Source organism: Hibiscus syriacus, unplaced genomic scaffold (genome assembly GCF_006381635.1).
Source record: "Hibiscus syriacus cultivar Baekdansim isolate YM2019G1 unplaced genomic scaffold, ASM638163v2 tig00110560_pilon, whole genome shotgun sequence".
Lineage (NCBI taxonomy): Eukaryota > Viridiplantae > Streptophyta > Magnoliopsida > Malvales > Malvaceae > Hibiscus > Hibiscus syriacus.
In genome coordinates this window covers 209,215-432,834 of record NW_024062781.1, presented here as the reverse complement: position 1 = coordinate 432,834, position 223,620 = coordinate 209,215, and the positions used below count along the sequence as shown (strand labels likewise).

At 35.5% G+C, this 223,620-nt stretch overlaps 19 protein-coding genes, 1 long non-coding RNA gene and 17 pseudogenes across 23 annotated transcripts; 24 read left to right on the top strand and 13 right to left on the bottom strand.

The window, feature by feature from the left end:
• The first annotated feature begins 5,331 nt into the window (after positions 1 to 5,331).
• LOC120132277 lies at positions 5,332 to 7,571 on the top strand. The gene is made up of 2 exons (XM_039149071.1): positions 5,332 to 5,435; positions 6,485 to 7,571. The coding sequence occupies exons 1-2, from the start codon at positions 5,332 to 5,334 to the stop codon at positions 7,569 to 7,571; spliced, it is 1,191 nt and encodes a 396-aa protein (XP_039005002.1).
• A 577-nt stretch (positions 7,572 to 8,148) lies between these two features.
• Positions 8,149 to 9,124, top strand: LOC120132276. The gene is made up of 2 exons (XM_039149070.1): positions 8,149 to 8,645; positions 8,764 to 9,124. Exons 1-2 carry the CDS (start codon positions 8,149 to 8,151, stop codon positions 9,122 to 9,124), a joined length of 858 nt encoding a protein of 285 aa, XP_039005001.1.
• Positions 9,125 to 10,680: 1,556 nt separating this feature from the next.
• LOC120132275 lies at positions 10,681 to 14,607 on the bottom strand (annotated as a pseudogene).
• A 2,362-nt stretch (positions 14,608 to 16,969) lies between these two features.
• Positions 16,970 to 20,321, top strand: LOC120132321 (annotated as a pseudogene).
• Positions 20,322 to 23,144: 2,823 nt separating this feature from the next.
• Positions 23,145 to 24,097, top strand: LOC120132322 (annotated as a pseudogene).
• A 203-nt stretch (positions 24,098 to 24,300) lies between these two features.
• On the bottom strand, positions 24,301 to 28,540 carry LOC120132274 (annotated as a pseudogene).
• Positions 28,541 to 30,619: 2,079 nt separating this feature from the next.
• Positions 30,620 to 39,740, bottom strand: LOC120132273 (annotated as a pseudogene).
• A 986-nt stretch (positions 39,741 to 40,726) lies between these two features.
• On the top strand, positions 40,727 to 49,255 carry LOC120132272 (annotated as a pseudogene).
• Positions 49,192 to 53,447, bottom strand: LOC120132271 (probable indole-3-pyruvate monooxygenase YUCCA4). The gene is made up of 7 exons (XM_039149069.1): positions 52,797 to 53,447; positions 52,468 to 52,716; positions 52,264 to 52,386; positions 51,487 to 51,667; positions 50,773 to 50,857; positions 50,389 to 50,452; positions 49,192 to 49,506 (listed from the first exon to the last, which is right to left on the bottom strand). The coding sequence occupies exons 1-7, from the start codon at positions 53,445 to 53,447 to the stop codon at positions 49,192 to 49,194; spliced, it is 1,668 nt and encodes a 555-aa protein (XP_039005000.1).
• Positions 53,448 to 60,470: 7,023 nt separating this feature from the next.
• LOC120132270 lies at positions 60,471 to 62,976 on the top strand (annotated as a pseudogene).
• Positions 62,977 to 69,757: 6,781 nt separating this feature from the next.
• Positions 69,758 to 73,040, top strand: LOC120132314 (annotated as a pseudogene).
• Positions 73,041 to 74,211: 1,171 nt separating this feature from the next.
• LOC120132313 (glucan endo-1,3-beta-glucosidase-like) lies at positions 74,212 to 77,427 on the top strand. Of its 3 annotated transcripts, none has more exons than XM_039149103.1 (6): positions 74,212 to 74,325; positions 74,836 to 74,910; positions 75,133 to 75,584; positions 76,177 to 76,761; positions 76,865 to 77,141; positions 77,228 to 77,427. In XM_039149103.1, the coding sequence occupies exons 3-6, from the start codon at positions 75,144 to 75,146 to the stop codon at positions 77,251 to 77,253; spliced, it is 1,329 nt and encodes a 442-aa protein (XP_039005034.1). In that variant the 5' UTR covers positions 74,212 to 74,325; positions 74,836 to 74,910; positions 75,133 to 75,143; the 3' UTR covers positions 77,254 to 77,427. The 3 variants fall into 3 exon arrangements, with proteins under 3 accessions (XP_039005034.1, XP_039005033.1, XP_039005035.1); XM_039149102.1 differs by having other exon boundaries at positions 75,130 to 75,584; XM_039149104.1 differs by lacking the exon at positions 74,836 to 74,910 and having other exon boundaries at positions 75,130 to 75,584.
• A 2,172-nt stretch (positions 77,428 to 79,599) lies between these two features.
• Positions 79,600 to 81,224, top strand: LOC120132315 (annotated as a pseudogene).
• A 1,257-nt stretch (positions 81,225 to 82,481) lies between these two features.
• On the top strand, positions 82,482 to 88,339 carry LOC120132312 (boron transporter 4-like). Its single transcript, XM_039149101.1, has 15 exons — positions 82,482 to 82,562; positions 84,563 to 84,753; positions 84,836 to 84,941; positions 85,039 to 85,121; positions 85,296 to 85,488; positions 85,604 to 85,742; positions 85,839 to 86,004; positions 86,071 to 86,237; positions 86,320 to 86,493; positions 86,632 to 86,727; positions 86,830 to 86,946; positions 87,050 to 87,357; positions 87,470 to 87,746; positions 87,838 to 87,975; positions 88,086 to 88,339. Exons 3-15 carry the CDS (start codon positions 84,838 to 84,840, stop codon positions 88,131 to 88,133), a joined length of 2,010 nt encoding a protein of 669 aa, XP_039005032.1. The 5' UTR covers positions 82,482 to 82,562; positions 84,563 to 84,753; positions 84,836 to 84,837; the 3' UTR covers positions 88,134 to 88,339.
• Positions 88,340 to 89,755: 1,416 nt separating this feature from the next.
• On the top strand, positions 89,756 to 92,303 carry LOC120132295. The gene is made up of 4 exons (XR_005516990.1): positions 89,756 to 89,940; positions 90,181 to 90,269; positions 90,602 to 90,691; positions 91,756 to 92,303. It is a non-coding gene; the product is annotated as an uncharacterized LOC120132295 (long non-coding RNA).
• Positions 92,304 to 92,664: 361 nt separating this feature from the next.
• LOC120132268 lies at positions 92,665 to 93,958 on the top strand (annotated as a pseudogene).
• Positions 93,959 to 94,493: 535 nt separating this feature from the next.
• LOC120132267 (U-box domain-containing protein 12-like) lies at positions 94,494 to 95,411 on the top strand. Its single transcript, XM_039149068.1, has one exon. The coding sequence runs from the start codon at positions 94,494 to 94,496 to the stop codon at positions 95,409 to 95,411; it is 918 nt and encodes a 305-aa protein (XP_039004999.1).
• A 2,347-nt stretch (positions 95,412 to 97,758) lies between these two features.
• Positions 97,759 to 98,652, top strand: LOC120132299 (transcription initiation factor TFIID subunit 15-like). 2 transcript variants are annotated; one of them, XM_039149086.1, is made up of 4 exons: positions 97,759 to 97,785; positions 97,901 to 98,290; positions 98,405 to 98,525; positions 98,602 to 98,652. In XM_039149086.1, exons 2-3 carry the CDS (start codon positions 97,911 to 97,913, stop codon positions 98,496 to 98,498), a joined length of 474 nt encoding a protein of 157 aa, XP_039005017.1. In that variant the 5' UTR covers positions 97,759 to 97,785; positions 97,901 to 97,910; the 3' UTR covers positions 98,499 to 98,525; positions 98,602 to 98,652. The 2 variants fall into 2 exon arrangements, with proteins under 2 accessions (XP_039005017.1, XP_039005016.1); XM_039149085.1 differs by having other exon boundaries at positions 97,901 to 98,525.
• A 6,735-nt stretch (positions 98,653 to 105,387) lies between these two features.
• On the top strand, positions 105,388 to 111,651 carry LOC120132303 (cellulose synthase A catalytic subunit 1 [UDP-forming]). The gene is made up of 14 exons (XM_039149089.1): positions 105,388 to 105,468; positions 105,867 to 106,062; positions 106,165 to 106,346; positions 106,761 to 106,875; positions 106,965 to 107,151; positions 107,454 to 107,720; positions 107,846 to 108,191; positions 108,763 to 108,900; positions 109,002 to 109,127; positions 109,383 to 109,595; positions 109,689 to 109,953; positions 110,086 to 110,282; positions 110,378 to 110,728; positions 110,833 to 111,651. The coding sequence occupies exons 1-14, from the start codon at positions 105,388 to 105,390 to the stop codon at positions 111,418 to 111,420; spliced, it is 3,252 nt and encodes a 1,083-aa protein (XP_039005020.1). The 3' UTR covers positions 111,421 to 111,651.
• A 333-nt stretch (positions 111,652 to 111,984) lies between these two features.
• On the top strand, positions 111,985 to 113,966 carry LOC120132247 (uncharacterized protein At2g34160-like). The gene is made up of 5 exons (XM_039149053.1): positions 111,985 to 112,300; positions 112,563 to 112,611; positions 113,205 to 113,267; positions 113,361 to 113,425; positions 113,754 to 113,966. The coding sequence occupies exons 1-5, from the start codon at positions 112,190 to 112,192 to the stop codon at positions 113,832 to 113,834; spliced, it is 369 nt and encodes a 122-aa protein (XP_039004984.1). The 5' UTR covers positions 111,985 to 112,189; the 3' UTR covers positions 113,835 to 113,966.
• Positions 113,967 to 114,288: 322 nt separating this feature from the next.
• On the bottom strand, positions 114,289 to 118,289 carry LOC120132298 (adenine nucleotide transporter BT1, chloroplastic/mitochondrial-like). The gene is made up of 3 exons (XM_039149084.1): positions 117,098 to 118,289; positions 115,137 to 115,298; positions 114,289 to 115,065 (listed from the first exon to the last, which is right to left on the bottom strand). Exons 1-3 carry the CDS (start codon positions 117,638 to 117,640, stop codon positions 114,589 to 114,591), a joined length of 1,182 nt encoding a protein of 393 aa, XP_039005015.1. The 5' UTR covers positions 117,641 to 118,289; the 3' UTR covers positions 114,289 to 114,588.
• A 1,031-nt stretch (positions 118,290 to 119,320) lies between these two features.
• LOC120132318 lies at positions 119,321 to 124,414 on the bottom strand (annotated as a pseudogene).
• Positions 124,415 to 129,450: 5,036 nt separating this feature from the next.
• Positions 129,451 to 132,824, bottom strand: LOC120132311 (annotated as a pseudogene).
• A 7,874-nt stretch (positions 132,825 to 140,698) lies between these two features.
• On the top strand, positions 140,699 to 145,256 carry LOC120132334 (cellulose synthase A catalytic subunit 7 [UDP-forming]). The gene is made up of 13 exons (XM_039149116.1): positions 140,699 to 140,810; positions 140,899 to 141,094; positions 141,205 to 141,404; positions 141,518 to 141,620; positions 141,757 to 141,877; positions 141,957 to 142,223; positions 142,303 to 142,648; positions 142,735 to 142,998; positions 143,108 to 143,320; positions 143,467 to 143,680; positions 143,785 to 143,981; positions 144,092 to 144,445; positions 144,534 to 145,256. Exons 1-13 carry the CDS (start codon positions 140,736 to 140,738, stop codon positions 145,113 to 145,115), a joined length of 3,132 nt encoding a protein of 1,043 aa, XP_039005047.1. The 5' UTR covers positions 140,699 to 140,735; the 3' UTR covers positions 145,116 to 145,256.
• Positions 145,257 to 146,571: 1,315 nt separating this feature from the next.
• On the bottom strand, positions 146,572 to 149,039 carry LOC120132245 (pentatricopeptide repeat-containing protein At4g30700). The gene has a single exon (XM_039149052.1). The coding sequence runs from the start codon at positions 149,007 to 149,009 to the stop codon at positions 146,643 to 146,645; it is 2,367 nt and encodes a 788-aa protein (XP_039004983.1). The 5' UTR covers positions 149,010 to 149,039; the 3' UTR covers positions 146,572 to 146,642.
• Positions 149,040 to 150,037: 998 nt separating this feature from the next.
• LOC120132266 lies at positions 150,038 to 159,498 on the top strand (annotated as a pseudogene).
• Positions 159,499 to 160,795: 1,297 nt separating this feature from the next.
• Positions 160,796 to 162,756, top strand: LOC120132265. The gene is made up of 4 exons (XM_039149067.1): positions 160,796 to 160,863; positions 160,963 to 161,329; positions 162,076 to 162,520; positions 162,585 to 162,756. The coding sequence occupies exons 2-4, from the start codon at positions 161,248 to 161,250 to the stop codon at positions 162,754 to 162,756; spliced, it is 699 nt and encodes a 232-aa protein (XP_039004998.1). The 5' UTR covers positions 160,796 to 160,863; positions 160,963 to 161,247.
• A 6,029-nt stretch (positions 162,757 to 168,785) lies between these two features.
• On the top strand, positions 168,786 to 175,464 carry LOC120132316 (autophagy-related protein 11-like). Its single transcript, XM_039149105.1, has 5 exons — positions 168,786 to 170,399; positions 171,481 to 173,158; positions 173,875 to 174,095; positions 174,463 to 174,676; positions 174,831 to 175,464. The coding sequence occupies exons 1-5, from the start codon at positions 169,456 to 169,458 to the stop codon at positions 175,236 to 175,238; spliced, it is 3,465 nt and encodes a 1,154-aa protein (XP_039005036.1). The 5' UTR covers positions 168,786 to 169,455; the 3' UTR covers positions 175,239 to 175,464.
• Positions 175,465 to 176,397: 933 nt separating this feature from the next.
• On the top strand, positions 176,398 to 176,778 carry LOC120132264 (proline-rich receptor-like protein kinase PERK2). The gene has a single exon (XM_039149066.1). It carries the CDS (start codon positions 176,398 to 176,400, stop codon positions 176,776 to 176,778), a length of 381 nt encoding a protein of 126 aa, XP_039004997.1.
• A 246-nt stretch (positions 176,779 to 177,024) lies between these two features.
• Positions 177,025 to 179,767, bottom strand: LOC120132293 (annotated as a pseudogene).
• A 1,686-nt stretch (positions 179,768 to 181,453) lies between these two features.
• LOC120132263 (AP2-like ethylene-responsive transcription factor At1g16060) lies at positions 181,454 to 184,627 on the top strand. The gene is made up of 6 exons (XM_039149065.1): positions 181,454 to 181,641; positions 181,728 to 181,810; positions 181,958 to 181,966; positions 182,062 to 182,150; positions 182,241 to 182,267; positions 184,547 to 184,627. The coding sequence occupies exons 1-6, from the start codon at positions 181,454 to 181,456 to the stop codon at positions 184,625 to 184,627; spliced, it is 477 nt and encodes a 158-aa protein (XP_039004996.1).
• A 3,812-nt stretch (positions 184,628 to 188,439) lies between these two features.
• LOC120132323 (putative GDP-L-fucose synthase 2) lies at positions 188,440 to 189,825 on the bottom strand. Its single transcript, XM_039149107.1, has 2 exons — positions 189,715 to 189,825; positions 188,440 to 189,615 (listed from the first exon to the last, which is right to left on the bottom strand). The coding sequence occupies exons 1-2, from the start codon at positions 189,725 to 189,727 to the stop codon at positions 188,672 to 188,674; spliced, it is 957 nt and encodes a 318-aa protein (XP_039005038.1). The 5' UTR covers positions 189,728 to 189,825; the 3' UTR covers positions 188,440 to 188,671.
• A 2,363-nt stretch (positions 189,826 to 192,188) lies between these two features.
• LOC120132262 lies at positions 192,189 to 194,437 on the top strand (annotated as a pseudogene).
• Positions 194,438 to 199,893: 5,456 nt separating this feature from the next.
• On the top strand, positions 199,894 to 201,239 carry LOC120132324 (tetraspanin-8-like). Its single transcript, XM_039149108.1, has 2 exons — positions 199,894 to 200,442; positions 200,766 to 201,239. The coding sequence occupies exons 1-2, from the start codon at positions 199,933 to 199,935 to the stop codon at positions 201,069 to 201,071; spliced, it is 816 nt and encodes a 271-aa protein (XP_039005039.1). The 5' UTR covers positions 199,894 to 199,932; the 3' UTR covers positions 201,072 to 201,239.
• A 1,610-nt stretch (positions 201,240 to 202,849) lies between these two features.
• Positions 202,850 to 204,368, bottom strand: LOC120132261 (annotated as a pseudogene).
• An 834-nt stretch (positions 204,369 to 205,202) lies between these two features.
• Positions 205,203 to 210,829, bottom strand: LOC120132260 (cation/H(+) antiporter 4-like). The gene is made up of 5 exons (XM_039149064.1): positions 210,757 to 210,829; positions 208,587 to 208,919; positions 207,490 to 207,749; positions 206,409 to 207,410; positions 205,203 to 206,321 (listed from the first exon to the last, which is right to left on the bottom strand). The coding sequence occupies exons 1-5, from the start codon at positions 210,827 to 210,829 to the stop codon at positions 205,203 to 205,205; spliced, it is 2,787 nt and encodes a 928-aa protein (XP_039004995.1).
• A 6,331-nt stretch (positions 210,830 to 217,160) lies between these two features.
• LOC120132259 lies at positions 217,161 to 223,394 on the bottom strand (annotated as a pseudogene).
• Between the last annotated feature and the right edge of the window lie 226 nt (positions 223,395 to 223,620).

The following is a 223,620-nucleotide window of genomic DNA, read 5'->3' as shown; positions in this document are numbered from 1 at the left end:
TATAAACTAAATATCACCCTATTTAATTGAAAATATTTAAATCAAAATTTAGTTCAAAAATTACCTCAACAATAAGGGGAATACGTATGGTTCATTCACGATCGGGCATAAGAAAGGCATGCGGAACCACGCCCATGATTGTAGAAGCAGAAGACATCCACCGATAGCAGTTTTCTTATAATTCGTCGCCCTACACATTTCTCTAAAGAGAAATGCCAAAACTGCAGCACCCCAACTATATCTTCCAGCTTCATCAAAATCGATCAGATGCCGCAACCACATACAATGCACCTGGTTGCGAGATTTGTCGGGCATCAATATTCCTCCAATTATTCGTAGAATATATGCCCGAGCACATGCCTTTGCTTGATCCTCTGAAGCATTTTCATTTAAAACCTCAAAATTAGCTTTCAACCAAGATAAAGCTATTCTACCTCCATTAAACTCTGGCGGAGCAGCTCCAAGATAATCAATGCACATTGATTGCCAATCACCATCCGCCATACCACACATCATATTTCCGTCGACGGGAAGCCCCAGATGCATAGAGACATCCTCCAACGTAATTGTTGCCTCTCCACATGGAAGGTGAAAAGTGTGTGTCTCGGGCCTCCACCTCTCAATCAGTGCAGAAATTAGGACAGGTTCGAGTTTGCAACCGCCTATAATTGTTGCAATATACCCGAACCCAGCAGAAGCCAAATATGGCAAAATACGTTCCGGTGTCGGTATACGTGGATTTTTAATAAAAGTTTCTAAAATACGATCAGCATCCTAAATAATATATTATAAAAAGTAAAAATTAATATAAATTCATAATAACTTTAAAATAAAAATAAATTTAAATATTAACATTAATTATAAAAATATTACCATATCGCTAAAATGTCTGGAGATATGATCATTATCCAATCGCAACAGCATTTCGTTTTCCATTATAACTGTAGACAAAACAATATAATTAGCAAAAAAATTAATAATTCTAAATAAATAATAATTATATAATATTATTTTAATAATAAAATAATATTTACATAAATATATTAATATAAAAAATAATAACTATTTAAAAAAATACTAACATAAAAATAAATTTCTTACCACTAATAACAAATTTAAAACTCAAATAGTTGGAGAATTTGAGTTATATAAGAGAGGAGAAGATGATTTTGGTGTGAAGAATGAGTGAGGGTTGAGGGGGTTTATATAGGGGAGGAGGAGGGTAGTTAGGAAAAACGGATGGGGGCATTAATGACATTTAATGGAAGGCGCTTCCCCGGGGATGCGCCTTCCACACGTGTCTGCTGATATGGCAAAGGCGCGTCCCCGGGGACGCGCCTTTCACACGTGGCATCCAACTCAGCGAAAACACGGGTAAAGCGCGCCCCCGAGAACGCACCTTTGCCAACTCAGCAGAAAGGATGTTAGTTTTGGAAATATTGGTCGAACGGTGTTAGAAAAGTAAAAATAAAAATAAACGGTGTCAGTGGTAAAAAAACCCTGAGAGAACCCATCAACCTGTACGATAATGGCATCACTATACCCTGCATCTGCTGCTGCTCTCCCCGTACTCTCAACATGCGTCGCCATCAAACTTCATTGGACCACCTCGGAAAACGTGTTTCGTCCGTACACCTTGCAGTGTAACCAGGGACCACCACCGCGCCACCAAGCAAAACAACAGCTACATTACAATTTACAATTTACAATTTACACACATCTATTCGTTAGTTGAATTTTAAAACATTAATGAAGTTTTTTTAATGGATAAAACGAAAATGGTTTCTAATTATATGATATTATTTTATTAAATTTTTTTATTATTAAAAATTATAAGATAATCATTCGACTATAGAATATTACTGTTTTGAATCCTTCAATTATTAGAAGTTGTAAAATAGTTAGCCGATTATTTATTATGTTCTAAACTAATCATTTTCTGTTAAAAATGGATGATATTCTAAGTTGAACGTTAATTTGTTGATTGTGATATGATAAAATTTGATCTCGAAATCTCAAACGACTATCATATCTCAGTCATCATGTCAACATCCAGTTTAAACAATCGCTAATTTTTTAACGAAAAAGAACGACTATGAAACATAATGAATAGTCGAGTGATCATTTTGTAACTTTTAATAGTTGAGAAACACAAAAAGATAATACCCCATAGTCGAATGACCTTTTAATAGTCAAGAGACTTAATAAAACAATACCCCATAATTAAGATCATTTGCGTTCTTTACCCATAAAACATTAATAAAGTTGATAGTAATAATAAAATGACCTAACTCCCCCCCCCTCATGTTCCACATAATTCAAATGCCTTTTCTTTATATATATATATTATCAAAACAAGCATCTACCAACAACCAAAAAATTATATGTATCCCTCGATCACTCATAATTGGATTATGAGTTGTATTACTCAGCCCAGATTCCGGTAGCTTTGAATGAGGGTCGGTTGGCTGTTTTGAAGGGGCTAAGGGGATCAGGTAAGGGGATCCTCTCTCCCCTATTTTATTTGTGCTAGTAATAAATGTATTTTTGTATATATTGGATGTTGATGCTAGTCATGGGTTGTTTCAATTTCATCCAAAGTGTCATCATATCAAGCTCACATACTTGTGTTTTGTTGATGATCTTCTAATCTTCTCCAAAGGCAGCTATGTTTATGTTATGGGCATTTGGACTGTGTTGTAGGAATTTTATGTTTATTCTGGGCTTGTTTTTAATGCATCTAAGAGTGAAGTTTTTTCTAATGGAATTGCTAGGGAGGAATTGCAGCTTATCGTGGAAGAGACGGGTATAAAGGTGGGTCATCTCCCTGTAAGTTATTTAGGCATTCCTCTTGTCACTAGGAAGCTTTCGATTGCTGATTGCAAGCCGTTGATGGACATGACTGAGGATAGGTTTCAGACTTGGGCTGCTCGACATTTGTCTTATGCATGCAGAATGCAGCTAATTCAAGCTGTTATTTTCAGCATTCAGAATTATTGGAGCAGACAATTGGTGCTGCCGAAGAAGGTGGTGCAGCGAATTAGTCAGCTCTGTACTCGGTTCTTTTGGAAGAATTGCGATTCTTCTTCTAAGGGGGCTTGAGTTAGTTGAAGTACTATCTGTTGTCCAAAGTCGGAAGGAGGCCAAGGGATCAAGGATTTTGAGGCCTAGATCAGTGCTTGTTTGATACAGCTCATTCAAAATTTTTTAATGAAGAATGGATCTTTATGGGTGACCTGGAGCTATGAGTATGTGATGAGGGGTAGTGATTTATGGTTAGTTAGGCCTAAAGTGGGATGGAGTTGGATTTGGAAGAGACTTGTGAAGCTTAGGGCCAGTATTCTGAACGACATTTTTTTTTATTCTGACAATATTTGGGGTGTTGATAGGAATAGGGCGAGAAGATTACTAGGCATAAGTTGGTATGGTTTGGTCTTCATATTCCTTGGCATTCAATGATATATTGGATGTCCATTTTGAATAGACTGCCTATTAGAGATAGGCTTGTTTCTTTTGGTATTCGGGTTGAGGAAGTATATGTCATGTGTAGAGCTGATCAGGAGACTAGGAATCATGTGTTCCTTGATTGCCCTTTCTCAAGGGAGGTTTGGACTTTGATCTTGAGAGCTTGTGGCCTTGAAAGGCAGGTGGTGGACTGGGAGTTTAAACTGAGTTGGACGATTCATCGATTTAAATGTAAATCTCTTCTCTCTATCTTGTTGAAATTGGCTTGGAATGCAATGAATTATTTTATATAGAGAGAAATGAACCGTAGAATATTCCAGGGGAAACAAGGTTTTGTGCTGGGGGTTGTTGCCCAAGTGCGGGATGTTATTCATTGGAGGCTGTCTGGGAAAAATATTAATAGACTAAGTCGGATCAATAGGACTCTTTGTAACGAGTGGAAGTTGGAATAACTTCGGTTAATGTGGGATTATGGGTAGTTGGGGTGTGGTTTTGTTTGGTTTTGGGTGTTGTTTATTGGTAGACTGAGCTACTTTCTGGATAAATAAAATTCTGCATTTATCCAAAAAAAAATTATATGTATCTTAGTTAACACTGTATGGATGAAGGAATTATAAATTAAATTTAAAAATAAAGTATAAATAATAATAAAAACTATTTTTTATTATTAATAATAAAAACTAAAATATAAAAAATAAATAAATTAAGAGCTCAAAAAAATAAATGTTCTTATATATATGGGCACCTGCCCCTAAAGTATAACATAACTCCGTCATTGACTGTAAATTCAAATATATCTAGCTAAAACATCATTTTTTTATTTATATTTGACATATACTAAAGTATTTTTTTAATGGAGGAGACGGATTTAAATATTGTATTGTAATATCATATGTTGTATGGTGATAGTGGTGTCGTCTGCAACCGTTATTATATGACAGTGATATTCGAAATCATCATAATAACGTTCATTATATTTGCAATCATGGTTGACACAACATAATCGAAAATACGACTGTAATTGTGATTTAAATCCTTGGTCGGGTTGACACCAAACAGTTTAGTCGATCCATTTGCATTAAAGAAGACTGAAAAAAAAACCAACACAGGCTGCAGATAAGCTTTTTTTTTCTTTTAGAATAATAGAACAATGTCAATTTGAATTTCCTGGCATTGCCTTGTTGATACTAACCACTTTGAATTTCCTGTTGTGGGGAAGTCACAGCACAGGAGCTATTCCATTTTCTCTGTTTGTTATTCTACTTCTACTTCGGTTCTGCATCTCGGTTCCACTCACCCTAGTTGGTGGATACTTTGGGGCTAAAGCACCTCATATTGAATACCTTGTTCGAACCAATCAGATCCCTCGGGAAATTCCAGCTCAAAAGTACCCATTCTGGCTGTTGGTTCTTGGTGCTGGGACTCTTCCTTTTGGTACGCTTTTCATTGAGCTTTTCGTCATCATGTCTAGCATTTGGATGGGGTGAGTTTACTATGTCTATGGCTCTCTGCTCATTGTTCTGATCCTGCTTCTTGTGGTTTGCGCTGAAGTATCTTTGGTGTTAACTTACATGCATCTCTGTGTGGAGGACTGGAAATGGTGGTGGAAGTCCTTCTTTGCATCAGGTTCAGTTGCTATCTACATCTTTTTGTACTCCATAAATTATCTCATATTTGATCTTAAGAGCTTGAGCAGACCTGTGTCTGCGACTCTCTACATGGGGTATTCTCTCTTCATGGTTCTAGCAGTTATGTTTGCAACGGGCACAATTGGATTCCTTTCGTCTTTCTGGTTTGTGCATTATTTATTTTCTTCGGTAAAGCTGGATTGAAGAAACCTCTCCGAACATAAAAAACAGATCATCAATGTGGAAACTGGTCCTAATTGAAGAGGCTCTGGAGAAAAGAATACTATCCCTTTACACTACTCATTCGCCTGTTACTTGGTACTTTGAGGGTTGTTTTGTTAGGTAACTTTAGTAAATGTAATAATAATTTTGCACAGTTTTGTTCAGTGTTGGGAAATAAATCGAGTAACAAGTAATTTTCCTAAAACCAGATTAGTGAGAATGCGAAATAAAAGCAGAAAAATAATACCCGAAATTGATAACGGAGTTAAGCTAATTTTGCTTACGTCTCCGGACTGTTGCAGATCTTTTACTAAGAGAGAAAATTTACATGTGTTTACAAAACACTCACTATTCACAAGAAAGCTCTCTAGTATTGGGAGAAAGAAAATGATTTTGAGATGGTTTTGAAGCTAAATGAGCTAGGGTATTTATAGTTGAAGTTTAAGGAATTAATCTTGTAAATACCTTAAAGTCTAGGGATTAATTGTGATTATCCCATTATCATTTTTCAATAAACATCTACCAAACTTTGAAAAATTATTTTTCAAAGAAACATTTACCAAACTTTGAACATCATTTTTTTCAAAGTTGGTTGTCAAACTTTGAACTTTTAACAATCTCTCACTTAAAAACTGATTTTTTTCAACATGTCTGCCGAATTTTTTTCAACATGTCTGCCAAACTTTGAGGGTTGTTTTGTTAGGTAACTTTAGTAAATGTAATAATAATTTTGCACAGTTTTGTTCAGTTCTTTATTAGATATATCTATAATACATTATATACTGCGACACGATTTTGTTGACAATTGTTGCATGATTCTAGATGGTCGGATGATCAAATTGGACGACAATTTTTTTTTTAAAGTGGGCAGTCAATATTGTTGAAATTGGAAAAGGGATAATTACCAAAGTAGATATTTTATGTTTGTTGGAAACTAGAGTTAAAGAGGAGAAATCCATTCCTATTTTTTATTCTAAATTGTCAAATTGGCATGTTAGTTCGAATTATGATTTTGCTGTCAATGGGAGAATATGGATACTGTGGAAGAAAAATATTGAATTATCTATCCTTCAAGCGTCTGATCAGATCATTACTGTCAAAGGCTCTTTTTTAGGAGCCCCTTTTGTTTTATCTGCTGTTTATGGTAGTAATGACAGCATTATTTGAAGACAGCTATGGCAGCAGCTTTATATCCTGGAGAGAAACATTGGTCATCTCCCCTGGATGCTAGGCGGTGATTTTAACATCACCTTACATCCTGATGAATATTCAGACTGTGAATTCTTATGTCCTAACCCCACTTCAGAAATGAAAGATTTTCAAGATGTTTCTTATGAGCTAGACCTACATGATCATCCTTACATAGGACCTATTTTCACTTGGAGCAATAAGCAATCCGGGTCTTACCTTGCAAGGAAGCTGGACAGAGTTCTTATTAATTCCAATTGGGCTACTATTTTTCAAAAATCTGCTGTTGAATTCTTAGTACCGGGCGTATCCGACCACTGTATGGCAATTGCATGGTTCTATAAAGATGCTCCTACTAACCTCCCCAAACCGTTTAAGTTCTTCAACTTTTGGACACTACATCCTACTTTCTTGAGTGTAGTAAAACAGTCTTGGCACCCAACTATTTTTGGAAATCCGATGTTAATCTTGTTCCTCAAGCTCAAGCGCCTCAAGACAAGTCTAAAAAGCTTTAATAACTCTTACTTTAGTGAGATATCCAATAGGGTCAAGTCTAAGAGAATTGAGTTGGAACAACATCAAATGCTCTCTTTAAAAGGAACGAATCCTATTGACAAAGAGCTCCAGATTCAAAAAGATCTTTTCATGCTTGAAGAAGCAGAGCTAATGTTCTTGAAACAAAAAGCCAAGATTCAATGGATAAAAGAAGGGGATAAATGCTCCAAATTCTTCCATTCTGCTGTTGCTGTCAAGAACAAGAAGGAAACTATTCGAATGCTCATTAATGATCAAGGATTAAGATTAGAATCCTTCGATGATATGGCCTCCGAGGTGATAGCTTTCTACAAGAATCTATTTGGGAGCGTAGATACTAACGTCAAAGGCTGTGACTATAATTTCTTGAAAAATATTCTAAGTTATTCACTGCCTCCAGAGCATTCTTCAAATCTCATCAAAGATGTCACCACAGAAGAAATCAAGGAAGCTGTCTTTGAACAAGGCAATGACAAAGCCCCGGGGCTGATGAATACACTCCACTGTTCTTCAAAAAGACATGGTCCATTGTAGGTGAAGATGTAGTGAGTGAGAGCAATCAAGTATTTTTTTCCAGCATTCCTCACTGTTTCCTGCTTTTAATGCTACCATAATTGCTCTTATCCCTAAAGTCCCAAATCCAAGTAAAATCAAAGATTTCAGACCAATCTCCTGCTGCTCAGTCATTTACAAGTCTATTACCAAGATTCTAGTCAAAAGACTGACTCCCCTTATTCTAGGAATGGTTTCTTTAAATCAAACTGCATTCATTAAAGTAATAAGCATTGTTGACAACACCTTACTGGCACAAGATCTTGTTAAAGGGTATGGAAGGAAAGTCATCTCCCCAAGATGCTCTTTAAAAATTGACCTTCAAAAGGCATTTGACACTCTTCATTGGGGTTTTTTATCTGCTGTTCTTAAAGCCTTGGATATTCCTCAAAGATTTATCGATTGGGTTGAAGCTTGCTTTAAACAAGCTCGATTCTCAATCTCTTTCAATGGAAGTCTTATTGGCTATTTCAAGGGAGCAAGAGGCATTCGACAAGGTGACCCTCTATAACCTATCCTCTTTGTTCTTTCTATGAATATTCTTTCCTCCATGCTTAATATGGCTGCTGCTAGAGGACTTTTTAATTATCATCCTAAATGCAAGAAAGTAGGAATCACTCACTTATCATTTGCTGATGACCTACTGATATTCTTTAAGGGTAATGTTGAATCAGTAATTGGTGTCATTACTGTTCTTGAAAGTTTCTATGAGATGTCTGGTCTGAATTTAAATGCTGCAAAATGTATGTTCTTCACTGCTGGAATTTCTCTTAGTCACATCGAGCATATCAAGCAAGCTACAGGGTTCACTTATGGTCATTTACCCGTTCGATACCTTGGAGTACCATTGATAACTCGCAAACTCTCTGAAAATGACTGTGAATCCCTCATTGCAAGTATTAAAGCTAGGCTCGCTCTATGGTCTGGTAAAAATCTGAGTTACGTGGGAAGACTTGAACTCGTTCGAGCAGTCTTGTTCAGTATTGCTAATTACTGGTGCCGGCAGCTTCCCCTTCCTCAAGCCATAATAAGCAAAATTGAACAACTTTGCTATAGGTTCTTCTGAAAGGCTCAGATAAATCTGCTACAGGTGCAAGAGTCAGCTGGACTAAAATCTGTCAATTAAAATCTGAGGGTGGTCTTGGGCTGAAAAACCTAAAAGATTGGAATAAAGCTTGCTTGATCAAACTCTTAAAGAATCTACTGGCTGGAGAGGGTTCTCTTGGATTGCTTGGAACCATGCTTATGTAATAAAGGGTAGAAATCTGTGGCAAATGGAAAACAGAGCCAGTTTCAGCTGGAGTTTCAATCGTATCCTCAAATTACGCAGTGCAGCAACCACACCTATTTCGAATGGGGCATCCTCTGTTAAAGACATTTGGCAGGAGATTAGGGTGAAGGAAATCAAAGTTCCCTGGCATTCATTGATTTGGTTCCCACAACATATTCCTAAGCACAGTCTCATTGCTTGGATGGCAATCCTCGACAGACTGCCAACCCGAGACCGACTGATGCGAATGGGAATTATCACCTAAGGGAATTGCGTGTTGTGCAATGATAAAATGGAATCTAGAAACCACCTGTTCTTTGACTGCGATACTGCTTCATTCTTATGGACAAATATTCTACTTCTCAGCAGCATCAATAAACAATGCTCAACATGGGAGGAATTGCTAGTTTGGGCTTCTAGATCTTGGAAAGGAAAGTCTCTTATCTACAATCCTTAAGCTTGCATGGTGTGCTTCTTTATACCTTTTGTGGGAGGAGCGTAACAGACGAATATTTAGAGGATACCACCGAGCCAATGATGATCTCCTGATTTGCATCAAAGAATTTGTAGGAATCAAGCTTAGGGGGAAAAACATTAATAGGACTGATAGAGTTAACTCTAACCTTTGTACTCCATGGGGTTTATATTAGAACCGATCTGATGTTTTTTGTATGTAGTTTGTACACTAGGTGTTGAGATCGGTATTTTTTGTAGCATTTTATGCTTCTTTGGGTAATAAAATTGATAAATTATCCAAAAAAATAAATATCCTAGCTCATTTAGCTTCAAAATCATCCCAAATCATTTCTTTCTCTCAATACTAGAGAGATTTCTTGTGAGTAGTGAGTGTTTTGTAAACACCTGTAAATTTTCTCTCTAATAAAATATCTACAGCAGTCCGGAGACGTAATCAAATTGGTTGAACTCCGTTATCAATTTCGGATATTATTTTTTCGTTTTTATTTCGCATTCTCACTAATCTGGTTATAGGAAAATTAATTGTTACTCGTTTTATTTCCTAACAAATTTGGTATTTCATTTTTGATGTATTGGAGACTGCTTTGGGTTGTGTTGGTAACTTTCTTTGTGCTGCTTATACTATTTTACTTCAGGTGCTAGTTAATTGAGTATAACTGGTTGTTTGAAGGGGAAGTTTACAACAATGGTTACAACAATGGAGGCGGTCCCTTGTATTGCTTGATCACGGCTAAGAAATTAACAAACAAAGCCTCAACTTGTTTGAACACGAACTTCTTTTTCAAATTTAGATAGTCAGGAATCAATAACATAAGAAGAAAATGATCATAACAAGAATTTTTGGGCATATTTGGATTCCCGTGGATGTAGATGTAGCAATACTCTTACAGGATTACAGTCATTATAAAATGGTGACGACATCATATAAACAAAGAAAAATCTAAAGAAAAAGGACTAGGGGATCAAACCAAGCAAGAAGAAAGAAAATAAATAATGGCCATGAGAAGTTTACGGGGCGGATTCCATTGCCTTGAGAATATATGTACAGAATGGTGACCGTTCAAATTAAAAAAAAGGATGAGAAAAAAGGGAGTATGACGGGTATCATTTTATTCCTTTAACCAAAAGGATTTGCTCCCCATTGTAGGAAAGGAGTTCGGAGTATTAGATTTGTCTACCTGCAGGTTCTTGAGTTGCATTTAAGAAACCGAGTTGAATTTACCACTGCCCGAGCCACCTATTCCTTGTGGGCTGCAATGGTGATTCAAAATCCTCTTTAACAAAACTTTCTTTTTAAGCTTGATATGCATGCGAGCTCAAGGAAAACACTACTCTTAAATTGTCTCAATATATCTGATAGATGCAGAACTGCAGATAATAGAAGAGAGCCAGAATGAAATGTAACCTGGAAGGTGGAAGTCCTCGGTTTAATTGATTCCCCATATATACACCTAGGATCATAAACTCCTTGTAAGCATGAGAAATACCGTATTAATATGAACTTTTAGCACGACTAGAAGAGAACTGAGTTTACCAGAAGGCATTGCCAGTGTGAAAGGTGATTCTGCAGTCATATTAGATGCAATATTTGATGAGTGAGATGCTATTCCTGAGGAATGGGCATCGATACTGGGTGTACGAGGCAAGAGGCCTCCGACAACAGATGCCAAAGAAGGAGACTACAAAACAAACAACAATCAAGGCATGTACATTTTGAAATTGGAGGAAGTTAACAGATGCAGAAGATACTTCGGAGACATAGAAGTCGGTGTTAGTGTATCAGAGCAAAAATAAGAACTCTTGAAACCTCAAAAAACACTTCATCAACGTAACTCAAAAGTATAAAAGTCGAGTGGCGCCAACAAAGGTGGGTAAAGTTTGTGATGCAATTCTTACAGGTGGGGCTTGTGCTGGAGTCGCATCACTGTTGAGATCAAATGAATTTGGCTTAGCAGTGCTTGTAAATGCTGCTGCAGGCTGCGAACATGTGCATACCTAGAGTTTAGCGAATTCCAAATGTCGAGCAATAAATAACATACAAGTCGTAGAATCTGAAATTCCTATGGCTCGGGATACCATTGCATTATGATAAAACATCAAATCAAACCCAGCTCCAGCTCCAGGGGAGGATCCATAGCTTTCAGTAAAGAGATCCTGCAGGGATGGAAGGAAACACTGTTAAGAAAATTCATAAATGTCACATAAAACAGAATATAATCATCACCTGTGGAAGTTCCCTTCTTCCGCTAGACTTTGTTTCTGCTGAAAGAGGCTTCACTCTGTCTTTAGAACTAGTTTCTTCAGCTGATTTTGAGGTGACACCAGAAATTTGTTCAGTGGATAAATTGGAAGATTGTTGAGCATTGTGCATCGGCAACGACATACCAGGCTGCAAATATGAACATGAAGCAACAGAATTAGCAAGTGAAATGAAGTTCACACATTTTTATCAAATTACGGGGCATATTCTTCAGGTTTCTCTAATTTCCACCAACTTCTAATCAACTCCAATGATAACCTGGTTATTCAATGCTTCAACTGTTCGAGGACTTTGTTCTGCATGCTTTTGCATGCCGGGAAAGACATGCCCGTAAGGAGATTGTATTTTTGGGGCATTGATAGCGGGTGGAACTGGTGAGGAGCCTTTTTTACTTGTCAATGCCAAAATCTGACCCTCAGGTATTGCTGGAGAAATACTGTTTAATGAAATGTCTGTCCGGAAGCAGTCGGTGGAGCACCTGCAGTGCCTGGTACAACTGACAGATTATCAACAGGTACCACAGAGGGAGCTGAAGATCAAATAGAAAAAGATCCAAGGGGTTTGCACTGGATTCCGGAGTTGCTTTTCCCTTTGAAGAGAGTTCATCTGTCCGGTTACCAACATCACTTGACGGTTGCGCCGGCAGCAGATTTGGTGCTGCCTCAGCATTTGACGGCAGAGCATCCATGCTGAAATCAATCAAGCTTTCCATGCCACTAGATGATGATGAGTTCTTCTGCGAAGCGTAAAAATAACAGCATAAATGAATAGTCTTCTGAAGCGCTGCATGGAATACAGTTCAGTAATCCACAGCTTCTCGGGGAACAATTAAAATTTTAATTGTACTCTATAAAATTAGTTGATAAGAGTAGTAAAACAATTTATTTTAGATGAATTATTTATTTCTTTTTAAGATTGAAACGTCAGTTAATTTGTGATAATTTTTTTAATGATATCCGAATATTTTTTTGTTGAAATTTCTTCTTATTAACTGTTCAAATGTGAAGCTCGAGTTATATCCGTTCTAGTGAAGATAACTTACCTAAATTTAGTTTTTTATCTTTCTTTTTTTAATTTATTTGAAAAGTTAATTTTTAAAATTTTCAATTAAAAAAAATATGATCCTTCCAAGAAATCAAGATCTTTGTTTCCCATCATCGGTTCATTCACAAATCTATTTATATGTATTAAGCGTTCAAATACAAAATAAATGATTCAAATATGCAAACGAAATCCTATTAGAGTTTCATATCTGAATTAGGTTCACTTGCCTGTTGTATACTTCTGAATCATCATTGTGTGTGCTACTAAAACTAATCCACTTGGTTTCTTAGAACCAAAAGAATGATCAACAACAAGCCTCTGAAAGGGAACGCCGTTAAGAGTCATATTACTTAAAGAAGTAGCAACATTACCTGGTTTTGAGCAGGAGGAGCATCCCTTCCAGTTTTTTCATTTGAATGTTCACCCACCTGTAAGGCAGGAACATTCTCTCCCAAAATATCTCTAATGGGGCGCACCACTGGAGAAACAACCCTATCTAGGTGGTCAGATGAACTGCTTCTCACATGTTTGCTCCGTGGAATGCTGGGGTTATCTTTTGTATGGCATTTCCAGGACTATCATATCGGCGCCTGTTATCGATAATCTCGATTTGCCTATGGTTTCTAGGAGAAAATTCATATATAGAATTTTCTTGGGGAAGTCGAGGACTCCTTGGCTCAGTATAGATAACCCTAACAGCACCACTTTTTCCAGCAGGACTAGATCCTCCGTATTCATGTCTACCTTCATGAAGTGTAGTTTTGGATCTAGTAAACACAATGACCTTCTTCTTTTCAGGGGACTGCGCTCTGTATCGCTGCATTATATGTAGAGAAATCTGTTAAAAGTAAACATCGGAGACAGAGAGCACCATAAAAAACTTGTAAACAATGCCACCAGTAGAAAATTAATGTGTCCCAAACATGTCAAACTAGCAGTTTTTAATTTTTATAAGTTGATCGACTATGGCAAGAAAGAGTTTATAGAAGTATAATATGTATGTATAAATGATTAAACGGTTAACCAGAATCATTACCAATCCCGGACTTGGAAGCGTCTCACCGGTGAATTTCTTATCCACATAGACATGCTTGATGAAATTTCGGAGCATAGGAAGGTCACTGAAAGCAAACATATATGAGTCAGGACAGATTCTTAATGAAGCACAAACAAATCCACTGGAAAAAAAATGCTTGATTACCTGGAATTGGGTAAAGAATTGCGTTGAGGATCCCATGTCTTGAAGTAAATTTGTCTTGCTCGCTGCAAAAATTACGAGAAGCAAGTTATAAAAAAGAAACTGGAATCAAAGATATCAGCAGTGACCGTTCATCACGGACCTCGTTTCCTCCTGCTTGAAGAGCACTCGCTTCTTCTTCAGTAAATTTAGCCATTGATACTGATTTCACCCTATGGGTGAATTCCCTACTGAAATAGTTCAAACAATGCATCAAGTAAACTAATCATCATTTAGCAATCCGCACTTTTAGAACCTCAATCTTATTGGGAGCGGATCCCGTATATGAAAATTTTAACTCGACAGACTCAAGAAAATGGAATAGAAGCAGGAACACTTCTACTAAAACTTACTGTAGTCCGCTACAGGTGGTGCAAACAAAAGTCGAGAAAGTGGTACAAACATATTGGGGACCCTGCGAGAAGAAAAGTTTATCAATGTTAATATTTCAATTTGCTTTCTAAATCGAAGTTTTAAAGCTATCACCGAGAATTTTAGGGAAATTAGAACCCTAGAAAAACATTTAAACAAATAAGTTATCTAAACAAACAAGAGAAAAGGGAAAGTGTACCAAAAGATTGCAATTGATGCATCTTTTATTCCCGGGAAGTTTGAGAAGAGATCGAATTGTCTCCTCGATCCTCTCATCATCCTTTAATTTCTTCTTATCCCGCATTTTTTCCAGACAAAAACAACAACAACAACAAAAAATTTATCCTTCTTTCATCCAAAGCGATTCAGAATCCCAAATCACCAGACATGCATACAATCGTTTTGACAGATAAGAAAATGATAATGCTAAGTTTCAAGCTTTGTTAGATCCATTTGGTAAATTGAGAAAATTAAATTTTCTTAGGAAACAAATTAATACCTCCACCCTCATTATTAGGCGGAGAGAAAACAAGGAAATGAGAAGATGATTGAAAAGAAACCATCAAACTAACAAGAAGAGAGAAAGTTGCCGGGAAAAACGGTTAGATGACCGTCCTTGAGCCGTTGAATTTTGCTCACACTAGATTTCCCTTTCCTATTTGTTTGGCCCACGTATGCATGGTTTGATTAGGCAATACTATAAAATTCAAAGTTTTCTAATAAAATTAGAAAAAAATATTATATTGGGACAATTTATATTTTAGATCATTCAATTTAATGCTAGCTTACGTATAAATTAAGAGCTTTAATTTTCATTAAATTACATTAATAAACATATATTATTAACTGATTAGCTCAACATGTACGCCACTTAGTGTTGGTTATGTTTAGAGTCATATATGCATATTGAGATAATTAAATTAATACAAATAATATAATCTGATAATAATATAATCCGATTAAATTAATGAACTTGTTTTTCGAAACGAAACAATTTCGAACTTAAAATATAAAATACACATTATGAGGGGTTTTATCCAAACATTGATTTTAAATTCATTAACTTGATGAAGAGTACGTGGAAACTATCCCATTACTTGATAGCTGCTTGAAGATGCATAAAGAAGCGCGTAAGGAGACTGTAAATTCTGTTGTTGTTGTAAAACCAACATCACACAATGATTCCATACTGTGCAAATGGAAGAAACCTCCTATGGGTTGGGTTAGGGTAAATGTTGATGGTGCGGTTAAGGAAAGAGATGGAGCTGCAGCGTGCGGTGGAATTATTTAAAATGATCGGGTGAATGGATCCTTGTCGAATCAGATAGCTTGGAGATTTGCCATTTTTTATATCTTGAATCTCTGGCGTTGTAAGGAAATTCTATTGCTGATGTTATTCATGTTCTCTTGCAGCAAGCATGAGAGGTGAAGCTTTATTATGTTCGAAGGGAGAATAACCAAATTGCTGATCCTATGGCGACGATGAGTCGGGATCAACCTGTGAGAGAAATATTATTTGATGAAGCTCAAGATTTTCTTGCCAATTTGATTACACGAGATGTATTAGAAAGTTAGAGTTCTCATATTATTCTGTATGATAAAAGAAAAATTCATTAACTTATAATATAGGGTAAATTATGTATTTAGTACCTAAATTATCAGTTTTGATTTGTTTTAGTACTTAAACTTTCAATTTTTCAAAATCATACTTAACGTTTAGTTTTTGTTTTATTTTAGTATTTTGCCGTTAAAAACTTAATGCGTTTAGTACGTAAACGATCAGTTTGGATTCGTTTCAGTACCTACACTTTCAAAAAAAATAAATTCAAAACTATCAATTTTGGTTCGTTTCAGTACCTAATCTCAATGATTTCATATTTAACATAAATAATTTAACCTTATTATGTTAATATTGTATCTATTATACGATTTAAATAAGAACATTAAAAATTATTAAAAGTGTTATAATTTAACATATTATTAATGAAAAATATAATTTTATTTGAACATGTTATCGTCCAAACGGACAACAAACATTTCTGTAGGACTGTTGTCGAGGAGTCTAAGATCATCATCAACCCCACCATCCAATTTTACATCCAATTTTACTAAGAAATCAACAGCTATGTTTGCTTCCCGTCGAAAGAGTTTGAAATCAACCTGTCAAGCTCTATCAAGCAAACCAAAGCAATTGGGCTATTCACAGAGGTTGAAGTTACCCACTCAAAAGCACCAACACTTTCAATATACAAAATTATATTTATATATGTTTGGAAAAAATAAAATTTAGGTTCGATTATGGTTGAAACTAATTGCATATTTATATGAATTTGGAGATATATTTCGAAGATTCAATTTTTTTTAGATTGATTTAGAACGAGGGAAATAGTTTAGGGGTAGAATTGAAATGTTTAAAAATTAATTTATAATAGTTTAAAGATAAATTTGAAATATTTAAAAACTTAAAGACCAATTTAAAATAAAGAACATAATTTAGAAACATATAATGTAATAATTTTTTATTTTCGACGTTCAAGATCTGCGGCTGCAAAAGTAGATCTCATTTTCATTTGTTACAAACAAACAAGGTAAAATTAGATTTGGAGGTTCAAAATTTGACCTCAGATTGTAATATCCAGAAAATATTTGTGAATTTGGGCATTTTGGGGTTTATAAAACCACATTGTTTGGATTTCGTCCACCTCATCCACGTTCCCAATTTCACTGCATTATTAGATTACACAGCTTGCGTCATCTCCTCCACTCCCTGTATAACCTAACCCTACGCTCTTCATCAAACACGCTTCATTTCTAACCCTAGAATCCTTTTCCCGACAAACAAACGCCCCTCTCTTGAGCCCAATTACTTCTATTACAACAAACCCTAACCAATCGTCCCGTCCCGTCCCCTAGAGTATTATAATTTTTTTTTCAAAAGGAAAAACCAAATCTCTCTTTATAACTTGTCGAATCGACTGTTTTTTTAATTTGATTTGAGGGAAACAGAGGGAGATGGCGGGAGGAGGAAGCAGGAGAGACGAAGGATCTACGGTGATCAACAACACCAATGTGTTTGCTGCTCTCGAACTCTAAGGAAGAAGAAGAAGTCTGACAAGGACCGAGGTTCTTCTAAAAAATCTTCTTCCAAGTCCCAGCAACAGCAACCGCAAAAAGAACCCGAGCCGCAGGTCTTTTGGGCTCCAGCACCGCTCACTGCCAAATCGTGGGCCGATGTCGATGATGAAGACGACGATGATTATTATGCTACAACCGCTCCTCCTCAGTCCGTTGGGGACCATCTGAGCCGTCTCAGAGTCACAAAGACAAGACCCTCAACTTAGAGGTGAATTAACTTATTTGCTAAACGATCAATTTTTATTTTCTTTTCTATTTGATTGCTATAGAATCAGTTAGTGTAAATTGTTAAAGTTCTAGTTGTATTTTATTTTTTGGTTATTTGAATGATTGTGGATGGTGATGTTATGGGAAGTTGTGGAATGGAAGCAGTGTAGTTGATGATTGGAAATGAACTTTTAGCACCCGGTAATTTGACCAATGGTTTTATAGCTGAAACGGATTGCATAATTTTCTATGGAATTCAGCCTCAGGTCCATATGTTTGGGTTCTTATATCTCAAATCAAATTATTGTATTCTTCAAGTTTGTTGCTAGTTTGGTGTTAAATTGTTAGTTATTTTGGTGATAGCAGTTTCATATGAGAATGCTTCTATATATGTCTTCGGTGTTGCTAGAAGTTATTCGTAGAAATTCCTTGAAGGTTCTACACTTCTACTAAAGTTCACAAAATGATACTGAATGGTATCTATGGGAACTCCAAACAGTTCCCAGGAACTGGTAGAGTAGGTCTATGCCATTAAATAAATGATGGATTTACTCAAGCAAAATTAGTAGTACATGAAAAGTATCTATCTTTTTACCGCAAGTGAAATAAAATCATGCAATTTCAAGATGAAGATTGGGCGTTTGTTTATCATTAGAATGCGCTTTTTTAGAATGGAAATTCTTAGAATGCTATTATTCTGATTTATGTACGAAGAAAGGAATCATGTTAGCATTACCTATTAGGAAACCTTATTCTGGAAAAAATAGGAAAAAGAATTACATGTTTGATGGAATGGATGTCTGATGGAACTGAGGTAATCTCTCTCTCTCTCTCTCGCCCCCCCCCCCCATTGATGAGGTGTTTTTCATCCTTTTATTTTATCTTCCACCACTAGAGGATCGCTTTGTTGTAAGCTTCCTCAAATCTAGACATTTATGATATGTAATTGACTTTTTCTCAAGGAAACACCATTTATTTCACACTCCTGCCTTAGATGTGGATTTTGCTTCATCTTTGTTTTTCTATGTCGACAGATTATATAGGGATACTGGTACATCTTGCCATTCCTCTAGTTTAATTTTGGAACTTTAAAGATTTTTCGTAGTCTTGTCACATAAATAACTTTGATCTTTAAGGTGTCAGATTTTAAATTTTTCCTTCTGTTCTAAGTGGAAGTTTTCAAACACTTCTTGCAATTCAAGGTTGAAGAAGAAAGGGAAGAAAAAGTGGCTTAGTTGTTTGAATAAGCGTCGGCATATAAGATGTACCATTGCGACTAGCCGGCTACTATTATTTGTAGAGAATTAGTTTGCTTTCTGATTATGTGTCTCTCATTTTTCATTAATTTTTTAGTTGATCTGGGATGACAGGATAGTGAGAGCGAAGAAGATATTTTAGATGAAGGTGATGATGATATAGAGGAAGACCATGACCAGGAACCAGAGCTTCAAGTACACCAGAGCCTTTACCAAAAAGGTTCCTGAAGCTCCTGCACCATCTAAGGAACCAGAAAGACAACTTTCAAAGAAAGAGAGGAAGAAGAAGGAACTTGCTGAGCTGGAGGCTCTTCTTGCTGATTTTGGAGTTACACAGAAGGAGAGCAATGGCCAGGATGAGTCACGTGGTAATTTAGCCGACTTGGTGCTTCTATTACTTCCTTTAGTACTCTAATTATTTGCTTCAAACATTTTTCCCCTGGTTTTGGTGGAAAGCTGGCATTTGTTTTACTTTGTTGAGCTCTGAAAGCAGTAGAATCAAATCTTAGATGGTTTTTTTTTTGACAAACAATATTTTATTATTCAGTCATCATCTCTTGGGATGTAGTGCATGACAACGTTAAAGTTGTTTGTGAGTCCAAGCTTGAAAATCTGATAATGTCTCTCTCAATCCCATGCATGCAACGTTTTTATTTTTACATGTTATCCTTTTAAAGGTTATATGTTTTTTGCTTAGCTGTAAAGAGGCCTGTACCTGTATGAAGATGGCTTTTCTAGTCCAGAATAATCCCTTTGCTCAAATATCTATACACTGGAAGTCTCTTCTGAGCTAGTTCATTATCTCTTGTATCTGCAGTTGCACAAGAAAAGAAAGATGGAGAGGAAGAAAAGAAGGAAAACCCTCCAGGAGAGTCTAAAAGTGCCAAGAAGAAGAAAAAGAAGGATAAATCAAAGGAGGGTAAAGAATCTCAAGATCAGCCAACTGGTACAGATGCCACCAATGAGCCAGATGAAGCTGGTGGAAATGAGCAGACTGAGGAGGATGCATCAGCTGTTGATGTGAAAGAGCGGCTAAAGAAGATGGCGTCTATGAAGAAGAAAAAATCTAGTAAAGAAATGGATGCTGCTGCAAAAGCTGCTGCACAAGAGGCTTCTGCAAGGAGTGCAAGGCTTGCTGCTGCAAAGAAGAAAGAGAAGAACCATTACAACCAGCAGCCAGTGCGGTAAAAGCCACCCTTTTTTATCCACGTCATATATACAAATGAACATGTATTTCTCGTTGTTACACGGCAATGTGAAATAAACAGTGGGCTAGAAAGGATGACTGTTTTACTTTTTATTTGAATTAGAAGGAATGGACTAGAAGGAAGTTTCATCTGTTTTTACTTTTTGGATCTTAATGTTGCTCGGTTATCATGGATTTGGGACACATTGTTGTGGCTTTTTTTTTTTGGCTAAAAGATATTTATTGGACGAGGACATTTAAAAATATTTGTGTATTACATTTTCTTGCTGATATATTTTGTTGTGTGCATGGGACAGTTGTATGTTTGATGCAGCGAAACCAACTTGTTATTAATTGATAGAGTAAACTATGCATTTAGTTTCTAAACTATCAGTTTTGGTTCGTTTTAATATTTAAACTTTCATTCTTTTTTAAATCATACATAATGTTTAGTTTTCATTTCATTTAAGTATCCCGAAATTAAAAACTCAACATATTTAATACTTAAACTATCAGTTTTAGTCCTTTTTAATATTTAAACTTTCAATTTTTTAAAACATAACATTAAATATTGAATAGGTACTAAAATGAAATAAGAGTGTTTTAATAACGATGTATTAAAATGAAATAAAAGTTAAATTTTAAGTATAGTTTTGGAAAAAGTTTAGATATTAAATATATTAAAATTGATATGGTGATCAACCGGTACTCATTTCCACATGCAGCGTCGTGTGGCTCATAAGCTGGTATTGTTCTCTTTAGGTTCGAGTATTGTTGTCTTTGGGTGCCCCTCGAGTCTTTGTCAACCGGAAATGCTCTTCATTTGATACTTGCAGGATTATTCTAGAAAAGCAGCATAGGACTAGAGCATTAAAAAAATAGGGGGAAATGGGTTTAAAGGATTATTCTCATAACGAGGTTTTGTAGGATTTTATTGGAATTGATCGATCAAATGGTAAGATTTATTAAAAAGTAATTGTTCTAAACTACTCAAGTATTTAAAGCTTGGTTTTGAATAGAATAGAAATCCTTAAAATATTCTAAGATATTATTAAAATATATAGGAGTTATATTTACTCCAAATAATAATTAAAATGTTTAAATTCGAGTATTATCTTCAGCTATAATATTCGTATCTCTCTAAAAAGTACAAGCAAACTTCTGAATCCGTATCGACTAGACGTTCGTAGTTTCAAGTGATCTTAATAAGAAAGCGGAAGGACTAATGGAGTTGAAACTTTCATGCTCATGTGTTTGTTTGATCACTTCGTGGAACAATAAATCTGTTTATTTTCTTGTCCTCCCGGTTCTCAAGGTTTCGTCTTGGTTAATCCGGACTGATCTGGGTCGCATACTTGGTTTTGGTGGGTGAATCTACTAATTAAGATTTTCTGCATACACAAGGAAACAAACTCAAGACCTGCTAAAGCGATATAAAGCTACTTGAACCAAACCCGTTGTTGTTTAATCATCTTCTTCTGTGCAATTTCCGATCCCATCTTGTTGTTGGTGTCCAAATGGAGGAGTTTTCTACCTGTCTCTTTGAGCTTTCATATGATCTTTCGCATTGCTTTATGTGATTGATTTCATACACATATATGGTTCTTTCATTCGGTATGTGATTGTGTGCTTCTATTGTTCTTATTCGCATCACTCCCAGTAAGTACATCCTTTTTCTCTCTTTTGGTTCAGATGTACACTGCCGAGTCTTCCGAAACTCTTCCTGACACATCGGACATCGGCGATGTCACCGAATCTAGGTCTTCAACGCCCTTTGGTGGTCGTAGACTGAAGAACGCGGCGGGTGAAACCGTTTCGTCTTCATCATCAGGCTCAATGGAATCAGATATTGCCTCCCCGACTAGCTAAATCAAAAGGCCTTAGTATTTGTGGTTAACAATTAGGGAGGTTCAATATTGTACTTTGATATAAACATTTGAAGGGTTTAAGGTTGATGTATGTATAGCTTTGGCATTCACCTGAGCTTTGTTCACTAAAAGTTTCAAAGTAGAGATAAACACGGAATTTTATGTTGAAAAACGAATTTAAATTTATAAAATTTTAAGGGACGAATTTGAAGTTATAAAATTAAAAAAAAAACGAAAATATAATTTTAATAGACAAAATATAAAAAAAATCTAAAATATTTTTAAAATTTTTAGCACAAACGAAATCGTCGTTAGTTTTGATTATGTTCGTATCTTACATTTTAACAAAAGAAATGCAGGCACTTTCACCCCAGAGATGATAAAAAAAATCTCTCAACCCCTTTCATATTCTTTCTTTTTCTTCTTCTGGTCTTTTCTTGTTCAACAACCGGAGGTTTGATTGGACAATGTTCCTGTTGTCTGCAATCAAAATCCCCACTTTTCATGTTCCAAACAGTTAACTTTTGAGATCTTGTTTCGCAGAATTTGATTTATAGAAGAGGTAAAAGCTGGTGCTTTTATGAATCTGGGTTGGTCAAATTGTAAATTTTGATTTATAGGAATTGAATCAAATTGTTGAAAGGATTAAAGAACAATGGGGGTGGATTATTATAACATATTAAAGGTGGAGAATGCAACAGATGATGATCTCAAAAAATCATATAGGAAATTGGCAATGAAATGGCATACCGACAAGAACCCTAGAGATAAAAAAGCAGCTGAAGCCAAATTCAAGCAGATCTCTGAAGACAATGAGGCAGGTTGTTCCTGTCCCTCGTTTTCCTTATCTTGCAGTTGCTGCTCTCTTTAAATGTTAATTGAGGTGCGTTTGAAGAAATTAAGGGTTTTTTTCTGGAAAAACTATACAGGCAGCATTAACGGAAGCAAAACATGAGATGAAGCTATTTGAATATTCCTACATTTAATTTGCATCCTAGCAAGAACTAGAGGAGTTTATTTTGAATTTTACATTGCTCTAAATTGATTTTACATTAATTCATGATCTCGTCCATTTGTTCTTGTTGGGATTTGCTTTAGATTGAAAATGAAGATGTTAATTGAGAATTAAATTGATTCTGTGATTCAGGTCTTGAGTGGCCCTCAAAAGCGAGCAGTTATGATCAGTACGGAGGGTTGAAAGATATGCCGCCGACGGTGGGTAGTGGCGGACCATCATTTGGAAAGGGAAGCAATGAACAAAATGGGTTTAATCCTAGGAATGCAGAGGACATGTTTGCAGAGTTCTTCGGAAAGTCCCTTCGGATTTGGGTCATTTGGACCCGGTCGGTCTGGTCGATTCCACTCTGATGGAGGGAAGTTGGGAGGGTTTAGTTCCACTGACAACAGGAAACCTCCGCTGGTCGAGAGCAAATTGGCTTGCAGCCTTGAGGAGTAGTACACCGGATCAACAAGGAGGACGAAGATTTCTAGAACCGTTGTCAATGCTTTAGGGTATGAATATGCATCTCCTAACATGAAGTCATGAACTAATTGAATGCTTTCTGACATTCTCCTTTCTATCCGTATTTCGTTTCTTGCTGAAAAACTAGTAACAGAATCTTTGAATGCTTGAAATTCAATCTTTTCGAGATCATACAGTCGGCAAGTTCAGGAATCGGATATATTAACCATTGACGTAAAGCCAGGCTGGAAGAAAGGAACGAAGATGACATTCCAGGATAAAGGAAACGAGCTGCCAAATCAGCTTCCAGCATACCTCGTATTCATAATCGATGAGAAATCCCATGACTTGTACAAAAGAGATGGCAACGACCTCATTGTAACCGAAGGGTGTCACTGGCAGATGCCCTTGGGGGTACAACAATAAACCTTGTTACTCTCGATGGCCGTTACTTGTCATTGCCTGTAACGATATTATCAACCCAGGTTATGAACTTGTCATCGCTAGGGAAGGAATGCCAATCGCAAAGGAGCCTGGTAATAGGGGTGATCTTAAGATCAAATTTGAGGTGAAGTTCCCTACAAAGCTGACACCAGAGCAAAGAGAGGAACTGAAACAAACCCTAGTGGGGGTGAAGTAGGAATATTTCATATGCACCACCAAGTTGAACTCAACAAAGCTGTATACTAAACTCTCAACAATCAAATATATCTTCTAACACCTTTAATCAAAAATAAATAAATAAAAAGATAACACCTTTAGCTTAATGTTGATTTTCTTTTTTTTTAGTCCTCTATTGTTTTCTGTATTTTATTCTTGAGAGACACGGTTGAAATTTTTAGGCAACATAATTACATTTCTATACATAATTGAAAACCCTTAGAGGTGGTAATACATGGATTTATAAGTAGGTCACGCCTACTTTAAATTTGCAGGAAAATCTAATATCGTCTGCTTTATTATTATTTCATATTATAATGCTACAAGAGCTAGAAGAACAGCTAAAAAACAACTACATGAACGCTGGATTTGCCAAAATTATGGAAACTAAAAGCCTCTACTGTGGGGAGCATCTTTTCGCAGGCAGGTTGCCCGGTTCCTACAGTTGTTCCATAATACTGAGATCCGTTAACAAGTGGTGGTTGGCCTGGAGAAGGTGAACCAGGCTGCGGAACCCACCAGTTTCCATGTTGACCTTGAACATGCATGGCTGGTAAGGTCTGGTGTGATAACTGATGAGGTGCATGCATCGGTTGTTGAAATCTACGAACCTTGTTTGGTGGGGGAAGCAGATGCTGCTGTTGGGAGGTTTGGGGCTGCCATTCAGGCATATCATCATCATCCTCGACATCATTCCACCGTTGCATCGGAACCCCCACTGGCGCACTATTACTATTTGATTGCCCCCGTACTTTCGTATCAGCACCCTCATTGATCAACAGGGCTAGATGATGTTTGAGAATGTAAATGAGAAGAGCTCATCCCAACTCGCTGGGATTGGCTACCAGTTGGGTATTTTGGGCCCGATGGGTTCGAGCCACCAGAGAAATTAAACTCGGTAGGTCATCTTCATCCCGGGAAGCAGCAGGGCCGAATCCAGGGGGCACATCGTCGTCGTCATCATCATCAGGAGGGGGTACAGAATGGGAACAGAAGTAGGTTTTGATGGGAAATTAGTATTCATGTTAGTAACAGCATAATCCTTTTCATGAGGTCTCTAGATGTAGTAGTAGGAGTGAAGTGCTGCTTTTTGGAGTTGTATTATGGTGCGAAGTGAGTTGGGTGAAATTAATGACGCTCTTCTCCATACAACAAACACCAATTAGACCATTATCAATAGCATTAAGAGCCTGCAGTGGTCTTTTGGGAGGATCTTGGTCAGCCTTTCAAGAGTTTTAGCGTATGGGGGGCAAAAATAAATTTCAACTCCAGAACTAGCCTCAGCAAAACCCACTCTTTCATCCAAAATATATGAATCAGCGCCTGCACAAGGCCAGCATTTCAAGTTAACTAAACTGGATCACATGACAACCAGGCAAGTAATAAAATAACCCAAAAAATCTCATTTCTTTACTCGAGAAGGCTCCATGCTCGCTCTCTGTGATCCCTCCTGTAAACAACATGAACCACCTGCAAAACATCATCGAGTTGCATCAGTCCAGCTAACTTGCGAAATATAAAGGCAATTTTTGAAAGAAAAAAGGAGAAAATATCAAGTCAAAACAAATTCATTTTCACCAACTGAATTGGGTACTTAGTTGCTGAAGGGATCTCAAATATTTACAGACTATTATTATTTTATGTTCCGTGTTCACACTACATTTGACATCCTTGATGATGTCTCTTGCCAAGAGTAATTTGAAAACATGGCCACATTTGTTCCTTGAATCAATTTCTTTAGAGTTCATTGTACTAGAATGAGGTTCATATTTTTACAGATATAAATCGCTCAACTAAGAATATTATTCGCTATGGCATCAGATGAATCCCTTCCATGCAGATGAAGACGTCAATCTTTTCACTAATATATCTGGTTCCCATGTTTCTTGTTCAAATCAAATGAGTAATGTTCAAGTTCCATCTCTTTCGTCTTTTCAATTTTCACCTTAAGCTTATGAATGTTCCATAAATGAGATTTAACCCTATACCGAGCAAAAATAAACAAATGGAAGACAAAATCTGGGATAAAAGAAATTTTTGTTTCCCCAATTTCTTTTGGGAAACAATTTGGCAGTACAGGAATTTACTACAATTTAAATGAACTTGATATACCATAACAGCACGACTCCGGGACATAGGAAGCTCTTGGAGGAACTTCTCGAAAGCATCAAGTAACTCTGCCTTAATTTCAAGAAGGCCAGGCCAATCCTTCGTAGAAGTTTTTCACCACTGCACCATGAAAATTGGATAGTTAATATGCAACCTACCTTAATTTGTAACTCCTAATGAGGTTAAAATTCAAGGACAATTACTAAGCAAGTCAAGAAGAGGAGCGACAGAGGGACCACAGCAAAATAAGTAATCACTAACCCAAAAAGATACAGGGTGTCTTCAACAATCTATTTAAAATTTCAACCTAGAAGTCATGCCTCTTCAGGCAACAAGTTATAAATAGGAGCATCGTGATATGTATCATATATATTGGAGCATATACAGACAGAAAAAGAATCAATAACAATTATGATCAGTAAAAAACGCTACAAACATAACCTTGCATAAAATGCTGCTTGCACAACTTACCTCTTAAAAATACAAATGACAGAAGTCATGGATGAGACATTCAGCTGGAGCATTCCTTCCCAGACACGTTCACCCTTCAAAGTGGCTACTGAAACTATAGCTTCTGTTTTTGGTAGGAGTATCATCTTAACATCTGAGTCAGATTTCAGTTTACTTGAATCAATGTTTTCATGTTTATTAGGCATTGTATCCGGAAGATCTTGGGAAGATTGACCAGAAGACTTTGAGTAGGACCCAGCTGCTGAGTCATCCTTATCAGAAGTGCATGTTGATTTTCCAGCATCTCCAGGTAAATTCTCAAATGGAGGCTCTGAATCAAGAGATTGCATGAACTCATCAAGGGAAACGATAGGAGGAAGAAAATCTGCATCCTTCAATTCATCCTCTCCCATCAACCCTTGCATTGGATCAGGTCCCTCACTTGAAGGAATGGTAATGGTAAGATTTGGGTCTTCTGGATATTTCTTTTACCTGCAGCATCTGATTCATCTTTCTTCCTAACAGTTTATCATTTGGAAGCTTGTTTTGCATCAGTTTTAGGTCGCTGAGTGATTGATGTTCCAGCAGAAACTTCCACTGCAGAACTGTCAGTTTGTTCAATCTCTACTTGAACTTCACCCTTGTGCGTTTTCCTCACCAGACGTCTAATATCAACTTCTACATCAGGCAAAACTACCATTTGGGCAAGCTTCAGCTTTGGCTTGTCTCCACTGAGAAAGCTCTTTAGAAGCCAGCTCTTCAGCACTCATAGAACATAATCGTTCTGGGTGAATTTCTCCAGACACAACTTTTTCTCTGAGTTCAGGGTTATTACGATCCTTCAAGTTAAACAACAGAGACCTTCCCTTCTCCTTATACTTTTTATTTACCCTCCAAATAATTTAAAAAGTTCTGCTTCAATTGATATGCCAGCTCCTCTGGAGACACTGATTCTCTAAATCATCCTTCCCGTTTTTTCAACATCTGGGATTGTTTTCCATCAATTTCAAATTCCTTTTTTTGCCACATCTATTCCAGGTTCTAATACCCACGAAAGGCCATTTCCCGCAAAAGTTCATCTCTAGCAAAAATGTGCACTAAATGGAACTCTCATCAAGTAGCAGATTGCTCGATTGAAGTTGCTGCCCATTACATTGCACAGTTGTGTAGCATCATCATTATTTCCATTTGCAGAACCACCCTGATTGGAGAGCAATGTCCCCTGAGGTTCTGCAGGTATAGAGAGAACAGCATCTGATTATCAGAACTCAATTCAGCAGGGAAAGACACCTCTTCTCTCTTCCCCGGAGAACCTGCAGCTTCACCATTGATCTTCTCCACTGTTGTACTTCACCTGCTTCTGAACCAGGGCTAGTGCAGCAGTAAATTCTCCCGCATCTTGGACCTCACAGATTCAAATGCCTCTGTCTGAACCTTTGGTGATGGGCGCATTTGTGCAGGCTGATACCTTGAAGCTGATGACCCAGATTTATTGGAACTGCTTTCTTATTTGATGCTGGAGAAGGCTGTGATCCAGGTGAATGAACCAGTCTGCATCTGAGCAGGTCTTTTACTAGGTGCAGACATTGGTTGCAACCAGGGCCTATGTTCCATTTCTTCCACTCGTTGTTTGGCAAAGATAACTTTTGTGGAATCGAATTAGGAGAAATTGGGTCCATTGGTGTTTGCGCTTGTTGAGAGTTGGTAACTGGTGTTGTCTCGGGATATCTAACATGGTGGGAGTTATTAGTCCAACAGTTTGTTAGACATTAACATCTGTTGTGGTAGCTGAGTATATGTTTGGGAACCAATTTTCCACCTTGCTGCTGTTGTGGTAGTAGAGTAAATGTTTTGGATATCAATGTTTCCAACTTGCTTCTGTTGTGGTAGCTGAGTATATGTTTGGGATCCATTGTTTCCACCTTGCTGCTGATGTGGTAGCAGAGTTATGTTGGGAATATATGTTTCCACCTTGCTGCTGTTGTGGTAGCTGAGAATGTTTGGGATCCATTGTTTCCACTTGCTGCTGATGTGGTAGCAGAGTATATTTGGGAATCAATGTTTCCACTGCTGCTGTGGTAGATGATATATTTTGGGATCCAATGTTTCCACCTTGCTGCTGTTGCGGTAGCTGAGTATATGTTTGGGATCCAAAGTTTCCACCTTGCTGCTGTTGAGGTAGTTGAGTTATGTTTGGGACTTCGAGTTTCCACCTTGTGAGTCTGCGCAAAGAAAACTGCAACCCAGATCATTGGGACTTCGAGTTTCCACCTTGCTGAGTCTGCGCCAAAGAAACTGCAACCCAAGATCATTTGACATGGATACCATCTGTCCAATAGACATTTAGTAGGTATCTGGTGCTGTAAAGAGTCAGTGGTACCAAATCCTATCAATCCCATGGATATGGGCGCATCCAATTTGCTGGAAACTGGTTCCAGCTGAGCCATTTGGCTACCATACATTGACAATTGCTGAGATACCAGATCGTTTGACATGCTAGACCATCACCATAGGAAACATACAATACAACTGCACGGTAAATTGTACACATATCATCAATCCATTATAATACTATTAAAGCATTTTCACAAGTTCAGATTTACAATTCGTCATGAAACAAAAGAACAAACATATAGATCAAGCTCCAAAATTCAAGCAACATGTTAACGGACTAAAACAATTAGAAGGGAATTATATATATATGAATAGAAGGCTGCATGTACATATAATTTAAAAAAAATATGATGGATGTACATATAAGTTTAACCATGGAAAATACTCAGATCGATTATCATCCAAGTCCAAAAATGAAAAACAGGGATAAACGAAACACAAGCTAACAGAATCAGAATCAGATCCAATCATTTCAAAGCATCAAATCAAAATCAACATTTGTTTCAAATATAAAAAAGATTCAACGAAATAAAAATAATAATAATAATAATAATAATTCCACAGATACTATTGATAGAGGGAAAGTCATGCAATGTCCAGAAACACTAAAATAAAAAAAATGAAACAGAAGATTATAAATCCAAAGTACAGAAACGAATTCGAATCACAACCCTAAACCAAAGAAAAACTATTTTTTTAAGAAGAAAAGTATATTAATCAAAGAAAAGATCTAGAATTTTGAAGTTAGGAAGGAAGCTAACCTGAATCGAGAGAGCATAACTGAGAAAGAGAGACAGCTAGAAAGAGGAAAAGAAGGTGAAAGCTTGAAGAAAGCTCGTTGGATGCTTTGAAGAGCTTGTTCGTTTCGTTGCGAAGAAATGGTGAACCCTAAAAAAAAAAGATAAATAGAAAATAATTAATAATTAAAAATGTTAGAGAAAGTAATACCACTTCGTATATACATTACTAGTAGTGCTACTCCGGAGACGGATTAATGGATTGACGCGTGGACCATTTCTTATCTTCTAAATTTGGGCCCAATATGATTTTCGGCCCACATGCGGGTCTTACCTAACATTGACTTAACCCGTTATCCACTCTCAAACATAGGGTAATTTAATTATTTGGCATTTCTTTAATATTTCTTTTATTTGGATTATTTTCCTACACTCTAATACCAGCTCAAACACGAATCAAGCAATCCGGGTGGTAAAAGAATTCTTGTTTTCTTGAAATCTCGGATTCGAGCACCATGAATATCAAGGGTGTGAATGTTTAATATCAAATGGTTTAGAAATATCTTTAAGTAGATATTACCTTATAATTACCCTAAATTAATCAAAAAAATAAAGATACTAGCTCTAATTTATTACCCTCAATCTTAAAACTTGTAACGGGAAGGCAGTGGAAAAAAAATAAACATGCATGTCCATTGTTTGAACTTAATTGAACACCGAAAATTAAGATGTAATTATATTACCATCTTACATGATAAGACTGAACTTGCGAATTAAAACATAACAGGGCATATGTATATTAGAACACAAAAAGTTGTACAAGTTATACACATTAGGATCATATTCTGCATTCGTCCAAGCAAGGAGGAATGCAATGGTTATGGTTTTGAACATAAATCAGCTTCTTCATCTTAAGAACACTAATCCAACTCTTTCTGGGGAAGTCATTGTTGCCACACATTTGAACTGTCATGATGGTAACATAAAAACGTGATAAGAAGAAAGAAATTATAAAGAAAATTTTATACCTTTTTGGACACATACCGAGTGATAGGAATTAAATTTTACCTTTTGTTGCTTGTACTTCTCGCGTATAGCATTGAGGGAGCAACCATTAGTGTTGAGTTGTAGATCTTCCAATGCAAGAACCGTAGTTTTCAGCTCTGATACTTTATAATTATATAATGCTCTCCAGCGTTGGATTCTGCTTTTTGGGAGGAAAGACGCGGGAAATGTAATGCAACCTTGAGAATCTTAAGATCATAAATAGGGGTAAATTACGTGATTAATACCTAAACTATCAGTTTAGTACCTAAATTTCATTTTCTAAAATCATAAATAAAATTTAGTTTTGTCATTTTAGTACCCCATTCAAAATAGACCAAAACTAATAGTTTAGGTACTAAACGCGTTAAGTTTTTAACGGCGACTACTAAGATGAAATAAAAACTAACCGTTAGGTATGATTTTGAAAAAATTAAAAATTTAAGTACTAAAATAGACCAAAATTTATAGTTTAGATATTAAATGAATAGTTTATCCTAAAAAGAAAAAGAAAAATGTGGGGATCAAGGATGCAGACCCATGGATGGTCTGATTGATTGAGAGTCCATCTGGCAAGGAAAACAGCAGATGCAGCGACGTTTGAAGGTAAGAACTTTAAGAAGCTGTACTCAAGAAGAGTCAGCTCTGCTAAATACTTGGCTAAGAACTCTAGTTCTAAACAAGGAACCTGTCCACCAAGCTAATGGAAGTACAATCAGGTTCTTTTTTCTGATATTAGTTTGATTTTTTATACAAAAACATGTAGACAGTGATTTCCCAGATGTAATACCTTGTAAGTTGCTTGTGCTGCTTGAATGAATCTCCTGGAGAAAAACAAAAGGTTAGGGTTCACAGTTTACTCGACTATTTGATGGTATATTCAAACTCAAAGAAGTGGTAGAAGACGGCGTCAGTTACCTGAGAAATGTTTTTGTGGTGGGAACAGAGAACTGAAATATAATAAATTTAGAACTTTGCTCTCCGTTTTCAGCACCTATAATGTAACTAGAATCAGGAACCTTACATAACAGCGAATGTAACAAATATTACTGCATATAGAGGGGAAGTTTTCATAATTTTAGCGAATTCTTATAAAGCAACTCAATCTATACTAAAGAGGGGTTTTATTTTTTTTTCAAATTACTTGAATGAATGAAAGTTATCGAGACAAGAATGTGTCGAGATTTAGGCCTAATTCACAAGGAACTAAGGAAGCCTATAGACTTCACGAGGAATAGACCTCAAGTGGTTGTTTTCCGTAGGAAAGTTCCTCTGGGAATAATCAGTAATAGGTTTCACCTAATATGAAAAACTTTAGTTAACTAACACCTCGATTCGCAATAGAAACAAAGGATTTTCTTTAGGTACATCTAGTGCCCTAACATAACAAAAATCCTATGCAAGTTGCTTAATTTTGCAGAAAGATTTTAATGTCATAGAGTAATTGCTGTTCACATGACGGAGTTTGGAAAAAAGTCCTTTTGGTCAAATTTTATCAAATTGAATCAAATAACTCTTTGTAGTTTGAATTTAAATGTTAATGCCTGTTATGTATGGCTCATAAAAAGTCTCGTTGTGGGGTTACGAATTATGTGGGTTGGGGGTGTGGGGGCGCAGCCCCCGCGGTACGGTACAGGGTGATTTTGTAATTTACCAGGGTTTTCTATTATAAATAGAGATGTAACCTAGACCTAAAAAGATCATTGAATAAAACTTCTAGCGCCGCCTAGGCACCGAGGACGTAAGCACATTGCCGAACCTCGTAAAATTCTCGTGTTCTTTCGTTTTCTTTACCCGTTTTCGTCAACAATTGGTATCAGATGTCAGGAGCAAAATTCGAAGTCGCGAAATTCGATGGTCAGGGTAACTTCGGATTATGGCAAACGAGGGTGAAGGATCTATTGGCGCAGCAAGGGATCTTGAAGGCTTTGCGACCTACAAAGCCGGCGTCGATGGATGAGGAAGATTGGGAAGAATTGCAGCAGCGAGCGGCAGGAACCATACGATTATGCTTGGCGGACGAGGTCATGTATCACGTCATGCATCTATCGTCTCCAGACGAAATTTGGAGGAAGTTGGAAAGTCAGTTTTGTCCAAATCCTTAACGACAAACTGTATCTGAAGCAGCGGCTGTATGGGCTGAAGATGCAGGACGATCACGATTTGGCGCAACACGTGAATGTCTTCAATCAAATCGTTTCTGATCTGGCTCGGCTTGATGTGAAAATTGAGGATGAAGACAGAGCGATGATTCTGTTGTGTTCGTTGCCTTCCTCTTACGAACACATGGTGACTACTCTTACATATGGGAAAGAGACTATCAACGTTGAGGAGATTACTGCAGCCTTGTTGGCTCACAACCAGCGGAAGCAGAATGCAGGGGAAGCTCTCAAGCCGATAGCTTATATGTCAAGGTAATCGAGATCGTGGACGGAAGCCAGAGAAGGCAGGGTCCGGGAAGCGGAATTCCAGATCCAAATCCAGGGATAAGACGATTCACTGTTACAAGTGCAAGGAGGCGGGACATATGAAGCGGACTGTCCGAAGTTGAAAAAGCAGACCGATTAGAAGCGTGATGGCTCATCCAAGTCTGTGAACGTGGTCGAGGATGATACTCTGATTGCAGTGAGGGTGATCTTCTATTTCAACGACACAATTGACGGATGCTTGGATTCTTGATTCTGGATGTTCTTATCACATCACGCCAAATAGGGAATGGTTTTCGACATACAGGCCGGTTAATTCTGGTTCGGTTTATTTGGGTGATGATCGATGTTGCAATATTGTTGGTATGGTGATGTCAGAATTAAGATGCACGATGGCTCCGTTCGGACGTCGTTGAGTGTTCGACATATCTCAACTTGAAGAAGAATTTGATTTCCTTGGTACTTGCACAAGAATGGTTTTCCCCTAAGGCTGACGAGGATAGGAAACCATTCGGATGTTAAAGGAGCATTGACTGTGATGAAAGGCAAATGACTGCAGGGAATATCTACAGATTGTTAGTACCGTTGCAGGTGGAGTTCACTCTGTTGAGTCCTTGATGATACGACAAAATTGTGGCATATGCGCCTTGCTCCTTCTGCGTGTATGGCAGAATTACACAAGAGAAACTTTTGCATGGTGTCAAAAGCTGTAAGCTCGATTTTTGCAAGTATTGTGTTCTTGGTAAACAGACTAAAGTCCGTTTCAAGACTGCGAAGCACACACTCAAGGGATTCTTGATTATGTGCATTCTGATGTATGGGGCCTTCCACGACATCGTCTTTGGGGTGATCTAGGTACTATGTTACTTTTATTGATGATTTTTCACGGAAAGTTTGGGTGTATTTTTTGAAACAGAATTCTGAAGTTTTTGAGAAGTTCAAGCTGTGGAAAGCTGAGGTAGAAAAACCAAACAGGACGAAAAATCAAGTGTTTGCAGTCTGACAATGGTACGGAGTACACCAGATTCACAGTTCCTACAATTCTGTAAGGAGCATGGGATTCAGAGGCATTTTACAGTGCGCAAGACACCACAACAGAATGGTTGCGGAACGAATGAACAGGTCGTTGAATGAAGCCAGATGTTTGCGGTTGAATGCGGGGCTTCCCAAACACTTCGGGCTGAGGCTGTTAACATGGCGTGTTACCTTATCAGATCGCCAAGGGCATCGCTGGCTGGGAAAGTTGCAGAAGAGGTATGGACTGGTCATGATGTTAGTTTTGTAACTTACGGATTTTGGTTGTCCTGCTTATGTGCATGTACCCTGCTGATGAGAGATCCAAACTTGATGCAAATCGAAGGAGTGCATTTTTCTGGGTTACAAGAAAGGTGTCAAAGGATTCAGTTCTGGGATCCAGTTGCGAAGAAAGTTGTGATTAGTAGAGATGCGTTTTTGATGAACAGTCTATGTTGCAGCAGAAGCAAGACACGACAGTGGTAGATTTCGAGCAGTTTCCAGTTGAGAAACCAGAAATTCTCAACCGACTTCTGGTGGTTCCACTACGGATGATTGCAGGATTAGTCTCGCCAGAGACAGGGTGAGACGGACGAATATAAAGCCTCCGAACAGATTGGGTTTTGAAGACTTGGTATCTTTTGCACTTACTGTTAGCAGTGATGATCCATTTACTTTTCATGATGCCGTTACTAGTCAGGAAAACGACAAGTGGATGGCAGCCATGGTTGAGGAGATGGAGTCTTTGAATCACAATCGCACATGGGAGTTAGTTCCCTTCCTGAGGGTAAGAAGCCGATTGGTTGCAAATGGGTGTATAAGAAAACCAGTAGTAACAGAAAAAGAGGGGGAGAAGTTCAAGGCTCGTTTGGTAGCGAAGGGTTTTTCACAGCAAAGGAGTTGATTATGATGAAATCTTTCTCCTGTGGTCAGGCACACTTCAATCCGAGCAGTACTTGCATTGGTGCCTAGTTGGGATTTGCATTTATAGCAGATGGATGTTAAAACTGCTTTTTTGCATGGTGATTTAGAGGAGCAGATCTACATGCGGCAACCTGAAGGTTTCACTCAACCTGGAAACGAGCATTTAGTTTGCAGATTGAAGAAATCTTTGTACGGGTTGAAACAGTCTCCGAGACAGTGGTATAAACGGTTTGACTCCTATATGATCAAGATTGGCTACAACCGATGTGAGTATGATTGTTGTGTCTATGTTAAGAGCCTTGATGATGGTTCTTTTATTTTTCTATTACTGTATGTTGATGATATGTTGATTGCTGCGAAGAACATGGATGATGTTATCGGTTTGAAAACTTTATTGAGTCAGGAATTTGATATGAAATTTAGGTGCTGCAAAGAAAATTCTTGGAATGGAAATTTGCAGGGACAGAGACTCAAGGAAACTGCGGCTATCTCAACGGGGTTATGTTGAGAAAATGCTAGAAAGGTTTGCGATGAGCAGCGCGAAACCAATTAGCACTCCATTGGCGAATCACTTTAAGCTCTCATCAGAACAGTGCCCTAAGACAGATAGGAAGCTGAAAATATGGCAAAGGTTCCGTATTCTAATGTTTTTGGCTGCTTGATGTATGCGATGGTATGTACTCGTCCTGATTTAGCTCATGCTGTTAGTCAAGTTTGTAAGTACATGTCTAAACCTGGTAAGCAACATTGGGATGCAGTCAAGTGGATCTTTCGGTACTTAAAGGGTACTGTGGGACATGGAATTGTTTTTGGGAGTCAGCGGGATAATCCTTTGGTTGTAGGATATGTGGATTCAGATTATGCAGGTGACTTGGATAATAGAAGATCTACGACAGGGTATGTGTTTACTCTTGGTGGAGGGCCTATTTGCTGAAGTCTACTGTTCAATCTGTCGTGGCACTATCTACAACTGAAGCTGAATACATGGCAGCGGCTGAAGCTGCAAAAGCTTTATGGCTTACTGGTTTAGTGAAGGAGTTGGGTGTTCAACAAGGTGGAGTTCAGTTGCTTGTGATAATCAAAGTGCTATTCACTTGGCTAAGAATCAGGTGTATCGTGCTAGAACTAAACATATTGATGTAAGGTTCCACAAGATCAGAGAGTTGGTTGCATCTGGAGAGGTTTTGTTTCAGAAGGTACATACTGATGAGAATGCCGCTGATATGTTCACCAAGCCAGTTACGACAGACAAGTTCAAGCATTGCTTGGACTTGTTGAATGTTTCGAGTTGTTAAAGAAGCAAGGTAACCCAACCCACATTGAAGTTTCCAAGGGGCAGGATATTCGCCAAGGTGGAGATTTGTTATGTATGGCTCATAAAAAGTCTCGTTGTGGGGTTACGAATTATGTGGGTTGGGGGTGTGGGGCGCAGCCCCCGCGGTACGGTACAGGGTTGATTTTGTAATTATGTACCAGGGTTTCTATTAAAATAGAGATGTACCTAGACCTAAAAAGATCATTGAATAAAACTTCTAGCGCCGCCTAGGCACCGAGGACGTAAGCACATTGCCGAACCTCGTAAAATTCTCGTGTTCTTTCGTTTTCTTTACCCGTTTTCGTCAACAATGCCCAAAAGTTATAGAACTGTGGAGACATGTTAAGAATGCTAAGGATAGAAATTTCCAGCAGCTGTAAAAAGTAAAGTAATAACTGTTTGTTATTGTGCAGTACAGTGATTAAATCTCGGAAGAAGTATTAAGAGGTTTGATTTGATGGGAGTCGAGTGAAGTCTGGAAATCGAGAAAGTATATGGTCCGAAAAGCATAGAATGATGGCAAATCACAAGTCAATGACTGTTATGTGCAAGATTAAGCAGCTAAAAAATCATACCTCTTCTCTTGTATAGGTATTATCAGTGATGAAGCAAAATTCCTCCACTCTCGGTGCACAAATCTCTTCATACTTTCTTCAAACCATAAAAAAATTTGTGTTATTATACTAATGCACTCAGAATCCTTCAAGAAAGAGTACAAAAGGCTTGGAAGCCAAGTAATGACGTTAAATTTGTCACTATAAAATAGTTAAACTTGTCAAATTATAAAAGAAACGCACTCAGAATCCTTAAACAAGGAGTAGGGCAGATAATAATAACGTTAAAAATATTAGCAAACCCATTCAAGACTTGGGTGGATGAAGGAACCCCAAGAACTATAGAGTAACTTTTCGTAGCTAACATAAATGCAAAAAAAAAAAGGCATCCTTTGTCACGAGAGAGAGGAGTCCTTAATGTTGTTGGCATAATCACGATTAACGGTTAAAATCATCAGAAGAGATTTATAAAATATAATTCTTAGTCACAATAACATTTAGTAATAAGATTCGTGCTACTGATATTTGAACTTTTGTGAAATTTATGCCATTTTTGTACTCTGAGGCAGAAATAAACTAAAGAACTTACGAGGCAATGATCATGCAAGCAACGCCGAGTAGCTGGAGTCTTTGTTTTTCTATAAGATTCTGAGAAAGAAAACGATCAATAAGGCTCACTGTGAGGTACAGTGTGTCTGGTACTAGCTTATATTCTTCAGAAACCTGAAACCGTATGAAAGAACTATCAATAACAAGCACGTCTACACCAACATTAACCATCCTAAAATTTGGGGCCGGGGGATTATTCAGTCAAGTACAAATAGAGTGTCCTATTTAGGACTTCAGAAGTATCTCCGCTAGAGTGTCAAGTACAAATAGAGTGTCCTGTTTAGGACTTGGGAGAAACATGCTATCACATCTTATCCGGAATTCAAGCAGTGGAGACGAAAGTAAACACTTTTCTTATATAACTCAGCTAAATTGACCTACCTCCACTAGCCAGTCAACTAAAACTCCCCGCATGCTTGGGGTAATATCCCGCTGCAACTGTTCCATATAATTGATTGAAGGTCTTTGGTTAAGCTGCGGAGAGTACAATCTCATGAAATAAGTGTCATATATGTTGCAGGTAGAGCAAAACTTTGAAAGCTAAGCGACATTCCTTCTTTGTAAAAACACATGCACAATGTGTTCCAGAATAAGATAGAAAAGTAGTATTTTAATGATGGGGAAAAAAAGCAGCAACATTAAATAAAATTTACTGAATAGTGAGATAGAATAGTGTTCACTCTGAAGCTAAATTGCTGTTATCAGAAAGCATGACAGTCACATTAAGTGAATGAAAATTGCACCACCAACCTCAGTAACACGCATATTATTGTATATGTCAGGAGCATACAAGCCACATGCTTGAGGATCTTTTAGATTTGAATCAATATCCACAATATCTTTTGAGGCTCCTAATTTATCGCAAACCTCATTTTCATCTGCACCATACAATCAAAGGCAACGTGAATTTTACAAACAGAATATTTAAGGGCCTAACTGTCAACTTTCTTGTTGACACTTTGCTATATTCTACACAGCCATACATCAACGAGCTTATCCACTTTACTAATACTAGTCTCATATTAGTCGGTTTGGTGCTTATCCACTTTAAAAATGGAACTTATAAAATGCCAAATGGACTAAGTAATGAACATTTTGGTCAAAAACCAAAATACTATTCTAGTATTCTCTTATTGCCTGTCAACCATAGAACAATGTTTCAGCTTATCCTTCTGAAACGGAGGTCTGCCATTTCTTAGATACCCGTTTATTTTATTTTCAAATAGAGGTATGCCATTACATGGATCATTATAAACAGAGCACAAACCTTTTCTCTGATGGCTATGCACTCCAACATCCATTGTGGAAGCCTGTATTGAAGGCATTGCATCTGCAACAGCACGTTTCTTTGCACCAAAACACTTTGGTTCTGCTAATTCTCTTTCTTCCGGTATTACTGGTAAAGTGATATCTTGTGTTTCTACCATCCTTATTTTTGATAAGCCTTCAGCTAACTTAGCTTTCACATCCTCTTCAGGTGATGGGATTTCCAGGGCAATATCCTCAAACATTTCTGTGTTCTCACTGGGGTCTGTCATAGTGTGCTCGATGGTCTGTCGACCAGCAACATCAGCAGAAGCTCTTAGTTATATTCTAGGCGGTAAGTAAAGGGTATTTTGTTGCTAGGAGAATACATAAGAGTGAAAATCACTCCTGTACTTATGAGCATTATCAGGATGAAGTGACTAACTTAATATTGCATAAATGTTATTAGCATATAATATTTGGTGCACAAAAAAAATTCTGACTAAACTCGTGACAATAAAAAATAAATAAATTTTGATGTTCTCACCTGAATTTTAGTTGCATTTATGCATCATCGCACAAACTGTCATCACAGACATTAGTTACATCTTAAGCACTGCCCTTCTTTTAGGCTGAAGGCCTACAGTTGCAACCACAGAAGCCTTGTTCTCATCTGAGGCTGCTCTTTTGGAGTTCAATCGAAGAACACGTTTTTGGTCCTGTATGAAAGATTGTTTTGAGGAGGAGCATATTCCTCCAGCTGGTCCCAAGGCTTTAGACCTTGCTCGCGTAATTGGTCCTGTAGCGTCTTCAACTTTTCCAGTAGGTTCATTTTCTTTATTCATACTTGCTTGCCTTTGCAAGAGCGATGCATGGTTTTCAAATTGAAAAGATTGTCATGAACCTGCATTCTGAGACCGAATTTTGGATGATGAGAAAGAATGAACACATTGGACAACTTGTTAGAACAAAATATCTACCCAAAGCCTCATGCATAAAGTTACCACTTTTTTTTTAAGGATTTAAATATGGGCCAGGACATGATGTTACTGTTGTTATTTTGCAGTTCTGGCTCTCTCCATTATCAATATTCATATAAACCTACCGAGTCATGACAGGTCGCTATTTTCCATTTCATAGAAATTATCAACCCAAAAAAACTCTTAGCCTCATGCACAAGTTACCGCTTGTTTCTTACGCTAGAAATTGTTTTCCTCAAGGATTTGAATAGGAGCTGCAACAAGACGTTGCAGTTGGTTTTTGCAATTTTACTCTCTCTCTGCCACCGGTTCATATAAATGAAGACCTACCACGTCAGAGGTCGTCATTTTCAATTTTCATATATTCGATTTCTAGAGCTTTAATAATCCAAATAAAGTACCAAGTTCCAACAGTTTAAAGCGTCTATAGGGAGCTTTGAACAGAGCAACCAGATTTGTGATTTAAGCTACAAAACTTTGCAGTAACGTTCTGATTTATTTTTTAAAATCACTTTACAATTCAAAATTTAAATGGCGGCGCAATTAAAGTTCATATTGTTTCAATATGTATTCAGAAGAATCCCATACTTGATTTTTTTTTCTTTTTAAGGTAGCCAAACAGAGGATTTATACAGTGTTCTTCATTTTCCTCGTGGTAGAAAAGAAACCAGAAACTCAAAAACCTAATTCCTAAACAATTACATTTTATCATCGACATCTTTGAAAAAGAAAAGAAACATCAACTCATATCCTAGCAAAGCAATCCAAAAACTAGAAGAAGAAAAGACGGAGACTCCATTATAATTGCTAAGAAAACTACAAATTCATAAGTAAACACGTCATGCAATTAAAAGATCGATTAAAATTCAGAATGAAAAATGAAAAAAACAAAACAAAACAAAATGCGTAACCGAAGAGACAGAGAGCTTACCGTGCTTCCGAGGGCTCCAATACCGAAAGCGAAGAAGCTCGGAGAGGTACTGAGATGAAATTTTATTATTTCTCTCGCTTTTATTTTTGGCTTTTATTTTGATTTCCGTTTGTCCGATTCTATCAGAGGAAAGGGAAAGAAGTGAGTGAGCTGTTATTTTCGCAGAAAGTGTTTTGATATAAAGGACAGAGGAGAGCGTAGCTGCTTGAGCGGGACGGTGCTACAGTTTAAACTACTTTAAATTTATTTTTATTATTTCCATTATTTTATTTTATTTTTGCTTCTTCCACACTGTTTCTTTTCTCTCTTTACTTTGACTTTTTAACTCCCTCGGTTTTGATCCGTTTTTTATTTTTCATATTTAGCTAAATTTCTTTTGGTTTGCTTTCGCCATCAGTTCCAAAGAGTAAATAAATAAATAAAGTACAAATGGAACGGAATTTTTATAGAAACAGTTAATTTTATTAAAATATATATATTTAAATTATAACAAAAAATTATGATTATATCAATAAATTAAACAAACAATAAAAAAAATTATTATTATTAACATAAAAATTATTTAATTAAGATCTCATAATGATCGTACAAAAAAATTAAAAAATCTAACTAAATAAACTTGATTAAATGATAACTATGGACATATTTAATCACATCATCAAATGAATCACAAAAGAATATAAAGTCATTGATAAATTGTAAATTAGAATCGAGAGACGTAAGAAAATTATCCACAAATAAAAATCGTGTATCGAAAATCAATCTGAGAGTCCTAAGTATGAATAATCTATATGATAAAAAAATAAGCATCACCTTAATTAGTAATAAAGATATGATATAATAATGATTAGATCAAGATCTTGCAATTTTACGGTATACAGTGAAACATTACTGATTGAAGCAGTGCTTTGTAATGAATTGTTGAAAAACTTAAAGGTTAGCCATTTATAGTTTGTATCCTCAAATTGATTTAGGTGGGATTTTTTTATTTTGTATGAGAAGAACGTAACTTTAAGTAGTTTCGAGGGATTTTTAGATTTATTAAGGAAATTGATGATTGTGTTGGGTTGTGAAGATTCATTTATCGGTTTGTTCTATCGATAAGTTTGATGGGATGAACTTTGTTCTATGTAACATGTGGGGGATTTGATTTGGATATGCTTTGACTCTATATGTTGTAGCAGCTTTGCTACCTTCTTTGGATTAATTTATAATTGAATTATCAAAAAAAAATGTATTTTTATTTAAGTTTCATTGTAAAATATTACTTCCGAAAAATAGTAAAACATTGTTCCAGATTTTTCTAACTCGGCTTCTTATCTTCCACCGGAGAAGTTAACATCGACAACAGTGACAAAAATAGCCAATGGGGCCAGGAGGAGCGGCCAATGCCCCAACTTTTTTACGCTGCAAATTTATATGTTCTATATAAAAAGAAGATATAAATGGAAACTGTTTGTAAATGCTAAAATTTAATTAATATACTTCAAATTTTAAGATATTTTATATTATTTTATTCGGATTTATATTTCATGATGACAATAAATATAAGTGAATTAGGTTATGTTACCACATTAAATTAATTAAATTTTCATTATTTTTAATTTTTTTAACCGCATGTGATGTTATCTACTTCATGTAAATGCATTAAATATTGTAACATCTTTCGTTAATGAGATATTAAAGCAATAAATTCGCCTGAACATAGAAAGCTTACCATTATGCAGTACATAGAAAAATTCTTAAAAAAAATTAGGAAGTATAGTTGAAGCACATATCTAGAGAGATCAATCGTGTAGCAGATTTAATCGTCAAATTGATTAGGAAATATCAAGAAGACGTAATCTTTCTGAAAAATTCACCCAAAGAAGTTGAAGAGTTGTTAATTACTGATAAAATGAAAAGATATAAGGTCCTTTGTACTTTTTTTAACAAAAAAAAAAGGCAATAAAATATAAAGACAAAGTGAACAAAGCGGTTGATTTTAACTCAGCAATAATGGGAATATTAATTCCATAGATCAAATAATTTGAACTTTCAAAAGAATAGAAAAATTACAGCAGTAATAATGAAAACCTTTTTTCCCTTTTCAGACGCCGGGAAATTACAAAGTAGACTTTTTACTAGTATTAATTTCACCAAGCGATGACAAATAAGTGCGCATCCTCGAGGTACAGATATAAAATTTTATGTTAGAATAAATAAATTTAAATTTATAAAACTTTAAAATTATAAACTTAAATTTATAAAATTTTATGAGATGAGAACAAACTTTTAATAAAAATGTATAAACAAAAATTTAAAATATATAATATTTTTAATTTTTTATTAGAACGACCGGCCTTACCGATCCTACCTAAATATATCCCTATATGCATGGTCCCGCTCGCTACATCTACAATTACCTTCCCCACCTAATTTCCATCCCATTTTTGTTCAGAAATCATTGTCACTATTGTGTAATCAATGTAGCAAGCAATCATTCATCAAAGTTTTCTGTGTTCAAAAATATTTTATGTCTTATTTGAAAATTTTAGTTATAGATTGAATTAAAAGTGAAATAGTAAGAGAACAAATTGACATCATTTTTTAATCGAATAAATTATAAATTTTATTATTCAATTATCTTTTTTTATCATTAAAATTTATTTTTTACTTTGTTTAATAAATTATTAATCTATTCTTATTTTGATCATTCGAGTGTTAAATTATAAATGAAATGGTGATATGAGAGTCGCATGTGTTGACATCATATAGAATGTTTTTTATTGATATGGAATCAATGTATCATGCACGTCATTTTCTTTTTTTTTTATTTAATTTTCTTCATTTGAATATTAAAGTTTTACAATTTCATTTATATCACGCCTCGCCTATAATTATCATTCTCAAATGTCTTCTTCAATCATTCAAGATATCGACGAAATTACATTTTATCTACATCACTCAATCATTTTGCCCTTACGTAAGTCTTTTAAAATCTATAAAAATTGATTCGTGTGGAATCCAATATTATTACGAAATAAAGGATTTAATCTGTAGAATCGAGCCTTGGTCGAAGAGGCAAATTTATTATGAAGTCAAATCGTTTTGAATAATTTAGCTGTTGTTTTTCAAATCAGAAGGAACATTTTACATTTGAATTAAGGGGAAGGCGCCAACGGCGGACATGGGAGCAAGCTTTTGACACGAGGCAGATTACCTGTTTAGTATTTAAATTATCAGTTTAATTTGTTTTAGTATCTAAATTTTTAATTATTTCAAAACTATACCTAAAATTTAATTTTTATTTCATTTTAATACCTCGCCGTAATAATTTTAGTTTTTATTTCGTTTTAATATCATCGTTCATTTTAACGAAAGTTTGAAAATATCAAAAGTTTAGGTACTAAAACGAATCAAAACTGATAGTTTAAGTTTTTAAAGACGAGTAATAATATAGAAAAAAAAAACTAAACATTATGTATGATTTTGAAAAAAATGAAAGTTTAGATACTTAAATGGATCAAAAAAAATAGTTTAAGTATTAAATGTATAGTTGACCAATTTTTTTACCAGATGAAAACTGAATATCTAGAAAGATGAAAGAGAATTGACATATTCTTCTATTTCCAATAATTAAGCTGACACTATAGGCTGGTTTTTGTTTATCCATCTGTGAATTGGGCTTTTTGGGCTATGTGGATTTTTAGTTTTAGCCTACAACTATGGCTGGTATATGTGCCTGTGCATGTGTATATATAAGGGTTAGGATCTACTTACATTTAATGTATAACTAAGAGTTTATAACCTTTTTAGGACTATATGATTGAGGGAAATCAAAACCTGAGGTCAATTCTTTACTTTTTTTAGTAAATATTTTCTCAATTCTTACTTTTAATCTCAACATTTGATTTCTTCCCTCCAATGGTCATAAAAAGATATAAAACTTTTAGTATTACTCTGAGTATAAACCGATCCTATCCCATATATATATATATATATATATAGTCGAGTATGTTTTCAACATTTTTAAGGTTCTTTAATCAGGGATTTTATTTGCCATGCAGTCTGCAGTTGTTTTAGCCATATACATACTTAGTAAAGCTGCCAGAAATTGGCATGAAGACTGCATGTGCCTTGACGAATTACATATTTATGCATTTCATTTCCTTTTATGCAACATGCAAATGCAGTAGGCTACCAAATTATCATAAACCAAAATCAGATCAGATGACAGATAAAAAAAATATTTTGTTTGAATCGAATTCATATGAATAAAAAGTTGGACATAATCCAATCCATGATGATATCTAAGAAAAGGACTCTGATCCATTCAAACACTTCGGCAAAAGCAAATGCTCCACAAAAGAACCTTTTCTTTTAAATATTTTGCGTTTTTAAATTATTATTTTATATTAATCACGTAATGAACTCAATCATAATTTAAATTCTTGATTTTCTTATGCAATCTAACCTGACAAGCAGTTTTCTTTCTTTTCATAAAGTTATTGGCTTAGATTCTATTAGTTGTAACTAGGGATGACAATTTAATCCGATTCCAAAACGTTTTGACCCGATCTGACAATGTTATATTTTTTAATTAAAAAAATCGAATTCGGGTTTGATTTCTAAGGGATGAGGTCGAGTCGGGTTCGATATATGGTGAAAACTCTGACCCAACCCGATAATAGTAATGCAATTATCTTAAAAAATTCATATTAATTTAATTAAATCCTTATTTTTAATCGGGTCGGATCAAACCAATTTCATACTGTAAAATCGGGTCTGGTGGAAACTATATGTTTTTCAAATTGGATCGGATTGGTGGAGATTATAAAATTTTCGAATTAGATCAAATTCGAATGAAAGATTCATATTTTTGAGTCGGATTGAATTGACAAAAACTCAATCCTAACTCAACTTGTTGCCATCCCTAGTTGTAATTTCTCTAAGATACAAATAATTCCTCAATGTTCGTGGTGTGTGGCATAATAAATTTGATTCAATCTCTAACAGCCATACTTTATTCAAGTATATGAATATAATTTAACTATCAAATATGTAAAAAAAAAAAAATTCTAGGTGGCAGCATATTTATTTTTAGATGAATTATTTACCTTGGCTTTTGTGCTTGTGATGTTGTTGCTGCTCACATGTTATTATTAAGGGTAAATTTCACATTTAGTATTTAAACTATTAATTTCGATTAATTTTAATATCTAAATTTTTGTTTTTTTCAGAATCATTTAATAATTCATAAAAGGACTTCGATTCTGTGTTTCACACCGGTTTCTTTCCCCTGTTTTTTATATATAAAAAATCGAGCTCTTTTGACGAAAAAAAGAGGAATTTAGAAGCTAGGCTATGGAGTAGGGCAGCATGCAGATGAATGGTGGTGATGTGGAGACTATATTGGTTATGATGATGAGATGGCCGTTCTGAAAGCAACACTACCAACACCCCAATTCATTTGCAATACCGCAGCACAGCAGTAAAGCCAACAATGTTCCACGACTTCCTGGGTACGAAAGCTGCAAATTCTTCTGTCGTTTTAGCCCCCAAGGCCATGACGCAAGGTTCCCAGATGCTTCCCGTCTCCTTCAGCCTCCGTCGGTGCTTTCTGGTGGCGGTGGTGGAGCTGGCCATGGACCCATCTATTCCACTCTGATCTCGGGGTTCTGGTTCGTTTCGCCATCTTTCCCTTTAAGATTCTTCTTATTCTTTTTTGCTTCATTTTCTTCAACGCTAAAAAGTTTTAATGAAGTTGTTTGCTTTTAGCTTTGCGGAATCTTACTTGGGTTTTTTAGTTTCTCTTCATTCCCTTTTCACGTTGTTTCTATGTGTGATTTTCATGTTAAAACTTAGACTATAGTCGCTCATTAGGGAATGATGGAATGAAGAAAATGTGATTATTGTTGTATGGTTTGATGGGTAGTTTTGCTTTTGCTTGACATGTTATTTTTTCTCTGGTTAATTTGCTGTGGATCAAATAGAGTTAAAAATAAGGGGTTATTGTTTCACTTTCACTGGTGAATTTGTAGTTCTCTAATTTGTCTACCTTTTGAAGGTAGGTTAAGCCATTATGGTGTTTGATTTTATGCTGCTGTTTGATGCCTCGATTTGGTACCTAATGTTGTCATCTATTGCGAACAAAAAGCTTTTCATAATTGCAGTATTTCGTTAAGCATTATGTGTTAGCTCTTACTCGTTTTGATCTAATTATATGCATATTATCTCAGTATGTTGACATTCCTAATCTTCGAGCTTGTTACATTTGCCATAATAATATGTAATCTTATGAGTTGAGATTCAACCCGCCTCGATTAAAGTTTGATCCATTTTTCTCATAAATTAGTAGAAAGACAGGTCGGAAATCATCTCGAGGGATTCCATACTACAGTCCAAGGAGCGAAATCTGGGCGGATATAAGCAACAGTTTGGCAGGAAGTAAGAGAAGTAATTTGGATTCGGCCTTTATGGCTCATGAATCTCTTGAGAGCTTGCATTTGATGAAGGTTTTTGTCGATATCGTGTCTTTATCATGTTTTACTTCTCCCTTCTCAAGTGAGAGAAACACTCAATTTTTTGTTAGTTATTCCTATGTTGTAAATATTTTCTTTATGTTTGTGTTCAGATGCTCCGCAATGGGTCCGGAGAAGAGCGACCTAGATGGTCCAATGAGGACGAAGTATCCCTTGGTATGAAGTCGATGAGTCATTCTTCTACGTCTCGTATATTGCAGCCTCCCATTGTGGCAGACTTGAAGGTAATGCTACCAAATGGGAGCGGTGTCCCCTCTGTAGTTCAGTATGGTTCACGTGGTGGTCACTTTGCGCCTTTTGTGCATCAAGTATCTTCAAACAGGTCCGAGGATACAAAAGTCGGTCCATCTGGTATCTCTCACGCTGCTGCCGATGAAGGATCTAGAACTGGAATTAAAGGCCCTGGAATTTTAACTTCTATTAATGCTAGTAGTGTTCCCGCTGAAAAGGGTTCATTTGGGATACTGTCAAGTGGAGAACGGTCTACGTCTGGTGCTCGTATTCAGAAACAGAGTCTTTAGTTCCTCCAAGGTGAATATAATAGTTTTTGTTCTTTTTTTTTTATTGTCATGCTCTGCAAAGAAAAGAAATGTAGAGATTATATATGCAATGCCTTCTTTGTGCTACAGTCGACAGGGATTAACAACTGCCAGCCGACAAATGACTATATTTTATGCTGGTCAGGCTCATGTCTTTGATGATGTGCATCTGAACAAGGTCAGTTTCTTGTTATATGCTAATGGACCTCAAGTTGCTTGTAAACTTCTATATGATTCAAGTATTTCATCTGATCGAACATTCGCCGGCTAGGGTAAGTTGCTATCATAGTTACGTTATATAATCCATTAATAGCTGATGCAACTAGGTTTCAAAATTCTGTCTTGCTGATTGAATCAATGTTATGCACAAGAGGACTGTTGAGCTTAACACCATATATGGTATAACTCGATTGCTAATGATCATTGATCATTGAGAGACCGAAGATTTTAGACTTGGAAATTTGATTGCTACTGAGATTTACCTTTTTTGCTCGATTTTCTGAGATAATGGTTCTAAGCAAGTGGAAAATTGATTGCTATTAGAGTTTAGTTGTAATTTCATATGCAAATCTATAATTCTGGTTATTAGAGTTTACCTGGCGGTTGTGTTCTGTTATATCTTGTTGCTTCACATTGGCATTGGCTATTAGGGTACTTCATGCCTGTTAATCATTGATTTTAGCTCCAGTTGGTGCAACCTTTCCTCTTTTATGATTCGAGTTTTCCGAAGCTTGAAGAGGGTTAGTTTGCAGCCACACTTTTGTTAACTTCAACAAGCATGATATTTAATGGCTGCATAATCTTAAAATATGTCGCGTGAATATCATGTCAGGTATATTGTTTCGTAATATACATTTCTGTTAATGACAACTATATGCTGTATGGTTACTTCAGGCAGACATGATAATGGCATTGGCCGGCTCGAACGGAGGATCTTGGTCGACAACTTACTCTCCTAAATCTGCTGTGAGGACAGTTGGTGAAAATTATGTACCCAATGGGGAACCTGAAGCAGTTGGTAGCATCACGTTCTCACGAGAACTTCAGGGAAAGACAGCCCTTCCTGGTAATGTAAGTCAAGCAACTGGTTCCGGCGATCGAATCCCGATACAAACAGGTGATCCTTCTAAATATAAATTTGAATTCCGCAATTGATACGAAAGAGTCCAGTTTTAGTATGTTTATGGTGTTCATTGCTGAATAAAGTTGCAGGCGTTCCTCGAGGCTCTGTCGTTATGGCGAGAGATGGAAGAAATCTGGTTCAAGCAGCAGAACCTGGCACTGAAGATAAAAGAGAGGTATAAAGTTTAAGCGTAGTTCGAAGCTGGATATTACAGAAATTGCAGATATTGACTTGCTGCTATCCCTACTTATTACGAAGAGCTATCTGTTTCATGCCTGTCATTGATGCTTAATACGTTTTGAATTTTTACCGTATTTTCATGGTAGAGCAGCATGTGAAAACAGGAGTCAATTTGCAATGAACCTTCTGAGTTTGCATAATCGACGAAGTCCATGAAATCGAAATCCTTGAAAACTCGAGGACGTTCCTCGTCAACCATCTCTTTCGGTGTTTTAATGATTGTACCCTCCTTCGGAACCGCAAATGCTCCCAAAGAACACCGATCTCTGTCTCTGTTCAGCATCACCCTATGATTCCCTGCAAACACTCTTCTTTTACTCCACGCCTGCATTTTTTATTCGGAATTTCAATGCTGGTTCAATTATATACTGTAAGAAGAAATCGAAAAACCAAGTAGCGTTTGGTGTTATTACAGTAAGAAGATCTCCAACCGTGAAGGTGAAGGAACCGGGGGGGGGGGGGGGGGTTATATACAACTTGATCCACTCTCCATATTTGGTTTCGATGGGGCGAAGCCGTCTTCGTTTACTCTCCCGATGGAGGTGCTGAATATTTCATCGCTCACATCAACTGGTTATCTTTCATGAACAACTCCTATTTCTCTCCCAAACCGTAACCGTTAATGGTCATCAAACCAATCACAACGCTCACCTTCTATATCAAACTGTTAATCTTTTGGCTAGTATATGAAAAATCAAATTAGATCATGCTTGGTCTTTGTTTTATGATATTGAAGAGGAGGCAACTGGCAAGTGTTTCATTTGCTTACCAGAAGCGATGCCGTTCATGAATCTCTGCATAAATTGGGCGAAGCTTTTAATGGAGATGCAATTGGAGCCATAAAAAATCATAAAATAAAATTTATTAGTTTTGTAAATCTTTTAAAAGAATTATTTAAATTTCACCTAAATGTCTTTGGTAAGCTGGCATGGAAATGTCTCTCTTTGGCAGTTCTTCTCCCATCTGCTGTCAGCTAAGATAACGTCGACGCAGTAAGCAACATGGCAGTGATATAAAGTGGGCCCAACATTATTTCAGCACTGAACCATGGCGAAGTGGAATATTATTTCATCATCATCTCAACAAGATCCAAAGAAAGATAATAAAACTGTTATATCAGTAATGAATAGTGTGCACAAACATCAGTCTTCGATCAGTACATACGCATGCCATGTCATGCCAGTCTATACTTGTATTTCATAGATACGCCCCCTGAATCGATCCCCGAATTTCCGCCATACACCGACATCCTGTTTAATGCACGCGCCACCCTGTTGATTTCAAAATCAAAACCCAACTCTGAAAGTGAAATCCACCTTTAAAAGATGACCAATTACCCGACGTTGGTGAAGTAAAAAAGATGGTAGGCAATAGGTCGAGCAGATGGGGAGCATGCAAAGCGAAAAAATCGAGAAAACCTGCATCTGTTTGATCATTAAACAATGCAATCTGCCTCTTCTCAGTGCCAAACAAGGGTCACAGACAGAAAGAGTGACGTGAGAGAAATATGCCTTTTGGAATCGTGTGACGGTGATATTCGAATTCAATGCTCTTCCCAGAATCCAAATCCCCACCTTTCATTTTAACTCACCCCTTCACTTCTCTATCACTGTAAACTTGTATTATAGCGGCAGAGAGAAGAAGGGATTTGTTAGCATCAGCAATCATCGAATAGACTGTTACGTGGAGAGCAATGAGATGAACAAGGCAGATCTGTCAATCCGTTTTATGAAGAAAAGCCAAGTCGTAAAATGGAATAGAAGGGAAGGGAGGGCGTCAGATCGCCCCATCATTTTCTCAATTATCAGGCATGAAGCAGAAAGAGAAAACAAGAAACCCAACTCCATAGACATGATTAAATGTAAATTTCAGAAGAGACCGTAGACTTTAGATGCAAACAAAGTTGTGCGTTGCGATATACTTACTGTCGCTGCTAAGGAATGCCACAGCGCTGAAGTGTCCAGTCACACCAATTGTCTTCTAATTGCTTCTCTGCCCTCATTTGTCTACTGCTATAGAAACCTCCACTGTTTTGTATTTCTGTTTGAATTTATATATTGTCTATTTCTACATGGACATCTCTTGTTTCTTTTATACAATTTACTAATAGTTTCTAGTTTTTTTTAAAAATAATTTATACATTTAAGCACAGATTTCTAATAAAATTTGAAATTAAAATACATTCTATTTTAATACGGATTTATTCTGCACAAGCTTACATCACCATATGAATCTCAGTCACAAGAGGTAACGAAAGCCACCGTCGGTAAATATTTATATTACATTTTACGTTCTTGTTTATTACAGTCGTCATTGATTATCCTCCATTGTTCACCAATGTCTCTAGCAATCTTAACGGCGTCAGAAGCCGTTCCTAGAAGCCCTCTTCTTGTAAACCCGACCGTGTACAATCCCTTCTCCGCTTTCCATCCGTTAGGAAACGGCGTTTCAGGCATGCCATCTTTGGTGAAAAAATCGGCTAAACTCTCGAGATAACGTTCTCGAATAAATTAATTCACGAGATAATGCACTCCTCAGATTAATTGCTCAAATAGGGTGAAATCTACAGTGTTGGTCGTAGGTCGCCATGCCATCCGGGCGACTTACTAGGTCGCCATGTCTTCCCGGCTAGCTATGAGAGAGATTGCATGTGTCATGCACGTTCCAACACGTTGGGCATCCGAAGCCATCCGACTGAGGGCATCCGACCGAGGCCATTCGAGCGAGCTATGCGAGGGCAAGAGGAATCACGCGAGGAGCAGGAGGAGTGCATGGCGACCTACAAGGTCGCCAGGAGTGCATGGCGACCTACAAGGTCGCCCGGAGTGCATGGCGACCTATGCTGGGAAGCTGCCACGCCGTAGGTCGCCCGGAAGGCATGGCGACCTACGGCCAACACTGTGCAATTCGTCCTATTTGAGCAATTAATCTTGGGAGTACGTTATATCGTTAAATAAAAAATTCGAGAACATTATCTCGAAAATTTTGCCGAAAAAATCGCACCCCTATATTTCCATTAAAGGCAAATAAAGTACAAAAACTAACGGAAAAAACATGTAAAAAAAGTACGTTATTATCGTACCTTGAGCCACGTAGACACGTTGCTTTTGTATCCGGTTGCCAATAATATTGAATCAATCTCATTTTCTAGTCCATCCATGAACTTAGCTCCATTTCGTGTGATCTCCTTAACACCTTGCATCACCTGAAATGTCTAAAAAAATCAACTGAAGCACTTGAAAAGCATATAAGAAAGTGATTGGAACGCGAGGGTCTGTACTTTTACCTTAATTTTACCGGATTTTATTTGTGATAGTGCACCGACATCGAGCACCGGAGTCTTTCCGGTGACATTCTTGAGCTCAATCGGACCCGTTTTCGGCCGCCGAAGACCCGTTTGATCTGTGTCGCCCAAGGTGAAGCTGGATACCAGCAAAAGCAACTTATCCACTAGCTTCACGGGGAACCATTTGAGAAGTGCCATGGCTATACCAAATGTCGAGAATTCGAACATCTCCCTCGGCAATACATGCACCTGAAAATCAACGGGATAATAACATGAGCAATACGGAAAACAATCCGAAATGTACAAGTTGGATAATGAAATGAACTTACTGTGTTTCGAACAACCATATGAGGGATTGCATTGTATCGACAAAGGTCCAAGCAGACTTCCATGCCGGAGTTACCACATCCGATGACCAAAACCCTTTGGTTTTTAAACTCGGAGCCAGACTTGTATAAACTTGTATGAACGACGCGACCCTTAAACATATTGATACCCGAAATGTCCGGTATTACAGGCTCAGCATTTTCACCGGTGGCAACAATGAGCCACCTTGAAATGTATTCGGAGTCTGGAGTTTTAACCCTCCAAGACGCCGTAACATGATCAAACTCGGCGTTTATCACCGCCTGGTTGAACCTAGGTTGGATTGAGAAATGCGAAGCGTAGGACTCCATGTAAGAGATGAACTGGTGTTTGGTCGGGTACTTGGGGAAATTTTGAGGGAACCCTAGGAGTGGGAGTTGACAAAACTGCTTGGGAAGATGGAGTTTTAGACGATCATACGTCCGGTGTTGCCATAAAGAAGCAATGCAGTCACTTTTCTCAAGGATAAGAGAAGGTACACCTTCTTGTTTGAGGCAAGCCGAGGCTGCTAGTCCAGAGGGTCCTGCACCTACGATGATAGGCCCCTGAACCAAAATGCAGTTAGCTTCGTTGTGACCATGATGTCGTTGTTCTTTGTCTTTAAAAGAATCCATGTAGACGAGAGAGAGAGAGAGAGAAGAAGATAGTGAAAGAAAGCTTAAGAAGTAAAGGAGAGAGAACCTCAGCAGTTATCTATTCTTTTTTTACTTCCCCTGTTCTTTTACTCTGTAAAGCTCTGTTTCCTCAATTCATAAAAGTTCCATGTAGAAGAGGTGGGATTTTAAAAGGAAGTCGAAAGGCACTCAAAAGAGAGAGAGAAAGCGAATAGTCAACCGAGGGAGGGAATTATTACTGCAGGGAAGAACATGGGTTATTTCTCTTTATGATTGTAAGTAGGAGTAGTTAATTTTAGCGGTGAGAAAGACAAAGGAGGTAATAGGTATTAATGGAGGCGTGAAGGTTAAGGAAAAGGATTTTTTTTTCTGTTTCTCAAGGTTGTTTCTGGATTCTCCCCGCTGATTTTAATCTTTACTTATTCGGCTGCAATTCAAAGTATGACAAACTGGGCAATAATCCACTTGTTACGTTGCTTGTTCATGTGAATCGGAAATTCAATACTTCCCCCACTTTATTGTTCTTTCTCATGTTTAGACAACTATAATATTGACTGAAACATAAGAAATTTTGATCAATTTTGTTCTCCTCCTTACTAAATAACCCAATATCAATATATAAATATACGTGTGCAGAGCACGAACCAAACAATTTAATTGGTAAATAAATTGTTATTATTTTTTGAAATCCTACTTTTGAACATAAAAATATAACATCTAATGTCAAATGATTAAGGATTATCTTTAAACAAAATGTCTTATACTTAACTAGATTAATAATATATATATGTGTGTGCGCGCAATACAACATTTGATGGTAAATAGTGTGTTACACTCGCGCATGGAAGCGTAGGGCAAAATGGATTTAAGAAAGTACATGATAACTGTAATATCCTCAAACTGATTCGAGTGACTCGATTTGATACAATGTACCACATTAGAGTTATCGAAGCGACTTACAATAAAAATTTAAGATTTTTTTTATTAAAACATATAAAACGGTAAAACAACTTAACAAATAAAATACAAGTTCAAAAATCATTCAATTATTAAAAATAAAATTTTAATTATACACAATATCGTACAAGTTTCAGACTCATTATAAAAACAAATATGACATACATACCCCTTAATTATATGGGTATCGTACTCGCGAGCAACAGCAAGGGAGCTCCCATTACCGATGTTGATAACTGCTCATGATCAATTCCTTTAACCTGAAATGGTGAGTAACATAGTAAACTTTAGGAAAGCTTAGTAATACAATATTACCAAAAGATGTTAAAGGCCAAGCAGATACATGATGCAACATGAAAGTTTTCCTTAGTTATTCAGGCATATACAGGTCATAATGATGAGTTGAGATTTCACTAATTAATTCTTTAGGTATCAGTTAGGAAGTTTATAGTTAAGAGGAAACATTCAAAAAGACTGATTCAGAAGATGGAATCGAGGAGTCTAGTCTCTTCCAATAAAATCAAAAATAGTATTTTATTTCAATAAAACATATTTTTAAAACAGAGTGATACCCTCCAACCAAACACTTCATATTAAGTTTTCCCATAACTGCATCCATAAGGATTTATCCTAAATCAATTGGGTGTAAGAGTAAACATAAAAGAGTACCTTGGGGATTCAGAGCCTACCCAAGATAGTACCTTAGGGCATAAGAGTCTACCCAAGGGTCGCGTTAAGTCTATAATGAATTACTAGTTTGATCAGAGCTGAACGTCATAACTCTATAATCTTACTCATACAGTACCCCAATAAAAATCAGATCATACATATAGTAACCAATAACGAGTAATATTAGAGATCAAGAGCCTATATTATATATGAAGAAACAGAGATCAGAGATTGAGTTTTTATTTCAGACATCATAGCCATACCTTTATAATCATAGAAAACATCTTTGTGAATAGGGAATACACTAGAGGATTTAGATATTTTTTGGAGGCACTTGATAATTATCAGGAATTTAAAATATGAACTTACATAAAATTGATCGGATTTCAGGAATGAGATCCATATTAAAAGGGTTTGATTACTAACGGATCTATTCAAACTTTTATAAATCAATGCTTCAGGACCATAGAGGATTCAAGTGCATCATGAAGTTATTAAGGAACCTTTACATCAGAATAATTTAATATTTTGATATTACGATATTGGTTTCATTATTTAAGCCATTAGAGCATTTTATTCATTTTACTACTAGGATAATTTTTAGTAAAATTAACCTAATAAGGGTAAAATGATAATTCGTTGTATGCTGAATTTATATTGAATTCTCAAGATTTCGAGTCAAATCGAACTAAACATACCTCAACACTACAATACTTGTCATTCGTTCGAACCAATATACTTTAAGAATATTCATCCCTTAATAATAACATCACTAGTAGAATTGATCACCATCAATATCACCATTGAACAGATGTCGAGGGAACGAACATGTAATTCGATGATATTATTTATTTGTGTATGGCAACAATATCCAAAATGACTTCATAACCTTTAGGAATTGTGCAACATATAGATTCATTTGTGTTTCCATAATTGTCCAAGTGTATTCACCTATTTCTTGGTCATACAGGTAATTTAAGCAATTTCAGTATTCGAGGTTATTCTAGTCATATCAACGTTCCAGATTATTATGGTTATTTTATCCAATTCTGAATATAGAGTACTTCCACTAATTTGGTCTTCAGATATTTATTCATAAATTAGAATATCTAAGTATGTTTTGATCTCAAAGGATTTGAATCAATTATCAATATTTCTTAATCAGATGAGAAATTTAATCATTGAATTCGTATTTCTAACAAGTAAAAAAATGAATTCCTTGGTCATTTCCACATCAGAGAAGATTCATGTTCTTTTTTTGTCTCAAGGGTAATTCAATCATTTAAATTACTTTTAGTAAATTAGTCTCTTGATGTTTATTCAAGAATTGAAATTCTAATTCTTTTACAATCTTGAAGGTTAAAATCAAATATCAAAATTTTATAAACAAATATATCATTTAACACACACATCAGTAATTTAATTAGATTAAACAAGCCTTTTTAGGGTTATTTATCACTTTCAGAGACTATCCTTATCTTTTTATATCACATGGGTATTTTCATAATTTATTATTAATGTATTTTAGCATTTAATATTTAACGAATTAGAATTTACATATCATAAGTTTAATTCCTTTTTCACTTAATCACCAACCTTAAAATTATTCCTTGTCGGTCTTTCATTTTCTAAACAATTTGATCTAGTCATAACCAATTTCATATCCTTTTTAACATATTTAGTACAAATTAAGAATATTCATCGGGATTTACTATACTAACATTTTAAATCATGCATCAAACAATTAGCAACATGTAACGTAAAACATGCATAGGGTAGTAGAGTATTACCTCAATTTTCAGACCACATTGGTTGACTAATTAAACTACATTCGATCATTCTAGAATGTGAATTCACCATCCCATAATATCTCGGATTCATAGCAAAATAAATTACATTAGAAATGGAATTTAATCGGAAAAACAGATCGAATCGAAATATAAAATACAAAAAATTTAACTTTTTGGTCAAATTCAAAGGTCAACGTGATCAAAGTCAATAGTCAGGTCAAAGTTAATGATTTAGAGGGTCAAGGTGTAACACCCCAACCCGTATTCGACCCGGATACGAGTCCGAGATGTTACATTGACATTTCAAAACCTATTCATGCAAAATAACCAAACATTTGAACTTATATTAAGAAAATACGATCATATATTGTTGAATTGTATTTGTTATAAAATTTTGAGGCAAAAATATATTTATAAACAGTAAAATACGGTATGAACAGTACCATAAATAGTAATTAACAGTGCTACAGTGCATCGATGCACTAAAATTTCGAAGCAAAATTATGCATCGATGCACTGCTACAGTGCATCGATGTACTGCTACAGTGCATCGATGTACTGCTACAGTGATTTTCGTAAAATGTACATAAAACTCGTAAAAATTTAACCATTCATTACTATGCATTCACATTTACATATATACGTTTAAAACATTCCAACTATGTCTTGTTCCTCTTTACATGCCAACTAAAATTCTATTTAACAAAATACATGTAATTCAATCGATATTTCTGATCTGATATTTGGTAAGGAGAACTGACATGTCTTGTTCCTCTTTACTTCTCTTTTCGCTACGCTAAGTCATAGACTTAGTGAGGTATATAAACATATAATGGAAACCATAAAACATTTCAGAAAAAAATACACTCAACATCATATAATTCATATCAAATGCATGAACATTTATTACGATCATATCATATAAAAACACATACATATCGTATTCAGTATATTTATTAAATCTCTTTATTAGCCCATGTACACTGTTGAGAACTGAAGGTATGTGAGTACACTGAGGTTGTACACAAATGCTCTCACCACAGCTCATAAAATTCCCACTAGGGGCACTGAAATTTGTCCCGAAGGACCACTATGTCCCGTAGGAACACTGTAACCCTCGACTCTTGGCATGTCAACTATACCACTAGCTCTCATATCAGATAACATGGGCAATATCATTTATATCATTTCACATGCACATTTCACTTTTCATATGATTTCATAATCATATGTCACTTAGCTTATAACACTTCTCTTGTGTTCATATGATTCACATACATCACTTATCACATATATTATATTCACATACTTAAATATCATTTGATTCATGTTTTATTCTTATATCATATATATATATATATATATCTATGTTTCATCACTTAATCTAATATCATATAACATGTATCATATAGGTTCATATCATGTAACATATATCACATAGCACATATAATAACATACATCAATTTCTATGTACTAATGCACAAATAATAATCACATAACATTTTAAAAGTTACTTATTACCATAGTAACTCCGTCACTGGCTCATCGCAAGCCAATGTTTGTCAATAACCTAAGCACAAATTAAATTGCACTCACCTTAGCCTTGCATGCTTTCAATAAATCCTAATCCTTCGATTGTTCCAAAATTCGTTTAGGCTCTGTATCTACATAAATATAATTTTCAAGATGGTTATCAGAAGCCTAAACCTTATACTTCAATGCTATTAACTTAAACATATTTAATAAACTCATATTCCTATTTCCTTTAGGAGTGTACCGATGCACTATGGGTGCATCAGTACCCAAATTAGGTTCGAAATTCCCATGCATCGATGCACCCCTTAATGCATCGATCCATCTTCAAATTTTGTCTTAGTGCATTGGTACACACTCATAGTGCATCGATGCACCTGCCCAAAATAGGCTATTTCATCCGAAAATCATCAACACTTCACTCAAATTTTCATATATAAAACCCTTATTATGCTACTAAATTCCTCTATAACAACTTTAACCAATTCCTATCATTCCAACACCTTATAATCTTTCATATTTCATCCAAATTCTTAAGGCTAAGAATCATACCAAATTTTCCATGTTATCCAAACTGAATTCTAACACTTCTAACTTCTTATTCTCGTAGATGACAAGTCGAATTCATTCTCCAAATTCATTTAAACCTTCTTATTCAAAATTTCACTTAAAAACTCATTTTCTTTAATCTTTCATAACTTCTTCATCTTTTGATTTTAAGACAAATTAAGCTTTCCTTAAGCTTAATTATTATCTAAGGATCAAAACCCAACTTAAATTTCAGCTAATAATCAACAACGAATAAATCTTACCTTTTGCTTGAGCTCTCACGTGGAGGAGGAAGAAGACAGAAGATGAAGAAGAGAAGTGGAGAAAATATCTCCTTCATCTTATCCTCAGCTACATATATATTATTTCCAAGTCAAATGACCATTTTGCCCTTTCATTCTTTTAATAATTACCAATAACTTTCAGGAAATATCTTCACATAAATCATTAAACTATTCAACTAATCTACTGTTATCCTCAAATTCTAAAATTTTACAATTTAGTCACTAACCCGTAGTTTGGGATGTTACACAAGGATTTGATTTGTCAATTTGGTTGGATCGACTAGTTCAACCAAACCTGATTCATACTGGTTCGGTTAATCAAACTGGTTCTAGAGGAATATAGCTTGGAAATGTGACCCCATGCGATGTGGAGGTGCGTGGTAGCACGTGCGACGAAGATATGGCAGTATAGGCCGATCTCATTACTTCAATAACCACTCACCCAAATTATCTCATATCAAGCTATAACAAGTTAAAAAAGAAGGCAAAACGAATGGAAAAAGAAGACCGGAGCTTACCTACGGCAGATCAGAGAAAACATTGATGATGAAGCATCCCACTATTGGGTTCTGGTCGCGAGACATCCATGAGTCTGGTGGTAAAGGCGGTGATACGAATGGATATCGGGATCAGTTGGAATTACGTTAAACAATAGAGTTGACATGGGGTTCTATTGAAGATTTCGAATGGTCATCCACGACAAATGGTGGGGTCTCAAGGTGAAAGGGACCTTGGGCTTTGATCAAGCTGATCTGACGCTTCTTTTGGTTGAGGCGGTGTCGTTCACCAACGAACGTCGATGGTGATTGGATATGGGCAATCGGATAATTTTCATATTTCTTTACTATGAATGGTGGCATGTGCGAGTGAATTGATAGTATGTCGATTTAGGGTCGTGAGATAACGACGATTAGAATGTGGCAGTGTATGCCACTACTGATCGGAGATAGGGTGAACGGCGATGGAAAGATCGATTAAGTATGGATTTTGGATTTTCTAGCCGGTTTGAGTGTTTTCACCAGATGAAGGCTTATTTGAACTAATAAATTAAAGAAAAAATAGGTCTAAAATCAAATAAATCGTTTTAAAAGATATTTTCTCCATATTTCATCATATATAGTAGGCTAGCTTAGATGGCTAAGGCATAAGTTTGGTTTTCAATAGGTCACACATTTAAGCCTTGAACCACACATTTTGTTGTTGTTGTTGTTGTTGTTATTATTATTAAAGCCAAAGTGGAAATGGGTAAACCTTTAATCAAGTCCTTGAAAAAAGGAGATTATAGAACAGATCTAAAATTCCTAAAATTTCAATATCTGATCCCTCGAAATTGACGCCTAAAAGATTAATATTATCCCAAAAAAAATTCGGGGTGTGATAGCAACTGTTGACAAGATGGATTTAGGGCATACTACCATTTGGAATTCTGCTATGAATTGTAGCAGGTGGTGGCACTTATGATTAGAAAATCATTATATAATCTATTTTTTTATTAAGTTAAAGTGATAATAAAATAATATTTATTATAAATATTTTTAACCATTTGATAATGAACGTTCAATCACCTTGCTGCAGTCGCTGGTTCTCGAACTCGTAACTTCTAGAAACAAGTATTTAATCTACTTTTGAAATTATACATACTATTTTAATCATTTATTATAAATTCGAGATTCATTTAATTAAGTTTATTCTTAGCTAAGTATGTTACATCATTAAATAAGAAAATGAAGTTTGGGAGTAGGGCTATAAATGAGACGAGACAGATCGTGAGCTACTCGAGATCGACTCGATCAAGGTTCGATAAATACTCGGATCGAATGGATCGAATTATTAACGAGCCCAAACGAGCTACTTGATACTCGACTCAAAAAGCTCGTGAGCAGCTCGAAAATATAATATATAAGATTATATATATATTTTTAAAATATTAATATTTATGTATTGATTTTTTAAAGAGAATACATTAAGATTTTCATGCATTTAAGGTTCAGGTTCGAGTTCGAGTTTGAGGCTTCAATCGAGTTGAGTTTAATAATTTTTTTCTTCATTTCGAGCCTTTTCGAGCTGCTCACGAGCTTCAGTTCAGGATTTCGAGTTCAAGTCGAGTTTGAAAATTTTACGCTCGCGAATTTTCGAGTCGAGCTCAATTTCAGAGTTTTCGAGTCGAGCTCAGTAATACTCGAGCTCGACTCGTTTACACCTCTATTTGGGAGTAATGACTGCAAGCATGCGATTTCAAAACCAATATTAATAAAATAATTATAAAAAAGATGAAGTTATTTGGAGACATGAATATATGTTCCATTAAATTAGTCACCAAATAAACTATTGAATGTGCTACATACGAACTTTTTCTCTATTAGGTACCTAGTTACCCTTTGCTTCTTTATCATTTAATATCCCAAACCCTTTCTTGGCTATAATTATGGACGTCAGATCATGGCTGAATTAAATTATGAGACAGAAATCATTGTAGTATTTGATTTCGCCGTCTTCTTCTTCTAGTAAAAAAGAATTATTTTTACCTTATACGATATAATAAAATTATTTTTATATTTAAGTATAATTTAAATGAATAAACAAGAAATAATTATAGTTGGTATAAAATTAAAGCATATGTAATTTGAAGTAAGTTTTAGATATAAAAATCTAATTCAGTTCAACCCTTCCAACAAAACATGAAATCGAAATACGAAGAGACAAATGGAAGAGTTTTAAATCAATAGCAAACGTATTAATAATATATTTACAGTTTGATGATACTTTAAAGGGTAAACTATGCTAATGGTCACTAATATTTGGATTAATGTTCGTTTTCACCATTGATATTTTAAAAATCTTAAATCGGTCACTAATTTTATCATTTATTATAAAATGATCACTAATATTATTATTTATTACAAAATGGTCACTCAATGTTAACAGAATACTGCCGTAACACGTTAAATCAACTGACTCAACGTATTTAACCGACCCTGACATGACACGTTAAATCAATTGACTAAGCGTGTTTAACCGAGCCTTTTACACTTCGTCTTCTTCTTAATGCCCATGCACAAAAACAAGTGGATTTAACGTTAATGGGGTTGGTAATTAGAAATAAACATAAAAAAATATTCTGAAATTCCCACCGCAGAATCATGGCTAGACTCTGCATCGTCTTCTTATTATTCTTCTTCTTTCTTCTTCTCCGTTTCCATTGCTTCAGCTTTAGCAGATGACGAGAGCTTCGTGCGAGCCGCGAACAGGAAGCTTTGAGGCTTACAAGAAGGAAAAGTTGAGCCACTTCAAGCTTTACTGGCACGACATCGTAGGAGGGCGAAACCTAACGGCAGTCCTGTGGTTATGCCGTCGAAGAACTCGTCGACGGTGTTCGGGATGATCAGCGTGATAGACGACCCTTTAACGATGGGACCTGAGATGAGCTCGAAAATGGTGGGGAGAGCACAGAGGTTTTACTCCGCGGCATCTCAGTAGGAAGTTGGGCTGTTGATGGCCATGAATTTCGCTTTCATGGAAGGGAAATACAATGGGATCGCTATAACGATACTGGGGAGGAACACTGTGTTCTCCAAAGTGAGGGAGATGCCAATGATCGGAGGGAGTGGACATTTCCGGTTTGCTAGAGGCTATGTTCAAGCTAAAACTCATCGTTTTTATCCTGCAACCGGGGATGTTGTTGAGTATAATTGTTATGTTATGCATTACTTATTAGCCTCCCTTTCTCTTTGTTTTCTCCGAGTTTAGGCTTTCTTTTAAATCGTCAGCTTGAATCCTGTTTTTTTTATGGATTATTCCTTTCTTAGTTGATTGTACTTGTTGAGAATTTAATGTTATTGCTTGAAATGTCCAACCTGAAGACTTGTGCAACATATTGAACCTTTAAATGGTGTTGATAAAGTCTTATGTAATGGGTGAGAACAACCCAGATTTTTGCATTCAACTTTTCTGATTACCAACCCCATTAGAGGATCTGCCTAATAGGTTATATTTAAGAAGAAGGAGAATAAGAAGACGATGAAGAGTCAAAGGACCGGTCAAACATGTTGAGTCAACTAGTTTAATGTGTCACGTCAGTATTCCGTTACTGCATTAATGATTTGTTAACGGCGGTTAATGTCGAATGACTATTTTGTAACAAACGATAACGTTAGTGATCATTTTGTAGCAAACGATAACGTTAGAAGAATAATAAGAAGAATGATCGATCAAACATGCCGAGTCAATTGGTTTAACGTGCCAATCAGCATTCCGTTATTGTAGTAATGGTTTGTTAATGATTGTTAACTCGAGTGAACATTTTGTAACAAGCGATAATGTTAGTGACCATTCTATAACAAATGATAATATTAATGACAGATTTATGTCTTTTCAAATATTAGTGGTGAAACTAACACTAACCCAAACATTATAGACCATTGTTGTAATTTACCCTACTTTAAAACCCCATATTTTACCCAGTCAACCTATGGTAGTTAAATATATATTATGATAAATTACACGGAAAGTTTTTTTTTATATTTATTTAAGTTCTTAAAAAAAACTTTGTTATTCTTATAAGTCACAAGTTCGAATATCAGTGATTATAGTAATATAATTAAGTGGTGATAATTTATATTTATTTTTGATTATTCACTTTTAAATTGAGTCGTTCTGCCCTTCTTTCCTTTTTTCCCCATATAAATCGAGTTGTTCTGCTGCATGCCTAAAATCAAATATTGGACCGGCCTAAACCTGCCGCCATCTACTCAGTTGCCCCCTACTTTTCCCTCATTTCTTTTCATTTTACATATATGTATCAACTTAAACTCAGGGATGATGGACCGAGCGACGGTTGGTGTAGTCATATTTTAAAAATTTAAAATTATTATATATTTAATTTTTTTGTGTCTTTTTTATTAAAAAAATATTTTCATCCTTTAAAATTTTATAAGTTCAAATTCGATTTCTAGAATTTTAAAAAATTAAGTTTTCCCTTAATATAAAATCATGCTTCTGTCCCTGCTTAAATTGATTGTCAAGCATAAAATCTTCAACCAAAGACGCGAAAATAAGTTTTCTTGAGGATAGATGTTATCATTTTGCTTTCGATATTTGATTCCACCAATATATTACAGGGTAAATTGTGTATTCAATATTTAAAATATCAATTTTATTCTATTTAGTATTTAAATTTTTAATTTTTTAAATCATATTTAATATTTATTTAATTTTAATAATTACCGATAAATTTTTTAACGTATTTAATATCTAAAGTATCCGTTATAATCTGTTTTAATGTATAAAATTTTGTTTTATTTTTTAAACTTCACGTTATATTTTAATAATCACAACAAATTCTCTTTCAAGGGATGGCAAATTGGCAATTATGTTATGTGAAATTTATCGTTCTAATGGAAGAAAAAATGCTTATACGGACAAAATGAATAAAATAGGGTGAAGGCACGTACGGTTTCCACTTTGACAGAATACGATTACGTCATGGGGCATGTCCTTCCCCGGTGTCCGGATGTCGGCAACGATGTCACGTGACATGAACCCACGTCACGACTTCAAGTCACGTGGTACGACTCTCTTTTAGATTCCGTCAGCCAATGAAATGCGGAGGTGCGGCTTACGAGCGTGAAATGACCGTATAACTCTGAGACGTTCAGACTGTGTTTGGGAATTGCCGTATTATCGCAAAGCCGGAAAAAACGTTTTGACGCCGTTGAAATGATGGCCACGCACGAGGATTAGTGCAGTTTGATATGACGGTGAAGGGCTTATATTGACATCCAAAATAAAGACACGTGTCGATGTCACCGTTTCGGTCAGCTCTTTCCCCGTTGGGAAAAAAAAATTTATTGCAGGATTTTAACAGCATCGGATTTGGTGTCTATGATTTGAAGAAAGTCGTTGGATTTAACCATGGAGAAGTTAATATGACGGCTGGGGATAGACACAAGACAACGATGAGTTACTATTCATAAAATAGTAATTAATTATTTTTTTTGAAAACTTTTGTTTTATAATAATTGAAAATACAGAGTATTTATGTTCAAACTTCACTCGAAACTAAAATGATGAAGATATAGAAGTGTGCATAGAATGACACGTTCTCTCCTCAAATGATTGTTTTAAGTACTTAGGGTCTATGATGCATAAAGATGGGGTGTGAATGATGACGTTACACACCGTAAAAAGACGGGATGACTAAAGTGGAGGGCTGCTACTAGAGTTTTGTGTGATAAGAATGTGCCTCTAAAACTTAAGGGAAAATTTTATAGAATGAAAATAAGACCAGCGCTGCTGTATGGATCAGAATGTTGGGCAATCAAGAAGGATCATGTAAGGAGGATGGAGGCCGCAGAAATGAGAATGATTCGATGGGCATATGGTAGGACTCTGTGAGACATGACACCAAACTATGCTATTAGGATGTCTTTGGGGGTGGTGCATGTATCCGAAAAATTGAGGGAGGGAATACTACGGTGGTTTGGGCATGTCCTTAGGCGACAATTGTCGGATGCGGTCAAGAGGGTAGAGTCGATTACAATCGACGGTGTCAGAAGGAGATGACGACCAAGGCGAAAGTGGGAAGACTACTTGAAATCTTATTTGAAGGATTTAGCCCTTTACGAGGACATTACCTTTAATAGGAAAGTATGGAGACTTAAGACCATGGTAGCCAAGTAGTGCAGGTCATATCTATTGGGTGTATCATATTTGTCTTCTTTTAATGCCTTTGTAGTAATTTTCATGATTTCTACTTTTTATATGTTTCTGTCATTAGAATTTATGAAGGCTTAGAACTAGGGTAGCGGAGTACTGTTGCCTTAGTTTAGGTTTAACCCATTTAACTTTATTCATTCTCGTAGCTTGCTATTGTTAACTTCTGTGTATCATTCTCTTTATGTTTCCTCTTTTTTAAATTTAGGCGGGTCTTACGTTTCTGTCTATATGTAGAGATTTTTACGCATGGATTTATTTGCAGGGATTACTTCCCATTACAGATTCGCATATGAAGACTACATATGAAGACTGTTCAACTATGTATTTATTTATTTTTGCATGCATCGCATTTTATTTTTATTTTTAATTTTTTGATTGCCGGAGGCCTTCCACGGAAGCTGCTCACAACTTCGCGTTGGATGCAACCTACTATCCTACCTCCCTCTTACCCCATTATGGGAATAAAGTTTTGTTGTTGTTGTTTGTTTTATAATAATTATAAAATAGGGTAAATTATATGTTTAGTATCTATACTATAAAATTCGATATATTTTAACACATAATCTTTCACTTTTTAAAAATCATACATAATATTTAGTTTTTATTCCGTTTTAATACCTCACCGGTAAAAACCAACTGGTGATTCACACGTGGTACCTTTTTTATGGGTAAATTGAATCATTTATCACTAAAATATATTTTTACTTTTATTTTGGTCACTAATTTTTTTTAATTTAATTATTTAACTTTCAAATCAATCCTAATGTAATCATTATAACTTTTAAAAAATCACTTTCAATTATATATTAATAAATAATAATAAAAAAGTGTAGACACAAAAATAATTAATAAAATAAATTAGAGTGATTAAAATAATTGTAATTTGAAAGTTGAGTAGTTAAATTGAAAAAAATTAAACTTTAGTACCAAAATATGACTGAGAAGATAGTTAAATGATGAATAATGTAATTTACCCATAAAAAATACAGTGTCGTTAGATTTTTAATTGTGAATTACTAAAATGAAATAAAAGCTAAATATTATATATGATTTTAAAAATATTAAAAGTTTAAATATTAAAATATATTAAAACTAATAATTTAGTTATTAAATGAGTAGTTTACTCTATAAAATAATAGTAATAACAAGAGCACAATTCTTACAGATCGAATCTAATTCAAGCCCTTCGTTAAGGAGGATAAAGATTTGCACCGAAGCTGGAAACCCCCTCGGACCGGCGTCTGACACGGCAGATTTCGAACGGAGACGCCGGGAAACAGAACAAAATAAATCAAAGAGAAAAAAGCGTCAGTGACCGAAAATGCCTTATAATATACGATTTTAACCAATTTTTTTTGATTTGTCAAAATGACAACAAAATCGCAACGGTGAAAAGAAAATCGCAACGCGATTCAGAAATCGCAACGCGATCTTCCAAGAATCGCAATGCGATTCCAAGAATTGCAATGCGACTCAGAGAATCGCAATGCGACTCCAAGAATCGCAATGCGACTCAGAGAATCGCAAAACGGTCAAAAGAAAATCTCAAAGAGCTGCTGGTATTGCATTTGTATCTTAAGAATTTTCTCTAAAAAGATAGTATCCGCGCGGACGTGTCGAAGATACGTATTACCACGACCACGACCACGACCACGACCCCGACCCGACCCGAGACGAGACGGCGGCGGCGCGGCGCGCAAGAGTCCCCTTGTTCTCTTTCACTCAACAAAGAAATGAGAAATCCAAACCTTAAATACACTTCCCAATAGTATTTTTAATACTATGTAGGATTAAGCATTACCAACAATTTGAGAATTGAAGATGACTTTGAATGAGTTATTTGAGGTTGGATCGTTTATGTGTGGCTTGTAAGTCAGAGAGTGCACCGAATATTGCACTAAAATAACACAAATTTTCAAGAACTCCATCCACGAAAAACTTTTGAAAATTGAGCTAGGTAATAATGTTTTAATCCTTATTCAGTGCATCTAAACCCTCAAATAAAATACTTTCTTGTACATTTAGATTTATCGTGTTTAAGAATGAAAATTTTGCAATCTACTTGTGTTTTATTTACTCTTTTTCTTTTGAGACTATGAATACTTCACCTTATACAAACCTCTTCTTGTGTCAATTGGTAATACTTACAAGCCACACATAAACGATCCAACCTCAAATAACTCATTCAAAGTCATCTTTAATTCTCAAGTTGTTGGTAATGCTCAATCCCACATAGTATTGGAAACACTATTGGGAAGTGTATTTAAGGCTTGTATTTCTCATTTCCTTGTTGATTGAAAGAGAACAAGGGGGACTCTCGCGCGCCGCCGCGTCGCCGCCGTCTCGTGGTCGTGGTCGTGGTCGTGGTCGTGGTAATACGTGTCTTCGACACGTCCGCGCGGATACTATCTTTTTAGAGAAAATTCTTAAGATACAAATGCAATACCAGCAGCTCTACTACTTTTGACCGTTTTGCGATTCTTGGAAGATCGCATTGCGATTCTCTAAATCGCGTTGCGATTCTTGGAAGATCGCGTTGCGATTTCCTTTTCACCGTTGCGATTTTATAAATCGCATTGCGATTTTGTTGGTCATTTTGACAAATCAAAAAAAAGTTGATTAAAATCGTATATTATAAGACATTTTCGGTCACTGACGCTTTTTTCTCTAAATCAAATCCTAATCGGACACATACTGGAACAGTTTAGGAAATAGTGACAATATATGTGCTAGTGCTGGTTGTTGTTATTGTTTTTTCTATCACATTTTTATTTTTTTAGGTTTTAATAATTTTTGTGTTTAAGGCATGTTTTTTTGTCACGTTTGTAATCGTTTGATTGATTTTTTTATCCTTCTTACAATGATGAGATTTGATCATCACTACAACTGATTTATATGACGCTTAATTGTTATCATGATTAACTTCTCTTTGGACTCTCATATTAGATTTAGAATGATTTACATTTTTGGATAGTATTTTCATGTCATTCGACCTTGATTAGTAATTTATCAATGATCTTTCAATAATTTGATCTCATTTTGTGGTTCGTTTGTCGATGTAAGAAGATATGTTCGTATCTATCTTTCATTTAAGTTTATTTGATTAAGTTTTTTAAATATTTTTTCTGTATGGTTCTTATGTAATCTTAAGTAACTAATTTATCGTGTTAATGATTATAAAAATAAATGTTTGTATCATGTGTTTAATTTATGATTATAATTGTAATCATTTATTGTAGTTTTAGATTTTTTTTATTTTTAGTAAATTTAGTTATTATGAAAAAAATTAAAAAAATATAATAAAAATGGGAAAAATAAATAAAAATAAAAATAAACAACTAACTCAAAACTAATATCCACGTCAACATTGAAAAGTATAAAAAAACTAAAAGAAAGACATAAGAGATAGATAAATAAATAAATAAATAATCTTTCGTAATAGTTATCTTATAGGCTGTATTTGGAATTAATGGGAATATTTAGTATTCAAGATAAAGTTTTTGTAATAAAATAATTGATTATTATTTTTTAAACATCTAAAACTACATATGATTTTGTCTTATTTTCTAAAAAAAAATCATAATTTGTATTTAAATCACTGAGATGAAGTAGATCATTGTAATCATTACAATCATTTAATAAACTTAGATAATTAATTAATTGTATAAATAGCATAAATGTAAAATCCATGGAAAATGGGGGGGGGGGGAATCTAAAAGAAAATGATATCCGCAAATCCGAATCACAAAAATTGCTAAACCGACATCGTTTAGGAGGTCACACCGCTTGGCTTTAAGAACCGACCATTCAGCTTTTTCAGCTGAAAAGGAGTCCTCTGTTGATGCTCTCGACTGATTCGCCCAAAGCTTCTCTCTATTCTTCTGTACGCATAGGGGAAAAATAACCGTATAATTTTGTTTTCCTCCCTTTTTCTAAACCCTAATTTAGTTTTAGTCCCATTTTCTAAACCCTACTATTGAAAACCTTTAAATCTCGATAGAATCTGTTGTTATTTAATATGTTTATATTTGTTCGTAATTGGGATTTGGGGGCAAATTCAACACTCATTGACGGGATTTACCTAGTTGTTGTTTTTGCATTTGCTTGGTTGTTTTAAGAATTTTGAGCAGAGTTGACTCGAGATCGAAGTGAGGTTAAGATTTTGTTGGAAGTTATTCTGGGTTGAATTTGGAGAATGTGATGATGGAGGGAAACAACGAATTTGGTCGTCTAGATAATGCGAGCACCAGCGAGGGTAAGCCACCGCATCCTCGTACGCCGTCGTATGAGCTGCAATGTCCCAACGGTGATGCGGTTTTGAAGCCTTGTAAGAAGTCCCTCGTACGACACCCCTCTCTTGTGAGTTTTTCTTTCTCCTTTTTTTTATGTTGGTAGGCCGTATTTTTAATCGGCGGTTATTTTTTCTTGTGAAGGAGTTTGTGCTCTCTGTTAAATTACCGGATTTTATGTTTATTTATTTTGGTTTACTTGTATAGTCTTGCATAGAATGATCATATATGCGATTCTCCAAGCTTTACCTTTTGAATGGAAGTAAATGGAAGGGCTTTTCATTGGAAGCAAAAATTGTAGATTGTCAAGAGTATTTGCCACGCTTGGCAATTTTCTTTCTTTCTTAATAATATTACCTTGAAGGAACCATATTTGTTGCAAGTTGTTTTCAGAATTCTACAAGTTGTTATCGTCTGATGAAATGTCTACACGTGTTGTCTTTTATGGAGATAAGATTTTTTTGTTTATGATTCTAATTTTAGCAGGTGAAGTCAAAGGCATTGGATATTGCTATTGGAAATGGACATGGGGCTGAGTTCATCCCTGTTGTCCGTTCTGGAGCATGGGCTGAGATAGGGTTTAGAACAAGCATGGAAGATGTATATCTGTGTGTTGATGATTTTATGCATGATTTCGGTCTCAAGAATTTTGCTGATGGGCCCCGTGCCTTTTATGGGGTATGTACCTTTAGGCTTTACTCCTCTCCTGTGCTTGTTTTGTTTTAAACTATAATCATGGTTTTGAACTATGTTCTGTTGGATCTCAACTGTTTACTTAATATACAAAGCATTGAAAGCTACTCTTCTATTAGTTTCTCAGAAGGTTTGGTGCTTCCTTACATGATCTTACCTGTAAAAAGAAAGAAAAATGCCCGGGAGATGACCTATGATTGTATAACGTTCTATAAACCATAGGGATATGACCGATTTTGATCGGAACGCATCTCCGGTGCATCCATCCTACAAATTAGTTCCGGCAAGACCATTCCATCCAAGTGGGGAGTTTCTTGCAGGCAAAAGACTGCAAAAGAGCCAGACTGCAGTTGCATCCCAGTTTTCTTAAAAAACACGACAGGGCTTGATTTTGGGCAGCAGGCTATCTGTTCCCGGGATAAAAAGTTGCTCGAGCCAAAGACAACAGCGAGGCCCCAGATTACTTTGCATCTGTTTATGTTTTGGTGGAAGATTAACGTTCCCATTTTCAACTTCTTTGGTGGCCAGGTGTTCGATGGACATGGTGGGAAGCATGCTGCTGACTTTGCTTGCTATCATTTGCCAAGGTTCATTGTTGAGGATGAAGACTTTCCTGAAGAGATTGAGAGGGTTGTTGCTTCTGCATTTCTTCAAACTGATACTTCTTTTGCAAAAGCTTGTTCATTGGATTCAGACCTTGCTTCTGGTGCCACTGCTTTGGTAGCTCTTGTTCTGGGGAGGTTAGAATTGTCTGCTAATGGAAAGTATTTTTATTTGATTTATTCTTTTATTTAGCTTGATTTGTAATGCAATAGCGTCCCTTCATGCCTTTACTCTGGAAGCATTGTCAAATAATTACATTGTTTGCTGATGCTTCTTAACTCATAAAACCATGGATGGCTGCCCAAGCCATATCGGTGACCTTTTCTATTGCAGAGACTTTTTTCTTGAACAGGCTGCTGTTACTAAAAGAAACTCTCTTTTGTTGGATAATGTGCCCCACTTCTTTTCTCCTCATCCATTCCGCTCATCCGTTTTCCGGTGATAAAAATGATGTCTATTTGGTCATGCACTAAACTAATTTAGTATTCAAATAAAGCCAATAACCATGGTTTCAGTTGAAGGTTTCATGTTATATTCTGAATTACTTTTTCCATATGTTTTGCACTTGATTCTTATTAGAGTGACAATTAAGATACAACGAGCTTAGAGTAATAACACTACTGCATTGTTTCTGTGATGATATGTAGTGTTAATTTGTTGGCAAAGATTTGTGTGTGTATGAATCTGCTTAAACAATATGAACATGAGCGCTTTAAATTCTGTAGCAAGGCATTGCTTATAAATCTAAGTAGATTAAAGATAAAAAATTGGATATGAATCTATTATATTTGCTATTTTTATGTTTGTTTTAATCCTCTCTCCCTTGGTATAACTAAGTCTTCTGTCAGACTTTAATTTTACCATCCAGTTTAACTAATGATGATATGATCTCGACGGTTCGTTCTTGACTTACATTCTGAATGCAGAATGTTGGTTGTGGCAAATGCTGGAGATTGTCGAGCAGTTCTATGTCGTCGTGGCAAAGCAATTGAAATGTCAAGAGATCACAAGCCCATGTGCAATAGGGAGAGAAGGCGCATTGAGGCATCTGGAGGTTCTGTTTATGATGGTTACCTTAATGGGCAACTTAATGTGGCTCGTGCATTAGGGGATTGGCACATGGAAGGAATGAAAGCTGCAGAGGGTGGACCACTAAGTGCAGAGCCTGAGCTTATGACTGCAGATCTAACCGAGGAGGATGAATTTCTGATCATAGGATGTGATGGGGTTTGGGATGTTTTCCGGAGCCAAAATGCTGTCGATTTTGCTAGGCGGAGGCTTCAGGAGCACAATGATCCGGGCATGTGCAGTAGGATCTGGTGAATGAAGCTTTGAAGAGGAAAAGTGGGGATAACTTGACTGTGGTTATGGTATGCTTTCAATCCAATCCACCCCCAAATTTGATCGCCCCTCGAGCTAGAGTGCGGAGGAGCTTTTCTGCTGAGGGTTTAAGGGAGTTGCAGAGCTTCTTGGATAGTGTGGCAAACTAAGATGTTGGCTCTAGGTTCCGTAGCAGTTTTAGGTATGGAGAGAAGCGAGTTTCAATTCAACTGTAACATACGCTGCGGCGGCTCATTCCATTTAAACTATGGTTTTCCCAAGTAGGACCTGAAATTAATTTCATCTTCATTTTTGCCATTTTAAGGCACTAACTGAAACCAGAGTTATTTTTATTCTAAAATGCAGGTCTTTAGGTAGAAAAGGATGGCTCATTGCTCCACTGTTTGTTTATTTGATTATAGTAGCAAGTGCATTGTTTTATATAGGTAAAACTTAATTCGACTGTTTTTTTTTAATTTTAAATTATTCGAGTCGTGATATTCGATCCAACTCTTATTTGCTATTTACTCTTAATTTTATATGCTTTTGCGTGACAGATGAAGCTAGCTTTTGTTTATATATAATGCTTTTGAGTTCGAACTAGTGCCTGATTGATGGGTTTCTTATAAGGTATTGTTGTTTATTATAATAATCTTTTGTTTTTGTTGTCATGTAGTTGAAGGGTCGGCTAATGACGTTAACCTTCTTAAGTTATTAATACAATAGATGGCACTAAATTATACATTAGGACTTTTTTTGACCTTAATCATACATAATGACTTTATACAGACAAAAAGCATCACATGAGAATATTAAATGTAAGATAAAAACATATATTTAGAAAACATAAGTATGATAAATATAAAAAGAATAATAAAATGATGATTATTCTATCCATTAGAGGACAAATGAGTGGTGTTCCAATAACTAGCGTTATTTCAGTTCACCGCCCTTTACACTGCTTTCCCAAATTCGCTCGCTTCTTCTTCCTTCTTTTTGAATTGTATTTTCAACGTGAATAAAGGAGTGATACAGTTGAGGCACCCTTTCTCATTTATTTTTCGAATTTGAATTTTATTCAAATTAATATAATTATATCTTATTATATTCATATAAAAATAAATATTCAAATTAAATTACTCGAAAAGCTATATAACGTAGGGTGCACGAATCCAATTCGTCAAATAGAAAGTTGTAGGATAGGAGCGGTACCAATGTTTGTTATCGTTAATAGTATTTGTTTTCCGTGTTCATACTCGAAACGTAAACACCTGACACAATGACACGTGTGATCGTATTGTCACTTTCTCTGTTTTGAAAATGGAATAGAATAGATTCGATGATAGACAAGCCACGGCACTTTGTTCAAAGTTTAAAAGCTTTACCTTTCCTTTTCTCCTTCATCCACATCAAGATTTAAGCCATTTCCTTTCACTTTCCTCACTTGGTTTTTGCCATTCCTCCTCACCTGCTTCTTGTAAGTCACTCTCCCAGACTCCCACTGCTCTGCTCCATTTTTTTTAAAAGAAAACACTAGATTTACTCCATGACAGTGATTATCGTATATGAATTTACTGTAATTTTAATAAGTTGAATCCCTTCGTTCCTCTGTATTTGTTTCCCCTTTGTTAGTTTGCTTGATTCGCTGCCTGCTTCTTTGTTTCATTCTTTCTTTTTAGTGGGTTTCTGTTTTGGGAAGTACTAATCTAATCTGTACTACTTTTAGCTAATAACTCTTGCTTCCGTCTTTTATTGCCATGACCTGCTTCGAGTACGTCAGATCTCTAGTTTGTTTTAGATGAGTAGATTTAGATGTTGAGCTAGTTATACGGTTTAAGATTGATTATGACATTCTAATTAAGTTTAGTTGAGCTGATTTATAAGTTAATTGTAGAGATCTGTGCTCTAACATAAAGTGTATGATTAAGTGTTTTGCTTTCTTTTGTTTACCATTTTCTTGAGCTATATTGAAATTTGTTTCTCATAGGTTCGAGTCGGATCGAACTCTGGCGGGCGAGCATAAAACCGCTGTGCTGTTTAAGTTCAATAGCAATATTTACAAGTAATTTCAAAGACTGCAATTTGTTTAACTTAACCGCTATGCTTGCTTTGTTCCGCAAGGGGTTTACTTGAAACATCTTAAGAATCTAGCTTTTCTTACCAACAAGTCTTTCCAAGAATCTAGCTTTTCTTATCACTTGGTCGATCCTTAGCTATATATTTGTTGAACGTTAACCGATTTCCCGTTAGCTCTCTCTTTTACAATCATCTTTCGTTTCAGTAGCTCCCATAACCATGGCTTCAGTATTTCTCCTTGTCGGCATACTCCTCCAACTCTTCACGAACATCAACGGCATTGGAGTGAACTATGGCATGACTGCAGACAACCTTCCTAGCCCCTCTGTGGTTGCCAACTTCCTTAAAACCCAAACTATTTTCGACAGCGTCAAACTGTTTGACGCTAATCCCGATGTCCTGCAAGCTTTTGCAAACACTAATATTTCGGTTTCCATCACGATTGGCAATGGGGATATTCCTGGTCTCACCAACACCGTCACAGCACGAAGATGGGTTGAGCAACACATAAGCCCGTTTCATCCTCAGACGAAGATCAAATATGTATTTGTTGGTACTGAAGTCTTGTTCTGGAAAAATGATGAGTGGACTAATAACCTTGTGCCGGCAATGAGGAATCTTCATTATGCCTTGGTCAAAGCTGGATTTCCAGAAATCAAGGTTAGATAAATGCTTCATTTATATTTTGAAATAGTATGTTTTTCCTTTTATTATCATCTGTTCTCTCCTCTATGACAACTAGATTAAAGTCGTTAAAATTGGATGGTTGAATATTCCGATGAGCTTAATCCATCTTTGGTTACACTTTTATTCTACACTTGAGTTCATGTGCTCGCCCATTAGCCGTTTGTCCGGTTTGTTTATTGTGTGTTAGGGGGCATGTTGGAACTAAAATATAATATATAGTTGGTCATTTCCTGATAGATTAAGTTCCCTGGATCATAGGTGACCAATTTGACGTCGTACATTTCAAGATTGCATAGAAAATATTATGTGTTTCATGCTTCTCGCTAAAATCGTAAAATTTTTCTTCTTAAATGGTTCAAAAAGTATGAGAACAACAAATATTCTTTACTTTTATTCTTTATTTACATGTTAGAGCAATGAAAATTCCTTACTTGCCTTGACCCAATTTTCTATTCAAACTTGAGGGAACATATGCATATATATACACAGACCGATGATCGTAAATCAATGATTACATACATGAATGATGCTATATGATTCTAATTTCTGTGTTGTATTTGAGTAGGTCACAACCGCTCATGCATTTAACATATTCCGACGGGAAACAATACCAAGTTTGATGCGTTTCATGTTTGGATATGACCAAAGCTTCTTTGCTCCCATACTCCAATTCCACCAACGGACTAAATCACCTTTCATTGTCAACCCGTATCCCTACTTCAGTCCTGATTTGTCAGAAAGATTGAATTATGCACTTTTCAAGCCGAACAGAGGAGTCTATGACAAATATAACCGAAAAACATACACCAATATGTTTGATGCTCTCATGGACTCGACTTATACAGCCATGAAAGCCCTTGGTTATGGAAATGTGGAGATTGCCATCGGTGAGACGGGTTGGCCTACACAAGGTGATGCCACCAGCCCCTTTGCCACCTTGGAGAATGCAATTTCTTACAATGGGCATGTTATTAAGGAAATTGTTTCGGGCAAAGGAACACCTTTGATGCCGAACCGCACGTTTGAGACATATATGTTTGCATTGTTTAACGAGAACCAAAAACCGGGTCCACTTGTTGAGAAGTACTGGGGAATGATTAATCCCGACTTGTCCCCTATTTATGATGTCGGGATTCTACGCAACGGGCAGGTAAGCTTGTTTTTAACAATACTTTTTTTCGCTTCATTGATTCTAATAAGCTTGTGGAATTTCAAGTTTAATGACTGTTTGAATTTTATGTTTGATATGTAAGTCGACGCCAACACCAACAACTCCAGCACCATCGGCCAAGAACTTCTGTGCTCCGAAAGTTGATGTTAGTGACGCTCAGCTGCAATCAAACCTGGATTACGCATGTGGCCAAGGAGGTATCGATTGCACACCGATTCAGCCCGGAGGAGCATGTTATGAACCCAACACTCTCCTGTCGCATGCAGCATTCGCGATGAATTCTTACTATCGGACTAAAGGTCAGAGCTATTTCAGCTGTGATTTTGCCGGCACCGGTCAAATCACCACTGTCGAACCAAGTAAGCCAAATACAACTATTGAATACTTAAAATCGTGTATGAATATTTATAATTTTCATATTCTTGATTGTATGTATTGTGTGTAGGTTATGGCAACTGCCGTTACATCTGAAAGTCTGGAAGCGAAGAATGAGGTTAATGGAGTACCGATGAGCAGAATGTTTCAAGTATTCATTGGATGTGATTAGTCTTACTCTACCATTGTTTGAATTCCAAATGCCTTGATTGTTGGTAAATTAACTATTTGAATGAACTATGACATTATATTATGAACATGTTGTTGTAATCGTACCCGGATTAAATTAAGGTAAATTATGCATTAAGGACCTAAATTATTAATTTTGGTCGTTTCGATATCTGAACTTCCAAGTTTTGATAATTAACCTAAACGACGTCATCTCTCTCCTCTTAAGGAATTATTCAAAAGATAATTTTATATGTCAACGTACATTAATGCTTTTAGAAGAAAATTACTACTAATGATCAGATTGAATAAATAAAATTATGATAATATTTTAAAATTATTAAAATAATTTTAAAAATGACTGTTGTATCTCTCTTATATAGTTCACACCGTTTTGATAAAAGACTATTTCGGCTAACCATTACATTACATCTTTTAATTGCCACCGAAAACTGTAGCACCATTACCAGGTACTGCCGCCCACACGAGGCTCCGTTGTCCCATATTTCATCCTCCGCCGCCGCAAACAAGCTGTTCGTCGGAAACTGGGAGTCTTCGTTCTCTGAGCAGGCAGCGGCTGCACCCGACACAACCAAAAACCATGTATATGTGTATGTAAATCTTAAACTCTAAATCCAAAACTCGTAACATATATATGATGATCGCTTACGAAGATATGGGGAGCTGTAATGGGAAGCGGTGCCGACATCGGCGAAAGAAGAATTGAAGAACGTTGTTACCAAGAGGAAGATGGCGAAGAGCCATGGGCACTGCTGCCCCTACATTACTCCTGCAAATTTCGAAGAAACCGCCTTGGTTAATATCTTTACTCATTTTTATATATAGAGCCTCCATGTGTGTGTATATATATACACAGATGAATATTATTTGAAATAAATTATCAGGAAAGAATAAGGATTTAATGTTAGTTGTTAATAGATGGTTATTATTTTTAGGGTAAAGCATACAAATGATATTTGATTATAAAGTACTGTTTTATTAAGTCTCTTAACTATTACAATTTATAAAATAGTCACCTAATTATTTATTAAGTTCCAAACTCGTCATTTTTCTTTAAAATTTGACGATTGCCTAAGCTGGACGTTAACATGATAGCTAAGATATGATAATCGTTTGAGATTATGAGATCAGATTTTATCATATCGAAATTAGCATGTTAACGTTCAACTCAGAAAATAGTTAAAAATTAACAGAAAAGAACGAGTTTGGACATGATGAATAGGTAGGTGACCATTTTATAACTCAACAAAGCAACACTATATACTGAGAGGGCCATTTTATAACTTTTAATAATCGAGAGTAGGGGTATAAACAAGCTGAGTCGAGCTCGAGTATTGCTGAGCTCGACTCGCCTCGAAAACTTTGAAATGAAGCTCGACTCGACTCGAAAACTCACGAGCTTAAAACTTTCAAGCTCGACTCGAATTCTAAATCCTGAACTGAAGCTCGTGAGCAGCTCGAAAAGGCTCGAAATGAAAAAAATTCTTAAACTTAACTTGATTGAAGCTTCAAACTAAAACTCGAACTCAAACCTGAACGTTAAATACATGAAAATCTTACTATTTTTAAAAAAAAATCAATACATAAATGTTAATATTATTAATAATTTATTTTTTTAAAAAAAATAAAATCTTAATATATTATATTTTCGAACTGTTCACGAGCTTTTCAAGTCGAATATCAAATAACTCATTTTAGTTAGTTAAAAACCCAAGTCGATCTCGTTTCAGCTAGTTGATCAATAATTTATTATATATTTGTTCACTATAATCATGGTTTTGAACTATGTTCTTTTAGATCTCAACAGTTTACTTCATATACAAAGCATTGAAAGCTACTCTTCTATTCTATTAGTTTCTCAGAAGGTTTGGTGCTTCCTTACATGATCTTACCTGTAAAAAGAAAGAAAAATGCCCGGGAGATGACCTAGGATTGTATAAAGTTCTATAAACCATAGGGATATGACCGATTTTGATCGGAACGCATCTCCGGTGCATCCATCCTACAAATTAGTTCCGGCAAGACCATTCCATCCAATTGGTGAGTTCCTTGCAGGCAAAAGACTGCAAAAGAGCCAGACCGCAGTTGCATCCCAGTTTTCTTAAAAAAACACGATAGGGCTTGATTTTGGGCAGCAGGCTATCTGTTCCCGGGATAAAAAGTCGCTCGAGCCAAAGGCGACAGCGAGGCCCCAGATTACTTTGCATCTGTTTATGTTTTGGTAGAAGATTAACGTTCCCATTTCAACTTATTTGGTGGCCAGGTGTTCGATGGACATGGTGGGAAGCAGGCTACTGACTTTGCTTGCTATCATTTGCCAAGGTTCATTGTTGAGGATGAAGACTTTCCTGAAGAGATTGAGAGGGTTGTTGCTTCTGCATTTCTTCAAACTGATACTGCTTTTGCAAAAGCTTGTTCATTGGATTCATACCTTGCTTCTGGTGCCACTGCTTTGGTAGCTCTTGTTCTGGGGAGGTTAGAATTGTCTGCTAATGGAAAGTATTTTTATTTGATTTATTCTTTTATTTAGCTTGATTTGTAATGCAAAAGCGTCCCTTCATGCCTTTTTGTTGTTGTTGAAAATACCCTTCATGCCTTTACTCTGGAAGCATTGTCTAATAATTACATTGTTTGCTGATGCGTCTTAACTCAAAAAACCATGGATGGCTGCCCAAGCCATATCGGTGACCTTTTTTATTGCAGAGACTTTTTTTCTTGAACAGGCTGCTGTTACTACAAGAAACTCTCTTTTGTTGGATAATGTGTCCCACTTCTTTTCTCCTCATCCATTCTGCTCATCCGTTTTCCGGTGATAAAAATGATGTCTATTTGGTCATGCAGTAAACTAATTTAGTATTCAAATAAAGCCAATAACCATGGTTTCAGTTGAAGGTTGCATGTTATATTCTGAATTACTTTTTCCATATGTTTTGCACTTGATTCTTATTAGAGTGACAATTAAGATACAGCGAGCTTAGAGTAATAACAGTACTGCATTGTTTCTGTGATGATATGTAGTGTTAATTTGTTGGTAAAGATTTGTGTGTGTATGAATCTGCTTAAACAATATGAACATGAGCGCTTTAAATTCTGTAGCAAGGCATTGCTTATAAATCTAAGTAGATTAAAGATAAAAAATTGGATATGAATCTATTATATTTGCTATTTTTATGTTTGTTTAATCCTCTCTCCCTTGGTATAACCAAGTCTTCTGTCAGACTTTAATTTTTCCATCCAGTTTAACTAATGATGATATGATCTCGACGGTTCGTTCTTGACTTACATTCTGAATGCAGAATGTTGGTTGTGGCAAATGCTGGAGATTGTCGAGCAGTTCTATGTCGTCGTGGCAAAGCAATTGAAATGTCAAGAGATCACAAGCCCATGTGCAATAGGGAGAGAAGGCGCATTGAGGCATCTGGAGGTTCTGTTTATGATGGTTACCTTAATGGGAAACTTAATGTGGCTCTTGCATTAGGGGATTGACACATGGAAGGAATGAAAGGTGCAGAGGGTGGACCACTAAGTGCAGAGCCAGAGCTAATGACTGCAGATCTAACCGAGGAGGATGAATTTCTGATCATAGGATGTGATGGGGTTTGGGATGTTTTCCGGAGCAAAAATGCAGTCGATTTTGCTAGGCGGAGGCTTCAGGAGCACAATGATCCGGGCATGTGCAGTAAGGATCTGGTGAATGAAGCTTTGAAGAGGAAAAGTGGGGATAACTTGACTGTGGTTGTGGTATGCTTTCAATCCAATCCACCCCCAAATTTGATCGCCCCTCGAGCTAGAGTGCGGAGGAGCTTTTCTGCCGAGGGTTTAAGGGAGTTGCAGAGCTTCTTGGATAGTGTGGCAAACTAAGATGTTGGCTCTAGGTTCCGTAGCAGTTTTAGGTATGGAGAGAAGCGAGTTTCAATTCAACTGTAACATACGCTGCGGCTGCTCATTCCCTTTAAACTATGGTTTTCCCAAGTAGGACCTGAAATTAATTTCATCTTCATTTTTGCCATTGTTAAGGCACTTACTGAAACCGGAATTATTTTTATTCTAAAATGCAGGTCTTTAGGTAGAAAAGGATGGCTCATTGCTCCACTGTTTGTTTATTTGATTAGAGTAGCAAGTGCATTGTTTTATATAGGTAAAACTTAATTCGACTCAGAATTTTTTTAATTTTAAATTATTCGAGTCGTGATATTCGATCCAACTCTTATTTGCTATTTACTCTTAATTTTATATGCTTTTGCGTGACAGATGAAGCTAGCTTTTGTTTATATGTAATGCTTTTGAGTTCAAACTAGTGCCTGATTGATGGTTTTCTTATAGGGTATCGTTGCTTATTATAAGAGTCTTTTGTTTTTGTTTTGTCCTGTAGTAGAAGGGTCGGCTAATGAAGTTAACCTTCTTAAATTATTAATACAATAGATGGCACTAAATTATACATTAGGACTTTTTTTTGACCTTAATCATACATAATGACTTTATACAGACAAAAAGCATCACATGAGAATATTAAATGTAAGATAAAAACATATATTTAGAAAACATAAGTATGATAAATATAAAAAGAATAATAAAATGATGATTATTCTATCCATTAGAGGACAAATGAGTGGTGTTCCAATAACTAGCGTTATTTCAGTTCACCGCCCTTTACACTGCTTTCCCAAATTCGCTTGTTTATTCTTTTTGAATTGTATTCTCAACGTGAATAAAGGAGTGATACAGATGAGCCACCCTTTCTCATTTATTTCTCGAATTTGAATTTTATTCAAATTAATATAATTATATCTTATTATATTCATATAAAAATAAGAATAAATAATCAAATTAAATTACTGGGAAAGCTATATAACGTAGGGTGCACGAATCCAATCCGAATTCCAATTCGTCAAATAGAAGGTTGTGATAGGAGCGGCACCAATGTTTGTTCTGGTTAATAGTATTTGATTTCCGTGTTCAGACTCGAAACATAAACACTTGACGCAATGACACGTGTGATCGTAGCGCCACTTTCTCTGTTTTGAAAATGGAATAGAATAGATTCGATGATAGACAAGCCAAGCCAAGCCACACCACTTTGTCTCTTGCTTCAATTCACTTTGTTCAAAGTTTAAAAGCTTGACCTTTCCTTTGCTCCTTCATCCACATCAAGATTTAAGCCATTTCCTTCCACTTCCCTAACTTGGCTTTTGCCATTTTCTCCTCACCTGCTTCTTGTAAGTCACTCTCCCAGACTCCCACTGCTTTGCTCCATTTTTTTTTTTAAGGAAAACACTAGATTTACTCCATGAAAGTGTGATTATCGTATATGGATTTAGTGTAATTTTAATAAGTTGAGTCCCTTCGTTCCTCTGTATTTGTTTCCCCTTTATCGTATATAGAGCCTCCATGTGTTTGTGCATATATACACAAATGAATATTATTTGAAATAAATTATCAGGAAAGAATAAGGATTTAATGTTAGTTGTTAATAGATGGTTATTATTTTTAGGGTAAAACATACAAATGATCTTTGATTATAAAGTATTGTTTTATTAAGTTGTTCGAATATTAAAAGACTGTATAATGTTACTGTGTAAAGTCTCTTAACTATTAAAATTTATAAAATAGTCACCTAACTATTTATTAAGTTCTAAACTCGTCATTTTTCTTTAAAAATTGGCGATTGTCTAAGCTGAACGTTAACATGATAGCTAAGATATGATAATCTTTTGAGATTATGAGATCATATTTTATCATATCGCAGTCAGCATGTTCAACTCAGGAAACAGTTAAAAATTAACAGAAAAGGACGAGTTTGGAACATGATGGGTGACCATTTTGTAACTCAACAAAGCAACACTATATAATGAGAGGGCTATTTTATAACTTTTAATAGTCGAGAGTAGGGGTGTAAACGAACCGAGTCGAGCTCGAGTATTGTAGAGCTCGACTCGACTCGACTCGAAAACTCGCGAGCTTAAAATTTTCAAGCTCGACTCGAACTCGAAATCTTGAACTGAAGCTCGTGAGCAGCTCCAAAAGGCTCGAAATGAAAAAAAAAATCTTAAACTTAACTCGATTGAAGCCTCAAACTCAAACTCGAACCTGAACCTTAAATACATGAAAATCTTACTGTATTTATTAAAAAAATCAATACATAAATGTTAATATTATTAATAATTTATTTAAAATAAAATAAAATCTTAATATATTATAATTTCGAGCTGCGCACGAGCTTTTCGAATCGAATATCAAATAGCTCGTTTCAGCTCGTTAAAAACTCGAGTCGAGTCCATTCGATCCGAGTATTTATCGAGCCTTGATCGAGTCAATCTCGAGTAGCTCGCTATTTGTCTCGTCTCATTTACAGCCCTAGTTGAGAGACTTAATAAAGCATTACCCTATAGATAAGGGATCATTTGTATACTTTACCCTTATCTTTAAAGGTCTCACTTGAGTATTTACTGTCAACTGGTTTTAAGTATTTTCGATCATATACTAATTTATAATTTTTCAAAAGAAAAATTATTGATCAACGTATACATACATGTATATCAAATAATTTTAAATATCAAATTAATTTTTTACGCTATATGCATTGTTCCTTTTGTAATGTTTTACTAAATATTTATTCATTTTGAGTAGATTTCTAATCGATTTTTCATCATATTTTCCTCGTTGTGCCCTATTTACAATAGAGAAGACCCCGACTCCCAAACATATTGTTGCGAGTGCGCCTAGGTTTGGTCAACAGAAATAACACCACGTCAGCAATGGCACCACTATTTAAGGGTCCGCAACACTTGTGCGATGTTGTTTTAACACCTACATAAATTTGCTCTCCACCTCTTATCTTCTCCGCGGAAGACTCGAAAAGAAGAAGAAATTGAGAATTAATATTCATCAGTTTCATTTCATTTACGGAGCCTAGGGGAGAAGAGAGAACTCTCAACTCATCGCTTACCCAATCTACCGCCCGGATTGATTTGAAACCTATTTTCGCCATTAATTTCGATTGCATTCTTAATTTTGATGATAGTGTGAGTGAAAATATTATGCTTCACGTGATTCAGAAATTTAGAGTAACATCTTGTGGTCTTTTAAGATTAAGATTTCGTGTTCTTTTGGGCGGTGATTCATTGTATTACATGATGTTATTACCTGTGAATTACAGTTTAGATGCATCTTATATTCTCGTTCATTGAGATAATTGCTTCTCTCGTTGATCATGCAGTTGAATCATACAACTCCCTCGCTTGTTGCATTTCTATTGGTGTGTTCTCAAAAGCCACATATATGCATCCCTGCATGCATGCATGCATGATGTTCTCCTTAAATGCTACAACGGGATTCGCTAACTTCATCTAGTCATTTTACACTTAGCGCCGTCTTGTCTAACGTAATCAAGAGGATATTTGGATACAGGTGACCAGGTGCTACTGTCATTAATAGAATGTAGTTTAATTATATGATTAATGAATTCTTGTTTCCCCTTCTCTTGAATCAGTTATGGAGAACATAAGAAGTCCATTCAGGGGGATAATCGAAGACATCAAGGGAAGAAGTGTTTGCTACATGCAAGATTGGGTCAATGGATTTCGCTCTGGATATCGGTATGTTACTGTTTCCAAATTTTTGGCACCACGTTTATATTCATTTGATGAACATTTATTTTATTTTGATTCATATTTCGATGTATATATCGATCAGGATATTAGCTCCAACTACATATATCTCCTTTGCCTCTGCTCTACCTGTTATTGCCTTTGGGGAGCAACTGAGCCGAGATACAGGTACTCCACTCTGTTTAATATACAATATGATCTAGGAAGAAGATACTGCAATGATAGATATTTTATTTTCAAATAATATTAATGCTGGGTATTTGTATTAAGCTTATTTCATTATACTTATGGTTTTTCATGAATAAGCATCAAGGGTTGAGGTTGTGTTTCTTGTTTTCTTAGATGGCTCCCTCAGCCCAGTGGAAACATTGGCTTCTACAGCTATTTGTGGTATCATTCACTCCATTTTAGGTGGGCAGCCTTTGTTGATATTAGGTGTTGCAGAGCCAAAGATAATAATGTACACTTATATGTACAATTTCTGCAAAAAAAGGCCGGAGTTGGGCAAGCAACTCTATTTGGCTTGGGCAGCATGGTAAAGGATATAACCATTTTTTCCGTTTCTGATAAGTTTAAGTTTGTTTAATGTTTTCCAAACTTTTTAGTGCATCAGAAATGTTATTGATTATTTGATTTATTTTCTTTCCCAGGGTCTGCATGTGGACAGCTTTGATGCTCATTCTTCTTGCTATATTCAATGCATGCACCATAATCAGTAGATTTACAAGATTTACCGGAGATCTTTTTGGCATGTTAATAACCGTTCTTTTCATTCAAGAGACTGTCAAGGTATTGAATGACTTATGCATCAAATAAAGTGAGGTTTACGATGATAGAATCCTTTGGTTTGATCCTTATATATTATGATAACTGCTTGGGTCATAGGGGGTGGTCAGTGAGTTCCGTATTCCCAAAAGTGAAAATCCTAATCTGGAGAAATATCAGTTCCACTGGCTATATACAAATGGCTTGTTGGCAGTCATTTTCTCTTTTGGGTTTTTATTGACGTCTCTAAAGACAAGGACGGCAAGATCGTGGCGTTATGGAACAGGTATATCTACTCATTAACTGTGATTAACTGGTTATTTGGTATCTCTAAAAAAACTATGTTTTTCAGGTTGGTTTCGAAGTTTTATTGCAGACTATGGAGTTCCCTTAATGGTCCTGTGTTGGACAGCTTTGTCTTACACGGTACCAAGCAAATTTAATTCTGGAATTCCCAGGAGGCTTTTCTGTCCACTTCTTTGGGAACCTGAATCATTGCCTCACTGGACAGTTATAAAGGTAAGTTATGAATCTTTTTCATATACGATTGAATTGTCTTTATAATCCATAACCTTAAACGATACCAAATCTCTTATTATAGGATATGGGAAAGGTTCCTGTAGTGTACATATTTGCTGCCATTGTACCTGCATTGATGATAGCTGGTGTACACTTCTTTGATCATAGCGTCTCTTCACAGTTGGCGCAGCAGAAAGAGTTTAACCTTAAAAATTCCTCTGCTTATCATTATGATGTCTTGCTGCTAGGAGTTATGGTACTTTAATTGACGACTTATAACCTATACTCTCTCTCTTTATCCTCTTTCACTTTTTCTATTACTAAGTTAATACTTTCAAAATTATATTTCCATCTAATTCCAGGCTTAAATAATTCATTTCAATCATGGTTTCAGACATTGATTTGTGGGTTGCTGGGACTCCCTCCTTCAAATGGGGTCATTCCACAGTCTCCTATGCACACTAAGAGCCTTTCAGTTCTCGAGACTCAGGTGGCGTGTATTGTGCAGTACTTTTAGAAACTATTCCCTAAATCATTATATGATTCTCTTTAGCAGGGATTCTTAGATTATATAATCCACAATCTATTGCAGTTGATTCGGAAAAATATGGTAAAAATTGCCAAGGAGAGCATGTTGCAACATGCAAACAACTCAGAGATCTATGGGAGAATGCAAGCCGTATTCATAGAAATGGACCAATCTTCTCCTGTTAAGTATTATTGGTTGTTGCACTGGTTATACCATTTCCTATGTATTCATCACGCAGGCATATCTGATTGAGTGCAACATCATTATCTGAATCTTATTGCAGCGTGCAGTTGATAATGAGTTGAGGAACCTGAAAGAGGCTGTAATGAAAAGTGACGGTGCAAAAGAAAATTTTGATCCTGAGAAAGACATTGATCCTTATTTGCCAGTTAGAGTTAATGAGCAAAGATTGAGCAACCTGTTGCACTCACTCCTCGTCGGACTTTCAATGTGTGCTCTACCAGTAATAAAAATGATACCTACATCAATATTATGGGGTTACTTTGCCTACATGGCCATTGATAGCCTCCCAGGGAACCAGTTCTGGGAAAGGTTGTTACTACTTTTTGTCACCCCTAGCAGGCGCTACAAGTAAGTCAAATGCAACCTAGAAATATCTCAACTGTGTTTATAAGGTGATAGACCAGTATATAAATAGAATGTTAAGGTTGATTTTGTTTATGGTATTTATATGTTTGAACAGAGTTCTTGAAGGTGATCATGCATCATTTATGGAGTCCGTGCCTTTCAAACCCATCTTGATTTTTACGTCGATCCAATTTGTATATCTTATTATATGTTTTGGGGTAACATGCATACCCATAGCTGGGATGTTATTTCCGCTGCCATTCTTCCTTCTCATCGCCATCAGAGAGCACATCTTTCCAAAGCTTTTCAATCGTGAACATCTTCAGGAACTCGACTCTGCTACGTATGAAGAGATTTCCGGTACACCACGGAGAATCTTCGATTTAATCAAGGTACATTTCGTTTTTTTCTTCCAATATATGAAAAACCAAATATACATGAGTTGGAAACGTACTGATATCTGGCAACCACTCCGGCGAACAGGAAAAAGAATCATCTAACTCGCGCCATGAAGGATCTGAAGATGACTATTATGATGCAGAGATACTAGATGGGATAACAACCAACAGAGGAGAGTTGAAACATAGACGTAAAAATCCAAAGGAAGAAAGGGTATATCAGGTATATATAAACATATCTCTTCAAATCTACAGTTGTGGTGTTGTTTTGTGTCCCAGATTATGTGTTTATTCATCCTTGTGCTTGAACAAAGCCATGGCCGTGGTTTTCAGGTTCAAGAAGAAGAAGCAGAGCTCAGCGGAAGAAGCGTTAGTTTTTAGTGTAACCTGAGCCTGCGATGATGAAGGTTGATGATTTGTTGCCTTTAGTGTAGCTAGTGAATCACCATAAATAAAAGTTGAATTTTTGTTATAGAAAAAAATTCATCACTTTCTTGCCAGCCGTGAGGACAATTTGAGAGATGGAATTTACCTTTGGATAAGAATTTCAACGTCTTTTATGTTTCTAATTTGTTCACATGAGATTACTAGAATTGTTTTACATATCCAACGACCAATTATCTCAAGAGATATTTGACCACCTGGCAATGGGCGTTTTGCAATCTCATTCTCAAACTTCAATTTCTGAACCATTAATACTATATTGCAATCCGACAACAGAAACGATGGTAAAAAAACTAGGAAAAATTATGTGAAAAAACTCTTAATTGAAAAAAAGATGGACATAGAGAAATTTATTAATATAAAAAATAACAAAATATAAACTATTTACTATTCTGTTTTTAAGAATTCATCAATTTAATTCTAACTCTAATATTTAATATATATTGATAAAGATTATTATTTAAAAAACGTATATAGAATAAAATCTATTTAAATTAATTTAATAGTAATAATTTTAATAGAAAAATCAACGGATAAACAAGTCGAAGTCTTCTGTTGAAGTTAAAGAATTGGTGGGACAAGGGGAACAAGGTCCACGCTCCATTCCCGTGCGATCATGATTGATTTTCAGAAGCGATCCATTTTTTTTGGGTTATTTGATATATTGCATGCATATTATAATAGTTAATATATTTTTTTATACAAAAAAGTTTAGGTCAGGATAGTTATTCGGTTCAGAGTCCGAGTATATTTAAGATCCAATTAAAATCTATATGATAATTTACAGATTATTCACTAAAAATAAAGATGATAGAATTCGAACTTAATCTTATAAATACAAACTCATATTTAATACAAATAATAATATAATTTGAATGAAAAGGTACTTACTGAAAGACCAAATATTTCATGACATAATTTACGCGGCAACACTAAAATCAAGGTCTCCTCAATCACTGGAATAGACTAAGGGACTAGGAGAAAACGAAAATGTTATAGAAAATCGCAATATTTTTAATTGAGCGTAATTTAAAATATTATTTTTTTAATATTTTTTGTTTAACATAAAATATTATGAGGAATACAATATTTTTTATTATTAATAAAAATGTTATAAAAAAGATAATATTTTTCATTTAGTTGAAAAAGTATTAATTAAAAAAATTATCATTTAAAATTTAAATATTTTTTTAACTTTAAATTAGATTACCGTTCCTTAGTCTATTCCCTATTCTTTGCAAAGGAAGACTATAGCTTTGTAGTGAGAGGCTATTATTATGGAGGACTCACCCACCTTTTCCTTAATTATGATATATTTAGGCATGTTTTGATATGATTTCGAGGCTTGGGAAATAGTTAAAAATGCATGAAATCTTACCATTTAGGTCTGTTTGTTTGGTGTAAAATGTTTTACGGAAAACATTTTTCATGTTTTGTCGTGTTTGGCAATGCAAAGTAAAATGAGTCAATGTAAAACAATTTAGGGTCAAAGGGAAAAAGGACGTGTTTTGTGGTAAAATGATTCACTATTGTATTCTCGATAAGTCATTTTACAGAAACTTTCTCTGTTCTTTCTCACATTCAGAAGAATATTTTCTTGCCTTCTCTTCTCCTCGCCGGCGGTACCATCTTGTCTTCTCTTCTCCTCACCGACAGTACCATCTTGCCATCTTTTCTCCTCGCTGCCTTCTCTTCTCCTCGCCGGCGGTACCATCAAAATTTTCTTTAATCGGCGACACAATGAGTAAGATTTCACTCTTGATTCATTATTTTTCTCTATTTTCCCCTCAATTGCACTAATAGAACAAACACCCATTTGTATATCTCGTTCATATCCTTATTTCATTAGAAAAATAAAACAGAATGCCTCCTTTTTTCCTTCTTCGTTTTCTATAGGTGAGAGGTGATGGAAGCTTGTTAATATTTCAATTTTTAACGAAATTCAAAGTCAAGTTCTAATGATTTATTACTCAAACTTTTATAGGCTACTTCATTCATGTGAAACAATCATGAATCAGAGAAGAGAAGACGATAAAGATGGGTTTTTATAATTCTACTCCTATCGATTTATAGGTAAGAAATATCTGATTTGAAAATGTTTCTTTAAAATTAGAGTGAGAATGGTGTTTGGGTTGTTTGTCAACGATTTTCTAATGCCCTGGGTGAGGATCTGATGGTAAGTTCATTGAAATTGATATGTCGATAGTGTATTTGATAAGTTGATGGAGCAACTTCAATTGATTTGTTTTAAATATGTAGCTTGCAACCACAACAGTTTTACTGTCTTTATCACTATTTCATGATTGTTTTGTGGATAATCTTTCAAGTTATAAAGGTCTTGGCTGGTGCATAAATTTTTCATGTATAATTTTTTCATGATTGTTTACTTAGTCGTAATGTTTTAGTTTGTAGTGTTGTCTCGTTGGTGGTGGCGGATATCGCAATGTAGCAGCAGCAATGATGTGGTCATATTACATGATTCAATGATGCTGAAGGTGATGTCTATATATCAAAAAGATGTGAATGATAATTTAAGTCTTAACAACTAACGATTATTTAGAGCTTTGGGATCGTGTCGTGAAGATGGTGATGCAACCGCCTTGTTTTTCAAGGTCATTGCAACCGAATTTGTGAGGAGCCACCAGTAATTGTAGGATCGACATTTGTGATTATAGGAGTAACCATTTGTTGTTAGCTCAACTAAATTTTTGCTATGTATTTGATTTGTTTGTGCTGTGCTGCATAGCTAGTTGCATACATATATTTATATACAAAATAGTTAGCCAAGTGAGGGAACTTATGATTTATATACGAGTTTTGGTATTGTAACAATATGACAAATTTTCTGGTAAAGAGCGAGGTGAGGAAAAGAAGAGATGTTTAGAGCATGGCGATGAGTTATTGGGATGATAGAACAATTGGTGGGAAAATTGTAACGTTGAACCGTTTAGGCCAAAAAAATAATATAATAATGTCTTTTTTGCCAAATAAGTGTCAAGTTTTTTTACTTATCCGGTAGCCTACCGTTACAAACGTTACCCTTTTAGGTACCTAGGTAGTCAATGCCGTTAGTTTTTTTCGTTAAGTGTCACGTGTCAACACCTACTAACTTTGAAATTTATTTATTTTTATAAAAAATATTAAAAATATTATTATGTTTATAATAAAAACCTAACTTTTCTTATATTATAAAAGAACCCAAAATACTAAATCTTAACCTTAATCCATCGTCGGTGCCTTCTCCGGCCACATAGTTCTCGCCGATTCACCATCGAAATCGTGTGGGATCATGATTTTCATCCTGGTTTGTGAGATTTAAAAGTTCTGAGCTTACAGGGTTTTGGACTGAATGACACCTTACCTAGCCAAGGTAAAATATATAACTCTAATTATCTTTAAAACTTTCCTATACACACTACGATCTTTGATGATTTCCTTGCAAGGCATGAAGACAATTGAAATATATTATATATTTTTTGTTGTTGTTGTTTCTGGTTCTTTGCGTAGGACTCTCTCTATTTATTTATTACTATAATATAATCTTTGCGGGGTTTTGTAGTTTGACGAATCTCCGAGCATTGGATATGAGCAGCAATAATCTAAAAGGCGACTTACCAGAGTGCTTCTCCAATTTTACATCTCTGAAACTTTTACATCTCTCTTCCAATCAACATTCTGGAGATGTATCTGCTCTCAAGTCCCTGACATCCCTGAAATTGTTGAGACTTTCAAACGATTATTTTCGAATCCCAAGCTCACTGGGGCCCTTCTTCAACCTTTCAGAACTCGAGCATTTTCAAGCGGACAAAAATACCATATATGTTGAAATCGAGATGCAATCTTAGGTCCAAAGGTTTCAGCTGAAATAGATCAATTTATCTTGTTGTGGAGATGCGGGACAAATTCCTCAATTTCTCTACCACCAACACGACTTGCAGTATGTTGATCTCTAATGTCAACTTAACAGGGGAATTCGCAAATTGGTTGTTGCAAAACAACACAAATTTACAAAGTTTAAATCTTGCAACAACTCTCTCTGGGGACCTATTATCTTTCCTTCCACTTATTGGTTTATCACACTTGGATATCTCAAAAAATTTCTTACATGGCGAAGTTCCAATTGAAATTGGGGCCAAACTACTATCATTATCGTATTTGAACATGTCGAAAAATCATTTTCATGGTAGCAATTCCCCTCGATTGGTGATATGAATTCCCTATATTACTTGGATTTGTCTGACAACCAATTGTCCAGTGAACTGCCTGACCATTTGGTCATGGGCTTCTCTTCATTAGAATCTCTTGTTCTGTCAAACAACAGATTGCACAGGCAGATGTTCCCTTCAAATTTTAACCTCACGGATTTATGGAAGTGGAAGTGTGAGCAGGAGTCCCCCCACGTTTTCCAGAAAGAAATGGAAGTGGAAGTGCTGTTAGAAGCCTTAGCAAAAGCCCTTTGAGGGGTAGAATGAGTAGAAGCATCAGTAGGAGTCCAGGGAGAGCACATTCTCAAAGAAGCATTAGTAGGAGGCCTAAAAGGTCCCGGTCCCTAAGAAGCCCACCCAGATCATCAGCAGGAGCACGTTCTCAGAGAAGCATCAGCAGAAGTCCTGTAAGATCTTCAAGGAGAAGCATCAGCAGAAGTCCTGTAAGATCTTCGAGGCGAAGCATCGGCACAAGTCCTGTAAGTTCTTCCAGGTGGAGCATCGGCACAAGTCCTGTAAGATCTTCGAGGCGGAGCATCGGCACAAGTCCTGTAAGATCTTCGAGGCGGAGCATCGGCAGAAGTCCTGTAAGATCTTCGAGGCGAAGCATCAGCAGAAGTCCTGTAAGATCCTCTCATAGAAGCAAAAGTAGGAGCTCAGGAAGGGTTGCTCCTAGGAGAAGCCCAGACAGAAGTCCGTTGAGGTAAACCAGTAGGAAGTATCGCCGTAACTATTCAAGGAGTCCCACCCCGGTACGAAGGGTAAGGTCCCCTCCTGCTGATCGAGGTCGAAGTTTATCGAGAAGTATTTCACCTGATGCATCACCTAAGCGCATCAGAAGGGGCCGGGGTTTCAGTGAGCGCTACTTCTATGCACGGAGATACAGAACCCCCTCTCCAGATCGTTCCCCTGTGAGGTCCTATCGTTACAGTGGTAGATTTGATAATGAGAGGTACTCATGCCGCCTCTTTCTTTTAAATTTTCTTACCCTTTTCTTTATCCTACAACTATATTATATTTTAACAATGGGGTTTTGCTTCAAGAGCTATTCACCTAAAACTTCATTTTATATTCTAGGTACTCAAGTTACAGGAGGTATTCACCTCGGCGTTATAGAAGCCCTCCAAGAGGAGTTCCTTCAAGGTCTGATATGCCATTATGTTTCTGGAAGTCATTAATGGTTTGATTATTGGCCTGTTTTCTGAAAACATACTATGCAGGTTCAGAGACAGAAGAAGCAGGACACGAAGTCCATCTGTATCACCTAGCCCTCGGTATCGTAATCGTCGATATAGCCGTAGCCCTAGTCACAGTTGAAGCCCTGTTCGCAGCCGCTCTCCAGTCGATGCAACCAGATCTCGTGCCTCTCCAAGGGCTGGGAGGCGAAGGTCCCCATCTCAGAGCAGGAGCCGATCCTAATCAAGGTCCTCATTGGACTCCCAGTCTCCAAAGCAGGCAAGCAAAGCAAGGTCGAGGTCATCTTCCGGAAGTCCAGATGGTAAAAAGGGCCTGGTATCATATGATGAAGGCTCACCTGACTAGGGAACGTGAATAGGGGGTTTTGATTTCAGAGCCGTTCTTCTCTTCCTGCACGGCACTATGTAGTTTTACCAAACTGTTGTTTCTAGTTTGTTGTGTCGTCGCCAGAGGTTGCGTTCAGTGACTAAATATCCGATTTTAGCATTTTCCACTCGGCTTGCGTTTAGGATGTTTTATAAATAATTAGTCTCTGGATTATGATATTTAGGTGTTGGATTCTTGTTACATTGTTGGTGCAGTATCCTCGATAGTTTCGCTGTAGTTGCGTTTAATGTATCCGAAACTTATCCTAAAAAACTGTGAAATGAGATTGGTAACTGATTGGAATTTAGTGGTACGTTTATTGAGCTAAAGTGGGTATTTAACATTATATGTTTGACATTTTACTATTATGAACTAAGAAATTATCGAAACAATTCTTAAAAAACCCCAGAGGTTTTCCCTATGTTGTTTCGCATTGTTCTCATCTACATAATACAACATGTTGGACATTCATCTTATAGATGGCCTGTTTAGAACCATTTGTTACCATTTCCTGAACTTAAATCAAACCATGTCTACAGTTAAGCTTCGTGAAACCATTCTTGAATGTTTATTTGAAGCACAATCAGGTTCAGAGGAGCTCCGGCTAGAAGCACTGCAAACCCTAGCTTCTATTACCAGGGTGAGTCCACAAAACAGGACTTTAGTAGCTCAATCAAATGGAGCAATCCCTGCCCTCCTTACCCTCTGCAAATCCTCCTCTCCCCTCATCCAAACTCTTTCATTATCTATACTCTTTAACCTCTCTTTAAACCCGAATCTTAAACAATCTCTTGCAGACATGAAAACCATCAATCATCTCAACTCCATATTCTCCTCAACCTCCCCACCCGAGTCCACCAAGTTAGCCTCTTCCCTCATCTGCAGCCTCGCCATGCTGGACAAAAACAAGGCCATGTTCGGGGTGGCCGGGACCATCCCGTTGTTGGTCCATGCAGTTTCAGACCCGTGTAATCCGGCTGCCCATTATCTGCTTAGTTCTTTGGCCGAGCTGGTGCAGTTCCATGGTAACTGCACCCTAGCTGTCCGGGCCGGAGCCGTCCCTGTGTTGATCCAAGTGGTGAAAAGCACCGACGGAGAAGACCTTTCCGGGACTTCCCTAGCTGTTCTGGAACTTGTTTCTAGGTTCGATGAAGGGTTAAATGCTTTGAAAAAGACGGACCATATTGTTAGTTCGATGGTGGAGGTGATGAAGAGAAGGAGCATGATGAGCAAGGAAGGGGCGGCTGAAATACTTGTCCGACTGTTCGAGGAAAGCGAGGCCTGCATTGTCGATGCTTTGAAGCTCCCGGACTTCTTAACTGTGTTAGCTGATATCTCGGTCAGAGGATCCGCGAGAGCTCGAGACAAGGCTGCGCTTTTGCTGAAGAAGACCACGGAGGCTAATTTGGATTCCTACTCTACTGACGCAAGCCACATGTTATTCTGATGGCCATAACAATGATGATATTAGTCGAGGCTTACTTTTATAATTTTTCTTAAGCTTTTATCAATATTCCTACTCTATTCATATTTCTAAGATATTCGCACAAGATTCCCCCCCCCCCTAAATTATGACATATTTCGATATTTACCGTAACCATGACTTGTGAGTTACACAAATATTCGTTCAATCTCCATAGACATACAAGTATATTTATTCAATTACGACATATAGGTTAAATCATGACATATTTCAACAGTTGCATAAGTCTAAACATATAGGTTAAACACGTATATTTATTCAATTTTTACGAAAATTAGAACATGTCATTATTTTGTTAGTCCAAGCAAAATTATTTAAAAATAATATATAGATTATTGATAAAAAGATAGAAAAACAATGTGAGAAAATCCGGGTTAACATCGTTATTAATTTTTTAACAATAAGTATCAAGATCAAAAAAATGTGACATCAGTGATAATTTTGTCAAAATAAATAGTTAAGTGACCAAGATAGAAAATAAGGAATAGATTGGTTGCTATGGTATAAGTTACCCTTATATTAATTAGACACATATTTCTTTTATTCCGTTTGGAGCATCGGTTGTTCATGAATGGAAGCATTTCTTTTTTTGCATTGTACAGCTTTTCTTTACTCATTCCCCACTAAAATTGTGGGAGTTGCTATTTTTATTTGTAATTGTGGGAATTAATTTGTGTTTGGAAAAGGAAATAGAGGAGGAAAAAAGATGGTCAAATTTTGAACCTTTTATTCTCCTTAATCATCTTCCCATTGGAAACATAAATTAATCAATTATTTCATAAGATACTGGTTTAATCATAAACTTAGCTCACAACGTAGCTTGTGGCCGTCAACTTAAATTTAGCGGGGTGAACTAAAATTACAGGCAGATAAAATATATTTTCAATAGAAAATACATAGATTTTTTTTTTAAAATATGTGATAATTTTAAATTTTCAAAGAGACGGTTACCCCATCCGCCCCCTCGGTCCATCTCTGCTTCTGGCGATGCAATAACATTTTTCAAAACCCAAATTAATATTAAGATTTGGAACCAAATTTTGAGGTGCATGGGTTATGTCGAAAATAGCAGTTTAGTCCCTGGTATCAGTTCCCATTATCTTTTTCAAACCAAAGAAAATTCTCAAAACCCTTTTGACTTGCTTGAAAAAAGGAATGAAATTATATATTATTATTATTACTAAAAGGAGACATGAACCCCTACTTGGGTCATTCTAGGATAAGAATAAGTCGGCTTGGGGTCCTTTCTTTCTTCCTTTCTCTAACGTTCTTTTAGAGATCTGTGGGATATTCATGTTGTCTGGTTAGAAATAATGCTCTTTGTTTCTCCTCGTCCAATCCTCTAATTACTCAAACCATATCACACTGCTTGAGAATGATGAGTGTGAGGACCATAATATGTCTCGATCAAAAGTTTATCTTCTTACTCTACGACGGAACTAGACATTCAAAGCTGATCATTTGCGTACTATATTTTTTTCGGTATTTGATTAATTAATTAATTAATTAATATATTACTGTATGATAAAAATTTATAATCATATGTTGAAATTCATTACGATGATGAAATTTTCGATTTAATTTACTCCATTGGCAACTCTAACATTTAAATTTTAGATGATTTTAATAAATTTAACATCTCATCTTGTTAGACGTCAACCCATGTATTCAAATTAGTTTATTTTAATTTCTTTATTTTTAAAATTTAATTATAAATCAAATAGTTAAAATAAGTAACTAAATTATAGAGAATTAAAATGATCGTATTGGATAACAATAACTAAATATACAACTTACAAATTAGATGGTGATTTATAACAAAAATCTGTTTAACAGGTTTAACGTATATTTGGGTAAAATTTTTAAATATAAAAAATATAAAGATTATAAATAATAAAGTGAAAGATATAAATTAAATTTATAATTTGTACTCACTGGTTGTACTGGTACCCAAGAGAAATTTTATATTTTGGGAGTATAAAGGGGAAAACATGCAGAAAGAAGGGCAAATAAGGAAGTAAGAAAAGATGAAATTATTAATTTGCATGTGCTCATGCACTTGCCACTCATTTACATGCAACTAGAAGCCCTAAAAAGGAGTTGAAATTGGAACTTTTTCTTCCCCTTTGGAATCTAATTTCAAATTTCCTCTTATCTCTTTTTCCAATTGTAGTTCACTGTGATTCCCTTGTTCAAGGAAATTAAAGTGACATGAAAAAGAAAACCTAAGCCCTTCCTACTTCCAGCTCAAGGTCTAATCCTCTATATAAATACCCCAAACCCACTTATTAAATTAAATCCACTACTTTGCTTACAGCATCCCATCTTCTTTCTCAAGGTCTGCAACTCTCTGCACTTTTAGTTTGGGTACCATTTTATCCAAGCTTCATTATGGAGTTAATGCAGGATCATGCATGCATGGCTGATTATGTTTTGTTTTGACTATGTTGTAGAGTAGGAAATATGAACAGGCCAGGTGACTGGAATTGCAGTTCGTGCCAGCACCTCAACTTCCAAAGGAGGGACTCATGCCAGCGCTGTGGAGAACCGAGACGCGGTGGCGAAAGAGGCGAGTATGGAAGTTTCGGTGGTAGCAGGGGCGGCGGCTCATCGTTAGGGTTCACTGGACCCGACGTTAGGCCTGGTGACTGGTATTGCACCGTGGGCAACTGCGGGGCTCACAACTTCGCTAGCAGATCAAGCTGCTTCAAATGTGGTGCAGCCAAAGATGAATCGTCTGGTGGATTTGAAGGTGACAACGTCCCACGTATGAGGGGTTATGGTTTTGGCAGTGCCAGCTCTACTCGCTCTAACTGGAAATCTGGAGACTGGATTTGCACCAGGTTCATTTCATTGATTCAATATATACAGTTATATACAAACACGTATACTACATGGTTGAACATAAAATTAAACGTTAGAACTGATGAACATTTGTTGATATGCTTGAACATAAGGTCTGGCTGCAACGAGCACAACTTTGCCAGCAGGATGGAATGTTTCAGATGCAATGCACCAAGGGACTCCAACACCCACAAATCTTCATACTAATTAATAAAATGAAATCTTCATTTTTGGGTACATTCTTTTTCTTTTTACAGACAACTTCGTGATGATTAAGACACTGCCTCTAAACAAATGAGTCTGGTTTCAGGTAGCGGTGCAGTGCAGTCCCAGGAGAGAGATGAGATCCGTGAGACAAGGCCATCCCAGATGCTGTTTTCTTTCTGTCTTTCTTCGTTTTGTTTGTTTGTTTTATGTTAGATGTTTGAAAGACTTGGGTTGAAGTACTTAAGCTAATATAAAAGTATATAGAGCATGCATGCATGTAATTGATGTTATGGTATTTATATCAGTGTCTTTTTATCTTCCCTTTCTCTTTGATAAGACTGCTTTTTTGTTTGTTTGAAAATGGTCCAAGGAATATTTGATCATTCAAAAACCAGGCATATCCCTCAGTTCTGCAAAGGGCAAAGCAAAGTTAAAGAGGGTTATTCTTGGACCACAATAGGGATCTTTTGTTTAAACCAATGCAAGAGAAAAGAATACAGGTAGTCATTGAGTTTTTTATTGGATTTTTATACCAAATTATTAATGAAACACATAAATATGTATTCACGGATTCAGAAATATTTTTTAGGATTGACACATATGTATTAATAATAAAAAAATTCATACGAGATGCCCACAAATAAAATTTCAGGAAAAACACTTTCAATAAAATAAACAACTAATATAAAAAATTTAGATTCTAGGGTGGGCATATACTCACCTTGAAATCTATATATATTTGCCACTGTATACATGCGCGCACATAAATATATATAGTTTGGGTCAGGGTGGGCACGTACTTACCCTGAAATTTGAATTTTCTTCGATTAGTTATTTATTTTACTAATGGTATCCACCCTGAAATTTTTCGTGCCCACTCTAAAATTTGAGTTTTCTTCGTTTAGTTACTTATTTTTCGGACTGTGCTCACATTGAAATTTTATTTGTACTCGTTTCATTTAAAATTTTATATTATTAAGATACGTGTGTCCACTCTAAAAAAAATCTGAATCCTTTGCTGAATATATGGCTAACATATATTATAAAGTATTAATTGAGTTTTTTTTCAACTAACACTACTATTATCAAGGGAGAGATTTTAAGATCTAATATTAATCAAGAGTAAAGCAAATGTATAAACACCACAAATTTAATTGATAAAATATTAAAAAAAAACCCGGAAAATGGGAATGGAACCCTTGGATTTGTATATTCGATAGCCTAAATTGTGTTTCAGAATCATGGAACCAAGGGAAATGCATGCCCTACCAATGAGCTTCATAGTTAATTAATTAATCAGCCGCTAATAATTAATATTATCTTACCTTGACTAGTAAAAGGGAGAGATAATTATCTTCTTTATATGTTGTACTTTGCAAAACAATGAAAAGTCATAGCCAGTCTAATTTTCGACCAAATTAATTGTATTCTTTAAGATTAATTCACATAGGATTCCAAAGCTTTAAATCTTTGGTTTGGGGTATAAATATATAAAGGGATGGAAGAGTTTGTAGTTACATACACCAAATATAATATTTTTAATTTAATAAAAACGATATATCAAATAAAATTTTAAGAAAATACAGTTGACATAACTATAAAAAAATTAAAACGATTGGTAAAATTATAATCATAAACATCCTTTACTTAAAAGGTCACAATTAAATAATCTTTAAATTATGTTTACACACGAACCGAGTGACCCCAATGATAAAAGAATTGTTATTATTTTTTGAGATTCTGAGTTTGAGCATCATAAATGCTAAAGGTGTGAGCATTTAATATCAGTTATTGCATTGTAATTACCCGGATTAGTAAAAAAAATTATGTGTACACCCACCATTAATTAAGTTAAAAGAATTAATTGGTCAAAAAGGGAGCATGCAATTCATTAGTGTGTGTCTGTTACTACAATCCATGATCTAGCTTTTAGCAAGATTCTTTGTTTCACTTTAAGCTTGGCTTTAAGTTACTTCACCCCTCAATCCTCATTTGATTTTATTGATGTCAGTGAAGTGAAAGTACTTCCCATCTCACAATCCTAACACATTTTCTTTATCATTAATGACAGGAACGGACGTAAAAATTTATGTAAAGAGATATGAATTTAAAAAGTTATATTAAAAGTTTTATGAGGTACGGAATTATGAAATTTTAGATGGTACGAAATTAAATAATCAATAAAAAATCTAAAGTATAAGAGAATTTGAAAATTCATGTGGTGCGATCGCATCCCAACACCCATTCGGTTCATCCCTATTTAGTCATTAACGCCGACAACCATTTAATTATAATTATTAATAGGGTAAACTACACAAATGGTCCATTGATCATAAGGTATTGCTTTATTGAGTCAGCTGATTAATAAAAGTTATAAAATGATCCCTAACCATAAGATGTTTTGTTGAGTCTCCTGTCTATTGAAAGTTACAAAATGGTCACTTGCCTATTTATTGTGTTCCAAACTCATCCTTTTTTTTTTAAAAGTGATGACAATTTGAGTTGGACGTTAACCTAGTGAATGTGATATAATAAAATTCGATCTCAGAATCTCAAAGACTATTATATCCCAGTCAACATGTTAACGTCCAACTCAAACTGTCATCAATTTTTAACTGAAAAAGACAAGTTCGGAACACAGTTAGTAGTCCATTTTGTAACTTTTAATAATTTGAGGACTCAACAAAGTAACGTCCTATAATTAGAGGACCATTTTGTAAACAAGTTTTGATTTGTTATGGATGCATTTGCCCCCATTTTCAGTGCACTAGCTGCAATCATTGTTCAACAATGATGGGAATATGAGAGATTTGTTGGCTCTATTCAGTGGTGGAAGGATCCATGATTGGTGTACCAATCATCCCATGATGGGACCATAAACAAAATAAAATCAACAACTTGTTTAAGATATTGAACAACTATCAACCTACAATATTCTGTAAATTAATCTGAAATTAAATTTTCTAAAACACTTTAATCAGTGTTAAACCTAATAAGATTAAGGATATTGAATAGCCCAAAAGCAACAAAGAAAAGAAAAAGGCAACTGATGGGGGTAAATTGCTAGATGAAAGAAGAGCACAATCATGATTTTAAAACATCCTTTAGGGCCCCTCAAAAGCCCCTTGAAAACCGAAGAAATTTGGTTCACTTTGAGATGGTAAATGATTTGAAAAATTCAACACTGTGATGGTCAACATTGAAGGCAAAGGAGAAAAATAAAAGCCCTTTTTTATATAAAAAAAAGGAAATAAATCCAAATTCAAAGCATGGAAATATGAAAAACTTTTTAAAGCAATGCTTTTTTAGGTTTTCTTTTATTTATTTAAAGTAATAGCTTTTGAAAACCAAGCATGTTGAATCTGGTTAAAGTTTATGCCTTTTTAATCCTTTTAGAAAACCATTTTTACAGTTGCCAGCTGCACTGTTTTGCAAAAGCTTGATGAGGGATTTTTTTCTCGTGCAATTTTCACAGTGGCAAATCTCGATAAAAATTGTTAGTTAACAAATAGTTAATATTCTAAAATAAGAATCTTTTATTGTAAAATAAAATATTATGAGTCAAAATACTTTTAAAAAAATAAGAATTAAAATGAATATTTAATTCAACATTTATATTTTTGTACCTTAAAATAAAAAGTACGACACTATAATACTACAAAAGCGAAATAAAAACTAAAATAACGATTAAACGGACGGTTTTTTTTTTTTTACAATATACCAATATTTTTTTTCTTCATATGAGATGGTGTTTGGTCCAAGGCTGAACCCAGGTTTTTTCTCCGCAGGTCACCTTTCATTGGTCTTGGGCTTTACAAACAATAAATGGCAAGTCAAATCCTGCACTCTCCCCTACGAGCTAACACCATAATTGAATTTATATGGATAAATTCCACTTTAGTACCTAAACTATCAGTATTGATCCGTTATAGTACCTAATCTTTCAATTTTTTTAAAACCATACCTAAAGTTTAGTTTTTGTTTCATTTTAGTACCCATATTCAAATTTTAATATTATTTTTTTGTTTAGGTATTAAAACGGACGAAAACTGATAGTTTAGGTACTAAACACATTAAATTTTTAACAATGGGTACTAGCATGAAGCAAAAATTAAAAAATTAGGTATGATTTTGAAAAAATTAAAAGTTTAGGTATTAAAACAAATCAAAATTAATAATCTAGATACTAAATGGGTAGTTTACCCTTTATTTTTTATACCCATTATCGACTACTGTAATTATGATATTATCGGTACTAGTGTGTATTCAATTATTATATTAGAAAATATAATAATTTGTAAGGTTCAAGAAAGCAACCTCACTACCTACCATTGCATTTTGAGATTTTTTTTCATTATTTTCTTTTTAAATTTACAATTTTAAAAGCCGAAGAATGAAAACATGACCAATATGTGTCCATTAAGGCTGGAAAATCGTAATTTAACTGTACAAATTTTGGTCAATGGCTTACACTATAGTATATACGATTTTTAAAAAGGTAGTGGTTGTATTTTTTTTATGGAATTAGTTAGGGTGTCACACTGTCGGCAACAACAACGAATCCGTTGTAGTCACAACCTTATTTACGTATCGGTATTATAATTAAGGTCGAACGTAAGATTTTATGTTGAGGGATAAATTTAAGTTTATAAAATTTTAGGGGAAATAAAAATATATTTTCATTAAAAAATATATAGAATAAATATAAAATATATAGTAATTTTAAATTTTCAGAGAGGACGACTCCCCACTACATCATTAAATAATTATTATGTACTTATTTTTTAAATAATATTAAATAGTTTAATAAAATAAATGAAGTTACAAGACATTTAAAAAAATTAAATTTTAAAATTTTAATATAAATTTTATCCTATTAAACTACATTATATAATTTAAAAGTTTTTTGGTAAATGATAATTATACATTTGAAATAAAATTTCAAATCATAACTAACCGCAACTGCAAGTGAAACACAATTGTCAAGATAAAGTCAACGGTCAACGTTTAACTTATCTAAACAGTCAAACCTTAAGCCCTCTCCTCAATCAGCAAAAGTAGATGGTTTTTTTCTAATGTAATTTATTAATGGTAGAAGTGCATGAAAATTTTAAATGGTGGCTATTTTGATTTTGTTTGAAATATATAAAAATGTCTGTCAATTTCCTAATTAGAGGGATTAAAAATGCAATTTAAGACATAGTTCATTTTTTTTGGAAAAATCATTTTATAAAATTTATATAAAATTTCTAAATATATATTTTATTTGTGTTGCTATCTTTCTTATCAATTTGATATTTAAATATTTGTTAGATAATTATATTTATTTTTAAAAAATAATATATGATATTATTTTTTTGATAAAATTAACTAAAATCTAATCAATTCAATTAATCTATTAAATTACTCGAATGGTTTCGTCGATTAAGAATATATTTTTGAGTAATTAATTTAATCAAATAAATAAATAAATAGTAGAATGTAATATAATCAATTCCCTTCCTGCACATTTAATCCAATGATAACCATTTCCTAAAAAAATGCTTAATTACAAAATAAGTGTTTAAGCTATATCATTTTTTAACAAGGCGTTCAATTTTTTTTAATTCATCCAAGTGTCTAACGTTACAAAATTAATACTTTATGTGTCCGATTGTAATGAACGTTAAAAAATTTTGTTAAGTGATATTGATTTTTTTTTTAAATTATTAAAAAATAATTTTTTTCAAAATTTAAAAAAATATCAAAACTTTGAAAATTCTAATTTCAACCTTATACCTATTTCGTCGCTACTTTAGCCGTCATTGCCGTTGACCGAGACTAACCCGAACACGCCTCCACCCGATAGTCATTTAACCGACAACCAGCCACCCGAAAACCTCAACGTGATTGTTCAAATCCTATATTTTAATACCCAAATTCCTAAATCAAAACTCTAAATCCTTAAAGAGTCTCAATCGGATTAAGAAATTTATTTGTCGATGTTTGTAAGCGATGATGGGGTTCATACACGAGAATTTAGATGAGGAATAACATTGGTGCTACCCTGTTGTAGTTTAATTTACGGCAGGAGAAAGGGAGAAGAGGATGATGCGTGGGTGGATTGGGGAGAGGGGCGCGTGGGTGGGGTGGGAGAATTTGTTTTTTAAATGATTTTTTAAAAATATAAAATTTTAAAATTCAATAAAAGTTTAATTTATAACGTTAAACATTAGAACGAATTTTAAAAAGTTTACAAACCTACTAAAAAACGATATATTTTGAATAATTATTTTACAATTAAGAAAAAAAAATCAATGATAACAATGGCACTAAAACGAGGATATAATAGTAAATTTCTAAATTATTTAGTATAACCTGTTGTTGGAGAGAAAATGAGTCCACCGACAAGAGCGGCAGATGCAGATGACTGGCGATAGCCGGTAAAGTTAAGAACAGGCTGTTACCAGCAAAGCAAAAATTTGTATCATATGTTGATAGTCATTTTGTATGAAAGATACTGACTAACGGTTAGCTCGATACGTGTAATAATCTTACTGGTTATAAAACTGAGGTTAGCAAGCATCAATGCATAATGATGAAAATGATCGAAGCTGAGCACAATTGGGCAACAGATAGCAACTGGTTCAGCCAGTGAAAATCGTTGCATCACAGAAAAAGAATAAAGACAATAAATGAATTTAAAAATGGAAAAATAAGTGTTAAAAAATACAAGGCATTTGAGCCCAAGATCGAGTGAACAATTCACAAAGATTATAGCTGGGAATGAGTAAAGAGAAAATGGAGATGGCGTGTTGAATGGGAGAAGATCGCCGACAGTCTTTTCTCAGCCTTCCCACATTTTTTAATATAAAACTCTTCTCTCTCGATCCGTGAAAGAAAAAAAACCATGGAAGCAAGTGCAGGAATGGTGGCCGGTTCTCACCGGAGGAACGAGTTGGTTCGGATTCGCCATGATTCCGACAGTGGGGTTTGTCTTTTAAGCTTGCCCATTTCTCATTTCGTTATTATTCTTCTGTGGATATATTTAATTTGCTTGCAGCGTTAAGATCTGAGTTTGTTATTATGGAAAGTGACTTTACAAATTACAGCTTAAGATAGTCCATTATCGTTGATCTCGATATCGGGTAGTCGTTGTTAGGATCTAAATGTTAGCAGGGTATTTTTTGACTCAAGAACTGAATGACTGGGTGCCAAGCACAATCGGATCTTTGAGATTCGGGTCTGATTTTCATCCTATAAGCTCATCTGTAGAATCGGGTCTTTCGAAGTTCACTTAATACGTTGTCTTATTCAAAATCAAAGATTTTCTGCGGCTAAAAAATTTAGAAGATTTGTAACAGCGATAATTGTTATTTCTAAATGCAGCCAAAACCGTTGAAGAACCAGAATGGACAGAGATGTCAGATCTGTGGTGATAATGTTGGAGTTGGTGCTACCGGTGATGTGTTTGTTGCTTGCAATGAGTGTGCCTTCCCTGTCTGCCGGCCTTGTTATGAGTATGAACGGAAAGACGGGACTCAGTGTTGTCCCCAATGCAAGACTAGATACAAGAGACATAAAGGTCTGTCCATTTCTTTGTTTGTTTGCCTTTGAATTCCATTTTACGATTTGGCCTCTAATATTTTCTATCATGTGCGAAGTAATTAGTATCTGAATATTTCAGGGAGCCCTCGGGTGGAGGGAGATGATGACGAGGAAGATGTTGATGATCTGGAAAATGAGTTTGATTATCCTCAAGGGCACGGTAAGGCAAGGCCGCAGTGGCAGGGTGAAGATGTGGATCTTTCTTCATCCTCAAGACATGAATCTCAACAACCAATTCCCCTTCTAACCAATGGCCGTACGGTAGGCGTTTTATGTGCTTCTGTCCCTGTTTATGCTAGGAAGTTTGCATGAACCTTACAATGCTGTGATTGTTTGTTTCTTCTTTTAATACCCTTTAATCTATCTATTGGATGGTCAAGCAGTGCTTCTCAATTACCGAGTTTCAGTGTCAAAGTTGGAAAAATCAAGTCATCCATTGTGGTTTATCATAATCAGATTTAATTGACAAAACCATTTCCTTCTTGCCTGGATTTGTAGGATTTATTATCCTCTTACTAAATTTCGTTTAAAACATTTCACATGTTCACAGCAGTTATATGCATTGCAATCTTTCTATTTCTTTTGCTCATTAGCTATTTAACTCTTATGTTATAGCCCGACATGTTTTTGTAAATGGTCATTTTTTTTCTTTATCTGATAGCCCAGCATTTTCAGGTTTCCGGAGAAATTGCTACTCCAGACAATCAATCTGTGAGAACAACTTCAGGTCCTTTGGGCCCTTCTGAAAAGAATGTTAGTTCGTCACCTTATGTTGACCCAAGGCAACCAGGTAATTACATTATTGTGTTTGTTTACTAGATCCCCCCTCCCCCCCGGAGGGTTTATTATCTGAATTGCTAATATCATCTGTTCTTGTAGTTCCGGTGAGAATCGTGGACCCGACAAAGGACTTGAATTCTTATGGCCTCGGGAATGTTGATTGGAAGGAAAGGGTTGAAAGTTGGAAACTCAAACAGGATAAAAATGTGATGCATATGAACAATAGATACCCTGAAGGGAAGGGAGATCTAGAAGGAACTGGTTCAAATGGGGAGGAACTGCAAATGTGAGTTTATCTTGTCTAGAATAAAACTTAAATCAGTTTACTATGTTACCTTGAGTGCTTTTATATATCTCCAGGGCCTTATAAATTACATGAAGTTTATAATTTTCATTTTAATTTTTTTTAACCTGCTCAATTTTTTTTGGTTAAATTTGATTTTGGAATATTGTCATTTTGTCATATTTCTATCTCCCATTGCTTCTGTCTTCACATACAGAATTAATATGTTTTTTTGCTCAGTTGATGTCATCTATGCATTTCACATTTGCATTTCTTTTTCAAGTTTAACAGTTCTTGTACTGCAGGGCTGATGATGCTCGTCAACCTTTGAGTCGTGTGGTGCCTATTTCTTCATCTCACCTGACCCCTTATCGTGTTGTCATCATTCTTCGTCTCATCATTTTGGGCTTTTTCTTGCAATATCGTGCAACACATCCAGTGAAAGATGCATATCCATTGTGGCTAACATCTGTTATCTGTGAGATTTGGTTTGCCTTATCATGGCTTCTGGATCAGTTTCCAAAATGGTATCCCATAAATCGTGAGACCTACCTTGACAGGCTAGCTTTGAGGTCAGTTCTGTTACTTCGCTGATGGGTTATTTCTTATGTGGCTGACAAACTACCTTGCTTTCTCTTTGCCTGTGTGTGGTGTGTTGCCTGTTATAATACAATTAATAGTTGGCTCTATTTTCTAGATATGACCGAGATGGGGAACCATCACAGCTAGCCCCCGTAGATGTTTTTGTCAGTACAGTGGATCCACTCAAAGAGCCTCCGCTTGTCACAGCGAACACCGTCTTGTCAATTCTTGCAGTGGATTATCCTGTGGACAAAGTAGCCTGCTATGTATCAGATGATGGTTCAGCTATGTTGACTTTTGAAGCCCTCTCTGAAACCGCGGAGTTTGCAAGGAGATGGGTGCCTTTCTGCAAGAAGCACAACATAGAGCCTAGAGCTCCTGAGTTTTACTTTGCTCAAAAGATTGATTATCTAAAGGACAAGATACAGCCTTCCTTTGTCAAAGAGCGTCGTGCAATGAAGGTCAGTGTATGGGTACATAATTATGTTTACGTGAATGTTATGTATGTCGGTTATACATTAAATGTATTTCAGAGCAATACTCCGATTTTAATAAACTTTACTGTCATGATTCTTTTTGGATATCACCAAAACATTGAGGTTATATTTGAGTGTTAGCCTAGAATTAAATTTGCATTAACATGTTGAAAATGTTGTTATATCTTGAGATTCATGAAATAGCGGTAAAATAATAGTCTATATGAATAGGTAATAATATAGGAAAGAAAATAGATTGGTAATGCATATGCCATTTTAAACATAGTTTCGTGCCTTCTTGTAAGCTTTGCTTGAAACAGTCAACACTTTCATATATTTTCTTTGTAGTTAGCCACTGCATGCATAAATAAATAACCAAAGAAATCTGCAGAAGATTTAAAGAGGGTGTTCCTACCCAAGTCCAAGACAGATTTTTAGAATATTAGACCTATAATATCTAAAGAGTTTCTTATTCCACTCGCTAGTTCCTACTAAACAAAAAAAGAAGGATGTCACATATTTTAACTTTGGTAAAGGTATATTCTTCTTTCAACAGAGAGAATATGAAGAATTCAAGGTTCGGATCAATGCCCTTGTTGCCAAAGCTCAGAAAATGCCCGAAGAAGGTTGGACCATGCAGGATGGTACGCCGTGGCCTGGAAACAACCCAAGAGATCATCCAGGAATGATACAGGTATTGTTCTTCAACTGAGTTGTAGGGCACTAAACTTGGTTCTGTGAGTACTACTATCATGGTTCTTTTCATTTTCTAATGTATTTTCTGTGGATCAACAGGTGTTTTTAGGTCACAGTGGAGGGCTTGATACTGATGGAAATGAGCTACCTCGTCTTATCTATGTTTCCCGTGAGAAGCGACCTGGCTTCCAGCACCACAAGAAAGCTGGTGCGATGAATGCTTTGGTATGCCGTTCTCAGCCCTTTTTCCAATTTCAGCATGTTTTCCTCAAGCAATCAAATATTCCCTTTGCTCTTTTGGGGGCTACCTATGAGAAAAAATGCATCATGCAACCGAAGTATTTTAGAGCATTATATTTATGTTGCATGTGATCACAATGAATATTAGCCAGTCTTTCATCAGGGATATGTCCTTTTAGATCTTCAGCACTTCCCACCAATCAGTTACGTTTTCTAATTTGGCCATCTTATTCTTCACAGATTCGAGTTTCAGCTGTTCTTACCAATGGGGCATATTTGTTGAATGTCGATTGTGATCACTACTTCAATAATAGCAAAGCTCTTAAAGAAGCAATGTGTTTCATGATGGATCCTGCATACGGAAGAAAAACATGCTATGTACAGTTCCCTCAACGTTTTGATGGTATTGACTTGCACGATCGATATGCCAACAGAAATATTGTGTTCTTTGATGTAAGACCCACTTAATTTGTCTTCAAGATGGTGTTTCTTTTCAATTACTGGTTAATGGGGAATGATATCTCAATTTGTACTTGTATTTTGCAGATTAACTTGAAAGGATTAGATGGCATCCAAGGTCCAGTCTATGTGGGAACTGGTTGTTGTTTCAACAGGCAAGCCCTATATGGTTATGATCCAGTTCTAACAGAAGCTGATTTGGAACCAAATATTATCGTTAAGAGTTGTTGTGGTTCAAGAAAGAAGGGAAAGAGTGGGAATAAAAAGTACATTGACAAGAAAAGGGCAGCTAAGAGAACTGAATCTACCATCCCCATTTTCTGTATGGAAGACATTGAGGAGGGTGTTGAAGGTGGGCATAAAACAGTGTGGGGACTCCCACTTTTGCATGGCTGCCATAAAATTTTCATTATATTGTATTTTTGCAGCATCAATAGTTTTCAAGAGTAATTGTGGTTCTAATTTCATTTATTGTTTTCTGCAGGATATGATGATGAAAGGTCTCTTCTTATGTCTCAGAAGAGCTTAGAGAAGCGGTTTGGTCAGTCCCCGGTATTTATTGCTGCTACCTTCATGGAGCAAGGAGGCATTCCACCATCAACCAATCCTGCAACTCTTTTGAAAGAAGCAATCCATGTAATTAGTTGTGGATACGAGGATAAGACTGAATGGGGCAAGGAGGTCAGTTAGAGAAGTGTCATGGTCTTTAGTAGTGCCTAACCCAGTTTCCCCTTTTATATGCACCAACACTTTTGTTTTTTTTTTCCTGTGACCAGATTGGATGGATTTATGGTTCTGTTACAGAAGATATTTTGACTGGTTTTAAGATGCATGCCCGTGGGTGGATATCAATCTATTGCATGCCTCCTCGTCCAGCATTTAAGGGATCCGCTCCTATCAATCTTTCTGATCGTTTGAACCAAGTTCTTCGATGGGCCTTGGGTTCTATTGAGATTTTGCTGAGCAGGCATTGCCCCATCTGGTATGGTTACAAAGGAAGATTGAAGCTTCTGGAGAGACTGGCATACATTAACACTATCGTTTACCCCCTTACCTCTATTCCTTTGCTTGCTTATTGTATGCTTCCAGCCTTCTGCCTTCTGACCGGAAAATTTATCATTCCCGAGGTAAGCCATTATTATAGCTTCACTTTTTGCTTTAAGATGGATTTCTACACCCTCAACCCTCTGAAACCTCTAACACTAATGTTTTCCCTCCAAATTTTATGCAGATAAGCAACTATGCTAGCATGTGGTTCATTCTCCTTTTCGTCTCCATATTCGCCACTGGAATACTTGAGCTTAGGTGGAGTGGTGTCAGTATTGAAGACTGGTGGAGAAATGAACAATTTTGGGTCATTGGTGGGACATCAGCTCATCTCTTTGCTGTTTTCCAGGGTCTTCTTAAAGTTCTTGCCGGAATAGATACCAACTTTACTGTCACTTCAAAGGCATCCGACGATGATGGCGAGTTTGCAGAGCTTTATGTTTTCAAATGGACATCACTTCTCATTCCTCCAACCACAGTACTTATTATCAACCTGGTGGGCATCGTGGCTGGTGTATCGTATGCCATAAACAGTGGTTACCAATCCTGGGGACCACTTTTCGGCAAGCTTTTCTTCGCCATCTGGGTGATTGCCCATTTGTATCCTTTCTTGAAAGGTCTGGTGGGTCGTCAGAATCGCACCCCTACAATCGTCATCGTGTGGTCTATACTTCTCGCTTCTATCTTCTCGTTGCTGTGGGTGCGCATCGACCCCTTCACATCGGATGCTACAAAAGCCGCTGCGAACGGTCAGTGTGGCATCAACTGTTAGTTTCGTTTTCGGATAATTTTGTTCCTGTAAATGCTCTCTCCCCTTCAAGCTGGCTATTGTGCGTATATAACCAAGAAGAGAGAGAGAGAAAGGCTCCAAACCATAAATTCCCAGATGGAGAGCCCTAAGAGCAAGAACCCAGATATTATTGGTGATGAAGTTTGATGATGATGATGTGTTATTTTAAATGTTCCTTGCATTGTTTTCGATTATGTAGAGATATTTATTCATCCAATGGTATTTGAAGTTTGGGTACCAATGGTATTCCTTGATGTTCTGAAATCTATTCCTAAGATTAAAATTATAAAATAAATAATTTTAAAATATATTTTATTTTATTTTATGAGATTTAAAAGTTATATTAGTATTAACCTTCAATTTATATTTTTACAATGTAATTCAATTCTAAATATTTTTGTTAATAGAGCATATTTTTATATCATTAATTTTAAAATGGTTTTTTTCAAGATTATTTTTAATTCTCTGATCTTTACTGAATTGAGGCCGTTACACTTAACATCAAATGCAATCAAGAGAATTATATTATCGAATCATTGGATCGATGGATTGTACTAAAAAAAAAAAGAAAATTCAAATAATCGATTCCATAGAAAAGCCTGGAAAACGCCGATAAAAGAGGAGGGGAAGTGGTGAGAGTGGATTGGATTAAAGGGTTTTTGAGCCCCTGTTCTCCCCCCATGGTTTGTTGGCGAGAATTGATGTGATATAAATAGTTAGGTTTTTTATTTTCTCTCTCTGAAAGACGAGAATGGTGGGAACAACAGAGGCAGTGGATTCATCAGCCTCCAACAACAAGAAGAACCGTATCCAAGTCTCCAATACCCAGAAACACCTCTTTTTCTACGTTAATCTCGCAAAGGTTCCTTCACTTGTTTTTATGTTTCTCAATTGCTCGCTCTTAGTGATTAATGAATGATTTTAGACTTCAATTTATGAGTTTGGGTTTCATTTGTTCTTCCTTTCGGAATTTTTATGTCGTTCCGTATGTGCTTGATGGATGTTTATGATCATGATGTGAAAAATTACTAGACAAATGGGAATTTTTATATGATCCAAAAAATTAAAAAAGAGGAAAGATTTTTCTTAGTTGTTTAAACTGTTAGTTTGCTCCCTTTTGGCAGAGGTACATGCAACAATACAATGAGGTGGAACTCTCTGCTCTTGGAATGGGTATTCTTTCTTCGCTCTTCCTTGCACTTTCATTCTATTCCACTTGCTAGGTTTACTCATTCGTACTTTTTTATTCGGATGTTCTTGTCAGTATTTAAGTGGTAGTTTGTTTTGGTCACCCACCATTAAAAACTTAATGCTTTGGTTCACTTTTAACTGCGGTGATCAAAACAGAATCAGAAGGTAACATTAATTTTGAAAGAAAAAAAATCGGTGATCAAAACAGAAACAAAGTAATAGGCGGTGACCAATTAGGTAGTTTACCCTTCTTATGACATGTTATCTGTTTAGCATTTGAAGGATAGAATTGTCGTATAAATTGATAGCTTCAAACATGTGTGCCTAATACATCATGGAGCTCACACACTTGTTTCTCTACCTTCCATGACTGCGATGTAATCGAAGGAACATCGTGAACAAATTGTTTTACAACACATTGCCTTGACATACAAACAATGCTACGTATACATTTATGGCATGTGATTTATGATTGTATTGCAATGTGGTTCCCTCTTGGTTTTGAATGTTGTGAAAAAAATTATCGTATGACTATCTGTTTCTCTTTATAACTCGCTTTAAATGCTTCCTCACAGCTATTTCTACTGTTGTCACCATTGCTGAGATATTGAAGAACAATTGCTTGGCCATTGAGAAAAGTGAGTTTTACCCTTAATAAAGATACCTTTTAGCTTTGATTTCATGTTGAGAACTCAAACTTAGTATTGTGATATATATGCATTATATGTCAGAAATCATGACTTCTGCCATTGTCATGAGAGAGGAATCAGGCGGACGTCCAGTACAAAAAGCAAAAGTAAGTCGAAAACGCGTACATAATGATATTCTTAAAGTTACTTTATCACATGGCTCACATTAGACTGACCACTATGGGGAATAGCTCTATACTTTTGTTTGCAAGACTATTAGACCAATTAGATAATAGATATATCGGGAGGCCTCTTGGTATTGTGTAGTTATGGAACATAACTTATATTAATTGATTGGTTAGAATGGATTAATATATAGTAAAATTCATCTGTACTATTAATTGGTCCATTTTCAAATCATTTAACAATTAACACTTAATGTAAATTCTCGTGAACATGGTTGAACTTATCTTATTGCAATTTATTATATTGTAGATTGAAATACTGCTGGGGAAATCAGAGAAGTTTGATAAGTTGATGGCAGCTGCTGCTGAGGAAGCCTTAGATAATGAGTAATGGTAAGAGAAGAATAAGATGCTCCATTAATTTTAGCATTGTGCTACATTTGTAAGCATTTTTAACAGTTCTTTTCTCGTTTGCCTGTGAGTGAAGCTTAGCCACTGTGATGAGATTTTAGGAACTTTTGTAAAAAATATTATGGCCGTTTGTTATTTAATATTCAAATTTGTTGTTAATTCCTTTCTTCTACAATGCTACATGACTTAGGCATTTGGGGATGCTTGATTTTATGCTAAAAGGGCGATCTGATCATTTAAGAAAACGAAAATAGATTATCAATAAAAAATTATAAAAAAATAATTAAATTATATGAAAATTTAAAATTTTCAAGGATGATCACCCTGTCAGTTCCTCTCGATCTATCCCTTGCTTGATTTGCTTCTATTTTTTTTCTTGCATAACACTTTCTATACACTGGAAACATGTTAAATCACTCGAGGAATAATAAAATGGATCAAAAAGTGTAACCCACTTAAACAAGTTGCTAAAACATTACTCAAGTTTTTTTCCGTTCATAAAACATAAAGTTATCTGTCTCATCTCAAGGCCAAAGAAAACAGTATGCCAACTAATTTGACTTGCATCATTATTTCTTCCCTTGCAAATGCGCAACCTGAACTAATCCCTCAACAAAAATAATTCGGCAGGAGAAAAATCTTTAAAAAAAAAAAAGATGAACCTAAAACAATATGTCGTCTCATTGTTGTGTTCCAAAAGATGAGTTATTGTTGTTCTATCTTGACCAGAAACTCTATGAGTTGTCGTCATCTTTGTCAACCAGTACCCGTTTGCATGCTTCATAACACATGAAAGAAATTCCAGCTGCAGGTACCAACTTCATGCAACTCGGACCCAGACCTTTATACAGACCATGAATCCCTTCTTGTTCGAGAATGCTTGAGAGTGCATGCACCACATTCTTGTATACCTGTCTTCCACTTAGAGTTCCAACCTGCATGTGCTTACGAGCCACCTCCAGCGGGAACGTAGCACTACTTGAAATGGCCCCAGCTAGTGATCCAATTAAAAGTGTTTCGATGTTCCCAATTTTCTCCTCTTTAGAAATTTTACGGTATAATCTCCGTAAGGTATCATATGCAAAATAATTAGTGGCAGCATACGGAATTACTCCAATGAGACTAGGAGCAAGGCCACGGTAAAGTTCAGCAGGGCCCTCCTTTCGTAGTATTTTTAAGAAAGCATCAAGTATACCATCATACATGTCCTTCTGCAAAATTAAAAGGTACTTAAGTGAACACACTTTTACTTTGTGAATTGCAAGTTCTAGATCGAGATTACCTCAATGGTTATTCGAGTCTTGACCAACTCAAGAGGATAGGTCACCAAAGTTGAGCTGACTCCAGCACAGGCCCCGGCAACTAACGAGGCAGGAATTGGAATCTTTGATTCTTCCCCAGGTTTGGGTGACAACAGCTTATTCACCGTATCGAAAGCAAATAGCTGCAGTACATGGGAAATGGATAAGAACCTGTCAGGAATAACTGCAACTCTCTTTTGACTAAACAGCACTAATATGTTTCAATATAAATAGTGCATATAATCATAATATCAGAAAGATGCAGCTTGTTGGTCCATCAGTTTAAAATGGGAGAAAAAATTCATTCTAAATTACTGCGATAATTTATTGCTTTTATTTTTAGTGAAGAACACAAGGTACTAGCATTCATTTGATACCTACAGGGATAGAACTTGCAAAACTATTCTTAGCAACAAGCCAACAACCAAACACCAATGTGGATAGTAATATGAAGAAAAGCGTAGGTTCACATTCACACTTGGAAAAGCTTGCTTAAAACCTATGATTCATGGTTTCTACCTTATTTAGTCGAGGAATTGAAGTAAACAACCACAACCAAAGATGACCAAGTAGTAAAAAGCATAGAACTCATGGCAGCAAGGCTCAAGTGATCTATGAAAAACAATGCCCATACTTTTCTTGTCCACTTCTGTCGTATGTTTCAAAGTTTAATCATTGAGAACATAAGAGCAAAAAAGAACACTGTTGCAGAATAAGAAAAATGCATCAAAAGGCTTGTTTACAACCTAGTCGTACAAAAAGAAGATTTAATAATCAACAATAACAATATAACAGATGTTTGAGAGTAGAATTTACGCCAACAGCCCAACATGATCGACCTACATGCTAAAATAATTACATTTTCAATGGTTTCACATATCTCCTTAGTCAATTACATATTATTATATTTTAAACCTAAACCAATTGCATATTCAGTTGATGATATTTAACCAGATAGAAGAAAGTGTCAGCAAGTAGATGTTTACGAGATATTTTATATTTATACTCAATCTTGTGATGAAAAGAATAAGAAGATGCAAAAAATAACAAAAGAAACAACAGCAACAGACAATGTGACATGGAAACATCATTCAGTGAGAATTATTTGGCTTCGGATGGAGCAGAAAGCATAGTGTGTTCATTATGATGGAAGTTCTTTTAGGAATAATAGAACCATAAAGAAGACTATTCTTAGTCAATTTCGGATGGAGCAGAAAGCATAGTGTGTTCATTATGATGGAAGTTCTTTTAGGAATAATAGAACCATAAAGAAGACTATTCTTAGTCAATTACATATTCAATTGATGATATTCAACCACCATATATATGACATGTCCAGAAAATAGAACAGAACGAAAAAACTTTCTAGCCATTTTATTTACTGTTTCATAGTAGTGTCATCCAAGAATAGTTAGCACCGAAAGACCCTTCAAGGGATTCACGAAATACCATAGTGACCGGCGCCTGTATATTTACCACTATTTTTATCAAATTGCTTATCCAAAGTAATTATTCAACCGATCAGAAAACAACCACTCACTTTGATCTAGTTAAGGTAACAATCTACACTTTGGCTTGAACAGTTAGTATTGTTAACATGAAATAATAAAGAAACCAATTCAATTAGACAAACACTAAATAAAACAAGAAATTCCAGTGGGTGCGAAATTAGATAATCAATAGAAACTACAAAGAAAATACCTAAACTATATGAGAATTTGAACCAATAACAAACATGGGAAAGGTTGACATCGAGAAACATAAGCTAAAACACGAAAACACTATCATTTAAATGAACCAATATTACTTTATAGTGCATAAAGGGCATCAGAAAACTCAAAGCCAAGCAACCAGCAGAGCAATATCCAGTACCACAAAATGAAAAAACAAACAAACTGGATAGCATTCATAAAATAACATTTGCAATTCAGGGATTCATTACCTCAATGGCCTTGCTAGGTGCAACTCGAATCACATTAACAAGATTACCCCTAAATAAGCCTTTCCACCCATCAGTCTGCAATATATTATGGAACACCTCATTTGTAGAATTCCCACTGCTCCCAACCATCAAATGCGTCCTTATTGTCTCTAGTGGCGCAACGCAAGTCCTTGAAACAGCCCCGGCGATGCCACCGCTTATTAACCTTCTTAATGAAGGATCGGAAACCTTGATTTTCAGTTTTAGGCCACCTTTCTTTTTCTTCTTCTTTTTCGACGCTGCTTCATCTTCCAGCCATCCTACAACCCGGACCGGTAAATACTTGGCAAACAAATCGGAAAATGGAGGTTTGGTCCCACCATTGTCAGGGGGATTTGGAGAGTTGGGCGAAACGCCAAATCCCATTCCCATTTGACCAACGCTTGCAAATAAGCCGCCTGGATAAGAGCTATTCGGTTCGAGGCTCCATTGAGACCCCAAATCACATATGGAGAAAAACCCATATCTCTTATCATCAAACAACGCCATTCCTTTCTTGCTCATAATTGAAAAATAGCAAAATTAAAAATAAAAACAGAGAAAATTGCTAGAAAAAATAAAACGCCTTTGTTCTAAGGCTATTCAATCCGTTTTTCCATTGCTTCAAGAAAACTGAGGGCGATTGTGAAGTAAGTAATCGATTTTGAACAAACAGGAACGTAAAACCCCATTTTCAAGAAGAGGGTGTAAGAAAAAACGAAAACTTGCGAAGAATCCAAAGAAAAGAAGCGATAGAAACAACAGATGGATGAAATTTTAACAACCCTTAAAATGGAAGGGGGAAATACTAAAACAAAAGGAATGGTAGGTAGGTGAGTGAATCCGATTCTCGCAGGCAAGGGTTTCCTTTTTCCTCTTTCCCTTCTCTTATATTAGAAAATCAGCACTCAGAAAAGGAAAGTATATTAAATATTAAAATAGTAGGTCTGCTTTGATTTGGTAGGTAGGGTAGAGTGGAAGGGAAGATGCCGATGTTAGGTTTTTGTTCTTCCAAATTCCGCTCAGCGATTCTGAAGCTGCTCCGCTGGAGATTTCAGTAAATTGCTGTGTTCTTTAATATCGATTTGTACGCGAAACAGGGCAAAGGAATCCATTTATTACTAGAATTTTAGAACTCTATTTTGGCTCCATCTCCATAGCTAGCTTTGCACTTTATATATATATATATATATATTTGCAGTGATATTAGCGCCAATTTAGTGCTATTATTATAGAGCATAGCGACGCTCCAAGAGCCACTCGATCCAGTCTACATAACAAGGCGAAGCAAAGTATAGCAGATTCTCAAATCATGCACATACATATATTACCCCATGTAGGGGACTTGCATTTCAGTGTAAAACAAGTGTTTTACATTTTCTTAATGTGCGGTTGAGATTTAAAACATTCCTTTTTATCTCTTTTGATTCTTTTTAATTATCATTCCATCTCTTTTATAGTTCCCTTGAAGGTTTTTCTCATGTTTGGAAAAGGGAATCAAACTGCAGATTGGGTGGCGTGTACCACAAGGGTCAATAGCTCGATGGGCATACGATCCCCTGTTAAATTTCTCTATCTTAACTGTAATGCTTGATTCTCACCAATGACCCTGGGTTTGACAAAAAAAATGTTCATATTACATTAGATTTCAGTTCGGATAATTATGATTAATTGAAATGACAGATAAATTTCTGTTTTAACTCTAATAAATTAGGTATGAAAAGGGTGGAATTGATTCCAAAGTTTAGGGGGAGAGAAGTAAAATTCACAATTAATACTGCTCTTATTGTCTGTTATTGATGATATCAAGAGATATATGGCACATCTTTTTTTCCCTTAACATCGACCACAAATATTAATATTGAATTCAGAATCGGAATCATTTGCTAAGTACCCCCTCACCCTCTCCAGTCTCAGTACCCTTGTAAATAAAAAGACCAAACCAGTAACTAAAACGGGCACACACCACACAATAAAATGCAAGAAATTGTTATAGATCCAAACTCTAACTTTCATGCATATATATATATATATAATGCAGGTCGTTTTAACTGCCTACCACTCCATAGTTTTAATGGGTTTTCACTTTGATTAGAGGGAACAAACATAAAAACTGAGATTTATGGGACAAAGTTCAACAATAAACTAAATAAATAGCTCGGTCAAAAAAATATAAAATACAAAACTAGATCCCCTTTAAGGAACTTCATGTATTAGCCAAAGGGCAAAATACATGGCATTTATGTTTGTTTTTTCTTTCCCTCAATAAAACACCTCTATGAACCCGGAGAAAAAATATGACTCGATAAAAAATTACCTGTCATTGGCAGGAAGATGCACTATATCAATCAAAATTACTCCAAGGGGGAAACTTCAGTGGAGGACGATATATTTAAGTGGTAATAGAAAGCACTAGGCCTTGTGCACGGATGGATGGATAGTAACTAAAAAGAGAGTGTAAAATCTAGAATAGATTCTTACAGGCCTCAACCTCGGTCGCCTGTGCATCCAACAGCGCTTTCCCCCAAGGATCTGAGCTAACGATTCTCATTGTTGCATCGAACACAGCTTTCTGGTAGAAGTCATCTTCCATTTTCTTGAGGATTTCCTTCACTACCTTGAAATCTAAACCCCCAGACAAAAACAAGTTTCCCGATTATTTCTCCAAAATTATTTGGTGCTTTTGGTAAGTCGATGCCAACATCATCCAACAAAGCACCATAGAGAAGGCATCCAGTCCCAATGTCTCTAGCTGTGAGAACTTTCTTTGTAAACAAGTACTCCAGAAGCTTTGAAACTGGTTCTACACAAGGCGGGCTTTTCTCCAAGGCAATGGAGATCGCTTCTTTAACGACTTCAGGGTGGTATGCTGGAGACTTTAGTTCCTCCACGCACTGCAATGCTTCATCCAGCAACCTAATGCTGAAATATTCCGCCAACAGTGCCCGTGTTTTTCTCAGAAGATCATCTGGGTTAAGTCTGGCAGCATGAGTTGGTGGTGGGGACACAGCAGTCACTGGAGCAGGTTTGGTAGAAAGAGAAGGTTGTGCAACAGGCTCAACTCCTAAATTTAAGTTGGATGGCCTAGCAGGAGGGGTAGAACTACCCTGCAACAGGGCACTTGTCCTACCACTCATCAAACCACTGCTACCTTGAGGTAACAGCCTTGGATTCATAGGTGTCGACTTATTGGTTGATGCTGACGGGACACGCCCTCCAGGCTGTGTACCAATTCCATTGCCCCTTGGCATGGAGCGGGTTTTGGGAACCTCCCAATTACCATCGTCCATTCCAGGCATACCAGGCATCCTCCTAGTTCCTGGCATTCCAGGCATCATACCCCCAGGACCAGGACTCACTGGACCAACAGAAACAACACGACTATTCCTCATACTTGCAGTAGCACCTGGGCGCAGCCCAAGATTTTTTTCAGCCTCCGAATGGATTTCTGTAATTGTTTTGGCTTTCACCTACAAAAATCAATACAAAAAAGAGATCAAAACCCATCAAAATGGGCATGTCAACCGTCTATCAAATCCAAAACAAAAATATTGATGCTCTTCATAAATTACCTCCTCACGTCTGGGAACCCAGTTGTTTGCACGTAGATCAAGGACATCACGAACCATAAATCTCAATCTTGGTGCAAGCTGAGGATTTGTAGTCAATTCCTTCATTCTGTTGATGTAGGAATCATTTATGCGCCGTGATTTTGGACTCTCATCAAGCTGTTTGCCAATAATGATGAAAAACTGACAAATGGCTTCAACATTCTCCTCAGAAGGACAAACTTTAGTATCAGGACCCAAGAGCTTCTGTTCATCATAATAACCAAAATACACACACACATATATTAGTAAATTACTAAAAACCAAGTCCGATTCATAAAACCATGAGAAAAGAAGTATCATCAACAACCTGTACAATGTGATGCACAATCTTCTCAGGTACCATTTTCTGCTTCAGAAGCTCACCAATTAAACGAATATTTCCAAGAGTCCGAAGCTTGACTATCCTTTCTTTATCTCTACGCTCCATCTCTTGTTCAGGGGTAATCATCTGCCCCACTTCTTGCCTAAGCCTGTCAGCCCCCTCAAATGCCTCCTGACAGTTATTCAAGAGGACTCGCTTAAATGTGATCTCTTTTCCACCAGGTTCATCGGATGGGAATGAAGGGAGCTTATTGTTAAGATCAGAACACAAAAGAGCATACATAGGACAAAAAGTGGGCTCCAGTACAGCCTTATCAAAAATCAGAGAAATAACACCCTATAAAGAGAGGGAGATATCATCAGTAATACATTTACACAAATAGAGTATACAAACATATGTAACAAAAAAGAACAGAGATGAAAAAAACAATAACCTTCAAGATATCGGCAGATGTGACACCAGAATTAAGTAGTTGACCCTTCAGAAGATCATACTTCTCAGGAGTCAATTTGTTCAGTATTCTGCACATATAACACAGCCATTCAGAAATAGCAGTAATTCATTGCTAAAATTATGAATTAGTTGCAGATGAAGGATTAAACTCAACAAAATCAAAACCACTTAAGCAAGCTTGTAAGTTTTTTTTAATGGAAGACGTGGCAGCATGAACTGTAGTAATCATAATTCATAAGGTACATTTGCATTTGACTCTTTATGAAAAAAAATGCATTTGACACTATTGTCAAATTTTGTCAGAATGAAAGCATCCCAAGTTCAGCAGCAACAAAAATTAAAAGTTCTAACACCAGCCACTCTGAACACTATTGAACTTGGAATTCAAGAACTCAACTAGACCATAGCAGATTCCAACGACATTCATGGAAATGCCTTGTTTCAGTAATATAACACACTACAATGTGTGTTTGCTACAAATACTATTAGGTTGCCATTGTGTTAAATTTAAAACTAGAACAGTGAATAATAAGATAAATGAAAGCAAGGTCTACTTTATGGTTTATCAATAGGAATCAGAGATAAATATGTAATGCAAGAAACCTCCTTTTATGGTTTATCTTCACAGAAATCAATGACTTGCAAGATGCAAGAAATATATTTAATATATTTACCCTTTCACAGTCTTTAGAACATGCTCTTTCTCGGAAAGAGCTCCCCTTCTCACTGACCATGGCAACTCCGCCCTAACCAACGCTGGAGCTGGTCCTCCCTGGTTCAACAAAGGAAACAGAATCTTAATGCCAAATTTGAATTACAGACAGATTGCTAGAGGGGTAAACATGGTTCTTACAATAACAGAATGAATACAAAGAAGCTAATATGAAGAGACCATAAGTGGCATAGTTCCTAGAATGCTATCACTTTGGGAAAATTGAAAATAATGCAATGAAAATGAGCAGATGAGTTAATAAACAGAATAAAAGAAAATCCTAAATGCATAGTTACCAAGTCTGTTGACCCATCTAATTATTATACATAAACCATTTTTAAAATAACTTGAGAACTGATTGAACCGTTGTTTTCTGATAGACCTAAATACATAAAGGTCAAGCTGTTAAGTGGAGCACAACTGCCAATGCCAGCACTAACGTCCAATGTAAATTCACCTATAGAAAGTTAAATTGACTGTGAAACCCATCACAAAGTGCCTTGAATACCCACCCAACAACTCCACAAAAAAGTAGCAAGCAGTCAAGAGTCAAGACAAACAATAAGAAGATGAAGACAAAGGAAATCTTATATAGACAAAGAGGGTCTCATTTGAAAAGAATTACTCCTTGGTTAGAAGAGACTTGAGCCCTTGAGAACTGAGAGTTGAGTTGATCTTGACGATTAGATTCATATCGGTTCCCCGATTCTCTATCCCGAAGTGATTCCCAAGACCTCTCCTCTCCAGTTGAAGGAAACTGTTCTGAACGATTACGCCAATCACGATTGTCAGGTTCAGAGTAACGAGTCTGAATCTGATTCGGCAGCTAGCAAAAGTTAAGAAAATATACAAGTGTTATCAAAGAATGATTCCTTGGCAGTAAGATTTGGAAATACAGGAACTTTATCAAGAAGGTTATTTGCTACCAAAATAAGACTATTGAAAAGCAAAAGTGCACTTAGAGCTTACATTGCTTTCTCCACGACTCCAGTTCTGATCTTCACCAAAGAGTTCCACTTCAATTTCTCGTTTGATTTTAAGAATCTCATCAGAAACTTCTACAGCCTAAAGTGATTGCATTATGGAAAACAGCATAATTAGAAATTCTATCAAGAAAAACCAAAGTGCCATTAGATTTCAACCCAGCAGAACTGAAACTAATTAGGAAAATGCTGAAGAACGTATTTGTCTAGCCAACTCAATATGATTGAAACAGAATGCTAACACATTGAATAACTTGCATGCAAATAAAAGGTCTAATTGTTCTTTTCAATTTGGATTTTAGAAATAAGGTGAATAAGGTCGTGCACTTACCTCCATAAGCTGTATCAGCTGGTCCCTAGTGTACCGAACACGCTCACGACCCTCAAATAGTGAGTTTCCAGCCTACAACAGTAAAGCAATTAACAACCTTGTTACTTATTACCCAAAAAAAGCATACAGTTACTTGTATAATCTATTGTATATCAATAGGAGGATGTTAAAAATATATAACTATAAAAAATTGCGAATTCTTTCATTCATAAATAATAACGTAATTTGAGAAAATAACAAGTATGCCACTAAAGAACACAAAGGATGAAGTTATAACCTCTCAACAATATAAGATATCTTAAAAATTTCATGCAATCAACAATAACATTGATAAAATCAAATCTCCCACCAAATTATCAAACAGCCGCAACACTAACATTTTGAAAGAAAACTGATCTTAAGTTCAACAATAAAACAGCTATAATAAATCCAAATCGATAAGTCTAGATTCAAGAATACTGAGAATATTTTTCAAAAATAATAAAAATATATAACCTTAATGGAAAACGAAGGAGTAGCACCGCCATGCGGACGAAAAAGGGGAAGATCAGAAGAAATGGAACCAAAGGATAAAGAGGAAGAGGATGATGATGAAGAACCAAGGAGTCTGCTCCCTCGACCACCACCAGGTCTTAAGTTCAACACCGTCTGATCACCCTGCTGCATGACTCGATCTTTTCTCACGTGAGATTCAATTTCCGGCCGCCCAATAAAAAAACAAAGAACCCAGCGATACGTAAACGCTGAATCTGAAAGAGAAAAAAAGAGATTTGATAATTAGAGAGTAAGGGAGATGAAAGTAAGTTTCTTTTCTTCTCTCTTCTGCGGGAGCGCCAAGAAGAGGAGAAACTGTGTGTGTGAAGACGCTAGAGATGAAAAACAAACCCTTGTTTTGGAAAGGGTTTTTCCTACTCTTTTTCTGTTTAGTCATTCTCTTTTATCTATGAATCCGATCCTGAATTAATATTTTATGCGTAATTACATCACTATCCTTCCGGATTCTTTCGGAGTTCGGGACTTACCTAGATTTCTTTAGTTTTATTTGACACTTTTACCCTTAGCTCTTCTTAGTAATTATTAAATTAGGTCTACTTTATTTAATAAAAAAAGTATATACATCAAGTAAAATGAAGATCTTTATATTAATAATTTGATCGAATTTTAGGTTAAACAAAATCTTTTTTTCCTTATTTCAAATTACTCTACTTCTAAACCTTAACGGCTTTTTCCTTCTCTTCTCTTTTTTTTATTTATTAATTTGTATCAATTTTATTAATTAATTTATTTTTTTTTCTTTAATTTTATTTAACTGACAGTGACACCGATTTTTATACTAGTTATAGCCCGTCAGTTATCTTTTTTTATTTATTTTTTAATTTTTTAATAAGAATAATTGTTTTTGTGACATGTTCTATGTTTTTATGATACATTTTATCTCAACTTTTGTGACACGTTTTTATCCGTCTTTTGGTAGTTTACGTTTTTTCCGTTATTTTCGTTTATCTTTTTTTTTTCAGAGTTGGATTTGACTTCGCCATGACTGATCAAGATGCCGTTTATTTATTAACATGATGATCTTCCCTGCTTTGGACCCTCGGATTAATTTGGATACGTGTTTTACGTTCGTAGATAGTTTTTTCACGTCGATTGACTTTGATTTGCGATTTGTCGGTGATCTATCAGTAGTTTCATCTCCTTTTGTGGTTTACTTTCCGATGCGATCAAATTTGTTCGTATATTTATTTTGTTCGAGCTTTTTAGTTAGGTTTTTAACATTTTCCTTATTTAGTCCATGTGTGATCTAGGTGGCTAGTTTTTGTATCAATGATTATAGGAAAATATCATAAATATAATTTTATTTTACGTTTACATTATACTTGTAAATCTTCATTGTATTTTCTATTTTTAATAAAACTAACTACTTTCTATCAAAATATCTTTTTCTCTTTGGTTACCTGAATAAATCATTTCAAACTTGTAAAGATCGATACATGAAAATATAATCCCAGTGTTAATTAATATCTATTACATGGTATGCAACAAGATGTTCTCTCCAAAATATTTTGTTGTCAGTTGTAACAATGGTGCATAGAAATAAATGTTTTTAGATCAGGGAAAACATCTCTTTATCAATGACACAATTAAAATAAAATAATTTCATACTATTTTATAAAAATGCAAAGAATATAGTGTCTTTACTCATGCATGGATAACATACGTTTAAATTATGTGTTTTAAATATAAAAAATAATAGTATTAATTATATAGTAATCTCATTAAATTTATTAAATGATCTTTATTATAATCATAAATATTTTAAATTGTAATATTTTAATGTTTTATTAGATATTTATTAAAATCTTAAACTAATAAAAAGATACGTTAAGAATCACATTATTAAAATTATGTTATTCACATTCATAAATATGATGAAACGTTATGTACAATAATTACTTAGGTAATAAATATAACACAAAATTACTTATTGAGTTATAATTACATATTCATTAACTTATATTAATTATTAGAAAAATATAAAATTGCGAAGCGTCATCAAAATTTCTCATTTGATAAAATATTATTTACACTAATTACTTTTTATTAAATAAATACAATATAAAGATATAAATTAAATCTTATTTCGATTAACATTGTTATTATAATATATATAAGATATGAATTTGAACGCATATTTTTTTTTATTTATAACTAATGAAAATTCTAAATAACTTAAAACGTTGTAAAAAAATTATAACACAAAAGTTTCGAAGCGAAGAAACTTTTGTTTTTCAAAATTTGAGCTAAACTGCCTAAAATTTGCTTTGGTCAAACGATGCTTGAAGTTTAGGTATATTTTTAACCAAAAAAACAGGTACTACATGAAAAAGAAAACATATATACTCTAGCTTATTAGATACATTTTTAAATATAATTTGATAAAATTTCTATCGTACAAGGACCTACAATAGCAGCTGAGAGGGTAGGAAAGTAATTTCTGGAATCTACTTATCCGTCACCACTTGTCACTTGGTGATTTTACCAAATATTACTGGGTAATAATTACGTGTCAACCACCCTTTCTTCTAATATTACCGATCTAGCACCTTTATGACAAGGCGCAGATCGTCATCCTTACCTTCGTGAGGTTTTGTCAGAGCTAGCACCACGTAAAGGAAGGTGCAGATTGTCATCCGCGCCTTATCTGACTTTTGATATATACGAAAGGGTCGAATCATGAAACGTGTCTTCCATAGCTCCACATCATCCCTAAAAGCATTTTAAAATATATACTTTAAAAAATTAAAAAAATAAAATTAAATAGACTAACATCGTAATTTAATACATATTAGTTCCATGAGTTGAAGAGCTTACTGAGGTTAACATATATAGACATATTAGAGTGTTTAGGTTATATTTCTTGATAATGTGAGATAAAAGTTAAAATGTGCATTTCTTGACAATGTGTTTAGGTTATGTTTCCATGAGTTACCTTCGATCGTTTTCATTACATTTTTATTTCAATTATATACATATAAATGTAATAAGAATTTGATAAATTATTATTTGTTTAATTTTTAAGTTACCTTATATCAACCCAAAAAATAAAAGTGAAAAAATAATTGATTAATTACTTAGTATTAGATCATGTCTAAATGTCTAAATATGATCCTATATTAATAATGATTATGTATAAGCGTAAATAAGATATTTGATGTAAGTTTGAAGTCATTTTCTAATTTATTTATAGATTTTCTAGATTTAAGTAGCAATATTATTCATAAATTATTGACATCGTAAGAACATTTGTTAAAACCCTAATCCTTTTGAAGTCATCAGTGTGAAGTGGCTATGTTTCTATAAGATTTGTTAAAATCCCAAAGATTCATTAACCTTAATTTCTCTGAACACCCTCACCTATTCTAAGCCTAAACATATATTATAAATATCAACTTTTTCAATCATTCTAAACACACTAAAAATGAGTACATTTAATTTCTTACTTATTTTATCTATAACTTTGAATTTGTTAAGCGTTTATGTCGAGAATTATTGTTGATTCATGCGTTTTATTTCTTATAACATAAAATTTTGTTGAATCTTAATAGATACATTATACGATAAAATATTCTCCTCAAGATGTTATTTTATGCAAGTCTTAAATTATTTATCTCGCATCTTAATTTATTGATTTAGTACAATATTTATAATAATTTATGTGTATTTTTAATCCCAAAATTTTGTATAATATTCCCAAAATTTATATATAATCAAACTTACTTCAAACGTTGATGATATAGTAGTAACATGATGTAATACTAAGTAATTAATCAGTTATTTTTTGAGTTGATATAAGGTAACTTAAAAATTAAACAAATAATAATTTATCAACTTCTTATTACATTTATATGTATATAATTGAAATAAAAATGTAATGAAAACGATTAAAGATAACTCATGAAAACATAACCTAAACACATTATCAATAAATACACTTTTTAGCTTTTATCTCACATTATCAAGAAACATAATTTAAACACTCTAATAAGCCTATATAAGTTAACCCCATTAAGCTCTTCAATTTATGAAACTATATATATATATATTAAATTACGATGTTAGTCTCTATAGTTTTTTTAAAAAAAATTAAAGCATATATTTTTAAAAATGATTTTAGGGATGATGTGGACCTATAAAAGGTGCGTTTCATGATCCGTGCCTTTCGTATATGTCAGATGTTCAACTAAGGCGTGGATGACGATTCATGTCTTCCCTTACGTGGCTTCAGTTCGGACAAAACTTCGCAAAGGCGCAAATGGTCAAAAAAGGTGTTAAATCCCTAATATCAAAAGTAAATGTGTCTATCATATAATTATTACTTGTACGAGTGATATTTCGATAAAATCACATTGTCACTTACATCATCTTTCACGTATGGCAGGTTGTTAACACAATCATATAAGGAGAAAAATGGTACTCTGAAAATCTTTCATTTCGGTTTATTATTATTATTAGGATAAATTACTCATTTAATATTTAAATTATCATTTTTAATCTGTTTTAGTATTTATATTTTTAATTTTTTTAAAATCATTTCTAAAATTTAGTTTTTTTTTTCTTCGTTTCAATAACTCATTCAAAATTTAACGTTAAAGGCTTGAAAAGAATTGAAAATTTAGGTACTAAAATGGGCCAAAACTAATAATTTAAGTATTAAATGCATTAAGTTTTTAACGGCGGATACTAAAATGAAATAAAAACTAAACGTTATGAATAATTTAAAAAAAATGAAAGTTTAAATATTAAAATGAATCAAAACTACTAGTTTATATACTAAATATGTAGTATTCTATTAATGTGAACTATTGTATTTTAAAACTAGGGTAAAGAATAGAAAATAGTCCTTGTACTTTTAGGGCGCTTACATTTTGGTCAATCAACTTTTGAAACTTGTAATACAATCATCTAACTTTTAATTCGTTTCCATTACTGTCCATACCGTTATATTCCGTTAGTTTTTGCTAACTTGACAATTAACCCTCCGTTAACCTTTTTTTTTTGTTGACGTGGTAGCTTCTTCTTCTTCTTTCTAGATCCATTCACTGCAACAATGGGTGCAACAGCAACATGCCTCGGCTATGTTCAAACATTTTTCCAGAAAAAAAAATCCATTACCGTTCTCATTGATACCAGCAAGGAACAATTGGTTGCAACAGAATATACACACAACCACAATTTCCGGGAAAATATACAGAAGTAATGTATTGCCTCAAGATAAAAAGTACATGCAATGCATTGGCAGGTTCTTACACCAAACAATGACAGTATTGCACCACTATCAACTTGTTTGAGATAGTTGTCGATATCCTCTGTTACAATCAGAATTCTATCGGCAAAAGTAACTTCAATTTTTCGAACTTGAGTATCATCTAGGTCCATCAATCACAACCTCCAATTCCCTCTTGCCATACCTTCTACCCTCTGCATTAGCTTCCCTACACCACACCACACCACAAAGTAGAATATCAACCAAGCAACCATGAAATACACCTCCAAAACTGCCAGAACAACATTAGCGAAAAGCTGCCCTCCTATAAAAGTCAAAACCCGAGTAGCGAAAGATCCACCTAAGATAGCTTCATAACACTTGATTTGTATAGCTTGGCTCAACATTGTTGACAACAAGTAACATCCGTCTCTAATAATTTCCCTCCCCGTTCTTCTCGGATCTTCAATGGCAATCCAAGGAGCTAATGAGAAAGCAAATGAAACTAAAGTATCCACCAAGAACCATGTAAACAGAAACCCATAAATCTCCTTCTCGAAACCGCTAGTCCAAAGAGACATGACAGAAAAAGGCATGATCTTTAACCTGACAAAAAGCTTGAAAAACGAGTAGTGATTCTTAATTTCTCCAAAATACCATAATCCAAGAAGCTAACTCACGGCGTCTCTTACCGCCCATTTCATTTAAATCAAGCCGGTGAGCCTTTTTAAACCCATTTTTGACTCGTCTCAAAAAGCTACTGTAACACTCGTATACGTCTCGAAATACGAGTTAAAAAAACCATATTAATTTGACAAACATTCACTTAACATTAATGTTTAAAATTTTGTTTTGTTTTAAAGCATTCTTATTTTAACTTCAAATTATTTTCTTAATCACATAAAATAATAAATTAATATTTAAACATTGAAAAACAAATCTTTTTTCAGGTGGAGATTAGGCATTTTAGTGTTGTTTTATAAATTATATAATATTGACTAAACACTGCTTTTTTTAAATTATTTTAAACTTGGTAAATTATTCATTCATAAATACGGATATAACTAATCTAATAAAAATAAAGTGGTCTTAATTTACTATTACAGACCATTTAAAATAAAACTGATAAAGCATACTAGTAACATAAATATACATGCCACTGTTAGTCAAAAATAACAGCAAAAAGGCCTTACTGACACTGATAATGGATGATCTCTAAAAAGATGCTCGGAAGGTTCTTCACTGCACGTCCATACCTATATATGAACCTATGCATGAAAATCATTACGCACTAAGAATAACTTAGTGAGACAGTAATAAGCTAAGGTGACGTAAAACATAAAAATATCACAATTAAAATAAAACGTTAAAACTAATTTAAATTAAGTATTAAACTTTCAAACCGACTTATCTAAGCAGATTTCTTCCTCATAACCTGAAACTCAACTTATTTCATGATCTAATAAATATTCATGATAAACAATATCAGACTAATAATCATATCATATTTCTACCAACTTAACGTATTCGTAATTTTCATAATTAATTTTCAAAACCCAATGTATATATAAGAGAATATAATGTACGTGAGTAGAACATAAAGTGCACACTAAGCACATCACGGTGCCAATCATAACCGATCATAGTATGCACTCCATGTGCAATCATAACATGACATGAGCACCAAAGGTGCGAATCATAATGTACATAAAGGTATCATAACTTAACTTGAATGAACTCAACTTAATGGCATGTCAAATATACATACGACTCTCAATGCAACATACAATGAACTTTTAGACCATAATATAATCATTTAATATTTCAACATCTTAAAAATAATAACGTTGAAAATGTGTGTCAACATAAAAATAGCACTTGAGCAATTCATACCCTAAATCATTCATAAATCTTGATGAAAATATTATGTAAATAATCCATAATTAAAAAATTATAAATCATACTAATAATATGAGGTTGACTTATTGCAAGTCGTCATCGATCATTACGCACTCAAATGATACTTCTACATTTAATAAACCTGCAATCAAGTCCCTATAATATTAAGACTTTTCGAATTCCACCCTCAACTTTACCAAACTTGTAATTTGATTCCAATCAACTTTCTAACTTAAAATTCCAGCATTTCAATATTAAAATTAACATTGAACACCCCAAACTTCACATTCTTGCAATAATCACAATTCTCAAAACTTGTATATTAGCCCTTTTACTAAATTAAGCTTCCAAATTTATCTTCAAATCACATAAAACACTTCTAATATCAATTCTAGATCATAAGAAATTTTCCAATAATTTCCCCCCTAATTTCTTCCTATGGTTGAATGCTTCATACTTGATAGGGTGGACTTTTTGTTCAATTTCAAGCATGAATTCAACTTATTTGAATCAAATTCATGCTATTCTAATCATCACAACATCAAATTACATCAAAATTCAATCTTTCCTTAAAACCCTAACATGGCCAAATCAACTACAAGTCTTTACACATCACTTTAATAATCATACATTCTTTAGAATTAATATCCAACACCAAAAACATAATAAACTTCCATCAAATCTTCAAAATCCATAAACTCTAATTCTCAATCTCAACACACAAGCATCTTCACCCAATAATATTTATACCAAATGATAGAGAATTTCATGTAGATTAATTCTCTATCTAATAGCTTAATCCAAAAATCAAGTGTATGGCTTCAAAAATAAAAAAATAAAATTTCTTACCTTAGAACAATGGTGCATTCAGCCTATGCTTGAAAAATGGCTGAAAATATGTCAATTTTCTTGATTATTCAATTTATTCTAGTTTTTAACAACTAATACACTTGGCATTCAACTAATATAATTGAATTTAAAATTCAATTATTAAGAAATCCCCAAAATACCATTAATGAAACTTGATATTTACCAATTGCCATTACAATATATTTAATTAAAATATTTCATAGTCAAAGTTGAACAAACTTGGTTTTGACTTTCACTTTGGCCATGAAATTTTTGAAAATTGCATTTTAAAATTTCCATTGTTCTGCCCAAACCGAAAAAGTACACTGATATGTGCTAAATTTCTATGTTATAAAATACGAAAATAATATCTCCAACACTTATCTATCATCCTTCAATTTTTTGTGAAATTCCAGTTCGATCCGATTATCTGATTTCTATACCGAACTTTATCACTTTTAACACAAATCTCGCACCAAAAATCTGATTACCACGAAAATTCTTGTTTTACACCAAATTGTTCATTTACTGGCTAAAATATATAACCTTTTAAAATTACACTTTTGGTCCCTAAACTTTTTAAAGTTTATATTTTAGCCACTAAACTTTCAAAACTTATATTTTAGTCACTAACTAAAATTTAGGGTTTTACAACCCCAAAAAGAAACAAATCTTGCAATCAAATCATTAACAATTGTAACGAAAAGAACACCCAAAACCAAAGAGTAAATCGTTGTGAACCATAGAATTACCCATCCATACGAAAATGACAATAAGTTGACGAGAAAAAAATAGTGTTACTGCATCTTGACGGCGAGGAGAAGAAGAAGAAACTACCAAATCAACAAAAAAGAATGTTATCAAATGGTTAACTTTCACGTCAGCAAAAACTAACGGAAAATAACGATAGGGACAGAAATGAAAATGAACTAAAAGTTCGATGATTGTATTGTAAGTTTCAAAAGTTAAGTGACCAAAATGCAAGTGCCCTAAAAGTTTAGGGACTATTTATATACTTTACTCTTAAAATTATCATTGTTTTACAAATTCAAACCGAAAGGTTAGGCTTTGCACTAGGGCTGTAAACGAGCCGAATCGAGTTCGAGCATTGTAAAGCTTGACTCGAACTCGAAACCATTAACTGAAGCTCGAAAAAGCTCGAAATAAAAAAAAATCTTAATCTTAACTTGATTGAAGCCTCAAACTCAAACTCAAACTTTAAATATATGAAAACTTTATACTGTTTTTTAAAAAAATCAATATATAAATGTTAATATTATTAATAATTTATTTTTTTAAATCTTAATATATTATATTTTCAAGTTGCTCACGAGCTTTTCGACTCGAGTATTAAGTAGCTTGTTTCGGCTTGTCAAGCTTGAGTCTAATCCATTCGAATTAAGTATTTATCAAGTTTTGACTAAATCGATCTCGTATAGCTCACTATATGTCTCGTTTCATTTACGATAGTAACTCTCACAATATTTAAAAGTATGCAAATGACAAATGAGATTATACCTGTTTGACTTTTTACGATATTTGTTGCACTTGCAAGGCTCCAATCATTTACAATTGGAAGTGACGAACATAAATGTTTTCACTGGGATTTGCAAATTGCAACCAAAAGGTAAGCAAATGCGTTTCCAGCAAAATTAAGTCCAGAAAATTTCTCCAAATTTAAAGTTTATTATATTATTATATCTATCGAACATATGTTTAAAATAAAGCAAAAAAAATCGAAAAATCTTAACAGGATAAAAGAATTTAAAATTTTAAATCTTGCAAAGAGAGAAATCAAGTGTTAGAGAAGAAAGTCCAGAATTACTCTCCTCTTTTACCCGTTTCTGATCCGACTTGCACTACGTAGAGATGTAGGACAACGAAATTGAAGGGTTTACGCATAAATAAGGGTAAACTACAAGGGTGACTACCAAACTAAAATAGTGACTAAATTGATAGAGTGCATAAATATTAAAGACTAAATATATAATTATGTTAATTTTATTAACGACTACATTATCACCTCTGTTAAAAATTAACGGTCAGTGGTTGGATTGAACTATTTAAATAGTTGGGTGTTTTGTTTGATTACTTTTAAACATTCGTGATCAAAATGGTTAATGACCATAGTTACGTGGACACCCATGTTGTTTACCCTATGAATAAAAAAGGGTAAACTACACATTTAGTACTTAAACTATTAGTTTTGTTCTATTTTAGTACCTAAACTTTCATTTTTTTTTAAAACTATCCTAACGTTTAGTTATGATTTCATTTTAAAACTAACGTTAGGTCTGATTTAAAAAAAATAAAATTTTACATACTAAAACATATCAAAACTAGTAGTTTAAGTACTAAACACATAATTTACCCAAGAAAATATAGCTTTAAATATTATTGACAACTTTTAGTCTAAGTGGTTTTTTTTGGGCACGCTTGTGTTTTTTCTTTAAACATTTGTTGCATTCAATTTTATGTTCAAATCATTTAATAATTCAAGTTAGGTCCAATTATTAATACTTTATTTATTGATATCTGATTTATAGATGAATTATTTTAGATCGAATTTTGAAGAGATTATAATGGGAACGACTTTTTCAACTCAGTTTGTTATATTCGTAAACACTGAAATTCAAATTTCTAATAAAAATACTTAGAAGATCTAATACCTCATTCCACTATATTAACTGGTTGATAGTTTAAATTAGATTATTTTAAAAGATTATAAGATCATTTATTAAAATAATATTAGCAGATATAGCATTTAAGTGTCTATGGTTAAACTGAAATAACAATTCTAACGACCAACTCAAAATATTGAAAAAATATATTTTCCCGATCTAATAGCAGACAAACTGCATGGTCACCATGAGCAAGTGATACCATTAGCCCGTGAGTTAAAAATATGTACTTATCGACCGAGTTAGAGACGAGCAAAACTCGATTCGACTCGAAAAATCGATTTTTTACTCAACTCGAATTGACTTTAAGTTGTAATTTCATAAACTTGACCCGACTTAAAAAAATTCAAGTTCAAACCGAGTTGTAAAATACAACTCAAATAACTCGAATAGCTTGAAATTTTTAATAATTCGTATATTGATTTTTAAGATTGAGTCGAGTATCTAGAATTTGTATGATATATGTATATCACATATGAAAAAAATATGAAAAATATATATATGTATTTTATATGGATATAAAAAAACCATTTAAATTGGGATCAAATAATACCATAATATTATACATATTTACAATTAAATTTAAACAGTATTGAGAAATAAGTAAGGAAAGAAAACTGAATAACTTCTTTATTCAATAGAGAAGAAAGATCACTTTACAATGCAACAAACGTGCTATATATATAGCACTGTAAAAGACCATGCATCTCAAGTAGCTACTTATTCGTCTAACAACCTAACAACTTCACACCATCCTTACCACATATAGCAATCAACTTTTGACACGTGTACAAGTGTAATTGTCATTCAATGTTGCTATATTCAACATTCCCTCTACTTTTTCTCTTTGTTTTCAACAAGTTGAATATTCACCCGTTCGTGAAAAATCTCAAAAGCACCTCTGGCCAAGGGTTTGGTAAAACCATCTGTAATTTGATGAAACGCTGACATAGATCGTACTTGCAATTGTTTAGCAACAATTTTCTCGCGAACGAAATGTACATCTAGATCAACATGCTTGGACTGAGCATGATAAATTGGATTGGCACTCATTGCAATAGTACCATAATTGTCACACCAGATGGTAGGAGGTGTGACCTGAACTTCTCCCAGATCTGCAAGCAAAGCACTGATCCACATTACTTTTGCAGCAACTTCAGCAAGACTTTTATACTCAGCCTCCATGGTTGAGCGTGAAACAGTCTTTTGTTTCCTAGATGACCAGGACACTAAACAATTTCAAATAAAGACACAATGACCAGACATCGACCGTCTATCATCCATATCACCACCCCAGTATGCATCAGCAAATGCAATAACTTGAAGGTCAAAACCAGCAGAAGTGAAGTCCAAGCCATAATTCAACGTGCCTGCCAAATATCGAAGAATTCTCTTAACTGCCAAAAGATGAGACTCACGAGGGGCTTGCATGTATTGAGCAACCTTGCTCACACTGAGAGCTACATCAGGTCAAGTATGACACACATACAACATTGAGCCGACAATGCTACAAAACTCATGTACATCGACTAAGAGATTGCCTGCATCATTAGACAGTTTAGTAGACACAACCATAGGAGAAGTAGTTGGTGTGACCTGTTCCATTTTCATTTTTTTCTAGCAAATCCAACACAAACTTCTTCTGACTCAACACAAGAGAGTTGGCATACCATTTAACCTCGATGCCCAAAAAATATGACAAGTCACCAAGATCCTTAAGAGAGAACTGCTTGTTGAGTTCACAAATGACATAATATAAATCAAAGACTCTCCTGTCAAGATGACATCAACATACTCGAGAATAAATGTACGAACTTCATCCTGAGTAGCAACAAAAAGAGAACAATATACTTTGGACTCACGAAACCCTAAAGCAAGCAAACTATTACGAAGCCTAGTATGCCAATTGTGTGGCACTTGTCTCAGGCCATAAAGAGCTTTTTGAAGCTTACAAACTAGCGGAGTTGTAATACCACAAATTTTTATAATGACTAAAATGCAAGTTTTGAAAGTTTAGTGGCTAAAATATAAACTTTGAAAAGTTTTGAGACTAAAATTGTAATTTTTAAAAGTTATATATTTTACCATATAAATGATCAGTTTGGATTAAAACAAAGATTTTAGTGGGAATCAGTTTTTTTTGTATGTGATTTGTGTTAAAAGTTATAAAGCGGTAAAATTTGGTAATCAAATCGAACCGAAATTTTACGAAAATTTGAAGGATGTTAGGAAATGGTTGGAAATATTATTTTCATATTTTAGATCAGATAAATTTGGCACAAAAAATGCAATTTTTCAGATTTGATCGAACTGTGGAATTTTAGTGACTAAAATGCAATTTTTGAAATTTGCATGGCCAAATTCGAAATTCAAAATCAATTTAATTCATCTTTGACCAAGGAATATTTTAATGTATGATATGACAATGACATTTGGTAATTTTCAAGATTTATTAAGGGTATTTTTTAGATTTCTCATTAATTGAATTTTAAATTCAATTAATTAAATAAATGCCAAGTGTCTTATCTTTTAAATACTACTAGAAAACTCAAGAGAATTAGCACATTTTAATCTTATTCCTTCACTTGGCTGAAACTTCAAGCCCTCCCTAGGTAATATTTTGATTTTTGATTTTTGAAACAATATATTTGATTTTTGGATTTAGCTATTAGATAGAGAAATAATCTACATGAAATTCTCTATCATTTGGTACCATTATTTCATGGTGAAGATGATTATGTGATGAGATTTTATGATTAAGGTTTAAGGGGGTTTAGTGATTTTGAAGAATTGATGATTTTTATGTTTTTTATGTTGGTGATTATTTTTAAAGCATGATGATGATTAGAAATAATTGTACATGCATATATAAGGTTTGGATTAATTAGGGTTTATGGAAGTGTTAGGATTTGGATTCAATTTGATGTTGTGATGATTGGAAATACATTAATTTAATCATAGGAGGTTGAATTCATGCTTGAAATTGAACTAAAAGTTCCCCCTAGGTGATATAAAGCATTCGGCCATAGGGAAGAAAATTGGGGGAAAATGTTGAAAATTTTCCTATGGATTAGAAATTATATTAGAAGTATTACATGTGATTTGGAGACTGATTTGGATCAATTTGGAACCTTGAAAGTGTAAGAAGGGTTAGTTTACAAGTTCTTGGAATTGTGGGATATTATTGTAAGAATGTAATTTTTGAGGGATTCAATGTTAATATTTGATCATTGTAATGCTGGAAATTAAGTTGGAAAGTTGTTTGGAACCAAATTTGGTAAAATTAGTAGTGGAATTCGAAAGGTCTCAAAACCTTGGGGACTTGTTTGCAAGTTATTAAATGTAGAAGTATCATTTGGGTAAATTATTGAATGCTGAAAAATTTATTAGTATGCTGAATTTTGAATTAAATATTGAGTTGGGGTTGAATTACAAATTTATAAAGTTAGGTGATGAAAGTCAAAAGTTTAGAAAAGTTTGGGTTGAAATTTATAATGTTTTGAATGTTGAAGTATTGATTTGGGTATTTTATTTAAGTGCTGTAATTTTAGTAATTTATGTGCAATGATCATAATGTGAAGGACCATTATGAATTAAATGGAAAGGTGAAGGTGAATTATAAAAAAGAATTCATAATCTGTGACTTATTTGTATAATTTAGCAAAAGATGAAGGGTTAAGGATGAAAATAAATATTCATAGATTTGGATGAGTATTTTGAGAAGTTGGAAATTAAAATGGAAATGTGATTTAGTTGTTATCGATTTAATCTCGATTTTTATTTTATATATTTTCAAATGTTAAAATTAGCTTATGTTAGTACGATACTAATATATAGTTCGAATATTTTATGTTATAATTTGGTATTGTCATATTACGATAAATCTAGCAATCCGAACAATCCAAAAGGAAAGGAGAAAGATCGTGACTACGACTAGTATATACAAGTTCTGTAGTGAGGAAAAGATGAGTGCAGCTTATTTATTTAATTATTATGATTTAGGATGACTTGTGATAAGTCAACCTCATTTATTTTCGAAGATATGAATTATGTTTTGATTTTAGAAATATATCCGTAATATTTTAATAAGTTTATTGAATGATTTTGGGTATAAACTGTCCATGTCATGTTTTACGAATGTGAATTAAATATATTTCTGATTCTAATATGATTTTTATTAAATGATTTCGAAATGAACTGAAAGTCCACTGTATGTTATATTGAGAGTCAAAGGTACAATTGGCATGCCATGAGGTAGAGTAATTACTTGTTCTGATTTTGATATATTGTGGTGTATCGGAGTGTACACTAGTATATATATTCTGATTTGAATGCACTTTGTGTGCATATGGTGATTTCCGATGTGATAACATTGTGTGTGCTTATATATTCTGATTATGATAATATGAGATATGTATTGCACACCGTCTGACTCACGTACCTTATATTCTCTTAAATATACTTTGGACTATAAAAATTAAATATGAAAGTTCTGAAAAGTATCTGACTATAAAAGAATGTTGACTGATCATTATGTCTTATCTGATTTATTATGATTTTGTGAAAAATCATCAGATGATTCTTTTCAGGTTTATGATAAAGTTCAACATGAGATATTCGGTTTGAACATTCTGAAAATACAATCTGTTTTATTTTTAATGATTTTATATATTTCGATATTTTATTTATTTGTTCTCACCTTTAGCATTACTGCCTCACTAAATTATATTTAGTGCGTGATGATTTTCATGCATATGTTCCGATTGAGACTCGGACGTTTTGTGAGGAGCCTCCCAAGCATCGTGTGCATATCATTTGTAATATCAATATTAGTAAGACATCATTGATGTTTCTTTTGACTAGTAGTGACATGTATATTAATGTTATTAACCTGTTTTATTAGTTATGACTAAATAACATGTAATAGTAAATTAAGACTGTTTAATTAGACTAGTTTAGTTTATCAATATTTTGGTATGCATGAATATATAGTAATTAAAATATTATGTTTTTAAATGATACAAAATTTTAAGTATGAAAAAATAGTTTTAAAAGTTGAAATTAGGAATATTTTAAAATAAATAAAATTTTAAGCAACTGTGAATAATGTTCGTAAGTCAGTTTGATGTGATATCTATGATTCGTATTTTTAGAAGTTTACGGGTTATGGGTGTTACAGGAGTACCATCAGGGGTAGGTAATAACATCTTAACAAAAACTTTAAGATATAAAATAAGACTTGTCAACTTGAATAACTCAAAAAAAAAATTACTCGACTTGACTCGACTCGATCGAACGCTTACTCCTAGACGAAGGTAAGATTTTTTTTGTTGAATGAATTTATAAAACTTTAGAGAATAAAAATTAAATTATCAATACAAAATATTTATTTATTTTAATTAATCTGAATAAATATAAATAATATTTATTCAAAGATAACTCTCAACTATTTAATATACGCTCACACCCTTCGTTTGTGCTCTATAAAAATTATTTAAAATATAAGAAATTTAATTTTTTTTAAGAAATTTAAATTTTTTAGAGTATGAATTCTCGACCGTTCATCACTGGTAACATATCGAATAGAAGAAATTGAAAAAAAAGAAGATAGGCTTGTCTATAAGATGGGGAAATTTCAACGTGTTCTTTACCTAACGATTGCAGCTTTTGCTTTGGTTTTAAGTTCTTTCATCTCCTCACGTTTTTTTTCTTTGTTTTATCACCATTTATTATTAATATTATTGTATCAGGCATTATATTTACAGGATTTGGAAATTCGAAAGATAAAACAAATGATGGAAACAGACAGATGGGAGGTCATTGAAGCTTGGAAAAGCAGGGAAATAAAGGGGCAATGGTAGGTGGTTGAAAATAAAAGAAGAGAAGAAAGCTTAGCTTCAAGGCAATGTAGACTCTGCAACAAACGACACTGCCCCTTAGGCACATGTTCAGCTCCCAATAAAACTCTATTTCACCCATTCTCTCCTTTGTCTTCTTCTCTCATCATCATCTCCAATGGAAGCCAGCGCTGGACTCGTTGCGGGTTCACACAACCGCAATGAACTTGTCGTCATCCATGGCCATGAAGAGGTAATAAAGGAAGAACGTTAGTTTTATGAAACAGTTTGCTTGAGCCCCATTCTTTTGTTTTGGTTGATTGTGTTGTTGGTGCATTCAGCCTAAACAACTGAAGAACTTGGATGGCCAAGTTTGTGAGATTTGTGGCGACGAAATCGGGTTGACGGTCGATGGAGATCTTTTCGTGGCCTGCAACGAGTGTGGTTTTCCGGTTTGCAGGCCTTGTTATGAGTATGAAAGGAGGGAAGGGAGTCAACAATGTCCTCAGTGCAAAACTAGATACAAGCGTCTCAAAGGTATTGCCATTTAGACATTCATGTTCTTGGTGCAGCTGCCATTGTTTTTTTTCTAACAATTGAGATCAAATTTATACTTTTTTTTCTTTCTGGTTTGATTTGTGGTGAAGGGAGTCCTAGAGTGGAGGGAGATGAAGATGAAGAAGATGTTGATGATATCGAACATGAATTCAACATCGATGATGAACAAAACAAACATAGGAATATTGCAGAATCGATGCTCTATGGGAAGATGAGCTACGGTAGAGGCCCTGAAGATGATGAAAGTTCTCAAATCCCATCAGGTTTAGCCGGTATCAGATCGAGGCCGGTAAGTAAAGTTCTTTGATGTGTAATTGACATTCAGCAACAAAATGAAAACTATGTTCCAGTTGCCATGAAAATCCTTCATAATAATAGCATTGTTCTTTCTGTTTGTTGCAGGTGAGCGGTGAATTCCCAGTAGGAAGCTCTCTTGCTTACGGGGAACACATGTCGACTTCTTCCCTCCATAAACGAGTTCATCCATATCCCACATCTGAACCTGGTAGGTTTAATCTTGTATCATATAAAAGTATCTTCTTTTTTTCCCATCAATCATCTCATTTCTTAACCACAAAACAAAGTTTCAAGTTCTCAAACAAATTGACCACGAATATTATATATATATTGGCAAACAAAAGGAAGTGCAAGATGGGATGAAAAGAAAGAGGGAGGATGGAGAGAAAGGATGGATGATTGGAAATTGCAGCAAGGAAATTTGGGTCCTGAAAATGATGATGCCTATGATCCTGACATGGCCATGTAAGTATTTATATCTGTTATATGCAGATATGGGAAGAAAACTTGAAAATATGCTTTTCTCATGTAAAATCTCCTACAGGCTCGATGAAGCTAGGCAGCCCTTGTCAAGGAAGGTGCCAATTGCATCCAGCAAGCTCAATCCTTACCGTATGGTGATCGTGGCTCGTCTGGTTATCCTTGCTTTCTTTCTCCGTTATCGAATTATGAACCCGGTGCATGATGCGATCGGGCTGTGGCTAACTTCTATTATATGTGAAATCTGGTTTGCCTTTTCATGGATCCTTGATCAGTTCCCTAAATGGTTCCCCATTGACCGTGAGACGTATCTCGATCGCCTTTCCCTCAGGTTAACAATTTTTTCAAAGTTCTAGCCACTCTGAATTTATTATTTTTATCCATTATCAAACACATACCGTTTGATACAGGTATGAGAGGGAAGGTGAGCCCAACATGCTTGCTTCGGTTGATATCTTTGTCAGTACAGTGGATCCACTGAAAGAACCCCCTCTAGTAACAGCAAATACGATTCTATCGATCTTGGCCGTGGACTATCCGGTGGATAAGATCTCTTGCTACATTTCTGATGATGGAGCTTCCATGCTTACTTTTGAAGCATTGTCCCAAACAGCTGAATTTGCCAGAAAATGGGTGCCATTCTGTAAGAAATTCACTATAGAGCCCCGAGCACCAGAGATGTACTTCACTTTAAAGGTTGATTACCTCAAGGACAAAGTCCAGTCAACATTTGTGAAGGAACGCCGAGCTATGAAGGTTTGTATATATGAACTTCCGAAGACGAAAATCAGAGTTTTAAATTGCAGGGAGCTAATCTTTTCAATTCTCATGGTGCTTAACAGAGAGAATATGAAGAATTCAAGGTTAGGGTAAATGCACTTGTAGCCAAAGCCCAGAAGGTTCCTCTAGAAGGGTGGATCATGCAAGATGGGACACCATGGCCAGGAAACAATACCAAAGATCACCCTGGTATGATTCAAGTCTTTCTTGGTCAAAACGGAGGCCATGATACCGAAGGAAATGAGCTTCCTCGCCTCGTTTATGTATCTCGAGAGAAAAGGCCTGGTTTCGCACATCACAAGAAAGCTGGTGCCATGAATGCCCTTGTAAAGATCTTAATCATTTATTAGATTCTGTTTCATTCTAGTTCCTCTCCATTTCTAAGGCCTAGCTTTTATGTGTTGATAATTCTGTTAATCTATGCAAATATTTCAGGTTCGTGTTTCTGGAGTGCTTACAAATGCCCCTTTTATGTTGAACTTGGATTGTGACCATTATATTAATAACAGCAAGGCTGTAAGAGAGGCCATGTGTTTCTTGATGGACCCTCAAATTGGAAGAAAGGTCTGCTATGTCCAATTCCCTCAACGATTTGATGGTATTGATAGGCATGATCGATATGCCAACCGAAATACAGTTTTCTTTGATGTAAGTGAAGCAAAAAAAAAAAAACTACTTTTCAAACCTTTTGAAATGGCTAAATGGGAGTTCATGCTTGTTTTTGTGCACTATAAGATGATATAGGGACGGACAAATGAATCAAACTTTTATCTCTTGTTCTCTGGTTTATGCAGATTAACATGAAAGGTCTAGATGGTATACAAGGCCCCGTGTATGTCGGCACTGGCTGTGTTTTCAGAAGGCAAGCTCTATATGGTTATGAACCACCGAAGGGGACTAAGCGCCCAAAGATGGTAACCTGCGGTTGCTGCCCTTGTTTTGGACGCCGTAGAAAGGATAGCATGCACTCTAAGGATGGTGAAAATGCAAATGGTCCAAGCCTGGAAGGTGGTTAACAATGACATTTTATTCTTGTCTTTCAATTTCAAGAAGCTGCCTTTCATATTGTTTATGAAATAACTTCCATATCTTTTTTTTTAATATTCTAACAGCAACCGAAGATGACAAGGAGTTCTTGATGTCCAACATGAACTTTGAAAAGAAATTTGGACAGTCAGCCATTTTTGTAAATTCAACCCTGATGGAACAAGGTGGTGTCCCTCCTTCCTCAAGCCCTGCAGCTCTGCTCAAAGAAGCCATTCATGTAATCAGTTGTGGTTATGAAGACAAAACAGAATGGGGGAGCGAGGTACTTAACTTGAAATTTCATATGACATTCCCGCTTCGGGTTTAGAAGGACGAATTCATGTTTTTAAAGTTCAAACATTAATCCGACTTTCGAACCTTCCGCAAGTGCAGCTTGGCTGGATTTATGGCTCAATTACGGAGGATATTCTAACAGGTTTCAAGATGCACTGCCGTGGATGGAGGTCAATATACTGCATGCCGAAGTTGGCTGCATTCAAGGGTTCAGCTCCCATCAATCTCTCGGATCGTCTCAACCAAGTCCTTCGATGGGCGCTCGGTTCTGTTGAAATTTTCTTTAGTCGTCACTCCCCTTCGTGGTACGGCTACAAGGGAGGAAAGCTAAGGTGGCTCGAGCGATTCTCATATATCAACACAACCATCTACCCCTTCACATCTTTACCACTCCTCGCCTACTGCAGCCTCCCAGCAATCTGTTTACTTACTGACAAATTCATCATGCCACCGGTAAACAAAACACTCTCCTTCAATCATTTAAAGCATACAACATTAAACACCTTATCCGTTAACTAGTTCTTACTCGATCCTGCAACAGATAAGCACCTTTGCAAGTCTATTCTTCATTGCTTTGTTTCTTTCAATCTTCGCAACTGGCATTCTTGAGCTAAGGTGGAGTGGAGTAAGCATCGAGGAATGGTGGAGAAACGAGCAATTTTGGGTTATTGGTGGCATTTCGGCGCACCTGTTCGCCGTCATCCAAGGCCTGTTGAAGGTTCTAGCCGGTATCGACACTAATTTCACCGTCACATCCAAGGCAACAGATGATGAGGAGTTTGGAGAATTGTATGCCTTCAAATGGACAACCCTCCTGATTCCACCAACCACAGTCTTAATCTTCAACTTGGTAGGAGTTGTTGCAGGCATCTCGGATGCCATAAACAATGGATACCAATCCTGGGGACCTCTCTTTGGAAAGCTCTTCTTCTCCTTCTGGGTCATTGTCCATCTCTATCCATTCCTTAAAGGTCTAATGGGGAGGCAAAACAGGACACCAACCATTGTGGTGATATGGTCAGTGCTATTGGCCTCAATCTTCTCCTTGCTTTGGGTCCGAATCGACCCGTTTGTGCTGAAAACCAAGGGACCGGACACAACGATGTGCGGCATCAACTGTTGAAAAATTTCGTTTTGCGTGTTTATATGGATTATGCATATCCGTTCTTGCTCATACGAGTATATGGTATGTGTGATGTATGAACAAAAAAAACGTGGAGATGCACAAGAAAGAATAAAATTAGAGTGAAAAGTTGTATGTTAATATGCATTGTGCCAACTACCGAGTTTTGTCATTGAATTGAATGGGTAAATTACACTTTTAATATCTAAACTATCAGTTTTGTCTGTTTTAATACATAAATTTTCAATTTTTTAAATCTTCCCAACGTTGAGCTTTTGTTTCATTTTAGTACCTCGTCATTAAAAACTTAATGACATATTTTTTTGCTAGTAAATTACATCATTAATCACTCAACTATCTTCTCATTGGTACTAAAGTTTTAAAAAATCAATTTATTTTATTAGTAATTTTTGTGACATGACATTTTTTATTTTATTAATATATGATTAAGAATAAAAAATGAAATTGAAAGTTAGAATGATTAAATTAAGATTAATTTGGAAGTTAAGCAATTAAACTAAAAAAATTGAACTTTAGTGACCAAAAATAAGAGTGAGAAAATAATTGAGTGATGAATAAACACTATAAATGCTCAAACTCAAAACCTCAATAAATAATAACAATTTCTTTGCCACATAAGTCGTTTGACATAATAATTTTGTCATTCACGTTGCATTTCTATTCTACAAGAGAAGACTTGTGATATGTGATGTGATGATATTTTGATATCTTCCTAAATCAATAGCATCGCATACAAGTAGGGGTGAAAAAAACTCGATTTAACTAGATAAATTTTAAATTCAAGTATAGAGTTTGAATAACTCGAACATTTTAGTAATTGGTGAATTGATTTTCAATTTCGCGTCAACTTTCTCAACTTTGTATGATATATATGTATATCGTATATGATTATAAAAAGCCATTTAAATTGGAATAAAATATATCTTATATGATTATAAAAAGCCATTTAAATTGGAATAAAATAATACTCTAATAAAATAAATATTTACAATTAAATTTAAACAGAAATTTGAATAACTCGACTAAAAATTTTTCAAATAAAGTTTGAGTTATAAAATAAGATTCGTCAACTTGAATACAAGAACACAAGTATTTAAGAACAATAAAAAATTGGTGATCATAAGAATTATTACCAACAACAAAAATACATCAATAAAATTATGTAACAAAGAATTTTCCAGTCCATCTAACATCCTCTAAGACGCCAAAAATTGCAAGAAGCATAATTATTTCTGAAACAGTAATTCCAAAATTCTGTTTTCTTCAAGGGGACAACGAAACAAGAAGTGTTGACCGATGAAAAATCTAAAGATGCCAAAACTTGAGCTCATGTTGAACAACTGAATCGTCTGAGTATTTAGGGTTTCTCCTAGTTCTATAGTTAGAAAGCCAGTCAATTATAGAATATAGGCGGGTTGAATGACATGCCTCAAATGGAGGATAGAACTCGATCTTGATTTGCTTCTCCCTCCAAACTATTATTTAATGAGCTGAGTTGTTGTTCCATCACCAATAGTCCCCACAGGAACACAGACCATCTTTAAAATGATGGAACCGATTAGCATCCCGGACCACAATGACTCTCTCAGTAATCTTGGATATAAATTTAGTAGCACTATGACAATCTACACAAACTCGAAGATTCTTAAAAATTCTAATTTCAGTTCCTGGGGCTGTAGCAATAAGACCAAAGGCAATGGCCAATTTCTCACTGTGAACGTTTATCACTAGCTCCTTCTCTTCCTCTTCAACATCATGCAGTGCAGCATCAGTCTCAGTCTGAAACCCTGCCTCCTTCATTTTCCTTATTAATTTTTCTAGCACTGCATATATTGCTGATGCTTGAGGATGGGATTTATCACCAGATGTAAAGACATGTGGAGTTTCACCAATCTCAATTAGAGTGCATCCGGGAATCTTTGCCAATTTTCTTTTCTTAACATCTTGGCGTACTGAAGCAGCCAGTCGATAGTTCCTCTCAGCCGAGTACAAATTTGATAGTAAAACATAATATCCTACATTTTCTGGATCCAATTCAAATAGCCTCTCAGAAGCCACTTGAGCAAGCTTTTTATCCTTGTGGATCACACAAGCACCAAGCAATGCACCCCACTCAGCAGCACCTGGCTCAACTGGCATTTCCTTTATAAACTTTAAGGCCTTCTCTAATTGGCCGGCTCGGCCAAGGATGTCAACCATGCAGGCATAATGTTCAGGTAATGGCTCAAAGTGATAATCATGGATCATAGACTGAAATATTTCCTCTCCTTCTTTCACCAAGCCGGCATGACTGCATGCATATAGGAGAGAAAGAAATGTAACACCATTCGGGGCAACCCCAGAATGTGACATTTCAGAGAAGAGCCTAAGTGCATCCTGGCCCTGGCCATGAAGACCATAACCTGAAATCATCGCATTCCAAGTCACCACATTTTTCCCCACCATCAAGTCAAACAATTCTCGCGCCTCCGTAATGCCACCACATTTTGCATACATATCAATTAAAGCCGTTGAGACGTATATATTAGTTTCAAAATTCTTGCTTTTAACTAGGCCATGCACCCATTTCCCCAGACTAAGTGCTCCAAGCTGAGCACAAGCCGAAAGAGTGCTTGTAAATGTGACAGGATTGGGACTAACTTTGGATCTCTGCATTTCTTGGAAAAGAGATATTGCAGCTTCTGTCGATCCATTTTGAGTGTACCCTGAGATCATAGCATTCCAAGACGCTGACGTTTTCTCTGAGGACTCATCAAAAAGCAGCCGTGCTGATTTAATCTCATTTAGTCTGCTATAAACAGTAGTTAACGCTGTTGAAACAGAAGATTGTGAGATAATACCAGATTTCACACAGAAACTATGAATACAAGTAGTAAGATTAAAATAGCCAAAGGGATGAAAAACAGGAATCAACCCCACAATTGTGCTAGAATTGACCTTTTCCCCAGAACCAAGGAGTTGTTTGAATAGCCTCAAAGAACACTCACTCCCACCATTGCTGGTATACCCCGAAATCATTGCATTATAAGAAACCAAATCGGGTCTTCCAATCTCTCCAAACAATAACTTAGCCACCTCAATCTCCCCACATTTTGAATACAAGGAAATAAGTCCGGTAAGCAAATGAACATAGGAATGAAACCCGAGTTTTAAAGCCAAACACTGAACCTCCATTCCCAAAATCAAATCTTGCAATTCGGCCAAAGCCGGTAAAACAGCTGCCAGAGTAGTAGAATCCAACCGAATCCCACTATCTTTAAGCATATCCCCAAAAACCTGAACAGCATCATCGAAACAACAATTTCTAACCAACCCAGATATCATAGAATTCCAGGACACCGTATCTCTTACAGACATTTTATCAAACACCTTTCGCGCCATGTCAACCCGCCAAATCTTCAAGTAAAAGTCAACAACAGCAGTGCCCACAAACAAATCCAACGAATACCCATCAACGACCGCATGCTCATGCAACAAAATCCCAACTTTCTCATCGGAAAGGGTTGAAGCGGAGGCGATGGCGAATGCGTAGGTGAAGTTATTAGGCTTGAGATGAGTGCATTTCCTCATATGGGTATAAATCGAAATGGAATGAGCGTTGGATAAGCCTTTGATGAGGACATTGAAGAGGAAGAGATCCGGGTTTGGGATGGAGTGGAAGAGGTGACGTGCGTAGGAGACGGCCTTGAGGTCGAAGAGCCTGTGGGTGAGTTTAGTAATGGTGGAGAGATCATTTTGGAAGCCATTGAGGATGATTTGGGCGTGGGTTTGGGTGAGATGAGCAACAGTAGTGGATTTCTTGAGGAGGTGGAGGAAAAAATTTCGACTTCTTGTTGAATAGTATGTGCTTGTTATTGCGGACTTCATTAACATCTGCTTTGCAAACTCAGAGTTTACTCCCTCTCTCCCGAACTAAAATGGCGGGAAACAGATCAAATGCTGAACTTCATTCTATATGGTAACCCAGGCTAAAATAGAAACTAGTAATTCGTTTTGAGCTCATTTTTCTCACAAATATAATTGTATAATACAATAATAACTTTATAAGTTGTGTAGTTAAAAAATATTAAACATGTACTATTATTGGTAAAATGCATCAAAGATTCGTGTACTTTTGAAAAAAATCAACGTAACATTAGTATTAATTTTGTCTCTCAATGTGATACTCTAACTCAGAAAACAAAACCAATGTGACCTTTTGACCATAGTTTTTTGTCGATTGACCGTTACGATTCTGACGTAACGGTTTACGATACTGACGTTATAGTTTATCTGTCATGTTCGAGTTATCAATTTAGTTTTTCTGACATGTTATGCATCACATTATTAATCATCGTATACTGTCATATCAACATCATAGACATCACATCGATACCATGAACGATGAAAAATATCAATCAAAAGACCACATTATGCTTATTTTCTGAGTTGGATGACTATATTGAGAGAGAAAAATAATATGATGGCTACATTAAAATTTTTAAAAAGTACAAAGTCCTATGATGTTTTTTTGCCATTATCATTTAATAATTTCAAAAGATAAATTTTTTATTTTTATTTATTTTAATTAATTGGTTTATTTATAATATAATTTTAATTTTAAAATATATTTAAAATAATTTAATATTACCTTAAAGAAAATTATCTTTATTTTAAAATTTTCATTAATCATTTCATTTATATAATTTTTTTGCACGTGGATAAAAGAAAATATTCTGTATAAAAATTTATAAATTCATTTATTATTATTTAAGAAAATTAGAAGGTCAATAATTTAATAGGGATACATATAGGAAAAAAAGTAAATTTTCATTTTATTAGTTATCTTTTGAAATTGACATTGGGATAAAAAATCATACAAAAGGTCATTATACGCTAGAGGTTTAAGGGAGGTTAATTCGTCACAGCCCCGAGAATTCCCCCTCATCTCTGCAACAACCAAAAATGGCTGCCACGGTCTCACTGTCCTTCACTCAATACCCATCATATTCGAAGCCTCCCGTGCCCCTAAAACCCCACAAAAAGCCCCTTCTTTTCATCCACGGACACTCCTTTTTCCCTTTCCAATTCAGTCTCAATTCCCCTTCAAAACCACCTCGTTTCCACCATTTATGCGACTCCATCCACGACAACTTCGTAGAGAACATCGAAAAGCCAACAAATTTCCTCTTACCCAATGCTCACAGCCGCCAAATTCTTTCCCCAGATTCTGCTCCAAGGATATTTATCCAAGACCCACTTTGGATATCAGCTTTATTTTTGAAAGGTCTCTACAAACTGACCAACCAGACCGTCAAAATAGAGCATAAAGATATCGAGAAAAGGAAGTATAATTTGCTTAGGAGGAGACAAGTGAAGGAAGAGACTGAAGCTTGGGAGAAGATGGTGGAAGAATACAGGGCATTGGAGAGGGAAATGTGTGAGAAGAAATTGGCGCCCAACTTGCCGTATGTTAAAGGGTTGTTTTTGGGATGGTTTGAGCCTTTGAGGGAGGCAATTGCGAGGGAACAAAAGGTTCAGAAAGGAAAAAGCAAGAAGCTGAGAGCGGCTTATGCCCCGCATATTGATTTGTTACCGGCAGATAAAACGGCCATCATTGTTATGCATAAGATGATGGGATTGCTTATGGGAGCTGAGGAAGATGGGTATGTGCAGGTTGTGCAGGCTGCTGTGCATATTGGGGTGGCTGTTGAGCAGGAGGTTAGCCTATCAAGCTTAATTTTTGTTATTTTTTCCCTTTTTGCTATTAGTTTGAGGTTTCTGGTTCATATTAGTTCACAAAAGTATATTCTTTCATTCTTTACCTTACTAGTAACTGTGATTTATTTTCTTCTACTCATGCAATTTCATTTATCAATGCCTATAATTTTCGGGTTTTGACCTTCTCAGTTGACTCCTTTTCTTTTTATCATTGTTGTCATAAAGAGGATGAAACTTTGTTAATGCTACCTTGTATCAGGTTAGAATTCATAGCTTCTTGGAGAAAACTAAGAATTATCAAAGGAAGCAGATTGTAGATGAGGTTCAAGGTGTGAGCAAGGAGAAGGAGATACTTAGGAAACGTGTTACTAGTTTGATTAGGAGGAGAAAACTCGTTGAGGTGCAGAAACTGATAAAAAATGAAGAAATTAAACCTTGGGGTCGAGATGCTCAAGCTAAGGTTAGCAGCCTTTTTGCTTATCTTCTTTTCTTAACGGTCTATTGATTTCAAAAGGTCTTCCCTCTATGTTTTAGATTTTGAGAACCCTTTCTTGGCTGATTGTTACCCTGCAGCTTGGAAGTCGTCTTCTAGAACTATTAACTGAAACAGCTTATGTGCACCCTCCAATTGACCAGTATGGAGATAGCCCTCCCGATGTTCGGCCTGCTTTTAGACATAAATTTAAAACCATCTCGAGGGATCCTGGGTGAGACTATCTTCTTTGTTAGCCTTTTATCTTTGCAGAATGAACCCCATGCCCTATAATGGTCTGCCAGATCATCTTCTAGGTTATTAGTAACTGGGCTATTTCTTAGGTGTGTATTTGCCTGTATATGTCGGATTTGATTTCTAGGTCTTGCCTGTAGACCTCTGGCTTTTTGTTCAGATGGTGATGCATTTAGGGGAAAGAGGGGTGACAATAATGCTATTTTCTTTTCGTGTTTTCCCAGTAACAATTAATTTTCTGAATAATGTGTTGATGTAGGCAAAAACTTAAGAAGAGATATGGTAAATGCAACGAACTGGAACTGTGGTACTTTGTTGCAAATTTACTCTTTTAAGCCTTTGAAAGCTTGCCATGAACATATAGACTGTCAGTTGTCTTTATCTAATTGCTAGTGCTGCTTGACTTTCTGAAATGGCATGTGTACAGGCCCTTGATACGCTTGGAAGCACCAAATGGAGGGTGAACAAAAAGGTACTTGCTGTGGTAGAGAGCATTTGGGCTAGTGGTGGCAACATTGCAAGCTTGGTTGATCGTAATGATGCGAGCATATCATGAACTTCTGCTTTCAAAATTTACTTGATTATTTTAATTCCCCCCTCCCCGGCTATCTAACGCTGGTTGAATGATACTCTACCTAGAGATTTAGTGCTTGCTAGTTAATGATGTCCACATTCCAATGGTATCTACCTTTCTTCGTGCTTGTTTATATGAAAATCATGCCAAGATTTCCACCATACCAGTTTAACTTCTGGTTAATTCCAAGCAGTTGCCTTTGTGGTGATATTTACGTGGAATCTAAGTTGAAAACTATTCTAGCATGCATGGTTCTCTTTAAACTCCATCCCACCAAATTAAATGTCCTTACATTTTAAGATGTCCTAGAACTGTGGTCTCTCTCTTTTGGTCAACTAATCCTCTCCATTGTTTATGAGTATATTACTATGTAGCATAATATAAACAAACACTGTGAATCAACATTATAACGGTTCAAGGTTTTAAGATGCTTATGATCTGCCTTTTACTTACATTGTGTGCCAAACAATATGTAGCAAGTTTGATATGCAGTGAATATTTACCGCTATATACTTCTGTCCTTGAAATATACCATCAATGTATTTTTTTTTTGATAAGATTTGAAGGTCTCTTTAAAAACCTCCTTCTTGATTAATGGAGCTTGTAAAGAAGCTTCTTAATCATCGGAAGGAGGAAAAGAGTGCCTTATAATTTCATTGAAGAAAATAAGAATTACAACCTTGGAAAGAAAAATCCAAGTAGAACCCTTACAACAATTCTTGAGCCTTAAAACCGAACTATAGAAGCCAACAACATAATAATCAACCTATACCAGCCTTTGCTAGAGCATCGGCATCCATATTAGCTGTCCTTGCAATCCATCTAACAACCCCCCCGACAGTTTTAAGACACTCAACAATATCTCTAACAATGAAACCATAAACAGCTGGACATGAGACAACCTTATTGATCCAGTCTACTGCAACTCTGCTATCACTCTCTATGATCAACCTATCTTTAACCCTCCCTAGGACAGAGGTAAAGAAAGAGATACCCCTTTGGATAGCTTTAAGTTCCTTCAATGTTGGAGGTCCAGAACCATCCGGTTCCTGAAAAGAACCAAGGATTGCACCAGAATGATCCCTCATAAGACCACCCAGACCTGATTTTTCCCAATCACAACTAATTGCTGCATCCACATTCAACTTGATGAAACCCGTAGGGGGAGGTAACCAAGGGGTTATGGAAGACTTCAAGAAATTGTAGGACGAGTAAGAATCCCCTATAGAAGGATCAGAAATTAAGGAGTCCTTAGGAATAGAAACATCCTTATTCTTTGCTAAATACTAAGAGGCCAGCCTAACTCTTGTTAAGAAGAATAATTCAGAGGATCCTTATTTTTAGATTCCTATACCAGACAAACCTCATTCAGAGGATTCAACTGAAATCCAAGAGTGGAAATGGAGTGTGAGAAAGGCAAACAAGGTTAACCGTGAGAGACATTCTCAACGATGTGACACTGAACTTAAGCTTTCGGTAACATCTCTTTCTCTCTCCCAAAAAAAAATAAAAAAAATAAAAAAATGTATCTGTGTGTGCATTACTTGATTTGTATTTTGATGCATTTGTCTGTTTGTGTCTGTGTTCTCATATGACAGGTGGCTCGGAGAATGGAAAATGAGGAAGGCTTTTATTATCCTCACAATCTTGATTTTCGAGGTCGTGCATACCCCATGCATCCACATCTGAATCATCTAAGTTCTGATCTCTGTCTAGGAGTTCTTGAATTTGCTGAAGGACGATCACTGGGGAGATCAGGGTTACATTGGCTGAAAATACATTTAGCAAATCTTTACTCAGGAGGTGTTGAAAAGCTTTCACATGATGGGTGTCTGGCATTTATTGATAACCATTTAGATGAAATATTTGACTCAGCAGAAAACCCTATCAATGATAACCGATGGTGGCTAACAGCTGAGGATCCTTTTCAGTGCTTAGCTGCTTGTATTAATCTGTCAGAAGCCTTAAAGAGCTCATCACCGTATAGTACGGTATCCCACCTGCCAATTCATCAGGTGAATCTTCATGAGTGTCCTTGAAGCTGATAAAAGGCATCTATCATCATAGTGTACCTGGTCAAATTATATGTTGTCTATTTAATCTTCTTAAATATAAGAAAATAGGAATCTCCATCTTATAAGAATAAGATCGTTTGAACTACTTATTTAGATAGAGTATTGTTGTATGACTACCATTTTGCTAGACATCTAAGTCTTAAGTCTTAATGTTATGTGAATGAGATGACCTGTTTGTTGCTTGTGGTGATATTTTACTGTTACCACATTTAAGGATAGTGTGAATGACTTGTTAGAAATACTTGCATTATTTTGATTCTATTCTCCCTGTTTAAAGGGCATTGTTTATTTTTTCTGCAAACACACATCTGAACCTTATTCTTCAATTTTCTCTACATGAATATTTTTTAAATTTATCTTCTTTTAGTTTTTTATTAGCTTTATTTTTTGTTTCAGTCCCCCCCCCCAACTGCTTCATCTGCCTCACCCTCCTTTTCTTTTTCTTCTCTCCCTTAAAATTTTTAATATAGGATGGTTCCTGCAATGGCTTACAGCACTATGCAGCCTTGGGAAGAGATAATGTACGTTTTCTTTTTGTAGATAAGCATTTTTCCTTGTTCTAAACAATCTACAATACATATTATCAGGTTTGGTTTTGATGCGCGCGCACACAAACGTGTCCACACACAGATGTATAAAATATGTTTTCTTAGTACATTTAGAGAAACTAAACTTGTTTCCAGTACACCTATTTTGGTACAAAATTATTACCCACTAATTATCAGTTTATAATTAGCCACCCTTTTCTGTTATGTTAGTTATAAAAGTGCTTCTATGGTCTCACATCTTTTATCCGTTCTCGCAGTTGGAAGCTGCAGCAGTTAACTTGGTTGCTGGAGAGAAACCTGCTGATGTTTATTCAGAAATTGCTGTGAGGTATATTAAATTTCTGAGTTATTATCTGGAAAACCAGTAATAGTTGATGCATCTCAACTTTCCTTGCTCCTTTTAGGGTTAACCTTCTCTGATATTATTGGCTGATGTTAGTTGTTGCTTAAAATTGAGGAAAACGTAAGAAACAACAACAACCAGAACATAATTCTACTGCTGCTTTATTGAAGTAAAAAGGAAAATTCGAACTTTAATGTTATTCCTATAAAACTTTTTATTTTGCATTCAAGGTGTTTTGCTTTGGATTGCAAAATTATTTGTGGAAATAGCAACCATTAAATAATGGAGCGGCCTTAGTCATCAGGATAACAACTGCTCAATATAGGTAGTGTTGCCTTAGTTAAAAATTTACACTTGATATAATGGATGCTTAGAATTTAGAAACTAAAACAACATGAATTAGACTGATGCAGGAATTCAATTATGGAACAAATATATTTGGTTTGGTAAGCAAAACCAGAGAACCTGTTAATGTAATTTGTTAATTGTATGTGGTGAAAAGGAATTTTTGAAGGAAAATCATGATAAATCTTATAATTAACTCAAATGAACTAGCCTTTCAAGCTTGAAGAATAGATTTGATAATGGTTGGAAGAGTAATTGAGCTGCAGCAACACAAGAGTTTAAGGACTGTCAGAAAGTTGTAAGGGTCCAGGAGGAGATGCTCAGTTCTGGGTTGCTATCTTTCCTGTAGCTTGTGTTAATATCCATGCTTCCTAGAAGCAAGATTTCTAATATTATTTTCTTGGTGCCTTATCTTTTGGTGTTATGTGTTAATATCCATGCTTCCTGGAAGCAAGATTTCCAATATTATTTTCCTAGAAGCGAGATTTCCTGTAGCTTGTCTCATCTCTTATTGTTGCTGCTTTAGCTTTAGGAAAACTTGTCTTTTTGTATGTATTGTGAAATACAGTACTAAAAATGAGAAATAACGAATTTCCTTATTCCTTGTCACTATTTATATCTTCTGGGCCTTCACAGGGTTCACAATATAATGAAGAGGGACAGTAACAAGGATCCTGCGACAAATCCCAATGCTCTATTGGCAAAGCTCTTAATTGATCAGGTTAGACTGGATTTTAATGAAACTCAAATTACTAGATTTCCTAGAACAGTTAACATCTAAACTATTTACAATTGATTTTGAATTAGGACTTTTTCCCTTTTAAACTAACGAATTAAAATGTTGAAACTTCAAGGTGGATCGGAAATTAGTGAAGCAAACGGTAATGACCTCAGTGTATGGTGTAACCTTTGTTGGGGCGCGTGAGCAAATAAAACGAAGATTGGCAGAGAAGGGTCATATAACTGATGATAGATTGCTATTTTCTGCAGCTTGCTACACTGCTAAAGTAAGCAATCCATTTAATTTTATATACTTATGCAAGCACAAATTATGATAATTTAATACATTATACTGGGTTTCTGCGCTCTTGCATCCATTTAGATCTCTCTCTCTCTCACTCCAATTGTACTCAATGCCCTTTCTTCTCTCAATTTCTTGACATAAGTATCTTACACTTCGAAAATTGTTGCTGTTAGAAGATATAAACTGGGAGTATTCTAGATTGTTTTCCCTTTTATTTTAGGAGGGTATGGTTCCTAGATCTATTATATCAGCATTTGGAGGATGGAAGAAATGTTCTATTATATGTGTGCATACATGTATGTATATTTGTTGGTGTGCCTGCTTATAATCTTGTGAAAAAGGGTGAATTAAAAAAATAACAGGTGACATTGGCAGCCCTTGGAGAATTATTCCAAGCAGCACGCAACATAATGGGTTGGTTAGGTGACTGAAAAGGTATGACTTGTTATTTTACAAGAAACATGACACAAACTATCTTATGGTAATTATGGAGCAACGATTTTTACTTCAATCAATTTATTAGTCAGTGAAATCCTTGTATTGTAGATTGTTGCTTCAGAGAATCAGCCAGTGCGCTGGACAACACCTCTTGGTCTCCCTGTTGTGCAGCCCTACTATAAAAGTGAACGACATCTTGTGAGTGTTATAATTTCAGTGTACCAGATTATCAAGCCTGTTCCATTTTTACAGAAGTATTATGGCATACACTGAGTTTTAATCTCAAACAATCCAATAGGAAAATTGGCCACTGAAAGGAGGGGCTTTCTAGTTCATCTGCCCATCCAAGCCAAATGAGATAGTCTGTGGGAAGACACATCAGTTTGTGGAAGGTTCCCTTCCATTAAAATGATGATGAATGCAATTTGTTATATCTGCAACTGCAATAACTTGAGGGACAAAGCAGAAGCACTAGAGCTAGAGGAGTGCTTCCTCATACTCTTAATAAATGCATGTTCTTAGCTGTATTTGTGAATAACTAGTTCAGGGAAAAGAAAAACCATTATTTCTGTCTATATTGCATGGCCTAAAGATTTTTGTCTTTCTTAAAGTGCTCATACTCTCCAGGCTTCAGGATTGCAGTTGGATTAGGATACGCTTTAATAGAATACTAGCCATACTTGGTTAATATTTCAATTAAATGATATTGACATTGGAGTAACAAAATTCATTGATGCTTTTCAGATAAGAACTTCTCTACAAGTATTAGCCCTGCAGCGGGAGGGCAGCTCGGTAAGTTCCTTATTCTAGCCCTTGTTTTAAGTTCCTATATGTGTTTGGTTTGTTCTTAAGAGGGTAAAAACACTAATCTTTAATCAATTCCAGGTAGATGTTAGAAAACAGAGAACTGCATTCCCTCCAAATTTTGTGCACTCACTTGATGGTTCTCACATGATGATGACTGCTGTTGCATGCAGAGACGCTGGTCTACATTTTGCAGGTCTGTCATTATAACTTTTAGCTGAGCCTAGATCTGGATTTGACTTATTTGCATAAGAACAAATAATTTTAACTTTCAAGAACTTTGACATATTATTTTGAAAGGGAGAACTTTAAGTGAATGCATTTCCAGAAAAGAAATGTACTGAACTGTTATAAATGTTATGGGGTGTTGAAAATATTGCGGAAACTACACAAACCACAGTCTTTATTTAATGGTTTCCATGTTTCTTTTAAGGAACGTTCTTTTCATTGTTAAAAAAATGGAGCAAGGAACCTTAATACCTTTAGAATGCATTATAAAGCTTCGTCACATTTGGCATCGATGTATGGAACTTAAACTGCTTCGGTTGTAGATTCAGTTTTGGCTGCATTTCATTACTTGCAACTATTATGAAGTTTTAGTCCATGTTGGTTTTTTGCTAAGCTAGGTAGGAAGTGAGAAGTCTTTTGAGGATAGTACTATAGGTTTTCATAAAATCTTTAATTGTTCTGTCGGCCTATTCTTTCAATGATGAAGGTGACATTCTGATGTGGAACATGGTTGAAGCATATGTTTCTTTTCGTTTTATCTGAATTTCTCACTTCCCTTAGTTTAAGATCAACTTCCACCGCTTTTGTTACAAAGCGTATGATTCTTGTAACGAAACACTAATAATGTTTCACTGTAACATAAATGCTCACGTCCTCATCAAATAAAATTATTTGCAGGGGTCCATGACTCTTTCTGGACACACGCATGTGATGTGGAGATGATGAACCAGATACTTCGAGAAAAATTTGTGGAGCTTTATAGCATGCCGATTCTTGAAAACGTAAGTTTGGTGATCCCTGTCTTCCTATTCTTGGAAAGTAACCTGTGACTGAATGTTTGATTCTTCGATTGATTGCCATGTCGAGGAAAAATGGTACCCCTGTGAAAGGAAATTCAAACCTTTTCCTATTTGATATTTAGCTCCAGTATTGCTGAAATTTCCGTCTCATTCATTTTTACCAACCTTTTGTTCTCTGCAGTTGCTTGAAAGCTTCAAGGCATCATATCCGTCATTGATATTTCCTCCCCTCCCAGGGAGAGGCAACTTTGACTTGCGAGAGGTTCTCAAGTCACCGTACTTTTTCAACTGATCGATGTTTATATATCGTGCTTTTTCAACTCTGATTATCCAAGTATGACAACGTTTATATATCGCGTTTGCAAAACGATGCTAGCTTGTTCATTCATTTGCCCTTGAAAATCAACAAGCTTCACTGAGGACCAAGGAGAAAGTCCATGTGGGACTCGACTGAAACTTGGGGGACGAACGGCCCGACTCTTCTGGCTTCTTCTGGTTAAATTCTTATCTAGACTGTGAAGCTCCTTCACTGCGGCTGAGATTTACGTAGATATGGCGTTTCTGGCCCTCCTTGGAGGCGAGAGACGTCAAAAGACATGAGATCCAAAATACATTGCAGCAAACTTTTATATAAGCTGCAGAAGCTGATCATCAGGACAACAAATTTGGATGTCTTCTTCTCGATTAATTTAAACACAGCAGCAAATTTGTTGCTTTTTATTTTATCTCTGTATTTGTTGTAGCAATGAAAAAAAATACTAATAAATTTTGTATTCGTATCCTGTAGCGGATTCATAGTAATAGATTATGCTTGTCGAAATTCGTTTTTGGAAATGTTTATGGAAGTGTTTTCGCCTTAAAAATATATTTGAAACACATAATTTCAAACATCTCATTTTCAACAAAAAAAATTCATAGTTAAAAAGTGATTATTAACTCAAATTAAAAAGTTAAAAAAACGGTCGTTAAAAAAATTTGTTTGAAGAAACATTTTCAAACAAAATCTAAATCTTAAAATTTTAATAATATTATTATCACAATAATATAATAAATAATTATAAAAATGTGATTACACAACTAAAAGATTTCTTAATTATATCCTCGCATCCAACCACAGCATATAATATAAAAGATAATATTCGCGCGGACGTGTCGAAGACACGTATTACCACGACCACGACCCGAGACGAGACAAGATGAGAGGCGACGGCGGCGCGCGAGAGTCCCCCTTGTTCTCTATCACTCAACAATGAAGTGGGAAAGTCAAGCCTTAAATATCATTCTCAATAGTGTTTCCAATACTATGTGGGATTGAGCATTACCAACACTTGTTTCCAATACAATGTGATTATTCAGGAAACAATTAACAATCATGCACCTTAAAACAACTGAATCAGCAACCAATTGCATTAGTATTATACGATTAAATATGTCACAATTAAAATTCAATCTACAATCAATCGCGATTATTGCAATTTTAAGCAAAACATTCAAAAATAATATCACTATTTAAGGCTCAATCCCACATAGTATTAGAAATATTATTGGGAATGATATTTAAGGCTTGGCTTTCCCACTTTCTTGTTGAGTGATAGAGAACAAGGGAGACTCTCGCGCGCCGCCGCCGACGCCGTTGTCGTCCGTCTCGTCTCGGGTCGGGTCGTGGTCGTGGTAGCGTTGCGAATCTGGAAACTGATTTGAGATATCGGAGATCGCGTTACGAATTATCGATCGTATTGCGATTTAGTTGGTCATTTTGATAAATCTAAAAAAAATAATTAAAATCGTATATTATAAAACATTTTTTGTCACTGATATTATTTTCTCAAATAAAAATGAATGAGCGCGTGATTTTCTTAGTTTCCAGGGGTAAGAGGTAAATAATGAAAAGGCGCCAGTTTTCTTTCATCGAGACTGTCCTTTTTGTTAACAAACTCTCCTCCCTCTGTCTTTCCCGTAGCCGTTTCTCGAGAAATTCTGGAAAGAAGATAAGAAAATATAGAAAGAAATGAGCAACGAAAACCCTAAGCAAACAAGAAGCGAACACCATCACTAATGGCGTCCAACCCCAACCTCAAATATTCCGTTTCTTGGTGATGCTACCGACGACTTTGTATCTTGGTATTCTTTTTCTCTTCATTTTTTATTTGGGCTATGTTCATCCATTTTATAATCCGTAACCGACTAACGCTGAATCTCTGAACATTGTCTTTTGTTTAGGCTATGGGATATTCTCTCTGAAGATTTCAATGATACGAATGCAAATAGAGCTCCTCCGATTCGGAGAACGTCGCCGGTCCAAATTCCTCTGAGGCTGATGATGTTTCTTCCAATATCCAGTCGCAAGATTCTGGGTCAGGATCAGTTCCTCGTTACCAGCTTCCGGTCTTAACCAACACTTTGGCTGGGGAAACTAATGCGCTTGCCTCGGCACTTCCTTGCAAATCTAAGGAAAACTTTAGAGCAACATGTTCATTTGGAAATAATCCAGATGGTTCCCTGTATATGTGTTCATTTAAAACAAAGGCATCTGCTGAAGTATTGCTCCCATATGAGCAAAACCTGCAATATCCGAAGGGCCATCGGAGTAAGCCTTTCCCAATAATTTTATTTTATTTGGTAGCTATTATCTCTGCAGTCAAATTGAAGTCTATATATTAAAATGAGCTAAAATTAATAGTTTAGATATTATACGTATTAAGTTTTTAACGACTGTATTAAAATGAAGAAAAAAAATTAAACGTTAGGTATAATCTTGAAAAAATTAAAAATTTAGGTACTAAAATGTATCAAAATTGATAGTTTAGTTACTAAATGCATAGTTTACCCTAAATTTTATTTTATTTATATCTTGTCACATACAAAAATTTTGTTTTGATGTGCTTACCCTCAAAAAGAAATTTCTGGATCCAACACTTTGCTTATAGTTCATTATTTGTGATGTAGAGCTTATATTAATATAATATTTATTTATTTCAGTTTTATTTAATATTAAAGATTTTTTTGATAGAAAGAATATTTAAGATTTTTTAAGATGGCTAGGATTCTAAGTTTCCTTATTTTTAAATCTAGGTTTAGGGTTAAATTATCTTATTAACCATAGTATAAACAAGCTATAAAAATATTATATTCACAACTTATCATTATTATTTATTTGAATTAAAAGAAACTAGAGGTTTCCTTAACCCAAAGTTTATTCAATTTGATATCAACTATCAAGGGTGGTTTTCCCCTGTTAGTGTTCTGCATTAATATTATATAGGAAAACAATTCCCTGATATTGATGATACCTAAAACGATCTGAAGGCTTTTGTGTATACGTTTTTTATTCAGCAACCCCACCATTAAATCATTCTCAGGAGACCAATGTTGGTGGGAGGAGGGTCTTTTCCAGGGCAGCTGGTGCAACCTTCAATCAGAATGGAATCAGACCTGGCAGTGTTTGGGATAGATTGGGAAAGCCGACTGAAAATGACACTCCTGTGAAGCATGTAAATGGATGTGCAAATATGAAGAGGCGAATGTTGGAAAGGAATTTGCAATGGATTGGCCAAAATACATGGCTTCCTTCTGTTCTAGATGGTGAAGTCAAAAACAATCTGTCACAGAATTGTAATGTGAAAACTTATAGAAGCAATGGTTGTAGACAGAGGCAATTAAATGATTTCATTCGTCTTTCTTCTACCACTTCTGATACTTGGGATCATGAGGAAGAAAACTTCAGGAAATTTACTGTAGAACCTGAGAATTACACTTGTATGCTCAAAGAGAGTGATATGTAAACCAGAAAAATCAATAAGTTGCAGTAAATGCTGCAAATATGGTTTGGATGCATCCATAAGCTCCATACCAGAAATAACATCTCAAGATAAGTTGGGCGTTGGCACGGAAGATCTAGATTCTACTCAGACACAGATTTCTGACGGTGCTTTTCCAGCGGAAACTGGAGGATTTGGGGCTGTCCAAGCTTGTAAGGAAATACCTACTCGGAAAAGCGATCAGTTTCCTTCATGACGCTCAATTCGAGTTTGCTTAATTAAAATGCTTAAGATTTTGACTTCTTATGCAGCAGTTGGTTGATATGAGATTAAGATTACATAAACTCGAAACAGAAATTTGCAAGCTAAAATCAAAGCCACCGGTCAAGGATGGATGTCATGCCTTGTCATCTAGCTTTGGTAAGTTCATTTCTCGTAAGATGCTTTTCTTGATAAACGAGTCTAGTTATCTTTCTTTGATTATGTAATTTCTTCTAGCTCTGGTAAGATCATATCTCGTAAGATGCTTTTCTTGATAAATGACTCTAGTTATCTTTCTTTGCAAGTAATTTCTTCTAATGGTCTATATGTGTTTTCTGGAGTCTCTTAATTTCAAGTTTCATTTGTGGTCTTATGGCTTGGCTGAGGTTTCTGATGTATGTAAATAGGTACAACTTCAACTCTGTTGTTTCTTGAATACTGTCTAGATCCAGATTCTGTTTAGTTGATGTACACAGGAAGTGAAATCAGTTATGATTTTTTTTTTATGTTAGCTTTTGTATGTATTCCAATAAAATAATTTGTCACTTCAATGTCACAAAATTTAAAAATATATATATATTATTATAAATTGTCATTTCAGGGCAATGAATTTAAATAAAAAAATATTATTTGATCAAATTCGTCAATGTGAATAATTTACTTTATATTATGATATTTATCGTAAATTTTAAAATAATTTCGGAGATTATTTAATTGACTAATTTTTTTATCCGCCTGACCTAGTTGGGCCGGGGGGGGGGGGACAAGCTAGACATACCCTTCTCGATTGATTTTGACTTTTAACAATGGTTTTATTATTCTATTTGAACGTCCAAAACAAACCAATCAAAACTTGGAACATGTATTATTCTTAGACTTTGTCTATACATTTTTAATATTTTATATGAACATTTTCACCTAACTTAAGTCAACCCAACAAGTGCGTAATTTATCTTTGTTTATTTCAAACATCACATTCTTCACCCATATCTCATTTAAAAAAAAAAGGTATTGGGGTGTTTGGCTAACAATTTTTTTAAAAGAATTTTTAATTTATTTCAGCATAAATAGTTTATTGGTGTTAAATATTTTATTTTTAATGTTTGCTAAATACGTTTTTGAAATGGTTTATTGTGCAAAATAAGCTGAAAATGAAAATGATGAAAAATCCAGTTGTTTGGAAGAACTGATTGCAAAATAAGATGTTAAATGACATATTTGATTTTTTTTTCATAATTACATCCTTACCATAAAATCTAATATAATGAAATAGTCTTCATCCTAATATATTAAATATAAAATTTTATTTTATTATTTTATTTTTTATTCGTACATTCTCAAATATATTTTAGTTAAGAAAATATAGAGAAACATGAAAATAAAAAAATGTAGTGTTGATATTTTATACAAAGTTAATAGTATGTATCAATCTCACAAAGTTAATATTTGTAAATATTAAATTTAAAAAATACATTCAAAATTTGCAAAAATATTCACTAATTTTCTTAAGGAGTTTTTAATTCATTGTCAAAAGTATTTTATATGAATAATTTCACCCTAATAAAGACTAAAGTATTATAAAACATATATGTACTTAACAACTAAATGTATCATACCCTTATTTGTCATTTTACACATATCAACTATCGATTAAATTTTACCAAACACTTCTATATAAATAGTTAATCAAATCAGTTTATCAAATCAACTAATCAAAATAATTGGTCAAACTAAATACTGAAATCAACTCTAAGTTGTTTGTCAAAACCTCATTATATTATTGAAGATAATTGATTCATCTTTAATCTAAATATTAGGGCTTGAATCAGAATTATTGGATCATTTAAAAGAAAATAGATTAAGAGTATCATTTTTTTTTTGTTCATACAAATTTTTTTGAGAGTTTGGTCATACAGTTTTAGTTGTACTAATTCTAAACTCGATAATATTAGATACAAATATGTCAGTATTTTTTTATTAATTTTGGGTAAATACAAGATAATACATGTTCAAATATTACTCTCAATTATTTGACATTAAACATAACATTCCTAGTGCTCGAACCCACGACTAGGGATGGCAAACGGGCGGGTCGGATGCGGATACCCCCTCCTCCATCTCCATACCCACCTAATATTTTTCAATCCACCACCCGCCCACCACCCATGATGGGTACAAATTTTCAAATCCACACCCGCCCACGCGGGTACATTTTCAAATCCATCCCCACACCCACTACCCACTAGCGACATACCCATCTAGACCCGCCTGACAGCAAACTAATGGGATGTTGGAGTTGGTTCCCAAACAGTTCGTGATGGGGTAGCAGCGCATGCTTCAATATGTCAGAGGAGTGGCTCTACAAATGTTATGGAGACATATTGTAGGGAGCATGTAGTCACAGAGCTGGATTGTTGTGTTGCTTTCGATGTTAAAGCTCATAGTGCATCTAATATGGGTTTTGAGGGGCTAAAGAACATGGAAACTACTGCTTTTGATGTTAATGCTTATAATACGGTTAATTTGTGTTTGGATGGGCAGCATGGGCTAAAGAACATGGAAAGTGACGTGGTTAGTGGGATTATGGGTTTAATCAAAGAGCCGAATATTTCCCTAATTAAAGACCAGATATCTTTAATATTTGGTTAAATTATATGTTATATATTATACAATATTAAAATTTATAAATTAGTCTCCAAAATTACACCTAAATTCATAATGGTCCAAAATTTAATAGATATTTAGTTGGGCGGGCGGATGTGGGGCGGATGCGGGGCGGGTAATGTCTCAAACCCATTACCCGCCCACCACCCACGACGGGTACCACTTTAAAAATCCACACCCGCCCACTACCCGCTAAAATTATACCCATCCCCGCTCCAATTGGAGCGGATGCGGTGCGGAATCCACGAAACTGTACCCGTTTGCCATCCCTACCCACGACCTTGAGGAATAATAATTCTTTTACCACTAAGGTCGTTTGGTTCGTACTTAAGTTTTGAATATTATAACGTTATCAATGTATAAAAATTATAATAATACAATATAATATCTTAATAAATACAATTATATAGATAATATAATAGAATCTACAAATACCAAATGGAATACTACCTTAGAATTTTGACACGTAAATCCATAATTCTCCTACGGAGCAATGAATAATAGACTAATTTAACTACAAAATTTAGTTAAGTACTCTTTAATTATTATTTTTTTGTCAATCATTTTACCAAGGGTGAAAATAAATACCTTTTATCATACGCAATGATTTCATCTAAAATGTCATCATCCTTTCAACCTTTTCCGCTTTGAAATCAATGCATGTTCGGCACCAAAATAAATTAATACAACCAACAATCAATTTGTCAAGTAAATAAGATATATGATCCATTAAATAATGTCAGATATTTGAATTTGACGATTTTGAATAAAGTAAATTATGTTGAGAGGATCGTCTTTATCTCTGCAGTACTCGATTCGAATTAGTCAATCAATAGATAAGATATCGTTGATTATACCAAAATTAATTAATTAATTAATGCATATTATTATATTTTCTAATCAGAAGCGTCGTTTAAAACGAGTAAATAGCTAGGAAAATAAAATACCATTTTTTAATTTTTTATTTTAAAAAAAGCCAATTGCCACATGCATATTTGAAACCCCAATCAATCAAAGGCCAGAGTCTGTTGATACGGTAGCCTACGTAAACAAGCAAATAAACGAAGGATAAATTATATGTTTAGTATCTCAACTATAACTTTTGTTCTCTCTTGGTCACCTAACTATTTTTTGTTTCAAAATCATATCTAACGTTGTGTTCTGGTTTCATTTTTATCATCCATTATCAAAATAATTAACAGTAATATTGGCCTGTCACCGTAAGGTAATGTTACATCATCGTTGGATTAAAAAATTCCATGTCAGCAGTTTTGTTAATTTTTTAATGACAAGTGACCAAAATGAAACCAAAACATGACTTTAGGCATGATTTTGAAACAAAAAATAGTTGGATGGAAAAATATAACAGAGTTGATAGTTGGGGTACTGAATGTGTTGTTTCCCATAACTAAATCATGGTCTAATTCTAAATTAACTTGTATTTTCATAAATGGTTAAATTACGTGTTTAGTACCTAAACTATCAATTTTGGTCCATTTTAATTCCTAAGCTTTCATTTTTTTTTCAAAATCATACCTAAAGCTTTTTTTCGTTTCATTTTAGTACCCTCCATTAAAAACTTTAGTTTTTGTTTCATTTCAGTACCTCATTTGAAAATTAACGTTAAGTTTTGAAAAATTGAAAGTTTGGGTACTGAAACGGACCAAAACTAGTAGTTTCAGTACTAATCGGGTTAAATTTTTAACGACGGGTACTAAAATGAAATGAAAACTGAAAGTTAAGTATGATTTTTAAAAAAATTGAAAGTTCATATACTAAAACGGATCAAAACTGATAGGTTAGATACAAAATGTGTAGTTTACCCTAAACAAACCCTAAATTAGAGTCAATTTCAACACATTGGTGCACATGCCATGGAGTTTGAGATAAGGGCAAGGGGAGCAGCCGCGGCTAGATGGTAGGCGGTGGACAAGGAAATTGCCAAGAAAAAGCTAAAAGCCGCGGCTTTGATTCTTCTCTTTCAACTTTTAACAAGTTTCAGGCATGATAAGAGATCTGCCCATTTGTTTTACCACTTCATGATGTTAACATTCAATTTCGTTCCCATTTTCACTGTCTGCCCTAAAATGACATTCAAACAATGACCAATTGAGGATTTTGATAATATATTAATATTAATATTTTTCAAACACTTCTATTAACAGAAACATGATTAGTATATATATATAGTTTAATAATAAAATTTGAACGTTAAAAAATCTAAAGATCAATCTAAAATAAAAATCATAATTTAAGAATGATATTAAAATATTCATGTATGTATTGATTTAAAATAAAGGTGTAATTATTTTTTATTATAAATTTTCAATAAATAAGTCAAGGGTAAACTACGCATTTAGTATCTAAACTATCAATTTTGGTCTATTTTAGTACCTAACCTTTTAAAATTTTTAAAACTATCAAGATTTTAGTACCAATTCGAACGGTGGACTACGAGAATATGAAGAGTCGACCAACACAGTCCAATCTCAAGCACATCGAACAGTTGACGATGGAGATCGAAGGATAAAGAAGTCGAAGAGTCCATACTCGATTTGGAGAGATTGAGATATTTTTCTATGAAACGGAGGCCGGAATCGCGTTCAGAGGGTTGAAAAGCTGTGGGATGGAAAGTTTGAGCTTCATCAACCGACGGATGGATGTCCGATGATTGTAGACGTGGCGGCCGACGAGCCCGTCCGTTAAGTTTTTAACGGCTGATACTAAAATGAAACAAAAACTAAATGTTATGTATTGTTTTGAAAAAAATGATACTTTAGGTGTTGAAATAGACCAGAACTAATAGTTTAGATACTAAACTTATAATTTACCCATGAATCAAATATCATTAACTATAAAAAAACAATGCATTAAATTTTGTTTCATACCAATACTTAATTTATATCTAAAGTAAATTCAACCAACTGGATTTTGAAAAACTTTATCCAAGACATTTCTTGATTTATGGAGCGGGGCTTTTGGGAATGAACTGAACTAAATTGATCATAAATTGAATTTATTTTGATAAATTCATGGTATAAAAGATTTCGTAAATTTATATTTTAAAAGTAATACCAATAATAATATTTTACAACCCAACGTAATTAGTTTGGCTGTTAAACCAGTACTTATTTTACCAAATCCAACCGTGAACATGAGTTTGTTTGCGTCAATTTAATGAAAACAATTTAGTCAAATTAATAAATAAAAGCTACAATTGAATAAAATAAGACAGCAGATGTTTAGGCTTTTGTATTCATAGCGGAGATAAGGAAGAAACAGAAGAGAGAGCTCTCCTGCTGCCATCGTCGTCGGTTTACTTTCCGCAAAGGTTTCTCTGTGATTTTCCCTTTAGAAAAAGAAGCCAAACAAGACATAGATTTAAAAAAATATAAATATAAAAATTATATCGCAAGGGTTTCGTGGATAGAACTTTCGTTTCCAACCCTAAAAATTAACACAACCCCTGTTCTTCACGTAATCGCTTTTGATTTTGTTTGCACGTGGATTCCGGGTTTATTCTTCTTCTCCTTCTTCCCTCTTCCAAGCTCGTTTTTCTGGTATATTCTTTTGGGTTGGTGGGTTAAATTGTGTGTTTTTTTTTTGGTTTGTCAAGCAAAAAAGGGGATATTTGGGGGTTATCTGAAGAGTTCGAGGTTGCCTTTTTTGGGCATATTAATTTATTGTATTCGGTGGTTGGCTGACGAGAATCAGGGTTTTGGTGGCATTTTAATTGGTGGGTCTATTGAAAATTCGGTCTTTTCGGAGGAATTTTATGGTGGCTCTGTTTCGATTTAGGGTTTCTGGGAAGGATTCCACGTTAAATCTGGGGACTTTATTGGCTTATCATATCCAGGAAACCTTCGCTGCTTTACTCGTATATATCTGGTGAAGATTTAGGATTTTATCATTGAAGACTGAGATTTTGGTAAATTATCCCCATTTCTGCGCGGGTTAGTTTGCCAAAACATTGAATTTTTGGTGGTCTGTTTTGGGGTTGCATTGTGGTCTATTGGGAGCTGAAGAAAAGATGACTTCGAGTATCACAAATGATCTGATTCCTGAAGGTAAGCTTTTGGTTCATATAGCTGAGAGCGGACATTCGTTTGAGCTGGACTGCAATGAGACAACATTGATGGAGGCAGTTATGCAATCTGTCGAACTTGTTTCCGGGATTCATTTCAACGATCAGCTTGTTCTATGTGCAGATTTGAAACTAGAGCCGCAAAGGCCACTTTCTGCATATAAGCTTCCTTCCAGCGACAAGGAAGTCTTCATATTTAACAAGTCAAGGTTGCAAACTAATTCCCCACCACCACCACCCGAGGTCATCGATATAGTTGAAGTTTCTGAACCCCGGCCGCTGGCTTCTTATAGTGATCCTCATCCTTTGGATGATGCTCTTGACCCTGCTTTGAAGGCTTTACCTTCTTATGAGAGGCAATTTAGGTACCATTATCACAGAGGACATGCGCTATATAGTCGAACACTGGCAAAGTTTGATCATTGTGAAAGGCTGTTGATGGAGCAGAAGGTTCAGGAGAGGGCATTGGATGTTGCAAGGGGTAATTTAGATCAATATTATAGGATGATTCAGCAAAATTGTTCGGAATTTATGAAGCGGTATAAACAACAACATCGATATCATGCTGATTTGTTGGCAAACTTTGATAAGGATATGCAGAAGCTGAGATCCACCAAGCTTCACCCTACATTACAGACTGCTACTAGGAAATACTTATCGGATTTTGTGAAGGAAGATAACTTAAGGAAGTCAGCAGAAAACTGTAACTGCTCCCACAGGCAGTTTGAGAACAAAGTTGTGCAACTCAATCAGATGCTTGGTGAGGTGAAGCGCAAGGTAGAGGAGTTGTTCACTTCAAGGGCTTCCATGCCTATTAAGAATTTAGAACTAACTATCAAAGAGAATCAGCGGTACCTGAATGAACAGAAGAGCATTATGCAGTCTTTAAGGTTTGCTATTTTGGTTTATACATTTGTTGTTTTCCTCCTAAGACCCTAGTTATTTGAAATCAGCCTATTTATCATGTTATTGTGATCCTGTGTCGTGATTGTTTATGCCAATGTTGTCACTTCAATGTTGAACTTTTTATTTTTTTTCCCTTCTTTATATAGGATAGTTGTTATCGCAGGGATCAATTTAATATTTTGAGTGCTCAGTATGGAAAATCATTACATTTGTTATTCTTATGATCTTTGTTTTTCATGACATACCAGAAATGTTTATAATGGATGTTGAGGCACACAATTTAGGTTAAATTTCTGGTTTGCATGTTGTCCTGGAAAATAATCAGGGATTAGTATTCCAGACTGTGAAAGAACTCAGCTGGAGTGTTTCTTGTTAAATTGTTATTTAGGCACAAACTCTTATTTGGGAATCCAAAATGGAGATGGGAGCTAAAAGGCTAAAACAATAATGACTTCGAAGTCAATACTTTACTGATTGATGACGATAGGCAGAACTTGTATTAGTATATAAGGTTAATAATAGCCTTTCATCTAGTCTTATGTGGCTTGGTGATTTGGAGGAGGTTTACTTATGGGATTCCTCATGCCCATATGGCTATGAATTGTTTGAGGTAACTTATGGGATTCCTCATGGTATGATATATATATATATATATATACAATAGTGTCAGTTGAAAAAAATGTTAAAACAGAAGCATGGTGGGTTTAATGTTATACTAGTCTAATCTGGTCATAAAAGGATTATGGACCGTTCATAACATTTAAAAGTGCATTTGGAAAACGTACAAGTGAAAAATATTTCTTCTAACCCTAACTGACACTTTTATAGAACATTTTTGAGATTGAGAAGCTAAACTTTATTTCTGAGACAATTTTAGAGCCCCTATTTCCTTTCTACTCAACTTTCTAAGATCCAGTTGGATCTTTTTAAGCATAAGTTTTTTTCAACTGCTTTTTGGTTTACAGTTCTTTTGTGCACTTGTAATGCAATGATTTTCTCTAATAATTATCTTTGTAAAGTTTCATGATGTTTGAAACTGATGAGTTTGCATTTGTATTATTGCAGCAAAGATGTCAATACAGTGAAGAAACTTGTCGATGATTGTCTGTCCTCTCAATTATCTTCCTCCCTTCGTCCTCATGATGCAGTTTCAGCCCTGGGTCCTATGTATGATGTCCATGACAAAAATCATCTGCGAAGGATGTTGGCTTGTGAACATGCAATATCAAAGCTGCTCGACTTTTGCAAGGATAAGAAGAATGAAATGAACTTGTTTGTTCACACGTACATGCAAAAGACTACATATGTTACATACCACATCAAGGATGTCAAACTGCAGTTTCCTGTTTTCAAGGAGGCAATGGTGCGCCAGGAGGATCTATTTATGGACCTTAAGTTAGTCCGGGGAATTGGTCCTGCATATAGAGCATGTCTTGCTGAAGTAATAAGAAGAAAGGCATCTATGAAGATTTACATGGGCATGGCTGGTCAGTTGGCTGAAAGGCTTGCAACAAAGAGAGAAGTTGAGGTCAGGAGACGAGAGGAATTTCTGAAAGCACATGGTTTGTACATACCCAAGGATGTATTGGCTTCCATGGGGTTATATGATACCCCTAACCAGTGTGATGTCAATATAGCTCCTTTTGACACTGCATTGCTCGATATTGACATTCCTGACCTGGACCATTATTCTCCCGAGTATTTAGTAGGACTGCCTAGCAAACCTGCTAGCTTAAGAGATTCAAGTTCCTTATCGAATGAGAGTTCTCATTCTGCTGTAACTGAAGAGATCGGTGTAGATACTCTTGGAAAAGATGATCCCAATGACTTCCTTGAGGGATCTGAATTGGTTGAGATTGCTGGAACTAGCAAGATGGAAGTTGAGAATGCAAAACTAAAAGCTGAACTTGCCACTGCAATTGCCCTGATTTGTTCTCTGGGTCCTGAATTTGAATATGGATCAGTTGATGATAGTAAAGTCAATACATTATTGAAAAATGCTGCAGAAAAGACTGCTGAAGCCTTGCATTTAAAAGATGAGTACGAAAAACATCTCCAACAACTGCTTAAGGAAAAACAAATGCAGTGTGTTTCATATGAAAAGCGCATTCAGGAACTTGAGCAGAGATTGCCTGATCGGTATTCACAGGGGCCAAAGCTTTCTATAACTAATAATGTCACCGACTTTGGCCTTCAAGGTTCAAAGGATGATAATTGCAAGCCCGAAATCTCAGGTTGTGGGGTGAATGTGCCTCGTGTAACTACATCTGAGCCCATGGATGAGGTTTCTTGCGTTTCGAATTCTTTGGATGCAAAGCTTGGACAGTCTGGAAGACAGACGAGCAAAGGTCGAGAAGGGGTTGATGAGAATATGATGGAGTCGTCTGGAATGCTCAACCCTCATTTGGATTCATCAATGCAAGAGCCACAACAAGAAGATCTGCAAGTTGGAGTGAAAGATGGAAAAGATAGGATGGTGGGACAGTCTGGCATGTCTCTCACTAACAGTTCTACTGCTGAAAGCATGCCTGAGCCTCTGAATGCTTTGCCTTGTGAGACAGCAACTGAGCTAGGTTTAGATTCAAAAGTTGGTGGGGATCTTGTGTTGGAGTTGCAAAGTGCTCTTGCAGATAAGTTGAACCAATTAAGTGAAACTGAAGCAAAGCTTAAGGATGCTTTGGATGAGATTTCCATGCTCAGGAGTGAGATGGAAACAAATCGTAAACTTCTTGATGAATCTCAGGTAGTACCAGACAAATTCCTTCCCTCTATTTTCATCTTTTAAAGCATTCATGTTAGCTTTCATATGGATATTTCTAGGATTCCCCTCACACGTTATGAACTACATTATTTGAAGTCATATACCTTTCTTAGTACACTAAGTTACTTGAAATTTTAAGTAAAAAGTGGGGCGAAACTTGATACCACTGTCTGGGCTATCTATCTCCAACTGGCATTATAACATGTATGTGGAAGTCGAATGCATCATGTTGCCTATTCTTTACTTCAGTACCTTTTACTTCATTTTTTTCTTAGTCTAGGGTGTCCTATCATGTATACTTTCTGGGCTAGATGTACAAGTAAATTGTTCTTTTAATTGTACTGGCCTAGTAGCACCCACAATTTGGGTGAAAGGAGAGGCAGAACTGGATCTGGATCATTCTAGACAAAGCAATGTTTCAGGTGTAAACATAACTTGTTAAAAGCAAGAGAAACCCAATAAATTGTAGGTTGGACTAGGTGGCAAAGTTGGATGACCAACAAGTGACAAGGAGGTTACTGGTGAACTCAAGGATCATATATTATTTTATTTGGAATATAGTTTTCACTACCAATGAAATTTGATTGGAGGGGATGTAGAAGGAAAGTCTAACCTGTGTTATTTGTCACTATAGTGTAAATTTAGCTATTTGGTCAATCTTCTTGTGCTATATTCTAATTTCCCCTCCCTGGTTTCAGATGAACTGTGCTCACTTGGAGAATTGTTTGCATGAAGCAAGAGAGGAAGCCCAAAGCCATCGTTGTGCTGCTGATCGCAGGGCCTCAGAATATAGTGTCCTCCGTGCATCGGCTGTTAAGATGCGTGGTCTTTTTGAAAGGCTACGAAACTGTGTCTACGCTCCTGGTGGGATGGCTGGCTTTGCTGAGTCTTTGCGTACTTTGTCTCAGTCTTTAGCCAAGTAAGTTATAGTGCTTTTGAGGATTGCACAGTAGTTTTACTCAATCCAGTTTCCTTCAGGGGCAAAAGAGTGGCAGGGACAGGGCTGGAATAAAAAAATCATAATTTTGTTCAATTTTATAAATTAAAGAGAAGAGAGCTTAAATTTTATGCTTTGTTCAAACTCATTGTTGTTATCATTTTCCTGGGGAAATATAGAAACATCTGCTTTCTATTCCCTTTGGAGTTTTAAAGGGTGATACATAAAGTCATAAACATGATTATCTTCTTGTCCTCTTTATTTTTCTTCTTTCTCCTTGTTTTACTTTATTTTATTTTAAACTTCTATAATGACAATTGCCTTGGTATCTGTTCTATTAAATTTTCAGTTCCCTTAATGATGGTGAAGATGATGGCTCTGCTGAGTTCCGCAAATGTATCCGGGTCCTTGCTGAAAAAGTTGGTTTCTTGTCCAAGCATCGTGAAGAGCTGCATGAGAAGTACACTAATGTTGAAGGTGTAAACGAACAGCTTAGGAAGGAATTGGAAGAGAAAAATGAGCTGGTTAAAACTCTGTTCACCAAGCATCAACTTGAGAAGCAGGTTCACTGTTCTATAGGCTTTTGTTCTTGCAGAGCCGTTAGCCATGTATTATGTCTAGCAAGCAGATGTAGAATAAATAGTTTGCCCGTCCGTTTTTATGTAATTTATGTTTATTTTTTGTATCTGTTTGACTGGTTTGAAATTCTTGCTTCAGGCAAACAAGGGAAAGATATCTTTTAGCCGCTTGCAAGTCCATGAGATTGCTGCATTTATTCTAAATTTTTCTGGGCATTACGAGGCCATAACCCGAAACTGCTCCAACTACTACTTGTCTGCTGAATCCGTGGCCTTGTTTACCGATCATCTCCCAAGCCAGCCAAGCTACATTGTCGGGCAGATTGTGCACATTGAGCGTCAGACGGTGAAACCTTCATCAAGTAGACCTGATCGTGGCAGGGCAGATCCCGTGGATCAACTAACTTCTAACACGGGGACAGAGCGATTAACCCCGAATTCAGGATCAAGTATGAATCCCTATGGTCTCCCAACCGGATGTGAATACTTCGTAGTGACGGTAGCCATGTTACCCGATACCACCATTCATTCACCACCTCCTTCCTGATCCCTGCCCTGAGAGCGCAGATTCCGACATGATGGAAGAACCCAAAGTGTACATTGTAAAATGTTTCAGAATATAAGCGCTATCATGGTGACAGTTGAACTAGATTTTCTTATTGTACAACCAATGTTGATCTCCTTTGTTCATAAAGCTACTCTTCCATGAATGTAAGAAGAAAGAAAGAAAGAAAGAAAAAAGTGGGGAAAAACCCTGTAAATCTTTCCGAGCATTTGCCCTTTAACAGTCTTTCTCATTTAGTTGATCTCTAAATTGTTGTTTAGAACCCAAAGGCTTTTTCATTGCAAATCTCAAACAAATAAGATATTGAGAGAATGAAAATCATATCGAGTAATTATGGATCATTCAAAATATTAAAAGAATTTGATCGGATTAATTTGATCTTATCCGTTAAATTATTCTATCATTTATCGTCTTTAGATATTAGGATATATTACGTGTTTAGTACCTAAATTATTAATTTTGATCCATTTTAATATCTAAACTTTCAATTTTTTTAAAAAGTATCTAAAGTTTACTTTTTTTCATTTCAATACTCTACCATTTAAAAACTTTAGTTTTTGTTTCATTTTAGTATCCTTGTTCAAAATTTTAGTTTTTAAATATTAAAAGTTTAAGTATTAAAACACACCAAAATTGATAGTTTAGGTACTAAACTTATAAAGTTGCTAATAGTGAGATACTAAAATTTTATGTATGTTTTTGAAAAAATTGAAAGTTTAAATACTAAAAATGAATTGAACTTATAGTTTAAGTATTAAATGTGTCAATTACCCTAAATATTAATATATCCGTGTTTTCTTGACGTTGCAAATTCAATAAACTATTAATCTTTTAAAAATAACGGAAAGAAGAAATTGAGTTAAAATTACGGCCTGCTATAGAAATTGTTTGACATGTCGATGACTTGTATGCTAACGTGAGTAATTTCAGGTAGCTTCTGGCCAACCACAACTACATTTGACGATTTTTTAATCCCAACATCGAAGAGAAGATGAACTAACAAAACACTTAAAACGACTTCATGCTTTATTTTCCAACCATATACTACCAGTAATCAACAACCTAAGAGACCAGGTTCCCTGCTTCCAGGCTATATAAAACCCCCCACATGCCTTGTTTTCCTCACTCAAACTCTCAAACAATGGCCTCTACCAATTGTTTTGTTTTAGCCATTATCATAGCTTTGTCATTGTCAAACATCAATGCCGGGGTAGCAGCTCGCCGTCTCCTCCAGATGCCACCAACATTGCCTGGTGTAGTGCTGCCGCCACTGCCATCTTTCCCCAATCTCCCGCAACCGACATTGCCGACAACGCAGCCGTCGTTACCCAACCTGGGAGCTCTTCCTCCACTTCCTAGCATGCCGACAACACAGCCATCGTTACCCAAGCCTGGAGCTCTACCTCCACTTCCGAGTATGCCAACATTGCCTACCCTACCAAAACTAGCAATGCCACCGATCCCCACTATACCAACTACCCTCCCATTCTTCTCCCCACCTCCTTCAAAACCTAGCCCTTGATGATGATGCTCAGTATGTGTCTTTGCTTTGTCATGGTCGTGTTCCTCTAAACATTAATCTCGTATCACCAAGGGATTCATAGAGCATTTTCAGTCATTTGTTTCAGTACAATTCCATTACGTAAAGGGTTTTATTTGTTTGGTTTTGATGAGGTTGCTGTATTTCTAGTGTGTTGTTCTTGTATGATCACAAATCACTTTTATTTAATGTATCGAATACTCTACAATAACAATATAACGATAATTTCCACTTCGATCTATTTTATCTGCATAGGTCCATTGGACCATTCATAACCCCCGCTTACCGTATGCCACATATCAAGTAGTTTAAGACACTCGAGTAGAACTGATTGATTGAAGTTTCTGAACTCAAAATTTGTAATAACTACACATACACGGGCCAAAGGAAAACGAACCATTCGGTTTTGAGAACCCCAAATCATTAGTTGTTCTATTTCTAGAAAAAGAAAGCCCTGCAGAATTGCCTAATGAAACTCAACATCCTCAACTTTAATGATCATGGCTTAAAGTTGCATCTCTTACCATCGCGTTCGTTTCTGCATATCAAGACCTTGTCAAAATGGTTATAGATTCCCATTCCAAGCTACATATGACATCCTGCACGGAATTATTGAATTTTAACTGTTGTAAGGAACTCACTATTTATACTTCAGGAGCAAAAAAAAAATAGTGAGATTGAAAAGTTTCTATTTACCAAGGGGTTCTGCTGATCAATGTCAAAGCTGTTAATTGCACAGGGCTCGGCTAGCAGCTCCAAGGGTTCTTCACCTATGCGGTTGGTAGATTAGTATATATGTCGGACATGAGATCTTTTGATGTAAGTCTCAACCTTAACCATTGTTCTGACCAAGGTACATATATCACAATTCAACAATAGTTGTTGCTTAAAGAACTGCTTACCTTGTTCAATAACCGCGAGGATCCCATCTTCCGAGCAGATCATAATAGGTAGAATCCGTGTGGAAGAGATGTTGCTAATGTTTGAAGACCTTGTGTAGCGATCCTACTGAACTTCCCAAACTTCACTTTCAGATAACAAAGAAATTGGAGCCTCACCTGTCCCAGCACTCGAAAGGACAATAGGCTGTTGTTGTGCTCTAAGATCCCAAGCAAATACAGTGCCTGAAGAGCCCCCTGCCTATGGAACGCTAGAAAAAATGAAATTCAACAAAATATCTCAAGCAAATAGAATTCGTTAAAAGTATTCTAGCATGGAAGACCAGTAACCACCAAAGAATCAATATACACGAATTTCAATTCAGCAAAACACAAACTCTTAAAGCTTTTTCCCAACATTGTTTTAATGGAGGAAAACTGATCTGATTTAGATCTTTCGTGAAGAAAAAGTTATAATTAGGTAATACACAAAGTCACGGAATGAATTATCAAGAGCGTCTTGGTGCATCGCTACATTAAGCTTTCCTATTGCTTGGGTAGGTAAGAAAGAATTAAAAAGCTGTGACATAAATTAGTGGTCGAAAAATTATTTGAATTGGAAGCTCAGAATCCCCTGCAAGTAAAACATTGAAGAAAGAACCATTTTACATTATGGGTAGGAATGTTAACCGAAAACTGCAAAAGCCATCAGCCATATGCATAAAATTGTTCCACTAATTACTAGATTGTTCGGTACATCCTAGCACGAGCTAGCATTAAATCTTGCTATCATTTAGACTCTTCACAGTCCGACGCCAGAACTGTCTGGAAAACCACAAGATCAAAGTAACAACTTTTATAAAAATAAGAAAGTGGAAAAAAATGCTATTTTTCTACCCTTCGCCTTATTCCTTTTTGCTCTTCGAGGTTTTCTAATGGTAGCAAAAGAACAGTTAGTTGATCTCAAATGATACCAGTATTAAATGAAAAGGCATAACAATGAGAAAGCAGCAGCAATCTTACCAGACAGGTGTGTTTCCGTGATGGATGAATATCGATTGAGTGCACAATTCCAGATGTTTTTCCTTGGCACCTGCAAGATAACCATTAAAATGGGGATTAGAATAACATCATTTGATAATGATAACAGAGTGGCATGTTTAATCTATGAATTTTTATCTATCACCATTAATGAATCAAAGCCGAACTAACGAAATGAATCAAAGACGAACTAACGAAATGAACCAAATTTAATCGATTTTTTTCTTGACCCTATTATCAACATTCTGATGGAAATAGGATAATCACACGTAACAGTTCATAAATGCAAATTAAAATTTGGTAAGATCACTATAAACTCAACAAATTACATTCAACTGCATGATTTATTTTCCATAATTAAGCCAAGAAAATGCCCTCACCAGTTCCCCTTAAACTGTGAAACCGGTCCACCGGGTCTCCTCTGATCCCACCACTGTAATCCAAACCCATAACCACCGGTTGCAAACTCACTCGGGGACGCCCACTTAACCGCCGTATAACCTACAAGCCCATTTACATTAAAAATTCTCCGGTAACTCGGCTTCGAAGAATCCCCAACAAAACTCACCAAATTAACCCTCCCATCCCCCCAACACTCACGCACTCAGTCCCACCCTCCCTTAAATCCACGGCCGATACAGGTCCGGAATGAAACCCCGGCTCCGAAACTGTAGCCTCGGATTCCATCGTCTCTCCGTTTATTAAATCAGGGGCCAAAATGTGAATCGAACCCGAGAAAGTGGCGGCAGCGAGGATGGGCTGAGGGGTGGAGTGGGAAGTTTTGAGGGACGAAATGCGTGAAGGTGGGGTCCATGAGGAATGAGGGGTTAAGGTTGGAGACGAGCCGTCCGGGTTTGGGTCAACGCAGATGATTTCGATGGAGGGAGAGTTGGCATCGGTGTCGTAATAGGCGACTGCTGCGAATCTGTCTAAGGCGGAAACCGGTGACAGCCAGCGGACGGCGTCGATGTAGTTGGACTGCGGGATTTTATGAACTCGTGAGGGGCTCTGGGCTGCTGCAAAGGCCATGATTGCAGATTTTTTTTTATAAAAAAAATGGATTGCAGCAGATACTAGACATTTACATCATGTTCAGTTCATTATAATAATAGACCACTCATTCAGCCCAGATTCAACTGGCCTACCATGAAACATGTGTTTGCTTTTAATAATGTCCGTGGGTCGGGTTGAATTTTGGCCCACATAAACTTCTAGGAAAATCAATCCCTTCATCTGTATTTCACTTAATTCGAAATTTACGAGGATTTCCCCGACGCGAAATTCGATCTTGCTTGAGTTATATATATTATATCATGTCAAATTGATTCGGGTCAGATTTTTTCATCGTAAACGCGAATTCGATTTGACTATACCCTTAAAAAAATCGATTAGACTTGGGTTTAATTTTAATTTTTTCAAACATAAACAAATTATATCTTAAGTATTAGAGAATCAATATTTTTTTAATATGGTATATATTATCCAACCAATTAGCTCACTTGGTTTAATCGATTTAACCAATGATTAAAGCTCTCAACGACCGGTTCGACATTCTATTGCTTGCCATTAAGACAAACTTAATTAACATTAATATAATGCATCTAAAAATGTCAAAATACAGCTACGATGAATTGAAATGTTGTCTTGTTTTCTGTACAGATTGAAGTAAAATTAATCAGCTTCCGCATAAAAGTTTTTCGAGGCTCAATTCATTTAAAAGTTAGATAAAATAACAGCAGAAAATAAATTATTTAAGATATCCATCAACGTATAATCTGTAGGAAGAAAGGGCTAAAAATGCATGCTTTAAAGAGAAGTGTTGAATGTGATTGTAACAGCACAAATTAGTTAGGTAGGACAACAGATAAAAGGGAGCTCTAGCCGGTTAAAGACGGCAAAAAGACAATTTTTTTACTTTGTAGCCGGCCATTTGTAATTTCCCCAATGTACAAATCTTTCTCATCCGTATATTTTTATTAGGGTAAATTACAAATTTCATCACTTAACTTTTTTGTCACTATTATTTTGGTCATTAAAGTTTAAAGCTTTTCAATTTAATCATGTTTTTGGTCATTCGAGTGTTAAATCATAAATGGACGGGTGAATTGGCAGTCATGTGTGTTGATGTGGACCATGCTTTATTGACATAGAGTCCATGTGTCATCCAATTCATTTTTCCTCTTTTCTTTATTTATCTTCTTCCTCTAAAGATGAAAGTTTTATAGTTCCATCCGTATGTCATAGCGACACTATAATTATCATTTTCTGACGTCTTCTAAGATCAATCAAGATATCAACAAAATTATCTCAATGTCTTCTGTTAATCTATCAGTTTAGATTTTACCTAAATTATTTCGAAGCTTATAAAACGTAATCTTAAACCTAAACTCATAAAACCATTAACCACTCTAATCTATAATATCCGCCATCCAATCATTATAGAATCAAGATATATAACTCACTTTCTCATTCTCCATTTCCTCACCATTATGATTTAGAAGAAGACATACATCATCGATAATTCAAAGAGAATTCGAAGCAATAAGTTAAAAAAAAAAGTTTTAGGGGTCATTTCACAAGTAGGAGGAAATTGAAAGTTTAGTGAGATCAAAATAAGAGTGAAAGAAAAAGTTGGGTGATTAAATTTATAATTTACCATTTTTTATTGTTTTACCTCTCATCACCATCCCTTTAAAGACCACTTCATTGGAGGGCCCTGGGATGATCAAGCTTTTTCCATGGCGAAATTATCTCAGGCGAACCAGAGAAACAATGCAGAAAGTAGAGGTATTGATCATAACAGTATGAGCATCAGTACTACTAGTACTGCGATTAATGGTGTTACGAAGTTGAAGAAGCGAACCAGGAGAAGTTTCCCAAGAGACTCGCCTCCACAACGTAGCTCGATTTATCGAGGGGTCACCAGGCAAGTCATTTTAGTTATAAAAAATACTAACTTTCATGGTTTGAATCCATGGTGTTTGCATGTTGATTAGGTGAAATTGTTCTCAGGCATAGGTGGACGGGTCGATATGAAGCTCATCTATGGGACAAGAATTGCTGGAATGAATCACAACACAAGAAAGGACGCCAAGGTTTATTCATTAACCCTTGTTCACTTCTCTGATCATCCTTTCTTTTTAGTCTTCATTTAGTTACATACCAGAAAGTTTAATGATTTATTCTTCTCCATTTCCATGGCTGGTGCTGCTGGTGTTTATGCATCAATACTCAAAATGCAGTCTATCTTGGTATACACGTTAACTACAACGTTTTCTTTTTTTAAAAAGTGATTTTTTTCCCTTTACCTCAAATTCGGGAATTTTACTTTCTTTTTCTTTTCCAGGGGCTTATGATGATGAAGAAATTGCAGCACATGCTTATGATTTAGCAGCACTCAAATACTGGGGTCAAGACACCATTCTTAACTTTCCGGTACACTAATGGCACTGCTTAAGTGTTACTTATAGTAATTAATTCAAAGAGTATGGTTACTTGAATATTTGCAATATGAACAATGTGCAGGTATCGACATACCAGAAGGAATTGAGAGTAAATTAAAAATTTAGTTATTGTAATATAAGTTGTAAAAGTTTAATGACCAAAATGAAATCTCTCTAGAAGTTTATTGACTAGAAGTATAGTTTACCCTTATTATAATTATTTAGATGGGCAGCAAAAGCAAAACAAAATATGACCAAATTGTTTTCATTTTGGGAATAGTTTCTGTGCGGTAAACTAAAAAATGATTAAAATAAGATGTTATTGGTTTTGTTATTGTGTTAAATAATAAAATCGGTAAAAATTATCAGAAATATTATTAGGCGCTACTAAATTTATTATTATTGGATATTTTTTACCAGTTTTTTAAAAAAAAATACAAAAAATATTATTAGGCTAAAAAAAATGACCGAATTAACATAATATTTTAAATAATTACCAAAAAAAATTTAAATAAATTTTTTCAATTTTATTATTTAAACTATAATAAAATTAGTAACACTTTATTTTAGCCGTTTTTAACCTTATCGCATTGTAAAAAATTTTTGGGACTCTGAAAATCTGACACTTCCTCAGACATTCTGACTCATTCTGTTCTCTATTATGATAGTCTACTTCTCGGGCTTTGCTTTGATGTTGTCACTTAACATCCCATCACCGTACACGTGGCTATTCATATTGATTAACAGTAACACATCTCCTTCCCCTCCCGCTGGGGCGTTGAAAAAAATCATTAGCACGTATAGAATTATTTTTTGAAATGAGGTTCACGTTATAAATTTAAGAATGACATCGAGAATAAAATACGTCTTCTTTATTGTTTATTTAGTTAAAAGTCAAGACTTTTAAAATAAAAAGGTAAAAGATATACTGTAATAGCCGTGTCTTGCCACAGACGTGTGGTATTCTTGACATCCTCCCATAAATACTACAGTATTTACCCTATATTCGAAAATAATTTCGAAGCTTTAAATGAGTCAATAATTTTTTTCAACGCCCATACGAAAAATTTTGCCCATTAGCTGTCTAAACAACAAGGATAAAGCAGTGATCTTGGGCATGATAAGCAAGGCACATTGAGTGTAAGTGTAACAGAGACAAAGAAAGGGAAAAGGAAATCAACAAAGCTCGACACTTCCTGTTAAACATGGATACGTGATATCCGGGGTACACTTTTTTTTTTCCTCTATTTAAATTTGTTCAAACCTTCGTAGAGCCGAATGGCCAAACAGCCCTCTTGGTAGGGCATTGGTCCCAGAAAGGAAGGCCCCCGGGAGGGGCTAGTCCCACAATAAAAACATGTAAGTAGGCGCTGTTGACCGAAGGGGGACCCCAAAGTCCAAAGACGGAGACTGGAGTGGATGTAGGTTCATGTGGGTTTAGTTTAGCCACTTACACTCTCTAGAACCCATAAAAACGGATGTCACTATCTAAGCCGATAAGCCATAACCACTGTTGGGCGGTGGGGGTGTAAGGTTGGCCGTCTCCATAAATCTCACCTCGGCTTTGCTGCTGCTTTGCTCAGTACAGTCAGAATGAAAACCCTAATAAAAAACAAAACTTGCACATGATTTTTTTTTTGAAGTTAATTAAGAAAAGATTATAGTATTTAAGAGGTATATTTATAATACAAAACATGGGGTAAGGAAGGGATTTTGGGGAATGATAAAGGGTAGGCAAGGAAACAACAAAAGGACAAAGGTTGCTTGCGCAAATCTAGCTAATCTGGGGCAAGTAAAGGGAAGCTTTTGGGGTTGAAGCAAGCAACTGAAGCTGAGTTGTGCTGAAGGCAAAGCCAACCCCTTTCCCCCTCTCTTCTTTAATTTGCCGGGCCACATTATGTTTTGAGTGTACATACATATATGCAAGCAACCTCATTTCTTCTCCCTCGTCCTTAAAAATGTTGTCTTTCTTCTTGTTCGCCCTTTTCTTTCTAAGTTAGGACAAGGAAACCCCGTCCGAGGAAAGAAAAAGAAAATAGCAAAACGTACAGACAACAACCTCATGTGTCTCATTTTGTGTTTTTTTTTTACCTCTTTTTCATTTTTTGAACTGTCCGACTAGTTTCTTTTGCTGCTTTTCTTTTCACTCTGTGTTTTTTTGTGTTATAATGGTGATATAGGCTTGTGGTGGTGAGGGGGCGAAAGCTCTCTTCAAGACTGGTGGAATATGGTGAAAATTGAAGCAAGATTGAGATTTTCCATGGAAATTTATGTGAAGCAAATGGGCTCCGGATGCTCATATGAAGAAGCATGGGCCAACTATAAAAGGGATATCGTTTTCTTCAAACTCCCATCTTTGCAGCGACTTCTGTTCTTCTTCTTCTTCAGCCTCCGCTGATGGGAGAGGGCGGAGGTGGCGGCAGTGATATTGGCGGGATCGGCTCAATCTCTTACATTGTTCATTTATGAATACACTAGAAAAAAATCTGTTGCTCTTTTTTGCTGCTTAGTGCTTACATTGTTGCTCCATAATGTTGGTAAAAAGGAACGGGTATGTTGCTTCTCTCTTTTTAGTTTTTACTCTATTTTTTGGGGCTTTAGTCAGTGTTTGTGCTTTGCTTCATGCAAAAAAAAATCAAAATCATGACAATGAAGGTTAAAAATGGAGCAGGAAATAAGTAATTATGAGGTAATTTTTGGAGGTCCCATTCAACAATGAGAACTTCAATTTGAAAGCTCAATTTTATTTGTAATTTATTGTGCACCTCCTGGGGAAATGTGTTGGTATTTATTACTGTCTTACACCCAATTCTGTAATGAATTTGTAATGTTCTCCTGCATTTACTCTATAGTGAGCAATCTAATGCTTTATTATTATTTTTTCTTTTGTGATTTTGGTGTGGGGGGGGGGGGGAATTGCTGGCCTAGAGAACACCTAGACTTGGTTGTTCAATAGTATAAAGTTTAGGCAGTATATTTCAAAAATAGGTTTGATAATTTAAGAAACAGGAATAAAAAAGGGGGGAAAGACAAGAAAGTTGAGGTTACGAGTGGTGATAACGAGGGAGAAATTCTCACGCACGATAATTTTATTATACAATTAGTAAAATACGTTATTGATTTTCTTATTATATTTTTAACAAACTCAGTAAAAAATTACTAAGAATATTATTGTTTTTATCGATTTTGTTATTATATGACGCTTTATTGATTTTGTTAAAATATTCGGTAAAGCGTTACATAAAATATTATTTTTTCTATCGGTTTTGTTATTATTAGATATTTTACCGAAAATATTAAAAAATATTAATATTTTAAATATAAATAATAATATTTTAAATAATTCTTAATCAAATTTATTAAAAAATAATAACAAAATCAATAACACATTTATTTAACAGTATATTAAGCCTGTACGGTAGAACTTTCCATGACGATGATGGATGGGGTTTGGGTTTCATGCAAGTGTCCTATCATCCTACACACAGCTCTGCAAATTTTGGGTTTGCTTCCTATTTCGTTTTTTTGGTATGCACGTGAATCCGGGTTGTGTCCTTTTCTTTAACAGCTCTGCAAATTTTGGGTTTTGCTTAGGATAAGCTTGTTTTATCTCATCATTTTCTTTAAAGCTCAGATGTGATTATGTATATTTGTTTCAGTGTCATGTAATCTTTGGGGGATGACTCAGAATCATAGTAATGTGTTTAGCAGAATGTTTATGGAGATTTGTTAATTTGTCAGCCTGTGTCAGATGGGTTCATGTTCTTCTAAAATATTTCAACATCCAACCATATATTTAGTTTCTCTTCCTACTTATATGTACCTATTTCATGCTCATTTACATTTTTGGATAATAGTTCTTTCCATTTTCAAGTAATTCTTTTTTTAATTTCAGTAAAATAAATAGTTAGAATTATAAAAATAAATAAATTTGACTCAGCGTTGAGTCAGGTGGCTGTCCAAATTAAAAGAACAGTGTGTGGCACATGTCAGCAAATTTATGATCTTGTCTTATGGGGGTAGCTGAAGACAGATTTTTAGCAAAGAAATGATTCAATTCCAAACAGTGATTGATGAGTCAATTTTTTGCATGCCAAATAGTGATGCAAACAAACCCAGTACTGAGAAGGGCACTTGGTTGTAGGTAAAATGTTGTTTCAGGCTACGTATCCTAAATGGCTATGCTTTGTTTGATTGTTAGCCTGAACCAGCTGTGCTGTGTTATTTATTTTTCTCGACCACTTTTGCTTGATGTGGTCATGTTTTCCATTATAACTCAAGTACTGTGTTTACAAGTTTTGTTTGTAAACCCAGCCAAATATGGAAGCCTAAACCTACTGCTGGATGAATGAAAGGTGGATGAAACGCAAGCATTTAAGAGATGTGTGGTAATTAATGAAGAGCCCCCCCCCCCCTTTTGCATTTAAGTTCATGTACTTTTTTAACTGGTGGGATGGGATGAAGATCTATCTCAGTTCCCATGCCGTTCCTTCTTCGTTCAATTGGCGTCGTCGTCACCAATGGTACTTTCGGGACCTTAAGGTATACATCATATTCATGATTAATGTTCAAGATTTTGACGTAATGAAAAAAATTGTGTTGCCAACAAGAATAGAGAAATACAAAGACATTTGATTCTAGTATCCAGGCTATGTTCGTATTTGTCACCTCTCCTAGGTATGATATTCTCCCTCAATTTGGTAACGTTTTCATCATGAATCGTCATCACGGTTGTCCATCATGTCTAACCCACCCAATGGGATGCTATGAAATAGAATGGTCAAAAGATTGTTTTCATACCACGAATCATTATCCTTTTCTCAAAAGATATGTGATAGGATGTATAAAATCAATGCTTATAAACTCCACGATCTCCTTTCTTTTTCGATGTGAAATTAATGTCACTCCTCTATCCCACAGGAGACGATATATATACACATACACTCCCAAGATAACTTTTCTAGAATTTTTCCATAACATCATCCGAGAGTACAAGTCATGCACATTCCCAAATCACTATCTCCATCATACATAAGATGAAGAAAGTGCCTCAACAAATTTCAAACAGTGTATGAACCGAATTTAAATTTATTTCAGTCTAACGAAATTTTCAATTCATCGACTACAAAATAACGCTTAAATAGAAGAAAGAGAACAGATGACAAATTTCGATTTATTGTTTCACTACAGGTATTCACAGTTCTATGACTAAAGGTAACTCAGTATAGTACAAATACCCACTTCACAGTTCACATTACCCGATCGCCACACCAACAGGCAACAACATTTCACAGTTCAAACAGAATTAGCAAGTAATGAAGAGGTAAACCAGAAGAGCGACGCTTAGATTGCCAGAATGAAGGGTGCTAAAGCATCGAATTCATTCTGATCAAAATACAATCTGGAATCCACTTTGGTTGAATCTAGTAGTAGGAAACTATCCGATGATGATTTAAATGTTTAACATCTAGTGCTTCAGTCAACAAAATGGAATTTACACTGCCGCAATGAGTGTTTTGACACAATTCCAAACTGACAAATGCTAAACCACAGCCATGGATCTCCTTGGGGGAGGGACCTGGCAGTTACATGGTCAGATTATATCTTGGAGATTCCGAGTTCAAATTCTAGAATGAGAAGGGTGGAATTTATAGGGTGATACATATAAAAAGTGCAAAATGGCATAATAACATATCAGAGAAAGAACCACGGACATGATTATGAATAGGTGAAATAAAGTTAAAAAGTTTGCATGTCTCTCTCCCATTCTACACTTTGTTTCCTACTAGACATAATTTTTTGCGCAAACAAATGAATAATCGTGAATGTAGTAACATAACGCATGCAAAAAAGTCTGTAAGAACAAATCAAGCATGAAAAGAAAAACATTAGAAAAGCAATGGCTTGTCTCCGGATAATTACCATTCAAGTCAATATATATATCATAGGAAGTATCAAGTGCCAACTGCCAACAGGGATGAAGTTTTTATCAACCAACATTTCTCATACATGAAAGTTGTGCCACTACAAAGGCTCAACTACCCCGGGCAGCTTAAAACTATAACATAATATCATCTCCACATTTCAAAGATTACAAAAAGATACGTCTTCAGAAATCCTAGTAACATAACTATTGACAGCAAAATCTAGTAATTACACGACTATGAAAATTTATCAGAAACCTAGATCCCAGTTATTCCAAGGATTCCCTTCAAACAGAGATAAGTATATTAAATCACAGCCATAATTGAACATAGCTTGTCCAGTTCACGATTTAAACAAAAATTAAAGTCAATTCCCCGATAGAAAGTTCAGTCCAATTTATTGTAAAGGAATTCCTCATGCTCAACTAGGATGCCAGATAATTGGTACATAACTAACCTCAAATTATTCAATGGCACATACAAACATAGCAATAGCAGCAACAATAATAGAGTAATTGACAAAATCACAAAACAACAAATACCCCGATCAAAAAATTCATCAAGGAACAAACCACCAATATCACCTGCATCATTGCTTGACGTTCTCCAAGTACCATTTGTAAGTGTCGACAAGCCCGTCTTTCAATGAGATCTTGGCATTCCACCCCAATAAAGCAAGCTTTGAGCTATCCATGAGTTTCCTAGGAGTCCCATCAGGCTTCGAAGTATCCCAAATAAGCTCCCCTTCAAAGCCAACAACTTCCTTCACCAACTCAGCTAATTCCTTAATGGTAACCTCTTTCCCACTACCTACATTCACATGGTCTAATCCACTGTAATTCCCCATCAAGTAAATCACAGCGTCAGCTAGATCGTCCACGTGTAAGAATTCCCTCAACGGACTCCCTGTCCCCCAAACAACAACTTCTTTCGCTCCTTCCATTTTGGCCTTATGGAATCTCCTCATCAAAGCGGGTAAAACGTGGGAATTATCCGAGTGAAAATTATCATTGGGGCCGTACAAATTGGTCGGCATAGCGGAAATAGCGTCGAACACGTGCTGGATTCTGTAAGCTTGGCACATTTTGATCCCCGCGATCTTGGCAACCGCATACCATTCGTTGGTGGGCTCGAGCGGACCGGATAAGAGCGCGTTTTCAGGGATGGGTTGCGGCGCAAATTTGGGATAAATGCAGGAGGATCCGAGGAAGAGGATTTTCTTGACGCCGTGGCGGTAAGAGGAATCGATGACATTGGTCTGGATTTGGAGGTTGATGGAGATAAAATCGGCCGGGTAGGTGTTGTTGGCGTGGATTCCTCCGACTTTCGCGGCTGCTAGTACCACGTACTGAGGCTTCTCAGCGGCGAAGAAGGATTCGACGTAGGCTTGGCGGGTGAGGTCCAGATCGGCGTGGGTGCGTACAACAATGTTGGTGAAGTCCAGAGATTGGAGTTTGCGGACTATGGCTGAAACAACCAGGCCTCGGTGGCCTGCTACAAAAATCTTCGCAGATTTGTTCGAGAAGAAAGAATCTAGGGAGAATAACATACATAACAAAAAAAAACAGAGTTAGAATTAAGTTGAGATCTGTTGAGGGATCTCATTAAGAAAGAAGAAGGAGAAGGAATTACCCGTTTCACCCATTGCTGGAGACTCGGGGAAGTGAAGATTCGGAGTGAAGTAAAGAATATTGCTTCTTCAACAGCCACATATCAGTCTCTGCGAGAAATTTCGTTTTTTTTGGAGTAAAATTTTGAGGAAGAACTGACAAAACAGTGCCATTAGCTGTATGAATTTGTGGGGCCAATTTAGAACCCAAACTATACCAATATAAATGTCCAAGTTATACTTTTTTTCCGAAAGAGGTGATTAAATAATTTTTGGACTTATAGGAGTTTAATGTTATAAATGTTATTTATTTAAGTGTTTGGGTCATTAAAGATGTTAATTTTTATTGTGAAGTGACATGTATCATAATATGATGATTTTAATTTTTTTTAAATATTAAAATATTATTATATTTATAAGAAAATATAATTTCTTTTAAATTATAAAATAACCCCAAATTCCTAAATCATAACCTTAACCTCGTCGTCGTCTTTTTCGACCACAACAACCACTCCCGACGTAATTTATGTCATCTTCCTAGTCATACACCGTCATAGTTACCGTTTGTCTGTCAAAACCGCGTGAGATCACGATTTTCAACCTAGGGTTCGTAAAATATAAAACATCAATTCGTCGTCGATCGATCACAATTTCATAAGGGTTTTGATTGGCGAGAGGAGAGGAGGTCAGGTGGAACTTCATCGACAGCAAAAGATGATGATCGTCGTAGGTTTAAGGGTTGAAATGAAGATTTTCAAAATTTTAGGTTTATTTCAAAATTTATATTTTTTTAAATATATATTTTTATTATTTTTATTTTAAATAAAAATTTAAATTTATTAGAGTGTGACACATGTCGCTTAGCGAAAAACTTAACACCGTTGACAATCCAGGTATCTAAATGGATAGCATTTATAACATAAGGCACTTGGATTAGTAGAAAATTAATTTAGTTACCTATTTCAGAAGAACGGTATAATTTGAGCACTTATTTTGGTGTTAAGCCTTTTGAAGAAGCCTTTCTTTCTAAACAAAGGTTTAGCTTCTTTCAATCTTTTATATCTGCATATTTGATCCTGATGTCTTGTTTTATGTTTGAAATTGCTGGTTGAATTTCAAGGTTGTTGAAAAACAACTCATCTGGTGAAATCTCACCCGACCTGCAGCCTTTGGATCTTTCTAACAATCGATTTTCCCATCCAATTCCATGGCCATTTGGGAAGTTAAATAGTTTTCAATGCTTGTAAGCATTTCACTGATTGTTTCTCTGTTTCATGTTTGGATGCTGAGAAAATGTAAAGATGAAAAGAAAAAGGTTATTGCTTTAGGGAGGGTGTGTTAAATTATAGTAACAAAAGCACGCGGCACCCTACCATTGGATCGAAACATGATGGAAAAAGTCATGATCGATCGAGCATCATGATGAAGATGGCGAACATTCATTGGATTATTATGCTATGGGACTCTCTGGTCCATGATAAAGATCAACACACGAAGAAGAAGGTAAGTTTATATGGTCCACGATAAAGATGAATACTGTTTTATGCTTTTTATTTTGGTGTTTTGATTTATCTGTTTGCCTAAAGGGCAAAAGTTGCTAAGAGCACAATAGGAATTGTATAATGTTTTAGAACATCAGATGCCCTGCACTCCGGTCCCTGTGAGAGGGACAGTGACTCAAAACACACAGGTTTTGATTTCCTCGGTTGAAAATAGCATTATATTGCTATGTTTTTGTGGTGGGGAAGTGAATATGGTATAACTGCATATATTTTATCTTTATTTTCGCAATTAAAAATTCAAACACAATGAAAGTTGGTGCAATTACATGCCGACTTCATTGTAGCTGGGGTGAGGCTGAGGCAGTAGACACAAGGTGCAGACGTGAGATTTGGATTGAAAAAAAAACTAGATGAACAGTGAAGTTAATTTGTAGATGATATAAATTAAAATTATATGGAGATTAATTATTATAAAATATAAACGAATTTAATCAAATTTTCTATTTTTGGCTTAGGAATTACCACTGGACGAAGATATTGAACTAACGCGCAAACCAGAAAGGGCGGGTTTGGAGTTGGAACTTGGAATGCTCCTTCACCCACCGTATTCAATTTTCCCTTTTTTCTTTACAGGACTGAAGTGCAAACTGAAAAATAATAAATCTGCCATTTTCCATTTTCCATTTTCAATCTTGTCGTAAGCTCAGTTGAGTTCCTTTCATTTTCATGGCTTCCTTTCGCAGGCTTCTTCCTCTTTGCTCTTCTATCAACGTATGTTCATCTCTCTCCGCCTCTCTATTTGTTTTCATATTTATAAAACTGATAGCAACAACGATCTCACTTTTCAATCATCTTTGTTGCAGGGAACGAGATTTTCTTCTTCTGGAGTTCAATAGGTTTTCCCTTCTTTTTCAGTCTGTGTTCACTGTTCGCTTTTTTAAAAAAGAAATCTGTAAATTTGGACTTTCATGTCTTATACATTTTTGTTTTTGTAAATGTTTCAAATAGGCATGTTTCGATTGCAATCTTACTTTTCTTTAACTTTTGAATTTATTATGTTCTCTGGTTACTTGGTATTATTTGAGGTTTATATTACTATTTATTTTGTTAAAAAAAAGGATTTGGCTCAAATGATCGTGCCTACAAGCAAACCGTATCCAAGTTCGAGGAACGAATAAAGCGTGCAGAAGCAGAAACTTCGGAGGTTAATGATGATATTGACAGGATTCGGACGGAATTTGATGCTGCCAGACGGAGTTTCCTCGAGTTTCCAGAGGCACTCAAGGCAATGCCGAAGATGAATCCTGAAGGTTCAGTTATGTTCTCTTCCTTTATGTTTAATTTGAATCTATTTTAGCAGATTTACGGATCCTATATGGCATGTAGTATTCAATTTTTTTTTTCTTTTTGGTGTTAATGTAGTTGTATATGTGAATAGGGGTATTAGACTGGATCTTATTCAGGTATACGAATTTGATTATGATTTTACATTGGTACATTACTCTGCGAACTTGCAAAGTTTGATATATGATTTCGCAAAGGAGCATATGGTGAATGAGGTTAGCATTTATGTGATATTATAATGCAGTTATGTAATTGATGTTTTTTCTGTGTGGCTTATTGTTGGTGTTGACAAATTGTTATCTATCGCACTCTTGCAGTTTAGGTATCCAGAGGTTTGTATGAGTTTTAAATATGATCCATCCTTTCCCATTAGAGGATTGTACTATTACAGGCAGCAGGGATGTCTCTTGAAGTTGGATTTTTTGGTTCCATAGAGCCAGAGGGATGCTTCTATGGTCGTCGCCAGGTACTATGAATTATTTCTGGTGACCTGGCTGTTCTGTTTATTTTGCAATCCTGGAACTAAGTTTGCCTTGATGATTACTATGGGTTATTTATTACCAAGATATAGAGAGAAAATATTAGATAAAACCTTCCATGTTTAATATGGATGGTTTTAACACCTGGTAAGATGTGAGTTTAAAGTTTCTTAAAACTTGTAACAACTCGTCCTTTTCATTAATGATCACTAGCAATAGCTTGAGGTTTCTTATCAGTTTGTATCATGTGCATGTGTTGGGAAATTCTTACATGACTATGTGAAATATACTGCTTCTCATTTTGCAACTTATAATGCAGCTTAGTGAGAAGGAAATAGTAGAGATATATGGGAAAAGACGTATTGGCCGTGACCAGGCACGCCGTCTTGTGGGCTTGATGGACTTTTTTCTGCTTTAGTGAGGTTGGTTTCAGTAATTGTATTGTTTGTATGTATAACAATGTTGTACATGTATGTCTAAATAATAACATATGTAGGCTTTCACATTTGTAAGTCGCATCTATGAGTGTTTGTCAGAGCATTATAGTCAGATGGGGATGTTTGGGCAAGAGGATTCCAACAAAATGCTTACACATGCATGCTAATGTCTCACAATACCTTTTGATTAACTGTAATCTTAATACTTCTTTTAGTCATTGCTGCTGCTGCCTTTTTCTTCTTCTTCATTCCAACGTTTTTGATGAAATAAGATAACAAGTTCGCTTTAAAATATATCTAATAAATGTCAAAATATCTTGTCAATTTAAAAATCTACTTGTGGACATTGATATGGATAGTACATATTTTAGGCTTGCAAATTGTATTATCAGATTTTATAAGTGTTTTTTTTTTTGCCTTTTCTTGGACTATTTGCCTTTATGATAAGCACATATTTTGTTCTATTTTTAAGTTCCTGATTTTTTTCCTTTCATAATCCTTTTAGGCATGTCTCATTGCCGATATTGTGCAATATTTCGTTGATGCTAAACTAGAATTTGATGACTGCTATGTATACGAAGATGTCAATACTGCAATTCAGCATGTTCATCAAAGTGGTTTCATGAACTTCTTGTTTCATCATCGTTATTATTACTATTATCCTAAAATCTTCCTTGGGTGCAGGCAAAATTTCATATATTACAGGAACTGCTTGGGAGGTTACATGCAACTGTACCTTGTAGTAAGAGAAGTGAAGAATACAAGTTACCTATGAGCGAATTAAATGAAGAGAGGCAGAAAGCTCGCAGTATGATGAAAAGAATGTTCAATATATCTTTTGGGGCCACCTTCGTCACTGACAAGGGTCAAGAATCTGCTTTTGCTTATCACATCCATCTATATGCCGATGTGTACACTAGTAGACGAGAGAACTTTTGTTCTACTCACCTGAGACGTGGCTTCACGCACCGTATGATATCATGATCATGCCTCATCATGTGAAGGTATGTCATTAACCTTCTTTAACCATATACTTAAAACGAACCAACAATCTCTTTTTTACTACTATTTCTTTGTTTTTTTCTCATTTACGAAAATGAATCATGGTATGTTTTCTTGTTTTATGCTCTTGATTTCTGCCATTGTTCTTATGGCCCATCATCTAATTTGCAAATACCTTATCTGGATTCTACATAAAAGTCATAATCTTCTCCAAATAATTGGATTATGAAGGTTCAATTGGTAATATTCATATGGTAGAGAAAAAAAATGATATTATATATAGAATGAAAAAAAATGAACAGAGAGAGTAAAACAGTATCTTTTCTTAAGAGATCAAAGGTGGGAATGTCAAATGCATATTTGTCTTCTGTTTGCTTGTTATGAAATGAATTGAACTCTAGAATTTCAACTATATATTCAAGTCGATGCCGAGCAAAGTTGTTTTACTTACCAGCGTTTAACGTATCTATTGAAATGTTAATATAGTCGACTTATTGTTGTGATCTCTGATGCTGAATTGTGATCATCATCCCCTCCTTTCTTTCAGATTCCCTTGAGTTCGTTCAAAAACCAGTAGATGTTATTCCTTAATGCCGTGGAAGACGGGAGGACCACTTTGTTCAGCTCCGAATCTGCTAGGTTGGTTGATGTTTCTGTCATTAGAGATACCATGGTATAAAGCTCATTTCCATGATTGGGTTGAAACTGATTCACGCATCCCTTTGTAATACATCCATCTCGCATCGTGCCAAGAGATGAACTACCTGTCATCTTTGCTCCGAAATCGGTGGAATTTCGAAATGTTACTTGGAAAGATCAGGAGTAGGGAGCAGTTATTGATTAGTTTCGCGACGAATTGCCGTTCGGATTCACCATCGATTTTGTTCCCCGGGTGATTTCTTGTTCCTTGAGTTAACTAAATTGTTGCATTTGAACTTCCATCAGCAGCACGATTGCTGTAGATGTGGCATTGGATCTAGTCTACTGCTAGACGATTGCCAAAGCATTTTCTAAATTCTTCAACCCTTATCCAGCTATGTTTTGTTCGGTGATAAATATGAAGACGACCTTCTGCCAAGTTTTCTTTGCCGGGTATGGTTTTGCAAGTAAACTGGGAGCATTGAGAGGTTCTTGTAACGACTGATTGGTTTATTGAAATGGAATAGTTATATCAGTAGTTGGCTCGCTAGGGACGGACGTATAATTTTATGTTTGGGGCAAACTTGAACTTATAAAATTTTATGAGACGATATTAAACTTATAAAATTTTAAGAGAAAAATATATTTTTAAAAAAAAAATAAATAGAAAATATCTATAATATAAAATAATTTTTAAATTTAGGGGGATTTCCCCCGCTTGCCCCCTCGATCCATCCAACCTTGGGCTCACTGGAATTGACTATTCAGCTACCATTCTTTGGTTGTTATGGATAGCTAATGTAATAAAACAAAGGGTAAACTATTTATCTGGTACCTATCTATTCATATGTTTATGTTTTGGTTACCCAATTATTTCTAGTAACAAAATAAGTCTATACGTTAAATATCATTTTCAGTGTACTTAATAAATATCATTCATTCGTATATATTGATAAATTGAAGGGGGATGGGATTGCAATGACTTGAATCTAGTTATGTACTAGTGGAGGTTGATGATGAAGTAGCATGTCATTTTCATGTTTGATATTATCTGATTATTTAAGTTAAATTAGTTTCTTATGAAAAAGGGTAAATTATGCATTTAGTACCTAAGCTATCAATTTTAGTCCCTTTTAGTACCTAAGCTTTCAATCTTTTCAAAATCAAACCTAAAGTTTAGTTGTTGTTTCATTTTAGTATCACACCGTTAAAAACTTCAGTTTTTGTTTTATTTTCGTACTCTCATTCAAAATTTAACGTTAAGTTTTGAAAAATTGAAAGTTTAGGTACTAAAACGTGTTAAAACCTATAGTTTATGTACTAAACGCTTGAATTTTTAACGGCATGTACTAAAATGAAATAAAAATAAAACATTAGTTATGATTTAAAAAAACTTAAAGTTTAGGTATTAAATGCATACTTTGTCCTATAAAAAATTAAGGTTTTAATTACATTTTTTAGAAAAAAGAAGTTTGTCTTTGGTAGCATGTGAGATGCTTGCTTCTGGGAAGGTTGGAATGAATGGTCGAACAAATCGGGGGGTCACATGTCATGTGAATTAGAAGGTTTGGCAAAAACAAAGTCGTCGGTTCATTGATTTTATTTTAAATTTCAACATTCATCTTAATTCAACGTTTGACTTTGCAGCTTAATGAGTTCTTTTTAGGCCAATAAGTAGTTTAATATGGAACCAAAAAAAAACAACCTTTCTTTAGAAAATATCGTTTACTTGTACATTGAAGGAAGAGGATTATTTAGTTTTTATATTCTAATTTAATTCATTTTTAATATTTTTTACTAATTTAATATTGATTTATATAATCATATTTTAAAATATTTAAAAGAAATATATCATCTTTTATTATTGAAACTATTCTTTGAATTTCTGTATAACTGAATTTCATAAATTTGATCAAACACCTACGACCTGGTCGAAGTGACGCGTGGTTTGGTTGCATATTGCTATTATAGGTTGCGTGCAGGGGATCACTTCGGAGCGATGGAGGTCACGCGCGCAAGGCTGGTGGAAAAAGTGAGCTTTGAGAAACAGTACAAAAGCAATAAATAATAAATTCGTGACAGATTTTGACCAAATAAAAAACTACAAACATTATTTGCGTTTTATTACTCGGACGAAGTCGTATTTATTTCTTAAGGCTAAAACACAAAAATTATTTTATTTAGGTATTACAGTTTAAATTTATAAATGTAAATCAAATTTTTGGTTAAAATTACCTGAATAATGTGATTAAAAAATAATTGGCTGATTTGAATTACATGAGAAAATATTTTCTCAATTAGGGTGAACTAAAATACGTTAGAAATACAATACGTCTTATGAAAGACGTAATGACCATCATGTGTCCTCTGTATAGATCTATTGATGCAAACACCACATGCATTGCTCTTGATATAAAAGACTCATTGTGCTCACTATATCGCTGTCTTTTAGAAGATACATTGTATTTTCGGTGTCTTTTAACGAGACTTTAACAATGACTCGATCTCAAAAGATAATTTTATCATCACCTTACGAGAGATAATTTTTTTTCCAACCCATTATTCAGGAAAAAATTGCCAAATTTTAGAGTTTGATGATGGTATAACAAAAATAATATAATTTAATAAAATTAGATAAATAAACTAAAGTCACTAATAGAACAAACACTACCGTAATTCTATATTTAATATAACATATTTTTATCCTAATTTTGTTATAAACCATACCACATCCGTACTAATGGGTTAAATGAAAAATATCAAGTAAACATGATAAAGGAATTACACCTGATAGCTTATTATATGGAGGGTGTTTTATGATTTTAACCTTCTTTACTTTTATTATTCAAATGTAAATTTTACATTAATCAGGTGTTAATTTCTTAAAGTGTTTATTTATATATATATATATATATATATATATATTATTAAATGATTAATAATAATGTTTATATATACATATTGTTATTATCATCGACTCATCGAATTAATACGTGTCTTTGAAACGTATCACATATATTTGCATATTTTTACTTTATTTTCCTTTTCTTCATTCTAATCCTTGACAAAACTCTTTTTTTAAAAAAAGGAATGTGTTTAATTTTCTCTTAATTTCTTCATTTTAATTCTAAATATATAAAGTAAAAAAAGTTCTCTGATTGAATATTTTTTACCCTAAAATCGAATCTGACTCGATCCGAACATCACATTTTAAAAAAATAACACGTTCGGATCGGATTCGGATTTCATGCCATCTCTATACATAACACTCTATATATTAAATTTATAATATATTACTTAACGTAACAAATAAAACTTCCATTTTTGAAAAATCCAAAAAGGTCACGACACTCTATACTACTTATAATCCAAGTGTATACATGTTATTTTGAATAAGTTATTAAATATAGTTTAATATATTAAGTAAATAAGAAGAAAATAAAAAAAATTGCATACCTATTTTATTAGGAAAAAGAGTATTAAAATTTTTGAACCCTTATTTTTTTAATTTCTAATCCGTCAATGGGATCAAAGCCTTCAACCATCCATGTAGGAAAAATCAAATAATAAATCATTTTTATATTTATTTAAAAATAATAATTTAAATTATTAAAAAAAGTTTAATTTCTCTCGATTAGTGTGCCCTAATATCTTTTCTTTATCGTCTTCATTAATTAACGGTAACACTAGTTTTACTGTTGGTTGTCGACCGTCGGTATTTTTTATTTTTTTTCTTTTATATAATATATATTTATTTTCTTTTCTTTTTTTTATTTTGAATAAGTATGCATGTATGACAAGTTTTCATTTGTCTTTATGATACGTTTTCTTATACTTTTTTTCATATTTTTTAATTGTTTGGTCGTTTATTCATTTATCTTGATTAATTTGATATATCTACGACTGATCAAGATGATACTTATATGATATTTTGTTGATCTTCTCTTCTTTAGACTGTTAGATTGGATTTAGATATCCGATTTGTCATCGTGAATAGTTTTTTACGTCTCTCGAGTATGATTAGCGGTTTGTCTGTGGTCTTTCAATAGCTTGAATTCCTTTTGATTCGTTTGCTGATGCAATCAGATATCTTTGTATTTATCTTTGTTTGAATTTTTTGGTTAGATTTTTAATCTTCCTTATATGGTCATTATGTGATCATAAGTTGCTAGTATTGATTCAACGTTTATAGGAATTTTTTTAATTATATGCTTAATATAAGATTGTGATTGTAAATTTTATTGTATTTTAGAATATTTTTTATTTTAAATAAAATTAGTCACTTCTATAAAAAAAATTAACATAAATATGAGTAATAAAACAGTCCTTTCCCTATAACACAATATTCTAATCAATATATAAAATTTATTTCTATAACAAGAAGATAAACAAAAGTATTAAAATTAATATAATAATTACTTAACGTAACAAATAAAACTTCAATTTTTGAAAAATCCAAAAAGGCCACGACACTCTATACTATTTATAAAGTCGGAAGAATTTGGATGTAAATCAAAATAAATAAATACAAAATAAACCATTTTTTATTAATTTAAAAATAATAATTCGAATTAAATAAGATTACTATCTGACGGACGTGGGTGTTAAATCCAAATAAGGTGACATATCCCACGCGATTTCACGCGTGAGACGTGTACAGCGCGTGAAAATAAACCGCAGATAATTTCTCATTAATTTTCTTCAGAAACTCCCAACTCCTCGTCCCGTATAATCAACCCCCCTTACGACTCTAATACGTCTCCAATTTAATTTTTCCTTTTTTTTAAGCCAAAGGAAGAACGAATCGAGTGAAAAGAACCTGCCGGAATACTGAATCAATGGCGTTTCGGCTGAGCAACAACCTAGTGGGTATCCTCAACTTGATCACGTTCATCCTCTCGATCCCCATCCTCGGCGCCGGCATCTGGCTGAGCCGGGAAGGCGTGACCGAGTGCGAACGGTTCTTGGACATGCCCGTCATCGTGATCGGGGTCTTCCTCATGATGGTCTCCCTCGCCGGACTAATCGGCGCGTGCTGTCGCGTGACGTGGCTGCTCTGGCTCTACTTGGTCGTCATGTTCCTCCTCATCGTGCTGGGGATCGTCTTCACGATCTTTGCTTTCGCGGTGACGAATAAAGGGGCGGGAGAAGTGTTGTCCGGGAGAGGTTACAAGGAATACCGACTCGGGGATTACTCCGACTGGTTGCAGAAAAGGGTTACTAATCAGAAGAACTGGAATAAGATTAAGAGCTGTTTGGCTGACAGTAAAGTTTGCACTGATTTCCATGATAAATATCTCAATGCCTCTCTCCCGGAGTTTTACCAGGCTCACTTGTCAGCCATTCAGGTATCTAAATTCTTGAGATCTGAGTTTTCTTCTTCTTAATATAAAAATTGAATCAGAGATATATTACAATCCATACAGAGCTTTATGCGTAAAGGGAACTATAATGAATACTTTTTGTAATCTATTTGACTTTATGTTGATTCTAACTTTAGGAGGAAAAAGGTTCTCAACTTTTCTGAAGTGCATATTCATATAATATTTCCTGCAAGATTACGATTCCCAAACGTGATTCTCTCAAAATAGATAGTTTAGGGGATCGATTAACAGAGTATTCCATCACAAATTTGACGTATTTTCTTTGTTTTTGTTTTGTGTAATTGTAGTCTGGTTGCTGTAAGCCATCGGACGACTGTAAGTTCGCATACGTCGGGCCGACTAACTGGACAAGAGGGGATGGGTCGCCGGCGAATCCAGACTGCAATCTGTGGGATAATAACCCGAATACTCTATGCTTCAACTGCCAGTCATGCAAAGCTGGGTTCATAGACAACCTCAAGAGTTCATGGAAGAAGGTGGCGGTTGTCAACATCGTCTTCCTCATCTTCCTCATCGTTGTCTACTCTGTTGGCTGCTGTGCTTTCAGAAACAACAGGAGAGACAACGCTTATCGTCAAGGCTGGAAGCCTTGACCCCTCTTTCTCTTCTTAGCTTTCTGGGTTTTTAGTTTGTTTGTATTTTGATATTGTTTGTGATTGCATTTGGACCTTTTATTGTATAGTTTTTCACTTCCTTGTCTAGTTGTTAGCAATTTAGATCGTTTATATATATGCATAAAAGTCGCAGATACTATTGTTTTATAACTGATGTTGAAACCTTTCGTATTTCATATATTGAATGTTGACATTCTATGGTGGATGGGAAATAAAAGGTGTGTGGGTCACCTAAATACATATAGATGTTCAAAATCTCCGAATCTGATTCGTCTTGATCTGATCCTTTAAAGGCATTTTTTTAAAAATTTCAGGGCTTGAGACGGGACAAGTTATATATCATATAAATTCCGGATGGGACGGGGTCGGTTTCAAGGTAAAAAGTTATTGATCCAACTCGGTTAATTTAAACTATATATGTATATTATATTTTAATATTTATATATTATTAAAACATATTATTTATTTATTAAAAATGTAAAATACATAGTAAAATATATTAATTTAATCTTGAAAATATAATAAATAATTTATCGAGACCGGGTGAGATCAGATTTTATATATATTTTTGAGACGCAAAAAAACCATCCCACCCTGTGCCGATCCCTACCCAAATACTGTGGGTTGAAGAATTCTATTTCATTTTATTATATATTTGATCAAATGGGAGAAACTTTGCACCCCGAAATTGAATGGGCATTTCACTTGGATTTGCCCGATTCTATTTTATTTAAAAATTTATGTTCGAATTGATTTTTTTTTAAATGTGAAAAAAATATAATTGAGTCGAGTAGATTTGTTTAAAAAAATTGATTTGACATAATATTATATGTACCTTGTATATATTTAGAGATAATTATAATATTATATATTTTTATTTTATTTTACTTAATAACCTAAACCCGAGCCTTATACGTATGAAAAATTTTACTTTCTAATTAAAATTAGATGAAATAAAAATTTGACTCGATTCAATCCACGACGATCCTTATAGCAAAAGGCGGAGAGGGATTTAGGGACCTTTACAATTTCAATCTTCCCCTTTAAGGGTAGAAGCTAATCTACTCTAGATTGCTTCGAAGTCTTGAAAGGCAAGTATTTTCCCAAGGAAAATTTCCTCTCATCTCAACTAAGTCACAAAAGTATTGATATAACTAACTAACCACTTCTTTTTAATGTTTTGTCAATAAAATATTGACACATTTGAAGGGAATAAAACAACAAAAATTTCTTTGTAAGTCTTTTTCTATTTACCCCTCGTTTGGGGTCTACATCATGTGGAACACACTGTTGTCCTATTTTCCTTCGCATCACTGAGGCTTAAGAGTCTTATGTTTTACGTGGAGACACTATTACGTATTGTTTTGAAAAAATTAAAAATGTATATATTAAAACGGATCAAAATTAATGGTTTAGGTACTAAATGCATAATTTACCCTAAACAATATTGAGTTAATGTTTCATTGAAAAGTACATTAATGAGTAATGAAATAATTTTGACTATAGACGAAAACATTGCATGTTTGTGAAAGTTAAAAAATTTAAGACGATTTAGATACGTTGCACTTGGTTGATGCTCCAAATTAGCTACTAAAAGCTTTTCGGTCCAGTTTCTATCGGCCTCCGGTGGGTTCCCTCGGCTCCCATCTCTTGCTCTAAGAATGAATGGAATTCACAAAATTTCACCTTTCAATCAACAGTATTGAATTGAATTTACAAAATCGGTGGGTCGAAGTGAGATTCTACCCGAACCAGCTTTATGCATTATTTTCATTCGTATTAGCAGATTTGTCGGACAAAAGTGGTTCTTCTATCGGACTCTTCTTCGCGGTGGATATCTGGCCAGTCAAAGACTCAGGGTCTGTTTCTTTCACTCAGTAATCTTCGGCTTTTCCCCAAAGAACAATATATAAACCACCAATTACGCCAACCGCACCTATTAGGCTGAACCGACACAGACCAAAACGAGATAAAATACGATTCTATATTAGAAGGACGAATTTTTATGTCCCGTGTGCTCGAAATGTTACCTGCCCACGTAAATTTCTTCATGCAAGAACGGCACAGCCAGTATGGTCACAATGACTGTACACGAAGGATTAAACATGGCGGAAAACAGGGGTCCCCTTTGCGCTATGCACCAAGCTTGAACGAAGAATGAGAGCCCCGATCCGAATATTCCCTATACAGATCATGTGCTTCACATTACGATGTGATTTGCATAGTATAAAAGTGAAAAAATGAATTCGTCTTTTTTTCCTACATACTACAACGAGACAACAAACGAGCTCAAAACTGGAATGAAGGGTCCAGGCTTCGAGGTCTGATTGTAAAAACAGTGTAACAACTGCCGACTGCAATGCCCCGAAGAAACACATCCAGGCTGACAAGGAGACGTGGTCGGGGTAGCTGGCTGAAGCCGGGACCTGTCCGCAAACATGTATTGATGTTATTATTAGTGACTGAAATGTTAGACAAGTGGAGACAAGTATTGGATCCAAATACCTGCAAAATGAGCCAAATGGACCAGCAACAAGCGCTTCCAAAGAGAAACAAACAACCCAGCAACCAGTGCTCACCGCCGTCCCATCCGAATAATGATTTTTCCGGTAAAGGTTCTGCTTCCAATAGCTTTGGCCCCCTCAGCAGCGCCATGAAAATGGCTCCGGTGACGCAGATCAACGTGCCGACTATTTTGCCAATACTTCTCAAGCTTCGAATATTCACCATCTCTAACCTATACACAAATGGTAAATAAACGGTCTGCACGTATATGTATAACATATAGAACCAAGAGATATATACCATTAATTATGACGTACCCAACAATGGACGATGTCATAACAAAAGTGATGGCCGGGACTAGATTTGCCATTGCACTTGCCGTTGCAGAAGTGGCCAAGTATAGACCCTCATAATATATATTCTGATTGATTGCGATCCTGTATACAAGATTCTGACCTTAAGAAAATGGACAGAATCGAGATATATATACAAATGAAAAGAAAAAGAACCCAATAAGTGAGGCAAAGAATATCAAAGAAAAGCTCCTTAGTCCCATTGAAGGTCCGCCTGATTTCCTCCTGGAGAGATAAACGACGGGTGCCACGGCCAAAGTAGAGACGGCTTGCCGGTAAACGACGAGGACACGAGGACTCATGCCTTGCAACATAGCTGCTCGGGTGACGAGTGCAACGGCTGCATAACCCATCTGTAATCCCACCATAGCAATTGCATGCTTGTAATCTCCCCACCCACTCATCTCTTCCGATTATACTAGGTATAAAAGGACCGCTAGATAAGCTTCCATTTGTAAATTATATATATATATATGGAACTATATGACAGTATATACCGTATGAACGTATTTCCATATTTATCAGCTAAAAGGGTGTTTCAAAATTTGATCGTTTTTAAACGAGCATACGTGAACCATTTTTATTCTATCTCAATATTAATTACGTAAGAATCTAGGTAACCTTGTTCTGTAACAATAATTAATTTGTTCATATTATAAAAAGTTAATGTTATTGTTAATAATTTGTACATATTATAAAAAGTTTATGTTAATAATATTGATGAACTGGAAAAATAAAGGATTGCTGATCTTACTGTTAATTATTTTACAATTATGATTAAAATATATAATTGGAATGGTTGAATCCAATCTATCTAAAAAAAACGTATAAATAATGATTTCAACAAATAAATAATCAATTAACGCTACAAAGAAAATGCACCTTTAGTGATAATACAAATGATTACTAAAAGCACAAATGGTTACTAAAATCATTAAATATAGACACTAAAATGCATAGTAGAAGTCATCGCTAATAATTCTGTCACTATTATATTAGTGACAATTATTCTAAAAATTGTCACAATTGTTCTTTTTTTGTGACTATCTGCTTGACACAATTATAATATCAGGGGACCGTTTATGTAATTTACCAAAATTTAAATTGTAAATAGTATAAATCTAAAAATAACCCATTCCATTAAATTGGAACCCACCCATCTGACAATCTCTAGTTATAGGTGGAGAGAGTACACTCGTTATAGGGTGACAATCAGTTGGACAGAGTTATACCAATGAAATGGTATTGGGGCTTAATCATCATCAACCCATGGTTGTTTTTGTAGAACCAGCACAGAATTGTTGCCACCAAAATCAGCAGATGAAAGTAGGTCGCCGATAATTCCAATCTCTTCAAATTCTGTCCATTCATGGAGGCCGGTGGTCTGGGGATCTTCACAGTTGTATCGTCTCCCAACAATAAAAAGCTGGTAGTTATCCACAATGGATCGAAGAAAATCTAAAGTTTCAGGTCCATCATTTACCTGCTTCTCAATGTTTATTATGTATGAACAACATTCCTTAACATTTCTCAGCATTATCTTATCCTGCATCGTCTCGATATCATCAGCCAGATGAATCCTATTTCCAGCTGTGAGATGAATTACTGTTAGTTGAACGTTTTCGTTTTCGGACATGCGTATACCTAAAGCAAGAGCCTCCTGATCATCTTTACCCCCCAAGAATATCACAGCAACGTTATATAATGGAGCGCTGTCAAACGAGTGCGACTGTGAGTTGGAGCGGTTTAAATGGCGTCGACCTTCGACCAGGATCCCTACCGAGCACGGTGCTTTTTCGAGCATACCGTAGTTCAGGCTCCTTATGGTTTGGTCTTCGGATTCGATGCTGCCATCGAAGTGCCATCGGCGGTGAAATGGAAGTACTATAAAGGATTTGTGGTGTTCCAGGGCGAGGTTACATATATCCTCGTGCATCATATTCGCCGGGGACACCGCCGTGAACGCTTTCACCGTTACTGCTCTCCAGTTGTCACGCTCGAACCTTTGAAACGAGAGGACGACGTTCTCCGAGTACGAGTTGTTGGAAAGGGTGTGCTGATTCATGTCATGAGAGATGAAGAGTGGAGTGGCTCGCCCACTGAGCTTTATAAGGTGAAGCACATGAAGAGCAATGGGACTTTCTGTGGTCGAGGTGCTGAGGATGTCAATGATGGAATTGACATTAGCCGGGACATGAATACAACTAACCATGCGAAGCTCCTCGTTGTGCTTACAATGCATGATGCTCCTTTTATGGTAAGTTGCATACTTTCTCCATGGATCGTAGAGGGCTTTCACTATGATTGGCACAATGCTTGCGACCACGATGACGATAAGGCTCATGGAAACGAAGATAGGCTTTGTTATAAGCTGCAATTTTTCGACAATAAGTATTCATGAATACTGCAGTGAAATTTAAGTAAAAACCATACAACAGGAGGAGTTAAAGATATATACATTGCTATCGTGCATGTTGGTTAAGATAGCCATGTCAACGAGACCTTTGCTTATCGTTATAAAAGCAAACGCCAAAGCATCCCTTGTGGGCATTTTATTCAACAAGGAAAGAAGGAAGGAGACTCCAAATTTGGATAATAGAGCCACAACAGCGGAACGAGATTGGCGTTTGACAAAGGAGCCGTGGGTGTGGGTATGGAGGTAAGAAAAATCAATCCTCATGCCGCATGTTGAAGCAAACAAAGGCACAAGAAAACCTGAAACAACGGGCTCCAGTTTCTCCACCAGAGCGGATCCCAAAGGGGGTCCATCTGGGATAGCCAACCCAATTAGGAATGGGCCAAAGTTGGGGAATATCCTAAGAGAAGTGGTAAACTTATGTGAAACCATGAACGCCAAAATTGCAGCATAAAGGCAAACACCATTTATCATCCCACCACCAACCGTTTTCCTCGCCAGCCATTTCATTACAGGTCGAAAACAAAACACCAGCACAACAACAAAGGTTACAACCCTTCCGTAATGTAAAATGGCCCAGTCCACACCTTTTTTTCGTGCTGTATTCAAACCTTGGCAAACATTCAATAGAAATAGCGACAACATATTACCTACGAGGGCCGATGATAGGCTAAGCCTTCCGAGTTCCGAATTCAGGAGCTTCAGCTCACTGAGTAGGCTATGTATCACCGGAAACGAAGTCCCCGAATATGCCACTGCAAGAACGGAAATCTCGTTTGTGTTCTCAAGTACTATTTCATCTCGATAGGACCCAGCCATTACCAAGGAAACTATGAAAGGCACCATCACTGTTAGGATACCAATACACAGTGCCTTCTTCCCGGATCTGTATGTCATGCTAAAATCCATCTTCACCCCAGTTAGAAATAAATATAAATAATAGCCGAAACCCGCCACGGTACCCAGAATTAAAACACTATCCGCAGAAGTCGTAATGAGCGTTTCATCATCGTCAAAAACCGTAGGACCCAGTATTATCCCTGCCTGCATTTACAAAAAAAAAAACGCTCGGAATGAAGAATCAAAATGGAAAAGAAAAGTAGGAGAATGTGCAGGCACATACAAGAATCTGGGATATGAATGTAGGCATTCGGAGGCGCTTGAGCACAAAATGAATGGCTTGAGTGAGAAGGTAAGTGAGTATCATCTGGAGTTCGAGCGTTGGAGCAGAATAGTCCATGATGCTTCTAAGTTTCCCTTTGTAGAGCAATGTCATCAAGCCAGGTGCGTTGATTTTGGGAGGATATTTAAGACATATTTCTACCTTCTCTGTTTTCATGCTGCCTTCAAAGCTGTTGAATTCGGTGGAAGGAGAAGAGCTAGCTAGAGAGAGAGAGAGAGGAGATTGAATTGAATGAAATGAACGATAGGAATCATTGCTTTATATAAAGTTTCTTGTTTTTTTCTAACGTCTTTTTTTCCCGTTTTTAAATTCGGGTGGATTTGCATTTTGGTGAAACGAGTTCTTGTTGTTTGCTCAAACCATGGATCTTCATTTGTTCCAACGAAAACTCGTCTTTCAAACACGGCAAACCAGACACTTAGGTTTTTTTTTTTCTTTGTGTTGATATTATCTCTCGACTTTATATTTTATTTTAGGATAACTTTTGAATTTAGTTGCCTAACGTTTACTATAATTTAATTTTGATTACTCAATTATTAGTTTTTTCAAAATTTAAAATTATATTTTAGTTTCGTTTTAGTCATTTATCGTTTAAAAGAAAAACAGAACTGTTAGCGTTATAACTTTTAAATTTTTTCAATGATGACGTGGTATTATTTTATAATGGCATTATCAATATTATTGTTAATTTTTTAGGTATGATTTAAAAAAATAATTGAAAACCATAGTAATATTATTTATTTCTGTTTTATCTCTTTTTCTTATTTTATTTTATTTTTTAATTTTTTGTGATATTTTATTTAATAGTAACTATTTAATATTGATAGTAACTACTTTCTGATCCTATAAAAAAATTCAAGATTAGATTTGATGTTGTCTCTCTAATCATTTCTTTTTCTTTTGATTATTTTACTAATTAACCCCTGATTTGGATTCTCGGTCGATTTTCTCTTTTTTTTTTTTTTGTTACAAGGTAAGAAGCAAAAGCTAAATCACGGTACTATCATGCATATTAGCATTGAGCAGAAGTCTTATACCAGCAGGAGGAGACTGCAAAATGGTGAGGCCTCTGCCTGAGAAACCCAAATGTGCCATAGCGTCAGCAGCTTCATTGACATCCCTATGAACATGAGTGAATCTGATATGCCACTGTCGTTTAAGTAATAATCGGATTCGCCGGATAAGTGTTGGCTCATTATTCTGTCCGGTGGAATTAAGAATACGCACCACCTCACTACTATCGGTTCCACTCCCACCTGTCGCTCCCCCCGTTTTCCAAGGTAGAGTAAGACCATCAAGGATTGCCCAAAGCTCGGCATGTAAGACCGAGCAATGGCCAATTTTACGATGGTATCCTCCCAACCAGTTGCCTGTGCTATCTCTAACATAGTATCAAATTGCGGTTGCAGATTTTGTTACGGTGTCGCGGTTGCGGATGTTGCGGACGTTACGTAATGTGTGTTGCAGCTGTCGTGGGCGTGATCACTTCCTCAAAAATCACAATACGTCTCAAATATTATATTTATACATTTTACAGTTATCTTTTAATATAATATACTCTTTAAATATTTTATTTTGAAAATAAAAAATTTAATTTCATAGATAAAAATTTATTAAAAACAAATATAAAATATAGAAGTATTATCATACTGGATAATGCGTAATAAAAATTATAATGTTAATGAATAACATATACTATTATATTATATATTAGATAAAATTTTATAGTTTCATAATAAATAGATAAAATACATATACTATTATAGTATTATGAAATGGATTCATCTCTTATACAAAATTTATATAATAATAAATAAACATATAATTATCATACTTAATGTTAATATAAAAAATTAATTTAAAATTAATTACATCAATTTTAGATATGAGAAAAAATTCAATTTAAATTTAAATTAATTTAATTTTAAAATAACATTAATAAATAATTTAATTAATTCAAATTTAAGTAACTAATTTTAAACATAACTATTACGATATTATTAATGATATATATTTATAATTCAGTTTTAAGAATTAAATTAGAACAATTCATCTATGTAATTTTATATTTCATATAATTTAAAGTTTGTTGCGGCGTTACGGCGTAATTTATAGCTTGTTGCGATGTTATTAACGGTTTTTGATCGTAACAATCGTGATGCGGTTCCCTTATCGTGTTGCGCCAATATTACGTCGCGATAACCTTAAAAAACGTTACGATACGAGTGTTACGCTGCATTGCGGCCGCAATTCAGTACTATGATCTCTGATAAGACCTCCACTAGCAGCTTCCTTAGTTTGTTGAATTACAGCACTATCGGTGTTTAGTTTGATATACGCAGCACTAGGTGGCTTCCACTTAGGCTGCAAAGTTCTAATCATTTGCTTATTTAAACGCACAAGTTCCCGGAGTAAGTGAGCCCAAGATTGAGCCGATTTAATAATTAACCTCAGATGGTGACATATTAAATCGGTTTCATTACCCAAGAGTTGTTTCAAGAGTCTCATTACCCCAGAACTTGATCAAGCATTTGTGTATCCCATTGTCCCCGAGCATTAACCGTTGGAAATGAAACACTCACACAAACAACTTTTATTGAAACTCAAACAAATACTACAAGAACACTCTCACTCAAAAATAAGAACTACAAGTCACTCTTATAAGACTTTGCTTCTTCACTTACATAGAAGCTCTTAATTTTTCTTGATGTCTAAACTAAAATGGGGAGAGGGTATTTATACTACTTAAGAACAATCCTACATCACACAAATAAACAAATTTAAACCATTAAAAAATAAGACATATGCCTAACTCTCACCTAACTAATTTGATGTAAGCAATGACATCTTCACCTAACAAAATTATGTAAGCAATGACATCAAATTAGTTTGGGTTTGGGTTTAGGCTCCCATAATGGATCAAGTTTATGATCCAACACCCTCTTAAACTTGATCTTGTGACCCCTAGTAAGTTCCTTAATCTTATGAAGTCTTCGCTTGTCAGTGGCTTGGTAAAAATATCGACAATTTTAGCAATGAAGTTATTCTTATCATCTTTTATAGAAAGATTATAATTTTTCATATGAATATCATAACCTTTCTCTACCAGTTGCCCTAAACTTAAGATGTTACTTTTCATATTGGGCACATAGTAGACATTTGAAATAAATTGACGTCTCTAATCTTTCAAACGGATAAGGATATTACCTCTCTCTTTCATTGATATTGTGGAATCATCTCCAAATGAAACATTTTCGCTTTCTGACTCGTCTAGCTCCATGAACATGTCTTTCCTTCCACACATGTGATTGCTTGTACCACTGTCAAGATACCAGGAATTTGCTTGGCCACCCTCAGTTTCCTTTCGTGCTAGAAGAAAAGTTTCTTTGCCATCTATCTTTTCCTCCACATAGTTGACATTCTCCTCAATTTTGTTGTTGGGAGCTCTACATTCTGAAGCATAATGCCCAAACTTCTGACAATTATAACATCGAACTTGAGATTTGTCATACTTTGAGTTCGAATTGATTCTTACATGACCTTGTATTGAGTTTTCTCCTTTCTCATAGTTGTTGTTGGAATTGTTATTGTTCTAATTCCAGCCTCGTCCACGACCACGACTTCCACCTCGTCCATGGCCTCTACCTCTGCCTAGGCCACGTTGGTTTCTATCATTGCGTTGGCTTTCATGCATATCCTTGAGTTGTAGCTTGAGGAGTTGCTCAGTAAACACATGCTTCTTCTTATGCTTCTCTTCGTATGCTTGCAATGATCCTTGGAGTTGCTCGATTGTCATTTCTTCCAAGTCTTTAGTTTCTTCAATCGTCATGTCGATGTGCTCAAATTTGGGATCCAACTAATGTAGTGTCTTCTCTATTATCCTCACATCTTCTAACTTTTCATCATTTCTTTTTAATTGATTAGAAACAACTACTACTTTTGAGAAATAATCTAAAATAGACTCATATGCTTTCATGTGTAAAGATTCGAATTCACCTCTTAATGTTTGGAGACGAACCTTCTTAATTTGCTCGGATCCTTTGTAAGAGGTTTACAGCTTCTCCCACGCTTCCTTGCTAGAGCTTGCACTTGAAATCTTTTCAAAACAATCATCATCTAATGCTTGATAGATGAGGTAGAGAGTCTTTTTGTCTCTCTTTCTTGAATCCTTCAAAGTTGTCTTTTAATATGGTGTAAAAGTAGCAAAAGCAACATCATCCGCAGGCTCGTTATAGCATTTCTCTATGATATCCCACACATTTTTTTATCAAGAAGTGTCTTCATTTTGATACTCCAGTTGTCGTAGTTGTTATTGTTGAGTGTCGGAACTTGGAATGGTGCCATACCATTTTCCATATCTCTCAATATAATGAGAATTTGCAAAATCCGATTGCACGGATGAATCCGGAACGCCAAAAAACCTTGAGAGGGACTTGGACAACTCGGTCAAAGGGCTCCAACTCGACTGACTCGGCTCAACTCGGTGAGTCAACTCGATTTTCTGGTAAAAGTCTTTCGGCGGTGCGTGGCTGCGTGTCAGAACTCAGATTGGGAAAATTCTGGCGGCGACGGATTCCTCTCGTCGACACCTTCGATCTTTCCAACTCACTCTGATGCCACTTTGTTGGAAATGAAACACTCACACAAACAGCTTTTATTGAAACTCAAACACATATTACAAGAACTAAACTAAACTAAAATGGGGAAGGGTATTTATACTACTTAAGAACAATCCCACACCACACAAATAAACTAATTTAAACCATTAAAAATGAGACATATACCTAACTCTCACCTAACTAATTTAATGTAAGCAATGGTATATTCACCTAACAAATTTATGCAAGCAATGACATCAAATTAGTTTGGGTTTGAGTTTAGGCTCCCATAATGGATCAAGTTTATGATCCATCATTAACGTAATCAACAACTTTTGCCAGTGGATCCTGAATTTGAGCTCCAGGAATAAAATCAACAAGAGATGACGTACATGGGATCCAACTATCAGACCAAAAGTTTGTTACACGACCATTACTCACTGACCAACACAAGTTACCCTGAATAAGATGTCAAATACGAACAAGGGAACGTCAAACGTATGACCCGGTTCGAGTTTGCAGGTGCTCAGGAACCAATTCCTTAACTTTATATTTGGAGCGTAGAAGCTTAACCCACAGGGCGTCTTGCTTCATTAGAAACTTATACCACAACTTGACCATGAATGCCTCGTTCTGCGCCTGAAGGGGTCGAATGCCCAGACCACCGTTTATATGAGGTTGGAAAATAGTTTTCCAGCTAATAAAAACCATTTAGGCGAGTCCATAGATCCTCCCCAAATGAATTTGCGAGCAATTTGTTCAATCTGAGCACAAGCACCTTTTGGGACTGAGACGGTCTGTATAAAATAGCTTGGAATAGCCAGTAACGTTGCTTTGACAAGTGTTACCTGGCCTGCAAGAAATAGCTTGGAAGCCACCTATCTACTAAGTTTAGCTCGAACCTTATCCATTAGAAATCCGAAGGTGCTTTTTGTAACTCTTTTGTGAAAAAGCGACATACCCAAGTATTTCTCTAAATCAGTAGATTGTTGAAAGCTCAGTTGTGAACAAATAGAATTTGCTAATCCCTCATCAATATTCTTAGAAAAAAAGACTTTCGTTTTGTTGGAGCTAACTTTATGTTCCGAGAAACGATTGAATTGGTCCAAAATAGCTTCTGTGAGGTTGGCTTGCGAGGAAGTGGCTTTAGAGAACAGGACCAAGTCATCGGCAAAAAATTAGTGGGATAAGGGGTTCTCCATGCGAGAGCACCATTGGTTCCCACACCCCATTCTCATCGCATAGTCAATGCTATACCTCAAGCATTCTATCCAGATAATGAAAAGTTAAGGTGATAGAGGGCACCTTTGATGAATACCCCTAGTTGGTTTGAAAACATCTGAGGGTGATCCATTTCAAAGCACCTGAAAGGAAGAGGATAAAACAAGGTCCATGATAATCTGGTGCAGCCGTGTAGCACACCTCATATCGATAAGTGAATCAGATAAGAAGTCCCAACAGACCCGGTTGTAGGCTTTTTAGAGGTCAACTTTAATCGCCATCCATTTAGTCTTCCCCTTCTTAGTTCTCATAGAATGACTGGCCTTTTGCGCTAAAATTATGTTATTCATGATGTTGTGGCCAGCGATGAAGCTCATTTGATTTCGGCCAATTAATTTTGGGAAGATAGGTCGAAATCTGTTTGCAAAAACCTTTAGTACAAACTTGTAGAAGACCGTGCACAAACTAATCGGACGGAATTCGAAAAAGGATTTCGGGTTGTCCACTTTAGGAATAAGGACAAGAAAAGTTTGATTGAGCTCCGTCTCAATAGAATTACCACAAAAAATGCCTCTAACACAAGCACAAATTGAGTTTCCAATCGTACCCCGCTGGTTCTGGAAAAATAAAGTATAGAGACCGTCTACACCTGGTGACTTTAGTGGGCTCATATCAAATGAGGCACGCTTGATCTCCTCATTCCTGACTTCAGCCTCTAGAGAGTAGATATCGGCTGCAGAGAGGCGAGAGAAAGCTCCATTGAAGAGGAAAGCGATCACGATTATTGCTATCATCACAGTATAACTTCTTGAAAAAAGTAGTAGCTTCCCCCCAAAGAGTATCCTCATCAAACACCATTCACCATTACTAATTTTCAAGGCTTGAATACGGTTAACTTTCTGCCGATAAATCGCCTGGCTATGAAAGTATTTGGTGTTACGGCCACCTTCCGACATCTAGTTAGCTCAAGCCTTCTGCTTCTGTAAAAGCTCTTCATGGTCTAAGATCTCTTCCAACTTGATGCGAGCACTCAACTCCTCATCGAGAAGGCTATCATCGTGCCTCCTCTCAAGCTTGGCTTGGATAGAGGCAAGTTGTTGCTTAAGAGCTCGTTTGTCTTGAATAATATGCCCATACACATTCTTGTTCCAATCCTTTATAGCAGCAATAAAGCCATTTATGGTATTGTTGATGCTACTAGTAAAGGACCAATTCTGGCTGACAAATGAGGAAAATTGAGGGTGAAAAGTCCAGCTAGCCAAGAAGTGAAAGGGGCGCGGTAACGAGGACTTGGGCAATCGATTAGAGCGGAGAAGAATCGGTCTGTGGTCGGATTTCAGCCTTGGGCGATGGAATACATTCGATTGAGGAGCCCTAGCAAGCCATGCCTCGTTAACCACCATGCGATCAGTCCTTTCAAAACTTCTCCCCTACTCCAAGTAAACCGAGGCCCTCAAAGCCAAGATCAGTGAGTTGAAGTAGGTCCAGAAAGAGACGAAAAAAATTACAGCCTATACCCATTCTGCTCCCACCCGCTTTCTCAAAAACTGGAGATATAAGCATTGAAGTCACCTGCTACTATCCAAGGAACATTTCTGGGCGGAGAGAAGTAAGAAAGGTCCTGCCACAGGGCCTTACGCTTCACCTTATCGGGGCAACCGTACACAACAGTAACAATGATGTGCTCCTCAATATTCGTGCTCAAAAACTTGGAGATGATGAATTGAGGATGCACAACAATAATCTCGACCACTAGGGGAAGTTCCAAAGAACCCAAATACCCGCAAAAAAGCCAACAGCTTCCACTCGAAAGGATTTATCAAAGCCAAACTTGGCGATGACATGATCAGCACGATGCTCGTTAATACGAGGCTCAAAAATCGCAAACATAACCGGCTTGTAATCCATTCTATATTCCTTGAACACTCTTGGAAATTTACACCTCCCACACCCTTGGCAATTCCAGGTTATTAAAGAAAAATCCATGGAAAGAGAATAGAGAAGGGTACCTCTACTGGTTCACGCCAGTAACGTCGCTCAACGAGTCATGGGCACTAGAAGGGGTTTGGCCTTGTGTCTGAATGTTCTTTATAACATCATTGACAGCATCTTGAAGGGTAATCCTTGAGCTATTGCTCTGTTTGAACTTAGGCCCCTTATTGCGGAGGATATACAGAGTGGCTTTGCCTTTGGAAGAAGGGCTTCGCCGACTGCTCAGTCTTGGATTTCTGTTAAAGGAGATTGCTTGGTGAGAGTTTGGATCCAACCGGTTAACACCCGTTGAGGCTCAACTCCTAAAGAGTTCTCAAACATGGGGTTTGTGCTGGACAGAAAGTTAGCTCCATTTAGATTGACCAGTTGCACATTTGTTTGTTTAGATAACTGAACGGTGTTCTCATTCCTCAATTGTATGGCTTTCCATTTCCAACGTGAATGGGATTCACGTTCTCTTTTTGCATGATGGAAAAACTCTGGGTTATACCATTTGTGGAAGTACCTTCATTATTAACCTGCTGCACGTGACCACTCGTGGAGCCTTCGAACGGGAGGCAGATTTGGGGTTACTTGCCTTAGTACCTTTGGTTGACTGTCAGGATCTCGGAGATATTCTTTGCTCCATGATTCACGAGCGCCAGATTGGATTTTATGGCTAAAGAGATATGTTTAGCTGGGCCAATAGAATTCTTCCTTTTGGAAGGCACGTTACTGACCCGATTTACTCTATTGACTTCTCCCGCAATAGGTGTGCTAACCTGGGCAGACTTTCCAGTCCTATTTGAATCATCATTCAAGACTTCAAAGTGTGATCCCTGAGATTGTGGACCTTTGTTTGTTTCCTGATTTTTTGTGTTGTCCGTTGGACTACGCCGTCGCCTCCTTTCCACCATCATCCATGGGCGATATGATCTATCGATCAATTATTCCAACCCATCATGTGTGAAACCTTTCCAACTAGGGGTGCTTAATGAGTTGATCACCTCATGAGTTGCTCGAATTCGACTTGGTTCATGCTTGACTCGAATTGATGCGACTTGAATTCGAGCTCGACTCATGATTTCAGTGAGGTGATTCGAGTAAGATCCAGCTCGACTTGATATGTTCGCGAGCATTTTTAATTTTTTATAATTTTTAATAGTTACCTTAAGAAATTATTCCATTAAAAATTCTAAATAACAATTACAAATTTGCTAATAAATAATAAGAAAGATGTTAAATTATTAATTAATAATTACTATTATTAGTAATTTTTAATTAAAATAGAAAAGATACTAAATTATTGATTATTAATTTTTATTAGATTTACATACATATAGTTCAAAAATAAGATAAAATTTTTGGTAAATTTAACGAGAGAAGAATAACAAGTCGAGCAACAAATCGTGTTGAACAATAAATTCTTTTAACAAACAAGAATCGAGCTCTACTCGACTCACTATTAACTAGCTTGATAAGCACCTCTAAAGACTTTGTTTCCCGAATCAATCATCATTGCTGGAAAACTCGGTCATCATCCTTTGCTGCTAACTCGTTTAAGGGGCCGTACCTGCTGTCGATTTCGTAAAACCCTATGTTCTTGCACTTTCTGAGATATTTAATCTGTGTTTGAAACTTTTGTTGCAGTGTATCAGTTGCACATCCGACGAGAATAAGAACCCAAGTGCTTCAACTGTAATCATTCTTACCCCCCAGGATTCAAAGCTATGGTAGCCTTCTTTAGCACAGAGATGTTTGCCAAAGTACAGGGAAGTGCACGGGATGATGAACAGAGAAGACGATGATTCGTATTGGGGATTAATAATTCCTTTGCTGTTTTTGTACAATCAGCACAGAGTTGTTGCCACCAAAATCAGCAGATGAAAGTAGGTCCCCTATAATTCCAATCTCTTGAATTTCTGTCCATTCATGGAGACCCAAGGTCTGGGGATCTTTACGTTGGTATCGTCTCCCGACAATGAAAAGCTGGTACTTGTCCACATTGAATCGAAGAAAATCTAAAGTTTCAGGCCCATCACTTACCTGCTTCTCAATGTGTTTTATGTATGAAAGACTCTTTAACATTTCGCAGCATTATCTCATCCTGCATTGTCTCTGTATCATCGGCTAGAAACATATTTCCAGATGTGAGATGAATCATAGTTAGTTGAACGTTTTTGTTTTCGGACATGCGTAGACCTAAAGCAAGAGCCTCCTGATCATCTTTACAAACCATAAAGTCTAAAATTTTAAACATTTGACGTGAAACTTTTAAACATTTTATGATTTGTAAAGGAGTTTTCACAATTACAATTTTTTTACAATTTTGAAAATAAAATATGAATTTTTATACATTTTTTATTTTTATTTTTTTTACAAATTATTGCATAAGCATATTTTAGGAGTATCAAAATAAAATTTTAATTATAATTGGAAAGTTAAATAAAATATTATTCATTAATTTAATATATCTTATTATCTTCTAAACGGACCATTAATGTATTATAATATCCTTTTTTAATAAAAATTAATAATTATTTTGTGAAATTTAAAAATTTAATATCCAAACAAATTATTTTATAATAATGTAGTTCAAATCCAAATTGGGCTTGACTATTCCAAATTGGCTAAGGAAACAAGGAGTTCAAATACAAAACTGATGTAGCAAAGTTGGTAATTTTGGCCTAATATGGCATAAAATATTTTATGTTGGAAACTATAATATTTATTACCGTTACTTGAAACGAGTCACGTGGACATTACGTGTTCTATTAAAATATATTTTTTTATTAAAATTTGTCACTCCGACATGATAAAATCAAATAAAAAATTATATTTTATTTACTAATCAATTCGGTACGATGAGTTTGAATAAAAATATTATTTAGATAAATTTATCATGTGGGCATGACTCTGTACCATAACCATTGGTATAGATCCTAAAATAGTTTTAAAGATAACTTAATGGACTAATTTTTTTCACCCGCACGACTCATTGGGTCAATTTTGCCAGCAAAGTTTCCCAAAATATATGAGTAAATATCCAGAAGGTTAAGGCTCACAAATTATTAAAACGGATAAAGCAGACGACGAAATAAAAAAGACTCGGGGAGATGAAGTCTCCAAATCTCCTCTTCTAATCTTCAAATCCATCATCGTTCTGTCCCAATCTCCAGGTAAACTTCCCTCTACGTTTTCTATATTACTCGTTTATTTGTTGCAATTTGTTTTCCAGAGTTAAGTCAATCATCCTTTACTAATTATAGTCTCGTGTTACTGGAAATGCTTTTCTTCAGCTAATAGTTGATGCTAGTTGACTATACTCTTGGACCTCTTGAATTAGATTTAGAAATTAGTAGTTCCTTTTGCATATGAAAACTTTATTTTTTTCACCATTTGCTGAAATAGACAAAATTTGGAAGTTTACTCGTTTTTCACCAATAAACGGCTCAGGAATTGTGCTTCATATAGATGCTGCCTCTAAGATTTCTCACTTGAATGCTGTTGGGAGAACTTTTTAATTTACTGATTTTAGTTATCCAAGTTATGTGATAACTCCCGATGGATTAGGCCGATGCTATTTTTGGTCTGTCACCGGTGTTGATGCGATGCAAAGGTCTAGAAGCTAGGAATTGTTGCTTCCAGATTTGGAAGAGACCAAGATTCAAGTCTAGTTACCAGTAGAACCAATGGTCAAGCAGTTAGAATCTTGGCCAATCCTAATGTATGCTTCAACCGAGGCTTCTTCACGTATAATGCCAGTATATTTGGTTTTTGAATATGGTCAAAGATTTTTAGGTATGTGATTATTGACTTGGTGAATCAGTGCTCCATGGAAGTAAAGTTCTCCATGTCTAGATGAATATAGGTTCATCTAGAGGTAAAATCTGCACCTGTCTTCATCATGGTACACAAAAATAAAAGTGACCTTGTCATTGTGTTATGAGTTATGACTTGATTTTTATGGAGACAGAAATGATATATATTTTTTATTGTGCTTGATGAAAAACTTCCTTGGCCAAATGATCTTGTTGTCTGCCACTGACTGCATATATTGTCTCTTTGCATCACTTTTGGTTGTAAACCATAGATGTTTAGTTTATTTAAAGATTATCAGTCAGTTTAGTTCAGGATCAGCTAATTTTGAACCATGCCTCCTTACTTGATTTTGTTCACTTTGTATTTTATTGGCTGGAGATTTTTTATTGTATTAAAATCACTTTGAATTAGTTGGAGTTGCAACCACACTCCTTTTCTTTTATCAATTGCTGTCATGCTATCCAATGAGCTTGCAGTTTGGAGAGACTAAATACTTATTCTTCTCCATCAGCTCCTTAACAACTGTGGTCATTCTTTATATAGCAAATGACATTGTTACTGGTTTGAATTACCTGTTGCTTCATATGAATTTGGCAACGGGTTTTTCATACAAGGAATTTTCCCCGGCTCTTACTGCATGTTCAGTTAACTGTGAATAGAGAGTGAGATACTCGGTGTGATTTTTTCGTTGGTAAAACAACATTCGAACGAGTATTAAAGTATGATTATGGATTACCTATTAGAAGATTCCGGTCACCTTGATAGATACTGAAATAAAAAGTGTTGTTGTGGAGCAGCATAGTGTACAAGATAAACCCCAAGTTAAATATTCACAACAGGCACCAATGTTGAACCTGTCGATTTCATAAAACTCTATGTCCTTGTACTTCTGAGATATAATCGCTACTTGAAATATTCTTGCAGTATCAGCTGCACATCCGACGAGAATAAGAATAGAAGTGCCTGCAAATCCCTGGAATGCGATCAATGTGTGGTTTGCTCAATAATCCACTATAAATGTAGAGAATACGAAGAGTACAAATACATAATATCACATTTATCTCAAAATCTGGTATAGATACCAAAATCCGGTATATCCTAAAACACTATTTCAATTTCCCTACAAAGAAGTAGTCGTTTTTTCTGCATGTATAGTTGCTTTAATTTTGTCCACAAAGAAGCAATCGTTTTATCTTTCAATACATCCTACAAGATTTGATTTGAAACACAAACGTATTTGAGATAGGGTCTTACGATTCTTATGCTTTTCATCATTCGTCCAATTTAACGATGTCTTCTTTTAAAACTCTTTCAATGCATCATCTAAGTCTAAATGTGTAATGACGTGCCGAAGTTTCATCTGCCACAACAAGAACCTGATGCTTCGATCCAACAACGTAATATTATATTTTATTGTTGTCATAATCTTGAACTCGACTCTCTTTTGTTATAATATTAAAACAATTATCGATAAACAAATAACAAGATCGACAAAGAAAATTAAAGAACGTCAATATTTGTGTGAAAAATCCAATAGAGAAAAACCACGGGTAGATGAGAAGAATTTCACTAATATAAAACGAAAAAATATAAGAGGATTTGGAAGAAATAAAAACTTGATATCTAACCTTTTATCAATTAAAAATGAATTAATTTGTGCCATTTTTAAATTCAAGTCAAACTCTAGCATGTAGGAAACTGTAGTAGTAATTGAAAAATGCGATGATGAGCAAAGAAGATGATGATTCGTATTGGGGGCTTAACCAATCCGTTGTTGATTTTGTACAATCAGCACAGAATTTTTGCCACCAAAATCAGCAGATGAAAGTAGGTCCCCTATAATTCCAATCTCTTGAATTTCTGTCCATTCATGGAGACCCACGGTCTGGGGATCTTTACGTTGGTATCGTCTCCCGACAATGAAAAGCTGGTACTTGTCCACATTGAATCGAAGAAATCTAAAGTTTCAGGCCCATCACTTACCTGCTTCTCAATGTGTTTTATGTATGAAAGATTCTCTTTAACATTTCGCAGCATTATCTCATCCTGCATGGTCTCTGTATCATCGGCTAGAAACATATTTCCAGATGTGAGATGAATTATTGTTAGTTGAACGTTTTTGTTTTCGGACATGCGTAGACCTAAAGCAAGAGCCTCCTGATCATCTTTACCCCCCAAGAATATCACAGCAATATTATATGATGAAGAGCTGCCTAACGACGATTGTGGGTTGGTGCCATTTAAATTGCGTCGACCTTCGACCAGGATCCCTATCGAGCAAGGTGCCTTTTCAAGCATACTATAGTTCAGGCTCCTTATGGTTTGGTCTTCCGATTCTATGCTGCCATTGAAGTGCCATCGGCGGTGAAATGGAAGTATTATAAAGGATGTGTGGTGGTCCAGGGCGAGGTTACATATATCCTCGTACATCATATTCGTTGGCGACACCGCGGTGAACGCTTTCACTGATACGGCTCCCCAGTTGTCCCGCTCGAACCGTCTAAACGAGAGGACAACGTTCTCTGAGTAGTAGTTGTTGGAAAGGGTGTGCTGATTCATGTCATGAGAGATGAAGAGTGGAGTGGCTCGCCCACTGAGCTTTATAAGGTGAAGCACATGAAGAGCAATGGGAGTTTCTGTTGTCGAGGTACTGAGGATGTCAATGATGGAATTGACATTAGCCGGGATATGAATACAACTAATCATGCGAAGCTCCTCGTTGATCTTGCAATGCATGATGCTCCTTTTCTGGTAACTTGCATACTTTCTCGATGGATCGTAGAGGGCTTTCACAAGCATTGGCACAATGCTTGCTACCACAATGATGATGAGGGTCATGTAAGCCAAGATAGATTTGTTACAACCTGCGATTTTTCGACAATGAGTACGCATATTTCATGGATGTGAAATTTACGTAAGGAGTTAAAAGAACATACCTCGTTATCATACATGTTGCTATAGATGGCTATCTCAACGATACCTTTGCTTATCATTATAAAAGCAAAAGCCAAAGAATCCCTTGTGGGGATTTTACAGCAGAAGGAAACAAGGAAGGAGACTCCAAATTTGACGAGTACAGCCACGATAGCGGAAAGTGCTTGGTGTTTGACAAAGGGGGTGCTGTTGTTGAGGTAAGAAAAATCAATCCTCATGCCGCATGTTGAAGCAAACAAAGGCATAAGAAACCCTGAAACAACAGGCTCCATTTTCTCCACCAGAGCGGATCCCAAAGGGGTCCATCTTGGATGGCCAACCCCGTTAGAAATGGACCAAAGGGGGTAAACACTTTCAAAATACCGGTAACCTTGTGTGAAACCATGAACGCCGAAATTGCAGCATAAAGGCAAACACCATTTATCTTCCCACCGCCAACCGTTTTCCTCACCATCCATTTCATTAGAGGTCGAAAACAAAACACCAGTACAACAAGAAAGATTATGGCATTTCTGAAATGTAGTAAAGCTCTTCCCAAACCTTTCCTTTTTCCTGCAATCACCCCTTGGCAAATAGTCAATAGAAGTAGCGACCACATGTTACCTATGAGGGCCGATGATAGGCTAAGCCTACCGAGTTCAGAATTCAGGAGCTTCAGCCCACTGAGCAGGCTATGAATTACCGGAAACGAAGTCAACGAATGTGCTACTGCAAGTATGTAAACATCGTTTGCTCTGTAAAGTCGTCCTTCTTCAGGAGCGGACCGAGCCATAAACAAGCAGACTATGGAAGGCACCAACACTGTTAAGATACCAATACACAGCGCCTTCTTTCCGGATCTGTATGTCATGCTAAAATCCATCTTCACCCCGGTTAGAAATAAAAAGAACAAATAGCCGAAACTCGCCACCGTACCCAGAATCGAAACACTATCCTCAGACATCGTAATAAGCGACTTATCATGCCTGAAAAACATAGGACCCAGTATTATCCCTGCCTGCATTTACACAAAAAAAAAACCGTTAGGAATGAAGCATTAAAATGATATTAAAAAAAAGTAAGAGAGAGTATGCATGCACATACAATAATCTGGGACATGAATATAGGAATCCGAAGGCGCTTGAGCACGAAATGAATGGCTTGAGTGAGGATAAAAGTGACTATCATCTGGAGTTCAAGCCTTGGAGCAGAATAATCCATGATGTTTTCAGGTTCATCATTGGAGAGCAATGTCATCAAGCCAGGTGCGTTGACTTTGGGAGGAAATTTGAGACAGATTTCTACCCTCACTCTTTCCATCCCGCCTTCAAAGCTATTGAATGCGGTGGGATGGAAAGAGTTAGATAGAGATCAGGAGGAGATTGAATTGAATGAAATGGACAACGGAAGACGTTGCTTATATCCTTTTTTCAGTTTTTTTATTTCAGGTGAATGTGCATTTGTGTCTAACAAGTTGTTGTTGTTGTTGTTTACTCGGACCACATTTGTTCCAACCAACTTCCCGTCTTCCAAACATGGCAAACCA

Excerpts from the sequence above, each read along its gene's own strand:
- LOC120132277 (XM_039149071.1), top strand. The coding sequence starts at position 5,332 with ATGTGGAAACTGGTCCTAATTGAAGAGGCTCTGGAGAAAAGAATACTA. Across the intron at positions 5,436-6,484 it reads TTTGAGGGTTGTTTTGTTAG|ACAGCTATGGCAGCAGCTTT; the intron begins GTAACTTTAGTA and ends CATTATTTGAAG.
- LOC120132267 (XM_039149068.1), top strand. The coding sequence starts at position 94,494 with ATGTCTACAGTTAAGCTTCGTGAAACCATTCTTGAATGTTTATTTGAA.
- LOC120132298 (XM_039149084.1), bottom strand. The coding sequence starts at position 117,640 with ATGAGCAAGAAAGGAATGGCGTTGTTTGATGATAAGAGATATGGGTTT. Across the intron at positions 115,299-117,097 it reads CACCTAGCAAGGCCATTGAG|CTATTTGCTTTCGATACGGT; the intron begins GTAATGAATCCC and ends CATGTACTGCAG. Across the intron at positions 115,066-115,136 it reads AGACTCGAATAACCATTGAG|AAGGACATGTATGATGGTAT; the intron begins GTAATCTCGATC and ends TTAATTTTGCAG.
- LOC120132264 (XM_039149066.1), top strand. The coding sequence starts at position 176,398 with ATGGCCTCTACCAATTGTTTTGTTTTAGCCATTATCATAGCTTTGTCA.
- LOC120132334 (XM_039149116.1), top strand. The coding sequence starts at position 140,736 with ATGGAAGCCAGCGCTGGACTCGTTGCGGGTTCACACAACCGCAATGAA. Across the intron at positions 140,811-140,898 it reads TCATCCATGGCCATGAAGAG|CCTAAACAACTGAAGAACTT; the intron begins GTAATAAAGGAA and ends TGGTGCATTCAG. Across the intron at positions 144,446-144,533 it reads ACAAATTCATCATGCCACCG|ATAAGCACCTTTGCAAGTCT; the intron begins GTAAACAAAACA and ends ATCCTGCAACAG.
- LOC120132313 (XM_039149104.1), top strand. The coding sequence starts at position 75,144 with ATGGCTTCAGTATTTCTCCTTGTCGGCATACTCCTCCAACTCTTCACG. Across the intron at positions 75,585-76,176 it reads CTGGATTTCCAGAAATCAAG|GTCACAACCGCTCATGCATT; the intron begins GTTAGATAAATG and ends GTATTTGAGTAG. Across the intron at positions 76,762-76,864 it reads GGATTCTACGCAACGGGCAG|TCGACGCCAACACCAACAAC; the intron begins GTAAGCTTGTTT and ends TTGATATGTAAG.
- LOC120132324 (XM_039149108.1), top strand. The coding sequence starts at position 199,933 with ATGGCGTTTCGGCTGAGCAACAACCTAGTGGGTATCCTCAACTTGATC. Across the intron at positions 200,443-200,765 it reads CTCACTTGTCAGCCATTCAG|TCTGGTTGCTGTAAGCCATC; the intron begins GTATCTAAATTC and ends GTGTAATTGTAG.
- LOC120132265 (XM_039149067.1), top strand. The coding sequence starts at position 161,248 with ATGTGTTCATTTAAAACAAAGGCATCTGCTGAAGTATTGCTCCCATAT. Across the intron at positions 161,330-162,075 it reads ATATCCGAAGGGCCATCGGA|CAACCCCACCATTAAATCAT; the intron begins GTAAGCCTTTCC and ends TTTTTTATTCAG. Across the intron at positions 162,521-162,584 it reads ATGCTCAAAGAGAGTGATAT|CTCCATACCAGAAATAACAT; the intron begins GTAAACCAGAAA and ends TGCATCCATAAG.
- LOC120132276 (XM_039149070.1), top strand. The coding sequence starts at position 8,149 with ATGGCTGCTGCTAGAGGACTTTTTAATTATCATCCTAAATGCAAGAAA. Across the intron at positions 8,646-8,763 it reads ATTGAACAACTTTGCTATAG|CTTGCTTGATCAAACTCTTA; the intron begins GTTCTTCTGAAA and ends ATTGGAATAAAG.
- LOC120132312 (XM_039149101.1), top strand. The coding sequence starts at position 84,838 with ATGGAGAACATAAGAAGTCCATTCAGGGGGATAATCGAAGACATCAAG. Across the intron at positions 86,005-86,070 it reads ATCGTGGCGTTATGGAACAG|GTTGGTTTCGAAGTTTTATT; the intron begins GTATATCTACTC and ends TATGTTTTTCAG. Across the intron at positions 86,947-87,049 it reads AAATGGACCAATCTTCTCCT|CGTGCAGTTGATAATGAGTT; the intron begins GTTAAGTATTAT and ends ATCTTATTGCAG.
- LOC120132271 (XM_039149069.1), bottom strand. The coding sequence starts at position 53,447 with ATGGATTCTTTTAAAGACAAAGAACAACGACATCATGGTCACAACGAA. Across the intron at positions 52,717-52,796 it reads ATATGGTTGTTCGAAACACA|GTGCATGTATTGCCGAGGGA; the intron begins GTAAGTTCATTT and ends GTTGATTTTCAG. Across the intron at positions 50,858-51,486 it reads GAGGATAATCAATGACGACT|TCTATTCGATGATTGCTGAT; the intron begins GTAATAAACAAG and ends TCCACGTAACAG.
- LOC120132316 (XM_039149105.1), top strand. The coding sequence starts at position 169,456 with ATGACTTCGAGTATCACAAATGATCTGATTCCTGAAGGTAAGCTTTTG. Across the intron at positions 170,400-171,480 it reads AGCATTATGCAGTCTTTAAG|CAAAGATGTCAATACAGTGA; the intron begins GTTTGCTATTTT and ends GTATTATTGCAG. Across the intron at positions 174,096-174,462 it reads TTGTCTCAGTCTTTAGCCAA|TTCCCTTAATGATGGTGAAG; the intron begins GTAAGTTATAGT and ends TTAAATTTTCAG.
- LOC120132303 (XM_039149089.1), top strand. The coding sequence starts at position 105,388 with ATGGAAGCAAGTGCAGGAATGGTGGCCGGTTCTCACCGGAGGAACGAG. Across the intron at positions 106,347-106,760 it reads TTCTAACCAATGGCCGTACG|GTTTCCGGAGAAATTGCTAC; the intron begins GTAGGCGTTTTA and ends CAGCATTTTCAG. Across the intron at positions 109,596-109,688 it reads GAAATATTGTGTTCTTTGAT|ATTAACTTGAAAGGATTAGA; the intron begins GTAAGACCCACT and ends TGTATTTTGCAG.
- LOC120132263 (XM_039149065.1), top strand. The coding sequence starts at position 181,454 with ATGGCGAAATTATCTCAGGCGAACCAGAGAAACAATGCAGAAAGTAGA. Across the intron at positions 181,642-181,727 it reads ATTTATCGAGGGGTCACCAG|GCATAGGTGGACGGGTCGAT; the intron begins GCAAGTCATTTT and ends AATTGTTCTCAG. Across the intron at positions 182,151-182,240 it reads ACACCATTCTTAACTTTCCG|GTATCGACATACCAGAAGGA; the intron begins GTACACTAATGG and ends AACAATGTGCAG.
- LOC120132299 (XM_039149085.1), top strand. The coding sequence starts at position 97,911 with ATGAACAGGCCAGGTGACTGGAATTGCAGTTCGTGCCAGCACCTCAAC.
- LOC120132247 (XM_039149053.1), top strand. The coding sequence starts at position 112,190 with ATGGTGGGAACAACAGAGGCAGTGGATTCATCAGCCTCCAACAACAAG. Across the intron at positions 113,268-113,360 it reads TTGCTTGGCCATTGAGAAAA|AAATCATGACTTCTGCCATT; the intron begins GTGAGTTTTACC and ends ATTATATGTCAG. Across the intron at positions 113,426-113,753 it reads GTCCAGTACAAAAAGCAAAA|ATTGAAATACTGCTGGGGAA; the intron begins GTAAGTCGAAAA and ends ATTATATTGTAG.
- LOC120132245 (XM_039149052.1), bottom strand. The coding sequence starts at position 149,009 with ATGTTAATGAAGTCCGCAATAACAAGCACATACTATTCAACAAGAAGT.
- LOC120132260 (XM_039149064.1), bottom strand. The coding sequence starts at position 210,829 with ATGGAGCTAGACGAGTCAGAAAGCGAAAATGTTTCATTTGGAGATGAT. Across the intron at positions 207,750-208,586 it reads TTTGCAGTCTCCTCCTGCTG|CTAGCTCTTCTCCTTCCACC; the intron begins GTATAAGACTTC and ends CTCTCTCTCTAG. Across the intron at positions 207,411-207,489 it reads CATTCATATCCCAGATTCTT|GCAGGGATAATACTGGGTCC; the intron begins GTATGTGCCTGC and ends TTGTAAATGCAG.